Source organism: Xiphophorus couchianus, chromosome 19 (genome assembly GCF_001444195.1).
Source record: "Xiphophorus couchianus chromosome 19, X_couchianus-1.0, whole genome shotgun sequence".
In the NCBI taxonomy this organism is placed as follows: Eukaryota; Metazoa; Chordata; class Actinopteri; order Cyprinodontiformes; family Poeciliidae; genus Xiphophorus; species Xiphophorus couchianus.
Genome location: NC_040246.1, coordinates 10022616 through 10310973, shown reverse-complemented (window position 1 = coordinate 10310973; position 288358 = coordinate 10022616). Strand labels below are relative to the sequence as shown.

The window sequence follows — 288358 nt, the reverse complement described above, 5'->3', positions numbered from 1 at the left end:
TAGTTTAAGGTCAGTGAGACTGCATGGATAGCATCTGCAAGCATCAGTTTTCAAGAGCTGTCAAAGTTTGTGAATTTGATTTTGATCTGGACTTCAACTAAGTCCAGCTAACATGAAAGCCACATTTGTGTTCACTTTGTGTTCAGTTCTGGTTGTATGGTTAGGGTTGCTGGGATTCCCCCAAATTTGAGTATTTAGCACTCTCTAACTGCCCTTTTACTGAAATGTGATATCCAAATAAATTTGACTTGATTTGCTACAAAGCCTTACACAAAAAACTAAGTGCTTGGTATCCCAACTAATTGCCAAGTGGTTAAACTACACTCCTGTGGGAGTTATAAATAATTTGAACAGCTTGGAAGATAAAAATTTCCACAAAGGTAGGTCAAGAGAAATACTGGATGTGTCCACACAACCCTCTCTGCACTTTGAGGTCCTCAGGTTGGACATTGTCAGTTCACCCCTCTGCACAATAGGACTTGAGGGAATTGAGCTCTTCAAACAGAAACTTGCAATTTGTGTAATGTGCTACCTCTGTGTTTTTGTGTCCTGAATCCTGTTCATTCATCTAAAAAGCAGACAAAGCGTTTTTCAGTTAAGCATGCTTTTAAAAGAGCTTTTGGTTTTGTTTTTTATGTTTGTGCATTTTTTAAAATCTTTGTTGAAAGCCACATTGTGGTTCTGTCTGTAGAAAGTGCTTATTTGAGCACAGCCAAGCACTATGATAGTGCCATCACCATGATTGACAGATGGTACTTTGGTTTGAAAGCCTCATTTTGACTCTAAACACACACACTTTGTCAATGTGAATTTTGTTGCAGAATATTTGTTTGAGGTCAACAACTTCTCAGTTCATGGTGTTCCAGCAGTTTGCGCTCATAGGAGACTTGAACCTTTGTGTCTGTTGGATTGTTCCTAAATACCTGGTGACTTATTAGAATAACATGTTCTCATGAACAATGATTTAGGAAAATCTGGAGTTGCTAAGAAATGTCTTCTCTGTCTACAATTCTGCTCCTTAGATCTTCTTGTTTCATGTGACAAACAAGTGAACTTAGAAAATGATCTTCAGCCAGGGGTTAGTAGGCATTAACCTAAGTTGGAAGACTTTGGATCCCTCAACAAAACATGCTAAAAGATTGAAATACTGAATGTCCACCCTATTCTATTGTTCAAACAAATCATTGAAGGATTTCTTTTTCTTATTATTTTTTCTTGCTTGAAGCAGATTGCTTTAAAGAAATCATATTATTGCAGTAATGGTAGTTGTATGTAAACTGTCACATCTGGGTAGCTCTTCTATGAATCAAGAAAATAATAAATGCAAATAATAAATAAAGCAGCAATATATACAGGTTAAAATCCCTGCGGCTCTGCAGGATTCAGACAGCACTCATCTGCCTTGATCAGTTAGTCTGAGAAAGTGAGTGACAAAAACATCAGACAGATCAGAAACATGTAACTGGAGATTTCTACAGGTATGAAGAGAATGAAAGCTTTAACCAAAGGTGGCCTTAACTCTTCAATGCTGAAATACACAGAAAGTGTAGCAGGTAAAGGTTGGAGTTAGTCTAAGCATTCTGAAACAGGGCTAGAGCAGGTTAAAGAGGACAACTGAGCGAGCTCTCACTATAAGCCTTGTGAAAGAGGAAAGTGTTTAGCCTGGTTTTAAAAGTAAAGAGCGTACCCACCTCCTGAACCCAAACTGACTGCTGATTCTACAAGATAAGACGAGTGTTAGCTGAAGAATCTTGTTGTGCGAGGAATCAGCACAACCGCTGAAATGCTCTTCAGACATTTCAGCGGAAATGTCTGAAGAGCTACAAAGGAAACATGGCATATTGTATTTAAACATGTGACAGACTTATAATGGGAAACTTTTTTAATGTGCCAATCACTACTTTTCTGGGAGTTTAATGACTTGCTGTGAGTTTGCATTGTGTTGAAAAGACATAAGCTGTATACATACTCATTTGCAGTTTACGGTCTTAAAATCCAAACATTGCTCGCATATATTGTTAAGATTGTTTGCCAGAATCAACTAAAATTTCCCTGCCGCGTTTTGCATAATTGCACAAATTGCAGTTTAATCAGGCGAACAGGGAATCTTTTTGTTTTTGCTTGTGTTTATCCACAAGAGCAGAGCTGAAAATTCGACCTGCCTAACCCCCTTTCATTCAACAAAGATGGCAAAAAAAGGAAAAGAAAAGCTTGCCATTACCTTTCCGTCTCCTTCTCCTGTGTTTTCTCGATTCGTTTAATTGCTTATGTATGAACCCCAAACAAAAGGAATATTTCAAGGCGGTGTCAGTTTTTCTGTGGCATTAGTTAGCACTATTATAAAACACGGTGAGAGGGAGCAGTTGCGGCATTGAATAATTGATTGCCACTAAAAGACGCAGGCATTGTTATGCATTATTCAAATTGGCACTTATTACTGTCTCAGCTTTCGCTGATGTATCAAATTCAACAGAGAGTAGGCTACTTGTGTTTCTTTTTTGTTGTTCAGTAGTTTTGGAGAGGGGGCTGAAACTCCTGTTGTTGACAACAGTCCAGTTTTTGCTCCTGATCTGGAATTGGGGGCACAAAATGAATCTTATTTCAAGCTGTTGGATGAGAAGCAAGACATCTTCAAGGAACAAGAGAAGTTTACTTGCCTTTTACTAAAGCACTTTTGACAAGCTGTTGAAGTTGAACAAATATTTGAAAAGAAACATAAGCTTTATTCTTTAATTATTTTGTAGCAGTTTCTGTTTTTCTGTCTTCTGGTTATGTGTAGTTACTGTTAATCTTTGTAAATAGAGAAAATCTGTTAAATAAACCTTAGGTATAACTTTGTAATAACAGATGGTCTCAAAGCAAAAGCATGTTGGTATTTTCAGCAATGAATTGTGAAAATTCGGCAAATCCTTAACATTCACGGGTTTTTACACATTTTTCATTTCAAAACGTTCGACTTTCCTGGACTCAAATGTTTTAAAGATGTCATCTGTTTTTCGGATGGATAGATGGATAATGAAAAATATATTCTGTAATAAAATACTTAGCAAGAAAAAAATATAAGGGACAAGTTGCAGAAGCACAAAAGCATTCAAAAGCATACATATCAACAAAGGAGTGCATATCTCGTGACTCCCACAGTAGTTTCCATTCGTCTTTCTCCGATTTTTTCTTTTTCAACATTAAATCTACAAATGTTACACTGATAAATCTAACTTTTAAAACATCTCGACATAAAATGCATATTGTCTGTAAATATGATTGTTAATGCCCACTTATTATTATTGATGAAGAAACAAAAGCAAGGACTTAAGCCGACACACATTGGCTTCTGCATGTGAAATGCTGGAACATCCTGACTGTTCTGATATGAAAATCTCTCAGGCACACCTTGAAATTTTGCCGTCTTCTCAACTTCCTTTAAAGCTCAAAATTCATCAAGGAAAAGGTCTCATTTCTGCACAGCTGAGCTCTTTCCTCAAATCTAAATAAACCGGATGATGGAGAGGAAAAAAATTAGGCCGTTGGAGAGATAAATTTCAGAAATGATGGAATGATGGGAGCACAGTGCAGAGCTACAGAGCAGAGCAAAGTAAATGATTGCTGCCCTGGTTATAAAACACTTTCATTATGTGAGAAAGCTTGAGATCAAGAATGATTAGGCAGAAAGAGACTTGTAATGAGACTCTTTGACTCTATGAACTTTTTACTTATTTCACATCCATCAAACCCAAGTCATTTTTCTTTAAAAATGGAAGTCAAGCTGAAGTTGTGATAGAAACAGGTAAAACGAGTTTCTAACAGAAAGAATGTCAAATATGGGTACAAGGCTCATAATATAAGAAAAAAAACAAAGAACTGAAACTCAGTAAAATCAGATTCCGGTTGCTCAAGTTTCCTCTGTTCTCTTTACTTCCTGAATTGCTTTGTCTTTTCTGGCTTTGTCCATTTTGTTAATTTGGTGTTTAATGAAGTTTAGTTTAGTTATTGCCTTTCTGATCCCGTTGTTCTCCTTGGCCCTATTAGTTTATAAATTATGGACTACTTATTATTAGTCATATTAAACACAGGGAACCAATATTTAGTCTTGTTAACTTTATACTTTTAGTATTGGAGCAAGAACTAGAGAAACTCCTGTTAGTTTATTTAGCCATGGGGATAAACATGGGGAATCAATATTTAGTTTTGTACCTTTACTGTTTTGTCTTTCTTTGGGTTTGTTGTTTTGTTTGCATTTCCTTCTAATTCATGTAAAGTACTTTGAACTGCCTTGTTGCTGAAAATGTGCCATATATATGAAATTACCTTACCTTATGTAACCAATTTGTGCAACTTATGAACAAATAGGTTGAGAAATTTAGATTTCAAATGTTGTAGTTACAATTAGTCTTCTTGCTAAGTTCAAAATGGAGGATAATAAGCACAAACAACCATACTGTCAAGAAAAATTAACAGACTGTTTAATACAAAATTAAATAAAATGTTACTGTAAACATTTTTTCAACAGAAAGTGTAAATCAGATAGTGTGTTTTCTTTTAGTCCATATTTCTTATTGTTCAGTTCCTTTCTTTAGTTCAGTATTTGAAATTTAAGTCAGTCAGTCAAGTCTTTGTAAAATTCAATGGCCATGTGTTTCTTTGGATAAAAATCTTATCTTAATCCAGTGCAAAGCAGGCTGCGGATCCAGCAGTCTCAGGTGTTGGATTGAAACCTGGAGCACATCCAATCCAGGCCTGTGGTGGTATGCAGCTGGACAATGTTCCAAGTTGAATATGGTTCTAAAATTAAAAAAAACCTGCATATATATATATATATATATATATATATAACTTAATTAACTATTAAAGTAGAAAATTATGCAGGAGCAATAAATCCCATTAATCACATAAAATAATATTTACCTAATGGCAAGCTTGCAAAAAAACATATCACCATATGGAAACCATTATAAGTTTGCACATAACAAAAATGCAATACAGTGAAAATCATTCTAATATTCCAATGTTACACATTTCTCCGACTGGTTTCATGTTTTTTTTCTTGTCTGAACATACAAGCAGCAATGCCTGTGACGCCAATCAGCATTGGCTTCATTTCAGGTAGCAAAAATACATCTCAACACTCACCGGAGAAAATCACAGCAGAAATGGATTTAACTGCAAGGATCAGGTCACTTATCTTCTCTTCTGTCAACCGTTACCGGAATTCATCTGAATTTATCATGTAACGTGCTTTCTTTTCTCTCAGCGTGCAACAGCTCAGCACAACTTGCTGCAGCCAGCTACGGTTTCTTCTTCTACTCCTATTTTTCTCCGGTGTCTAAACCAGAGTGTAAACTCACAAGCCACCTACTGGCGGTTTCTGGTAGCAAAAGAAAACCCAAAATTAAAATAGAAACCGATTTGCTGGTGCATTAAATTACAAGACAAAATCCAACAGAAACAAAATATAAAATACTACTAACAATAATTTTACACATATATATGGGGGTTACACTTACCTTACCTTGCACTTCATAATTTCTGTATTTGGCTCTAACGATTTAGGCTTTCTTACAGTTCTCCACATTCAATAATTCAAGGACTTTGTATCAAGTACTTTTTTTATCAAAAGTGCCTCTGAATCGAGTTCATTATTTCCACCATCACCCCTCAGTACTGGCATTACCCAAGGCTTTCAGCTCAACTTTTTATACGGTCTTCATCCACAACTGCATCGCTTCATATTAACTCTCTCATAACACCCTTAATAAATTAGTAGGTGACATAACTGTTGCAGGACTGAAGAGATGATGAAAAAACCTGCATAAAGAGAGGAACTGTAAACACCAATTTAAGTTCCTTGGGGTTTTTATCTCATTTGAACTAGAACCCAGACATGTCCAAGCAAAATTCAGCTTCTTCTTGTGGATCCATACTGATTTACTCCTGAGTGTTTTTCTGACTGACTGCCACGGAGAAAGAAAAAAATATATATCTGCAATAGCATGTGAGGACAGCTGAAAATATTGCCGACTGATCTTCTATGGATCTGAATGACACCCACCTGAGCCTCCTGCACACACTGGCCACAAATACCCTATAGGATATTTATTCCACAAATTATGGGGTCAATTTGTGGAATAATTTGAATGATGTCATAGCGAAGAAACTCCCTCTGCACCACACTTCAGGCTCAAACCCACAGCATGTTAATAAGCAGAATATGGAGAAGCTTTGTCCCTCCAGCTGTGGAAAAACTACAGGTGCACAAACATAGAACAGCTTGGATTCTATGCAAAATAACTTGTGCTTAATTTAATTCTTAGTTGACTTAGTTCTCAATTATATTAACACTATGTGTAAATGTAATAAAAGCAATTATTTAGTTTTATTCATAAATGCACTACTACTGGTTAATCCTTAAAAGCTCCCTGTATATCTCCCAGTATTGTACAAATTACAGCCTCTGCTTAAGCTTAGACCCCTGAAAAAATGCATAAATGTATTGGTTGGAATAGCAAAAAGTAGAAATAATTTTAAAAAAATCTATCTATGCTTATGCTTCTTTGAAGCAACTGTGCATTTCAGCTTATGGGGTCAATTTGTGGAATAATTTGAATGATGTCAGAAACAAACTATATGGAAAGACAACATTAGATATAGATTTGCTTTGTTTTGCAGTTAGATTTTAAAAAGAGGTGTGTATCTGTAGTTTTTCCTATGGTATGATAGTATAGGAAGGACATGAAAAGATACAAATAATACATTTTTTCTCCCTGTCCCTTGAATTTTATACATTCTTGCCTGACAACTTACATCTGGTCAGTTAATATTGATATGGGATGCTTAAATAATTACTGGACTGAAGAACATGTAACAAGCTAAAGATTCTGTTTTAAATAGAAGGTGGGTAAAGTCAAGTCTACAACCTTCAGACAGAAAAATAAAAAGGACATCTGATAAATTGTCAGTAAAGCTGGGATGAGGCACATTCTGATTAATCTAATTCTCAGAGGAAGGTTGCCAAGTACTTAAAAATTTCATGATCTGAATGCAGATTTTTGCCGGTCACAAGGACTGAAGATTTCACCAGAGAAAAAGAAATGCATCTGCGTCCCATTAGCTGCAGTGTGCAGCATTATATTATAGTCAAAGAATTACAATGTCAAATAAAGATGGTGTTCAATACATTGTATATGTGCTCACAATTGCTTACTTTTCACTTAATTTCTTCATTAACACACATCTAACCTAATTTTCATACAGCCATTTTACAAGCATGGTAAACCCCACTATATATATATATATATATATATATATATACTTTACTGCAACTTGTGTCCTCGTTAAGTGTATTGAGTGCAAGTTTTGTCACATATTTCAGTCACTTGCAGCAGATACTGCAGCTCAGTAATTCAAAGCTGCTTTTCATAGAGTGCTGCGTAGGGTAAATCCTCAGCTCGCATTGTGATGCAGGTAGGTGGGGAGTCGTAATCCTGGAATCAATCCACTAGGGGGGACAGCGCAAAAGGGAGAATAAGGGAAATGATGCAAAGAGAAGTACAAAAATGCAAAAGGATTAACATTTATTAGACTCTTCACACCGGCTGCACTTCAAACAGATTTTTGCCAAAAGCTGAACTTGCCCCCGGCTGTAATGGAGGGATCTGTTTTCAATATTCAGCCCAATAGCTTTGGATTAGCTGCAAAGAACAATACCTCTACTCCTCCTAAATTACAGTCTCATTATCCACAGCTTCTGCGACCTCGGCTGATGAACCAGATTAATCAGCTGCACTCAGGTCGGTGCTGCCAGGTGCTTTGGCTTGTACCGTAATAATGCTGACCTTCCTTTACTGACAGACACTCAGCACTCTGTGGCAGCCTCATGGAGTTTACAGTCACCGCTCCACTTTGAATTAACTTAAACTGCTTTAATCAGTTCCAGCTTCAGATCTTAAAAGTCCATCTCCTGACCTTGAAAATGGTAATCACTTCCCACACAATCTGCTATGAAGTGAAAACTTTCTCACATTTCTTTATATTTTATCTGCAAAGAAGAGTTGAAGTGATGGAAACTGTGCTGAACTATTTTAAGAGACTATAGAGGCGCTGATTATTATTTAATGTCTTACATACTACATAAAATAAGGGTCCATCTTATATGAATGAAAAGATTAAACTAATTAAAGTCTTCATTGACAGACTTGACATTATTATGGGGTTCCCTGGTGTAGGAATGAGCAGTCACTGTCCAAACTGAAATAGCTGGCAGTGGGCATGATCAAAGGCTGGTAGCAATGCACAAGCAGAAACGAAGATAGGTGAATTTCTGCTTGCAAACCAAAACATATACTTGTAGAGCAAACTATACAGTATTTTGACATGTGTCAACTCTTGCATGAGAGAGACCTATACAATTTTTACAATGTTTGTATCCTACGCTTTCCTGGGTGAGATACTATAGCAGTGCTAAGCAAAGATTAAAAAAAAATTCTGTCTAAAAAGCAGAGCATTTCAAATGGTGTAAGAAAATATACCCCAGCTCCATCTTTTAGGACAAATAAGTGTAACTATGACAACACATTTGTGAAAACAGGAGAGAGAAACAAAAGCAGTTCCTATGTTAGGCTAGTGTGTTTTTAAAATATAAGTTTAACCAGAACCACATTAGATGCAAAAGAGCTCCTAATTAGGAAGGCATATTCATCCCTATGGTGAACTATTTGGTGTCAAAGAGGCACAGAGTCAGTTCATGGCTAGTTGCGTAAGAAATGTGTCCAGGGCCTTTACAGAAAGAAAAGAAAAACACAGCTGTTATTCTTAGCAATGTAAAAGACTGACCTTGACTGAAAACTTGCATGAGCCAAAACATCAAAAAGTATTTCATATAATCTTCGGATATCATGGCTTCATGATAAATGACCTAGAGTTTTAAAAATCATCTCTTTTCATTATGGTGCTGCAAATCTCTGAAGAGAATTTTCATATCACTGCAATCGCCTGCATTTCTGCCATCACTTCACCCACACTCATACCCACTCCTGCCATTTGCTTTTATTGTGCAAAAGGCAGATTGCATTAAATCAGGGGTGTCCAACTCTAGTCTCTGAGAAATACTATAATAAATCTTTGAACGCATTTCTTCTCTAACACACCTGAATCAAATGTCTGCATTTCCTCCTCAGCATGTGGTTCAGCTCTGCAGGCACCTGGTAATTAGCCATTCATTTGATTCTGGTGTTGGAGAAAGGATGCCCAAGGACTGGATTTGGATACCTCTGATGTCATAAGCAATCCTGCCCTTCAACTTTAATGTGTACCATTTTTTGTTTCAGGTTACAGTTGTCATTGAATCCCACCAAACAGAGCAGATGTCTCTAATGAATGCTTGAGAGCCTCTTAAGTATTTAAATCTGACTGTTTTAAAAGATCAAACACCCATGACAGTGAAAATCTAATCTCCTAATCTTAATCTCTCTGTTAGGGGTCCAGCCAATCTGTGCAAAGTAAAATGAATGGCACTCATGGTCTGGCTGCTTTGCGAACACCTTTTGGTTGCAGAAATAACTTGTGGCATTTTTTCATTTACTACAAATGCACAACCTCATGTCAGAATAAAAAAGAAGCACTTAAGACACAATTGCATATTATTTTTTTCTCTTAATAAATTAACAGCAAAGGGTATGTGTGTTCACTTTAATCGATCCACCAACCTCAGCAATGTTAACAGCCATTCTGTGTCTTCTGCATTTCTAAACATCAAAAAATTTGTTAATTACATTTTACACTATTTTATTTAAATGGGGATCATTCTTAGTGACAACATTAGGTAACTCTTCAATGGTAGACACATCTGATGTGTGTTTTTCTAAAACCCACAGCAGAGCAGGTTATTCTTTTCTCTTTCACAACTGATTGTGCCAAAGTTACTGCCAGCTTTCTGTACACAGTAATTTTCTTATGCATTGTGCATCTAACTGGTCTTTGAGAATGCCAACCAATTTGCTGTGGCTATAATTTACATAAATATGGGCGGGCTTCCCCAGAAATGCATGCGGCATACATAATTTAAATCTGGGTAAACTGTGTCAATGTGGAGAAACACCTTTTTATATTTTAGGAGCATTTTAGCTGCTGCTGTTTTGGAATTAGAAGAATGTGCAAACTCAGGCTTTCCCACATATAACAAAAAAAAAAGCTTGAATCTGCCTCTCAAAACCTCCTTTACGCAGGATTTCTGTGTTAGTATGGAGACTGTCTATGGCCAACTACAGCAGTGAAAACATCTTGGAGACAGGAGACAGGTTGTTATACACTAAAGCTTGTCATGTGGAAGGCAAGGTGTCAGTTTTTACGCTCTTACACAGCTCTAATCACACACTGGATTACGAGTCATGAAATCAACAACCAGGGACACCCGGAGGCCTCCACCTGCATTGCTGTCAGCTTCCTACCCGATAGACCCGGCCCTCATGGGGTTGAATGCACCCGAGTCCCCCAGTGGAGAACCTTCTGTGCCAATCATCCAGCGAGACAGACAACCTGAAACACTGTCAGTCTTTGATGTGGAGGAAGGGCTGGTGACCTTCACGCCTGCCGGGGAACAGCTTACAGCCAGAAAAATCATCAAAGCAGTAAAGCCCGATCGTCAGTGTGAACAAATACGTGAGAGAGCAGCGAGTGTCTGCCCCCCCGCCCCACCCCGACTCCACTAAAAATCTAATTGTCAGAAAATCCATTTCTGGTCTGTCAGTCAAGCAGAGGCTCATCCTGGAGTGGAGTGAGATGTCAACATTTGCTTTGCATTGTGCGTGAGTGAAATGCATTTTTAATGATGGAATTCAAACAATCAATCCAAAAGCTGCCAACAAAAATAAACATGGAATCTCAGCTCTTAGATTTCTTTCTTCTGTTGTAAGTGAAAATAGATTTGAGTCCCTGCTGCTGTTTTCAAATTGAACATGCTGGTTTTCTTTAGAAAGATGGGGAAGGGAAGAAAAGCACACTTTCTGCAAGCTGATTGTTTTAGAGCCACATAAATCACCTTTTGTCTCCTTTCTTTGCAGTTAAAGCATCTGAGTTAATTTCTAACAAAGGACAGAGGCTATGAAATGATTAATTGCAACTTTTAGATCAATTAGTAATGTCTTATCAGGATGTGTAAAAAAAACAGACCCTCTTCATCAGGTTTAAGGCTTGATTCATAAAATTTAACCAGCAGCAGAAGAGAAGATGTGTTTTGTGCTGATAACAGAGATCCACCTTGTGAAATTAGCTAGAATGAAGAATGCACTGTAGGGGCAGCTTAAACTGAAAGGCAGAGGTCCCTGCACTATCACTCGTGTGTATTGAGGCACCTCTGAAAAACTCTACAAAGTATTCTTGCAGAGTACAATTCCTGCTGCCAAAACCAGTCTGTAGTAACACCAACACTCACGAGCACAATTATAGGGAGTGGGAGGAATGTGTCAGTGATACATAAAACAGCCAGACCAGAGCTCAATGCAGCCTGAGCGAAAAAGGCGCTTCTGAATGTCGGTTTGTTCACTGTGTCCACACTAATCCACATCCTAATCATGCTATAATAACTGCCATGGACAGCTACAGAGAGGATTTGCATGATTGCTAAAGAAATATTCAGGGTGTTGTGAGGACATGTCAAGCCATTCTGTATTGACAACTCCAAAGGCTAAAGGTTTTATTGCAAAACATTGTTATTTCTCCACAATAAATGGAGGATTTCAATAATTTTAAGCCATCAAATTTACCAGCTAATGACCGGTGAGTATAATAAAAAGAGGACGCATAATTTACATTTACATTTCTAGCTCAACACTAATGTACTAATGTCCTGTTCTTTGGCCAGGAAAGGTTTTTCTCTTTTATGCTTGTGCATAAAAGGCCTTTAATTTGGCATCTTCTGATGTGTTTTTTTGTTTTGTTTTTACAGAAAAGACATCCTTAACCCAAAATGTTTCTTATGAAAGTGGTTGGTTGCAGAAATAACAAGAGTTTTGCCACCAATACCATACTAGTTAGTTGTGTTACACAGATGGCATAATCTCAACAACTATACTGCTCAAAAAAATAAAGGGAACACTTAAACAACACAATATAACTCCAAGTAAATCAAACTTCTGTGAAATCAAACTGTCCACTTAGGAAGCAACACTGATTGACAATCAATGTCACCTGCTGTTGTGCAAATGGAACTTTGTACAGAACAAAGTATTCAATGAGAATATTTCTTTCATTCAGATCTAGGATGTGTTATTTGAGTCTTCCCTTTATTTTTTTGAGCAGTGTATATTAGTGAGTGAAAAAAGTCAGACATTCGTTTTCAACCAGTGCTGATTTCTTAGATGTTTGTAACCTGGAAGTCACAGTTTTTGACATGACCATAAGGAAAAGTTAGAACATGCCTTCCTGGGTAAATTGAGAGCCTTACCGTCTGGCTCAAATGCTTGTTGATCACATTGACTGCAGCAATGTGGAAATTCCTGGACACATAGCTCCACTGAGTTTATCATTTGCTCCATTTTGCCATCAATCAAGCAAAGTACCAAGATAGATGAGCTCTTGAGATAGACTCCTAACTGATTCTCTGCAAATGCTGCATTACCCCAGTTAAAATACAGTATTAACTTATCACTCTTTTTAGATATGGCATGTCATTCTGTTTATTGAAGATATCAAGGTGATGGATACAGTAATCCACAGTTTTACTTATTGTTGACACTTCAAAACTTAATTCAGTAGCCTTAGTGAGATAGACTAAAACTAAGGAAAGTAGGTTATATACTACAAAACCTTCCACCAGTTAGTGAGGTAAAAAGCACTCTTAGCCGACATCTTAAAGAACCAACAAAGAAATTCCAACTCCCTTCTTTTCAAGCCTCCACCAAGGTTACACTGACGTATTTACTCTGTCATCCATGCAACCTTTTTAGTTCAGATGTTCATCCTTCACTGTCACCTCAGGTTTTTGATAATGTGTCAGCTTTTGATGCCCTGAGATGAGAACAGACTGTTCCTTCCTTTCGTCCAGCACACAAAGCAATATGTGTCCAAAAAATGATAAAGAGATGGAATAATAACAGAAAATATCATACAAAGCACTTTGGTAAAAAAAAAAAAAAAAGTAAAAGCCATTAATCCATGTTTTGTGTCCTTTAATTGATTAAAAAATTGATAATTCATGCACACTCCAGTCACCCCCCAAAAATCCAAGACTAGTGATCCAGCTTTCATCTAAGAATCTCTTTATAAGGAAATGAATTCTTTGGGACTCAATCTGTCAATACTGTTTTCTTAATAACAAGAAATCACTTTGGTGGACTGCTTCTGAACAGTATCTAAAAAAGCAGAAATCCTTCTTCAAATCCAATTATCAATGACTTCTTATTTGATAGAAAAAAAATTTGTTCTGTTTTTTCTAACTGGCCAAACTCTTCTACCTGCTGGCATAAATTGGTAACAGCAATGTAGTTGATCCTTCAGTGGAAATTTCTGAATACACCAACTGTAAAACAAATTGGAATCACTTATTCTAACATCTTATTTTAAAATGAAGGCCTGCTTCAGTACATTGCAAAGTGTTTTTGGGAATGCAAGAGTCGTACAGTTTACCTTTGAACTATTTCAAAGAATTTCAACTGAATGCCCCGGAGTCCGTACGTATGGATGATTTGACAGTCTGTCTGGACCTCTGCAACTATTTTATTCATAAAGTCTCTTATTTGTCAGGGTCTGTCATTCTTTGTCAGGGGGTTACTGTGTGTGCATGCATTTGTGTGTAAGCTTGGTTGCACACCTTTGTCAGAATGAAGATCACGAAGAAAAGCTTGAGGATAAAGCGCACGGTGAGAGGAAGCCGTTAAGGAGTGAGGATACCAGGTTGTGAGAAATGCCATAAAAGGAAAAGATTTGGCTAAATGAAAACTTTCTGGCTTTTAACTTTTGTCCTTGTCTCATGTTATTAATTCTTCTATCGTTTGATCTTGTACTACTTTTGTCTGAATGCCTTTTTGGGCCATTTGAAATCTACAAATAAGAAAGTATTGAAAATCGTCACAAAAATGCTAAAATCTGGCCATACTGCTGCATGTCAACAATAATTTATTTTAATATTTCAATTCTACCTATTTTGACCAGCGTGTTCTTGAAGCTCACCCTAACAAACTATGTATGTAACTCAGAGGAACATGAAGCCAGGAATTACAGCTGCAATGAGGAAGAATTACAGTTAGAGGAAATTGAGAAGATTGAAAGTTTTAACTACAGATTCTTCACACATAGTGTAATGCTACAGCAGCAACATTCAGCAGATATAAAATGTGCTCTTAGGTGTGCTTAAAATAAACTGAGGTCATGTTTTTATATTCCCAGGAATGTGACAGCTGCTGTCCCTCCCTTCGGTAAATTAAGCAAATTAGTTTATGTTTCATCTAGTTTAAGAGTTGCTGCTGAGTTCATTGTCCACCCTTTCCGGGAAAAAGAGCAAATGTAATTTTGCTGCAGTCTGAACTGAGGATTTCAGGAGCTTTCACTGTTTTTGTTTCCAGCAGCAAGAAACAAATAACCCAAAACAGATCAATAGATAAATCCAGGATGTGTTAATTATTTTTAAGAGTGGTTGTTTATTGCGCTTGAAGTCTCCACACTGAGACTCTGAGATGGCATCTGTGGCACAAAGGGTGTTGGCCTGTGTTAAAAATGGAAATTCTCAGAGCAGATGCTGCTTTTGGAAGAGATGGACTTTGTTTTTTTCCGCCCACACTCCCATCTAAAAAAAAAAAGCTGCTGCGACATTTTGAGCTCATAAAAAAGAAAGAAAAACATTATGCTCCCATTCTTATTCTTCCAAACCGAGATGCACCAAACTGAAACAGGAACACCATCAGTCATGTCTGAGTGCTGTGGTTTTCCTGGGCTTTGAAGCAAATATTGTTTAATAATTTTACACATCATAGGTGCAGATTAGTTACTGTGCATTAATTTTCATGGCGGGTTATGAATGATAATTGCTCTGCATATCAGGCGCAGAAAGGCATGCAAATGAGCCGAGTTCATTAGAGGCATTAGAAACACGTTAGCCAATTATGGCATTGTGATTGTCCACGCCAATGACATGGACACAGATTTTGGATGCGCTACCCCAATGTCTATTTTCAAACAGAATTAAGTTCCAAATTGCCTCTTTTAAAGGGATAATAACCCTATAATAAGGATTAAGGACAAAAGAGTAGCTACAATAAACAAAATCAAGTAGTACACTTTGCATAGTTAAAATGAGGACACTCTACCGGACCAGAGTTTTTAGAAAACAAACTGAAGGAAAAGCTTCGAATCACCACTTTTATTTAAGCAGCTTGTGTTTTTGTATTCTTTTTAAATAGTATTGATCAGTATTTTTTCACATGAATTCATCTTATGATCTAGTAACCTTGGAAAACAAAATTATAGATATGATTGGCTGCCTGAATAGGAAAAAAGGGATGGTGTAATTGTCTTCTTTATTATTGTTTATTGAGCAAAAAACAAACAAACAAAAAAACTCTTACCAAGCATTTTTGGTCTAGTCACCGGTGCAAATACCTTAGTACACTTGAAATAAAACAAAACCAACTTACAAGTAACTTTTCAGCAAGGTGTAGGAGCTTTGTTTTAAGTAAATAATTCCTTAATATTGAAGAAGTAGTAGTTCCATTCGTAGATTATTTGATTTATAACTTATCTTAACATTTACCTGACAGAAAAGTTCACTGAGGAAAAAAATAACTACATATATAAGATTAAATAGTTATGTACCAAAACATTTGTGATAAGCATATATAAGGCCAACTAAATATACTCTTTAATTAATTTAAAACTTTTTAAGGGGTTTGGGCTGTTTATCAAAACAAGTGTCTATCCCATGCTTAAAATATTTAGGATGCCAGAGGCAGAAAAGAGATACCAACACAGTGCTGCATGCAAAGACTAGCTGGCTCACAAGTGTCTGATGTGGATCAGTCTGACAACTTTTCCGTCAAAACAAGTTTTGTAAGACACTCATAGAAGTAAACCTGCTGATCAAAAGAATTTTCAGCTTTAAAAGTTATCTTTTTTTTGACCCACAGATCAAAATTGTCATCTTGAGAAAGAAATATTGTTCTAGTGGCTACAGTAAGACCAAAAGGAAAGACGAAAAATCAGATTGCACCGATAGCTTGCTGTTGTGGTTAATGCAGCTGGATCAACGGATCTTGATTATAATTGGTTGGATGCGAAGGCGAAGGCCAAAAACACAAAAGTCATTCTTTTGTCGGTGTGTCTGCTCTCGTTGGAGGATCAGGCACAGTGAAGTTGTCACAGCTGAAATGGCTTTTTTCTAACCCTGAAAAACAAGTGTGGGTGGAGAAGGAGGTGGACGGAGACTGACATGGCTGAGGCCAGAGATAAATCCAGCAGCAACGTTGTGTTTCGTGTAGTTTCTTCTTTTTTTCAAGCGCATGGCTGTAGAGCTTTGTGAAAAAAAATATTGCAGGTTATTGAGTTGTCCATCAAATTCCATGTTCAGAGGAAGCTGAGGACGAGGGGGACTGAACCGTTTTTTGCTGCAATATGGATGTTTAAAGTTAATTTAAATTCTACTGGAAATGGAAATAAAAAAATGTCCCAACTGGTGACAGAAATTCTTCTTTGGCCAGGGCTCCATCAACAAGCACTCTCACAAAATGACATGGGTTCCTTAATAAATTCAGATTAAAAGCACATAAAAATGTTTAAAAGTACCTCATTAAACTGTTAAAAAGGGCAGTAGTTCTCATTTCTAGTAGTATAAATGGTATGAATGTCAATGTTTTTTTTTCTGGGGCAGTGGGACCTCCCTGTGGACTCCCTGGTCACAATTAAGAAAAGAGTGTTTGTGAACAGTTTTATATTCGACTCTGAGAAAGTTATACCAGGATCAAACATTGAAGGAAAAGATGGATTCTATTAGTGATTTATGAACCAGAGAGTTAAAATCTCCTTCATATCACTAAAATATCTGCTTTTTACCAGATGGAAATGTTGCTGTGCCTTTTAATGGATGCAGTACACATGTACCTTAAAATCCAAGCATGTGTCCACTTCAGTTACCAGGTATTTAAAAGACACCACTTGTTCCACCTGCTAGACCTGGATATGAAATTGACTGGTAGAGTGATGACCTGTCATCTTCTGCTCTGTGTCTATATCCAGCAGCACAACTGCTTGGTTTTTAATGCATTGAGTTTGAGGAAGTTATCAGTAAAACTGTTTGCGTTTTGATAATTTTAAAAAGAGAGTATTGAGGAAGAATATCATTTAATGCTAGCTTTGGACAAAAAGTTTTGGCTCTTTCCTCTTTTCTCTCCCGAGTCCTTGGCGAGTGGCGGCGTCCTGCTAAAACGAAACTAACACAGCGTGTTGACGTCACAGATCACAGAGTTTAATTCATGAACAAAGCTGCAGAGATACAGAGATATGCATTAACTCATAAAAATAAAATAAAGACACACCAGGGGAAGACAAACGAACACAGAACACATAGACAGACAACGGCGCCCACGTGGAGAGGGAAAAAAGATGGAAAAACTCTCTCTCTTCTTTTTCCTTTACACTCCGTTTTAAACAAAAGGGGTGTTTCCGTATTTTAATCTATGCAACGAAGGCGTTCCGTTGTTCAACCAATCAGAGACCTGTTTTCGGCCCCAAAGAAACCCCGGACACTCCCCTATACAGCTCAGAGGTCTGGTTCTTATCTCAGTATTGGCCACTTCGTGCTCATCTCTGTCTGGCACGAGGAGAGGCGCCAAGAAGTCTCTTGCCCCCTATCGGAATGTAAATTTATTACTCTGTCTTCAGCGGGGGAGGAAAAAGCCCTGCTTGTTTAAATGTCTGCTATTGTCAGCTCCTCCATGCTCAACAGAAAACTGTTCCAATAAAAGTGTTAGCTATACCTTTACACATGTTGTAAGTATTTTAGCACTTAAATAATCATTTTCCTTTACAAGAGATTGTTCAAGTGTTGCAGAAGATGGCGTAAACTGAAAACATTAATAAAACACCAAACTTCCAAGATTTATAAACCACTTAAGAGGATCTTCTGATGTATGTTCTTTAAAACGTTGAGAATCAACAAAACCAATGCAGAGTAAGTCTTGACGTCTAAGAGCAGCTTCAGTAAGATACTTATAAAAGCCCAGGGAAAGTTGACTTTTATAACACTGTGCATCTGAATTCAGATGTACAGTGATGGTCTAATCAGATTAATGTAATGTAGTAGGAAAGAAGCAGATGGAAAAACCGAAGGAAAGGAACCAGAACGTGAAAGGATCTAACTCACAAAAATATTACAAACACAAAACATGTATTCAAAGCATTTATCCCTAACCTTTATCTGGCTTTCACTAAACTCTAAATACATCACCATGAAATATGTTTCTTCTTCAAACATTTACAGATAAGAAAAAAGTGGTAAGTTTTGCTTCAATTAAATGTTTTTATTTCTTAGATTTTTGGAAAGAACCTGGAACAGCATATGAAACAGGTTAGAGCACTGTACTGTTGAGCAGGTATAACTTATCAAAGCTTTCCTGATTTGCTACCTCAAACACGTAACACGTAAGCCCATCAGCGCTGGTTATGAACATAGAAAGTAAATCCTTATTGCAGTAAATTATTTTTAATGATTCTGTTCAGCAGGAGGCAATACTGTAGAAGTTTCTGATTCATTTGCTGATGAATCTCATACAGATTGAGTTATGGTTGATTTGTGTTTTGAAATAAATTTCAACTTTATATAAGTAAAGTGGTCTAAGGATGAAAATAATTATACACAATACACACAAGTTTGGAGAGAATATCGCTTGGATATTCTTGATAAATGACTAGGAGATCTTTCATGAAGTAGCTATTTTAATTAACACAATTATCATTAGATTTTAATTTTCAGCTTTGAACAAGAACAGTCTTTGAAGTGATCAGTCTCAATTTTAGCTAATTAAAAATACATTCTGCAGAGATTTTCTGTCAAAACCAGGGTGAAATGGTGCAACTTGGCAAAGAAAAGCAAAAAAGGACACATTCATGCTCCCTTGTCCTTTTTGTTTTCCACTTTTTTCATACAGCATTTATTTATTGATAGAGAGGTGGTGCCATCTTTGGCTTTGCCAAAATGATACTTTGAATACCAAAGATCATATCAATATTCTCATTACAATTTAAAAAACACAAACACTACAACAGGAAATGGGATACAGATTTATACATAACCAAATCAGGATGAACACTCAGTAACTTGATGGCAAAAATATCTAGACAAACAGAAAAACACAAACCAAAGCTAACTTCAAGCTTAAGCCTAAACAATGACTGAAAGTTGACAAACAGATTCATTCAGATCTGTTTTTGTTTGACTGGAAACAAAAACCTGATCTCAATTGGGGAGTTTGAACAAAACCAACTGAGGACATCATGACGCTACGAGGAAATTCAGCAAAGATCAGATTGTAACCAAAAAAAATACTTCAGCCCTAAGCCTGTGACAATCCAATGCAGGTCAGGGTCAGCTGTTCATTCTGAGTCGTGAAAATGTTTCATTCACTGAATTTATCTGAAGATCTTTGAAGGAAGGTACGTTTGTGAACTAAAAGCAGAAATCCTTCAAGTTGATGTTCAGGCTTAAAGGTTATCATGAAAGCGCAGGTGCATGTTCCAAAGGTTGGGTCTAATCGCTGCCTAACAGAGTTTTCTCCAAAATGAAGAAATCATTTCTGTGCTTATGGTATAAAATAGTTTTTTTTTTCTGCTGGAGAAATAGGCATAAAACAAGATTCCTGAGTACTAGAAAATCTGCTCTTTTCAGCAGGTGAATTACAGTCAGACTGTATAATCAGCAGAATTACATCCTGATAGAGGGGGGAATGCAAAGTGAACTGGGAGAAAATGATTCAATGAACCAAGGTGGTTCAGAAGAAATTCATAGGCAGTTTTTTTTTTAATTATTATTTTCCTCTCACATGTTTTCAACAGAAGAGCACAGAACTGAGATTTTAAAATGATAAATGCATGTTAGCTGAACTGAAGATGAAATTATTTTTTGAGAAACTTGTGCAACTGAATACCAATTTTAAACATTTAATATTTCTGCATACTACTATAGCTCTACCCACAATTGATCATATTTGCTGATAAAAAAACAGATCTTATTCATTCATATTAGGCTTGATGTTGTAATTGCTCACAAAGGTGGATCAAGAAAGTATCAGCAAAGGTCATAAATACTTGCATAAATGTAAATTCTTGGTCTAAATACAATTTGGATAAAGGTTGCATCATACACTGCAGAAAACCTGGATCACCGTGAATACTTTTCAGTGTGACTACATTGTTGTCATGCAAATATACACATGAATAATGAAGCCATATATCGTCAAAGGTAATACTTCAACGTGGGTCTGAAATGTATTGTTTTCTGTCTGGAAACGCTGCAGTAAAAAACGGAGGCGTTGAGTTTGAGACGTAGAGAGAGCTGAATCCCACCTGAAAAGCGCGACTCGACTTCGCTCCAAATGAATTCCTCCCTCACGTCACCCTGCGACACCCTCATTTGACCAGAGTTATTGCTCTCATCAGGGATTACAGTGCCCTCCCCTGTTTGTGTGCCCAACATTTGACCGCAGGTTAACAAATAATAATAAATAATAACACAGTGATGATTTTGCTTGAAGTGTTTAGGATGACAGCTACTCTGTCACAGAGGAACTCAGAAGCCAAGGGCAGCAGAGACCAGGGAAAAAGAAAGCCATTATTCTCCCTTATCTTCAGGTTCATCAAGGGCTCTTGAGGCAATTGGATTATTCCACAGCACTTATTCACAATTGATTGGTGTGCTGCTGAGTGGGAACAGCCTTGCAGATGAGTGTATATAAGTGAGTAGTGTTTTTGAGAATCACCGTGAATGAACCAGAGCAATCTCCCTTCAAGTTTCCCCCAGAGGAGCTTTGCAATGTGTTGGAGGCATCAGAAGAGCAGTGTGTGGGCCTGACAAAAGCCAGCGTGCCAATTTTCTGACAATGTTTCACCTTTTTCTGTGACTCATTCCATGAAACCTGCCACAGCTGACTGCGGAGAGATTCTGAAACGTTTGACACCTTTAAGGAAAACAAAGGTTTTTCACAGAAACGTGAGAAGCGCAGCGCTCCGTCTAAACCCCAATCAAATTCAGATAAATAAAAAACTGTTCCAATGAAAGACATGAGAGATGAAGGAGAATCAGATTAAAGGGTAATTATAGATAATTTAAAATAAATCCAGATGTTGTTATTATCACAATTATATTATTTATTGATTAGTTAAGAACTAGCTCTGTGGTGCCAGCAGTTATTTTATTGAAAGATACGCTATTAATGTTTATATAAAAACACCCTTACCACCATGTTTGACTGTAGGTATTATGCTACATTTTTAAATGCAGTTAATTAATGTAACAGGATGTACACTTTTTAGAAAATACTGACACTGGCAAAACAGCTATTTCACTGGTGGAATAGTTTGACCAGCATTAGAGACTGCTATGTTTCTGTTTTTGACCATTGCCATGCCATCCTCTGACAACTCAATGAGTCAGATACCCTGAGGCTGTAGCATCTGTCTGAATGAAACCTGATGACTGTCCACTCATGGAAGGACATTCCCACTGACCAGGGAGTAACACAGACTTCTCGGGCAGCTTCCCCCATAACTTTGGCTATGAAAAATAAAAAAAATAAAGCACTTTGTTTGGTGATGTTTAAAAAAAAAAGAAATTTATGAAAAGCAAAAACATACTCGTACATACTACTTCCTATTGAAGTACCTTGCCGAGTATTAACTCTTATTGAACTTTTCAGTCATTTTACTTGTGCCTCTCCAAATAATACTCTTAACATTTTTGGTTGTAATCTTACCAAGCAGGAAAAAGTTTACGGTATATAAATACTTTTGCAAAGAACTGTAAGTTGTTTTTTTTTACACCACGCTAGAAATACTTTAACAAGTTTTGCTGATTTTTCTTTTTCAGAGCCTCCAATGAAATCACGCTCAGCATCAGATCAAACGGGAAGGTTAGTACTGTAATAGATCATTATTTGCAATTTAGCTGATCTGCTGTCTAATACTGCTCACAATCTGGTCTTGTAAAGGAAAAAATGCTTTAAAGTGCTCATAGATGTTTGATTTTCCCACTGATTTTGGTGATGGAGGAAGACAATCAGGAAGCCAATCAGGGAGTCGTAGTATATTCAGGTTGCTTCATAGAAATCAGTTCAACTGTGAACATTTTAACAGATTTTGCTTGTACAGCTGAAGTTTAATCTAAGCTTATAGCAAAGTGATTATGTGCTGATGTGTGTAACAAAGTGGTTCAGTTTGTGTTTACCACTTATTTAATCTTTCTATAGTTGGTCATGAGACTTTAATTTAAACATTGCTGTTGTAACTTTGCTTCACTCACTTTTCTGGGTTTGTTTGTGGTAAGATTACATGTAGACTATATGTATGCAAGTTTACAAAAAACTATATAAGTTTTAGTTAAAGCTAACACTTGTAACATGAATGTTTCCTCTTTTTCAAGGTACATTTCTAGTAAATTATCATTTTTTTTCTCTTTTCATTCACCATTGTTTGTTCCCTTTAGATGCTACAGTCTGAGCAGATATATGGGAAAGGCTGGCCCAGCATTTCCTGCTTAAATGGGAGTATAATGTCACTGATTCAGGTTCTGCCAAATGGAGGGTTTTCTTTTTTGTATTGTATTGTTTGTTTTTCTTTAAGTTAACCTTCTGAGTTGCCCTGCATTAAACATTTTATTTTGCAGATCAGTTAGTTATGTAGACGAGTCTCTAAATTAGATTATTAATCCTAGTAGTGTTTCTGTGTTTAGCTTTTGTTGTTTGGTTTGGCCTGTTCTATTATGGTATGGTCTAATGACGTGCAGGTGTGTTGCCAAGTTGGTATAAGACCAGTCAGATTTCAGATGCTTGAGATGGGTGTCAGAGACTAAAAATACCAAATAATAAATCTGGAACTGGTGGCTGATGCTGTTTTCTGTTCACCTGTTTTGAACCCTTTGACTACACTACCTCATAATGTGACAATCAGATTGTTAATGACTGAATAGGGACTATAAAATGTTCTGATATTTACTTTCAAACAGAGACTTCGTGCTGGAATTAGTGCAGTTTGAAATTCTTTTTATTTTCTTCCTTTTTTTTGGTTTGACATTGTTTTTTGTGGTAAATATACCAATAAGGATCATATTTTGGACAATGGCAGTAAAACTTATCTTAAATTGCATCTCATTCATCTTACGGGGAAGTGGCATTGAAATAGCTCCTGTTAGTTTATGAACTCCTAGAATTCAGTCTCCCTCATAATGTGCTCAGTTGATTTTGGTTGTTCTGATAAAGTCTATGATCCCTCAGCAGGTCTAGTTGTTCAGTCTGAGATCCTCAGTCATAAAACGGTGTTGGCCAACTTTCAGTTGTGTCCCTGATTCAATACACCTGAGCCAAATGGCTGAATTGTCTCATCAGTATGCAGTGATGTTCTCTAGAGTCCTGTTAGCAAACTCATTATTTGACTCAGGTGTGTTGGAGCAGAGGCGCATCTAAATGTTTCAGGACACTGGCCCTCATTTGCACGTCAATGTGTAGGAGCTTGAAATGGTTTTAGAAGGCCAAGAGACTGTTGCTTCATTGCACAAGTTTAATTAATGGAGGAAGCGGCATTCCCTCTTATGCATTAAGCCCTTTCGACATCAGATTATCCATCCATCCATTTCCTGTACACCCTTGTTCCTAGTGGGGTTAGGTGGGGTGAGCTCTGATTACACACACTAAAGAATTGATTAAGTGTATCAGAGTAAAAGAGGCTGAAAAAATTAATGTCATACTTTTCAGTTTTTCTAGATTTGTTGAGCGAATGAAAGCCATGTATCGTTTTGGTTCAACTTAATCACTATATACCACCTTCTGTTGATCTATCCCATACACAATCCCAGTAAATTACACTAAAGTGTAACAGGAAAAAACATGAAAAAGTGACAGTGATGTAACAATTTTTATTTTTGCCTTATTCTTACATCACAGATGTCACTTTAGAGAAATCAGGAGTGCATTTCACAGCTGCCTGACATGATGACTAAACTCTTTAGTAGAGAGCTAAACTCCCACATGGAGGGACATCTACTGTATTACTGGTTTCTAATTTTAAACAATGTGATCACCCTCCCACCACAGCACTCAGGTTCTTTTCAGGATCTAATTCAGTGGGAAAAGCATACAGTGTCCCTAAAATCTATCTCCCACCTTCTGCAAAAAACTATCAAAGCACCTTCTAAAACATAAACAGAAAAAAGTATTATACTTCCAGCTGCATTCATCTCAATTCTGTCTTGATTCTACATGTTGTTAAGAGGTCATGGGATGTTGATGGGTCAGCGATAGAAGTTTTAGTCCTCTCTATTGTGCTGCAGTGTAAGACGATTATGTCCATCAATCCCTGTCCAAACTTACTTATTCTGTCATTTCAGCTAAGGATTATCCTGATCTGCTTAAGGGAAATAGGATTTTAGAAACTGCACACTTTAAGTTGCTGCAACATGCGAAATGTCAAATTCCCCTGCAGCAATGTAATGAATTTTGTAGTCATGAACATTAACAGGCACTGAATTTTCTTTAGGCTTGATGATGATAGCTCACTTTGTTTTATGGACTGTATCCAATGCTGCACTCTATTTAATTTACACATTTTAAGGTTAAAAAACACTTCTTAAGGTAAAAAAAAAATGCTTCACATGCTGTGTTATCCTTCTCCTTTCCTTTCTGCTCCAAAGAAATGAAAGAAATGCTTGAGTAATAATAAGAGGAGCCCAGGGGTTATATCTGTAATAATTTCCCTCTAACTCTGGAACTGCTACACCCTAAACATCTGCTTTGTACATCTCCCCATGGCCAAAGCTACGTCTTCAACTAATGTCAACATCTTGAGGAAGTGCAGCCAGCGATGAGAAAAGCAGGTGTAGTGGATTTGGGGGGGCATGCTAACCAGGATTTCCCACCACAGCTGAATTTATTCACTTTATAACGGGGTGACAAGAAAATGCCCAGAGTAAATTTTGGCAAGAATATATATGTATTATAAGGAGGCAGTTTGTCTCATCAAACCATCAATTTCCAAAACTACACAAAAAATCTCGTAAAAGCACACACAGGGTCGGTGCGACCCCGCCAGACTGCGCACACAGTAAAAAACTTGTGGGGTCCAACGGACTCTCAAGTGGAGGTTCAAGCTCTTTTTCCAGATCTTAATTCCATAATTTCTCTATGGTGAATTCAGGCATTCTATAGAGCAGGCATTTTTCAAAAGCAAAATTCTGGGGTCACAGGCGACAATCTGGAAAATGCAGACTGAGGCCCAAAATTTAATATTTAGAATCATGGATAATTGTGTAATTTGCACACTTGACCAAACATATCTCCAGAGGCTAAAGTGTCCTATAATTCAATCTGGAGAGACTCAGACAGAGAAAGGAAGACGATTAGTTTATTAACTTGGCGCTCAGGCCCCGGCTGAGGACATCGATTATCACTAAATTTGCGATAGGCTCGGATGAGCATTCCAGATGCTGATAGGAACGTCATCCCCCGGGACCCGGCACTGGTTGTGGAGGTTAGTGAAGACAGCGATGGGGGAAGTAGAGTAAGAAAGGAAAGTGAAGGGCGGCAGAGGATGCTGCGGGGCGAGGGATAAAGGACACTGGTAGGTGGGGACCAGCTGAGGATGCAGCAGGGCATGGGATGGTAAAATGCACAGAACGCGGGGCATTGGGATGCTGGCAAATGAGGGCCAGCTTGGGAAGCAGTGGGGCAAGAGGGAAGGGGACGTTGGTGGGTGAAGGCCAGCAGGGGACTCAGCGGGGCATGGAGTAGTGGAATGCACGGAACGCAGGGCATGGGGATGCTGGTAGATGAGGGCAAACAAGGCTGCGGGGCGAGGGAGAATGTGATACCGCTGGGGGAGCAGTGGTATGGGATGACGGGATGCTCTGGCGTGGGATATAGGGATGGCAGTAGATGAGGGCCAGCAGGGAAGCTGCAGGGTGAGAGGTGAAGGGATGCTGGTGGATGAAGGCCAGCTGGGGACGCAGAGGGGTATGGGAAGGAAGGATGAGCAGAGCAGGGATGATGGGATACTGATGGATAAGGTCCGGCAGGGATGCAGTGGGGCAAGGGATTAGGGTATGCACTGGTCATGGGTTATCGGGACACAGATGGATAAAGGACAACAGAGAGCTGTGGGGCGTGGGATAGAAGGGCACGGATAGATGAGGCCGGCTGGGGCCATAGCGGGGCTTGGGATGTGGGATGCTGATGGCTGGAGGCCTGCTGGGGACGCTTCAGGGTGTAGGGTAGTGGGACACTGGGAGGAGGGACCACCTCGGAATGAAATGATAAAGCTAGAGGCTGATACGTGAGAAGAGAGATAGAAACTAGCTAGGCTTTACTGAGGTTAAAAGGACAGGATTAAAGAGGAAAAACCAAAAGGAAAGATACAGACTGTTTCTTTCGGAAACGAGATGTTGGAGCCAGAATTAGACTCACGGTGTGATGGATAAAAGATGCGGGCGATAGATGAGGTTGTTCTTGGGAGAAACCTGAATAAAGACATAGAGCAGAAGAAAGTAGCATCATGATATAGGGAAGGAGCATGTGCTTAGATGAGGTAAACCAACCACCACCAGTGAATTGCGCAGTACTTACCTTGGCACTGAGAGAACGCTGGGCTCTGAGTACGGATGAGAGGTCTGGACGAATGTAAGACGAATATGCTGAAGATGACCAGCGCCCAAGCTGCTGGAGGGTCGAGGAGAAAATTCCCTGGATGGCTGCGGATGTAGCCGCTCCTATTCTAAATGAGTGGCCAGAGAAATAGCTGGGAGGGAGATTGTTCGTGGCGAGGGGCAGTCTGAGGTGTTTAATGAACCAAGTAGCGGTCATAGGAGAGCCTTCGGGGGTGAGGAAGAGGTATTCGGAGGAGAAGCTTAACTTGCGTCTAAGGAGAGCGAATTTAAACATAGCTATAAAGGGGCAGAAAGGGCCGCTATTACGTGCTAAGACGATGGTAAATGCGCCTTTGGATTTGGAGTGCTTAGCTTGTAGAAATCTGGGTGAAACTTGAGGTCCGAGACGGCCAAGTCTCTGGGGGGGATGAAGCGATTAGTAGGAGTAATAAATTCCCCCAAACTAAGGAGTCCATAAAAAGCTAGGAGGAATGAGCTCGAAAGGAGGGAGTTGAGATAGGGAGAGTAAGGGCTTGAGCGAATAGTAATGAGCAAGTTTTTCAAAATGGGGAGAGTGATGGGTTTGCGGTTGTCGGGGAGTGTTGGATGCTGATTAGCGAAGCCTTTCAGCAGGAACTTAGATGTCAAGAGATTCTAACTTCTTAGCCGGACCGACAGTTTTCTTTTCGGAGAGAGGGACGCCGATGCGATTAAACAGATCTATGAGTTTCAGAAGGGAATGGGATGTTTGAAGGGATGGGTCGATGAGGAGGAAATTGTCAAGGAGGTGAAGCACTCCTTGACTAGAATCCAAGAAGTTAAGGATTCTTCTTAACTTCTTGACGATGTTAAGAAGAATCCAGCAAAGGGCTTCTGATAACATATTAAAGAGGCAGGGACTGCTTCTGTATCTGAATGTTAGACGCACGAAGTAATAAAATTTGGCGTCCCACTTAGCCCCTTGAAGGTGCCACTGGGAGGGATGCACGGGCAGAATCTTGAAGGCGTCGGTAATGTCGGCTTTGGCCAGCCATGCGCTCTGCCCGGCAGATTTAATAAGGGAGATGGCGTGATCCACCGTGGCGTAATTAAGGGAGAAGGGAGGCTTGGGGATGAGACTATTGATGCTGGGGTGGGGACTGGACTCAGGTGTGGATAGGTCTAAAATGAGGCATTTTTTTACCAGAATATTTCCGCGTGGCAACGCCGAGGGGGTTAATGCAAAAGAGGGGAATCAAAGGGGCCAATGACGTACCCTTTGGAAACTTCTTTCGATAACAGATGAGAAACTATGGTCGGTTCGCGGAGAGATGACTGAAGATTAGGAATGATGAGGGAAGAAGCTAGAAAATGAGAAAATTGACAGTTTGACGATTAGGGTGGCATTGCAAAAGAGTGGCTAGTTCGGGGATGAGGATGGGAGTATAGAGATAATGGGAAATGAATTCCTGGAACCTCAACGGCTTCTGTTGGGAAGTGGGCAGCGGGGACAGACTGATTTTGGATGTGCATCCCTGCAGAGACTACATAGATGGAGAAAAGCACAATTCGGAAATGAGCAAACGCCTTTGTTGAAATTATTGCAGACGGGCATGTTATTAAATACCTGCACTTTCCTCCCAGAACGGTCGGGCAGGCCGAGATTAAGGAGAGGCTGCGGGGGCGCAGAGACGGTGAGACTAGGTTTGAAAGGGAGAGAGGGACAGAAGGCGCTTTGGTGGCCGGTGGACCTGCACTGGAAGCATGAAATGGATTGCGTGAGCATAATGAGAATTTTCATGTCCAGGACAGACCAATTAAGACATTGGCCAGAGCGGGAGAGGACTGCGGAGGCTTTCGTTGCGAAAGCTTTATGATATTGATAGAACAGCGACCAGCCGTATCTCTTATCGAGATCTGCAATTAGAGCTAGATAAGCATCCAATTCAACTCTGCGGTCAGGGTAAAGAGAACAGATAACCTCTCTATAAACACTGAAAGCTGCTAGGAATTGGCCGATGGAAAGGTCCTTTGAGAGACGGGGATCCGAGGTTTTGAGAATGGCAGTAAAGTTTTCAGACGAAGCGACGCGTTGGTCAACTTCAGGGGAGGGTAAGAGAATGGAAGCCAGATTAACGTACTGTCCTTAAAGTATCTTAGTACGGAGCTTGGGAGAGATGTTTGAGCATTGAGGCATGTAAGGCGTACCTGGTGATAGAAAAGAGGGGAATGGGGCGTGTGGGAAACAAATGAACTAGATGTTAGCGAGGAGGGGAAAGAAGGAAGGACTTACTGAAAGGGGGCACCGGATGAGTGGTGGCAAGAGTGAAATCCGTAGGAGGTAACTGAGGGGCGGACTGAGAGGTGACCAGTACGGAAGTGGAGGGAGCTATGGGTGGGTGGCTGGCGTCCGGAGCGTTGAGGTGTAGAAGAGCTGAGAGCAAAGACATGGAGTGCTGTAGAGAATCCATGGAGGTGACCAGCGCTCATGCAAGGAGGTGCGTGTGGTTGGAAGGAGGAGAGGATAGAGAGCGATGACCTGAAGACATACCTGGTGCTTCTGGGTTTGGATCCGAAGCATGAGTGGATGGACCTGGAGCAGGAAGTGTAGGAGGCTCCGGTGACCGTCGAGTTGGCTGAGAGGAGGGGGGGCGGCCCTTGGCAGGAGGGGTGGATGACTTGTGGGTTCTCTTCCTGCTGACCAGAGGAGGTGGAGGAAGAGTCACCAAGCGGCAGGAGGGCGGCGAGCGAAGCTACTTGAGGAGATAGGAGGCCTGAGGTGAAACAAATGTGTTTAGCTCGGAGGATGGAGGTAGGGGATAAAGGGTTTGGATGCAAGGCCAGGTGGACGCTGCGGCAAGTCAGGGAAAAGGTAGAGGGGCCAGGGGCCCCAGGAGAGGCGACTGGAGAATCCGGTGGAAGATTTGACTCGAAGTCGGGCATAGAGATTGCGTGCTGCTTGAGCTCTGCTGGAAAGCGGAAGACGCCATGGATGGAGGTCCTTATCTGCTGGGCTTGGATGGTGATTTGACGTGACGTGTCTTGGACCAGCGTTGATTGGTCGATGGTGATGAGTGGGATGCACCGGTTGGATAATGCAGGTGGGCTAGAAACAGTCTCCCAGTTTGAATTTGCGCCTAGGCTCCATGTTGCATAGATGCTTGCATTAAAGATCAGTAAAAATTTGCATGTTTTAAAGAACAAATCTGCCTGTTTTGTGAGTCACTCAGCTCTCCCTCAGACTGACAGCCATCTGACAGAGACCTGTCTGCAGCATTACTGTTCATTAAAAACTACTTGCAGACCAAAGTGCTTGATTTATGAAGAAGGAAAACAGTTTTGATGGTAAGTGTTGTTTGCACAAGATTAATGGGCTCCAAAAAGAACATTTTCTGATCTGAATTATCAACCAGTCTCTCAAAGAGAAGAAACAAGGTAGAGTTAGCGGTTTCTTTAAACTCCTCCCTGAACAGAGTTCCTGAGAATGAGACATGTGTACCTTCACTTTTTGTAAGCCTATGTCCCAAGTCCCTAATTTAGAAGTAAATAATAAAGCTATGCATAATTTATGTGACATGCTGTTCAAAGTTTTTTAGAACCAAGTTAACTTGAACTACTAAAACTGAGAATTAAGAGAGGGTTTTCAATATAATACATTCAGTTATTTATATGTATAAGACGACATAATAATTTGGTAAGTAATATTTAACCTTTTAAGTTAAATATAAATGTGCTGTTAGAGTGGTATTAGTGTTGTTGTAAGTGTAGTTTTAGCACCCCCAACAGGAGATTTTGTAAATAGCAAGTGACGTCACAGGAAGTAAAAAATCGGTGGATGTTTACATGGTGCTTGACGGCTGATCATTATCCACGTCCATCTGCCTCCATCCTTCGTCTTTCGTGTTATCGTCTGTATGTATACTGTTTGTTATCTACTTATGTTTAGCTTATTCACTATATTTTACTGTAACAAAATGGTGCATGTTGTAATCGTATTTTTTGTTGTATTTATTTCAGTTTCACACTTTCTGCATTAGTAAACCTGTGGACAAAGAGAATTGTCTTCAGTGTGTTAATGGAAGAAAGGTGTTGAACCTTGCTGCCGGTCCTCTACTTCGTGGTGAAGTGGGAAAGACAGTATAATAAAAAATATTAATTTTATTATTTTTAAGGTTTAGGCACCTTGTTAAAGGTAGACAGAGCACTTTTCCACACTAAATTATTTCTTGGTATTTGTTTGTGCCACATCAATTACTTTGATGTTAGTGAGGTGCACTTTAATTTCAGCTTAATTACTTTGTTTATTCTTGTCACTTTTATTTATTGAAGCATAAAAGTAATTAAGCTTGTTAAGTTACATTTAAGATTTCTTAGAAAGTTAAAGTGCCTTTTGCATTTCACAGTCACAAATGAGAGTTTCTTAATGTGACAAATATAAAGTGCAATTTGTGTTTTATTTGGAGTGAATATAGCATTCGGACTGGCTCATCTGTAGTTGTTCTGGACCTTTATTCTTATCCAGAAATCAGATTTGGATGTTTGAATATGAAGTCTGAGCCTTGCTTGTCAGTCGGTTTGATTTTTAATTTGTATGAGACTTATTTCTGGTTCTCTGACCTTTAATAATCTACTTAAATATTCACAAAACATACCAAAGCTCTACAGCCAACTCTGGGTTTGATTGGGTTTTACTGGCAAATATTTGGCTTGACATAAAACTTAAAGACCAGTGGATATATGCGGACAGTCTACAGTTCCATGGTAAAAGATTAAGAAAGCTTGGAGCCCTGGCAGCAGACACTGGCTCCATTTAATGAAGGACAAAATATCTTATTTTGATTTCTCATTAATCAACAGATGTTCTTTTAAATCATTTTATCATCTGTTTTTAAATGTAAATAGAACAAAATGAACAAAATGGCCACATCCAGCTTTAACAGTGTAACAGTTTTGCTGAATAACAATATAAATGGCACCAATATTAATATGATTGACATACAACAGTAAAATGCTCTGGAAAATGTTTAAAGTAAACTTGTTTGTACTGCCATTACTTTTAAGTGCTACAAACCGGCTTTGTCTGAGAATACTCAGTAAAGTGGGTAATTGCGTGGTATTTTACCACCACAAGCTGTTAAAACACTGCTAAGCATCCAGAAGTTCATAAAATTAGATTGAAACTTCAAAATCTGCTAAGTGAAAATAGACCAATAGTCGTTTCCTAAGTGTAAATCTCTGATGATGGCCAATTCTGTTTATGTTCTCTCTCAGACTCTCAGTTTTCATGTTAAATATTAAAGCTCATGAAAGAACATTTAGAAAAGCGCTGGACCAGTATGACTGAGAGCGCATAAATATCAAACAGCAGCATGCCCTTGATTTGCAAAGTTGAATAAAAAGGAAACGTAACACTTCTGAAATAATGCTCTTTGAACAGGTGAAAGCAAAGCTTGTTTGAAAAAACCAAACAGCAGACAAGCAAACAAAGGTTTCATGCCAACTGTGAAATGCAGTGGTGAGGAGCTGTTGTTTTTTTTTTTTTTTTTTGCCACAGCCAGGACCTGAGTGTTTGCAGTCATTGAGACAACTATTGCATAAGAAAAAAAAACTAGAAAATTCCTGAAGAAATTTAACCGGGGCCTGCCAAAGTGTGCCCGTCGGTTTGGACCCAGCGTTATGATGCTAGAAATTAGCATCAATGCTAAAGAAAGCTGCAATCATATGAGGACAATGACAAGAATGTTGACTAACATGTACTTGCACCGTTCAGTATGATAAAGTAAGTGTATCAGCTAAAATTAGCAAAAATGCTAATGTTAGCATTATTGCTGTCACTAGCATGTGGGACATCACTAGGATGTTTTCTATAATGGACTTACTCCATTCAGTATACTAAACATGGCTAAAAAGTAAAATAAATAGCTAATAGCTTATTAAAGCTAAAATGCTAAAGCTAATGAACTGCCTTGCTGTGCAAGGCAGTTCCCTAACCTCAGAGAAACAGATAATGCAGAATAATATTATTGCACCGCCTGCGGCGGTGCACTAACCTCAGGGGCATGTTGAGGCTTTTATTTTGAAATTTTTGTTAAGCTTAATTTCAAAGGTCCACACTAATCCCATGTGTAATAGTCATTGGGTTAAATCAGTTATATAATGCTCAAAACACAAGTAGTTGATGTAAAAATATTCAAGGCTTTTATTTTGAAATTTTCTTTATGCTTCATTTCAAAAGGCCAAACTAATCCCATGTGTATCAGTGCTTTGGATAAAAAAGTCACATAAAGCCAAAAAGAGCAATAACATGATGTAAAAATATTCAAGGCTTTTATTTTGAAATTTTCAGTATGCTTCATTTTAATGTTCCAAACTAATCCCATGTGTAACGGTGACTGAGTTAAATCAGTTAAATACAGCCCATAGCAGCAAGTAGTTGTAAAGGCCAGTTCAGTCCTCCTGGTCTTCCACTATAGTTAGAACTACAGTGATGCGTATTTGTAGTCCTAACCAGCAGCCAATAGCCTCCTGAGTTCCGTTGCTATGGTAAATAATTCTCTCTGCCAACTGTCAGCTGTGAGTGAGACATGCAGGTGGAAACAATTCTCTGTTTGAGCCAGCCAGTTTGAACTAAAAAAAGCATTGGAAACAACTCCTTCCCGTTCGGGAACCGTAATACATATTCGAAAAGCTTTTGAAGCGTATGAGAGGGCTATTTGTCGTCTCCGATAGTCCCGCAATTCATATCTCTATGTCACTCACAGTATTAACAGTGATAAGAGAAAGAAATGGTGTGCCCAGATCTGAAATTTTTGAGAAATATATGAAAATACATGGGAGAGAGCCTGAGAGAGCGACAGAAAATCCTGTAGCATGACTTTGCTCTGAAGCACCGTGACAGAAAACCGTAAGCCCTAGAGAAATTTCGAAAACATTTTACCGGAGCAGACAGGCGTATCAATGTCAGGACCGAGTTTGATACCAATCGTGCGATATTTGTGGGCGTGACGGCGATTTCAAAATTATTTTGGGCTCAAAAATTCTCTTAATTTCTCACTCTAAAAAAGCGGCAGTTGGTGTCAGTTATGCTCTGCGTTTCGGCAGTTGGAAATTTGGCTCGTTTTTCGCTTTTTACGTCGCCATCGTAAGTCCAATTCCTTATAAAAATAATAGCTCCCTTCTCGGCATCGAGCCGCACGTTTTGATACCACTTTTGTGGGGGTACACGCAGCGGTACGAGCCGCATTAACGGTGATGGAAGAAAAATAAAGCTATAAAGAAATAAAGAGACATTCTATTGGGTGTAGAATAATAGGTGCCTGCCATGCAATGCATGGAGGCAGTACTGACTTGCTTCGCAAGTCAGTACTGCTCTCCTTATGCATTGCTATGGGCAGGCCCCAATAAATGAGTCAATCAGTCTAACAGTGGAAGCTTGGCTCAAACTGGGCCATCAGTTTGACTATGATAACAAATATAGGATCTAATCCACAACAACGAAGTACCAAAAAAAAAAACATCAAAGGCTTTAGGATAAAGGCTGTTATGGGAGCTATGCATGGACAGAGTTCTGCAAACATTAAATCCTCAAGCAATGTGGAAAAGAGAGGTGGGCACACATGTCATTACAATGATCTCATAAATAGTCATATAGAAGATGAATAGTCAGTTATTTCTGCTAAAATTTGGTTCACAAGTTGCTAAATTATTTGTTGTATTTTTTTAAACAGACACCTTCTTCCTTTGAGCATATCTGTGTTTAATAAATATGGAAGTGCTTAACTAGCACAGCTAGGAAATAAATTCAGGAGCGGTGTATTGTCATGATGACATACTTTCTTGTTTTAATGGGTTTTGTATCGCTATAAAAAAAAAAAAAATACTGCCCCAGAATTTATTTCTGATCCTGAAAGCGCCTGGATATATTGGTTTCTTGCCAACTCCATAAGTTTACGCAGAATCTGTGAAAGTATGTGTAAACAGAACAGAGATTAGAAAAACTACTGATTATCAGATTCCCACTGCATTACAAATTCAGGAAAACTGTACTAAAACTGCTGCTGTTTTCAGAAATGATAACTTTTTGTTATGATTTTGGAAGCCTTTAATAAAGACTTTGCTCCACAAACACTGAACCAAAATGTTTCTTTCTTGTGTAAACACTGGAAAGAAAGAAACCAATTTAAAAGAAGCATACATGTGTTTTCTCCTAAAATTCTGCTTTTTATATTGTGGCAATACCATCATTTTTATCTATTGTAAGATGTTTGTGTTGCCAGGGAGACCTCTGAAGAAGGACAAATTCACAAATATTACATTCAAAAGAGATCTTTGAAGCTCTGTAACTGTATGGTAGTGGCTTAAATATTATTTCTACTATTTTTTCAGCTTACTGTGTTCTAGCTTTGACATTTATACACTCCTTTAACAGAACTGATTTTATGTTCACTTATCTAAAACACAATAAATTGCACATCTATCACTATGAGTTCTTTTGAGGGATTTTTGCTGTGAAATGCTGTGCAAGTCAATTCTCACACAGTCACTCAAAGTATTGATGTCCCTTAAGATTGTCTAAATTATGTGATAGACCAACAAAAAAGCAAATAGTAGAAAAATAAAACAGTTTTCTTCTTTTCAAAATCTGACAAATATAACTTGCAGGGTATTGACTCAGTCCCCTGTGTCGACGTTTTATAGATGCTACAGTCACACTTGCATATCTTTTGGGGTTTGTCTCTCCCAGCTCTACACATCTTGCCCCATTTCCTTTACAAGATACCTTAAGTTGCTAGTGGCGACCAGGACTTCTCACAGCTTTCTCCAGCTTCCATAAAGGTTCTGATGCCAGATTCAGTTTCTTTAGTGAACCTCGAAGGCATTAAAATAACCAATGTGTTGTAATGGGGATAACGTATAATTAGGGTACTTTTGAAGCTAGTTAGTTGCACTGAATTTTATTAGAGGTATCAGGGTAGAAATGTTGAATATAAATGGACACCAGGATTGAAATCTATATTGTTTTCTTTTTACAATTAAGATCTACTGATGATTAATTGCATTAAATGCACTGAAGTTTGTGCTTTGAAGGTGACAAACTATGAAACACTTCAAACAGTATGATTACTTTTGAAAGGCAGAAGAGGAAGCAGTTAAATAGAAAGTTTCTACAAGTGATCCAAACAGTTTTGACTCTGCATGCTTGAGGAAATAAACCCTTGTATATTTAATATAAAAATGTAATTCTGACAGTAAATGCTATTCCCTTTGACTCCAGGAAATCATAAATTTATAATTTGAAGTCAGATGCCCACGACTGAAAGAAAATAACAACTCTGCATGGTTAAACAACTTTTTCTTTGCCTTACATCTCCTCCATATTTTAAGTTTCTGGTCAGTCTTTACATAATTTTTTTTTTCCAAACATAAGCTTTACTTACTGCAGACATGTCAGTCTAACAGTCAATTAAAATCACAGTTTGAAGTGATTAAACTGCTCAATTTTATCATTATGCAAAGGCGACTGCAGTTTGTCAGCCGCTGAACACGGCAGTGTCTGGATGGCTTGTGGTTTTGTGAGAAAGGATAATTTGATGCCAGCTGGAGTGATGTTTATGGTGAAGAGCTCTGTGAGGAGGTCAGGTCAGACATTCAGCAGGGACAGTGATGATCGCTTTGTGAGTTGCCCCCCACATCGACATCAGTGATTACGGTAAGGCCCTGGAGACACACAAACTCCCAGAGGAGCTGTGGATGATGCTGTCGCTGACAACTATCTGTTACAGGAGGTATAATAAAAAATATCCAAAAAAGACATAACAAAAGTTATTGGTTACCAAAAATGCTTGTAGTTTTTTATTTTTTCCACTCCCTTGAGTGGAGCCATTCCACTCAAGGGAATCATTGATCCATTCATCCATTCATTCATACGCATACACATCCATTCATCAGCCATTCAGCCATTCATCCCCCTTGATCTTTGCCATCCCTATAGCTTTTCTCCTTCAGTAGATTCTGTTGTGAATGCTCAGGCTACCTGAATGTTAAGTTGTTTCTCTGCCATTAGCACATTTAGCAACAAGTTTATGACGTTCAATGACCCTCCTTCTGGTTCTGATTTTTTCGTCAGACGTTAATAATAGCTAAGGGAGGTGGTGGAGGAGATCGATCTTTTCACAGATTATCTGTCTCATAACATACCGTCACAACATCATGGCACTTTTGACAAATATGCAAAAAATATATTCTTTACAAAAGTTATGTACTGCAGCTTTAAGACCCTAGTAAAGTCTAGTTAACTTCACTCTGACAATAGTAACAATATGAAGTTATGGACTGGAACTCATTAGTGTCACAGTTTGATTTGCTCATCCCAAATCTTTGTTGTGTCGTCTGGAAACATTTACTGCCCCTGGTTTGTTTATGTTTTTCATTTTTACTGAGTCTCACCATATTTGTACCTCAGGAAAGAGGAAGCAGTTAAATAGAAAGTTTCCATTCAGAGGTGGCAGAATCAAATGCTATACATACCTTCATTCTGTAGAAATTATTTAGAGTGTGAATGAATGTGGCACCAGGGAATTTGTTAAAAACAATAATTTCTTCAGGTGGAATCCCACCCTCTGACTACTAAATACACACTCTGCTTACTAAGTATGTACTCACTTGGGTTTTTCAGAAATTTCCAATGTGAGTTTGTGATACTGCAACAATGTATGAACTTTTTATATATCATCAGGGATGGTAGCAGATGCGGAGGACACTGCATAACATAAAGCTCCTGTAATTTAGTGTAAAAAAGAAATTTAGATCCAAGTTTAGTCTTACTTTAACATATAACTTATTGAGAGTATGTTATGTCAATAGATAAGTATTCTATTCTTTCATTCTGATAAGCCTCCAGGAGATATATCAAAGTTCCTTTAATGTTCATCAGCTGCTCCACTGCAATGTCTGTGAGCTGTTTGCTGCCCAGGAGGAGGTAAATATTGTAAATTTCTAATACTGACAAAAGTGTTGATCCAAAAACCCAAACTTTACCGGTACATAATATTCTGTTTAAAAATAATTTTGACTTCTTTATGATTATTAGTCACCATCATATGTCGAAAATGTAAGATTGTAAAAAAAAAAAAAAAAACAGAAACTTTTTATTGCCTTTCCAAACACTACTTCCTGCACTGCATGTTTCAGTTTGAGAGCAGCTTTCTTTTAATCTCTTCTGCAAAAATAATTCCCCTAAAATAAGCTCTCCACTCATGTTTGAAGCCCCAAAGACACACATTTCATCTCTCACACATGACAAAGTGTGGTTGTTCTGTTTTTGTAAACACTGCAGAGCCTGTCTAAATCATGTGTTGTAGTAATAGGTTGTTGTCGCTGAGGCACAGCGATGTCTGAGCGGACAGGTTCCTTCTCTGCATTGTCATCCTCGAAGGCATCATGTGAAGCATTGTGTGGAAAATTGCCTGCACTGCGGCTGAGCAGAGAGTCTATTGTCATCCCACATGCTTCTACAGAAGATGGAAAATGAGTTCCAGTCTTGTTGAGCAAAATATAAAAAGACTAACACAGCTGTGTGTATGAATCTTGGATGCAGCCACAGACTGTCTGTTCAACTTCTTCACAGACAAACTGAGGCTTTAAGTTCTGAAGTTTTTTCTGCTTCTAAAAGCTTTTCACCTTTATTTTGCTTCAGCATACTAGGTTTATTTAGAATACCAGAAATGCTATACCCACTATTGCTATTCTGTCAATTTTCATTTCTCCTAATGACTTAGAATTAGCTTGACTGAGGTTTCTAAAACTCATCCGTCACTTTTGGTTTCACTCTAAACAGAAGCAATTATGTAAATCTGCAGAATAATACCCATAAAGGCTCTGTTGTGTTCTTGCTTGACTGGTTAGAGAAACCAAGTTTTCTTCATGCATACAAGAGGATTAATCACTTATTTCACTTTCAATGTAGCCAAAGGAGGTCAGCACTGAAAAATGCAAATGTTGACCAAGTTTATTTGTATATGTAGCAGGATGAAGCCTGCCCCAGGATTGAGGACACCTGGCACCTAATTACCTCAGTGGGTGTTCTGAGTATAAAGGCAGTCTCTCACCTGCTTTCTTCATTTGGTCGCATTTCAGTGAGACGGTCGCTTGGTTACCTTGCAGTGGTCAAAACTCAAAACTCTGAAATCAAAGATGCCTGAAGTCTCCTGTTTGATACTAGGGTGTGGTTGTAATTTGCCCTCCCCAGTTCAGCTTGGCAATGTAAAATGGAACGTACTGGCAAGTGGATCCTCCTGCTGTTGGGCCGGAAGGGGCTCTCTGGTCAGGGTGGAGTCAGCCAGCTCTGACATAAAGCTGCTGCAGCTCGCTGGAGACCCTGCTGCTTTGTATCCTATTGTTCTGTGTGGCCTCCGGCTTTGCTGCGTGTAACGGCTGTTTTTCTTTTTTTAGATTACTTAATTAAAACATTGATATTAATGACTGGATACATCAGAGGTTAGGGGTAACCTCATTTTAGCACCCCATGTCTAAATTGTGGTGTCTCTTTCTTTTTGTATTTGCTTTGTTTAACCCCACCCCTTTGTCTCCAGGCTGAGAGCTGAAGGCGGTGGGGGGCATCCAGAGGAACTGGACCTGTGTGCTGTCCGAGTGACCGGTGTTGGGATTTCTTCACGATCGAGTGTCTGTTCACAAGTGCTTGGAGTGATTTATTAATTTGTTTTAGTGTAACATGGGGGAAGAACCCAGATTGTGACAAAGGATGTGGCCTTAAAGCCAACTGGTAGACTTCTCAAATACCATCAAGTAGCCTAGGGTTCCCAATTAAAAGTACCCAGGTAGGTCTGGCTTAAAATGATGAAAAATAAATGGTAGCTATACAAAATATATTTTCTTTATACATTCTTTGACATTAAAAATAGACTTTATTATTCTAGTTTAAAACCCAGTAGAGCACAACAACCTAGGACACTAGAAGCAATTTGAGACTTAAAAACTGCAAACCAAATTAGTAACCACACAAATTAAGAACACAAAATAATGTTAGACAAAAAACAAGTCTCACCTTGTGTCAGCTGTACCCAATCAGCTAATTCATAAAACAAACAACAAAATATGAACTAACAGTTTGGTTCTGTGGAGCCTGTGCTACAACTCCAGCTCAACCTATTAATTTAACCCAAAGCACCAAAAAATGCACCCAGGTGAGAGCACAATACGCAACATCAGCAATACCAAAAATAAAGCTAAGGTGTCTGCTGACAATAAAACCACTCAAGGCAAGATGAAAAACTGTTACCTTAATCAGCCACACAACAGCGTACCCTCAGATGCTATAGCAAAGAACCACTTAAATGCATCCTAAAAAGCAATTAGAAAGCATCTCGGAAGATCGTAGCAAGAATATAAAAAGCGACCTAACATTGCACAGAACCAACCACAGATAACAAAAATCCATTTATCCTACCATCAGCACAAATGTGCAGGATCCAAATCTTGGCGCAGCACGGCGCCAGCACTCATCCAACTGCACACCACAATGGATCCGACTCTCTAAACTTGGCGGGCACACCTGGTGCCTATATACGCACTAATGAGCCCGATAATGCTGCAAACGTAAGTGAAGGTGGGGAAACGGGGCATGGTGCATTCAAGGGCCAGAAACGGGTGGGAATTTACAGCCACTTTATATAAACACCGTTATAGGCCACCCGGTTACATGAGGAACCAGTTGCCACATTTGGACTGCCCTCCCCCTGCTGGTAGGCCCCAGAACTGTGCACTTCCCTTCCTATTGTGGTTCTTTGAATTTTACTGGTTTTTAAAACATGGAACAATAAAATGAACTATTTTGTGGTGGAATGAAATTTTGTTCTCATTGGTTACAAACCTTGAGTGCCTGACTGACCTATTTCCTTGGGCGCAATTCCCAAGGTGGCGTTGTTGACAACAGCTGGTTACCCTGCTTTGAAGGGCAGAGTAAAAGCTTCATACACTAGTGTTGCCACATATATCACCAATCATACAGTGTAGCTATTTAGCCCTTAAAAAATAACGTATAAAATGTACTATCTTAGCTCAAGTAGCTAAGAAAGTACCACACTTTTCTGCTGTTAAGGAAATATGATTATTTTTAATGCTTAATACAGTTAATCTTAAAAGATATATGGAACACTCTTATTTTGAACAGGTTTGTGTTAAGCATTTAAAACTAAACCAGATGGGTAAGCATTCAGAGACACAGAAACCAAATGCAGATTAAGGGAGATCACTCAATGGGACCCCCACTGTGAGGCCAGGCCACAGGCGAAGCCATAAAATTAGCATTTTCCTTGGGAGACAGAGACGTTAGATTTCTCAGGTATCTGTGAGGTCTTATCCCAGGTCGTTCTGTACTCAGAATGACCGTGGGAGCCACAGGGGGTCAGGGCCAGCTATCTGCTCTTTTGTCTCGTCAGAAGACAGATGTTCCTTTGATCTTGGCCATAGATTGAGGGGAGTTCCAAGTTTCTCTGGGAGCTTCCAGTTGGTCAACAAGAGGAACGCCTAGAATGCATAAATTAAATAGAAAAACACCCACTCAGTATAAAATTTAGCCACACCACTGAATTTGCAGAAAGTTGCCACTTTTTTGCTTTTTTTGCATTGGCTCTCTCTCGAAAGACGTCTTTGCTGTTTGTTTGTCTTTGTTTCGTGTTCGTTTCCCCTTGTGTGTCTTTATTTTTATGAGAAAAATGCATATCTCTGTTCCTCTGCAGCTTTGTTGTTGATTGCTTTGTATGAGATTAAACTCTGTGATCTGTGACGTCAACACGCTTTGTTGTTGTTTCGTTTTAGCAGCGCGCCGCCACTCGCCAAGGACTCGGGAGAGAAAAGAGGAAAGAGCCAAAACTTTTTGTCCAAAACTAGCGTTAAATTACCTCTTTTTTACACTGCAAAATTCTCCAATTGCACAATTCTTGTTAAGTAGTATAAGATAAGAAGTATTTCAAAAGATCAGAATAAATCTTTTGTTTTTTGAACAACAATATTTGTTGTTAATTGGCACAATTTCTGGTAACCAAGTGCCACGAAGTAAACATCTGATTTTTACTTTTCCAAAATTACCAACTGTAAATTTGTTGTGTCTAAGCAGATAAGCAGTATTTCAAAAGAGCATATGTATTATAAACAATATTACTTATTAATTTGGTGTTAAGAGACAATTGTTTTTTCTGGTAACGAACTGCCACAGATTTTTACTCTTGATCAAATTTTTTACGTTGGTGTTGAATGTTTTATATTTACTACCAATGACAAAAAACAAACACATTTTCATTTTTCTTCAAAATTCACCAACTGCACAGTTCTTTTTAAAGTAGTGTAAGATAAATACTATTTCATAAGAGTAGAATAAATCTTATGTCTTTTGAACAATAACAATATTTGTTATTAATCTGTTGCTAAGAGATGAGCGTGTTTTCTGGTAACGAAGTGCCACGAAGTAAACGTCTGAGTTTTCATCCATCCATCCATTTTACACCCTTATCCCAGCGTGGTCAACAGGCGAGAGCCTGGTAACATCTGATTTGTACTTTTGCAAAATTACCAACTGTAAATTTCTTCTGTCTAAGAAGTATTTCAAAAGACCTTATGTTTTATAAACAATAGTATTGTCATTAATTTAGTGTTATGAGATGAGCGTTTTTATTTTTTTATTTTTGCTAGTAACGTACTGCCACTAAGTATAAATTAGATTTTTACTTTTGTATTGAATGTCTGTTTTATAATATATTTCTAACAAAAAAAACTTTTCCCTTTCCTGCAAAATTCACCAACTGCACAATTCTTGTAAAGTAGTATATAGTGCAAGATAAGTAGCATTTCAAAAGGGGCGGAAGAAATCTTTAGTTTGAACAATAACAATATTTGTTGTTAATCTGTTGCTAAGAGATGAGTGCGTTTTCTGGTAACAAAGTTTAACAAAGTAAACATCTGATTTTTACTTTTGCAAAATTTAGCCACTGCCTCCTACATTATTCACAATTGAGCCATGTCTTATGTCTAAGCAAATAAGCAATATTTCAAAAGGATTTATGTTTTAGAAACAAAAATGTTAGTTATTAATTTCGTTTTAAGAGACGAGCTTTTTTTTTTCTGGTAACGAACTACAACTTTTTCTGGCAAATTAACCAAATGCACAATTCTTAAGTAGTATTTCAAAAGAGCAGGAGAAATCTTATGTTTTTGGAACAATGACAATATTTGTTGTTAATCTGTTGCTAAGAGACAAGCGCATTGTCTGGTAATGAAGTGCCACGAAGTAAACATCTGATTTTTAAAAATCAGAAGGCAGTGCATTAATATTAGCACAAACATTAGCAGTGCACTACTGAGTAAACTCTGGAAAATTTCTCTAAAGAGGAAATGTGGGTTCTCTGTTTAATAAGTGTGATACATTTGTTTTTCCTGCACAATGTTCTGAGACAGTTTTATGAAAATGAGTTTTTGTCATGTCACTAGAATGTCATGTTTACTATCTTGTATTTGATGAGTCTTTGACAATCAAGTTGACTTGCTGTTCTAGCAGCTAAAGGAGAATTTTAGCAGCTAAAATGAGAAGTGAGTCATGACTTATTTTGTGTTACACAGTGGAGCATGCAGTATGTCTCTGCAAGAACAGGAAACACAATCGGTGCCACGAAGAGCTGCTTTGCTCTGAAATGAGTTTCTTCTTTCTTTAAATGCCACGTTGACGGCAGTCAGGACGATATTATATTACACACAAGAAAAAAATGGCTGCAAATGGAGACAAATGTGCACCTTTAACTATCTATGTTGGCTTATTGATTTGAATGCACCCCAGGGTCTTGCACTTTTTTTTTCTATTCATTTAGAGCCAGTGGAAAACAGCTGAGGCTCCTCCTACATTATTCACTGGCCAGATAGTTTCCTGGTTTCCAGATGGCATCATTTTAATCTCACAAGTTTTTATTATGTGATCTCAAAGTCGGGAAAAAAGATAAGAATTGAGACAATGTGTTTTTAAGTTACCTCTTAAGACACAATGATTCTCCAAGAATGGAATATCCTCTCCCAGCAGGAAATTCTGATAGCCTGTCTGACACAGCTGACCTCATCACCACCATAATGTAATGTATGTTGGATCAACTCCCAGAGTCTGGAGGTGAATGGTATGCATTTTGTGGACTACGTCTGCATTGCTCTGTGCCAGACGGCCATGTTATACCTGCTTCTTAATTCAGTCCGAAACTCTCCCTTTGCTGATTCTGTGGGAAAAAATGCTGAATGATAAAAGTATGCTCATGAGAGAGGGTAATTCACTTCCTTCTGCATTTACATTATTATGATCCAATCCCAGTGGAGTTGAGAATGAGGCAATTGGAGAAAAAAATAAGAGTTGAGCTCAGTAGTTCATATCCACTCTTCATGGGCATGAATGTCAGATAAATCAGGTGGGCAGAAGTTTGAAGTTGCTGTGGATTTTCAAAAGACCAAAGTTATACATCCAGGCAGATCTCAATAACTTTTACTCTCTCTGAAACGTTGTGTAATATTCACATTGTGAATCTTATTTAGCATTCCTGCCCCACAACAGCACAAACAAACAAACATTATGGTCACTGTAACATCAGCCAAGGATAATTTTGATGTGGTTATCTATTTTTCTGACTTGATAAGGAAACAATTGTGGCTGCTTTGAAAATATTTGAACAAGGCATTTTTGCTTTACACATTGATTCAGATTGTATTATTCCGCCATCATCCACTTTAATTAAGAAGGGTGAATATTGATGGAGTTTATGGATCCAATTATGTTGTAATGCTATTTTTTTTACTAGTTTAATATGTAGCCTGGTTTGTGTTTAGCTTTTTCTTCAGTATTTGTGCTTTTGTTCTTCCTTAATTTTGTAGTTTGCAGACAAGAGATATATCATAGAGAGGTGGCATTAAACCAATAGGTTGAAATTCCTTTGTGTTTTAAATTGCTGTTTTCATACAGTTTTTATCATCCTTCAGCATTCTAATTCCTTTTAATAATTCACTATTGGCAGAATTGACCAAACCAATGAGTAATGACTGCAAGGTCTTCAAGTACCCACCCTTGCCAACAAATAGAATTAATCCCAACCTTTGCCCTCGAGACCTTCTCTCACATAAATGCAACGTACACTGAAGAGCCCTTCTCCTGCACTGCCGCTCGCAGACTGGCAGAGCTGCGCAAGGTTGGGTCAGCCAAGGTTGGCCTCCCCTCATCCCTGTGGGACATCCTGTGCTCCTGAAAATGTAAATGTAGGTCCCATGTAGCAAATATGATCCAGTGCAATTTGTTGAACCACGGCAGGTTCGGAATAAACAGGCAGGCAAGCAACCATAGGAAGTGTCTTGTTTGTATTTCCTTAATTAAGGTGTGAGAGGAAAGCAATCAGGATGGCGGAAGGTTAGATGGGGCTCTGTTAATATGATCAAGGTTGAATCTTTTCAGAGGAAATAGAAATGGAAGTAACTACCTCAAAAATGTATTTTCTGTGTGGTTGTGTGTCATGTTTAGTTTTCAAACCTCAAGCGCATTTTCCTGCAGTTCTGTGCAAAAGTCCTCAGTTACCCTTTGTTTCTTCTTTTGTTTCCAAGTAGTCTGGATTTTTTGAAGTACTCTTTTAAAAAGGTTTTGATCAACAATTCTCAAGGCTTTATGAAGGATTTTTAAATTTCTTGAGAGAATCCAATGAAGAAGTAAAATGTAAAGAAATATGTTGGTTTTGTTTTGCTCTGCAAAGTACATAATCAGCAATCAAATGCTTTTTAAAATTTTGACAAACTTCAATGTTTTTTTTTTTATAAGATTTCTTTTTCCAAAGAATGTCATTATTATCAGACTCAACTACTAAGGCATTCATACTTACATTCATAAGAAACTTCTTAATAATAGTCAAGATTACTTTAAACCAAAACCTGCAACTGAATTTAATTTTAGACTGATTTTGCTTCACTTAAAACAATAAAATATGTTTTATTATGTTACTGATAAGTTGGTTTATAAATACCGATGAATGAAAATCAACTAGTTCAACTAGCCACCTCGTCTCAAAATTTTAAATTAAATTATGACCTCGTCTTTTGTGTTTTTTTTCTGAAAGCTTATCACATGTCAAAGTTCTTCTTATCTGATCTTTGACTATGATTAATCAGAACTTCCAAGATTTATTATTGACAGTGTTCAACCTTAAAACCCAACCCTGCGTTCAGTGGAATAACATGTTTCAGAAAAGTAGTAATGTAGAAATAATTCAGCATTGATATAAAAGCCCAATTATTCAAACAAAACCTCAATATATTGTACGAAGAATAAAAACACCGAAAGCAATATCACTTCCATCAAAATATTGGTGTATAAGGAAGCCTATTCAAACTTCCAGGTGGTAGGCAGAAGCAGGGCTCCACACCAAAGCAGGAGCTTCCAACAGAGATGCGTTTATGGATTTAAATTCCCTAGATGTGGTTGTTTGACATGCCGGTGGTCTGCGTTTCCCTGACTGACATGGTTCAGTGTGATATTCCTCACACAGCTCATCCCACACATCAGTGCTTATCCCTCTCTGCTGATGCCAGTCTCCCCATACAAATCAGAAGATGGATGTTGTGCCAGTGAGAGGCGGACACAGCTGGAAAAAAAGGAAGAGAAATGTTGTTCCTGGGAGCACGTTTTGTTGATTTGAGACAAAAATATTCTGAGAACTGGTGGGAAGCCTGAATGGCCCCTGTGTTAAATTACGTCACCGTGTCCTTGAATACATGCGGACAAATTGAAAACCAGTAATGTCTGAATGTAGATTTAAAATTCAGATATCGGGCAGAGATGCGCAAGTATTTTTTTAACTTGAAAACTAAGTCAATATAATTTAAAGAAAGTTTTTTTGCCCTTTTTATGCCTCATCTCTGCACCTCTATATTTTTTGCTCTTCGTGAAGATTATGCAGTAAAAAGGACTTTGCTTTATTGGGGATGATAAAGTTTAGGATTAATACTGGCTGACATTGCAAGAGCTTATCCTCCCAGGAACCATATTTCTCAGTTTTGTGCGGTCACAAAAAGCCAAAGCTGAGAGACACTGTCAGCAGATGTCTATATTTAAAACACTGAGTAAGCTTTCATCTTCATTTTTACCCTTGAATAAAATCACTAAGACTATGTACAACAATATTATAATGATATATTAACAGACTTGAACTATCTACAAATACATTTAGTCCATTTCAGGAAAACATAACTTTATTAAAATAGAACAATAATAACTACAAACATGACTAAGACTAGAAAAATGTGAAGTCCAAATTCTTAAATTATTTAAATCTAATTTCAAGTGTATGAAGACAACAAATTCTACAAAAAATGTGTTGAATTTTTTTTGACTTTGGACCATTATAACATTTCATCCTTTTATTTTTCACTCATTCTGTATATTTTATTTCTGTTTGGTTCACTGTCCGACTCGACTCATTTGGTCCAAGTATTAGTTGTCAGACAATTACATACTGTATATGCCAGAAGAGAAATGTTATATAATTCAATATGCAAATTTTATTTGCATTTTATTTTGTGGAATCCAATCAATGTGAAATTCACTTTTTTTTTTTTTTTTTTTTTAGGAAAAACTTATGTAGATTAATCTATTAAAGATGAATATACACTTTGATCTTATGGACAGTTTGGGTCAAAGTTAGCAAGTCTGAATGATTTAGATTTAAATAATCACTAAAGCACAAAAACGCAAAATTACTTTTGGAAAGTACAACAATATCAACAAATAAAAGCACATTGCCTTGTCCTGTATATGTATGTCTTATTCCTTAATGGTCCACAGTGCAGGGCAGTTTTTATTTCTGTCTCCTCACAGAGTTTGTTTCAACAGGACAACCTGGGTTGCCTATAAATAACAAGTTAAAAATAAGCAGAGAGCAGAGTCTTTGTTTGTTCAAGATGGCCCATGTGTTCAGGAGACAGCACTAGTCATATTGGGAGCATTTTGAAATGCCACGTTGTTTTGATATGTATCCAGAAAATGAAAAAGAAAATCCCTGCAAGACAGCCATGATAGGTCCAGCTACAATTACAGTATTTTCCTTTTTCAAGCACATTACTGGCATTTTAGAGCGGATCCTGCCTGATTCTGGCAGGTTGAGGAAGGGAAACTGAAACAAATCAGGATGCTCTGAAAGCTTCATTTATCATCTGCTAACAGAGATTCATCTTAATACTGCCGTTTAGCTGCACCACGTTCTGCTTGAATTCATGAAGTGATGTGCTCATCCACATCAGTCGTGTCATGCAGCATCATCTCTGCTGCTATTTTCAGAAAGAAATCCAAATGTCTGCACACCATCGAATGGTTATGGCTTGTGCGCAGAGTCACATTTATATCAGAAGACCTTAGTTGTCATGGTAATGATGTGTGTGACACGTCATTTCCAGACTGACGAAGCCAGACTTGAGAACCATAGAAACTCAAGGTGAGGCTGATATCCGTGGTTACACAAGTCCATGGGTTTTTAACAAAGATTATTTGAAAGATGTCAAACATAACACCAAGAGATGTCCTTCAGATATACAGAAACATCCAAAAAGGAAAGAAAATATTAATACCAGACTTTGCAAATATGTAAGGTCTGCAAAAGAAAGAAAAATGAGGTGAAATCTTTATTAAAAATTGGGGTCTAAGGCTTAATGTAGCAGCAAAAGTTCAGTTGTTAGCTATTTATCACTAGTTAAGACATACTGTACATACATAAATGACAACACGGTAGATATTTTTAAGTGGCATTTTGCTTCACTAGAAAAAAGATTTCAGTCCCGGATTTTTTTTAAGACAAGGCTAATTCAGATTTTTTTTGAGCAACTAGATAGTCATGTTCTACACACAGAACATGTCAGAGTTCTTGAAATAAACAATAATGTTTGAATCCACTGAGTCCATGATCAAATGATCAAATACTCAACTAAATAGAGAACAAGTTAAACTCTGCTGCCAAGTTGATCACTCCAAATATTCAACATGTTGGGGTGAGTAACTCTTCATCAGTGCAAACAGAGCTCCTCTATAGTGTTGCACAAAATAACTTATGGTAGTTACTTAGTTATTGAACTGTTTGCATAGTATTCAGCCAAATTTTGTAGCAGTAATACCTTTAGTAACATCTACGTGGTATATATCTTCCGTATGTAATGTACATCCCAATTATGAAACAAAATTGTGTTAGATGGAAAAATAAATAAAATAACCCTGTTGAATAAGTGTGCACACCCTTTAACTAATACTTTCCTGACTCATCATTTGGTTGCATTTTCCTATGAAAGGAGTTTATCAGCCTTGCACTTTTTGACTGTATTATTTTACTTTTCTTTTTCAGTTGACTCCACAGTTTTTCTCTCACATTAGTTCTGGACGTCAAGTAGGCCATTTCAAAACTTTAGCTCTCCTCTCTGGGAGTTATTCGTATATGGACACAAACAACAATGTTTTTTTCTTCAACTAACGACAGTTCCCTTCGAGAAATAAACCCAGAGGATGACCACTACTACTACACTATTTTATTTGGGCTGTTATATTCTTTTGGTGAGAAATACCACGTGAAACTCACAACTTAGAATGGTGGCTATAAAGAAAACTTTGGCACCTCTGGAGCATAACACACAAGAACTTGAGATTTTAGCAGGGTCTGAATGTTTTCTTTGAAATAAAATCCTTCTTTCTTGTAGCTAAACTCCACTTGCTCATACATAAGGAAACTAAAAGAGGTTGTTGTCAACTGTCGAACACATCTAGTTGGAAAGGCAATTCAACTCCATCAGTGTTCCTGCCTGCCTCCTGGCTGCCTTCCTTACCAGTTTCCTGACTGATACATTGTGCAATTAAATCCTAGGGATCCTGTTCAACCGCTTTGCAAACTATGGCTTCACATAAAAGATCCACATAAGAAAACGTTAATAAAACCTTATCGTGACACATTAGCCTTATTTCTTGATCATTAAATTTTTCAAACAACTCACATGTTTTAAATAAACATAATTAGCCAATAAAGTAGAAGTTTAGCATAAAGACTCTGATCTCCCATGACCATGCTATTAAACATGCTATCTAGTGATGAACACATTTTTATTCCCAGTTTGTTCCATGTTTTCTGCATGTGTGGAGGTGAGGTCTCTAACCTTACAGTCCAAAAGGGTTGATGGGGTGGGAAAAGGGCTGAAAAGTAGCAACCAGAGGCAGACAGCAGCAAGCAGGCAGGAACAGCTAGTTATTCTGCACCGTGTGAAGCAGTAGCACAGTCAAAGTTGACTGACTGTTCAAGCTTAGTCTTCACCTCCTTGTTGGCTGGTATGTTCTCAAAATGCAAAATGCTGACACTGCATCAAAAGGTGCTTCAGCAAAGTATGAGGTGAGAGTTATTCACATTTATGCAACCGGATTAATGCAGCTTTTTTGAATTTTCCTGGAATAGCTTTGCTAGGTTGTTCCACTTGAAATAGGCAAGAAGTTTTGAAATTATTTATCAAGGTCTCATATGTTTTGAATTGCGAAAGCCTTATATTTTTTCAGAGGTTTGAACACTTTCTAAAGTGTACATGATGCTTTTCCAAGGCCCATGTGACTGATTTTTTTTTTTTACCTTTCTGAAAACTTAGTTTTAACCTTACTTAGTTAGAAATCACATCATCTATGCTTAAAAAACCAAAGCTGTAATACAGTCTAAGCTAGCCAGATGTAGGAATATATATATTGGCATCCTTTTTAATATAGCTTTGGGTAAATGTTAGCCTGGTCAACAACAAAAAAACAAACAAACAAAAAAAAAAAAAAACAGTGCCTATGCAGATGTGAGACAGTAAAATCAAGGCTATGTTCATTTTTTAAATGAAATATCTTTATGTCATAATTACTGAACTGAGTTTGTTTCTTTTTGGTGGTCTTTTATAGAAAACAGAGTGCAATCTTCCAATATCATTTTGTTGCTGAGGCCTACATAAAGGTCTGCACAGTGGCACAGTTGATAATATTGGGGATCTGGTGCATGTTCTTCTCATGTATGCATGTGCTCTTTCTGGGAATGGCTTCCTCACACTGTAGAAAATCATGACTGTTACATCTATTAGTTTCTTGAAATTGTCCTTCAGGTCAGCGTGTGTGTCAGCATGATTGTTTTCCTGCGTCCCCTGGCGACCGGTGTAATGTGTAGCCTACCTCCCACCCAATGACTGCTGGGGATAGGTGCCAATTTCTCAGTGAGGCTACAAATATAAACCGGTATACACAATAGATGGATGGATGAAGCCTAAAATAGCTATGCAACCATTTGAGTTTAGACAAATATTTTGTAGATTTGGCCAATTCTTTTTGCAAACCCTTTGTTAGTAGAAACCACTGAAAAACAAAACAAAAAAAAATCTTTCAAGACCATGCAATTCTGATTGTTGCTGCTGTTGTCTGACAAGAAAATTTAGGAATGATTACTACAATGGTGTATTGATGCACTATTATGTTCTTTAATGTCACATTTTAATGTTATACACATTTTCTTATGTTGAATTAACTGAATATGTTCAGATCTTAACTTGAGGCAACAGACTTGTGAATTATAACCATGACAAAACAAGATTTATTCCTACGATAATCAATGAATAACTTATGTCAAGATAATGTCACCAACATTATCTAGTTGTGGCGAATGCCCAGAGCTTCTATCAATGCACCATAATGCTTTAAAAAAATAAGTTTTGGAAATGAGCTCTGAATCAAATAAATAGATGGACAGTGATATACTACCTGTTTGTCAAACAGAGGCTTTACTTTCATTCATTTTATTGAGATCTTTGGATTAACGTTTATCTCTCAAATCTCCCTTTTGCCTTTGTCATAAATAAATAACTCTCTCCTAACTGCAGATTAAAGGGAATTTATTTACAAGGTGATTAGTTGTTGCTTTAGTGAACAAGGAACCTTCATCAGCTGTGCTGACAAAACTCTTCAATACAAAGGATAAAAACACAGACATCTCTCCATGTAAGCAGAAATGGCAGGCTGTTTGGTTACAATCTAAGATTGAGTTTCCTCTGTACAACCACTGAACCCAAAATAATTGGTTTAGTTAAGTTATAGGTAGATTAACAAGCATCGTTTTAGACACATTGCCATATTTTTTAGCACATGAACTGCAGCAAACAAATGATTTGTTTGGTGTTTAGTCATTTCCTCTTGCGAGATACTGTATCTGCCTAAGTTCTTCTGTAACTAAAAACATCTACATTGCAGATGAAATAAACGTCTCTTCGACTTTTATTTTTGCGCATTTATCACAAATTAAACCTCCCCTGTGAATTAGGATTTTAAACAAGTAAAGCAACAACATTAACATCCACCCAGCAGCAACAAGCTCCACTGGTGGGAGCAGAAATGTTTTCATCTGCATGTAATTGCTGTTAATGTCTGCTTTGTGGTGCTGCTACGATTCGTCAGGCTTGTGTGCTTCTGTGGCTCCGCAACATTTCCCCTTGACACTGTTTTGGAAGTGAACACTGTCAGTGTCGCCTGGAGGGGAGGTCTGATGTTCCAACGGCTCCAAATGCTCAGTAAGCTGTCCAGACCCAGCAATAATTTGTGTTGGACAGTTTGGTCTGCAAAGCAAAAAAGGTTTGAGTATATAAAGATGTTTTTCTTGGGGAGGACATTTCACTGCAATTCATTGCATTCAATATTTGCATAATTAATAAAAATCTCCTTAAATTTAGCTTAACCAAGGGAAAAGCTAAATTTCCTTTAAAATGAAAATATATATATTTTTAAAAAACCCTACAAAATGTCACCAGATATGACAGAAAACAACTATATTTTGTCTGTTTAATGCCTTTAAGAACTATGGATTTCAAATTTTACAAAAGCGGAAAATTTGAAATCCAAAGTGGTTTGCAGCACTGATCTGTCGTGTTCTGTGTTTTCTGTGTGTTAATTTCAAGTTTTCTGTGTCCTTGAGTCTCTTCGTTGTCCTGTCCTCCCCTTGATTGTTCCCAGGTGTGTCTCGTTCTGTGATTACCCTCCAGTGTATTTAACTCCACCTGTGTTCCTGGGTCCTCGTCGGGTCCTCGTCTCGTTTGGCGCCTTGTCTAATGTGTTCCGAGTCCTTCGTGTTAACCATTTGTTTTAACGGTTGCTACCGGCGTCGAGCCCTGGTTTCTGCTTGGCCGTGCTGCCCGTTGTATTGGTCCATGTTGGACTGAGTTGTTCTAGACATTATTCATTAAAATCATTCATTTATCGCATTCCTGGGTCTACAGCGTCTGCCTCACCACCTCTCACCACCCGCACTTCCTGACATGATCATCTAGATCTGTCTTTAAGAGCCACCTTCTTTCAACTTTAATTTGGATTCCTACCTTGACATACCTTAATAAAATAGCTGAAATGCTTCCTCAGCAAGCTATCCAGTTTTGCAGAGGCTTGCTAATGATTCATTAGGTATGTTGAAACAGTCTTGAATAGTAGCTGCAGGACAGTGGCTTTAGAGCATTAGAGGTGAAGCCCTCTGCTCTTTAAAACAGAGCTGCAGCCTGCAATTTTTTTCTGACATCCTTGAATTTAAGACGGTTCTCAAATTTAACTACCGCTTTTAGGAAGTACAAATAATCTCATGGCTGGGTGATGTATGAGGCTTCTTTTAAGGCACAGCAGAGGCCATCATGTGTCATGCCGTGCTCTAGAGAGAGCATAAAATATGAATGAAATCACATGATAATTTTACCTAATTATTATGTGAAAATGTATACTGGGTATCAATATTACGTTATTTTTAAGTGTCAAAGTAAGTATTATTGTAAAAGTAGAGCAGTAGAATTACTCTTTCCTTGAAACATAATTGCTATTATTAACAATTAGCCAGCATTCACATGGAAGGTGGTGGAGGCCAACTATGGCGTGTAGCTAGACGGCTAAACTGCCTGAAAATGAATCTATTCTGAGATCTATTGTTTTATTTTCTGATTTCGTTCACATTTAATAACCTCTATAGCTCTGGATAAGTTGAAAAGGTTTAAACTCAAATCAGACTGTGTTTCTAAACCCTACTAATGTCAAAGAAAATTACAAATCATTTGTATTCTGTCTGAACCACTAGCCAAACAGATTCAGTCTGATATGAAGATCCCAGAAACCCTCAGAACTTTTTTTTAACTGAGCACGTCTGGTTTTTACTCTTCTTTTTGCAAATTTGACATTTTCTGGTCAATTTGGAGGAGGACTAAATGCTGACTGACAGTCTGTGATTTTCAGAGATTAAAAATGGAGACAGAAATAAAAAGGGAAGTCATGCATCACTTTGAAACGCCAAAGGCATTTCTTTCCCGGTGTCAGTGAAACCTACTGCACCAGTCGGAGCTCTGCAGCAAGTTAAGCCGTTCACGGAGAAGCAGATAATGGAGTCGACCCACCGGGAGCCCCAAAGAAAAGCCGGGAAATGTGTCACTTAATGTGTCTAAAAATGTTCAGGATTTTTGGTGACCAAAAGAACATATGTATGCATGTTAACAAGGCTGATGCTTTGTGGCAGAGGTTTTGCAGGCTTTAATAAAATATTTATTGAGATTTGTTGGGGTCACCTTGAGATTGCTGCTTTTTGTCTCCCTGCTTCCTTGCGAGACCATATTAACATCCTCTTTTTCATCAGACAGGTTCATGAACTGCTGCAATTCTCCCCCGGAATCCTTAAATAACTAAGACAATGCAGGGATTTAACATTAAAGACACAGAGAAAGAGCGAGAGAAAAGTAGTTTGGGTCTCTGCAGTTTGAGAGCTTACTTTATGTTAAATATTAGGGTTATTGAGGGTCAAATGCTGCACACCAAAGATGTTTTTATTTTTTCTTTTCAACACACTGCAGTTAGATCCTAACATAATCTATAGACGTGGAAAGGCTTTCCCAGCTAAATAAGATAAAGAAGTGGCTAAATAAGATAAAGAACCAATGTTTCTTATAGAGTTTTTCTTCACAGCTCACGCTACCCAGTGGTTTTGACCATTAGTTGTTGGATATGGGAATCCGTCCATTCATTGCCTTCCACTTACATACTTTGTGGACGAAAGAGATCCATGAGTTAAACCTAGAAATCCTTCCATCCACCAGCAGCTTATTCTAGGGAATCCCAAGGCAAAACTGCTAGGTACCATAGATCTAGAAGTACTGGAAGCACATACCAATGCATAGGCTGGTTTAGGTTATCCTGAACTATCTCTACAATGCAGCGATTTAACATTAAAGAAACAGAGAAAGAGCAAGAAGTTAAGGATGCTGGAGGCCAAACTGATCAATTTTCTTGACTCCAGTGTGCATTAACGCAGCTATTGTAACTAAACCCTAAATCAACTTTTTTAAACTGTCTAAATAGGTGATTTATTCAGTCGAACAGTGTTTAGGCAGATGGATTCTTCTATTTGTTTAAAATGGTATGGCTTTACATCTCGTGCTAAAGCTTTTCATCACTCAGGCCCGTGTTCATTCAGACAAACTCATCTCCCTCAGACACACAGCAACATGATAATAATTATGATCAACATCATAACAAAAACTGGCAAAAGGACATATTAAGCCAGAGGCAAAAAAAATATATTTTTTTATATGCTGTTCAACGGTTTTATTTTACAGCAACAAAAAAAGAAACCTTGTTGTGAATTTGCCTCAAACCTCCAAACACCCAATTAAAATTTTGTCGAATCAAATTAAACACATAACAAGATTCACGTTAAGAGCACTTTACCACTACCTTGTGGTCAGAATAATAACCAGTTTTGCCTAATTTAGCTAGTTTAGTTATTAAATGCCTGAATTTATAGTCAAACATATATGCTATACTTCAATGAACTACCTACAGTATATTAAATATTGCCAGCATATAGTAACAAAAAACATGTTTACATAGTTGCCATTCAAACCTGGCAGTGGGTGGTTAAAATAATTACTAAATATGATGCAAAATGTTTACATTCTATTTTGACAACTCATCTAAAAAGCAATAGATTAAACTGCTACAATTTATACCACATCTTGTTTTAAATTACACACAAAATAAAAATACTGAATCACTTGAATATTGAGGAAAGATATCATGGACCTACTCAGAAATGTACTTTGCTGTGACGATTGCTTGTTAAGACAGTATAAAGCAATAATACTATATGTGCCTGTTAGTATGAATGAGAGCTGCTTCATTACAAATTAGTTGCAGCAGAAGTCAATGTTGAGCTAATCCTGCTTTATAAGGAAGCCAGCATTAATTCATTACCAGGGCCAGACCCACTCCAACAAATGGTGAAATGGTGTGAGTGCTTATTAAAATTGTGAACTGATTTGATGGAAGACTCGGTTCATAACCTTTTCCTTTCTCTCCCTTTATTCAGAAATTGATAATGAAGAGGGGATAAAAAATACTTTCCAAATGATTAAAAAAACTTTAAGAATTCTGTTAAGAAAAATGGAAGTTAGTAAGTGCTTCACGTACAGTGTCTATAAAATGTATTCACCCCCTTGGATTGTTTTACAAATGATTTATCAACAAAATGTGCCTCTTCTAAACAAAAGATAATGACAAAAGCCCTTTAATGTCAAAGTAAAAACTAATTTCTACAAAATAATGAAAAATGTACATTTGTAGGGGGAAAAAAGCATCGATAGAAATTCACCCACTTTGTAGTGACTAACCTAATTCAACAGATGTCCAGCCAATTGGTGCTTGTAGTCACAATGTGAGAAATAGTGATAAGCTGTGAGTGCGCCTCAAGTGATTGCAGTATAAAGATAGCTGTCTTAGGCAGGTCCCTTCATTGGTTAATCAGTATTCCTTGCTACTATTACACCATGAAGACAAAAGAACATTCTAAGAAAATCAGAGAAAAGGTTTTTGAAAAGTGGAATTCAGAGGATGGACGCAAAAAATCTCTAAAGTACTGAACATCCACTGCAGTTCAGATAAATCCATCATCAAGAAATGGAAGGGGTATGGCGTAAATCTGCCCAGATCAGTCTGTGCTCACAAACTGAGTGACTGTGCAAGGAGAATAGTGAGAGTGTTCACCAGGTTACCTATAACTACACTGGAGAAGTTACAAGCTTCAGCAAAAGAGATAGAGACTCTGCTTACAATAGCTGTTTTTCACCAGTCAAAGCTTTACGGGAGAATGGCAATGAGAAAACCACTGTTGAAGTAAACTCATAGGTGCTTGACTCGAGTTTGCCAAAAGGCATGAGGAAGGCTCCATGGCCGAGTGTAAGAAAGCTGTTTTGTTTTTTTTTTCTGCTGAGGTAATTTGCTTCTATCTGCTGAGAACTATGGCTTCTGAGAACATTTATTTTCCACCAAGACAACAAAGTGAAGCATTCATCTGAAGCTACAGAAAAACGGCTTGAAAAACAGAGATGTTCTAGGTTGACTGAGTCAAAGCCCCAACATCGATCCGATAGAGAAAATGTAGCAGTTGTTCAAAGCCAATTCCCACAGGATCTGATCTTGAACAGTTTTGCAAGAATGAATGGATTAAAACCGCAGCATCCAGATATGCAAACTTAACTAACTATATATTGTTGGTTCAACTGATTGTAGTGACAACAAACTGAAGCATACGCAAGAAAAAGGTAAAACATTCAAAAGGAGTGAAAACTTTACTGTATTTGTTAAGCTTGTTTCTTAAAGTACAACTTTATTTGTTGGGAGAGACAAATAAAATCAGCTCTTTTAATCTTGCAATTCATTTTTGTTTTGGCTGAATGGGGAATACTGTGTATAACAAAAGTACATACTCATATATATGCCTCTCTCCAAACAAAACAAAGTTTAAAGGCAGAGCAATGATGACTTCAGTTTCCTCAGATTAGGAGAGAGCGCAGCTGTAAGCATTCTTCGCTCTGCCTTTGTAGAATGAACAAAGTCTTTACTACAGATAGAGACGCCTTTACCGCTCTGTCCCGGCTGCAGTCGCTCTGCTGCCTGACACCAAGTCTTTGGTGTGCCTATGTAGATTCATCTTCCCTTCCTCCCATCAGTGAGCACTGACATTTTTAACTTTGCTCATCTCGTCTTGATTTATTTCCTTCTCTTTACACTTATTGTTGCTGTCTGGTTTATAAATAAATAAACCAGACAGTTGTTTCATGAACAGGACACTTCCTCATCTTGTGGCTTTCAAACATTCTTGACTGCTTAGTGGGCGTCGAATGAGGATTGAAGCCCTGGTTGGCAGCATCCAGATGAGAAACATGGTTTACTCTGAGAAGATCAATAAAAACATGATACTTTATGCAGAAATAGACATAATTGAGAGACAACAACCCAAAACCGTACTCTGGACGTACACTAAACTAAAGGCAAACATCAAAATCCTTTCAGCATATATGCTGGAGACCCTGAAGTGTTATATTTTTTCAACATTTTATAAAATAAATCAGAAAATTGTATTCTGTGTAAATCTAAAAACTATTTTCGAGCCAGTAGTAAGTTCAGTTTTCTCATCCAGTCACTGTGCAATTACTTTTTATTTTTTATAGAATTAATTAATAGTAATCTGATTATTTTGATAAGCTAACTGTGGAAAACTTCTCATAACAACTAAAAAATATTCAATTAAGTAGGAAACAGGTCAGGTCATTACATAAAATAAGATCTTAAAAGACCAAGAAAGGCCTTCAGAGGATGTAACGCCATGCCAGTTCAGGTAGAAATTTAACAATATACCTAACAAATTAGATTTTGCAGTAAGACACATTTCAAACTGAACTAGCTCTGACACTTCACGGCATATTGCTATTAATATGAATGAATCTTATTTTTCAGGTCCAACAGGAAGTGCGAGAACTTCTCATTTAAAAATAAATAAAGTGCAGTCTGTTTCTGCTCCACAGTGGCACATTAAGACACTTCTACAACCCCACCAAACCAATATATGAGCTGCACATGTTGCTTTTTCATACAGTAATAGTGTTAATTAAACAATTGTACTGAAGTTGAGCAGATTAAAAAAAATAATTGCAAAGCTCGAAGACCGATGAAAAGACCACCCAAGGATCCTCCGACTCTGTAAACAATGTTATTCTTAGTGAAATCGCTCAGCAGAATTTCATCACCGCATGAGAGAGAAAGATTCATCCATAATTCATAATGAGTTTCTCTCTGATGCAGCATAATCAGTTTCTTCAGACATATTCCAATGGAGCAATCAAACACTCAGACAGTTGGCAACACACGGCACACTCTCCGAAGGACACAAATCACTTAACCTGCGTCTCTGTTCTATGTGTGCACGACAGCATGTGAATGGTGGTGGAAATATGAGCAGCAATCGTGTGATTGTGCTGACAGGCTGCGTGAAACGCTCCTCTCAGATTTATTCAAGAGGAATGAGACGATGGCGACAAGAATGAGACGGAGGCTGAGTCCAGAAACAGCTGAACAAACAAGTGAATCATTAATAGACTAAGTTATAGTCAGTCTTCAAAAGAGATGTTCTTCTAAGCTTGACTGATGATCAGCTATAATTAATTTAATATCTCCATTGCAGTACACAAGTTATAATTAGAGATACACCACTTCCTAGATAACAATATTTCCTTGATTGGTGCTGGCTTGTGCTCAGAAAGGTCAAGTTACTGAACCATTAGATATTTTCTTTTCTTGTTGTTTGAATGCGTCAATTCTGACATAGTGGCATTTTTGGTCTCTAAATGGATCAATTAACAACAAATAGTTTGATGCATTTTTTTTAAAAGAAGTTATGAAAAAGCGGGTAAATGTCAAGGACATATGCTTGATTCACAAAAGGCATGATCCTATCATTTCCAAGCTTTTTGGTTGGATTAAAAGGTACTTTGATTTCATTGTTTAGTGTACAATTGTAACTGATGTGTTACAAAACGGCACTAGGATTGATAGACAAGACGTTTTGGTGAAACGTTGTTGTTTTACTGAAGTAAATAGGTATGTTCAGCTGTAAAGTATTTATTTTCTTTGTCTAGTCATAATACAGACATGCACTGAGTCACATTTTCTTCACCCTAAAATTAGTGAATCTCACTGCATCAAGATTGTGGGTTAAATGTATTGAGGGATATTGGTTTTTCTGTTTATGTGTCTAAAATTATTGAAATGTTGGCTGTGTATCAGGTCACACTGTATCAGTCACTGACCAGTAAAGCACAAGCCTATATTTTTTGCAAAGCACTGCAATTAAATGTTATTTTCTTTGCTATCCATTTCATTAACATTTTTTTTCTGAATAGGATAAAACTCATGTACAAACATGAAGCCCAGAAAATCATGTCTTATCCTGAGGACAGTGTAAAACCAACATAGATGATGTGTTTTGTCAAGAAAGTTGAAATCAATGAGAATAGCTTGTTAAGTAGCCAGTTACCTGGTCAGCATTTAGATTTAGCCTCTACACTGTTTTTAAAATGACTTCAGTTTCAGTCTATTAAACTGTCATGTGATATGAGCATATATTTGAATGTTTTTTTTTTATGGTCCATGGATGTAATAATATGGAAAGCAGTTCCCCCTGTGCCACAGCTAAACAGTTAATTATAGATTTTACATGAGCAGAATTGATTTCCGGTCTGTAATTATCTCAGTCCCCTACAGGCTTTTCATAAAAGACTAAGTGATCTTCAAAATGGTGTTCAGAGAAGATGGGATCATTTATCATGCAGAAAAGATCCCCTTCTTTTCACATGGAGTCTTTTAATGCTATTTTTAACTTTTACAACTACTTTAGTTACCGTCTCCTCTGCCATTATTCACCTCCTCTGCTAGTTTACCTTCACTTGATATGCATCCTGATCAATTCTCCCTTTTGTTCTTATGGGAAAATATTTGGCAGTGGATTTTTTTCCCCCCAAAACTAATATTTTGTTCACAATGGACAGCTCAGAGTTTTTATGTTCCGAGTACTCACAGACTCTGTGATTTTGCAAACTCTGTGAAATAAGACATTGAGAACTTAAAACGCCCTCCGGCCCTGAGAAGAAAAGCCTCCCCACAGTTATTAAAGGTTACTCTGATCATGCCATTTTCAAAGTCCCCACTGCTGGCACCTTAGTTCACACCCACTGTTTTATGAAGATGTCAACAGTCCTCTAAGCGGTCATTTACTCCAGGGTGCCTACGTGCCGCCTCCTCCTCATCGCTGGAAGACAGAAGACACAGTCATTAGAAGATAAAGAGTTTACCTTTTCCAGAGTGACAGGCGAGCCTCCGAGGGTACAAAGCTATCCATCATTGTCCACATCTAAAGTATTGTATCTTAAAACAGGTGAGGTCATGGAAAATAAAAGCTGCCTGCATGTTGTGGAGTTTATCTGCAAAAGTTAGTACATTCAGATTTTATTTTAAAGTTACACATGTAGAGAGGTTGTACACACCACTGAAATCAACACAAGAAACAGAGTTATTTGTCTGAGACCTTATCTCTCCAAATGATAACATTACTGTCATACACACCTTTAAACATAGAAATACTAATTTTGCTGATGATGCTGTTTGTAGAAGAGAGAGCACTTTTCCAAGTGCCGGCTCTTGTAGCACTATTCTTAAAGAGCCAGCTCTTTCTGTTCCCAAGTGACTCTTAATTATTATTGTATTGTAACGGTTTACTTTGTAGATACAAAAAGGAAAAATCTAGCCTGGTAAAAGAAGCCCCTTGTACTAAACTTTGCTCTGGGCTACTGAGAAACGATTGCTTTCTGGTGTTGTGAACTCTGTTGAGATTGTTATCCAATTGCTAATGTTTGCCCTTGACGTCTATAGTGCGTCAATGCAGTGCTATAAAGCTGACTAGAAATAACCATTCTCCACTGTGAAGAGGGAAGTGTCGAGCTGAATGAGGCTGCTACTTATGTTAACTCCATATTTGACTGAACATTTTTCACTTCTTGCTAAAACTGCATTCAGACTACAATTCTAATACAGTGCAGAGAATAGACGTCGTCGTTCACAATGTCTCCTTCTGTTCACTGATTGGGCCAGAGGAATCCAACTGAATGGGAGAGACCCCAGGCTGAACTGTGATAGATTTTATTCAAGCAGAATAGCATGCAAGGCAGTGGCCAGACTACAAAAAAAAAATCACAAAAACAAGAAAATTATCCTTGAACAGCTGGAAATTCTGGCCTTTTTTTTTACTGGACCACATGAACCAAGCAAACCCCTCTATGGTATAAAGCAGTGGAGTAAAAAAAAAAGCTGTTTGTCATGAAACGGTGCGGTGTTGAGGTGAGGCAGACGCTTGAGGCCCAGGTAGAAATGAAAATGATGATTTTAATGACGGGAACACAGTCCAAACAACGAGCAGCAGGCAGATGGACACGACGACTAGACATTGACAACGACAAGGACCCGACGAGGAACAAGGAACACAGGTGGAGTTAAATACATAGGCGGGTAATCACAGAAACGAGACACACCTGGGAACAATCAAGGGGAGGACAACGAAGAGACTCAAGGACACAGAAAACTCTAAATAAACACAGAAAAACACAGATCCTGACAGTACCCCCCCCCTCAAGGGCGGCTACCAGACGCCCACAAAAAAAAACACAACAAGGGTGGGCGGAGGGGCGCTGGACGGGGGGGCCAGAGTCCAGAACAACAAAAAACAACCCACCATCGTGGGCGGAAACACAAGAAGGGCCAAGAGTCCATAAAACAAAAAACTACCCACAGGGTGGGCGGAGGCAAAGGAGGCGGGAACCACAGAGGTGGTCTGGCGGTCGTCCGCGGCGCTGGAGGCGGGAACCACGGAGGCGGGACCCCCGGAGGCGGTCCAGCGGCCGTCCGCGGCGCTGGAGGTGGCAATGGGGAGTCCCGGGGCCGCCCACAGACGGCGATGACGAGCCCCCCGAGGTAGGGTCTCGGGTCGGAACGCTGGAGGTCTCGGTCTCGGGTCGGAACGCCGGGGGTCTCGGTCTCGGGAGGAACGCCGGGGGTCTCGGTCTCGGGAGGAACGCCGGGGGTCTCGGTCTCGGGAGGAGCGCCGGCTGGAACGGCCTCGGGAGGAGCGCCGGCTGGAACGGCCTCGGGAGGAGCGCCGGCTGGAACGCCGGCTGACTTGGCCGGGGGTGCGCCGACCGGAACGCCGGCTGGAGTTGCTGGTCCCGGAACTGGAGCGGGATCTGGGCTGGCGGAGAAACTGTGCGGCTTGGGAGGCAGAGGTTCGCCAGCCATGACGGCTAGGGCCGCTTTACGCTCCCACTCTGCCTCCCTCTGCAACTCCACAAACCCCGGGTGCGGAAAGCGAGGAACCCAGTAGTCCAGCAGCAGTCCCAAGCGGATGGCGAAACCGAGGCGTCGGATGGCAGCGTACGGCTTGGCCATTGCCTCCTCGTACTCCCTGATCGTTTCAGTCAGCTCCTTTAACTCCTCTGGGTCCATGATGAAAAGTAAAAAATAGCGTGCCTCACCGTTCGGTCTGGTCGGGTCCTTCTGTCATGAAACGGTGCGGTGTTGAGGTGAGGCAGACGCTTGAGGCCCAGGTAGAAATGAAAATGATGATTTTAATGACGGGAACACAGTCCAAACAACGAGCAGCAGGCAGATGGACACGACGACTAGACATTGACAACGACAAGGACCCGACGAGGAACAAGGAACACAGGTGGAGTTAAATACATAGGCGGGTAATCACAGAAACGAGACACACCTGGGAACAATCAAGGGGAGGACAGGACAACGAAGAGACTCAAGGACACAGAAAACTCTAAATAAACACAGAAAAACACAGATCCTGACACTGTTGGGTTATATCTTACTGAACAAATGGCAAAAAACAGCAGTAATGTCACCAAATACCATTTCAAGAAATCACCTGTCATTTAATTGTGTACAGCATGAAATAGGCAGGAGACACGGTTAAATGTGTCAATATTCAGTTTTACTCATCAAAGGAAATTCAGATGTTTACAAAAAAAATCTAATTCATGAGGTAGCCCAAAGTAATACATCGCAAGAGAAACACAAGAAAACATATTGGTATTAATAACAGTGTGATCTGACCAAGAGCTGACTGTGTGGCATTTAACTTACAGGGTTAATAATTGAAGTGGGAGAACGTGTTTGACTTAAAGCTATGTGCAGCTGTAACTGAAGTAATACTGAGAAAACTGAAGAAATGAATGACACACCGGGGCTGCACAGTGGCGCAGTTGGTAGCACTGTTGCCTTGCAGCAATAAGGTCCTGGGTTCGATTCCCGGCCGGGGTCTTTCTGCATGGAGTTTGCATGTTCTCCCTGTGCATGCGTGGGTTCTCTCCGGCTTCCTCCCACAGTCCAAAAACATGACTGTTAGGTTAATTGGTCTATCTAAATTCTCCCTAGGTGTGTGTGTGTGTGTGTGTGTGTGTGTGTGTGTGTGAATGGTTGTTTGTCCTGTATGTCTTTGTGTTGCCCTGCGACAGACTGGCGACCTGTCCAGGGCGTACCCCGCCTCCCGCCTGGAACGTAGCTGGAGATGGGCACCAGCAACCCTCCCGACCCCATTAGGGACAAGGGTGAACAGACAATGGATGGATGGATGGATGGATGAATGACACACCACACAGAAAAAAGGAGGCAGAGTATAAATACCAAAAATAATGCAAAACATATAGACAGACTTCTAAAGATCATGACACCATTATGGAGGGTTCAAATAATTACTGCTAATCTGTCACCAGTTTATGCTTACAGAAACTGATGTTACAGCAGCAAAAAATATCAAAGTCAATGCCAATGCCTGCTGACAGTCAATATTCTCCAATCTCCACCACGATATGAAAAAGTAATTCTCCCTGAATCAATGTAAGACACTCAGATTTGATGTCTCAGTTTTCAATTCTGAAATACTGCCAGCACTCTTTCTTAGCTAAACTGACAGCAGAAGCTCATTCCTAGGCTAGGATTCAAGATACACACTCTGTGCCATTCAAAAATAATTATGCACATGCTGTACACAAGGTAGATTTCATCTGCTGGTAATTTACTGTTTGTTTGTCTTTCCAGCTGCTTTTACAATCACAACACTGGGCTGGAATGTTTCATCAGTTCTTCTCAATACGCTGGGATTTTCTTGCACAAAAGGGTTCCTTCAGCTTGTCAGAGCAGATTTTTTAGAAAAAATATGAACATAGAAGCTGTTTAATTTCCTTGCATTTTATGTCTTTAACAGTTGAATAATTTTCTGTCAGGTTCTTCTCATGAAACACCAGCCAAATGTTTTACATTTGTGCATGCCTAATTTTAAAATGTTCTTTTATTAGGATATCACAGCTTTAGAGCTCAAAAATGATTAATTGACTCAATCTTGTCCTGGTAGCAGGCTGTAACTGCTCAGCCAAGAGCATTTTCTTTTTAAATTCAGTCTCTGCATCTGTAAATTAATGAACGGCCATGTGTTCAGTGACATGCATGTGAACTACGCTGTATCAAAGCCTCATTAGCAACAGATACAGATAAATCTGGAGCCATAAGGTCAGAAATTCCCAGCTGATGATAATTTGTCTCTTATAATGAACTCAGCGTTGAGTTTATGAGGTAAACTGACTTCAAAGCCTTTTTTTTTCTGATGATAAAATAAAGATGGTAGATGAAATGTTTTAAGTCCACAAATGTTTTGTTCTAAAATATGCTTTTTAATATAGAGCTCTCAATATTAACTGATGCCATATGTGTTTTCCTTCTTTATGTTTATTTCCAGCATTTAATCGGCACTGTGTTTGTTTTTTGTCTTAAATTAGTTAAAGCAGACAGAGCACATGACGTCAGCACTGTGTATAAAGATTCAAATGGCTACACTCATAAGCATAGGCATATTAGGCGACTTTAATTAGTGATCAAGAAAGAGTCTCACAAAAGAATTACATTTATTAGTACACTGTTCCCTCTTGAACAGCTGAGGCAAAGAAACAAACAAACATAAAGGCTATAAAGCAAGGTTGAGTAACAATAATTCTACTAACAAAGAAGCTGCATGACTTACAAATTGACTATTTCAAAACACTGATTTAGCACAATCACCAAGAGTTTATTAGTTTGTAAAAAACTAAGTAATAGGTTTACAACCGAGTTCACAAGTCTTTCTGTGTTGCAGAAACTGCCTCTTAGGCTAAAGGGCCAGTATTATGTGTTTTCGAGCCAGAGTATAATCTTGTAGCACAATCAAGTAACTATGTTACCTTCAGTTGTTAGATAATTTTGCTTATATTAAAAATTACTTTACAAATGTTTAATTGGACCAGTTGTTACTGAGGCCCTCACTATTTGGGTCAATTCATATTTCCATGCTGTAAATTCAGACTCAGCAATCAGGAAAATCATAATCCTGATCCATTTGGAATCACGAATAGAGTTGATAATCAGTAGAGATTATGGATACATAAAGTGGACTTTACTGCCATGTATCCTTTCTCCAGTGTTGGCACTGAATCATAGTAGTTGTATGTTAGAATAAGTATTGCATAAATTTAAATATAATTGTTTCATTTTTTTAAGCCAATTGTCCCCCTATGTAATTAGGAGCTGGCTCTATTATTGCACGTGTTGATTGGCTGTTATTTACACTCTTATCAACCTTCTCTGAGACCAGTTGGATGCAGCACAAGTAAGTTTTGGCTCAGTGACCATTGGCCTGTCAATGACATGCTCAATAAAATCACAATGGAGATGCCTATTATAGCTGAGGAGCAGATGGGCCGGGAGCAAAAACAGAAGCTTCAAATGGCAGATGTTCCAGCTCTTCAGTGTAACTGGTGAACCCTCACAGATGTGTTTTGATTTTATTTCACAGATGAGGAAATGGGGACACAGTCCTGGAGAGAAGCTGATTGGTGGTGCCAGAGTGAGCAGTCTCTTGTCTCTCATCCTGAGAGGCGTCTTGATGGTGATCATTAAAGAATTGCACATTCCCCTGAGCCTTGAGCCACCAGCCGATTTGCACAGCTCTGCCAAAGCCCCAAAACAGGTTGAAAGGTGTCCCAGAAATAACTTCATCGCTGGCTTAAACAAATATGAGTCAGTGTGAGTGTACTTAAAGTGACATTGGAAAACTGGTAATTATCCTCCTTCAGTTCCAGGCAACTCTTATCATGTAATTCCACATGAGCTACACATACAAACATCTACTGCACAGAGAAAAAGGAACTGACACCTCTCGGATATCTTGTTTTCACTTTTTATTTTGTCACATTTGAATTTTTCAAATGATCAAACAGACAAAATGCTATTTTCAAATTACTTAAAAAGGAAATAGCTTCATGAAATGCAAAAAAAAAAAAAATTGGGAACTTTGTGCTTAAACTGATTTGTCAGCTTGGTTTTCTTTGTAGTTAAATTATTGTGGAGAGTTGGTTATAAAAATGATCAAATTTGCATAACCATCTAAATAATTTATCCATTTTGAGCTTATTCACTTGTGTATTCTCATAAGGACTCGCTCCTGCATAAACAGGAGATCCTTTTAAATAACCAATCTCATTTAAACACAGAAAGGCTCATGAAACTGGTTTAAATGCTCAGCAAAAATTCTACATTTACGTAGAAAAGCTATAAATAGAATGTAGAAAAGCTGAATTTTAAAAACACATAAATTTTTTATTGCCATATCTCATGACAATGAAAACTTTGAAATTTTAAAATAGGTCCTCTATTTGGAAAAAGTATATTAAGTACTGGAACAGATTTATGAGAAGAAAAAGGGAGGGTTGACCTAAATCTGAGGGAAAAAAAAGTGTCACAAGCTGTTAAAAGTTTTTGGACTCCTTTAAGTGTCATAAGAATTATGAATGAGATGGCACTGTTAATATCTAGGAGGGAGCTTCAACACAATGAAGCTATGCATATAATGTCATTTTATAACACAATCATGTAACTATGTTACCTTTAGTTATTATGAAGATGCCATATATATCAAAGACAACTTAAAATAAATTTGACTTTGCATTACAGCCGAATCTGACATCTTGAAATTGGCCTATGTCTCTTTAGGAACCTCCTACCATTTCTACCCTTCAGCATATCATCACATCATGCTATCCATTGATGCCAATTACAACCATTTTTAGCAGCCTTGTAGCTTGTATGATGAGCTTAGCGGAGCCACAGTTCTACCAAGTGTTTCTTAATTGCTGCTGGGAGATTCAAGGATTCCTCAAACATGCATGAAAGAATCAAATTGCAGTCTGTTTTTGATGATGGAGTAACATAAGATGACATAAAGCATCAAAAGCTTAATTTGGAGCAATTTAACCTCCCTTTAAAAGCTTCAGCTAGTAATTACCAAAGCTTTGGAAAACTAGATGGAACCTTAGCTGAAAGAAAACAAGAAGAAGCCCTGTTTGTGTTGCAGTACTGTGAAGGAGAATAGTGAAGAACAGACAGAGTGTCACTTCTGTCACTTCTAGTGTTGTAATGGACGAGCAAAAGTTTCTCTTACACCAAGTCAAACATAACCAATTGAGACATGATCAGTAAATAAACTCTAAAACCATAACATTTTAATGGGAACCACTCCAAGAAGATGCCATACTCATTATTATTGTATTGCATAATTCTGTAGTTTTGATCTCGTAAGACTAGAATAATAAATTTTAGATCCCTGGATCCGCAATAATAATGTCCCTTTTTTCATGAATTTTATTGCAATTGAAGTGAATTATGGTGTTTTTCATTTACATTTTCCACATACTAAAAAGAATCAAATTAAGCAAAATAATAATACAAACAATAGTATGCTGCTTACTGTTTTTCTCTTCTTTTATTTGAAACTGTTTTATAACCCCTACATTTGCAGTTCTGGGACACGGCAAACATTTTGTAGACGATACTCTGCTGAGGTGAAACCAAAAGTTAGCTTTAGAAACGACATCAATCACACACACAAATGTCATCTGCCCTTTCATAGTAAAAGGGCACATCAAACAAAATTACACCATTCCTGTACTGAAACATGCTGTAGGCAGCATTGTGCTGCAGGCCTGGTTTGTATTCCAATCAAGGCATGTCCAGGTGTTAAATGACCAAGTCCAGACTTTATTCACCCTGAGGATTTGTGACAAAACATTTCCAGCTAATCTGTCTTATTTTAAGCTACATTTGCAAAGAAGAATGGATACATTTCACCCAGGTTTGTGACACTCTTAGAAACACTCTGCAAAAAAGCTATAGCCAAAGTGGTTTGGCAAAAATATTGACTTCAAAAATGGAATATAAATGGATATCCTACTGTTAATTTATTTAGCCATTATTTAACCAGGTGTGAAACAATTTTCATTTACAGCACCAATCTAGGCAAGAGGCAGCTGTTAAAGCATTGATGTCTTTATGTAAAATGTTTTGCATCCCATTTATTTTTCTTTCATTATAAAAATATAAACAATGCTTTGTTGATCTATCACAAAATCTCCCTAGATAAGGGGGCACTGTGACAAGGTTAATGTTTATTTTTGCTAGGCACAATAAGTGTGATATATATTAAGTAGATTAAATCCATGACCTTCTTCAATGTTTCTCTCGTAGTCAACTAAAAAAAAGTTTTTTATAGTGAAAACTTGGCAAAGCCACTTGCTTTAGCGGCGCACACGAAACTAACAATTGTCCTGTCTTTCAGAACTTGGGCTGCATGCACAAGGACAGAAGGGGTCTTCTGGGACCTGTCACTTTCAAAGAGGGTCATCAGAGGAAGGGGTGACTTCTCATCTCCAACGATGATCTGTCTTGTAATGGGTTTGGTGGCAGCTGACAGCGGCGGCAGAAGGTCATTTCTGATGTGAAGCGGATTTGGCTCGATTTGTTCGGGGCTTCCAATGAAACAAAAAAGTGTCTGACTTGTAATGCTCCTAATTGTCCTTCACACCTTTCAGTGGAAAACAACGTCAGGTGTTTCATACAAGACTGTGGTCAGGCTGTGCTGCACACACACCCAAACCAGGGAATCCTCGTCTTTCTCTCCTCACTTTGTTTCCCACAAATTTAGGGTCACTAATCAAAACAAATCAGGATGGCATCCTTCATGCTGACAGCACATAGCACTCCAGAGAGTTGAGTCATTTGGTTTGGATGGCTGGCTCTCCCTGGCTTCGGCTTGTTGCTTGTAGCGAGGGGCTCACAAATCTCATTGTATTAACACGTGCTTGGCTGAGAGATGGGATTTAGGCCTTACAGCCGAATCCACTATTCACTCTCCGGAAAGGGATCATACACAGCTTATAGAGGAGGACGAATGACAGACTGTGAGGGATAAATCAGTCATTTTATCCAGCAAACTGTGCATTAAGAAAGAATTGCTGGGTTCTGCATTAGCTTTACATATATACTATTAAGTCTGCGAAACAAAGACTGCTTATTTATGTTATTGGGGAAGTCTTTATTGCAGTTATCTACAATGATGATGTTTGAGTAGTTATTTACTGCTTTGGTGTTTGACAAATTACTGTCAAACTAAATAAACTAAATTGTTTTCATGTTAATTGTATTATATTAAATAGTAAAATGTTTTAAGTGACTTACTTTTGTAGGCTATTGTTCTGTTAAAGTACTGCTTGACCGTGGGAAAAATACTTTTAATACATAAATTAATATATACAGTTAATATTCTTATTTTGGACATTCAAGCTGTTTAAAATGTGCACAGAGAAATACACCAACCATTTAGGTAGATACAAGAGATCAGGTTGAATAATTTCTTATGTCGATTGCAGAAAGAAAACTGTGTATGCTTTCTACTTACACTGGCAGTGCCTGACTTTTTGTGTGTCGAGTCCTGAGGCAGGTCATAACCTCAGCACTCAGTTTATCAAAGTAACTCTGGAGCTGGCCCTGTTCTAGGGGCAGCGTAAGTACAGTATGGCCAACCAGAAAACATAAATAAAAGCTCAACCTTTATCAGCTGCCTGTTTAGCATCTGCTTCCTAACATTTCGGCAGAAAAGCAAAGATTTCCTGGCAACACGTTTTATCTAAACAGAAATTGCAGGTCACGTTGTAACAAACTTCTAATTTAAAATGTTTATGTTTTGATTTTTTAAAGTTTCTTATGATTTTTGCAGTAATTGTTGCATTGTTTCTGTAACTTTTTTTTTTTAAATCAATATTTTGCCCTACACACAAGGTGCAGGCTGGTTGTGCTGGAGGTTGTGCTCTGTTGAAAATAAATTATTTTTTCCACTGTCCCCCTGTATTTGGGTCTGCTAAATCTTAATTCTTAAGAAGACATTATTGCTGTAACAAAACCTTTCTTTTTTTTACTCATATGTAAATCAATGTTATTAAACCCTTCATCTCCAGCTGCTTTAAGGGGATTTTGTTTTTTGCTGGCTAGTAAACATTTCAAGGTTGTGCTTGCCACTTTCATTTACAAGGTCCTTTCATTAATCCTCCAAAGGCAAGAGGGCATTGTATGCAACTTGGGAACACAAAGGGCAGATATTAACACCATAAAAAAGTTCAGGGTGATAAATCAACAGAATTTCTCCATCAAAACCAATCTCAGGACATTTAGTGTCTTACCAAAGGACACCACATGGAACATATGGTTAGAACCAGGATAGCAATGGTCTCAAAGGATAAGTAACCACTACTGAAGGACAACACCTTGAGAAAACTGACACACAAAAAGAAACAGATGAACTGATGTAGGACAGGTGTTGCTACAATGGAGGGAAAAGCTTAAGGTTGTCAAAGTCAGGCTAGCATAACTGACTTACTTCTCACTTGCCCACCATCTTTTTATTAAGACGTTATACTGACCTGTATGTGAAACGTGATACCCTTGGTCCTTGCTATCTTGCTTTCTTGAAATGCTTTGCGTGATTGTTTGCAGCAATAGGCATGGGAAAAATGTAAGCTCTATTATTTAACCAGTTGATCTGCAGATCACAGCGAAAATATGGGGGAGGAGAAACATTGTTTCTCCTTGCTTCAAGCATATAAAACTCCAGTTACTCTGAGACGTTCTTTGGGAAGTCATTAAAATGACTTAAAATCATTTTAAAATCAGCTTTGAAATCATAGCTTTATAAAAGCAAAAAATAATTTGCTACAAATTTTAAGCTAATGTCTTTGTTTTGTTTTTTATATGCTGCTTCATACAAACCTGGTACCCAGTTTTAAAAAAGATAAAACTGACCAGAAAACTACCTAAGTAAGCCATACTGCATAAATTCACATGTCTAGTTCATAATACTTAAAATACACGCCATTTCAAATAGCTATTTTTAATTAGTCTCAGAGTCTGTCGATACTATAGGTAATTAAGATGCAGACTGTAATTCAACTCTAAAGGTTAGCACGGAGTGTAATTTCACTAATTGAGAACAAACTAGAGAATCAGATGGTTTCACCCTCTATATTTTTCTACGTCACACACCATACACTCAGATTCAGTCTTCTTGTTAATCTCATGCACATCTCTGCATGTTTTATTCGTTAGATGTTTAGAGGAATCATATTTAATTAGGAGACACTGTACAATAGACTTCTTGCTGGATGTAATTTCTGTAAATAAACAATGAATGTAAATGGACAGAAATGTCATAAGGGTGCACAGAATGCAAAGAAATGATCTGATATTTAAAAGTAGTTACACTAGCCACTGACATTAAGCTGATGTGCATCGGTTTTCTGTACCAGTGTGAAAGGTGAAGGGTAGCTAAAATAAAAAAAAATAATAATAAAAAAAATCCTGAACACATCAAAGAGCAGGGACCTTTAAAGCTAATTAATTTGTCCTTTCTGGAAGGATTAATGCTGAGGTGGTTTCCTGCTCGGATTATTTCTGTTATGAAACGTTGTGTTTACTAGATCCCACTGAGCACTAGACAATGCAATTAGCTGGCAAACATAAACAAATATGTGGATAATTAAAAATCAAAAATAGCTCAAGTTTTTATCATTTACACTTGGGTGCCCAGTTCATCCATATGCACAGTTCCTCTGTTAGTCTCCTGCATACTGGAGGTAATCAGAGCAGGTGTTTGCAGAAAGGCCTCATTTATGCAATTCACAGGTTAGCAGGTATAAGTGGTGAACAAAGCATCTATGTCATCTTTTCTGTTAAACTTAATTATCACAAAACATGATTAAATATTTTACTGAATATCCATTATGGCAAACCAGGAGAACAAACACTAAGTGACACTCAGTGTAATTTCTTTTTATAACTGTGGAGTCATTAAATAATAGATGACAAATATGACTGAATGTATCTGAAGGGATGTTGGTGCATACTGAAGCACCTTCACTGGTGCACTGTATTTCTTTTGTGAGCTCCTGAAAGCTTTTTAATTAAACAGATTGTCTTCATTATTTGTTGTTGTGACTCATTCTGATCAACAGCTTAACACTCAAACTGCCAGACATTTGTGGAGATTGCCTCCTTTTGTATTTCAAAAGTTTTGTAAAGGATCTATTGCTTGCACAACTTTTCCTTTTCAGTTGTGTTCTGCCTTGTACTGCATTGTTGTTCATTCCCATGGCCGAAACGGACAAATTTAACAAAAAAGTGTGAATGGAAAACAAGATACAAGCACAAGGCAGCTGAAATTCAAAGAGAAATTTGTTAAAGAGGAAGAAGGAATGCAGAACTTAGATTTCAGTAGCTAACCCAGAGGAATTCTACAACCTCCAGCTGCAATTTGAGTTCATATAGAGAAGATTTTAAATGCAGTTAAACTGAAGTCTATATGAAGTCAAATTGCCTAACAAACCAGCATCCAACAGTTCAGTCTGGTTATAATTCACCATAGTGGCTAAATTCTCACTCAAAACAAATTCTGGAGGATAAAGGAAAGGAGGAAATGTTTTTTTTCTGAGTTAAAGAACAGACCCTGAACCCACTGAAATGCTGCCAGGTGACTTTAAGAACACAACACATAAAAGAAATCTAACAAACATCTGGAGCAAACCTTTCTCAAGCCAGTATTAAAAGTGGCTGTAATCTGAAGGTCTTTAAATAAAGAATGGAATGTTTTATAGTATATTGTGATTACTTCAATTGTATTGTTTTATGTTGGTCGTGATTGTATTATCTGTATTGTGCGTGTGTGTGTGTGTGTGAAATTTTAACATATACATGTTTATATTTGTCCTTTGGACATCTTTTCTCCTAACTTGATGGACTCTACCTCCTATCTACATTAGGATTTTATTTTCAAGGCTGATGTTAAACTGTTAATAACAGTAATATTTTAATAATAAATTGTTAATAACCTTAATTTTCTTTCTATACAAGATGGGTCATTAATTATCATTGACCTCACAGCAAAGCTACATTAGCACAAATAATTTAGCTCAATGCATTTTAGAAGTGTTTATGTAAATACCCAATAATGCTGAATAAGATGGTTTACCACTGTTTTTCATTCCTTGTGTGTGAACTGAGATTAAAAAGTTATCTATTTTGAGCATATCCAAGACATAATATTATAGCTCTCGTCGGGATAACACAACTTTTTTCTAAAATTGAGTTGGGTTTCTAATGGGGAGTCAGAGTGGCCCCAAGCAGCATGTGGGATATAGTGACAATGGGCTTAAAACTATAAACTTTATTACACTATAAAACATGTAGATTCATAAATTTTAAGAATATAAAAAGCAGTTATTAAAAACCCCAGGTTGTCAGGAGGTTCATCTATTCTGCTTTAGCGTCACTGCCAACTTGGGATTGTGGGCTGTAACTGCTCAACGAGACTAAAGGTCCAAAGAGTCTCTTAAAAATACAAAGAACACCAGCATCCTTTCCTCAGCCTTTCTTCCTCCTTTCTAAAGGTTTCTCTATTAATTGCTGCAGGCGTCTAGATCCATCTCTAAAAGGGGGACAAGCGTGTAAGCTTTGTCAGTTCATCACTAAGTCAACATGAGACAAACAATCACATATACAGAGGGCAACATGGAATGTCCAACTTATTTGCTTTTGGAAAGAGAACCCAGAGAAAACACACATGCACAGAAAGAAAATCCAAACGCCACACAGGATTGGAACCCTCAACAGTCTTGCAAGACAATATAAGTTGGCATAAGGGATATTAGTTGAGTAAAGACTATATACAAAATCTGGAAATATGTGGAAGTGATGCAGGGTTTTGTTGTGGACCTGCACAAAAAAGAATATATTTTTATTTGAAGACTTTAAACTCTTGAAGTGTCGTAGCCATCCATCCATCTGCAGTGCTGACAAAGAGTGTTTGTCCCTTTACAGACTTTCAGTTTATGGAATTGGTCACAATTCAATGCCTCAGTGTGAGACATTAAAGTGTGACACAGTCTGACACAGTTAGTGTGAGACACTTAAAGTTATAGCAAAATTAAACAAACTTTGTTGTAACACAAAGATTACAGGAGTAAACAGAAAATACAAATTTGAAATAAAGATTTCATTTATTGATAAAAGTAAAAATTTAAAAATAGCAGAACTAACATGGTAAAAAAAAAAGTTGGAAGAAATTATTGCTCCGTTTTAAAAGTCCCTTTTTTGATTGACTGTTGGACACTGCTACAGCTACTTGTAACTATTGCAGCTGTGTCCTCTAGATATGACAGCTCTATTTAAATTAAATCATGTAGAAATCAGCTGATGGTCTGCATGTGCAGTTGGTCAGTTAAAAATATGCATATTTTTATTTAATCATTATAAAAATGTCCTCACATAGTGTGTCCTAGCTTTAACTTGGTCACCCTACAATGAATTACTTCAGTAAGTAAAAAAAACAGCAGTGTTCAGTTAAAGGTTAGTCTAACAGATTACCAAAGCTTTCAATGCCTCCACCCAGCACTGAAAGATTCGGCTGAGAGAATCATTGAGCCAAATCACGAAGGTTAGGCAGGAGCCAAAATAACAACAGAGGATGTCCTATTTGGTTTATGCTGCAGATTTTCAGAATGTAAAACTCTTGGGAGAGATGATTTTCCACTGCGCTTGAGACCTGCTGCCAGGGCTGGCAAGAGACAATGCACTGCTGAGATGTGATATGTTTAATAATGGAGGCAAATCAAAAAAAGACTATTTTTATTCTCTCAGCTGTGAAAACACTACAGGGGAGCTCTTAAGAGGGATGTCTCTGTAATATTAACTGGTTCATTACAAAGTCAATACACTAATAAAAGACATTGTTTTGACATTGTTAGGAAGCATACTTAGTCATTTTAAAAGAAAAAAGATTTCCTGATAACACCCGGGCCCTCATGTGACTCTTGTGTTTCAAGAACAAAGCTTCTTTTATCTTGAAATGATGATGTGTAACACCATTCATTCACCTCTTCTGCTTTAATTCACTTAATGAAATAGTTTTTCTTCAGTTTCATGAAGGTTTTCCTCTCCATCCTTAAATACTTTCCACAATGAAGGCAGCTTCCAAATCTACCTGTGCACATAATGAAATAGCTACTACCCATATGCGTTCCTGATGAAATGTTGTTTTGTGATTTCTTAAATTACTGATTCATAATCAAATTAAAGTTAAGCTTAAGTTATATTCCTGAGGTTACCCACATTTAACTGTATATTAATGAACTTCAGCCAAGTACTTTTGACCATACTGTATGTAATATGTGCAGTAAGGGTTGCACGGGAACAACTTGTTTGAATAAAATTCCCTTTCTACCAAGTCGTTCCCTCTAAGGGTTCACCGAATTGATAGACACATTTTGTGAGGTTATGCAGAAGCCAAATTCCATGGATAATACATTTTAACTGTTACAAGTTATTTTAATTAGCATTTTAAGAAAAGTAATTCCAATTTTAAACTTTGAAAATAAAATACTTTATAGGAGAGGTAGCGCCTTCTAATTCCCAAACGTCTGTGTTTAGATCTGGAGAGGACTAAACGCATTTCAATTTTGATATTTTTATAATGTAGAAGCATCTCATATACAGCGCAAATGGAAAAGAAATAAGACTTGACAGCATGACATCCAGTCTGGTAGAGAAATTATGAATCACAATAATGAAATGAATTAAAAGAAAAAAAATGCCAGTTCGCTTGATATGCCATTTGAAGTCTGATCAGAAAAGGTGACAGAGTGAGGAAGTCAGACACAGGATTTGTGTTTATGCAACAGCGTCTGTGCATGTATAGGAGGGAAGTCTGCATGTGCTTATCATGTCTTTACACAGACAGATGTGATGCAATGTCTGCGAAACCCTTTTCCACGCAATTTAAAATCAGTCAGAGGAGGTTTTGTGCACCACGTGACCCCTCACAATGCCCCCAAACATATTCCAGCAGACTTACATCTATGACTTCAAAGGTTGCTACATGCATATATATTTTCTGCCAAAAGACCTTCTCAAAATTGATTTCTTTAATTCCAAATTTGACCTTTAAATGACTAGGATGTTTTAGGTTTAGTTTTGCCTTGTAGAAATTTTAGGATTTAGCATCAGGCATACTTAATCACTCATTACAACCTGAAACAAAAGAGTGCTGCTCTAATGACAGCAAGAATAACTCTGCTATGTCACTGTGTCTGTGTAACAGATGTGGAAAGGATCACACAGGAACAGTACTCTGCATTGGTTTTTATTCCTATAAAACAGTGGGACACACTCAGCACCAGGTATGATACACGCATCACCGTCACAGTCCTGCGGCCCAACAAACACATTTTGGAGGAAAACTTTATACAAACTTAATAACGTAACAAATTAACTTTAACCAACACCAAAGTTTTTTTTAAAAAACACTTGCACAGTTAACATTATATTTTTGCAGAACAAAAGCTGTGAAAACTATTTTTAACAATATAAACATTATTAAAAGTAAGAGGTAGCTTTAGCGCGTCTTCAGCGAGGTGTACTTGGCTCAGTTAGGCAGCTTCTGCCTGGCTGCTGCAGCTACGTCACTGAACATTGCTTTGTGCAACACTAATAACGTCCCCCCAAAACCAATATGTACATTAGGAACCAAAAATAAAAGCAGTTAAAACAGAAATAGCTATGTTAGCAGACATGTTAATTCGACAAAGTAGAAATAAAAATGTTTTGAGAAGGTTCATAAAATAATAAATAAATAAAATTAACTACATCTGCACTTCATGATTACAACTATTTGTTTTATTGAACAGATTGGGCTACTAATCCAACAACTTTAGGATTCTGTTGTGTAGTCACTTAACATAAAAATATGAAAACAATTAAATATAGAATTAATAATAGTAATTAACCTTACAAAGTGCATACTTTCACAATCAAATGCTTCTTGATTGTGCAGTAAATTTTAAGTGATATGTATATAGGTGCTGAATTAATTTCTATTGAATTGCTTTGCTTTGATTTAGACATTAACTTTTAATATTTTCTACTCATTCTTAGAAAGGAGCATATAGTGAATAATCTAACACTACACATTAATAACTACAGTGCTCAAAGCAAGACACTTTATTTGGGAACCTGATGAACAACTCTTTCTATTAGTACTGGCCAGTTAAAAATAATTGTAACAAATAGAGAGCAGGGCTCCCATATCTCTGCAGCTTGGAGACCAAAAGCGAGAGACAGAAAACTAACATTAGCCTTGCACATTTGCTCAAAGATCCTTACAAGAGTGAGATGACTGCAAACTTTTGGAGCTACCTGTTCACAGTCAGATATTCCTTTGGACATATGCATATCAGATTTTGACCTTTAATTGTAAACAAATAACAGGAACACAAAAGAAAATTTCAAAATGTGTGAGGAGTAGAACATGGATGTAACAGAATGTGACCACAATGGAACAATTCAAAATTACAAACCATGCATTTTTGCTTCCTCTTCGGTGAACTCCAGTTGTGAAACACAAAGTAGGTAAACTTTAAATTACCTAACCAATATCATATAATTTTAAGTAGAAGAGAAAGTCAGCAGCAATTAAAAAAACTAAAGGAATGGTCATCATGGTCTTGTTTAATTTTAAAATACCTTAATAAGTCATAGGCTCAGAGGTTTTGCTGATTTATGAGTTAAAAGCTTTAAGGTTCAGTGACCACTACTCTACTCTACTGGTCTCCTAATAGAGAAAGAGCCTGTGAGGAGGACAAGCATGACAAAACGTGTTATTTTAAACTCACACAGGGAACCAGAAGGGCTTTCAGAACCCCAATCGACCCCAATCGAAAGGCAGCTTTTAAAATTTTTAGAGACCCTTGTCGAGTGTATTGAACTCTCCTTTTGTCTGCAAAGCTTTCAGTCACCACCCCCATACCACTGCACACACCCCCCACACACAGGGCGTAGAGAAATGTCAGTTGTCATGAAGAATGTCTTTCAGCCTGAGACAGTGTTTTTGCTTTAGCACAGGTACTTACAAATATCAGCCTATGGCTGCTGGTGACCCATCTGCAGGAATTTGCTAAGAATTGGTAAAAAAAAAAAAAAAAAACCCTGAAAAGGAATATAGATATGCACTTCAGCATGAATATCTATTTTTCTCGGCTACGGTACATTGTTTCTCCTGATTGTAGAAGGCACCGCATAAAACTTATAGAGAAGATGCATAACTAGCTAGCTATAAAGTCTCTGTCTAGCTATCAGCAACAATGAAGGATTAATCAAGGGTATTTTAACATACGTGGGTCAGGAGTCCATTATTGCCTTCATATAGCAGTATGTATCACTTTCACTAGCTTGGTTCAAACTAAGAGTGATGTTTTTTTCTTTACAGAATTTTTGTACAATTCTAAGTATTTCCATGTTTTTCCATTGGTTTTCGACTTCTTTTTTGAAAAAAAAAGTATGTATAAAAATTAGCCATAAATGCATTTCAAAGAACATAATAGACCCCTTATGATGATTTCCACGAATTGAAACAGTGTTCTTCTGCCAGAATGATGTTTGGGGTCCCACTCTGGAACCAGACCAGGTTGGTGAGTGCCTGATGGCAGGGCTTTCACCCATTTAGCTTGGCAAGGTACATCCCGAAAAGGAGACATGGGCCCCCTTCCCATAGACTCACTACTTATAAGTCCCTCCTGTGGTAGGGTCCAAAAGAGTTGGGTTTAATGTAGGATGGTTGTGACCTTCCTTCCTACAGAAGCTGGCCTTTGGGTTGTGAAATGTGTGTGAGGTTGAGAGTTTCTGGCTAGAAATAATTGGACTCACCTTGGATGTCACCCCCGATCTGAACCAATCAGTTTTGTTATTAAACTTTTATGGACTGGCCATGTTCAAGCATAAAGATGTCCATATGTGCTCTTGGCAACAGGACACCCAAGACCGCAGTTTGATTATCAACTTTATTGTTGTCTCATCTGCTCTGTGGCAGCATGACTTGGACACTTGAGTGAAGAGACAGGCAGAGCTGTCCACTGACCGCTCCAGTGGACAGCTCGGATTGTAAAAAGCTAACTCAACTTTTTTATCAGGTCAGTGGGACATGACAAAAGAGAGGGAGTTTATGGGATGATGGTTTCACAAATTAGCATGAAAGACAGAATAAATGTCCTATGTGAAAAAACAGTTTGAGTCCACTGTAGTGATGGGTTGGTCACGAACGACAGGAGCCATCTCCTTATTGAGAGCCATCCATCCATTTTTTTACACCTTTGAAAGGTTTGTTACAATTGCACTGGGTTTAGTTTACCATTACACTAATGCAAAGAAAACTTATTAGTAACAGCTTTAATGTATTCTTAACATTATTATTAAGAAACAGTATGAAAAACAGAACTGCAATGCCAGCAGGAACATAAGATTTCATTCCAGTTTATGGAAATTGTTACAGCCCGTAACATGCATCTGTCTCCTGTCAAAAATCACTTTGAAGCTCAAGTGTCATACGCAGTTTTCCCACCCAACCCAAGCACTTCCCAGACACCTTTGAATGGCACCTGCTAACAGATCCTGCTGTTATCTGCACTGAGATAACACTGTGAGTGAAGTGACAAAGCCCTGGGACCCGCCTGTCAACTTCAGACACATCAAAGGTCCGGGTGCTTGTCTCCAGCTCCTCAGCCATGACAAAGTGCTGTCCTGTGGCAAAGCAAGGAGCTGAGGTTCAACAAGGACTTGGAGATCACAGGTGTATTTTCATTTACATAGAAATAAATAACATGCCCAGAATTAATCCCCTCAAGGATTCTATTTGTTTGGAGGATGTCACCTCAGAGTTTTGATTCGGAGCAAGAGGATTTGTTGTGTTTTGATGGGACTATGTTGGGCTGTACACTTAAAGCCGTAGAGCGTTTGTGCAGGATAGAAAACTATGTCATTTTACTTACCAAAGGCTGGGAGATACAAAAGTATCTCAGCTTCTTGTCAGCTTCACCTCTGCTACAAACCCACCCCTGCTGCGATGGATAGAAAGCTGCAAATTGAGGGCTGTTCTTTAATGCTCGAAAGCCCCGGGAGATGGGAATGCCAAGCTTTTATCGGGGCTTTCACAGTATTGATGGCTATACGAGAAATTCACACAAAAGCAGTGGATGGATGGGAATGTCTGTGTTTATTAATGAGGCAAAGAGAAGGGTAATATGACAGTAATTAGGAGGCTTTTATTCACAGAATTTGGCCCTATAGTGCAATCAGTGGTGATTTTAATATAAAAACTTCAAAAGTGTGCTCGAAGAACATTCGCAGAAAAATATTTAAGGTTATGAAATAAGATTCACCATGCCAATCATGCATACTTTTGTATTACAAAAGCTTTCCAGCTGTATTAGGGAGCGTTATGTTCTTTCCAGCTCACAAGACTACAACACATAATATTGGATTCATGAGAACAAAAGAAAGTTTTGGTAATATCTTTGGATTAAAATCCTCTTTGACTTTACAAATGGAGAATAAATCATATAAATCACTAGCCTGGTAAAAATCAAACTCTTGCACCACTTTGCTTCGTACAGAGGGTCTGAGCTCTTGACTATTGAGAAACGATTGCTTCTTGGTGGCGTTGGCAGTGTTGAGGTTTTAAATTTTACCCAGTTGCTTACATTTGCCTGTGACGTACGTAATGCGCCAATTTTACTCTAAGAAGAAAATTGAGGTCATAATTCACAACTTCTCTTTCTGTTCACTGATTGGCCTGTTCAAAAAATAACAGGAGACAATCTGAGTCAAGGGGAAAAAACTCAGACTGTGCTGGAAGCGGAATTGCACACGGAGGCAATGGCCAGGCTAATAAATCACTATCTTTGGTTTAAAATAACCGTGATCAGGACTGTCCAGATGTGACAAGTACATCTATTGTCTTCTTTTTATTTTTCCACGGTTCTATTGTGGTCCTTTTGCCAGAAAGGACTAAAATGGTCCCAGTTTTTTTTGCTTTTATCAAATAAATCTGCATTCAATGAAGAATCCATGTCTGACCACTTTTAAATCTAACCTAATGGGTTCACATCAGCATTCACATCAAATTGTAATAAAAGATATCCAACTTCCGCAGAGTTGCAAATCTTTTCCTTAAAATTCTTATTTTTTGTTTCTTTAGTTGATTCATCAAATCCATGAAATTTTCAGAGTTACATACCTTTAAGACTCAGAACAGTCAGTGGGCAGAATAGAAATAGAGGATGGAAAGCCTATGAGGTTAGAAACACTCCAGGAGCTTTCTTCTCTGTCGTTAGCTTATTACATCAACTGTTTTTTACCGTGACTGATGAAATCAAGGAGAATAACAGCAGCAGAAAAAGTAATTGCTCATTCTATTTTGTCTTTTCGGTCTTCACTTTTGTATTTGCACCCTGAGCGGTGAGCATTGGGTTACATATGCAATATGCAATGTACAATTAGCATATTTTAGAGCTTTGAAAAATAAAATATTAATTTTGATTTGTGTAAAAATCTGCATATTTGTGTTTTGATCAAATAGTTTTTTTAAGTTAAAAGGAATGCTCAAATATAAATAAATACAAAAATGTCTTTCTTTTGAGTGGCACTGTTTTTCATTCATGTGGTGTTTGAATGTTTATTGTTTTTATGCATCTTGTGCATTTCATCTTACCATTGTGTTTGATGTGTTTATTTTATCTACTCTGTTACTTTCTTGTCCAGTAAAGCATTTTGAAATATAATCTGGATGAAATGTGTTATGTGAATAAAGTTGATTGTCTCTAGTCTGATTGCCCCTATTAGAGTTTATCAGCCTAAATCTCCCAGTCCATTGATTTGAATCTAAGGCTGAAAAGGTTGATACTACGTCCAGCTCAAAGGCTTTTCTGATTTTGTTTAGGAGACTGTTGTCAATTGTGGCTTTTTGTTCTTGCATACATTGTGTATAGTACCTAAATATATTTTTTATGACTAGTTCCATAGGCAATTTCTGACACAATCAAATGATGAATATAAGGGTCTATAAAGATTCAAAATATGGCACATAATAAATTTATCTGGGAACATTGGGAAGGTGTGGGGGAGGGTGCTATGTGAGGTGGAAGATCAGCTGTGGACGGCAGCTCCAAGGAGAGGCTTTGTGGAAATAGACGGTGCTTTGTCTGACTAAGTCCAGAATGGCTGCCATGGGAGATTCAAAGACTTTTTTAAACCTGTATGAAAGAATCAAACCAACACACTAATTGTGTTTTTAATTGAGGGAATAACATTATACCATGACATAATGTTCCATAAAGATGGTGTATAATATCCCAGATTTCAACTGTATGATATTACCATCCTCTCAAAGATGGTATAAAATATATAATCTTTGCAGAGTATCCCATCTTTATCTGCAGAGGTCAAAAAAGTAATTTAATATGTATAATAAAAATGAATTTAATATGATTTGGCTTTTTCTATGCTTCTAAATCAATGAAGACATATATATTTGACTTATTTGAAGCAATCAATTTCTGCTGTTGGCTGAGAATAAAGCTTCATGCAAGGAAGAACCGAGATGTGATGCACTAATCAGTTATTATGAATGAGAAGTTATCTTCAGGCACATATGAGATTCATTTCTGTAGGTGCATCATTATCATATCAGAAAAGAAATGCTAAACTACTAACCAGTTACAAGATAAAAATTAAAAAACATATTACTGCTATTGTACTGGATGTTTTTAAATTAGCAGTTCCCCAGCAGTGCTAGAAAAAAAGGTAGATAGTGGAGTGAAAAGAAAAGGCTAAAAATGTTTAATTTTCAATTTATTAACAAATTAATTAAAATACATATTACAAAGAGGAATAAATTAGAGAAATGATCAGAATTCAACAACTAACAGTAAACTCTGAGATAAAATTAAACCAATATGAAGGTTACAGAGTTTAAAAAAGATCTCATGCTTGCATTAGATAAAATTTAAAAAAAAAAATGTTTTAAATGAATTATTCCAGATGCTGTCCTTGTTTAGAGGCTGAAATAATTTCTCAATATGTAATCGCCTGAGTGGGACCAGGGACATAAAATATTGCAGCAGTTTGAGTTCCTCTCTTCAAAACTTCTTCTGAAGATTTCATATTTCCTCGGATCAACAAGTTCCTCCCTGTCGTAACACCTCTGTGCTTCTCTCCAGGGGATTTTTGGGATGTATGTGAGAGAGTGAAAGCATGCAACGCTCTAAAGGTTTAACATGTCAGTCTCCTGGTGACTAGGAATCTTCTTATTCAGAACAGGTACAGCTGTAAGGTTCAAAGAAAAGAGCCAAAGTCTCAAAATAGTAAAGATTCTACTTTTGTTGGATTTTGTGACTCTGAATGAAAATTAAAGCAAGCTGTAGTGCTCTGTTCCCTTTGGCCATTCTCTACCCAAGCTTGGGACATTTCTTCTAGTGCAAATATAGTCTTTTACATGTTCACTACCATGTTGTTATTCAGCTGCAGTAACAAAGCGGCTGAGCTTTGTAATGGAAATTAGCTTAAAAATTCACGCTGTTTATCATCTTCAAGGTTGGTGTTTGCAGCCCTTTGTCCTTGTGGTTTTCTTTTTAAATATAGTTTAAATACTTGGAAAATATTAGCATATCTACTTTCACTCTTGTTTTTTTTGTGGGGCATGAAATTCTTCAAAGCAGAGTCAGTGAACATCGAAAAAATTAAGAGAGCATTTGCCAATAACTACCTCGGCTGTAAATTCAAAATACCAATTCACTCATAAGTTTATATGAGAAGAAAAATGGTGATGATCAACACTTCTTTAGAATATCTTAAGATCTTTTGAGGTTATTCTTTGTGTTTTAATAAAACTCTTCTTGTGGAAACCCATAAAAGGTGTGTGGGGACATGCGTGCGCACGTGTGTGTGTGTGTGTGTGTGTGTGGGAGGGAGGGAGGGCTGTGGAGTCCAGACTCTAATTCTTCTTCTTTTGTTACAAGTTCTCATTGGATGTTTTTTGTAAGGCAAACCTTTACTCTAGTTTGTGTACAATGAACCAGAAAGGTAGATTTCTTCTGCCAGATTATTTCTACAGGGAACATTATTTTCCTACCTATGTTTCTTACAGATAAAACAGTGTTTCTTTTTCTTTCTTTTTATTCCTCATTACTTTGTCTTGCTCGTCTGCACTTAATGTAAATTGGAGCATGATGTGCCACCACGCTGACTGTCCTAGTGAGACACAGGTAATAACTACAAAAGAACAGTATAATATAAACAAAGCATTTGTCAGGGATTTTGTTGAAAGAATTCTTTGTTCTTTGAATCACCGAATGAACCAGAATAAGTGCAAATGAATGTAAGGAAGAAAATATGGTTTTAAGTCACTCCAATTAATATTTGAGACAATATCACTTCCAACAGGTGTTTGTTTTGATGCACAGTTTGTATTGTAATGATACAGAAATACTTGTGTACTTTTTAAACAATATGTTCACTGATAATTTGTCTGCATGTTACAGTGAATATTAAGTGACTGAACCTATTAAAATGAACAGACCAAAGCTGTTGAACTCACTGTGTTATTAAAAGATAAGAGCTGTTTGGTTAGGGTTGTAACAAGTTGTTAGCACATGTATTATGTGATACTGACCACTCCAATTAATTTAGCCCGATTAAACACAACGTTCCTCAGTATTTTACAGTCTCTGGATAATTAATTATGTAGTTCTCTGTTGTGTTGTGGATTTTAAAAAGCTCATTATTCATTTAAATGTTGATGCTTTAGTTACAAAGCGTGTCAGTCCATTACAGACTAAAGATGTACTTCACACAGACATTCTGACACAGACATTTTCATCTGTTCACTGAGGAAATAACATATGTATACATATAGGCTACATACACAATACATCTGATTTCTACAAATCTGGATAGGACACAGTGAAGAAAAACGAAAATGTGCACTGAGAAAACCTAGAATTATAGAAAAAAAGCTTCAATTTTCAATGAAGAATTTAGCTGTTTTTTTCCCCCTGAGTTTTAAAAACAACTATTAAGTCCATTGAAAGATAGATGCCACCAACTAGAGTCAAGTGTAGCCACTTATTTATGGGTGGTATGATAGGAAACAGTCCTATTAAAGTTAGTGTTTTATGTTACTGGTGCCTGTCTCTAGCAATCATTGGGGAACCTTTCCAGGCTACACCCTGGAAAGGTCAGGGCCACAAACTACTATGAAATTTAGAAAGACCAATTAACTTAACAATCATGCTTTTAGGCCCCAATCATGCTTTTAAAACCCAAGATTTTCTTGCTACAAAGCCACAGTGCTTCCCACTGCACCACCATTTTGTAGCTAAAGATTAAAAGACCTCACCTTGCTGTAACCCGGGTGTAAATTTTAACTTTATTCCTTCATTATCCGGTTTTTCCACTGCCTGGCCCCTTTATCGCGAATCTCGCGATAGTTTTAATGTCAGCAACTCTCGCGAGACTTCTACACAGCCAATCGCTGTTGAGTATTAGGGTCACATGTCCCATCACAGCCTATCTGCTAGGTATCTTAGCTGGAGCGGGGAAGTATGAAGGATTAGGACACGTTGGCAGGAGCAGAGCTGCAGGTTAGTTAAGCGTGGTGTCATTCTTCTTAAATCTGTACGATGCTCACATAATGTGCTGATCTACAGGAGCCAACTACTGTGAGCCAAAAAGGAGGTGAAAAACCCTGTTTGTGTGAGATAAAGCTGCGGAATTGGTGAGTGTTTCTATGCGTGACTTAGCGTTAGCTCATTGTCACTGTTTGTTTGTGTAGCTGCTAAATTAGGATGTAAACTCATTTGATGAACAATAAGGTGCCTTAAATATTTATTGAGCACTTGTTTAGATTAGGTTTTTTACATTTCATGACAACTAATTTATATGGTCCATACTTATTGGATTATTCATGGATGTAATTTATATTGAATTTTATATTTATTGAAAATGTGTATTGACTGAAAATTATTTAGAAATATTTATAGTGCAAAGAGTACCATTGATGAATTTGTGTGCACACTAGAATGTTTTGATTATATATACATCTATATTGAGAAAATGGTCCTGTTTTATTATTCAGGCCAGGTTTGATGGCGAGCTAAAAGTCCAGGCCTAGAGCCCAAGGAAAGATTGCACTTTTGGTGCTTGAAGACTTCTGCTTTCCTGCCAGGCTGGTAGGAGGCTCCTTGCAGCCAACGAACAATTTTGTCCCCACTCTGATCTGACTTTTGTCAGCCCAGGACCTGCACTAAGCACTTTAATTACCTTGCTTGGGTCCTCTAATCCAGTGTTTCCCAACCCTGGTCCTCAAGGTACACTGTCCTACATGTTTTAGAGGTGTCCCTGCTTTAATGTGCCTGATTCAACTGATTGCAGTTCAACAAACGCCTGTTAATCAGTCATCAATTGAAATCAGCTGGATTGAAGCAAGGAAATACCTAAAACATGCAGGGCAGTGTGCCTCGAGGACTAGGGTTGGGAAACACTGCCAATCAACCCCAGCTTGGGGTGGATGAACTAAAAGCTGTGGATTCATTTATGATGGAACTGTGGGATTGATACATTTTGTTTTTTTCTCTTTTGTGCAATTTTAAATGGCCATTTGGATGTTTCCACTGCTGATGTAAATATGTATATAATTTTTCACACTATAAATACAAGGCACGTGCAACTGCAAACTTCTAGTCTGTCTGCTCCTTCATGAGTCGCATCTACCTTCTGAGAAAACTAGCCCATTGACCTTATTGGTCACAATCCATTTACATTGATTGAAAATCCATCCATCCATCCATCCATCTTCTTCCGCTTATCCGAGGTCGGGTCGCGGGGGTAGCAGCTTCAGAAGGGAGGCCCAGACTTCCCTCTCCCCAGCCACTTCTTCCAGCTCCTCCGGGGGAATCCCGAGGCGTTCCCAGGCCAGCCGAGAGACATAGTCCCTCCAGCGTGTCCTGGGTCTTCCCCGGGGCCTCCTCCCGGTGGGACGTGCCCGGAACACCTCACCAGGGAGGCGTCCAGGAGGCATCCTGACCAGATGCCCAAGCCACCTCAACTGGCTCCTCTCGATGTGAAGGAGCAGCGGCTCTACTCTGAGTCCCTCCCGGATGACTGAGCTTCTCACCCTATCTCTAAGGGAGAGCCCAGCCACCCTACGGAGAAAACCCATTTCGGCCGCTTGTATCCGCGATCTCGTTCTTTCGGTCATGACCCAAAGCTCATGACCATAGATGAGGGTGGGAACGTAGATCGACCGGTAAATCGAGAGCTTCGCTTTTTGGCTCAGCTCTCTCTTCACCACGACGGACCGGTACAGCGCCCGCTTGACAGCAGACGCTGCGCCAATCCGCCTGTCGATCTCCCGCTCCCTTCTTCCCCCATTCGTGAACAAGATCCCGAGATACTTAAACTCCTCCACTTGGGGCAGGACACCCCCCCTGACCCGGAGAAGGCACTCTACCCTTTTCCGGCTCAAGACCATGGCCTCGGATTTGGAGGCACTGATCCCCATCCCGGCCGCTTCACACTCGGCTGCGAACCGATCCAGCGAGAGCTGCAGATCACGATCTGATGAAGCCAAAAGGACCACATCGTCTGCGAAAAGCAGAGATGAGATCCTGAGGCCACCAAATCGGATCCCCTCAACACCTTGGCTGCGCCTAGAAATTCTGTCCATGAAAGTGATGAACAGAATCGGTGACAAAGGGCAGCCCTGGCGGAGTCCAACTCTCACCGGAAACGAGCCCGACTTACTGCCGGCAATGCGGACCAGACTCTGACACCGGTCATACAGGGACCTGACAGCCCGTATCAAAGGGCCCGGTACCCCATACTCCCGGAGAACCCCCCACAGGGCTCCCCGAGGGACACGGTCGAACGCCTTCTCCAAGTCCACAAAACACATGTAGACTGGTTGGGCGAACTCCCATGCACCCTCCAGGACCCTGCTGAGGGTGTAGAGCTGGTCCAGTGTTCCACGACCAGGACGAAAACCACACTGCTCTTCCTGAATCCGAGGTTCGACTATCCGACGGACCCTCCTCTCCAGGACCCCTGAATAGACCTTGCCAGGGAGGCTTAAGAGTGTGACCCCTCTATAATTGGAGCACACCCTCCGGTCCCCCTTTTTGAACAGGGGGACCACCACCCCAGTCTGCCAATCCAGGGGAACTGCCCCCGATGTCCATGCGATATTGCAGAGTCGCGTCAACCAACACAACCCTACAACATCCAGAGCCTTAAGGAACTCCGGGCGGATCTCATCCACCCCCGGGGCCTTGCCACCGAGGAGCTTTTTAACCACCTCGGCGACCTCGCCCCCAGAGATTGGAGAGCCCAACCCAGAGTCCCCAGGCTCCGCTTCCTCAGTGGAAGGCATGTTGGTGGGATTGAGGAGGTCTTCGAAGTACTCTGCCCACCGGCCCACAACGTCCCGAGTAGAGGTCAGCAGCATTTTTTTGATTGAAAATATAATATATTATCTTTACAAATATGCTACATAAAAGTGTCCTTGTTTTAGAGATAATACCTTTACAAAGTTCAATGGTTGACTGGAATCAGTTGCAACAAAATGTAATGCAAGAAACTTCAAATATGAAAAAATGCATTCACTGTCGATGGCGTTTCTGGGGTGAATATGATTGTGAATTTTTGGCAACACCACTACAGCAAGTTATTCACCTGTGTACAGAGGGAACCCTTCCAGGTTGACAAAGCTAGCACTGTAAAAACTATCAAAACACATGAGGTCTATCAAGCAATTAAAGAACTGTCTGTAAATAAATCTATAGGAATGGATCTTATTTCAGCTGAACATCTCAAATTTGCCAGTTCATGGGTAGTCCCTCTTCTTGCCTTGTGTTTCACTGGTTTTATTATACATGTCCTTGATAAATGTTCTTCTACTTCCTGTGATTAAAAACAAAGCTGGTAAAATTGACAGCTCTGATAACTATAGCCCTAGCTAGTATACTGTCTAAAGTCTTTGAACTAATTATTTTGCCAAAATTTGCAAAGATAGTTATGTCCACTGACAATCAATTTGGGTTCAAGTCCAAACATGGCACTGATATATGGCCTAAAAGAATTACTGAAAAATTATAACAGCAGAAATTCTACAGTTTTTCTGTGCTTTTTAGACGCTACTAAGGCTTTTGATTGTGTAAATCATAAAAAACTATTTTTAAAATTGTGCCAAGCTGGTGTTCCTAAGTATATAGTACAGTGTTGTATAAAGTACTGAAATCTCAGAGTCAAGTAAAAGTATAAGTACCTCTCCAAAATATGACTTTGGTAAAAGTCCAAGTCACTGACTGAAATGTTACTTGAGTAAAAGTCTTAAAGTATCTGAAACTTCTTGTACTTAAGTATGGAAATTACTGTAAAAATGGATGTACTCAAGTAATGTAATGAAAAGTACAAGTAAAAAGTAAAACAAAGCAAATGCAGTTTGAATGACATTTTTTATATTTTGGTAAACTTGTCAAATACACTTAAAATAATGTACACAACCATGTGCAGGCAAAATTAAACCTGCTAATAGATATACCTGCAGGCATCATTTAGTTAAGAAAATTAGGTGCTTTACCTATAGCACAAGGTTAACTTAACCTGCTTTACAACTGAACCAGCTTCTTAGTAAACCCTCCAGGACAGAAAATACAAAGTTTTTGTAAGCCTTAAGTTTTCCCTTCAAGTAAGGTCAGTGCTGAAAATGAGAAAAATAAATAGTACAGAAAATGCGGCCAACATGAAGAAAAAGAGCTGTTATGATTACTCTACTTCACAAATCAGTGAATCCGTCAATGCTACAGTCAGTAGGTGGTGCACACAACTGGTCATTATGCAAAAGAAAAAAAGAATTGGGAGGGAAATGCAGCTTATTGGCATCTGTAAACCTGGTTTTGAACTTGCATGCCTTTCCTATATTTGTTAAATTTAGTCTAAATTGCTATCGCTATGGCTTCTGTCCCCCTTGAACAGAGGAGTCTAGGTAGCCTGCTACAGTCAACATTAGGCCTAAGCTAAATACACCACGTGTGGAACTGAAACAATGCCAAACAAAGTTCATTTATGGTCAAGATTTCACAATACAGTAGTGTCTAGTGACCAAGCTATAGTTACTGAAACAGGAGGATTATAACCATTTCATAAGTTACCTCGATGTGTTTCTTCAAGTTGGACGGGGAGTTTTTGTAAGATAGAATTTCCATGTGACTGCTACTGATTGCGAGACTTGCTTTGTGTTTAATGGGAGAAGCGAAACAGGTGTATCCTAATTAAAAGTAAAGAAATCAAGAAATGGCAAAAAATGTGGAATGAAGATAAGAAAGGAAGAAGATTATATGAAGTACAAAAGTCAGTTCAAATTCGAAGCATTAATGAAAGAAACAGAAGAGAAGAAATAATAATTAGTAGATTAAGAGTAGGTCATACCTACTTAAATGACATGCTTTATACAATAGGGAGGAAAAATAATGATAAATGTGAGAGATGTGGAGAGAAAGAAAATGTAGAACACGTATTGATGAACTGTAAGTCAAATGAACTCGAAAGGGAAGAATTAAAGAGAATAGTTAGAAATATAGGGCATGAATGGAATCTTAAAGGTATATTAGGAAATGAAGGAAACATAACAGATATTCACAAATTAAGGAAAGCATTGTTTATTTATCTTAAGAATACAAAATTAAAAAGTAGAATTTAATAGATATGAAGTAATGCTTCTACACACTCATGTACAGTAGGTGGCGGTATGCACCTTAAAGTTGCTTGTGATCCGCCATAATAGAAAAGAAGAAGAAGAAGGTGTATCCTATTGGAGGTGATGAACAAGCCCAGGCAAGCAGGCTACGGACTTTGTTCGGTAGCCTACTTGCTACTTGCTAATCAGTAGGTGGGGTCAAAACACTTGCGTTTCTCTCTCTCGCTTTTTTGTAACGAGTAACTAAACCACACATTGAAAATGTATCGGAGTAAAAGTACGCAATTAAGTTCGGAAATATAGTGAAGTAAAAGTGAAAGTCATCAAAAATTTTCATACTCCAGGAAAGTATGAAGTACTCCAAAATATACTTAAGTAAAGTAGTGAAGTATTTTTACTTCGTTACTATACAACACTGATATAGTAAGATGTCTGTCCTACTGGTATCAATCAAACTATGCAGGTGAAATGGGGCAACTGTGTGTCTGCAATGGAGTCGGACAAGGAAGCATTTTATCTCCTATGTTTAATTTTTATATGAATGAAATCTCTAAGCAGCTAAACCTGTGTAGAACTGGCTGCATGGTTGGTGACACTATTATTAATCATTTAATGTATGCTGATGACATAGTGGTTTTTAGTCCAAGTTCAGCTGGTCTTCAGGAGCTGCTTAATGTCTGTTCAGCATATGGTGAATTACTTGATGTAAAATTCAGTCCATCAAAAAGTATCATCTTGATCTGTCTCACTAAGGAGGACAAAAATAGAGTATTTCAAATTGTCTGGAATTTTATTGAATGTCTCAAGTGAAGTAAAATATCTTGGCCATGTGTTGACAGACCGTCTGTCTGATGATGACATTTATCGTCTGGTTCGAACGTTATACGCTCAGGCAAATATCCTTGTCCGCAAGTTTGGATTCTGTTCTGATGAAGTGAAACAGAACTTGTTTAGGTCATATTGTACATCATTGTATACTGCACATTTGTGGTGCAATTTTAAAAAAGTCAATCTTCAAAGATTGAAGGTGGCTTATAATGATGCACTGAGACTTTTGTTAAATAAACCCAGATGGACCAGTGCCAGTGAACTGTTTGTATTTGCTCGCGTCAGCACTTTGATGTCTGTTTTAAGAAAGCTTATATACAATATAGTGATAAAAAATGTATTTATCGTTTAAACGAGTCTAATAATGGAATTATACTACTGTTGACTAATGTTAAATATAGTGCAGTAAAATACTCATCTGCATTCTGGAGACATTGGTATGATTTCCTTCTGAATGGCTTTTTTTATTGTACTTTTATTGTCTTTTTTTTTTTTTCTTTATGTAATCTGGACACTGAGTCTAATAAAATCTATCATCAAAGTTATCAGATAATTGAAGAATTCTTATTCAGTACATGAGTACAGTGGTCATAAAGCCAGACTAACTGTTTCTGTTACATAGATTTCTTATTATTTTGGTACTTTGGTTTCTGCTGCTCAGTCTGCAGAAACTGAGCAGGAGCCAGAGATGATGAGCCATCTCTGTTGAAAGACTGGATTGATTCCTTTCTCAGCCATAGGTATATTGATTCCATATGAAGCTTCTGGAATAGATTACCAGTCTGCTGCTGATCATAATCTAAACATGGCCTCATTGATTTCAGCTCTTCCGCAGCCTGTTGTGCTCAGTAAGTAGGAGACTGTTCTTGCCATCTGACAAGTCGCTGGCTTTTTAGGTGGTCTTGGGGAGAGATTCAAGTCTTCTTCCAAGTCTGTCACCTGAAGAAATTGCTTATCATACAGAAAGCATGGAGTATAGACTGCGGCAGCTTAGTAGAGAATTTACAACGATAACATGGGTCTTAGAATAACTCCCTAAGAAATGAACTGAACATAAAGCTGACTGTGACTGCTTGAAGGTGCACTAATAACATTACAGTATTAAGTGATTTTAAATTGTAACCCCCAGAGGATGATTATAATGCAAATGAACATTCAGTACAAGTACCCAATTAAATATTCCTAACTTGTTCTCATGTTTTAACACCAGTTGGAAAGTATTCTGTCTTTCTTCCATTAAGAGGCTTATGCTACAAATGCTGGATATGGCGCTGGAAAGGGACGTTATTGTCAGGACAAAGTCTTCATCCTGTAAAGTGAAATGAAAAGACTTTACTCTTTAGTTGAAATGTTTTGTCTTCATCCCTTGTCTTTGTAAGGTTGGGAGAAAAAAAATCTAAAATTCAAATAAGCTCTTATTTATCTAATAGCCATTTATCTTTAAATGATATGTGGTATGTTGATGTGTATTATAACAAATATAAAATACGTGCTTATTATTTATAGGACAATGTATGTATTCACCTGTTTATATACTTTGCATTAACTGGAGAATATGACAAATATTTTTTTAACAAAAGCCATGTTTACCACATTATTCAAACTGCAAGTCACCCCCCAAAATCCCAGTTAGTTTTCTCCACATGCAAAGATTTCTGTGGCACTAGTGGCCTTTATTAACAATAACCCCACAGGAAAAGGGCAGTTAGAGAAGGGAGAAAGACATGCAGCAAAGACCCTAAAATACAAATGGCCTCCGTATTGGGTCACCCACATCACCACTATGCTATGTGCCTCTCACTGAAATGCTAGTTTTGCTTTAGAAGTGTTTTATGATTAATTATCTTCTTTGGAAAAACCTAGTTGTTTTCTTTTTATTTCGAAGGATCTGAATTTACAGGGTTCTTGTCTTGAAAGTATGATCATTTACGTATGTAAATGGCAGTTTAGGCTTAATGGTGGGATTTATGTTCTCTTTATGGATATAATTAACACTATATTCTAGCAAAAACATGTCCATATGTGCTCTTGGCACCAGGATACCTTGGACTGCAGTTTGATGAATGACTTTGTGTCGTCTCATCTGATCTGTGGCCTCATGTGAAGAGGGGACGAAGCTGTCGACTGACCACTTGGTGGTGAGTTAGCTCAGATGGTGAGGAGGATGCCAGTCAAACCTGGCAGGCCCAAATGCATCGTGAGGGTTTGCTAGGAACGTCTGCCAGTCTCCATCAAACTAAGCTTCAACTACCACCTCTGGTATAATTTCAAATACTTTCCAGCGGTGGCAGGGAATCCAAGTGGGCCATGTTCTGTGCTTCCGTTGTTGAGACTAGCTTTGTCCGTGTTGTGGAACACCAGAACAACCGCACTCTCAGCAGAGTCCTGGAGGTTGCATGGATAGTTCTCCCAACCAGTCTGCATGTATTTTGTGAACTTGGAGAAGGTATTTGATGGTGTACTTTGGAGAGTCCTGTGGAGGATACTCCAGGAGTATGGGATACCAGGTCTTTTATTACGGGTTGTTGTGTCCCTGTGAACTCGAGACCATGGTCTTGAGCTAGGAAAGGGTAGAGAACATTCTCCAAGTAAGGAAAGAAGTCCTGCCATGGGTTAAAGAATTGAAGCATCTTGGGGTTGATAGGCAGATTGGTTCTGCACTTGCAGTTATGTGGGCGTCATTTACCGGTCATTCTACGTTCCTACCCTCATCTATAGTCATGAGCTTTGAGTAGTGGCTGAAAGAACAAGATCACAGACACAAGCTGCTGAAATTAGCTTCCTCTGCAGGGTGTCTGTGTTCTCCCTTAGAGACAGAGTGAGAAAGTCGATCATCCAGGAGGGACTCACAGTAGAGCTGCTGCTTCAACACATCAAAAGAAACCAGTTGAACTGGTTAGGACACCTCCACTATACTCTCTGGTGAAATGTTCTGCGTAAGTCTCACTGGAAGTCCTGTGAAACGTAGAGGGACTATGTTTCTCAGCTGTTACGGGAATTGGAGTTCCCCTAGAGGAGTTGGCTCAAATAGCTGGGGAGAGGGAAGTCTAGGCCTCTCAGCTCAGGCTGCTGCCCCCACAATCAGACCCAGAAAAGTTAATGGAAAGATGAATGGATTTAATGAGTAAATTTATTTAAATGGAAAAAAATAAAACCATGAGAAACGTTTAGTGCAAACACATTAGGATTCCTTGTAGAGGGAGAAAAATATATATTTTGAATTGTCTTTCCTAATTACTTTACTTCCTAAATCTCAACATAAGTTTCCCAATTTAATTACAAAGATACTAAAAATCTTTAGTATCAGTAGCTGCTCAAGTGGCTAAGATTAGTACCAACCAGTTCCTTTCCTGACTCTGATCCGGTCTTCTTGCACTTCTGTTTGGAGCTCTGGCGAGTAGTGTAACTACAGCAACTGCTGATGAATGGGCCAAATTACTCCATGTGTCAGAATATGTTCTCTTTTTGCCTGGACTGTAATTGTAACAAATGAAGTCCAGATAGAGTGAGATTTTTTTTGCCATTCTTTCCCATATGAGGAATAATTAATTCCAAGTGAAGGGCCTGATTCCAAGACAAACGACTAGACTCAACTTTCTTGTGCACAAAGCGCTAATCTTTGCCAAAGATTTAATGTGATGCAAACAGCTGCTGACTGAGGGAAATTCATCTTTTCAGGATGACGTTAACCATAATTTCATTTTACTGTGTACTTCATGCAATCGTTTCTAATATAACGTAATCTTATGTGATGGTAAACAAACCTGGCTGTGCAAAATATCCACATCACGGTCATCGAAGTTTGCACATCCTCAGTAGACTCTGTGTAAATCAGGTTATTTGCAAATAATATTGAGGATTTCTCATTTTTTGGGGGGAATATCATTGTAATCAAAGTTAATCTCCTCACTAGAATTTGAATGCTTATTTTAATTAAGGAAACAAAGCAAAACTATTAAACTACTTTAATCATCAATATGACAGAAACACAGCAAAAAGGGAACAAAAATTGTAGAAGAGAAATTCTTGACCAAATTTTCAGAAGCTAAATGAAAACTTTAATTATTGTTTTCCCAGATATTGACTTTACTGAACAGTTTGCAGATTTAATTACTTTTCAGATAACTTGCATTTATATTATTCTGATTTCAAATAGTCAACCTTCCAGGCATTGAGATAAATTCTGTTAGCTTTTTTGACAGATGATGAGGAATATTACATTTCTGACAGATGATCTCTTGTTTTTCAAAATATGACTACAATTTGCACAATGTCAGAGAGAGAAGACTCCACTGTCCCTGTTTTTATCCAGATGTAAGTGGCTTACTTTGACATTCGTCACTTTAACCTGCTTACTTCTGCATCCTCCTCCTGTATCTCCATAGAGATGTTGATTAAGACTTTTCACAAAAATGAAGCTTTTTTTAAAGCTTTTTTTTTGTTTTATGATTCTTAAAAAATGTTGCATTATAACAAAGTTTCCATGCAGTGGTTTAAAGCAATACAACAATTATGTTTCATTTCTTTGCAGAATGTGATACTAAACAATTTCATGGTAAATATTTTAACCAAGGAACGTACAGTACATACCAAAAAGACAAGAGTTAAATGTTTCTTTTTCGCCCTTTAATAATTTCTCTGGACTCTTCTTTATTCAGGATGGAATTTGCTACATAAAACTGCAAAATAATAATAAAAATATCTTATTTTTGCAGTAGGAATTGCTGTAGATTTGTTGGATCATGCGAATCTGTAAAGTCGGCAAAGTTTGCCACGAAAATCTCCCCACACCATTTTACTACCAGCAGTTCAAACTGTTGATGCATGGCAGTGTTAATCAATGCTTTTAAGTTGCTACCGAAAAATTCTGACCTCGAGAATCATTAGACCTTGGAACATCTTTCCATTCTATTATAATGTGATTTTGGGTAGTCTGAGTAAATTAGTCTCAGTTTTCTGTTTTCATCTGCAAGGAGTGACACTGAGGGTCGTGATGTGCATCCAGTGTGGTGAAGGTTGGTCTGATTCAACTTCAGACAGTAAGAAAAAAGATATGTATGTACCGTGTGTGTGTATATGTGTCTTGCAGTGTAAACGTCTTGTTTCCACTGTGTGTAATAACTTCTTGCTTGTATCTCAGTTGATCAGCCCAATTAAGCTCCTAAGAAAATGCCGCACTTTGAATTAGAATAAAGAACAAAGCCCACAAAAGTCAAAATTTTATTTTGCTTCTTCATCAGAAGAAGAGAATAAAAAGCAGTTTTCCAGATATACTAGTGAAAATGGAACCCTTAAACCTGATACCTGAAGCTTTGACACTCATCGCTGCACCTGGCAGACAAGCTCTTAACCTTGAGTCATTACACCACTGCACCGTGTCAGATGAACTTCAGCGAGCGGGCCAGGGAGGTGATTTTTGTGCATGCATACAGGCCGAGGAGCAAAATGACTGAGGCACTAGAGATAGAGAGCACCAGCGTCTCAGTAAGAAAAAGGGGGCCAATTTTCTGTGAGAGCGCTTGGCTCTGTTGCCAAGTGTCAAGGCACTGAGATGAGACAACTCCAAGACTGCTCAGGATATCTGATGAGCCGCGATGAAAAAACAAGAAAACAGAACCTCAGAGGGTTCCAGGTCAATCAGACACTAAGTGGCTGTCAAGACAATGCTCTATGATATAACAGTGGCACCATTGTACCTCTTGTGGTCTGTGCTTGATCTCTTGAGATGGATGCATGTTTGTATTCATGTTTGTGTTCATTTACAAATTAGGATTCTGTCAACTGAAGCACTTTAATTTAAAAAGTTACATCAAAAATAAAGGGATAAGAATTTAATATGCAAATTGTCTGATGGTTCCTATTGAAAGTAAAAAAATAAGCTACACAACTTCAGTAATTTTAAATGGCAAATAACTAATCAGCAAGGTAATAAGTTGGGAATTCGAGATTAATTTAACATGGAAGAAAAAGTCTCTTGTTAAAATACACCTGCAGCTATACAAATATTTTTTTTCGGTAGGTAGGTCAGTCAATTCATATTCTTCTAGCTGCTTGATCTACTAAATGTTCCATTTTTACATTAATCCAAATGATTACTTAACTTTCATTCATTCTGTTTACTATTTAGATGCACTCATTTCTAGTTCATATAAAACAATTTTTTTCCATACAACTATATACAGTACTTCAGGTGGATAAAACCAAACTATCCACAATTTCCATTTAGGTATTCTCTGCATGTTGTGCTATATTAGTTTTACTCTTAACTTGTCTGGGTATAATATGCAAGAATCATTGGCAATCATAAATAGTACAAGGAGACATAAGGCTACCCATGATTTGGAGTCTACAGGCTCCTCTTGGTTTACATTCTAGGATATATAGCTTTAATATAAAAATAGATATAAAAGAACATTTCATACTCGATGCTGTTGACAAAACTACTGTAGTTTAATAGCTAAAATAAAGGGTTTCCTATCAAAACAGGACAGAGACTGCAATTTATCCAAAACCCAACTGAGAAGGCCATGAAACTAAAGCTCAAATTACTGCACTGGTTTTAAATTATTTCCTCAGTCTATGATGCACTAACACATCTTGGCCTTTCATACACTCTTTTTTTTCTTGCCAGACATGAATCACATAGACCAAGGGTGTCCAAACTTTTTGCAAAGAGGGCCAGATTTGATCAAGTGAAGATGCCCGGGGGCCAATAGTTTGTTCAGACATTTTTTAACTACAAAAGTTTCATGCACATACACACTGTTATAAAACAATTTTCATTCTCACAATTATCTTTATTTTTCAAATGACAAAAAAACAAATATAAGCCACTCAGGCAAATGAGAACAACTCTAAAAACCCAAATTCTGCCTTTCTTTCATATCTGGAGAGTCAGATAACATTGAACAAACTGTATGAAATACCTTAAATTTACATGGGTTTAAAAATATCTTTGCCTCAAGAACATTTTAAACAGCAGTTATAAGTAATGCAAAGTTATCTATTATTATTAAATCTTAAAACAAGTGAATTCTGCTCGTCATTTACAATATCTTTCAGAAAGTAATAGTTTGTCACATCTACAGGTTCATAACCAAATCTTATTCAAGAGTTTAATAAAAATAAGTGCCATAAATCCAGGTGCATAAATGTTCTTTTGGCTCTTCACTGCTGATAGTGACAGACGTTGCCGTTCAAAACATTCAGTTTCATGTCCTCAACTCTCAGTGCCACACTGTTACGTGCCAGGCAAACATTTTTCTCAAATTCTTGCTTCTTCTCAGGGCAAAATGTTCTCCACCATTTTCATAACACAGTCTTTGATAAATGTATCTTCAGTAAAAGGTTTGCCATGTTTAGCTATTAACATGGCCACTTCGTAGCTTGCTTTGGTGGTATTTTCTTTTGACTCACAGGCGTGAAGAATCGCTGTTGTGATGCCAGTGCAGCTTGGCGTTGCTTCACTTTTTCAGCACGGTCACTTCCTGTTAGCTTGTTGTATGTGTTAGCATGTTTAGTCTGGTAGTGTCTCTTTACGTTGAAATCCTTAAACAAGGCAACAATCTCACAAATTAGACAAGCACAATTGCCTTGATTTTCAGTGAAGAAGTGTTATAATTCCCATCTCTCTTGAAAGCGGCGGCCCTCACTGTCAACTTTCCTCGTTTTCTTTGCAGTGGCCATGGCAGAAATGAGTGGAGAGCGGTTCGCTGCACAGAGGCAGAGACTGATAGTATTAAAGTGGTGCTGCCACCATTTGGTGAAAGGAGGAATTACAGTTTCAAGTTTTATGATTTATTTATTCTGTTTCACAGTGCAGGCGGGCCATAAATAATACATTATAAAACCGAAGCTGATGAAATCTGACCGCGGGCCGTGATTGGCCCCCGGGCCGGACTTTGGACATGCCTGACATAGACCCATCAGACCAAAAGAGAATTTTTCACTTAGTTTTACCAGGACCAGAACTGAACAAGAGGTCTCCATTTTCTTCTGTGAAGCACTTGCATACATTGCCTTGTGTTTGAATGGTGCCTTACAAATAAACTTAGCTTAGCTAGAAAAGCTAAATACTCAATAATAGAAGGTCATTTAAAGTGTGTACATACTGTAGATATGCATTGGCAATGAATTAAATGTTCTCACCAGATTTTTGCTATTTTTGGTGGGGTAATTTATTGTATGAAATGGAGTGATCTATTGTTTGTACTTTTTGCCAACAAACTGATTAAAAAATATTAAAGAAACAAATTAACCACTCAAAAGAAAAGAATTAGCAAGTTTGCTCATTGGTTTAAAATGTTTTAACCAATTTAAAGAGGTTATCTATGTACCCTAATGGCACAAACTCTCTCCTCTTTGGCAAAAGACTCAAAATATGATACAATTTATTTCACAAAGTGAGCAATAATCATGGTTCTTCAGCATTTTTAATTGCTTTGACCTGGCATCCCATGTTCCTCCCACTCCCTGCTCAGAGGGAGTAATGACCTCCTGTCTTATCCACCACAGTCTTCGCAACTCTCCGCCACTATACCATTACCCTTCAACACTCCAGTTTCACTCTGACTGACATTCAATTAAGTGTTAAAGGGCAATCTACAGGGGACACTCGCAAGGAAGTGAAGTAAGAGAGCTGAACCTACAATTGCCCCAGGACATTTCACCCTGAAATCAGTTTCTTCAAAATAACTCATGAATACAAAACAATGGAAAATAGTTAAATATTTTAAAATAGCCAGTATTTTTAACCATGAATTAACTCCTTGCTAAAGGAAATAAACCAAAGTTAGGAAAAGTGTTTATGCTGAGAATAAGAATTAAATTTATTCTGAGTGCAGTTGTAGGAAATTTACAGATGCTCTTCAATTTATTCAATGACCATCTTATATTTAAAGCCCTCAAAATAAGGTACAATTATATGTTATAAAATAGTATACTTGATCTATTGTATGTAGCAAAATTCCAATTCAATTGTAATATTTCACAGAATGATATTAAAATGATTACAGCAACTGAATATATTGAGCATCTCTATTGTTGGACTTAACTCGTGGCTGTTTAGTTACGCAATAAATGTTCAATTTATTCCTGTTAATATTCTAAAGTCAAGTCTGTTTTTGTTCCTTTTTTTAGCTTCTGTACAAACTACTGCATGTCTTGAGGGGGAAAAAAAGCAGTCTTCTGCCCTGTTGGCTTTTGAAAAAGCAGTGTCAAGCGACAAGTGTCTGAATGTGCTCCAAATGTTTTCTGTAATGTCAAAATAAATTGTGCAAACATGAGGCCAAAGTTTAGGTAAAATGATAATAGCAGGTGCGATGTTACATTAATGGAAAACAGCCTCTTGTGTGTTCTTCAGGCTCACAAATACTTCAGCAATACTGCATGAGCATACTCAAAAGTCTTCTACGTGTCTATCACAATGTATTAGTTTATTCTTTGTGAAGGATATTATTGCCTCGAGGTTCAAAAATAAAGGATAGGAATAGGAAACTTCTGGGGATATTTTCAGATGCTCTTTTATTTACACAGATGGAAAAAAAGAATCTTGAAGTCTCCCAGTATCAGCCTCCATGATTTGTGCTTGTATTGTGTTATATTCTCATGCACAAAGCGCTTGACACTCTTCGTAAAGATTCCTCTTCATTTGACAACGTGACAAGCACTCTGTATGAGAATATTATGAATATTAATTTCCCCCTTGAAATTTTTCGAATAAGATATAATGACTCCTTCTCTCTCCTTCCAGGTTTTTGGTTTACACCAGCTCACCCAGCAATTTGCAGTTTAAGCTGTGTGGGAGTACCCTTGACAATACTTGCTGTGGATGTGTGAATGTTTTTTTAGTTTGAGATACATCAAACACGTTCCAGCAGATGTTCATCACGGCTTCTGCTCTGACTTTCACACTCTGATTGTGACACACTTTATGTGCAATAATTAACTTTTTTCTTCCCGCCCCACAGCGACGACAAACAGCACAGACAGCTGAATGACAGTTTAGATTAAAACAGATTCGGCGCACATATTCTTCCTCCTGCAATAACTTCACCAACAGATTTCCACTGGTGTGTTTACTCACAGCAAGTTCCTTGACACAATAATACCACTGCCACTTGTGGATGTTGTGTCTCACATCATTGTCCTTTGTTTATGTTGCTTCTTTGAGGCTCCCCACCTTTCTCTATTTCTGGTGTTCAACAATAGTCCCCTGTATATCGCCTCCAAGTTTAGCTCTTGCCTGGCTCATTTGAAAGTCAAATACTCGCTTTTGCTTTTTCCCCACCACCACACTTCAAGAGAACCACGGTGGCTGCAAACGCTTAATCAAGTCGTAGCGGCAGTGCGGCAATCAGAGATAACAGACGGGAATGTGGGTCATCCTGTGCTGTGCACGAGCTAAACGAAAGCCACCAGAAGCACAGAGATGATTTGCTGACCCTCGTTGCCGGTCCAGGCTGTGCTTCTGTCTGATCTCCTGACTGGTGCTGTCATGTTAAATCATAGAAAGCATAGGAGGAAAAAAAGGAGGAATGTAGAAGTTCTTGAGATGCATGTTATGAAACTACAACAACAAATTGCAGATACACCATAGAGCTAAAAGAAGAAGGAAAACAGGTGCTCTATTACAAACACTTGTTTGACAAGTATAGAAGACTGAAACAAGCATCAGAAATCTGTTACACCCCTTGCTTGGATACAATTATTGAATAGATGTTGAACATGCTCATGCAGCTGTTATTTTATCCCCTGTTTCAAATGGGCCAACAGCTGTTGTAGCTAGGTCTCAAGATCACAGACCAGCATGAAGTCAGTGCTGACACCAGAGCTGGTCCTACACATCAGGGAGCAATCTTGGGATCTGAATAGCGATTTGAAGATCTTAGCAAAACAAAGGGTCTTAATGTATGGATGTTTGTTGTCTTTTTAAATGGCCTATACCAGAATGCTGTCTCATCAGGGGTAACTTTTAATTTACATTCAATATTAAACGTGCAGACTCTTGCAGCAGGAGTCATTTTTGGTCAATTCGTCCATCAGTATAAAGCTTGCAAATGCATACTAACACCTAAAAGCCCCAGCAATGAGGAAAATGCTTTGAAACGACAATGGATGACAGCTACGGTGGAATTTCTCTTCAAACTGTTTTTAATGACCTCTAGAGTTTACTGCGTAACTTGCATTCTCTTTCTGAGAATGAAGCTTTCCTTCACTGTCGCCATATTTGATTTATCTGAAACATTTCTCAGAATCAGAAAGCTAACTCATATCTGCGCTCCAATGGGCTTAGAGCCTAAAACCCATCGACAACTTTAGCTTACTTATTTACTTGGGGAGAATAAATGAGTTCTAAGACGTGCATATGCAGCATCCAGCTTACATAGTGTTGTGTCATCAGGCAGTTGTCAGATAGCTAGTGGGCTTCATCACATAATGCAACCACGCTAAAACTCCGGACAAATATCAAACTTTGTCTAGAGCCTGTGATGCTGTCTTAATAGTTTTTTCCACAGAAATTGAAAAACACGTTATGGAATTGATATTTAAAAACAAACAAAACATGCAATACATGCTATGTATTGCAAATTTTTTGCTCAGGTCCCTCTTGAAAATGAGATCTAGATCTCAATGGGGTTTACCTGATTAAATAAAGGAATATATGTTAAATAAAGGAATATGTAAGAATAAAGACAAAGAAAATAATTAAGTTGTTGCAAAGTCCCAGTCCAAGTCTGGACCTCAACCTGATTGAAATGTTGTGGTGGTACCTTAAGAGAGCTGAGCAAAAATGTCTGCAAATATTTTAGCTAACATGTTACAAAGAAGAGTGAGCAAAAATGTATTTACAACAGGAGAAACTGATAAAGCCAGACAGAAAACAACTCCTGAGTGGTATTGCTGTGAAATATGACTTCATCTTTATATAATACATAGGGATAGTGTGGAATCTGTAGTGTGGTTTGGCACTCTGAATAATATGTTAGTATTTTTAGAATTTGATGAAGACCAGATCATTCTGAATATTACTTGATCTAAAAACCTTCAAATTGAAATTGGGTTACTTTAATTTACAGCTTCATTAACATGCAGCGGCAAATCCTATACTGCATATGCATATACCATGCATATAACATATACATCATGATAATATTTCATGCATTTTCTTTCCCTATGCATTTAGGATGCCAATTTATTTTCACAGCTTCTCTCCAGATTTCTTTATGCCTTCCTCATTCCTCATGCAAAGAGAGATGCTTTACTTCAGAGTGAGTGGGTGAACATCAACTATGTGAGGCACAAGTAAGCCATGCACCGAGTCCCGCAATGAGTGCAACATATACCGACTCCAACTATATGGTTGGTACAAACATGCCAGGATTGGTTCAATAAGCTGTGCATTTAGCGGCAGCTAAATTTACTTGCTGTATTTTTCCCTGTTTTTGCTTTTTGGTAAATGTCTGTTTATTTAACATTAACCTATGAGATTTATCTTAATGAATAATTCCATAGAAAAATATTTAAGGGTATTTTTAAAATAAAAATGATCAGCAAAAAGCTATTAAATAATTAGAACAAGCCAGTAGCAGACTGTTGTACAAGTCAGAAACTCAGAACCTTCATCCCAAATGACCAACAAACCTCTCTTTGTTTAAAATAGATCATTTGTTGCTTAAATGCAGTTCAGTTGGTTAGAAACAGGAGCTTTTACCCCTGCTTATATTTTAGTTCTATTATACAGTTGATAGTAGAGGAAGGGGCTCAGTGAGGCTGTTTTGTTTTGCCCCTTTCTGCATCATCAACCATTTTTATATCATCTTTCTCAATCGTCTGACCTAATTAAAACATAACACCCCCACATGTTTTGGGGTTTTTTTTGTTTGTTTTTTATATGTTTTTTAGAAAGAGATCATTTGTACAGGCATAAAAATCCCAGTCAGAAAATTGCATATAACTTGGCAAATTTCAATGCAAATTTGTGGCACTAGTATCTCTGAGGTGATTCACTTGATTTATAATCAACGTTTTTGTGAGGGACCAGACTCAAACGAGGACAAAAAAATGTTCAAAGTAGCAAAAATTCAATTGAATTATTCCAAAATAGCAAACAAAACATAAAGATTTAATGCAAAAATAAGTCAAAGAATAAATAACAATTTTGGGCCCAATTTAACTGAGGTCAACTGAATTCTAATTGAACACAAACAAAACTGACCTCCCAACAAAGAACAAAAGGCTGCTTAAATAGGGGTGGAGTAACCTAAATCTACCACATGAGGGAGGCACGACATAACAAAAGAACAAATAAATACAAAATTAACTAAAGCATTCTATGAAATAAATAAAGCAAAACTAACTCTTACTTAGCAGAAACAATAAGTGAATATTTAAGTGACAAAATTAACTAAATAAAAACAACTTGAAACAAGTCTTCCCCCTTCAGTCTTTCAAAAACAAATGGTATGCTCCAGGTTTCCTCCTCCAGCTGGTTTGTCTCAGCAGCACCTCAAACAAAAGACAAGTGTAAATAAACCATTCAGACAGACATTAAATAAAGTGTGCACCCATTAGAAAATATATGTCTAAATGAAATAACTAACTTAAACGTATAAACTGTAATGTAATATAAAGAAAAAATACTAACACGATGTGGTGGTGGGAGGAGCATCCACCACAGTTTTACAACAGTCCCACAAAATTTGCAATTTCTGTACTTTGATTAGCATCTAAACTTGACACAGACCAAGAACCTGCCAAATTAAACAATTTTTAATTTCAAAGCAGTGTTTATATCACAGTTTGTAATTTTTCCTTTTCTGTTTTGACTAGATAAAATCTAATTTCAGATCTTTGCAGACTGCAGATGAACCCTCTGAATAGCTTTGGTTCACAACTAATTATAACAGACAGACTGTTTTGCTCAGTCATATATCAATAATCTGCAAAGAACATTTTTACTTTTTCATTTACAAGAATGAAAATAAAGTACACAAACATTCAGGTTTGGTTTGACCAGAGGAGAAAAAAAGTTTATAATACATATGAAAAATTTGCTGGAAGTGTTCTGTAAAAAAACCCCCCAAAAAACGAAGAGCAATAGACGCAACTAGAAAGAGGTACCATGTCGTGCGGCTGAATATGTTCCTCTGATTTGTCTTTCCGAGGGGCTGTTAAAGGAGGCACGGTTCTCTGTTCCAGCATTCATTCCCTCCATGCTTCTTTCTGTGCTTGTTAAACACCATGGGACATCCATTAGAGTGTACAGGCTTGCAGAGATCCATTGGATCTGAATTCAAGGTCTAAGAGCTAAAAAGAAAAAAAAATATCTACCCCATGTCCCTTACTTTGTCTTTAACATCATTCCTTAAAAAGAGGTGGAAGCTCAACTGGAAGTGTTAAAGCTAAAAAAGAGAGATATTTCCTATTGTCTTGTTCTTTTATTGTGTCTTACACATTATTACTTAAGCACAGAAGGAATGGAATTGATGAGATCTGATCTTAAAAATCTTTTTTTGTGTAACAGTAGTATCAGTGTCTGTATTCAGAGCTTAATGAAGCAGCATCTCTGAGTTTATCTCTGCTGTCACACACTATGGTCATTGTAATCATGTGCGTGTCTCTGCACTCTTAATTAATCCCTTCATACTCTGCATGCACATTTGCATATTCACATCATTTCAATATCAAAAGAGCCTCTGATAAACCTTGAATTTAAAGGACAGCTGGCAGTGAGGGAGTCAGCAAAAACCCTGAAAGTGAAGTCAAGGTTGGAAATATAAAAAGTTGTAAGAATAAAACAAAAAATTTAAGCCCATGTCTAAAACAGATTGCCTTTACAACGTATTCTGTTCTAAAGGTACAAGTATGTACAGCCTTGATAGTTGGACACCACAAAGGAAAATAGGATGTTTAGGATTTGTTGTTTATTAAAATTTTCAAAAATAAAACTTAGTTGATGGACCAGTCAGTTCAACAGACTTGCTGAGCTCATTTTCTAAGAATAAGTTGATGAGGCATCACCTTTCACATGTCGTATGTTTCTTAGGACAGCAAAGCAGTTAAGGACATTGGGAGAACAATCAAAATGCTGCCAAATGGAAACAAAGGTAAAGTTTTGGTTTGACTTCAGCAACTTTGGTCAAAAGAGATAACCAGAATATGACGAAGGTACTGAGGTGGTGCTTTTGGTTATAATAACCATATTTTTAAAACTATCCTTTTCCCAGTATTGTATGATTGTAAAATGCATATTCAATCACAAAAAAAAGTTCCACCTGATCCAACTCTTATTTGTTAAATGTCCTTTGATGAGAACAGACATTGTGGTGTATATCACCAACATAACACCTTTAACAAACATCAGTCATGCTGAAGTGCATCAAGACGTGACAGATTATTGGATTTCAGACTCGAATAGTTTTATCACAAGCATTTAACCTTCAGTATAGGGCCATCAGACTCTACTGGGGCAGGAAGTTACTTTGGAATACATGGGAAGTTGTTTTTGATGCACATCTAATGCTGCCAATACGTGCTGACTTTGTCCCAGTCATATGGTATTAATAGCCACCAACAAACCTCTGGTATACTTCTGGCTGTATATTTGACCAAAACTACTTTTGCTTTCTTTTCTACTTTTCAAAGATGTTGCAAGATTTCACCAGGTAGTCTGATAGGTATTTTCTCAGCGTATATAAAAGGAACCACAGACAATGTTACTTAGTTTTCAAACAAATTCTTGCAAGAATTGAGAAGGCACAGAGGATCAGCTCCTACAAGCCGATCGCCTTGCGTTCTGCCATTCTGCTGCAGAACTTGTCTTTTTATTAGCAGGGAAAGGGAGTGAATGGAAAGTGGGAGAGTGATCTTAACAAAAAGGGTGGCTACCCTGATAACAAGGAAGGGAAAACAGAAACTAAATTCTACACACAGACAATTAGACGCTACTAAGGAGTATCTCAGGAAGTTCTCCTAAAGAAGCACCTGCGAAAACATGCTTGAGGTCAAGGAAAGGTCAGTTAGTCTTGCACGCAGTTTAACAAGTTCCTCCTCTCTGGGGTGAGAACATCAAACCTTAAAATAAAATAAAAAACAACTAGTAATATAAAACTACGAATGTAAGAAAGATAAAACATAATAATTACATAATAACATAGTCAATATTTTACACTAACTGCATTGCAATCAACACAGGTCTTTGAGCAGCTGAAGCTTGTTGTCCTGGTTGTAATGCATGTCTTATCACTAACATGGATATTATATACATTTTAGCCGTCTTTATCTATTCCAAACACAACTTACATGTGCTCGGTATCGCTATACTGTTAGAAAATTTTAGGCTGTCAAAGTTTCAACTATTTAGTTATTGATTTAATACAGCTGAAGAATTAAAACTAGACCTGCACAATCAAATAAACATGTCCATAAAAACCATACAGCATTGCCGCATTGCAGTTCTTGTGTTTTTTTTCTCAGTGGGACTAATGTAGACCTCACCCAGAGAAAAAGAGAGCTCACCTCTGCATGTTTTGACCAAGTCATAAATGTTTTTAAATCATTATGAAAGGTTATTTAGTGACTTTCGCATTAGCTTGGGTTTAAAACTGAAGTGGTTGACATTTTTAAGATGGCCTAATGAGCACAGACAGAAACTCTACCAACAGGAAAGCAAATTATGCCGTACACATCATTACGTGTAATTCAGGAAATATTTCAGAGAAAAAAGGGGGTATTATTTTTGCCTCTTGTCTGGAAAAGGTTGAGATTTGCATATAAATTGACCATTTTATTTTTCCCATTGCTACCCTTCCAGCCTTTATTTAATTTGTGGACATGTTAATGAGTTCTGCTGGTTTGGCACAGTGTGGGACTATTCATACAGTATGTTTGAATACATATTTTCTGGTTAGACAGTGGCCTCATTTCTTGATTGGACTGTTATGTTCCACCTGGTTTTAGGTAGGTCGTTCATATCGCATGTTGTTTTTTATTCTGTAAATGTTCTTCTAAATCTTTGGTTTGAGTTCTCTGCTTAGAACATTTGGGTAATCCCTTTACTTTTGCAGCAGGCTGTGTGAGATCTTAATGTGCTTTGTGGACATGGTTCTTGTTTCCCTGCAGGTATCATGTAGAAAGGCACAGCAGGACTATTGTATATTTCGAAGCTACACTGCTGGTTGGTGCTCCTTTTTTTTTCCTTTTCTTTTGGCTGGATGTTGCTGTCTGCAGGGCGTCAACTACATCTTGTCACAGATTTAGCTTTAGATGCTTTTTATGGATGCACTGTCAAGTTGAAGTGCAACTGAGGGGAAAGATTGAGGTGCTGAGCATCAGTTCAAGTCAGGTTTTTGAGAGGTGTGAAGCAGATCCCGATGTAAGAGAGAGAAACTTGCTATTCAGATTGGCTTATTAAGGTGGGGTGAAGAAAGGCATGGCATGGCATGGGGGTCTCTGGATAACTGAGGATATGATGGAATGGTGTGATGTGGTTGTATTATGACAAATGTGGAAAGGTTCAAGAGGTGTGAATCCTTTTAAAAGTCTGTACATCCAAATACTGTAATTATTTGCAAAATTAAATAGCAATTTCTTAGATTTTCAAACCTTTCTATAGAACCTGCTCTTTTTCTTGGTGAAGTATTCAGGCATTTGGTCAATATAGAGCTCTATATGAAAAATAAAAGTGTTCTTTTATCTGAACATGCATTTTTCAGGTAAACCTTTCCACTTTGCGAAGAGGGCTGAAGAACAGGTCAGGGTAGAATGACAAAAGTAAATACATTTTATTCTGAAGAAAAGCAAAATGTGAAAACTTTGAGCTTTCTAGCTCTAGACAATTAGCTTGTTGAAGAGCAGATATGCTAGGTAACATGAATTAAAACAACTAAACATAAAATCGGCAGAGAAAATCAATTACACAAAACATAAAGTACAACACATAAAAATAATGGTGAGGGGCTGGGTCTGGGATCCTGATTTAGTCAGACTCCCAAATGAGTCTATGTTTTTGGTGACTTCTCTGTCAAAATCGCCACCCTCGGATGAAAAGAAACTTGTTAGGATATCCTGCATCAAGACTATCATGAACCTGGAAAGAGTCCCTTGGCCATAAATAGATAACTTCTGACCGGAAAATAGCTACCCATATAGTCAAGTCAAGTTTAAGCCGAAGTTTTTTGTCAAATGAAAATTTTATATATACTATTTATAAAATAGTGTGTGTATATATATATATATATATATATATAGATATATATATATATATACACAGCAAGGTGAAATCTAAAATGTAACTTAATATAAATCTATCAACTACTAATGATTACAATATGGTACTCCTACACAACATATCAAAACTGGTTTTGGAAAAGAACAAGTGTTAAGCCAAAGCATCAAGGGTAAATTGAACTATTCCTGAATCCAGGTCTGTGTCAGGAAATCAACCAATTTAAATTATCCTGAATTTTTGATAACAATGGTACTCAGACAGAAATAAGCAAAAGGTTTGTTGATGTCAACAAAAACTTGTGGTCAAGTTTGTCAAGCTCATTGTCAAGCTCACTTGACAATGAGCTTGTACCAAAATATCGGGGCAATATTTGGTACAACTCTAGCCTTAGACATCCAGTCTCAGTGTGGACGTCTAAGTTTGGTCCCATGTGGATGAGGAAAAATCCACAGCAAACTGTAGACCTGTTGCATAATTATGTCATTCTGGAAATGAGAAACAAGTTCAAAACCATTTAAACTTCTGACCAGGACTCCAAAGAAGTACTTAACTTCTTTTGATGCAACTATTATTATTTACATAAGCTAAACAAAAGAAAACCCAGCTTCATAGTAGAACGTTTGTTATAATTCATCTGAATATGCACATTTTAAAACCAGCTGAGATTATTAGCATGACAGTTTGCTGTTTAGAAAGGTACATGAAGAGCAAATTCCTGACAAAACTCAGACCACAGTGGATTAATCGAACATCCCAAATATTACCAAAAAACGGGTATTTTGCTGTCTCCTCCAGCAGTACCTGGTGTGAGATTGAAAAAGGGAGATTTAGAAACTAGAAGAGAAAGACAAACTCTTGCCTGCTGAATTAAAAATAATTAGGTATTAGACAGGTGCCATAGGCCATGAAAGAAATACAGAGGAGTTAATATTTGCTGCCAGGCATCTAATGAAATGCTGGATAACTGAGTGATGGAGTTAAGTTCTGTTCATCCCTGAACCCCTTGGTTGTGTGAAACTACAAACATAGGACAAATGATTCTCTGCACCTGCACTCTGGATTTATTTCTTCAAACAGAGAAGAAAAGAAGTGTTTTGTGCATTCACAATGCATTTCCTCGGCCTCCCTCGCCCTGCTAGGAGCAGCAGCAGCACTCCCTCTGAAAGTGCTGGTAGCCTGTAAAAACAATTATGCCATGTACGATGTTTGTGTAATGAGTAATCCTCAACAATCCATAATTTGCTCACATTGTAAACACTCGCAACCTTGAGACAAAGTAAAGGCCCCTGACACACAAAACGGGGACGAATTGAGCTGAAAGTCATCCATGAAAAATTTCTGCTTTTGTTGGTGGTTAGATTGCTGTCAGGATCCTCCTTCACTTTTGCTGAAAAGTAACAACCTCCTCTCTGATAAGCTGTAATTACATTGTATTCATTCATGCCGCTGACATTAATCATAAAGCACTCAGAGTCAAGTGGTGTCTGCTGGCCAAACGCAAAGGCAGTCGAGAATGTTGAGCAGAAAATGAAAAATAACATATGTGGATATGATGGCTTATGATATTTTTCAGTTCCAAAAAGAAGGCAGTTCATTTATCAGTGTTGTTCTTCTAAAGTCAAAGCTATAGAGTATTTTTTACACGTTTGGCAGCCTCTACCGCCAGATATCCCCTTATTCAATGACATTAGTTGAACTAATGGGGGTAAGACTTACCATGACGACATAGGCGAGATACAAGTTTTTGACCTTGGTTTGACATCATCTAGGAATGATATCACCCACCCAGCTTCATCACACTTAGTTATCACAATTTAATGACTTTGACAATGATTTGATTTAGTAATTTACAAGAAAAATTGATTGGCTCCATTGAGGTAGAGTTACGCCATCAGCCAAATACAAAGAGAGCAACAGAGATAAGCCATTTAAGTAACAAAAGAAACAGCCTTCAAACAGAAAGTGTCGATCAAAGATTGCAGTGATAGTATTTCAAAAACTCCAAGTTTAAATTTGAGCAGATAACAATAATGACTGCCAGGGGCTTCATGTTGATTCTTGAAGTCAAAGCATTGATTGAGCAGCGTGTTGCAAGCGCCGCAGTGAACAAACCGTGAGCAGAAAAAGTCCCAGTTAACCTAACTGGACTTCATTCACAATAGAAATTTCTCCTCTTATTAGGAAATTAATTTTGGTAGGATTCTTTTTTTTTTTTAAATTTGAAATTAATTTGTCTCATAAATAGATGACATATTTGGAGTCCACGACTGAGAAATAGATGACCTAAAGCAGTTAAATCAGACTAGTTTTGCAGTTTCAGGTTTCAGAACAGTAAAGGTCCAACTGGTGAAAATTTTTCCACACTATAATTTCATAGAAGATAAAAGAGTAAAATAAATAAAAATCGTTCTAAGCTTTTGTTTAAATTTTAAATGATCCAGGATGAGAAAATAGGTCTTTCTAAACCTGATAAAGACATCCAAGTGAAAAGTGACAGGAACAGCTGCAGCTTAAAGCAGCCTCTTTGAAGTCTTCGGCTTTGCGGTTTTGATAAAAGCTAAAAACAGACACCTTATGCCCAAGCTTCACATATCAAAGAAGTCCTCAGGATTTAACATTGCTGAGAAATCAGGTGGGTGTGTCGTCTTCATGTTTGCATTTACTGATTGGGGAGACAGGCAAGAAAAAGTGCTGCTTTTTAGCAGAAAATCTGTTTTTCTCACATTTTTCTTTAATGTTGCAGTTTTTAAAGAGAAATAAGGAGCAGCAAAATGCAAGATTCCCTCACTGATCATAGCTGAACTACAATCCTGCCTCCACCCAGCAGCTGATGAAAAGACTTGTGCTACATTCGTTTGAGATTAACATGAATGACTTGGATTATTTAATTTCTCACCCATTGTCTTCCATATGTGGGGAAAATCTCAAGGTTGGAGTTAGATAAACAAAAGAACATCCAATCCAGCAAAAGGATAAGTGGCAAAACCACAGTTTTTCTGTGACAGAGAAAGAACTAGATAACTGCATGTGGAGTGAAAAAATAAATCACTTCTTCTGTTCATGTTTGCTGTTTGGAGGACTAAAATCTGTAAAAAAATAAAAAATAAAAAAAATTACCAGTAACAGAAATGTACAAACTATAAATACAGAATACTTAGAACTCACAAGAAAAGCATAAAAATATACAAAGGAGGATGAAGACAGAGAGTTGGGTGCATATATAACCAGGTGAATATAACAACAAGGTTTAGTAAGTTTTATAACTGCACTAAAACAACCGTTTTACATGATCAATGTGTACACTTAAAATTAATTAAAGGATATTAGCAAACACCAATATCAGAAAAAACTACATATTTTATTTTGACAGAACTTTTTAAATCAACTAATTCCATTTATTTACACATAAAAGAAACACACCACACATTAATATCATCATTATACAATTTTTTGCATGGATATTATTACTACTACTTATAAATACATGGTGCATTGCCTGTTTTTCTGATTTGTTCAAATACACCATGGCAACCACACTTCTTGGAGCCTTGGTTTTTAATTGGAACATTATATAATTAAGTCCAAATTTCTTTGGAGGTTACGATATAACTGGGCATCTTTTGTAATCATGGTTACCATGCCAATTAGTGAAAATTAAAAACAGGTTATCTTTGCTGCTGGAAGCATGATCCGAGCTAACATTTTCACCAGTGAATTGGCTGACAGCTGAATAGCATCTGAGAAAATGTCTTGTTCATTATATTTAAATGGTGAAGGATTCTGTTGTATTCTACCCAGACTCTGAAATGATTCTTTGTTCTGTCAGTCTTTTGAAGCCGCGAGGAAGAACAGGAACCTGCTTGCAGGAACAAAGCCAATCTGTGTGTGTTTTGTGTAAGTGTGCGAGGACCACACAGCAGTAGCCATCTTGCATTATGCTATTGATTGCTCATTCTCAGTGCTCCAGTGATTATAAGATGCAGCAGTCTAGCCAAGGGCTCGATTCCTTATTAATTCACTTTTCTCCCCGAACCGCGCTGTGCCTTTGTTAGAAATGTTTTGACAAGATAAAGATCTCAAAGGCAAGACAAAAGCTGTCGAACACCGATTTCAGGATTGACTGGCATTATTATAGTCATAATTACAGGAACAAAGAGTAAAACTGAGTAATTCTACCACTCCTCTAGAAGAGTATACATTTTTATTACATGTGCAAAAATGAACTTCTTTTTGCTATTGTTTTACAGCACAAAACAAAACATGCCAGCTGTTGTTCTTGCTGCCAAGAACAAAAGGTTTGAAAATAAGTAAAGCAAGTCACGCATGCACAACCTTTTCCCAGATTAGTTTTATCTTTGTATTTGTTTTGCTTGCTTCTTCCCACTGAATTTACAGTGTTACCTAAACAATGTAAATCCAGGCTTTTCATGAAGGTAAAGATGTGCAGATGATTATTCACAGCAATACATCATCTGCAGTGCACATATAGACACAGACAGAGAAAATACAGACTTTAACAGTGCTTCATTCTAAGTGTGTAGAAATTCATGACTGCAGGTGCATTTCAGTAGAATTACAATCTGACTGGAAACAAAGATTACAGAAAGCCCCAATTTTGGTTTTTCACTAAATGAGAATATTACATGACACCAGCAAACAAATACATTGTCCAGTTTATGCACTCAATATTTGGTCAGGCTCCTAGTGACAGATTTTTTTAAAATCATTTTTTTTTAATGTTAACTTTTAAGAATTATTTATGTCTTTGAACAAAAACATTTCAGACAACATTTTTGGTTGCATGGGGTTTCAAATTTTTATCTAGATCTGGGGCAAACATAATTTTAATATAGATCTCAGTTTTATCCTAATTTGGGAAAAGAAATTCTGCCATTGGTTTACTTGTGGTGAATAAAAGTTAAGAGAAATTGATAGAAAAATTAAAATCACTACCATGTCTTTATCTTCTCAATAGATTAAAATACTGAAAATTGTACCGGTTTGTGAAATTATGCATAACTTTAGAAATCAGAGCTATTTTTTCCTCAATTTAATCTTTCAGTCCGAATTAATACCATCACAGCAGCCAATAATAGCCAGGCAGACTCTAACATTTTTTCTCTTGTTTTAAGACACAAACTAAGGAATTTCTTTTTCAATGTGTGGATAATCATGGGAAATATCACGGGAAAATATATATTAATATGGAGATTAAATGATGTCAAAGATGGTGTGTTTAATCAGCAGGGTGTCGGTTACTTCCAGATATTATGGAGAGAGAAAAAGGTGGAGAAAGGAATAAAAAATGGTAACAATGAAGTGAAAGCGAGAAAGTGTGATATTGCTATATATATATATAATATATATATACTGTTACTGTAAATTTAGTATTCTTTATTTATTCAGATTCTTTATTCTTTAACACTACCTTAAAGAATTTCCTTGGTCTGTGGTTCATTGTTCATTTATGTCTTTTGGTATTATAGACTGAAAGAAGGATTTTTTATTTTTTTTTTATAACCAAATGATTTAACTGAGTTCATTGAACCAGTCTACATGTAAAAGTCAACTTAACAAAAAAATTATTTAAATGAGCACTCTACTTAAAAAAGTGTCTCCTTGAAAGGAAAATAAAAGAGTAAATGAATATTAACACTTTAGGAGTGTACAGTAAACTAGAAACATATCTCCAAGAAAGGATTTTTGGTTTCTGAACTCCTTTTGAAACCATCAAGTCATGTGCAGGTCAGGGGGAGTTGCATCCCAAATAACCCCTAGGTGTGAATTTGTTGGCCTGTCACAGGTGTTTTACATCTGCAGCAGTTTTCTCTCCTTTCCCCTCAAATGGAGTAGGATTGACTCAGTGACCCTGAAAGGAAAGAGGCAGCAAGATAAATTCAATTGGATGGCAAAGAAACTCTGTCAGTACTTCTGTCTTCAATTGTCTGTTTTGAAACACAAAACTTTCCGGTGAAGGAGAGATTTTTTTCTTCTAATTAATAATGCTAGTGATGTAGCATCAAAAATAATTGTGAATCAAAACGTTACAACTCCCAGTAAGTTTGTGTGACTAATGGGAAAATGTACAAAGGTTTTTACACAAGCTGTTTATCTTAAGGATGCGTGTAAATCAAAATCGGCTGAAAAACAAAGCACTGGCACAGATTGCTTGAATTTAAGAAAAATTAAAAACAACTACTCCTAATTTTGTCTATCTTCTGTCAAAGCACAAATGCCGTCTGTTGTTAGTGACACACAGATCATACGAAATAAATACAGTTATAAGACAGCTTCAGTTATAAGAAAGTATTACAGTGAAGATGTACAAAGAGGGTGCATCCTAACTACAGAATGTATTTAAACAGTGTTTATTAACATCTGCAAGTGAAAAATTCTTTTTTGTATCTATTGAAATATCTCACCACTTCTTTTTGCCCTCAGTCCAGCAAACTAAAATTTATTTAGAACCGAGAAATCTATAGACTTCAAAAAAAATGTCTGGGTTTTTTTTCAGATTTAAAAGCATTTCTCAATTCTTTATGATTTTTGGTCAAAGTTATTCGGAGGCAGTGTGGAGCATCATTTTCGGTGGATCTTTCAAGTTTCAGGTCCCTGTAATAGGAAGCTATAATTGAAATATACAGTACCTTCTGTGTCTAATTAGCACATATTTAGTGTTAGCAGCAGTAGCTTAGTGAATTTGTATCACCGCTATTTTTTGAACAATAGTTTCTATGTAGCTTCAATATTTACAGCAAAATTTAAACCCAACAAGTTTGATTTTAACTTAACTACTCAGTTAACTGTTTTACTTAACTAAGTGCAACAATGTTTTTGCTACATAAGACCATTTTGTCAGAGCACTATGTGCTTTAAACATGTATATTGTTTTTAACAATATTGTTTTAAACATCTATAAAATAGAGTTTTGCATTTCATATTGTATTCTGTCAGCGGACACAAACAAAATAAAAATGATGTTTTAACAAAGAGGGACGGAGACAAATGCAAGTGACCTTTCACAGATTTTTATTTGTTCATTTTAAAAACCGCGTATCATTTTCCTTCCCCTAACAATCATAAAATACTGAGTGTTAGTCGTTCATATACAAAACCAGTAAAATTAATTAACATTTTGGGTTGTAACACAGAAAAATATGGAAAATATCTTAGGGTGTGACTTCTTTTGAAATGCTACGTACAAAAATCTCTTGGCCTGTTGTCTGTCTACCTACTGTCTCCTAGCCCAGTGTTTGGGCCTATTATCATTGTTTATAACACAGGTCCCAGATGGCATCATCAGAATAAACATCAGTAAACAGCTGCATGAATCATTTTTGTCGCACACACATGTGGCGGCTTTGTTCTGCTCCTCCTACAGGGGCACCAAATCATAGAATATATCCCGTTTGAAGGTAGTGAGTAACAATGTGGTGTTTCATTCAGCTGAGAGGGGCTCGTTGGATAACAGCCAGAGGACATGATGTGCTCCATTACTGCTGGTTGTTCATCAAACAGCTCACAGTTCTGTTTCTGTGAGGACGATAAGACACAATAACTCCACCTGGCACCGTGCGACTGCAGCAGCTCTGTAATTTGAAATTACGACACACTGTCACATATTTTCTTATCTGAGGAGCACATTTGTGTTAATAGAATATTTTTCTCACAGAACGCGGCTTTCAGGACTGAGCTTTGGCATTTCACTCTGCAGGCATGCAGCTGAGTCTTTTTTTTTCCTTCTACGATTGTATACAATATATTCAGTGCTCTTGAATAAGTGCCTTTGCGGTTTTCTTCTGCTTTTGCTTTTTTGTATCTCTTAAATGTTTTAGATCAAAAAGACATATTTTGATATCCAGGATGACTTGCACAAATTCATTCATGTAATATTATTTATTTTTAAGGAAACAAAGACATGCAAACCAAACTGGATCTGTTTGAAAAAGTTAATATTCCTTGGTTAAAGCAATGATTGACAACGGTAAACTATGTTTTTGGGTTAATTCCACACTAGAATGAAAATGGCTTCAATAGGAGAGCTCCACAGCCTAAGCAACAGTTGACTAAAAAGAACACAAAAGTATAGTTTGCTTTCCAAAAAAAAAAACATCTTTTTCCTGTGACTTGTGTGAAAATATTCTGTGGACTGAATAAAAAGTGGAACTATTTGTAAGTAGGGCATTTCATCCAGCATAAGTCTCACCCAGCATTTTACAGCATCAGGCCTAAAGCCAAACATTGTGATTTTATTTTGATGGTCTCAGCTGCTTTGCTTCCTTGGATGCTGATGGATAGTTCCATCAGTTGGAACCATCCGACTGATGTAACCATGATTTCTGCTCTCTACAAGACAATCCTGAAGATGAACATCCTGCTGTTAGATCACGGCCTTAAGCTCAATAGCACTGTGTAATCCAAACCACTGAAGGAGGTCCACATCTGAATGACTTCAAAAAAGATTTGGAAGTCCCTAGTTAATGTCTGGCATTGAATCTGGCTGAGAAATTATAGCCTGACCCTAAACAGGTGTATATGCTCAACACCCCTCGTAATCCCTAAATTAAAACAATAAATTAAAACAATTAGGTGGTCTGAATTCCTCTACAGTGATGTAACAAATTCATTGTCGGTTATCACAAATGCTTGATGGGCAGTTTTTCTGCCAAAGTGGCACAACAAATTATGGGTAATTATGTTTTTTCACATAGGGCCAGGTTGGTGTGGCTAGCTTTTTCTTCGCTAAATAAAATCATCATTTGAAGCTGCTTGATGTATTTATCCAGGTTTTCAACAGCTTTGTCTGGCATTAACATTTATGTGATGATCTGAAAAATAAAGGCAAAAACACAAGATGTAATGGGACAACCTGAACAGTTGGCAAATGCAGGAAAGAGTTTAATTACAGTGAGGCTTTCTGAGAAGCAGAAGAGCTGTTGCTGATAAACTCATTTTAGAAACTTTCAAAGCCAGAGCAGGTATTAGATTATTAAAAGTCTATCATGTTTTCTTGTGATGTGATGCAGTGCAGAATTGAGCCCTCATAATTTGACTTTTTCCATTTCAGGTTTGGGTGTCCTGGAAATATAAAATTACTCTGTTTTCCATATTTGGGCACAATGGGTCTCCGTGAGTCTGTGCAGCAAACTTCCTGATGCTGCAAATTCACCTTTTCAATTCCCTCTTATTTCCCTGTTGTTTCTGTTTCCCTGTAAATTGTCTTCTTGTAGTCTGCATTGTTGCACTTCTGTCAGAGAAAATGAAACGGGGACAAAAATGTAGTCCCCGTGACGCCGGTGATGGCTCAAAGTACAGATTTTATTTTAATTTTATTATGTTTCCTTCTATCGCAGCACTCTGTCGTAAAAGAAATGCACGGCAATCAAAGTGACGGCTGATGCTTCATGTTGTCATATCAGAGACACACACTCTGTTTTCGTTATGTGAGGGATTTCAAAACAGTTAAAGGCTACTCTTTTTTATTTTATTTTTTTTAAATTAAGCTATACCAATCAAAAGTCAAGTCAGTTGTTTTAAATTATTATTTCCACATTTACTACCAGCCGCAGTGTGTCTAAACTCAATAAGCAGATTTCCTGTGCAGATCCGGTGGCCAGCGATAAATAAACGGGCTGTCTTAAAAGGCAGATGTTTCTTTTTTCCCCCTGTTGTGCAGAATTGACTGACTGATTCAGGAACTGACTGTCATCTGCTTGGTTAATTAATCATTTTTCTCTCAATAATACTGACAGCATCGCACCTGTAACTGCTCATAGAGATGAGAGAGCATGTGCAGCAAATTTAACACTGCCCTGTGAGATTGAGACCGCTGAGATTACTCATTTCCAGACAAAACTGAATGGACATGTTCCTTGACCTGAAATGAGGAACTGTGCTGAACCTGTTGACACCAAAAACATCGGTAATTATTTCATTGAGGCACTGATGCTGCTGCACTCATCAGCAGATATAACAGGTTGTAATGGATTTATGTCAACGAGTTGGATTATTGGTTTTGTGGTTTTTCTTTTGTCAGTGTTTTTTCATTGGTGGTTCTTTTCTGTATTGTATAGGGGAAATTTGAACAAGTAAATGACCAAGCTTTTCATAAAATAGTTTTCCCAATGCAGCTCTGAATATAAACCATTACATTTGAATATCGAAAATGAACAAAATACTTCATCAATATGGCCAAGAAGGTGGAAATAAAATATTTTGAACCATTGTATTTATTGAATCCTTACTGATTTCTTTATTTTATTTTTTAAACTAAATTGAAATTGTTTTATGTGAATAAATAGGATACATATTTAAATTGTTAAAAAAACGGAAAAAAAAAACCCAAATAACATTAGTACAAGAATGTTTGATCCTGGGATGTATGTTTAATTTGTGTTTTTGGTTTTTGTGTGTATTTTTTAGGTTTTAGTTAATTCTTTTTTTTCATTGTTTTAAAGGTCTTGCCATATTACTTAATTCTTTTGTATTCAGTGTATTTATGCAGTCCTCTGCTTTGTTCCTTGTACATTTCCATTGATATCTTACCCTTCCCCATATTTCTGCCCTCTTTGGGTTAAAGTGTGACTACTGTCGTCAAATGTTCCTGTTGGTTACAAATGGTTGGTTATACCATTAGTAAGGAGAGCAGCACCAAGATTAGATAGTATTTCAATTGGGCCAATCAACAAAGATGTGAATGGTGATGTTGACTTTCTGCGTTGTTTCAGAATTGTAGTCTAACTGTAGTTTTAGCAATGGAAGCAGAACAAGCCATTGTTGGATATCATTCCAAATATTGAATCAACATTAATTGGCAGGCAATTTCCAGTAACCTTCATAGCGGTGAACTGGTGTAATGTATGTGTAACTGGCAAATTTTAGCGATTGGGTAACATTTAAAACAGTCTACACCTCCAGGAAGGAATCATTTCTCGATTGGGCATAGTACAAGAGGCCTGTTTTTACCAGGTAACACTAAGACTGTTTTAAGCCAAACCCTCAGATAACTGCAGAGTTCCATCCATCCATCCATCCATCCATGCAGTCTTTTCTGTTTATTGGTGTAACTCCAGCACTTTCTTTTTGATGAGTGAAAGTATAACAGTCCATCATTACTTTGAGACCTAAAGGTTAGTGACTGCAGCTTTTGCCAGATGAAGTAAACTAAAATGATGTAACTGTCTCTAATGAGGACCACCCTGAGTGCAGACAGTTTTTTCTGCTGACCTCCCTGATAATTTCTCACTAACAGTTCAAGCAACAAAACAGACTCTAAAGTAATCTGATTTAGACTTGGGACTAAAATTTTAATTCGGTATGAGGAACGACGAACGTGGTTTAATTGAGTGACTAGGCAATTTGTTATGAACTCAAAAGAGACATTTTGAGAAACAGAGCCATTTGTGAGCACACCCTTTATTTTTTCAGGTCATGTTAAAACATGTCAACGTATTTTATTGGGATTCTGTGACAAATTGACACAAAGTAGTACAAAATTATGAAGCGGAAAGAGACTGATATGTTTTTTGTCTGTTTACAAATGAACATCTGAAAAGTGTGGTGTGTACTTGGATGCTCATTGAATCTTTGTAGAGCCCTCTGTAACAACAATGCTCTAATGTTTGTGGTCCAACTGTGGCTCAGTAGCTACAGTAGTTATCTTGAATTAGAAGGTTGCAGATTTGATTTGATGCTGTGAGAGCTCTAGTGGAGCCAGCTGCACATTGTCTAAAAACAATAAAAAAATGTACAAACTACAAAGAAGAATACTTTCTGTTGTCTTCATGGCTTTCAAGAGAGCCTTTTCTTGGTAGTTGTCATACTCTTATTATTTTTCAGATGATGGAACGATTATTGTTCTGCAAGATGTTCAAAGCTTGGGTTATTGTTTGTTTTGGGGTTTCGTTTACTAATCCTCTTCAATTTTATCTATCCCTGACTTGTCTAGAGTACAATTTGTTCTTTATGATGCTGTTTGTTCATTGATGTTCTCTGAGTGCGTTTGCTGATAAAGTAACTGGGTCCACTGGATTTTCTTTAAATGTGCCAGTGTAAACACAAAGCTTTGCAACATAATTTAGGTGTTCATCAAAATGTTCTGGCAAAGCAACAGTTCCTGGGTTCCCAGGAACGACATAAAACACTTTAGGCTGGTTGCTGGCTGCATTTAATTACCTCTTTCCCATCTGTTGATGAATTAATTCCCTGTTAAAGAGAAGCAAATAAGAACTGTCAGACTGACTCATGTCATTACATGACTATCCTCGTGTTTAAGTCTGACCACACCGCTAAAATAAATTATTTTCCTTAAAATTTTATTAAAGCAGACTGATGGATCCTAAAGCTTCAGATTTCGCTCAGATTCATCTTTATCTCAGTTAAATATTCTTTATCTCATATAAAGAATATTTAATTTTGCTGAAGTCCTCAACTAAAGAAACCCTCTTTGTTTTGTACATAATGAGACATGCAGCATAAAGGTCAGCATGTAAAATGACACACATACTTATTAGAAGCTACAGTCTTTGACAAATATCCTACAGCATCAGAAATGGATGGTAATTACATAATGCCTGCACCATCTATGTGGCCTTGTAATCATGACGCACTCTCGATTATCATCAGTCACTTTCAGAGAATTTCATAAAGCCTCACAAAAGGTTGTCTGACAGATGAAATGAGCTTCACTTCCTCTCAAATTCCTCCTGTGTGCTGCTTAATTTTTCATTCAGCTGCTTCTGTTAAAGTCAGGTGGTCACTGGGTCACAGACACTAAAGATGGCCCACCAGCAGAAGTAAACGACAAACTCAACCTATTCCTTTTGCCTTTGATGGATTGCAAAAGAGGAATGTAGGATCGGAGCTATGCATCTTCACCATCATGCTGTCAGAGCAGCTTTGAAACGATGCAGATAAAATCAGTCAGACGGTGAAAGCACAACATATTTTTTTTCTACAAATACGTAACTGAATTAGCAGAAGTCAAAAGCTTATTGTGGAAGGTGTTGCACAATTTAGAAGAAAGTCTAAACTGAATCCTTCATTATTACAACATGCACATGTTCAGTTGCTGGCAGCATATCGAAAGTGCATGAAAATGTATATAATATCACAATTATTTTGCATAAATACTAATCTCTAAACAGTCATGAGCCACATAAGATAAATTACTGTCATTGTGAAGTTTTGTTTTTCTTTTCCAACAGATATCCTCTGTTTTAATTGTTTCCGTTTACAGTGAGTTAGATCCTCAGAACAACCATGCCTTTACTTTTCACTTTTTAGCTGTTGTGTCCTCTTCAAATTTGTCTTCCTCTGATATCATGTCAATTGATGTAACAGAATTTATCGTTCTGATAAATCATATTTTATCAGAAATCCGATTATTTGTTTTGTTATTGATGCAATAAATCAACTCAGTACAGAATCTCAATAAAACACACATACATTTGCAAAAATGTCATTTTATCTGCTTATAGACTGTGACTGCATGATATTATTAATATTTAATCAGTCGATAACATCACAAATAATTTAAGACACCTGCCATTAATCAAATGACAATTTATCCAATATTTTATGATCAAAGCTGATTTTAATTTTCATAAATTTTCTGAAAACAAAGCTGAAGAGACTATACCACTATAGCTTCTTATTTTATCCAAAAAAAAATCCCTTTAGCTCATGATGTGTTCTGTGACATTGCTTTCCTGACTCTATTAAAGACAGATGTCTTTGAAAAACTGGGTCATTCATGTGATCACTGCTTGATAGCTTATTCCATCACCCCAACAACATAACCGCATCATTCACCTTCTTCTGTTCCTCTCTGCTGTTCTCGTTCGCTAATTAATGAGAAGCCTGTGCCTGATTTAGCCGCTGATAGACAGGATCTCTTTCTTATCTCAGAGTCAGTCTCAGAGCTCAGACATTCACTCTCTCATCCGACATCCCCTCTCCTAAAAGCAGAACACACAGAACAAGCTGAGTTAGTTTGTACCCCGGAGCTGTTGATCACAAATATTTTAAACTGCCTGTACTTTAATATATTTATATGTTCTGTCCAAGCAGCCAAATCTTCTCATATGTCCTTTAAGTGATCTTTCTGAAGTTTTTTTTTTCCAAAGGTTGCATTTAAACTCTGGTTGCACTTTCACACGTCCTTTGACCTGATCAATATTTTAAACTATGTGCTTTAAAAACAACAAAAGGAAAACCAAAGTTTGAGGCTGACAACCTACGTTGAGCTGATGTTTGAACATTGTTTGAGAGTTTGTGTCTGGTCATTCAAACTAAAGTGTGAATGACCAGCTTCCAAAGGATCTCCTTCATCACCAATGCACTAAATTTCCAGTGAGGAAAAACCTCATTGCAGAGGGAACCCGCTCTGTAGTCACTGTTGACAGGTTTTATGTAAATGGCCAGCTGTTCCAGGATCAGGAGATTATTCATTCACCATCTCACAAACACACACATACCCCTCTCTCTTTCTGCATCATAAACACATGAACAAGTAAGAAAGATGGTCAACAAGGCCGGGATCAGCTCCTGTCGTCCAGTGATGTGGAAAGAAACCACATCCATGAGAAGAACCATGAGCAGAGAGAAGACAAGATACATACCACTGCGCCATTATGGCATTCATTCAATGCACAACCATCTCATGCTGAACAAAAGATCCTGATATAATCTCAGCAGACTACCAAAGGTCCTCCCAAAAATCCCTGCATAACCAAGGGAGACAGACAACCCTTGGCTTCAAAGTGTCACTGACGGTCAAAAGCACCCATGCACAACTTACAGCAACCCACATACTACAAACATGCAGGATACGGCCAGTCCATGAGATCCCCAAACATCTCAGAGCAACATGCAGACCCTGTCTATTCAAATCACACCTAAAAAAAAAAAAAAATGTTGCAAAAAACCCATTCCAGCCCACCTAAAAGTTTTCTGTAGCATACCTGTCATATGGGTCCAAAGATGAGGTGTGAAGGTGTCCCCACAACAATGCAGAACCAAACAAGTCTCTGAACCTTCTCCGCCTCAAACCCTTGATGTTTCTTTGCTGCCCCCACAGCAAAAAACATGACATATACGCAGCACAACTGAGGCCAATACCAGAACTGGTGACAAGTAACAATGGCAGGAAGTCCTAAAGCCTATTTCCCCTTAAAAACATTAACAATGTATGCTAATTTAAGGATTTAGCAATGCAAATAAGAGAAAACAGACACATAATCAAAATGTGTAGGGAAAGCCCACAAATCTAGAAGGCCCAGAAATTCCAGGTCTCGAACCGGAGAGTGCCAAATCCATGCGGAACAGGTCAAAGTGAGCCAAACAAAGAAAATACTGCAAAGCACAGCAGGAGCAGGGTCACAGACCACCGGAGTGCAGACAAAGACAGAACAGATGCACCATAAGGGTGGGTGTTCATGCTTGTTTTTCTGAGTGTATACTTTCAATTAACCCAAGTCATCAAAGGTGGATGAATATTTACTCTGGCAACCAATCAGGGTCCAAAGCAATTACTAAGCAATTACTAGTAATTTTTTTTAATGCAGAATAATTGAAAACCAAAAGTGACATGAAGAACATGTTCTGTATTTTCAGTTTCTGTCTGTAAATTCATATCACATTTTGCTCTCATGATGCCTTACTTTTACTTCCACATGTTTGTTTCCATGGTATCGTCATGTTTGCCTTTTAGCTTGAGAAAATGTCTCAGTTTCATGTTCTTTTTTGTGTGTCTTTTCACATTTTCTGTTTATTTTCAGCTGCTATCAGTCTGTGTAATTGAAACTTGACAGTTTGGTTGTGAACTTAATCAAACAGTCCTTGACTCCTGTTCATTCTTTCTTCTTTGCAAGTATATACACAGATTTTTTTTTTTTTTTAGGGCTAAGAGCCGCCATAAAAAGAAATACTTGTTAAGAATAATTACAATGACTTATGAGTAGCCTGACAGCTGGCCTCGAGAATCTCAAGGAGTTTGAAAAAATTTTACATATTACAGTAGAGCCAAATACTATGTGGTTCATTAGCTTTTCATTGGTGAGATGAGCAGCCAGTTTCAAATAATGCCTGCACTCTATTGACTTAAATATCACAAATCTTCCTTTATGCTCAATTACTATTGAATATGTCAACCTTTTTTCTCAGTAAATATATTTTTGACATTGCTACTAACATGAAATTCACACCAGAAGTTGGTGACAACCCAATTAACTCATACAAATGATAATAAAAACAACAAAAAAAAATCTAATCCAATTAAGGTATTGGTAGAAACAGGAAAGAAGCATTCAACATCCTGAGGAAGATAGTAACATGCATTGTGATTTTACATATTCTTCCACACAAACTGTCTACAAATGCTGGAGATACTGGTGGTCATTTGGATGCATACTTATGAAGAATATCCCAGTACTTTTCTCAGTTCATCTTTCCTTTAGGTTTGCTGGAATCTGGTAGTACCATGTGCAGTAAAGCAATTTCCAATTAAACTTCACTTCTGGTATGGTGTTTCACTGAGGTGACATGCAGAACCATTCAACCCTTAATGTGTGTAGTAACTTCCAAACAATTGAGCTTTATACTTCAAACTATTTTCTTCTAGTTATGTCACTGGTTTGTTCAAATCTTCTACAGTTAACTTTGAGCAAGCTTCAGTTTTGGAGTCTTGCACAGTGAGGGTGTACAGAGGCAACTGAGGTTGAGTCCTTTGCTTATTATTTTTATTGGAATAGGTGTATCAGCTATTTCCAGGTCTTTATGAAGCTTTGTGTGAGTCCTCCTTGGCTCTTTGACATTTCTATTAATTATTCTTTTGACTCATCTGTTAGAAATCTTACAAGAGGCACCTGGCCTATGTTGTTGTGAATGATCTGTTTTTACAATTTCAGGTTTTCTCCAGCTTTACCTAGTAATTTGTAAAAATTGGTGTTAGTAAATATGTCGGTCCCTCTGCTCGGAATGATCCACAAAACCACAGTGGACCTGGTTTGTTAAGGTGAATTTATTCAAATTTTGAATACATTAGAGGTTGGCACAAAGATGCCACTGTTCATCCAAGCTGCCAATAACCTGTCGCTGCTTTCTTTGTATTTTATATTTCTGAATTTTGCTTTGTTCTAGATTTTATAACGTTTGTAATTTGTGTAAATCTGCCACAGACTAAAACCCTTAGTCAGAAGCCACTGGTGAACAAATGGAGCTGGTCTGTCAGTTTCCTTTAAAGTCAGTGTGGAAGCATTTTGCTTTGCTTAGTCTCTTTGAAAAGAGGATGTAAACTGTGCCAGGATGATTTGACAGGACAGTCTATTGCACAGTGAATAGCTCATATAGGTGCCACAAAAACAACACAAGAGCATGTCACATCTGTAATTAGGTAGTTTCTACTAATAATCAATCAGCAGTAATGCCAGTATTTTTTTCTTCTTTTCTCTTTTTAAAGAAAATATAAATGTCTGTTGTAGGAGACCAGTTTATGATTGTGGTTATTAAAACAACTCTCTCTTGAAAGGAAAAATTACCAAGTCAACGAACAAAGCAACCAATTTACTGAACTAACTAATTACCCAACTAATCACCAAACTCAATTAACCCAAGTCATCATTCATTCTCCACTGTGCTTTACAGTTAGCATAAAACATTTTGCTATATTAACAAACACCAGCTAGCTCCGGTGCAACAAAATGCTATTATAGAGGTGGTCGCACTGAAGATGATAATTAATAAATTAGTGGATTTCATCGCCAGCATATGGCTCTTTTCTAAATGTTGCAGGAGGAATTAATGTGGACTTGTTAAATAAATAATGAACTTGCTTGTTATATCGTTATCATTCATCTAAGCTTGTTTGAAATTAAAATCATTTATATCCTGAGATTTCAAATAAAGATTACTTTAATCTATTGTAACACTGAAGGTTTTATGGGTCAGTGTTCAAAGCTGTAGAGATGATCTCACCAAAGACAGTTTGCATTCGACGACTATCATTTTAAAGCTGACAGCTGCAGGAGAACTGGACCTAATGAACCAGTTCTGGTTTGTGTCTATCCAGGTTTTGATGATATACAAATGTACACCCTGAGGTTTTGGTCCTCTAGGACAGATCAATTGGGTTAAATTAAAGTCTAATGAACAGCTGTAGCATGAAATGTGTACATAATGTGACCCTAAGCTAATAGTATTAAATGCATTATCAAATTTGTTCAGTTTTTGTTCCAGATTAAGGTGTGTGTGCGTGTCCATTTGACTTCCCATGGTTTGTTTCTGATATTGCAAAGCCTCAAAAAAAAGTATTCACACCTACAAAGGTATTCCAGATTTTATTACATTATAACCTCAAACAATAATGCAATTTCTTAGGATTTATGTAGAAGAGAAACACAAAGTAGACCACAACTGGACAGAAAAGGACAAAAAGCAAACAAACAGAAAAGAAATGAAAGAGCAAAATTGTAGCATGCATTTGTGTTGAGTTATCTTTACTGTATTTAAATTATTATTACAAATAAGAATTTGTGCAAGACTTAACAGACTTTATCTCCATCCAATCCAACAGAGCATGAGCTATTTTACAGTCCTTTTGAAGTGCGAAGCTCAGACATACCCCCAAAATATGTGGAGCTGTATTTACAGTAGCCAATAGTTCTGTAATCTATGAAATCAGGGGCCAGAAATAAATCTAAAATATAAGTTAGATTTTTATTTGTGAAAAAAAAAAAAAAAAATCTTTTATCTCTCACTTTGCAGACATGTTTTACATTATGTTGCCCTAAAATGATATTAATTTGGTTGAAATGTGTGGTTGTTGTGTGACAAAGAGGGAAATGGTTCACGGGACATGAATGCCTTTGGCCATTGTACTATATAGTTATTCCGAGAGAACAGCTCATGAACTGCGCCTTTCCTAGATGGCACATCTACCACAGGACTGACAGCGCAAACCCATTTGCCCGTACTGACACATATATACAAGTCCGTCCAACAGCTCTGATAGGCTAAACAGGCGCTAAACACAAGGTAATCCCAGGTAGGTCCTTAATCCGCTGCAGACCGTTCGGTTCCCTGTGGACGTTGCCAAAGTAGCTCATTAAGCACAATCAACGCCCCACTTTTTTTTTTCCCCCTATGTTAGTGTATGCGCACAGGAGCTGAGTTTCTGGCTGACCTGCTCCTTTTACACCCCTGCTGGTTCTCCTCTCGGTGGGCTCCGGGATGCTTCGTGCTGTTTGTGCCATCTAGGGTGTTTTGTTGTTCTATTGCAGCCTTTCCGGCACAGAGACTCTACATCTACTCCATCTACGCGCTCTCCGGACGAGCAAGTCGCCTCTGAAATATTAAGAGATAAACTCTCAACTTTGTTTTGGATTTTTTTCGTCTCTTTTTGAAAGAATTCCTGCTTTCTGTTCGGATAACTACTTTGGATATTGCAACCATTCCAAGGACGAGGATTCGATTAGCGAAGAGCAGACAGGGGGGAGACCTGTTTGTGCGAATGTAGCGACTTTTCCGGCGAGGAAATACACAGACAACTGCAGCGAGCTGGTTATTTTTTACTACAAAAAGAATGCTGTGAAGCTCCATGTCGCAGCTTGGCTTCCGGCTAAAAAAGCGCAGATTTAACGCAGCATCTGCTGGTGCGGGGAGGGAAAAAAACTCGTCTAGAGCGAGAGAAGGAGCGATATGCGGTCGGCGGGCGCCTGGTTTTGCGGTTCTTCTGGAATTAGTGGAGGAATGGAAAGGGAGCGGCTGTAAGGCTCAAACCTTGGGAAGGGGGGAAAAAAGGAGTTATGTGTTTGGCACATAATGGATCATTATCCGCCGGTGCAGGTAAGAAATAACATCAAAAGCCCCCAGAGATTAGATCTGTTTTGTTTCATGTTTGTTCTTCGTCTGCTGCATGCACGGTGATCATGAAGAGTCAGTTTACATTTGTGCAGGAGCCTACACAAAGGCAAGGTGAGGTGTTTATTGGATGAAGGGTGGCTCAGTCTTCGGACAATTACTGCTTCTCACAGAAAGTAACCTGACCAGCGAAGAGCTGCTGGACCTCTCAGTTGGACATTTAATTGAATTAAAAATGTACATCCGAAGACACATTTGTGGTTGTGTGTGCACGCAGGAGAGTAGCGTCGATTAAGTCTGTTTATGAGATTTTTTTTTCTCTCCCAAAATGTCCCCTTGTAATTCACAAAGCTTCGTAATAAACTCTCCCCAAGTTGTACGAATGGAGGCGTGTGTGTGTGCGTGTGTGTGTGAGAGAGGGGATTTTATTGCAAAATTCCCTTGACATCCTAAGAAAAATATTGGCTCGTGCATGTACAAGCAAACGCAGCTATTTATAAGCTTGTGTGTGTGTTTGAGGTTAGCGGGCTCTATGGCCGCCATGAGGCACTAACTCCACCACCTTCTGTAATCACCACCCTCTTGTGGATTACATAGCAGTCGCGGAGTCGCAGTGAGAAATCGGTGTCCGGAGGTGGAGACCAGCCGGTCGGACTGTGCATGCAGTTCAGCACCGTGGACAGCGCACACAAGTCCAACTGCCGCAGGAGGCAGCGTTTCCACTCCCACAGTGGGGGGCTTTTTTTTAATCGGCACTTGCTTGGCTGTTTACCCCCTTTCTAAACTGCCATCATATTTTAAGCATAAGCTTTTATTCAAGCAAAGTCACTGTACTCATGAAAACACTACAGTGACTCAGTGGCAGGTGCGTTCCTCTCTCTCTCTTTCTCTCTCTATAACTACTTGTATATATACAATATATACTTATATATTCAGCCTCGTGTTAATTTGCAGAAGCAAAAGAGAGCAAAGAGAATAGAGGAGAAACAGCTCACCAGTTGTTTTAGTTCAGTGTCAGTCCAAGACATTAATCTCCTCTGGCTTTATTAATATCCACCTCTATAGCATGTACTTTTCAAGCTCACTCGCCCTGTCTTTGCCATTTAATATGTTGCTGGAAAAATTAAACACTTTGCCACTGAATATTTGAATTGAACTTCCACTTTCTAGTTCTTTCTCAGCAACAATGTTGGACCCCTATTGAGTATTTTGAAGCTTTCAATTTTATTTAATCAGCTTTTTTTCCTGCCTTTTTAGGTGACAATATTTGCTATATTCCCCCAAGGTTTTCATTATTATTATTTGCTCAACATGAAAGGAATTCCCTCAGGAAACAAGAAGTTCCTGTGAAGCTACTTTTACTTTAGTCTCGTTTTTGTTTTGCTAAGACCAAGTTCTCAAACTAGATTACTCACGTTAGGTGACATGACAGTTTTCCAGACAGGAAGGCTTCAGCTATCCATCATCTCCATTGAATTTGTTTATATTCAGCATTCAGCTTGCTGATAATTCAGTGGCACACAAAATATAGATTTTAAAGCTTGAAGCAACATTAAGTTGACTGCAAATTGTTAGATTAGCACAAAAACAAACCATAGAGTTATTTTGCGAAATATAGGCCAAAGAGGCGGTTTCATTAAAATTCAGATATGTCAGTAAATTCGCCAAAATATATGAATCTGCTAAGGTCTGTTCTGGCCCTTGAGAAACATCTAACTTTGCAGGTACTCAATGCCATACAATCCCCTGCATGATATAGGTTTACATGATGGTGTAAACCTCTAAGGTCAGTCACTGGAACTGTTCATGAAAGATTTTCTTAATTATGTGCGTTGAGGTTCAGTCAAGTCCAAGTTATGGTATATTGGGAAATATTTTGTTGGCAAATGTTATGCTAGTTGCTAAATACTTTGCTATATTTGCCATGCAGATATGTACAATTGCTACACATGCAAACCTATGAGTAAAGGTGATGTCAGAAATGGTTTAAAAGATAATTAAAAGATAATTTAAAAGATAAATGTGTACTTAGGAGCTAAATATTTTTGCTATGTACCTCAAGCTGCTAAATGGTACATAATTGGATGTTTATCTCAGGACCTGTATGGGAATGAGTTGTTTAGTTACATATCTAAAAATTATTAGGAAAATTCAATATTGGAAAAGAAAACATGTTTTGGCTTTGCTGACCCTTGTGAATTAAAATATCTGTTTTTTGTTTTTGTTTTTTTTTTAGAAACTTGATCCTAATTTCAGTGGTTATGATTTAAAATTTATTCTGACATCTCAAACTATTATCATATTTTATTTTTAAAAAGTAGAATTTCAGAATAGATAACTTCTATATTTATCACATGAAAATATGAAGTTATTGTAGTTGATCTAAAAACCTACACAATGGTGGTGTCCAAAAATTCTTTCTTTAAACCTTATACGATACTTTTTCCAACTTTCCGATGAGTGTTGGAAAGTTGTTTTGTTCATGTTTTGGATTCAGTTCTGCCATGTCCATCACATTAAAAACAACAGAGACAAGCAGAACTCCTCTGGATTAAGTAAACTCTGACGAAATGTCCCAATGTCCCACAATATCATGTGAAATGACAAAAATTAACAGTTAAAATATATTGACAACAAATATCAGATGCTCCATATATTAACTACTCATAAGACAAAATCATCTTAATTATGTCTCAAGGAAATTACATATAGCATTGATAGTGTGAGCAGATAAAGTGAATAGGGCCTTTGGCTTTATCTAATCCCTACTTTAATACAACACAACCAGGGACCTCAATCACATTGCATTTATATGATTCTATGTTGACATCAACACTTTCAGCCAGTAAATATAACTAAACACGTTTAAGTGAATTTAATTTGGTTTTATTACATCTTCACGATTGGCAACAAAAACAACCAATTTGTGTTAAATTCAAATGTTTCTGTTTCAGTTAACTAAATACAGCTTATTGTGCCCCTTAAAGTAGATAATCATGTTGTTTTTGCCAGGGAGCCACATGAGCGAGACATTAATTAATTCTTACTCTGCATTCATTGTTATTCACGCTGCTCACCACAAACAGTCACAACATTAGTGTCAGCTCTGCTCATCTGATATGGCGGTATCAGTGGCGTTTGTCTCTCAGTGCTAGATGCCAGGATGACGCTGGAGGGTTAATGCCTTCTGTTGAGGCCGCTCGCTGAAATTGATAGGGCCGCTTTGACAGATGAGGTAACCTGCGATTGCAGGCGAACGCAATTTACGGGTGCGGCAGATGGATGCAGAGGACACTGAGAGAAGTAGGGCAGTTTTACCTCGGGGAGCAGCTTGGCATGTACAGAAAGCTCCCGATGAATGTTGGAAAGTTGTTGTTTTGCAATGGAAATTACACAGCGACAAGTGGCAGGGAGATGTAGCGGAGGCTGTTCCACTGAACTTTGAAAGAGATCAATTTGGGTTCAGTTCTTGGCCTGAAGGAGAAAAATTAAGTTCAAAAATGAAACAAGGAATAAATAGGGATTTAGCGTCGAAGCACAGAGAGATGCAAATCTTTACTCACCTTCCGTGGCAGAATTGTTTGAAAAGGATTGAAAACACACAAATAAATCCAAAATGAAAGGTTGTGAGGCTCTAACATGCAGCCAGTCAAATACATTTGATCCAGAGAGTAATGATGGATTTACAGTAAAGCTAATCTGGGAATAGAGCGCAGCTGCAGAGCATTTTTATCATAGTTTCTCACCTCAAATTGCCATGAATTACAGGGACACATTTTCCTGTTGAATTATTGCTGCAGTTGTCGCCGAGTTGGTCTTTTGTTTGTGTTTGTGCCTGCAACTGTGGCCCTGCTGCTGCATATGTGCAGCATCAGCTGCCAGGGTGGAAACCTCACATGCATTCTTCTTTTTCCTACCCCTCTTTTAAACTGCTATGATACAAATTTGAGGACTTGAATATTCACAGTGCCTTGCAAAGGTATCAGTGAAATGGGATTGTTTTCACATTTTTTTCACATTGCAACCGCTAATTTTTATACATTTCATTATGTTCTTTTTCTTTATGAAAAACCAAGCCAAAATGAACATTGTTATTGGCTAAACATTTATAAACATTTTTGAATTAACATTTTGGTCTTGGTGTTCAGAATACATTCTTCAATGGCTAATTTTCTTTTTTACTTTTAATAATTCAGCTATGGCTTCTGGCTTTTTTGACTAAAATTAGAAGTTGTGGTAAAAATGTAGTAGATTTTGATATTTTTTGTCAAAGTAATTCAGTTGCGAGCACATGAGCAGTTTGTCCCAACAGTTCATGCATTTCAGTTCTTCAAGGAAATCCTGAGTGTTTTACTGCAGTAAGAAATACTTACTCGCATATTCAGAAAGACAAAGGAACGTCAAGTGTGGAGGTTTAGAAAAGGAGGATTTGAATAGTAGTTTTCAGCATAAAAAAGGCTGCTCCTTTTTTCTTGTATTTATTTTTTGTTTCACCAGCTGCCTCCAAAGACTCAAGTGTGGGATCTGTAGCTTCCTACTAGCTGAAATTGAAAGCAGCAACCCTGAAGTCTTTTCAGAGTCATCTATAGCTCTGCTTTCATGTGGTTTCAGTCACATCCCAATGGTGTTAGAATGGTGAGACTGAGCGAAAAGGTAAAGCAAATGTAATTTTCACAGCAATAACTAGCAATTATAACTTGCTATTCATTTGCTTTACATCATTTGAGCACGATGCTACAGTAATGTAGTTAACAGAAGTGACCATCATCCCGTGACTAATCAAAATCAATTAGATTTCATTTACAAACTCCTTTATACTGTATAGTGAACTGTATGAAAAAGTAAAACAAAAGAATGATCAAGCAATCAAGCAGCAACAATCAAATCAGAAAATTCAAGACTTCATAAGCAGAAGAATATTTTGACTACTAAAACATAATAACTGGAATAGAAATGCATAAGATTGCATTGTGTTTATAAAATCTCACATGCTGTGATGACATTTTAAGCTTTTCTGAGACTTCTTGTAGCATCTTGCAGTCTGCTTTAAGGGTGAGCTTGCAGTTGTTTTAAATGACTCAAGCTGCTAGTACCTATTTAATGATTGCCTCAAAATAGCTCTTTTGATGTCACTGTGAGGTTCACTTTCACGTCAACACTCAGGAGCACAGAAAACTAAATGTCTGAGGCTTAAACAAGGCAAACCTTCTTTATAATGCTGAGTAATAATGTTCTACTTATGTTCACCTGATGTAGGTGGAAAAAACATGGTATGTACTGAGATAAACTTGTGCTTCCTGTCTCAGCAAACAGATGATAAGGTGCAGATACATTTCAGGTATTAGATTAATATCTTGTTTGCATCCACCTGCGTGCATTTCATTCAGGTGGCCTCGCTGCTGATCTGGCTGTGCTTTGATCTACTTCCTGCTCTAACCGTTGCAGCAGGAAGCTTTTCGCTCCAGAGTGAATCAAAGCGAGCTCCGGGTTTTGGAGGGCCGAGCCGGCGTGGCGCTTTGGAGACGACCTCCGGGAGCTTCCTCCCTTTTGTGAAGCAGAAGTTGGAACGCCACTTTGCCACAGCTCACTGACCAGCAGCGTGACTGTGGGGACACAGACGGCAGTGGATGTGAAACACGAGAGCGTTTAGTCGTTTTCTGCTGGAACCAGCATGTCTGGGGCTCAAGCTCTTGCTACCATCACAGCTAAGCACTTTAAATACATTAGGAGGGAAAACAACACCACATGGTCAGGTTACAGAGGACCAAATTCACCTTTTGGGTTTCATATGTTTTATTCTGTTTAATTTCCAACTTCAGCAGAGCCCGCCCTACTGTGACCTCTTGCTCTCCTCCCACATGACTGCTTTGCTGTTGTTGCTGCTGCACTTTTGAGCACAGTGGTGCCCATCAGGTAATGGCAGGATCATTTATCTTAGTCAGCAGTTGCAGCCCACTCCAGCTGGATTTCAACCAACTTTTAGATTTTAAAAGCCTGCAAGCTGCTTAGAATGAAGGTCCAAGCACAAATATAGACTGTAGAAAACCTGACATTATGTTCCCTTTGTTTGCATTTAAAGCATACCGTATTTTGTGCCACTTTAAAGTTTGTAAGGACTGTCGTCCTCTGAGCGTTTATTTCAACCATTTCCTCGTTGACTGAGGCTTGGCTTCCTGTCAGCAAACTCAAGGTGTAATGTACCGCTGCCTGTTACAATAATTTACAACTCACAGGCTTCATGGATCACAGCCTTGGAGGAGAAAGGTGGCAGAAACGTCTGCCAACGTAGAAGCCAGTGAGGGGTGATTAGCTAAAACTGTTTTTGACAGAAACCGTTCTGCTAAAGCTGCTGCTTTTCTCCACACATCTGTCTCTTTTTTCATTTCTTGGAATTTATAATCGAGTCAAACTGCGGCATTTTAAGACACCAAATGCAACATTTCTGTTTACTTGTTATTTAAAGTGTATTAAGAAAATCATTATATATATATATAAGAAAACTGAAAAACATTGTGTAAATAGGGTCAACTTAACTTAGCTCTCTGTGTGAATGCTCCTGTCTTTTGGAGGCCTGGGAGTTTTTTATTTTATTTTTATTATTTTTTTAAACATTGGTGTAAATAGAAAGAATCCACCTCTACTGCAAATGTACCAAGACACGGCCATCCACCTTAGCGGACAAGCTGAACACAGACAGCTTTAAAGGCAGAGGCAACCGAGCAACCTATGGTAATTCTGGAGGAGAGGAATAAATCAGGTGGGAGGATCAGTCGACAGGGTAACTACTTTAATGTGCACTTGAAAAATCTTACCTTCATGAAAGAGTGGGACAGGGAAAATGGTAAGAGTTGATCAGAAGGTGGATGGAGCTAAATGACGGACAATCTGGGAAGAAGACCTGCAAAACACTGCCAGAAACTGGTGATGGAGGTTTACCTTCCAACTTTATGGTAACCAAACATACAGCCACAGCTATTATGGAATGGTTTAGATTAAAGCATTTGCGAAATTTATACCTAATTGAGAATCTGTGCAAGTCTTGAAAAGTGATAACTCAGGTGCTGTACATCAAATCTAACATTGAGTTTGTGTTAGTTTGTAAAGAAGAATGGAGAAAAAGATTCCGACTGTAGTCATGCACATCTGGTAGAGACATACTTTTCTGCTGTAATTTTAGTGAAAGCTAAAGCTAAAGTACGAAGGTACTGACCCAGGGGAACCGAGTAAAATATAGCTCAATTATTATTCATATAATATTTAGTCATTTCAAGTCTAGCCTTCAGGAATAAATATTCTTTAAAATTCCTTCTAATTTCTTGCAGATACTCTGAGACTTTGAAGTCTTCAACAACGAGGGATTTTTCAGGGCCACAGTTCTTAAGCCCAAAGATTTTAGAGATTGATTTATTCCATCTCAACAAATTCCCTCTGGAATTTCAAAGAAGAATAATCCAACCCTGCTTTAAATTTCTTCACAACCTTACCCCATGTCCTGTCTGCTTTCACAGAAACAGGTAACGTCTGCTTGTTAAATACACGACATCTGAAGCTAATCAGTTGGTCTGGATGTTAATAAGGCTAAAAAGGACTGGATGCACATAACATATTTACTTTTTATTTTCTAAAAATGTTGACAAACGTGTACTTTTTATTTAACTTTATTATTATTTTTGGTATATTACATGTTTTGTTTTATTGGTATATCACAGAAAATCTAAATAAAACAGATTGAGCTTTGTGGTTGTAAAATATGTACTCAGTTCAGGGGGAATTAATACATTTGAAAGAGACTTTATGGTGTTTGAATGCAACAATAGATTGTTACCAGCTTTTAGGGATAACATTAGTCTTGTCATTGAGCACAACAAGGAGCCAAAGCCAAGTGATTTCCCAACTTGCAACTGGCTGACAGAAAGCCAGGAGGGACACACCTTTCCCAGAAAGCAAAAATTACCACTTTGTAGGCAAACAAAATACTCCAAAAGGCATGAATTTAATAAAGTGTGCTCCTAAGGTTTCTCCTGGAAATATATTTTGAAATAAAATACACAACATTACTGTTTACAGCCTTCTCAGTCATCATTCTTATGAGCACAATGGGGGCAGGCTATGCCTTTCATAAGTATAATTCTCCAAAGCAAGAGTGAGAAGCCACAGACATCTTGAACAGCATCATTGTAGAAGGTGATAATGGAAAACAATCATACTCAAGACTCAGCACTCTTTTGGTGTCATGATCTTTGCCCAGAGTTGAACAAGTCGCCTTGTCATTTGCCTTCAACAGCTATTTAATTTAAAGCTAATCATTGTCCAGACCAGTAGCTGGCCTCTACTAGTATCAAGGTTTCCTTGTTCTTAATATTGTATACTTGCTGCACACATTACACACTGGTGGAGTAGATCCTGTTTGATTTGTTTGCTTCTTGTGGGGTCTTCACCGGAGGACACTTCGATGTCATTTAGATTAATCCACTGCTGTCTGCTTCCACCTCTGGCTTGCATTAAACACGGCTGGCAATTAAACTGTGTTAGAGTTAATATGAAGGGAACACCTGATGGTTCCCCCACAATGCAGTCATTTACATTTTCACTTACGCCCCTTAAATGTCCTCCGTCTATATGGCTCTTCTCATCTCCATTCATCTCTATGTCCCTCATTCACTTTCAGCATGAAGAGAGAAAAAAAAACAGGCTTAGTGAAGTTGTCAGAGAACATGACAAAAGTATCATCTTCCTCTCTCGTGTGCGGCGGGGCCTCCAAGGTAGCTGAGAAAACAGATCCTAAACGGAGAGCTGCTCACGCCGCAGAGGAGCGATAACATTCAGGCTCTGCAGGGATGTCACCACTGTGAAAATGCTATAATTTAGAAAAGAGCCAGAAAAGCTTTTCTTCTTGAGCAAAATAAGGAAGTATTCAGGGGGGGGTACAAACAAACAAGGCCGCTGTGACCGGGCAACCAGGAGGAAAATCACTGGTCTGCATTCAGGTTCTGTGGTCAAACATAGAGCAGTCGCACTTATTCATGACAACCTCACCTGTAGTGGGTTTAAAAGGTCGATTGCTCATGCATCAAGTAGATTGTTCTTATGCTTCTGCAGAGACGCTTCTGCAAAAAAAGAAAAAAGAAACCAAAAGACAAGAAATTTGATATTCTGCTCATAAAGCTGCTGGAGAAGCTGTTCTCCTGCTGAGTTCGATTTTCTTCACCGTGTCCTTGAGCATTGAAAGTACAGACCTGTGAAGTTCCTTTTTCCTGGAACTCTCTGGAGGTAAAAGCCCATTTTAGTGCAACAACAGCATCATCAACAACTAAAAACTCCCAAAGTCACAGTTTTCAAAGATTCATTATAACTCAAGATCCCAATTTCAAAGTTGTCTGTTCGCTTTTATAAATTGCTGTCATTAGGCAGAAAATGTCCCCATTTTGCCTTAAAGTTGGAATTCCCTCACAGCAGCCGCTTTGATGAATTGATAGCTGGTCTTTTAATCTCACTGTTCTCCTCTCATGTCCTCCCAGATGATTGCTCCGTTGATGGGTTTGCTAAGTGTTGTCCTTGTCTGACTGCAAAGGTTCACATTCCCCCACTACCGTATCCACATACATTCCTTTAGTGAAGCTTTTTAATTGCTTGTTTGTTCATTTCATTCAGTTTGGGTAACATTTAAATTACTTTATTCTGTGTTGTTGTACAAAATGTACATTTTCTTGTGAGGAATATTTGTAACAAACGGGCTACTTTCATTAGTCATCTTGTTTGCTTCTAGCTCTTCATATCTTCACCTGTTTCCATTCAACCCTCAGCAGAAAAATTCCCAGATTTGTTGATATTCAGTGAATCTTCTGATCTACAGATTTCTATTGTCATGCTAAAATTCTTGCACAAGCTTTATTAGAAAATAACCATTTTACACCTAAATTTGACAAATGGCAGGTTGAATTTATTTATTGAGTGCATCTGAAAACCTTTGAACGCCTTGCATGGTTTAACAATAACAGATATGACAAATGTGCTAAATATGCAGACTTGAAAACATGCAGCTGGTCTTACTAAGCTTTAAACTCAAACTGACAGGAGTTCAGGCTGCCCATCGTAGAGCAATAAAATTCCACTCCAAAGAAGTTAAAATGAAGAATTTCTAGCTGTCACTTCCTCTCTTGCCACAGACCCGTCCAGAACTTGTAAAAAGCTCAGTTTGCTTTTAAACAGGGTTACGTTTGATCAATCAGAGCTCACACTGACTGCAGCTGAAACCTGTCTGCCAGTATTTACTCTCCCTGGTTCAGCCTCCCAGATTGCAGATCTGCTTTGTCACTTTAATCAGCATGCAGTGAACAGTGTCAGTCAGGCTCTCCAAACACACACCCACAGCTGCAGAAGGAGTTCTTAATGTGTGAGCCTCAGACAACGAGCAGTCGCAGGATGTAATTGAACGCAGGAAAGCGCCTGACGCAGTTGAGGCTTGTAACTCGTGAGAAAAGAAAAAAAAAGTCAATGTTCTTTGTTGGGTGGGCTTTGTGTTTTGCACAGCAAGAGCCCATCAGTAGTGGAGCCAGGCTGACTGACATTTAAAGAGTCTGCTTAATAGGGATCTGTTTAATCAGGGAGGGTGAAGTTTACTTTGACGGAAGCAGTCATCCTGCCTTAAGAACACAGGCCTGTGAAAATAATGATTTTGTCGTGTTTTAATAGGATTAAAAACATTAGGAGACATAATTTCAAAGTTTTCATTTCTATATTTTAAATGTCATTTGGGTCGCTTTTCAACTGAGACTTTCCGAGTGGATTTTAATTGTGTCTGTCATCACAAAATATTCCACTTTACATCTATGAGATATTATTGTTTATAAAAAAGTGTTTTAAATTACATCTGTGTATATAAGCTTGTATTTATGGAGCCAGATATTTATATTTCTTATTTGAAAATGCAAATTTTGTTTCATAGTTGAGGATTACTGCTTTAGGACTCTTCCAAATAGAACAACTACCAGAACAATTATTTTTAGAGATTATTCTTCCAATGTAGGTGTTTACAAACATAATATTTGGTCAAATTGCTTTATAAACTACACAATTTGTGTAAAGAATTTTGACTCTCCTTCCAAAAGCTTCTCACAATAGTTCTCTATATTTTTGGTACGTTCTTCTTGACAAAACTGGTGTCAAGTTTGCTGGCCGTGTTGCTTGCACGCACCATTTCAGTTCACAAATACGCCTTCTGTAAAACTGAGATTAGCGTTTTATAATTGCTGCTTTAAAACATTAACTTTCCTTAAGGCAATCTGCTACTACCTGATAATTAGAGTCACTGTCCATTTGGAAGACCAGCTTGAGCTCAAAACTTAACGTGTTGACATGTTGTTCCAAGTTCTTTCTTCATAATGTGCTATTTTTGTAAAGTGCAGCAGAACCTCCACACAGCCTGATGCTGCCATAGTTGTACATTTTCTAACATTTCCTTCCAAATGTAACAATGAACATTATGGCCAAACACTGAAATTTTTGTTTCATCAGACCACAATGCATATTTTAAAAGAAAATCAAGGTTTTTCTATCTGAGAGAATTTACAAACTGTAGTCTGGCTTCTTATTATACACTTGGATTATGTTGTTGTTGTTCTTTTCTGAGAGGCTTCTGAGAGACGGGACTCTTGACAAGTTTACTAACACAACTACGTAGTTTATTTTGACCAGCATATTTTCAAAGTCTTCTGCTTCTGTCTGGCTGTAGTGCAAAATTTACTCCAAAGTATGTTTTTCTCTGACACAGAATTTTTGTCCTTCTTGAACATATGATGGCTGGGCATTGCAATGGTGTTAATAAACACATGTTATTGTTATGAATGTGGCACCTTTGTACATCTGGAAGTCAAACTTAAAGAATCAGGCTTGTGTGGCTCTGCAGTTCTCTTACTGATGTATTTTTGGATTTTATTCTGAAAGCAGGGTGTTTGATGTGTTTTCTTAAAATAAACCCACTGCTGTAGTGCCAAAGAACTCAAATATGGTGAATTAATGTATCAGAATCTTACAAAGACATATTAATCTCAGTTCAGGTGATTTTCTGAAGAAATACAATAAGTGCATTTTCTTATCCATGTGTATTTTTTGTACATTGTGCAGTTTTAGTTTTCAGAGTCCAACTTTAGTTTGTATACTTTTGTACTGCAAGTCTCAAATGGTGCAAAAAACAATATATCTGACTCAAACAATGCCCAACACTTATGATACGGCATATTCCCACACACACAAGCCTATTTGTCACAAATTACACTATATAATAAAAAAGGAAAACAAAGCCTACCTATTTGAAGTGAACTCCCCTCCTGATGGTTCCCAGGGTCAGGCACTGTGTCTGAGACATGCAGAGGAGGAGCAGGTGAAGCTTTCTGTATTTATCTGTAACAGCTGCAACAGTCTCTGCAATCCAGAAGTTAAACATTGTAAAGTGCCTGTGATACTGTGGGCTGTGTTTCTCTGCAAAAGATCCTGGGAATCTTCTTTGAGCACAGAGAATCATGGACTCTTTGAATTGTAAAAAGAATTCAAATACAAATTGATCTGTTTTTGAAGGAGAGTTGAAAATGGGTCTTAAGAGGATCGTTCACTGGGATAATAATCCAAAACAAATGTCCAAATCAACAGAGAAATCTTTCAAACATAAAATCAGTATTTTCTTTGGCCCTTTCAGTCCCAAGGTCCTGTAAAACTTGCAGGATGAGCTAAAGAGACAAGCGCATAGCTGGAGAGTTGTCAAAGATTCTTGACAATATTACTTGTGCAATATTACAGTGAACCCTCATTTTTCGCGGGGTTGCATTCCGAAAAGAACCCGTGATAGGCGAAATCAGTGAAGAAGTTTTTTACAATTATTATACAGCATAATTAAATATTCTACATTGAATCCAAAGAACAAAATCTGTTTTCAGGCCCAAGCATTTTCTAAACAAATAGAACACTTTCTTACTACAGTAAAATAATCATTTTAATCATTAATACGAAGTACAGTAGGACAAATTGTGACTAGCGTATTTCATTGTGCCTCTGACTGTGACGCTGTGGCCTCACTCTGCTTTGTAGTGTCTTTTTCTTCTGAAGCCTGTGGTGCAGGTGTGATTTTTCAAGAGAAGAACGTAATTATCGGTAGTTGTTGTTGCTCTCTTTTCTTCTGGGCAAAAAATATTTGCCAAAATTTGCCAAGCTGTATTACATATATTTAAATACCGTAATGTTATTGGCACACAGGTAGAGAAGAAGCGCAGAGACTGTTTAGCCAATCAGGACGCAGAACACAATGCACTGTGGAAAAAAAAACTACACAAAAAATCCGCGAAGCAGCAAAGACTGTGAAAGGTGAACCGTGTTATAACGAGGGTTCACTGTATATGAGGGATTAAGTGGGCTTGAACACAGTATTGAATGCAGAGATTCCTATGGGTGTGGGGATTCTGCTTGGTTTTGTCATTATAAAGGTGGCCTTTTGCCTTTTCAGATCCGGTTATGTTTCTCAGAAAAATATTGAGATTACATGTGTCCGTTGGTTTGAAATGTCAGTATTTATGTACACACTCCCACATACTCTGAACTGTTGTAGATCATAAGTAGTTTTTTTTTTTCTTTTCTTTTATGAAAAAGTGAGAAAGTGATCTAACCTTTTACTAGCAGCACTTAAAATACATAATTTGCTGTTTCCTAGCCAAAGACCAATTTCAGTCCATGCACTTCTTTCCATTTCCATTAACACCACTAATTCCCATTAATGCAGGTAATCAAGCTTGTTCTGCGCCTAAGGAAACTCATTTGACTCCTAATCATAGACTTACTCCTCATTTGATACAGCAGGAGATCTTTTATTTCTCTCACTGTGAGAAAATCTTCATTCTTTTGAAGAACATTATCTCCATTATTACATGAACACATTAGTGCTTTGAATTTTCCTCTCTGTGACAATGTTTACACACTTCACACAAGTTTGAAAGGAATGTGGTCACAAATGTAACATCTCTCAGCTGATGGTTTCTCATTCATGTGAAGCTAAATGTCTGGGAGTTAAATGAGATGTCACCAGTGTGGGGTCCTGATTCATTATGCAGTGAATAACAAGTTCCTTCCCTACCAAAAAATGTGAAAGAATGTGGCAGACTGAACCCCAGCACATATTTTTGCCATTTTTAAATTACTTCAGATGCTTTTTTTTTTTCCGGCCCTGAATAAACAAAATGCAACCCAATTTTTAAAAAGGTCATTTGAACCATTCATAAATGCCAGAGGCATGGAGCATGTTAAACAGAAGCAGAGCAGCCCGCCGGGGAGAGAGAGGGCCATTCAGATCGCTCCACACTGGCCAAAATGCCACAGTTATCAATTCAGCTCCGCACACAAAGACTCTGTGTGTGTATTTGGTGGCCGAACCCGGTGCTTGCTGCTGTTCGTTAGCCTTTCACTGATTTTCATCAAACACCTTTTAGAGGTCTGGAGGGTGTTGGGGAGGAGATTCCTCCATGGGTGTTTTGCTGCAGATAATAAATGCTGAAGAGTCAAGCATGAGTTATAAAACCTTCTATTTGGTCGTATTTTTAATCTTAAAAAAATATTTTCTAAACTAGCACTTTTCTGTCTTGACAGCATGCTTTGAAACTTTGAAATACTAAATACTTGTGGTAAAACTCAAATTGATTGTTTTGATTTGTGTGTTTTCTGGACAAATTGGATATTGGCATTTGCAGGTTTGACTCTAATAGACAGTTTTCTTTCCCTTTCTTTGAAACGGATGTAAACATATTTCAATGTTTAGTCTTTCGCTCAAAGTATCTTCTCATTACTCTGCCAATATTATAAAAAACACAGTTCACATTATGCAGTCTGAGCATTTTCCGTAGCATAGTAACACTACAGAATGCAGTAAGAACATAAATCTTATTAAGTCTGAATAAGATTTATAAATACTTACTGGTCAGATCCACAAATGTGCCAAAGATTTGCATTTTCTTTCAGTCTGTGTTTTAAGGATTTATTTTGACCAGTTTGTATTTGAATTTGAGAGATACTTATGACTAGGTTTGATTTTAGATTTTCTTGCTGTCTAATGACAGACATGTGGGAAATGTTCAGTAGACCCGATGGTTGGAGTAAATGGATATCGTTAGATTTACTGTGATGTCACTGCAGATCCGGAGTTATGTGATTGATGGACTGAGTGACGTATTGTTATAGTCAGATTCTGAAAATCAGTTGGAGACACCTCTGTTATTGCTTGCAGGGGATGAAGCAACTTACTGGAGTGGAAGTATTAGGTGACAGTTTTGGGTGAAGTAATTTGTCTTTCATTGAAGCTGAATTATGCAGAGTATGTGAAGCTCAGCTCAGGTCCAGCATTATTCACTGATTAGTTCCTGTTACACTCACTGCTGTTCAAGAAAGTTAGTGTCAGTTCAATATGTTTCTCATAGTTGTTTTATGTAATGCATATCAAGTGAATCATTGAAAACATAATAAAATGGAGTGTGATGAATTCCCTACATTTAGAAACAGAAAAATAGATAAATTATGGATTTTTTTTTGACTGCTTATCATAGTCCCTCTGCTTTTTTTGGATGTTTTTTTTTTGCTTCAAAATAATTCACTGCTGCATTGGTTGCTGCTTTGCCTCCAAAGTGTCAGTAAAACAATCCAACGTTTATTACACATTTCTTTTTTCAAACTGTCATTTCTCAGGTGGCTCATATGTTTAGATGGTAGATGAAGACACTTTTTTTCTTTTGACTGTCAATTTGTTTGAGTCTTTTCTTGCTTTTAGATTACCAGATTTATTACAATAGCATGGTCCTATGAAATACAATTTTAGAGCGTCATCATATGCACATTGCTTCTGAAATAAGGTCTCTTGCACAACAAACTATTAATGTACTTTGATATTAAAAATCACAGAACCTGAACAGTATTTACAGCCATTTGAAAGGGTTTTCTGTACATTGGGAGACATTGGGCTCCCCATTAACAACAACATTAGAATCCCCCTGTCACCTTTGACCCTGTCCAAATCTTCCATATCTTTGTTCATTATTGTGCTGGTAACCGATCCATGATGTTTGACCTGCATGCATCTGAGTAGAGTAATGTGCTGTGTTGCTTTTGGTGCTGTTGCTGTTGCTATGTGTATCACATCTTGGAAGTGATACACATAGCAGCCTACAACCTAAAGGACCACAGGAACAGCTGTGGATTTCAGTCTCCGTGTCAACAAAGACTGAATCTTGATCAGGCTACTTGCATAAAGAGATCAGTATTAGTTAGGCTGTTACTGGAATATAACTCTTAGCCTGGGACAAGTGGTCACTATCAACTACTCATAGGCTCACATTGGCCGGTGAGAAGTTCTGAGCTTCTGCTGTTTTCGGCAAAGCCTTTTCAGTCTTTACCGACTGAAAAGATAAAGACTTTTAATCTTCTCCATTAACATGAATGAGCTCTTACTTCAGCATGCAATAGATTTAATCAGTGAGATCTCATTCTGCTTTGGGATTATGCAAACGCATCTCTATTCTTGTATGTTTTTCTTTTAAAAACTAAAAACATTAAGATATTTCTCTGGGTCTGACTATATTTTTGATTAAAACTGTTCATCTCTCTGAGAACAGACGTCCACACAATACACAACCTCAATTTCAAGAGAAAGGATTAGCAAGAATACTCTAGACTAGATACTTAGAAGTTTATTCATATTTTTTGTGTTTTATTTTGTTGGAATTTTAAGTTGCACAAACCAATCATTAATGGCCCAAAGCATGCAAATATTTTAGCTCTCACCTATTTTTTCCACTTCTGGCAGGTTTCCCTGTATCCCAGAATTTGCTTGCCAGCATCTTATTATTGCTAATTACAGCACAATTACACCATTTCATGTAGTCATGTGGAAAACAAGCAGCACATCTAAGCTACAGTTTAAAGGGGAAAGCCAAGTAAATATTCATTTGGAACTACAGGCTAGTAACAGACTGATACTGGAATAAACATGGATGTTTGTTTTCTGGTCTCTTTATTTTAGCTGCTTAAGCAGGATAGAGATTTTATATTTAAGGGCTGACGAGACAGTTTTTTCTTCTGCAAGGTCTTCTCTGACAGCACGGCAGCAACAACTAATCAGGTTAAGAGTAGGTCAGGCTAGAAAAAAAATCAACATGCTCTCACTTAAATGTACCAAAGAAGGTTGAAGGGAATAAATCTGTGAAATTACATAAACTGTACACAAAACGTAAGGAATTGATTTTGAATAGCGACGACAATGCAGCCAGGTTTTTTGTGCGAGATGGTTTGGCTCAGTTGAGTGCTTTTAAATAGCTCTTTACCTGGAACCACTTCTAATTTAGCAATGTTACTTCTACCATCATCATGAATACATTTAATACCTAAATTAGAGATGTGCTCACTCGGTACTTATCGACTTCTGTTTGATTAATGAGAAGCAAATTATCTTCTCACACTTTATTCTTAGTATAAAACTTTTTAAACACACAAAACACGTGTACTGCATTGTGTAATAGTTTTCATTGTAAATACAAATTATTTCATGTTGTTCTAAATAATAGCCAAACGTTAAACATACTGTTACGAATATTTAACAAGAAACGGCGAACTTTCAGAAAGTTGTTGAAGCCATTGTTGGGCCATAAAGAAATCTCTCACCTACAACAGCAAGGTTAAACTTTAGGAATAAAACTGAGTCTTTCATCCCAATTGCTCATCTTTGACTGTCCCGCAGCGGAGAGTCGAGTATTTCAAGAAGCAGAGTTGTGTCATCTGTCTGTTTCTCAGCATGCCCAGCACTCTATCGTCTGCCAACTACTGCAGTCAGGATGTAGGCTGCTATAAATAATTGAACGTACTGTGGATTGGAAAAGCGTGTAGCAAAAACAATGACGGAGCCTCACTGTTAACATCACATCTTTACAGGCTCATAACCTGTCCTTTCTTTGCAAACTGTTTTTTGTTTTTTTTATCTCATGAGTGCTGACCAAAGTTTTATTTGGAGCTTGTTCTTACTGTGACTGGCTTTATCTAAACTTCTTGAGTTTTTTCACAAGAGGCTAGACGTCACAAAAAAAGGATCAGTTAAACTCAAACCATTGATTTAAACTGTAAATACAATTTGGACACATCAAGCTGATAGATAATGAGGCATGTTAGTGTCATGTTGATGAAATTACATTGAAAATCCACCAAAAACAGGGGGATTACAATATATTTTGTGGCTGTAAATAACACATGTAACACATTTTGAAAAACTGGTCTAAGTTGTCTAAATATAGAGATCATTTATAAAAAAAATATAATGTCCACATTGACCCAAGTACATCTATTTTTATTCCGTTGAAGAAATAAATTGTTAATACTTTAAAATGGCTATATATGTAAATGAAAGTCAGATTAAAAAACCTTAAAGGTCAACTTTTTGCATGAGATAAAACGTAGTTTGCACATTAATCTTGAGGGTTTGTAATGCACATTATTGCAATTACTTTAGGAGTTGATAAAAGCTGCACCAGATAACATTCTGGTTGTATGTTTTGTTTTTTCCTTCTTTCCCAAATTCAACCAGGAAATATTGATATTTTTTTCCCTATGGTTTTAGACAAGATTAGTAAATATGAGCCTCTATATTACGAATAGGTTTCCAGAACAATAAAGGTGAAATGGCTAGACATGAAACATCTTAACTTGCAGAAAACAAATTGAATATCTTAACTACCTACATGAGCTCACCTTATGTTTCATCCTCAGTGCTATCATCTGGACATGATGAGGGACCAGCTGCTGGTCAAACTGACGGTCATGTCTCATGACATTCTATTTTATGAATCCTGATACTTTACGATTTTACAAAGGCACTGAAGGGTTAAATATATATAATTGTGAAACTATTTTCTAGACTATGCCTTGCCAAGCCTGAGTTTTGTAAGTCTCAAGAGATTACAGGCAGTCCACTAATGTTAAATACATAATCACTCCCTGCAAAGGTGTAAACATATCAAAATAAACCGATTTTACAGTGATGGCTATAACATCTCTGTGTCAAACAATTGGTGGTAATATATTTGACGCAGATGGAATTGTAATAGTAATTAATACTGTATGCGTTAGCGCTCATGTGCAGCTTTTATTCAATGATAACTCCTGCTGATATTTCTGCTACTGCTGCTGCTTGTGTGTGCTGCTGCTCATCTCTCTTTTCAAACCAAGAACTAGCTGCTTTCCCTCACTTCATTTTCTCTTCCTCCCTTTTCTTTTCTTGCTTGGCTGCCTGATTTCTCTTTTTCTTAGAGGGGCATGACTTTTTCCTGTGTTCTTCCCCTTTAACTAAAAAAAAATTAATCCAGTTGACACAAATTGAAATGCATGTAACTGACTTTGTATCTGTCTGTAATATTGGATTTAATAGATTTTTTAAGTCAATTGAGGTAATATTTGTTGAAGTGGTGCTCCATAAGTAAACTGCATTGAACTGAAGTCTGATGAAGTGTGAACTAAACTACCTATTGAAAGGGAGATATGAAAACATTGTAATTGTTTCTGAATCAAAATTCACTGCAATCTGCCCTCCCTCCTAGTCTTTCCTCCTACAACTAAATAATACAACAAAATAGGAGTTCTCCGCAATGTGTGGCATATTTTAGATCACATCTTCTCTATGCTCTCAGTTTCAGCTCTTTAATCCATTTTGCCTCTTAATGAAGGATTTTTTTCTTATTTTTTATGTTCTATTTTTGTCCCCTCAATACTTTTTTTCTTATCAATATGTCGATGATGAATGCACACGAAAAATAAGACAGGTTGAACAAAAGAGTCCAAGTTGATGATTTGCTTGATATATGGGAAGAAAAAATAATTTGAATGAATAAGGTAGATAAATCTAATATTTTCTGACTTATAACGGTATCTCCACGGTATGATATCTTGGGGCTGTTGCTAAATCTGAGATCTCATGTGTATGAAATTTTAATAAAAGGAGTGAAGCAGTGGTTTAAGATTTAAAGCTGCTTCCGTATAGTCCTGTGGAAGTATTTAGTTTTAAGCACTTCACTCAGTGAATGTTTTCCTGGTTTTTCTGTTTTTAACAAGTTCTTTATTCTTAATTGACTTCCTAACTCTCTGTAAATCAATAGCCTCTTTATGTTATTTTGTTATCCATGTAAATTGAAATAGGGGTAAACATACTATAAACAGCTAAACAAGCATTTAGATGTGAAGTAAAAACAAAATCCCATTACTTGTTAGAATAACAGTCTGTTATCCAGGCTCTCTGATATCCCAGAAATTGGTATCATTGCCTGATATCATTTCTTTAAATTCTATCAAATTTAAAGAAATGCAGGTCTTTTGAAGTAGGCTGTAATAGTTCTGGCATTCCTGAACGAATTGAGCTTCAACCCTGATGTCCTTTCTTCCTCACACACTTTTGGCAGGGCAAAATGCCAAAACAGAGACTTCACATCTGCAGCTAGATCATCGGTCTGAGCTCATCCTAAAGTACAAACAAATCAAGGCATTTGCCTTATTCAATCATCTGCATCCTTTAAAAGAGCATAATAAATATTCAAGAATTGTATGAAGATTGCCCCTTCAAACAAATGTGTAATAGCCCAACAACATCTCATAAAAGCAAACAAAATAAGGGTGTGACAGTGGTGATGATGACAGGAGTTTGTCCTATAACAACCGTTTCATTTTGGTGTGTTTCCTGGAAGACTCTTCACCTGTTTTGCCTGCTGGTGGTGGTGAGAAGGTGCAGTGACGCCGGTGCATGGCAGCCTCACTTCTGTTAGTTTGCCCCAGGGCAGCTGTGGCTACAGTGTAGCTTGCCACCATCAGAATGTGAATTTGTTGACAGTGGGTGAATGATTGAATGTAGTGTGAAATACTTTGGGATCCACAAGTACAGGCCATTTACCATAATCTAACACCAAAGTCAGTGTGGTATATATTTATTAAAGGTTTGTGTTAATGCTTGTCAGAAAAAGGTATTGTCTTAATTTTTTCCATCATTCTTTTTTGGTTTGACAGTTTGCCATTCAGAGATTATGGGACAAAAGAGCCTAAGTCCAAATCTGTTGGCATCTCTGTGGGTCTTTAGCACAGAGGTTAAGAGGGATGAATGGGGAAGGGTAAGGATTGAATCTCAGCCTAGACGGAGTTCCTTAAGGGTTCACATTCAAAGTCAGCAAAAAATCTAAGCAAAGTTTGGTTTGGATTCCTGTTTGCCTGCAGACAGACTGCATGATAGAATGGCTTAAGGTTGCAATGGTGAGATAAAAATAGTTGATCAGCTCAGGTTGTGCTTGAAAAGGCTTCATGTGCGCATGCAGCATCAAAGGGCACTTAGGCGCACAGGCTTTTTGCAGCTTTTTATTTTTTTTTACTGTACCTTCGAAGTGAATGGGAGACCTCCAGGGCAGGGACTCTGCATTCAACTCTGATAGAGCAGACACTTTTGTTCCTTTGTGTGCTGTATCATAGTCAGCAGATGTCTAATTGAGGTTAAAGGAATTATGGGTGAATAAACTGGGTCTTGAGGGAAAACACAGATGCCTGGACTGGGATTTGTATGCTGGATGCAGCTTGTTGTGGGATCTTTGCAAAAGCTCAGCAGTGGATGTTTAATTCAGGAGTGATCGCATGTGCTCTTGGAGTGCAAGTGAAGAGTGAAAGAAAGCTTTCAGCTGCCTCTTCATTTTACTTTGGGGGTCAAGTCAAGAAAGTCCCACAGTTGGCTGACTGAAACCATTTCTGTTTGAATGTCTCCAAACAGAAATGGTGCTACAAACTGACAATCATACAAAAGAAATAGTTTCTCAGCACTTCTCAGCCGACTTTGGCCTTAATATTACAGGTCTACAAGAAGCTTTTCAATGTGTCCTAAAATTTTCACAATTCCTTTTTAGTTTCCATATTGTCATTCATGCCATACATTAAGTGCAGTGCAAGTTTAATAGAATTACTGAAAGAAAATGAAGTTACTTGTTCAACTAGGTTCCACTATTGCCTACTAACACACAGGTTTCATGTGAGAAAACTTTGGCAAATTTTGAATCACATCAAAAAAAAAAAAAATAGACAAAAAAAATGGAATAAGACAAAATCAATATTGACCTAAAATATTGTCAATCAGCTGCCTTGAATTCTTAAATGAAAAATCTGTCGGCCACATATTATATGGAATCTGCACTTTTCAGATTTTTATTAGAAAAAAGTTGAAAACAAGTTATTTTTTTGTGTAACGATAATATACCACTTTGTTTTGGTCTATGAAATAAAGTAATTAACCAACAACTAATTAATTAACTTATAAGCTAATAAGTAACAAAAAATAATGAAGCAACTCGGTGGCTGTTGTTGATTAAACAATTACAGTCCCTTTAAAGTTTGTTAAAATGAGTTGAATCATCGCCTAGAACATCAGAAATGAAGTTTTAGTGGTCGTAGCTGGGCTGAGTATCTAACATGATCCATATGAATTTTTGCTGCCGGGCATGGCGAAGCTGTTTGACAGTGGAACACTTTCAAATGTTACATTTGTCACATCAGTCTGAGTGTCAGAGCCTGAGGCTCTGCACACATTGTTCACTCAGAAGATGTTCACAAGTCAAGCTACTTTTCTGAAGAAGATTTTAGAAACTCCCTGAGGGGCTAACTTTCTGTACATCTGGTGTCAGCTTGGAAGAAGATGGAAGGCGAAAGTTTAGCTGTCTGTGAAGACATCCACAGACATGTATGGGTAAGATAGACCCAGTTTACAATTTGTTCCTTTAGCTTTAGCTGGCCTATGAAAAATATCAAACGTAACACAGTTTGACAGACAGAAAATAGGATTTTAGCTCTGACAATGTGATTCCTATAGAGCTATTAGTTGGAAAGCTGGCATACATGGTAGATGGTCAACTGAAGGATGATGCATCTCTGTGCTTCTGTGTCTTTGATGTATTGCCTTCAAATCAGTGAAAAAGCAAAAATCATATGAAGACGTCATAGGGCTAGGAGAAGTACTGGCCACCATAAAAAAAACCTGGTTGTGCTTGGAGCTGCAATATTTAGGTATGGTTTAAAGTTTGCTATAATATGCTGTTTCAAAGTATTTTCTTCCCCTTCCCATTTTATCTTTCTGTTTTTCTTCCCCTGTGAGCTAAAGAGCATTGCCATCCCTCATTGAAGAAAGACGGCTCTCTTTGAAATGGTCAGCAGTAGCTATATAGCTTGTTGTTGTTAACTCAGAATCCATTTGGAAAGTGAAAACCTGTGAACAGCGGGTAAAGATTAAGAAACAAACAACAAAAAACCTCAACACGTACGTGATAAAAGTCAAACTATGGAAAATAATTATTCTTCTAAATATAATTTGCCTCAATTTTAGAGTTTGTAGGATTGTTTCTTGAAGAATCTATTTTTACCTCTCGTCTAAAAGGCTTCTTCAATTCTGAACATGCCTGGAAGTAAAAAGTGGAGGCAGAACTATTACACTAATGCCTTTGCTCAGTTTAGACTGTTAGTATATTTTCTTATTTTTATAGATTCCTCTGTAAATCCTGGCAGCTGGAAAGAATGTTGCGCTTCAATGGAGGTCATGTTTTTTATTTTTAAGTACAGGGAAAAAAATATGATGAGATTTCATTTCTCCTTCATTTAATCAGTCTACTGGTAAAGTTGTTTCTATATTCATGACAATATGAATATAGATATTGCCACGTGTTTGCTATAAAGGGTTGGTTTTATAGCAAACACGTGGCAGGATTTGCACAACCTAATGGTGAGGCTTCTAATTTTATTCAAATTGCTGCTGTAATGATGCTCTGACCAGCTCTATCAATGCAAATACTGAGTTGCATTTTAAGATAAGCTCCTTACTCTATATGTAGCTCTAGCTTAGAGATTTCCGTCTAATCAAGTCTGTTCTGACCGTGTGAGTCAGAACCAAACAGTGTTGCTGTCTGTAGAAGCCAAATGCTGTGAATGAAAATAAAATAGGAAAAAAATAAAGGACATTTCTCGACAACTTCAAATTCAGTCAAATAAATACTGTTGTCAGGTATTGGTGAGTTGGAGCAGACTGAAAAACGGAACCTAACTTAGCTGCATCGTGACATAAGTTGCTATGAATTCTGCAGATCATGCGGATGAGCTGAAATTCAACATTTCAAAATATTGATGAATGAAGAAAGATGAAGAGAGTCCCAATATTCACACACACACATACATTTTCGACCTATCATTCAGAATAGCATGTCTGTATGCTTTGTGTGTATGTGTGTGTGATATTTTATTAATTTATATGTGCAATCTTAGTCTTTTATGTGTGCATGTGAGAAAAAAATATTGTATGCGCATGTGATATTTTAGAAGTGTATATGCACAATTTTAGTATTTTGTGTATGTGTGTGAGAGAAAAATTGTATGCGTCTGTGACATTTTAATACATATATATATATATATATATATATATATATATATATATATATATATATATATATATATATATATATATGTGCAATTTCAATATTTTGTGAGTGTGTATGAGTCTTTAGTGGTGTGTGAGAGACAAAACATATTTTTTGTCCTAAACGGCCCCTCATAGAAATCATCAGTACATAGATTGCTCCACCCGATGAGACTGCCTCTTAGCTTTAAACCTACACAGTTACCCAAGAATAGCCTGGATTATATGTTTGGAAACAGAAATTTACATACAATATATACAGTATATAAACATGTAGCTTTTTTTTAACCCTAGCGACTGGATGTTAAATCAGGCTAAACCTTTTCTAATTTAGGTCAGTTAAGGATTAACCAAATTATTTCTATTTGCTAAATGCCAGAATTGAGAGGAAGGTTTTTTGTTTGTGCACTCTCTCAAAATTCAGAAGTTTTTGTAATATTTTGCAGATATCGTTTTAATTTTCTTATAATAGCTTGGTAAAATTTTAACTCATTCTTCCTGAAAGAAGACTCAGTTCATTAGGCAGTCTTGCTCATAGACATGTTTTCAGCTCAGCTCAAAAGGTTGAAAAGGTTTCTTTACAGGCAGGAAATGAAAATAGAAAAGAACAATATAACACAACACTTGTATGAAATAAGGGATGCTCCGCCATATTCCTGTAACGCGCCAATCCATGGAGTACTCTGGGACTCCATGGATTATTATTATTAAAATTATTAATTAAATTATTATTATTAAAATTATTATAATTATTATTAAAATTACCAGGGACATTTGTCCCTGGTAATTTTCAACTGAATCATTTGCATCATCTTAGGTTAAATAGACACACTACTACAAATGTGTGTTTGTACATGTTTGCTCCATCAAAGCCGTTGGTGCATTCCAAGTTTAGTGCTGTAGTAACTTCTACAGTACTTTTTCTCTTTTACGTTTATGACCAATAAAAAAATAAGTAAAAAACTTTCAAAGTAAGAAAGCATGGCTACACACCTGGGAGCCAAACTCTAATTTTGGGTGGCTGGGTTTGGGTTATTTGAAGAAAAGAAAATTTGAGTGGTATCTTACACTGAGTCTTCCAGGTTGACAATGAATAGAAATGTCACAGACACACAGGAAACTCACATTGTTTTGTTCCTCTGTAGTGTGACAACACAGATTACTGGTAGTCAGACAGAACCAATCTGAGATGGCTCTGTACCATTTTGTTTCTTTGAACTTCAATGTTCAAAGAAACACATGAGTAAACTATTTTCCACCTATGGACTCAAACTATAATATTTCAGTATTATGTTTTTTCTTTGTAGTTAGGACTTTTTCATGAATTACATACTGTAAGTCAGCTATAATAACAAGATGCAGAAATCTGTCATCCAATTAATTTTTTTCCCCCTAAAAACCATGTATAAATAATGTGCACATATTTGTGTTCAGTCTTCGTGTTTTGACTGACACTAATGACGTTTTGGAACCCTGAGCTATGAGCAGAATATAGAAAGTTGCCTTAAATCAATGGTTTTCATAAAACAGCCCTCTGGAGGATGCTAAATGACAAACAAAACAGCCTCCAAAGAGGGTTCAATTTCCAAAATTGCAGTAATGCAATGATGGCTGGCACCTTCGGAGACAGAGAAAGTCAAAACTAAAATCATCCCTGCCACCTTACCTCAAAGTTTCCTGATTCACACCTTTGCACCTGAAAAACCATGAAATACCACATTTGATAAAGTACTACACACACTTTGAAAAAGCAAACCTGAATCTTTAAAATGAAAAGAAATTGTTTGTGGTAGTTGTGCATCACTCCACTCAACGCTGCTTACTGCTGCATTTTGTTGGAAGCAGCTCTGTTGCTGCAGGCGCAACCATTTTATACCATGATTGCTTATAATGCACTGGAAACTAATGCGTTCTAAGACTTAGAAGGATGCGTAAGATTAAAGGCCAGCTTCCCCCTAACTTTAATCCTAGAATCAGAAAAAATGTCATGACTACAACTGTGAGCTTGCAGACCTGGAAAATGTCCAGGAGCAGAATGAGAAAATCATATCTGCATCAACAGAGTATTAGCTGCTGGATTTGTAAGAAAAATATCCAACAGAAGCACGGTTTTCTCTGCCATGCGTTATCATATGATGCACAGTTTCTTTATTTCCCTGTGTGGTGTTGCTAGTCCTACACTTTTCACACTATATATGTGCTCGTGTGGGTGTAAGAAGGTTGGAAACCTTGAAATAAAGAGTTAAATTGAACATCTAGAATGCTTTCCAAAAGGAAAAAGTCAGTCGTTGATCAACAGCATAAGTGATGCAGATCTAAATAAATGTCAATATTCCCATGATATCTGATAAGGCTAAATATTTTTCAATTGTGGGAAATGTAGCAACAGATGCTGTTCATGTAGGAGGCATGTTCACGGTTTACCAAATAATCTTACATTCCACTCCAGTTAGTGAAAAGAGAAAGCTGCAGAGTGGCTTTTGAAAACAACTGCATGGTTGTGTTTAACAAAATTGGTGTATAATTCAATAAAGTGGTCCTAATATTTCGAAGTGTGTTGGCGTTTTAGGAAACAGTTGATGTTCATGAATTTTGGCTGCTTTGCTAGATGTTTTTTTTTTTTTTTTTGAAGGAGTATCACATGTATTTCCTGCCTGTGTTTCTGGAAATCTTAATAAAAACTCTGTCAGGTCATTGATTTGCCGGATGAGTTTGAACTGCCTCTCATTTTCTCCTGAGGATTCAAAGTTTTGGGTCAATTAGAGAAATAGATGGCAGTTTCCCCAGTGCTGAAAACTGGATGAGACAATGAAACTGACCAAAGTCAAAATTGATAATGCATCTGACATGTTGTAATTATGACCATGTTATTAGAAAGAAGACTCTTTTGTTCCACTTATTCAGGATGTATATGGTCCATGGTAGAGTGTCGTGAAGTGTGTTTTAAAAAAAGAGAAAACTTGAAGAACAAACCAAAGTGTTCAGCATGAAATCCAATTAGAGCAGACAAAGTATCTAAAAATCATGTCTTTAAAAAATAGGAGATTTGAGCAAATGCTAGACAAATGACCCAAGAGATGCTTCATCAGTCAGGTACCCTTCTTCTGTAAGGCAAATCTGTTTCATATTAAACTAAAGAAATGGGAGGTGGTGCTATTATACTTAATTGCTACTTTTGACACTGCAGACTGTAGTGTCCAGTTATCACCCCAGGGACATTGATTCCGCAGTTCAATTTAATGAAAGAAGGTACATTCTTTCAACCCTTTTATATGCAAATGTCTGCATGGCTCTGTCCTAGGCCCGGTCCTTTTTGTCCCATCTGATCTTTCGGATCTATTTTTTATCAAATAAAGTGTTTGCCTCCCTCCTGACTTCCTTTGATTGTATGTTTGTTAAATGTAGTTCATCACACCTGAGTTCAGTGTCTCTAGCCACACCCAGGTCTTGTTATTGCCACACCTGTTCTCAATGAAGACAGATCAATCAAATAAGATCTGTCTGATAAAGTGAGATACACCAAAAGACCCTCAAAAGCTCATTTCCACTATTTAGCTCGAACAGGGCCTACATCTTGATTTGATGCTTGTTTAAATATATTTCTAGAATAGTTATATTACTTTGCTATATTGTTTGTTCGAATTTATCTGTTTCAGTGTAATGCTAGTACTTTAATTACTCTTGACATTATTTTTATTGTGAGTTTGCTGAATTACTTTGTTTTCTATTGTACAGGTATATTGTGCAACTTTGTTTTTGCAAAACTGATCTTGAAATGATCCGTTATGAAATGAGTTCTTTGCTTTAATATGAGTCGACTAATAACAGCGGTTCATCCAATGCGTTTCAGAGTCTTTTTTTAATGAGCGATCAAGCCTACAGGACCATGTCAAAGGATTACAGGAACCTGTTCGTTTTAGAGAAAATATAAAAACAGAACAGAAAATACCCTCTAAGTGAGTGAATATATGGAAGGTAACAACAAGAGTAAAATATCAGAAAACAATTCTTATAAGGATTAAATAAATAAAAAATCCACTGGAACTCCCACGCCATACAAGATATTTCTTAGCTACACTTAGATTCATCCAACAGCGTTACCTCATTCTTAAAGACAATATTATTCATATTTTATTATTCATCCAGTATTGCTGAGATTATTCAGGTCACACCATTACTATCTGCGAAGAAATATTAATGCTAGCAGAGCCAATATTGTCCTGTGCTCTTTTAATGCCAAATCCTTGAGTGTGATGGTCTCTTCTTTTGCTTGAAAAATATGTGGATGGCAAATCACTTGTTTAGTAAATAGAGACAGAAACAATGCCACAGTGAGTATGAGAACTCTGCTTATGAACTGAATGGATTGTTTTTATTGTGAGCAGAGTAAAAAAAAAACACAACATTATCTTCACTAACTATTATATCTGCTTTTTGTTCTGTTTAGACAGCTAATTTGTATTTAAATCTTTATTTAGTTTAAGTTATTCTGTGACTTAACATGCTTTGTGTTTGTTACTGAAAGAGGGAAGAATCAGTAAGAAACAAGTTGGGAGACCAAGGATTTTTAAACTCATCTTATATGCATAATGCATAGCAATTCAAAGGAAGCTCATTAATTCCAGATGAGAGAATCCTCTTTGGCTGCATTGGCCTGTTGTACTGAATCAGTGTGACAGTGTCATATGCTTACAGTTACGCCAGAATACACAATAATATGTATGCAAGAAAAACAAATCATCTGTAAATGTATTTATTTTTTTTCTTGCATGCAATTCAGTTCCAGTGGTTCAGCGGTGACTCACATCAAACTTGCATGCGGGTGGTTAGCAGCACAGATCCATTATAGATTAAAGATGTTGTAAGTACAGAGTAAAGCACTATGTCTTCTTGCCCTCCAATATACCAATATGCCTCAGGCTGTGTGTTAGCATTTTAATGTTTCTGAAACTAGAACTGGGAAAAAACACTGTGTGGGAAAACACTGTAGCTACTTTTAAAGCATATTTTAACTGGTGCTGAATGTAAAGCAATCAGAAAAATGTCAAGCATCTTACAAATGTTCAACATAAAATGATACTGGCGTGTTTGAAATGAGATTTTGTAAAAACTGAAATATGCAATCTGGATGAGGTTTGTGTTTAAATAATTGGTGAGAAGAGGTAAAAAGTCATCTTTTTTCTTCTTTCTTCTTAATGTTTTTGTTTTATTGAGCATCTTTTTTACTTAAACTTAAAATATAATTTCTAGAATAACTATTCAACAATTAGCAAAACCAGCTAATCAGCTATCACTGTTTGCTGCATTGAACTTGCATAAATACATTAACTTTTTTTTTCTCCTGAAAACAACATCTTTCAAAATATGCATTTAAAATTATATATTGGGTACCAGTCGAAGGTTCAAGAATGCACTTCAATCAATCAATCAATCAATCAATCAATCAATCAAATTTTATTTGTATAGCACATTTCAGCAGCAAGACATTTCAAAGTGCTTTACATCATTACAAACACAGAAACACAATGCAACATAGAATCAACAATCAAAACACAGCATTAAGTCAAGTTCCATCAAGAAATTTGTAATTGATTACATTTTAAATACAATCCTAAACAGGTGGGTTTTTAGTCGAGATTTAAAAGAAGTCAGTGTTTCAGCTGTTTTACAGTTTTCTGGAAGTTTGTTCCAAATTTGTGGTGCATAGATGCTGAAAGCTGTTTCTCCTCGTTTGGTTCTGGTTTTGGGGATGCAGAGCAGACCAGAACCGGAAGACCTGAGAGGTCTGGAAGGTTGATACAACAACAGCAGATCTTTAATGTATTGTGGTGCTAAGCCGTTCATTGATTTATAAACTAACAGTATTTTAAAGTCTATTCTTTGAGCTACAGGGAGCCAGTGTAGGGACTTTAAAACTGGTGTTATGTGCTCTATCTTCCTGGTTTTAGTGAGAACGTGAGCAGCTTTGTAACTGTCTTTATGTGGCTCTGGAGGTTCAGAGCCACATAAAGACTCTGAAAGACGGAATGAACGTTCTTTGCACTTCAAAGAACGAGGTGCAGAATTAACATTTTTACTAATCATCCAAAATATTTTGTCCATAAAGCCAGTGACAATCTAATCAGAAAACTAGATTTCTTTTTTATTTCAGTGAAATGGATGCTTGTTTCTGCCATATCCAAGTGTTGTTGGGTTTTTTTCTAAGAGAATAACCCAAGTTCTGTCTTATATATATATATATATATATATATATATATATATATATATATATATATAGCATATATGACTAGCAGCTCTACACCTTACACTTTTAATTCTCTACTTCTATTTATTGGTGGACATCCGATGTTTTGGAAATGGACTAACAGCCCTCCCCACATTGTTAGGCAATTGTATTTCTAAAGTCATTGCTTATATCTTACTTGCATGACATTGCGAATAAATTTACTCCTGCCTGCTCCAGAGCAATTTTGTATTGCAAACTATGTTGAGTTAGCAGTAAGTCACATTACAACCTGGTAATGAAAAGTGTGTGTTTGCTTTTTTTTTTGACTCAAGCTGGATTAATAACACATAATATGTGTTTGTATCCAGCTCTGTGAAGGCTCCCCCAAGTGGCAAGATAATTATTTGTCAAATTAATTAGAAAGTATGTGGTTTTCTCAGTTTCACTTTTGGTTTCAAGCAATCACATGCTGAGGTGAGGGAATTGTAAACAGCAAAGAGAGCACATTTTTAGTGACATCATAAAATAATCACTGCTGCGATTTCTAAGTAGCAGCTGTAAAAGATTCTGTAGCAGACATGTCTCACAGCATGGCATGTGAGAGCCATGGCGCTACTGCTCCAAAATATTGTAACCTGTTGAAATAAACTTTGGTAGCCTGACTTAGCTCGAAGTGAAACTCTGCATACTGCAGTTTTAAATGTGTGAGAAGAAGCGGTAATTCCCAAAGGCAGCTTGTCTTCCTATAACATTGAAACATAAGGCAGATGTGTGACTGAGGTGTAACAACCACATTGCAGTTATGTGCTTGAACACATCAAAGTCCTACAAGCCACCGGAAGGACAGTTGAACAAAAACACATCAACATCATCTGCAACCGCAACTGAAGCGACATTCAAAATCCACAAAAAGAAATATCAGATTGCAAAGCACTGACCTCGGCTCTGCTGCTTGAAATCCCACTGCTGCCATAAGAGGCTTTACTACAGACTAGAAGCGGGTGAATAGGGATAATTTAATGAAACATTAGACAAGAGCACTCCACAGTCCTTTTAACAAATTGGTTCTTTTCAATGCCAAGCTCACTCCAGTTTGGTTGCCTGAAGGAAGAGCTGAGTTAAAACAGACAGAAAGTAAAATGAAGCACAGTTATTGACCTGTAGCGCTTAGGCTTTGGTAGAAACAGTGACCATAGGCTGCAGAAATTCGTAATATGAGGCTGCTGCTGAAAAAGCCACTGGTGGATTTATAAAACCCTTCCACAGGATGGATTAACTGAAACAACAAGCTGTTTACTTGGGACCAGCAAAAGCGGAGGCACACTTTTTTCACAGCTACCTACAGATGGCCTCCTGGTAATCGGACCTTTTCAGTGCCATTGCGGTGTCAAAGATAGCTGCCCTTTTAAAGATATTGGAAGGTCTCAGGGAAACATATTTGAAGCATCACTAATTAGATTCACCCCTCATTGCCTTTCTACTCTTCTTAAGCTCAAGCTTTAAAGGAGGCCGGAATGAAGCTTTGAATTAGCTAAATGAGATTTCCAGGCACATGACTTGGATTTCACGTGGAGAGAGAGTCATCAACAGGCACATTGTGCCAATATGACATTATGATGATTGTTGTTTGCGCCCCCATTCAAAGGCACAGTGAAAAATATGTCTATGCATGTGTTTGTGCTAAACATTTCCAGTATTGAGGGTTTAGAAAAAGGTTTAGATTAATAAAATGATTTCACTGGACACTGATTGGGGTACATCAAAATGTTCTTGGGTTCTTTTCAACTTCCAAGATTGTAAATAATATCTTGCATCTGAGTTTTCAGAGAATATTTAGCAGTTGTAATCCAGATTTCTTCTCTAACTGGCATAGAGCAAATGAACTCACGGGCTATTTACCATTTAACAAATTATTTTCCAAACTCTGATCCTGCATGTTTTAGATGTGTCTTTGCTTCTACATAATTAAGAATAATAAATGACATTAACAGTTTGTTAAGTTCTGTAGAAACCTTCCATCCATCCATCCATCCATCTTCTTCCGCTTATCCGAGGTCGGGTCGCGGGGGTAGCAGCTTCAGAAGGGAGGCCCAGACTTCACTCTCCCCGGCCACTTCTTCCAGCTCTTCCAGGGGAATCCCAAGGCGTTCCCAGGCCAGCCAAGAGACATAGTCCCTCCAGCGTGTCCTGGTCTTCCCCGGGGCCTCCTCCCGGAGGGACGTGCCCAGAACACCTCACCAGGGAGGCATCCAGGAGGCATCCTGACCAGATGCCCGAGCCACCTCAACTGGCTCCTCTCGATGTGAAGGAGTCCCTCCCAGATGACTGAGCTTCTCACCCTATCTCTAAGGGAGAGCCCAGCCACCCTACGGAGAAAACCCATTTCGGCCGCTTGTATCCGCGATCTCGTTCTTTCGGTCATGACCCAAAGCTCATGACCATAGATGAGGGTGGGAACGTAGATCGACCGGTAAATCGAGAGCTTCGCTTTTTGGCTCAGCTCTCTCTTCACCACGACGGACCGGTACAGCGCCCGCTTGACAGCAGACGCTGAGCCAATCCGCCTGTCGACCTCCTGCTCCCTTCTTCCCCCATTCGTGAACAAGATCCCGAGATACTTGAACTCTTCCTCTTGGGGCAGGACACCCCCCCTGACCCGGAGAAGGCACTCTACCCTTTTCCGGCTCAAGACCATGGCCTCGGATTTGGAGGCACTGATCCCCATCCCGGCCGCTTCACACTCGGCTGCGAACCGCTCCAGCGAGAGCTGCAGATCACGATCTGATGAAGCCAAAAGGACCACATCGTCTGCAAAAAGCAGAGATGAGATCCCAAGGCCACCAAATCGGATCCCCTCAACACCTTGGCTGCGCCTAGAAATTCTGTCCATGAAAGTGATGAACAGAATCGGTGACAAAGGGCAGCCATGGCGGAGTCCAACTCTCACCGGAAACGAGCCCGACTTACTGCCAGCAATGCGGACCAGACTCTGACACCGGTCATACAGGGACCTGACAGCCCGTATCAAAGGGCCCGGTACCCCATACTCCCAGAGAACCCCCCACAGGGCTCCCCGAGGGACACGGTCGAACGCCTTCTCCAAGTCCACAAAACACATGTAGACTGGTTGGGCGAACTCCCATGCACCCTCCAGGACCCTGCCGAGGGTGTAGAGCTGATCCAGCGTTCCACGACCAGGACGAAAACCACACTGCTCTTCCTGAATCCGAGGTTTGACTATCCGACGGACCCTCCTCTCCAGGACCCCCGAATAGACCTTGCCAGGGAGGCTTAAGAGTGTGACCCCTCTGTAATTGGAGCACACCCTCCGGTCCCCCTTTTTGAACAGGGGGACCACCACCCCAGTCTGCCAATCCAGGGGAACTGCCCCCAATGTCCATGCAATATTGCAGAGTCGCATCAACCAACACAACCCTATAACATCCAGAGCCTTAAGGAACTCCGGGCGGATCTCATCCACCCCCGGGGCCTTGCCACCGAGGAGCTTTTTAACCACCTCGGCAACCTCGTCCCCAGAGATTGGAGAGCCCAACCCAGAGTCCCCAGGCTCCGCTTCCTCAATGGAAGGCATGTTGGTGGGATTGAGGAGGTCTTCGAAGTACTCTGCCCACCGGCCCACAACGTCCCGAGTTGAGGTCAGCAGCACACCATCCCCACTATAAACAGTGCTGGTGCTGCACCGCTTCCCCCCCTGAGACGCCGGATGGTGGACCAGAATCACCTCGAAGCCAACTGGTGGTGAGTTGGCTCCGGTGGTGGGGGAGAAAGCCGGTCAGACCTGGTAGGCCCAAACGTGTTGTGAGGGTCTGCTGGGAACGTCTGGCGGAATCCCCTGTGAGACGGAGCTTTAACTCCCATCTCCGGCAAAACTTCGAACACGTCCCGGGGGAGGTGGGGGACATGGAGTCTGAGTGGACCATGTTCCGTGCCTCCATTGTCGAGGCGGCCGATCGGAGCTGTGGCCGCAAGGTTGTCGGTGCCTGTCGCGGCGGCAACCCTCGAACCCGTTGGTGGACACCTTCGGTGAGGGATGCCGTCAGGCTGAAGAAGGAGTCCTATCGGGCCTTTTTGGCCTGTGGGACTCCGGAAGCAGCTGATGGGTACCGGCAGGCGAAGCGGCATGCGGCTCGGGTGGTTGCTGAGGAAAAAACTTGGGCGTGGGAGGAGTTTGGAGAGACCATGGAGAAAGACTTCCGTACGGCTTCTGTAGAAACCTGTTAAGGGATTATTAGTCTAAGACAGTAAGTAAGTAAATAAGTAAGTCAATAAGTAAGTAAACGTTATGTATATAGCACTTTTCACCAGTCAAAAACCGCAAAAGTACAATAGATCAAGACATTAAAGAAAAGATCATAATATCATGCAGCAGGAAACTAGTTTAAAGGCAGTCTGAATAAATAAGTCTTCAGCTGCTCCTCAAAAGAATCTAAACATCACAAAGATGGAGGCAGTACTTTGCACAATCTGGGGGCCACTGCTCTAAGAGATTTAACCTCTCTACCCCTTTTGTCTTAAAATTTGTATGCAGAACCAATAACAGCCTTTGACTATAAGATCTTAGATTGAAGTATGGGTTTTCGAAGGTTGAAGATATAGGCTGGGACTTGACTACACAGGGCTCTAAAAGAAAAGACAAAAGAAATTCTAAAATGTAGTGGCACCCAATGTGAAGAGATTGAAACTAAAGAAATGTGCTGTCTCTTCTGTGTTGGCAAAGCCTTGCAGCAGCATTCTGAACTGACTGAAGACAGTCAAGAGCTTCCTTATTCCAACACATAAAAGGTTGTTAGAGCGTTTAAGATAAGATTAAATAAAAGCATGAATAATCATCTCTACTTCAGCTTTTGACACCAGAAATCTTATCTTAGAAATATATCTTAGCTGAATAAAAAAGCTAACAGGAGTAAATATAGATATTATTGAAAGGCTATTTCAGAAGTTCATTTAAAATAGTGAAAGTTATCATACTGACTCATGACACACAGTGATATAATTCAGGTGGTTATTTCAGCTAATTTCGATGACAGCTTTAAGGTGAAAAGAAAAGAAAATCTCAATTTTTTAGAAAATCACAATACTTTGGACCTATTTTTCATAGACAAGCTTTGTTGTTCTAATGCTTTTTTATGTCAGCTGAATATGTTGGGCCATTTGGAGGTCAAATGCATACATATTAAACGGTAAATATTATCACTGGAAGTTCTTAACCCGGTCATAACATATAAACAATAATGTAACTACTAGTTTCATCAGTTTTTGTTGCTCAAAAAAGATAATTTGGAAAAGTTTTTCTTCTGCCTGAATTTGTTGCTGAGTGAATTTAGTGTTTTTATAAGATGTAACACAAAACTAACTGATATAAACTTCATGTGTAAGGAACCAACATATTTCCCTTTTTCAGTAGATATTTTAAAAAATAAATTTACTTTGATGATATTTTGTGTTTTGATTTAACAATACTCTGTTTTTTAGCTCTAAGATGGCCTACAATAGCAACACCATTGTTTCTCATGCTGCTGTCAGTATGCCTGGATTTGGATCCCTCAATGTTTTATAATTCCAAGAAGGCTGCAAATAATGACTAAAACTGCAAAAGAAACTTTTGACACAGTTTTTCCTAAACGTTTCAGTCAAAACTTTAATCCAACATTTCCTGCTGTTGGGTGAGTTAAGGTTTTTCCTCCCTGTGGATTAAAGGATTTTAGGGTTGCAACACTTTTTCATCCGAATAAAGTCACAGCTAATCCAGCTAAACTTGGATCATTCACAATGTAAACGACAGGTTGACCTCATGTTTCTGGATCCTACTGATCTGTTTCATGCGATGCGTTAGTAATGTGTTAGTGAGCTCCTCGCAGTGAGCAGGGGATTATTTTTTTTCCTACATTTGTTTGGTGTATTTGCAGAACTTACTGGGGATGATGCGTGAGGGGATTTACCAGGTTTGCAACGCTTGCTTTTTTTGGAAGCAACGTTGTTGTTTTTTTTGTCGTGGTTGTGTGCTTTTTTAGGGTAAAGTGTAGATGCACCTGTCCTGCCAAATACACAGCCAGCAGTCAGGGAGACAAATTAAAGCAATTTCTGCAGATAGTCTGCTAACAATTCTCAAGACTCAGCGAGAAACAAAGTTAAGAAGCCAATGAACTACAGCAAAGTATAGGGTTAAAGAACTAAATTCAGCTTTGTGTGGACTCAGTTAAAAGTGCAACCAACGCAGTTTTAATACAGATTCATTGAGCATCCACTGTGTTAAGTTGGCACTCACTTTCAAAACAGCACTCATGCTGTTAAGGGCATGATTAAGAAAGAAGATAATATGAGTTAATATAAAAAAATATTTTCTAATATTTCTTTAACAGCTACAACATGATTCAGGTTTGAACAGAATCTATTTCCAAATTTATGCATTCATTCCGTGGAAAGCTAGGATGGGCAACTCTAACAAGTGTTGATGTCCTGTAGTCTTATGAAGGGCTCATGCCCCAACACCAAATTTCAGATAGTTGAATTATCAACCCAGCTTTCAGTGACGTTTTACAGAAACCTGGTAATCACACACTCAATTAAGATCAGCTGTGACCGAGAATGATCTGAGACTCCAGTTCTTAAGGACTTACTGCAGTTTAAATACATAAAACTGCAAATTAAGGTAATAAAAAGTAGCATTAAAGTGATGTATGCATTAGTGCATCGATAATCATCATCAATAGTAGATGGTCTCGCATAATTCAACCTACATACAGTAAATTATAAGCTGCTTATTTATACAAGTACACAAGTTCACTTTATTAGGTACAATCTTTCCACAACAGAAACAGCATATCAGGCAATCTGACAAATGGTAACAACCTAATGCATTCTGACATCTGTGATTTAGTTCATTCTAGATATGAAAATGGGTGAGAAAAAGCTTTTCAGTGACTTTGCTTCTTGGTGCAAGATGGATTGTTCGGAATATTTCAGAAACCAGTGATCTACTGGGATGTTCATTCACAACTCTCCTGGGCTGACAGAAAGTGAAAAAAAGGAAATTTCCAACTGATGATGGTTGTGTGGAGAGAAATGTGTTGGTGAGGTTGGAGTATAATGGGCAGGGTGGTTCCACTAATTGTGCATATAATGTTGGCCAATAAAGCTATTATAATCTTAATTACTACCAAAGTATGTAAAATATTGTCTCTGAATGCACTGCATGATAAAACCTTGACGTTTGCCTATACCAGATGTAACCCTTGTCAGCTAAGAATAAGTAGGTGAGAATGCAACACAAACACGATCTCATCAAAACAGACAATGTTTTGATGAGACAGACAATGTTTTGATGAGATTGTGTTATTAACATTTCAGGTTGCTGTTGACAGTGTGATGATGTGGGGGATATTTTCTTGACTTAGTCAGGTTCACTCTAGTACCAATTGACTATTGCTACCCATCTTCTCATGGCTACTTCCAGCAGGATAGTTCTCCACGTTGCAAAGCTGAAAATCATCTCAAATAGGTTTCCTGAACATAAAAATGAGGTAATGTTCTCCAATGGCCTGAGGAGTCACCAGAGCTAAATCAATTAGGGCCTCTTTGGGATGTGGTGGAACAGGAGAGTCATCATTGATGTGGAGCCAACAAGTCTGCTGCAACTGTTCAATATTGTCGTTGTCAATATTGATCAAAGCCTCTAAGGAACATTTCTGATACCTTGTGGTATAAATGCCTCATAAAATTAGTGCTGTGTAGCAAGGCGTAAGTAATCAAAAAAGGACAGAGAATATATTTTTAAGTGTAACTGATTGTTAGCTAAATTAATTGACATGGAACATGTTTTTGTTTAGACCCAGCAGCTTGACTTAGGCATTTTTTGGGTTGCTTTGACAATTTTGCACAGTGTTCATCAAGTTTGATACTCCGCTGTTTTAATGGAAATGGGTTTTGACAAGATACCGAACCATTAAATGTTAGAAATGTCCCACACAGTTTGCTCATTGCTTAAACAATGTTAAGACTAGTACTAATATAAATTATTTCTGCTATAACTAAAGTTGCATAATATAATAAATCTCAGCTGGTGAGATGTCACCGCCAGATAATTCTTCTTGAACACAATCATTGGTAGGCCTTTTTATTTTAGGATCCATGTTCAATTTTGCATACCAGCAATATTTGGCCACATAGATGGGTTTTCACTGCCTCCAGGTTCACTCTTGGCATAGATTCTAGTGATCAAAATGTAAAAGTTCACAGAATTGTAGGGATCTCAGAAAAATAAGAGTGAGAAAAATGTGGGTTAATCACGTTACGTTTTTCTAATAAATCGTGCAGCCCCAGTTATTATAACAAGATGAGTGCACCATCCCAAGCTCGCTCTGAAATGTAAAATTCTGAGTAGTTTCATGTCTGAAATCTGAAATATCTTCCAAATGTGTCACTTAACTGTCAGTGTGTTATAAGTGGAGGAAGAACAAATGCCTCTTCTATAATGTTAGCAGAAGATAACAAAGACATTGATTGTAGCCCATGTGTCATTCTATTGTTGTTGTTCATGTTGTTTTAACAGCACTTATTTAATCATAGGGCTGCATTATCACACCCTTGTATATTTATGTCTTGTTTACACTTACTGATTGCGTGGTATACAAAATGCTAATTGTGGGAAGTAGTCTTGCGTACCGTTTAATCACTGCTCTGGCTGATAATTAGGAGCAAAAAGAAAAAAAGAAAAAAGAATAGAGCCAACTCAGACAAAATGCTGCCAATGACAGAGACTACATATTTTGGCTTTGTTTGTGTGTCTGCCCGTCTGTGCCGGGGAACCGATTCTTCGACCTCTGCATTTGATTTAACCAGAGGACCTGTTTTCTCTTCATTACTCTCTTGCTGTTTTTCCAGTGTGACACTGGGAGGTTAAGAGTTGTCTGTGGATGCTTATTTTGTGTCACTTTGTTGCTGGAGTTGATCAGATAAGAAGACGGTAAACAAGTTGCGTTCAACCGCTATAACACGCTCATACTTTAGACTTATGTTTACCAGTGGAAGATCAATGTTTTGCAGTGTCAGAGGTTTGACCCACACTTTCCTACTGCCATATAAATAAATTCTTATTCTAAATTGCCTATAGAAGCATTCGTTCTCTGCTCTGATATGTGGAAATGCGTGCAGTTCTGAGATATGCTCTGTACTCGCCGTCACCATGTTTCTGTATGAGTCCACAGGCTTTTTGTCAGGTAATGCTGATGAGCAGAACATGGAAATCACATTAAACCCTACATGAATCATCATCCATGTGCTCAAGAGGCTTGGTAGGGGAGCATTAAAACCTCCTCATGGCAGCATAACTTTGATCAAGAGCGTCCGGCAACGCAGTAAAACCATAAGCTGCTGTATGTGCCATGCTCAGATGGGTCAGGGACAAGTTGTCTGAGTTTTACCAAGCATTTCAAAAGCACCAGCTATTCATAAATGTTTCATCCTGTGTTAAGTCAGTGTTTACAATCTGTGCAGAGGAGCATTTTGACGTCAGTAGATTGTGAGAAGTGAGGCTGAGATGAGCTTTTTTACACCTGAGGGTTTTGCGTCAGTATATCACAGTCACAGGCTCATTTGACTGGCTTGGATTTTTATTTTCATGAGAGTGAATGAACACAATGTCTTTTGAGACTCTAATATGAAATCTTTATTGCTTCATCTTTAATATTTTATGACTTTATAGTCTTCACCTAAAGTAGACGGCTGCTACAGCTCCCTATCTGGCACAGAAATGTTTCCCCTGAGTGTCCCTTCTGCTGTAAATGAACTAAATTGTTGTAAATGTAAATTAATTTTATGTCCTCACATTTGTCAGGCTGAAAAGGGGGCTGACAGGTGCCATAAGAAGCTTAACAGCAAGGTAAATCTGCTCAGTAACAAAGCTTAGCTAGCCTGGGTGCTATTGTAAATGTTTAATCCACTCGCCTATGTGCTTACATATTTGGTATACAGAGAGTGTTAGACATGCTCGAACCAGAGAGTGCCAAACTGATAATGTGTTATGGAGAGGCTGTCGTCCCAAAATATTTGAAATCAAATTTCATTAAAAAAAATTAAAACAATTCAATATTTACACAGAATTTTTTGTGAATGAATACTCAAAGTACACTTTAAAGGAGTTGCTGCTGGCATTTATTTTTCCTTTTCTGCCACACTTAAATATTTTAAATCACCAAATGTCAACATCAGACTGAGTACTCTTAGTAAAAACAAAAAGCAATTTTCAAATGATGTTTCCAGTCATTAAGGGGATAAAGCTGGTCAAACAATTCTGGCCTTATATGTAAAAAAAAACACAAAAAAAACATAATTAACTTCCCTTGTTAAATACCAAAATTACATATTTTTTGGAAAGTTGAGTTCATTTTCACTTGTCACACCCAGGTCTCATTACTGCCTGACTTGCAGAAAGAAATAACCTGAACTGGGTGCTAAAAGACCTCCAAAGGAAACACATTATGCTCTAAATCTACAGTGTTAGTCTGGAAAGTGGTTACACAGGCCTTTCAAAAGCTTTGGTTCTCCTGCAAGTCACAGTGAGAACAATAATTCACAATTAGATAAAAGAAAAAGCACTTCCAATTCTTTTAAAGTGTGACTCATGTATAAAAAATTTCCCAAGAGTGCATCAACAACTCATCTAGAACAGCATCTTAAGCTCTGCAGGCCTCACTTTCCACAGTCAAGGTGTGTCCCCAAATCAGCAGGAAGGCAAAAAGGTATCCGTCAAAACCACTGCTGAACCAGAGCTACCCCAATATTTATATTATTAGGCTCCGGGGTTGCATTTTATCAAAATAGCTGAACTTCAAAATGGGCTGATAAGCTGAAATATTTCTGTATTACACATTAACAGAAAACAGAACAAACCTGTATAGGGGCAAATACGCTTGGTAGCTCAGCAGCAATTTTTTGTTCTAATTATTATTTTCTTTTTATTAATTCAAGAGTAATGGCTCTATATGTCAATTTGTGTGGGCTATAAATGAAATTATGGACAATTTGATTTTCAAGTCTATTAATTTCGGGAATCAATAGTGAATTCACAAAATTTTGATTATGTACAGCCAGGGTACCTGTCTATGAAACTTTTTTTCATGCCTGACTGAGAATTGTCAGAGAAAAGCTATCAGGTGCTGGCGACGGTGCTAAAGAGGTCAACAACTGGCCAAAGTGGACCAGAGAAAGAGGACTCTACACTTTTCAGCAACCCTTGTAAAGATTTGTAAAAACCTGTAAGATGTATCACTGAACTTTATAAAGTGACATTTCTAGTTTAGTACATGAGCACAATTCAATATCACTATTTCCAGCTGGAATTACAAATGTCATTTGCTATTGTTTGCCAACACTTTCTTGGTAATATGATCAGTTGCTGATGATAAATCCTCTTAAAACAGTTTCTAACTCCAGTTTGCAGTGGTGTTGATGAATGCAGGGCTCTGACAATTATGGTCAGCACTGTGTACAGCATTCACAAAATCCTCTTATTAATATGGCATATTTCTGCAGGAGACTAATGCAGTTTTTGCATGATGCTGCACTAAAATTTAAATATGGCAGCTTTTAATGACAGATAATCCTGTGATGGTTCTCCGTCTGTGAAAATCTGGTCAAATCTGGTCTTTTATGCATATTTTTATACATTTAATTTTTATATGTTTAATCCAACTTTAAAGAGTTTGTTTTTCTATATAGTAACATAACTAATAACCTTTTGGACTAGGCTGTAGGTAGTATTTCACTGAGAGTTGGTGTCAACCTGCCAGAGTCTGAGGACAACTTTCTTTTGCTAATGGAGCTGCAGAACAATCTACTGAAGCAAACACAGAAAGGTGACTCAAATAAGGCAACAGAGAGACAGGCACTCGAGTAGAAAATATAAGACAGAGCAGGGGGTGGACTCAAGCTGATGTGTTTGTTTTCAATTGCAGGTTTCCAGTAGAAATGTAGGCAAACACATTTTAAGACTCCAATGCAAAAGAATATACAGGCAGTCACCTTGCATATAATTCTGAGCAGATACTGCACACTGTCACATGTTGTCTTTTTATTTTGTTGCATTTTTTTTAGAACCTGAGATTTGAAAAGGCTGCAGGTTGGTATATGAAGTAATAAAGGAAACTGGTGACTCATGCAGAATAATGACGTCTTTACCCATTTCACAAACAATATCAAGGTCTCTATCCAGCTTTTGAAATTATTCCTGTAAACATTCAGTAATGACATCAAGTAGTTTTTGCAGGTGGAAGACTGAAGCAGCTGTCAAAGACAGAAGTAAGGCTGTTTTTTTTTTTTTTTTTAAATTATTCATTGCAAAGTGGATAGTTTGAAATGATCCACTTTGCAGAGCTTTTTGGCATGATTCATTACAGGACAAATAAATGCTGACTTGTGTTAATTGGTGAAGCATTGGAACATAAACCACCGCTCGTTAACCTTTCATCATGTGTGTGTGTGCAGTGAAAGCTCAAGGCAGCAGGAAAGCGAAGCGCGTCAAGGGCTTTCCTTTTTAATTAGCAACAATTTGATAGTGTTGGATTAAAATCATTTGGAGGGTATCATGTTAAGTGTAAATTTATGGGTCAAGAGTAGGCGAAAGGCTCAATTTAATGCTGAGTTATATATATAAAAAAACACTTGATTTGACAGAGAATTTGGAATTGAAACTACAGCCAAAGGAGGCTCTTTCAGGTTAAATAATTAGGTTTCTGTTTGAAAAATTAGGCTGAAAGGAATCCTAAAAATGAAACATAACTCTTATTTTATCTGTAATATTTCACCAAATAGGTGAGGATTTGTAGATTATCGTGTTAGAAACTAAATGTTACACAGAATTAAAGAACAAGATTTGAGATGAATGACTTGCACGTATTTACAAATGACTGACAGAAATTAAAGATTTCTTATCAGCAAATTAAAAGCAAATACTCCGAAACAAGACTCGCAAAACTCCGCTTTAAAAAGAAAAAAAATATGCCACACCCTTGGAATCTATAGAATTTGCAGATGTACTCTATTGGGGGAAAGACGAATATGCTCATCTGACATAATATTATGACCACTGACAAGTTAAGTGAAAAACACTGTTTTCCCGACTTTGCAAATTGTTAGGTGGGACATTGTAGGCATAAAATCTATATTTTATTGGTTTTCTGATATTGACTTTGACTACAAGTCAACATCCAAATAAACGTTGGGCTGTACTGGACAAACAAGTCCAATCCATAGAGGTCCCACCTTGGAACCTATTGGACTTTAAGGATCTGCTACTAACATCTTCAGCAGTGTCGTGGATTCCATGTCTCAAAGGGTCCAATCTGTTTTGTCAGGCATATTAGGCTTAATGTTACATCTGATCAGTGTATATTAAAGCTGATACTTTTAGAAAACGCTTTACATATCAGCATATTTTCAATACCAGCTTTCATTGTGTAATGTTTTTTTTTTCCTCAATTGGAAGAAATGAGATTTCAATGAAGAGGCGATCAAAAAATATCACCCGTAAGACCTAACTTTAGCAAAGTAAAGCCAAGGAGATGGGTAGAAATCAATAAAGGCATGTGTCATAAATTATTAATATCCTTGAGAATATGTATGGATGGCAGTGTCATGCTGTAATTGGCACGGCACTTAGCTCAAACTGAGTCCGGCTCCGTGTTGAGTGATGTAAGCTGTCGGCACCTGCCTAGAAAAATGCTAAAGCTATTTATAAGAGCAGAGTGATAAATGTGTGACTTCAGTTTAAGTTGACCCAAGTCTGGTTGATGGGGCACCGCTGAGGGAAACAATAGGTTCACTGGTGGAAGAGGTTTTAATGCATATAAACCCAGTTAACCTTTAACTGGTGGTACAAGAACAAAACAGTAAAATGAGAAATTTATGTAAGCTCCTATACAAGCCCCAAATTCAAGGCATTCAATTATGAAGTCAAATTTATTTTAAATCACGTTTGATACAGCATTTTTATAACTGAAGGTGACATAGTTACTTGTCGGTGCCATAAAATGACTTGATGTGCCTGAAAAATACATAATACTGGCCTTTTAATTCAATTACAAGAGAATGTTGGTTTTGTTAGTCTATCATGTCACAAGAAATAACTTTTTTCTCTTTGTTGATGCTGAAATATGAATTTGGATTATGTGAAGGTCATTTGAGTCCAAATCTTAAAATTTTAACAAATGCAAAACAAAGATTGAGGTGTTTTCGACTTGGATAGACACCCGGTATCAAAGGTTTATGATTTACATTTCCTGGAAGTTCAGGCTTTTGCGATTTGAGAAAGCTTGCAGAAACACATTCAAAACAAGAAGCATTTATAGCGAAAAAAAAAAAAAATCTGCAAATACTGCCCGAGGTAAACATATATCCACTATTTGAACTGCACAGATTTGCAAGGCTAAAAGAAGACTTCCTATTCTTTCTTTCTAAATAAAAAGATAAGGTGTCATAAAAATGTCAAAGTAGTGCCATTTCTCATCCCCTGTGTCCTCCGTTGTCTTCCTGCAGGTAAAAGATTGAACGGATGAGGTGGAGGACGTCTTCCCCGGCACAAACGCACACAAATATTGTAGCATTCATCTGCAGGGGGAGGAGGACCTGCGACTCACTGTTGCCCAAAGGAGAAATTCAAGGTCAGTGAACAAAGTTTGTCTTTGTTTAAACAGACTGGGAAGGCTTCCCTCTTCCTGCTGGTTGTTTGTGTAAAGAATTAGGATGATAATATCTTAGTAGCAGCCCCCATCACGTACAAGGAGGATACTTTTCTTGTATTTACCTCTCAACCTTTATCTCTGCTCTTTTTCTCTATTTATTTTTTGCTCATTTCTTCCTTCTTTTCTTTATATTTTCTAATCTATGTTTTATTCCATATTGTCCGTCTTGCTACCACTCTTTTTTTCTAACCTTAACTCCGGTTAAAGACAATAATAAAGCCTAAAATCTGCATCATGTGAAACTTTGTGAACATTAGTTATACAAATAAGACCAGATCAGAAGAACTTAGGTAAAGTCTGAGCTTTACTTAAGGCTATTTTAGAAACTCCGAATACAGATTTAATTTGTTCAAAACGGCTATTTGGATCTCGAAAATGTGCATGTGAAAACGTTTCCCTATTAAAAATATGCTAAATTAAAATACTTTGTGCCAATATGCCAAAGAAGTCCAGTTAAAGGCTGGCTCATTAAAAAGGCTTATAACCATAAAAACAAACATTTTAATGATTCAGATTTGCAGTCTTAGCATCATAAAACCAAATTAATTACTGTGTTTCAGTAGATCCATTCAGATATAATGCATATTTTAGGCCACAGAGTCAACATGCAGAACCTAGAACATTTTAAATAAAATGTATGTCTCTTGATAACTTGTATAATACCAGGTCTGTCGACTTGTCTAAATTAATTTTGAGCTAATTCATGTTCCCCACAAAAAAACTCTTCAATACAATCCTTTTTTTTCAGTATTTACATACATCCTGGACTGTGATATTAGTACATAATTTTATTGGTTCTATTGTTATCTACTTTTTCATATTTTTACAGTTTTTACTTAGTAAATATGACTAATTTGAGTTTCATCATCATTTTATTCTTTCTTACTTCTAGTTTGCTGATTAAAGTCTTTAACTTTAAGGTTGATTTATTTCTCTTGATAAAAAAAAGCCCAATTTATAGACTAGTCAAATCTAGACTATATTATAGGGCAGTGGTGAGATTTTTTAACCAGTAAACCTTCAGAACATTTTCTTGTTTCATAGAAATATCGTTAAATTCTTGTATTATTGTGCTAAACTCCATATCATGTGGCATTCCTTTGGTGATCTACAGTAGATGTATCGCTACAGCACTAGTAAGCTAGGGTGTGTTTGGTCGTACAGATGCCTGTAAAAGCTAACTTGTGTGTAAGTTATGCAGTGCAAGACAAGTGCTGTGATGTCAATTTCAGCTGGTGTCGATGAAGTTGAAAATAGCCAGCAGTGAGCTTGAAAAGCTTTCTTTTTACTTCTCTGATTGAAGCCTTCTGCTTCTGTTTTTCGCTGTTTTTATTTTCCCAGTCCTGTGTGGCCTCTTTGTCCTCCTTCTTCATTTGAGTGTGTTTTCCATTCTTTTTCAACCTCCCTGCATTTTCTCCTTCCTTCACTTCTCTTTTCCATTCTCACTTTCTTCTCCTGTCCTTCCTACTGTTCTCCATTTCTCTCCTTAGCATTGTCTTTATCCAAAAAATAAAAAATCACTTATCAACTGTCCAAAACAAACACTTTATTGTCAAAGGATTTGTTTCCCTGTGAAGTCCACACTCTAAGAAGAATTTGGATTTTAATTGCTTCCCTATAGATCTGTGTCTCGTTGAAAAACTGGGCTAATTGCATTAGTAGATTAAATGCTGCCAGCTTGTGTTACTGCAGCGAGCATGCTGGAGTGCTGCATGTGTTTTAGTCAATGGAAAAATAATAAAGGTGATAGCCAGGATGTCTGTCTGGTTTATGTGACATGCTTTTCAAAAAGCTTTTAAGGTGTCAGTCATGACAGGATGTCTTCCTTCACTCGTCAACACTGCAGATTCATCACATTGGACAAAGTCTCTTTGACGTGGTTAATGAAAACACTTCCTACCAGGGGCAAAAATCCACTTATTTATTTTTTTTGGGGGGGGGACAATAAACAGAAAAAATTCAGATTAATTCTTTCTCATGAAAAACAAAATCTCCCCTTTCTTTTCTGATCTCTTGTGACTTGCCTTGTACGATTGAACCCTGAGCTTGATAAATAATGTTTTTAAAAAGTAATAGTAGTAGTTATAGCAACATTCTCTATTAGTCTATATTCTTCCTGAAAACAGATTTTATTTTTATGTTCAATCAGCAATGTCAATGTCAGCAATGTATTATAAACCTTTATGATCACATCTAACATAATTTATTTGCACCTTGGTCTGATTTCCACTATAGTCCATCAAAGTATAGCTTTACAAGTAGTTGAAGCTGAAATTAAGTTTCAAAACTGTAAAGAAAATACCTTCAAGAACAATCCAACATCAAACTACTCTAGACAATATAAAATGTCTCCCTTCCATCAATTTATCTACTGCGTGTTATCTGTCTCTGAAAAAATACAATATCTGTCAACCAAACTGAAACATTTCCACCTCATAGTAGATAACCATGTCTTTATAGTACACGCCAAAATAATATAATTCTTTTTTATAACACTGAGAGTGATATAGAGCATTTCTTTAAGCATTTAATTCCTTTTTAGTTGACATTATCAAAATGCCTCTATAAAACTGTGGATTTGCCCAAAGAAGCAGAGCAATGTTCTAGTTCTTAAACAATCAAAGCTGAACATTTCTTTACATCAAAATCAGATATCTGTCAAACTGAATATCTAAGTCATGTGATATCAGCCTACAAGAAAATAATCAAAACTCTAACCTCAAACTCAAATTTAAAATATTCATATACATTTCTAGACACAAATCATTGAAATGTCAATAAAATATGAATTAGGCTTTTATCTGACGCTGACATTCTGACAGACGGTTTTGAAAAATCTGTCCTCTTTATTTTCCACCCCTCTTTTCTCTCATCTATTTTTTCTCGGTCCTCAGGTGAGCTCTCTTTTTCTGCTCCGTCTTCCTCTCGTTTCCCTCCTCATTCTCCTTTGTCCACTTCTCTCCTCCTCGTTTTCCTCTCCCTGTCTTTTTGTGTCCTCCTCTGTCCTCTTCTTCTATATCACACATTTGAGCTTGTTAAGCATCACAAGCTAGGCTATTAGCTTAAGCAGAAAGTTGATAGAAAACAAAGAAGTTGATTTTGAACAACGCAGGAGGAATGTCATTTCCATGTTACAACCTTGTGCATGTTGAGCATGTGCTGTGATGAATGACTTACACATTGGAGTGGTTTCCTCAGTGAGTGAGGTTGTTGCTGCTCACTGAGAAAGAGCTGCAGACTAGTAGCTGCCATGTAAGGAGAGTAGTGAGAGAGGCCACCAGGTTACCTATGACTGCACTGAAAAAGTTACAAGTTCAGCAGCTGAGATGGAAAAAACTATGGATACAAGAACACTTATTGCAAAGGTTTTTCACCAGTTTCACCAGTCAAGGGTGAGAGTCAATGACACACCATTCCCACTGTGAAGCATGGTGGTGACAGCACCATTGAATGGGGGTGCTTCTAGGCAATGGAAGGCTTGTAAAGATGGAAGGCAAAATGGATCCAGGAAACTACAGGAAAATCCAGAAGGACAATTTGTTTCCATCTGCAAGAGAACTACAGTTTCAGAGAACATTTGTTTTCCAGAATGGCACAGTCAAAGCCCAGACCCTAAGCCAATAGAACTTTTGTGGGTGGACTCAAAAGGGCTGTTCACATCTGATCCCCATGCAACCTAACAGAGTTGGAACATTTTGCAAGGCAGAATCGATTGTCAATTTGTTTTTGACAAAAAAGTAAACTTTTGTTGATCAAGGTTGATTTTTAGAAGCAACAAAAAGGGTAAAACATCCAAGGGGAATACTTTTCATAGTCTCTCTTCTCTTTTTTTGTCTCTCTTCTTACTTCTCATAAATGTTTTGTAATTGTTTTATTTTTTTCCTTTTCATTCATTCATTCTTCCTCCCTCCTTGTTTTTTTGTTCCTTATTTCATCCCTCCCATTGCCCCTTAGTTCCACCTCACTGCTCTCCCTGTAATGTTGCTTACTTTATAGGAAACTCTCATGGACATAATGGTATCTGAAGATGAGGTGAGGGCCCCTGCTGTTCGTTTTAGGCCCTGTACATTGTAGAGTATTCCACCAAACAGTATTGATAGTGGAAGGTAATACCAACAGCTTTAAAGGATGGATATTCCATTGTACAGGGTCAGCAAAAGACAGGTTGGATACAAATTGTGCTTCCGGGACTTCTATCTATTTACTTTATTTATGAGACTCACAAATAATTTTATTGGTGAGTCTTTCATGTTTTTTGGTTTTGTTTAGTTTATGTTTAGTTTTGCTTTGTGAATTGCACTTAGATTACAGTAATCCTGGTCATCTCAGCATTTCTGAGTAAACTAATGGAAAATTTAAGATACACATTCCCCAGCGGTGGTCATCCATTGGGCTAGTCCACTGCTTGTCGTCAGAACTTCTTTTCTTTTTAGACATTTTGGTCCATATAGACGTCATTGTGCAGTTACAACAGATTAGTCTGCTGCAAACCCAGGATGTGAATTTCCTGTTTCACCTTTCTCCAAAGGTCCTCTTTTAGATTGAGATCTAGTGACTATGGATACCCTTAGAGCAGTGGTGTCAAGCTTTAGTCCTCAAGGACCACTGTCCTGCAGTTTTTAGATGTGTCACAGGTACAAAACACTGGAATAAAATGGCTTAATTACCTCCTTCTTGTGGAGATCAGTTCTCCAGAGCCTTGCTAATGATCTAATCATTCTATTCAGGTGTGGTGCAGCAGTGGCACATCTAAAAGTTGCAGAGCAGTGGCCCTCCAGGACTGGAGTTTGACACTTGTGCTTTAGAGTATAGTAACCATGATCAAATTCAGATTCAAATTAGGGTTTGTGGTGTGGTCCATATTTCTATCAGAGGTAACAGTCAGATTTTGGCGTCACTGTGGTCATAAATGGATGCAAGTGATCAGCAACAAGTTGCCCAAAGTTTTCTATGAAAATATCACCTGTACCAGTATACCACCAGCTCCACCACCAATTTGAAACCAAGATGGATTCATGGAGTTATGCAGTTTAAGGCAAATTATAATAATACCATCAAAATGCTGCCACCGAAATCAAGACTAATAGTTTTTTTTTATGTTGTAATATGTCATTGTCCAGTCTTTGTTAAATACATTGAGCTGTTGTCCTCTTGTCTGATTTGCTATTTCTGTTTAAAAATATTTTAACGGGTTAGTATAAATAGGCATATGTAGTCTACTCACATGCAGCTGTCTGGTTTTCTGAACATTCCTTCAATAAACTGACATTAGCACACCCTCTGGATTAATAGCTTTAACCTTAAACCAGGAAATGGGCAGAAGGTTGAGCTAATTAGAAATAATGAGCCCCCATATTTGTAACTGCTATAAATATACATTTTTATGGTATGTTACTGTGTTCTGTTTTATGTAATCTGAGTTGTGTGTATTTGTATCAGAAGCTTACTTATGTACATTACATGATTAATAATCTCCCTGCATGCTTAGGTGGGATTTAATCTAAGCAACTTTATGTTTCATATCTGTACTTAAAAGACGGGCAATGAGCTTTATTAGGTTGTTCAAAAATAAATGGCAATTTTTCACAAACCATCTGTCAAGATTCCCGGTGTAAATATGCAAAATGGTGTCGACATACCAATCTGAATACTCACCTGAAAGACATGCAGTAAAAGACTGATTTGAAAAAAGCAGTGCAATTTGAGATCTGAAATGTAACGTATTTTAAAATGTTTCATATTCAGCGGCAGCAAGATTTGCATTTTGGTCATTTTGTCCCCAAGGCAATTTCTATTCAGTTTTTCTTTGTCAAGAAACTGATATTCAGTCCAAGCTGCAAAATATTCGCTTTAAAAAATTAATTGATGAAGCTAATAAAGATCTTCAAGCAGACCACCACCCAAAGTTATATAGACAGATGTTACGTTATGATTTAAATTTTAATAAAAGCCAATAAAATACTTTGGTAATCTCAATATGCTATTCCCCAGCAGTGTCAGTGAGTATAAAGTAACTCATTTAATGGTTTGAGTTGCATTAAAATGAGCTCAGGCTCTTTCATTGCTTCACTTTGTCTTTATCCATTTCATTAAATGTCTTGTATCCATTTTACTTGCCATTTAATCATTTATTTTGGGTCTGGGAAAATATATTTTTCACCAGAACTGATGACATTATTGTGACAATCAATCTACAGTAGATTGTCATTTTTGTCATAGGCGACCATTTAATTGAAATTTGACTTAACAAATTTCAATTAGAGTAAATCAGGCTTTTTTTTTATTTTGTTTGTATGAAAGGTTTAAACAGATTTCTATACGCCTTAAGGTCCATATAAATCCATAAGTGGTTGTGCAGTACAGATATCTTTGTGGGAGAAAATGTGATGTATTTCATGCTCTTTACAACAAAACTTGCTTTGTGTTTATTTATTTATTTATTTTTTCATCTAAAATGTGCTGTGCTCCAGAAAATACACAGATAGTCACCTGATTTGACCTGGATTTATGAAAGAATTTGCTGTTGAAGTATGTTTTGGGAGGAAGCCTTTTACATTGAAGCAGTCAGCATAGCATGTTAATGTATCACCAAATAAATCGATTTCATGTCCTAAATCAAATAAAGTGCTGCTTAGTATAAAATGTAGCTCAGTTTTCTAGGCAGCATTTTTAAACTCCTATGACTGAGCTTTGATCAGAAAATTTCTAGACTGTGGCATCCTTGACTATCACAGCCTCCTATGGCAGCTGTTTATGAACTTGTCCTAAAACTGTCAATGTGTTTGATGAACAGAGCCACGAGCCTCAGGGATGTAGCATTTTAAACGAGAGCCACGTAAACACCTTAGTCAAGGATCTCCTGTGCATTATATTAGCTCCTTAACCCACCTACCCGGGGGAGGAAACAAATCTGACCATCCTTATTCACCTGCCGCACGTCGCTCATATTTTTCACTTGCGTGAAGCAGGCATTTCGTACTTTTGCGTCACTGCATCTCAGACAACGACGTGTGGTTAGACAGTTCCTGGGGCTCTACCATATGCTCCCACCCAGAGATGCTTTCATTTGTGCTACAGGAAGTTTGTGTGAGATTGTTCACAGGAAGGAGAGGAAGATAGGAGCAGCAGTGAAAGCTTTCATTTGTCTCTGTGCATAAACACACACAAACACACAAGGCAGGATACCGACAAAGCAGCTTCAAATATTCACCATCTCTTTGGACTTTAAGCTAGTGATGCTGCTGTACTGTCAAAAAGTAAAGTAAATGTACAAACTTCTGCCTTAGGCATTCTTTTGTCAAAGTCTTCAGTCTGGAGAAAGAAGCTATAGCTCATGATCATGCAAACATGAGTCAGTTTTTCTTCATCCCCTGTTCACAAGTCTGTTCACAAGATTCTGACTTTTTGTAAGTCAGAATCAGTTTGAAGTCTGTCTGATCAATGATTTTGAAAATGTCTAAAAATAGAGTTGTCATAGATTATGAATTAAAATCATTATCCCTAAGCCCAATGACATTTAATGTGGTCTTTGTCAACACATTAAAAAATATTAAATGCTAATTTTTATTTTCAAGATAATCCAGGACAAGGGGAGATCTGGTAGACTTCATCACCCAGCAAAAATGAGGCTCATTACCTACAAAGGAAACCATGCTAAACACAATGGTGTTTAGAAAAACATTACCCTCCAACATTCCACAAAGATTTATATATCCATAACCTTTCTACATGCTAACAAAACCTTCAAAAATGTCATATCTGGTTGGGTAAACCTTGGTGCAGAATGTAATATCTGTACTCAATATCTATGTAATATTGCTTCACAACCAGGACTAAAAACCCAATTGTGTCTCCTGAATGTGAGGGTCAGCTTTTGGCTGGAATCTCATCTCACATTTAGCACTTAGAAGTTTCTCCAAGTTTGGATGAAAGTTTAGATGCATCAAACACTACTGTTGCATGAAGGTACTTTAAAAATGTTTTTGGGTTTTATGAAATTATAAGAAATGAGAAGCAAATACATAATTTTTTCCAACCATACTTTCTCCACAATAAGCAATAAGACTAAACAGAAAATTAGAAGTAGTTGATAGTAGCCATATGCTACTTGTTTGGGCACTGTTTTTAATTCACTTGGGTTGTACAATTACTTTTTTAAGTTATGCAGTTGAGGCTCTTGTTGAAAAAGGTTAATTGACTTGCTGGTGCTCAGTAATGAAAAGCTACTTAGTAGTTAAGAAAATCCAATTAAGACCGCAAAATTTAGGATGCTCATTATAATGCAACGCCAGATCAGAGAGAAAAAAATAATTATATTTAAGCCACTGATGTACATAAGTGTTTAACAACTGAGGCTCCTGAATAAATTGATTAATCAACGTTATGTTTATTGCTTGCCAATATGTAAACAAAATGAGTTGATTGGTTTAAATCATGTTGTTAAAAAGGCTGAGAAACCCCACAAGATACAGAAGAAAGAGAAAAAACTCAGATCTTCTTGGTGTCTGAGAGTCCAAAGCATTCTTAATTAGCTTAATTATAGCCAAACAAGACACTTAAATTGAGACTAAATTAGATAATTGCTTAGTATGTGTTTCTTCATTAATAACAAAGGCTATTAACAAGTAACTATTAAGTGCCTTTTTAATTAACAGAGTCAGCTGTAAATGTTTTACTCCCGAGGTCTTTTAGTTGTTAGATTTCGAGTGATTTGGTACAACTTTGTTGCTCCTTTAAGTCAAGTTTATTTGTGCAGGTTTTTACACAACAGAAAACACAGAGTGACTTGGAGAGAGCGTAGAGAGCATTACAGCAGTGGATGAAGTTTGATAGGGGTCACATTGTGAGTTTGGATGAGGCTGGGTGGTAATTCTGTGCAGTTGCCCAGCAGTATGTGAGGTGTACAGATGACAATGAAGGTTCCAGCCACTGCAATGCAGTGATATTATGGGCCAAGTATTACAGAATCTCATGATACCTGCAATTGCCATTTGGACTGAGGAGTTCAAATCGGTTCAACTTCCCATAAGTAGACTGATATTAAAGGCTTTTTTTAGTTTGCTGTTCAGAGGCGTTTTAAAAGTCTCTGCATTTGTCTGAACAGTGAGATATTACATTGTGTACCAATAAGATTGTATCTTTTCACCTTAAAGGTCAAATAAGGTAAACAAAAAGCCCTTAAAAATGTGTATCTTGCATATCTTACATTTATACAATGTTTTAATCAAAATTATTCACAAATGCAATGAAAAATAAATAAAGCTACAACTTTCCACCTACTAAACAGAGCTGTGAAGCACAGCAGAAAATTAAGATTCTTGGTATCCACCCAAGTCTCCCTTTGTCATGGATCGTTTGGAGAATTGACTGGCAGCTGATCCGAAGGCATCTGTGCACCTACCTATAGCCACACAATATTCCATTTCAAATCTCCAAAATTATGTACAACTTTGAGAACAAAAGCTGTAAGGTGCTTAGTAGCAGAGCACTGAGGGATGTGTTATTTGGGGAACAATGACGTCACATCTAAATATCCAACTTTTTCCCAACCAACATTTGAAACTGAAAACACCAGCAATTTCCAAACAATGATTCTGTATAAAAATATCCTTTTTGTTAGCAATTACCAATGTTAACACAATCACTGTGATGTCTGCATGTGTATTCCCAGAATGTAGATTCTGACTTTGACTCAGAGATTTTCTGAATCTAACATGTTACCAGAGGCAAGTTAAAAACTCAAAAATATAAAACAGGGCAATGTTGCTGTAGCACACTGAGCTGTCCTGGTATCTGTGGTAGTCGACACTGGGTGAACTCCTCTGTAATCATGACATAACGTCTCAGGTTAAAATGGTCCTTCTGCGGCTCTTTTTCATACCTGGGAACGTTGAGTATGAAATTTTCAAATGAGCAGGAATATGAAAATGCAAAGGAGTACAATGATGAGTCCATGGCATCTACAGTATCTATATTGGTCTGTCTATTCATAGCAACCTGAATGTCTCTGTAGAATACAGTGGGGTTTTTTTTTTTGCTCTTCTCACTTTTCTTAACATCTCCTGGATACTGAAACAGTGAATTTTAAGTTTTCGAGATGAGAGAGGTGACTGTCTGTTTCTCATTTTCCACCTGAATGCAATGTCTGTACTTTGGCACTTACACCCATCTGTACACCCAAGTAAACATCCAAGTGATTGCCGTGTTTTATTTCACCATGGCCTGGAATCTGTTACCATAGTATTAGACTAAAGCAGCATTTCTAATTATTTTTTTTAATTAAACTATATTCTTAAACTTCACAAAGAACAAATGATCACTTAAGAACGATTGGCAAACTCTTCTGCATTAACTATTGATCATCACTGTAATATCCTCATTAAAAACATCCATTTAACTGTCAGCATACTAACAATAGTAATAAAACAAATTTCTGCATCCTGATTAAAAGAGAATTGATTTGACAAAAGATTTATTGGAGCAATATAATTACACATCAAACCTGTGAATGATTTTCATCAACTTCTGTGAGACAAATATACAGACAGGTAGTGTTTGAAACTTTTGAGATGTCCACTACTCCTCTATTGACTACTTCTTCAGTAAAGTTTAGATTTTCATAGCTGCTGTGCTTGGAGTGTCATTTTCAGCTCTAAAATTATTCCAAAAGGAGGAAAATATTCAGTGTAAACCAATTAAATATATCCATGTGTGTTGTTGTTTCACATTAATACAGATTTTCTTGCAGTATTTCAAGCAAAGCTGGTTGGACATTTGTCTTCTGAAAGTATTTCAGCCCCTAGCTCAACATTACTCTTCATCAAGCCAGAGAAAGACACACCAGAGTCAACCTTTCATGTGTGAGAGGTAGAAGTTTTATAATCAAAACAATGGAAGAAGATAGGAGAAAATTAGGTCTTGATTAAAAAGTATTGATAAGGGATAGAAGCCAGCTTGGATGTTTCCTTTAATTCACTCTCAGATTTTATGGCGTTCACCTTTAGTTTACTTCACTTTCTATATTCCTGGAAGACTAAGACCTTGTTTAAAACTGCTATTCTTCTCATTGAGTATTGTTCTTACACAATACTTAAGGTATTGTGTAAAAACAATACTTTGAATAACATTTGTTACATAAATCAGTGTGGATACAGTAGCGACAAACCTAAAACATTGTGAAGCCAACAGAGCCACTTTGGTTGGGTTTTGAGTAACAGTACTGGATGTGAAGCTGACAGCTGATCCGACAGCCACTCTCAAAGAATTATGACTCAGTTTCACCTTCAGTAACATTTGAGCTGTGCAAAAGTCTTATACTATTTTTAATCTACTCATATTTTTCTTTAAAGAAGTCAGACTTTCATATAATCTTTGAAGTGGTCTAGCATCAATTGTCCAGATTCTCTAAAGGCTTTTCAGTAATTTTACTTTGAATTTGGTTGCTTTTAATTTTCAGTGTTCACCAACTTAGCAAAAAAAAAATCTTTAAATGTGATTTGCGCTTTCTTACCAGAACCCTGTCAGATTGCATCGTTCGACAGAAAACAGGACCCTAGTACTGACATTGCAATTCTAAATATGCTAGAATTAGCATATTTAGATGAAAACGCTAATTGTAGCGTGAAGGAAAATAAAAAGTGGTATAAAACTATTTTACAGTCCCGCATTATCATTCAGAAATGAAAATGAAAGTTTCTATGCCAGCAAAAGGAAAATAGAAAAATAAGGTGAGAATCACTCAATCAAATCTTCTTCGAGTCTGATACAAACTGGACATTAAAACTTTATGTAACCAAACACTATAACTAGATATGCAATTATTCAGGTTTCATAAAATAAAGACAAGTCAACAGCAAACTGAAAGTCAGTCACTTTAGTGAATCCTTCATTTAATTCAAGTATAATTACTGTGAAATTGTCTTACATTAAGCTTTTGTAGATAGAGAGCTTTCAGCATGGAAATGGAACATTTTCGCTCTTAACATCAGAAAATTACATCCTTAAGTTTGATAAACAACAAATTACCATTAGATTTAAATTATAGGTAACACTGGCAGCAGTATGAATATAGACAGTAAATTGCATAATGCATAAACTATTTTACAGAGTATTTACAGTATTTACAGTTGGTAGACTGATTGCCAGAAAGGTCTGTATAATATGTGTGTTGTGATAGATTGTACGTGGATTGCTATTCTGTAATTTGTATAATATGTTACATTTCACACTGTGTGAAGCAAGAAAAGAAATTCAGAGCAGCACTCTAAAGACCCCGGAGGAAAACATTCTGCTTTGGGGGCCCTTTTCAGCAGCAATGTGTAAAAATATTAACTGTAGACAAACACAAAGATGTGTTGGAAGAATACAAGCTTCCCAGAGATTACAGCCACTTGGCACAGGGTCATCTTTCAGGACAAAGATGACCTGAAGCGTGCAGACAGTACAGGGCTATGTGTGACTGCGTATGCGTGTGTGTGTGTGTATGCCATGAACTTTGGCCCACATTTTAACCCAGAAGATGGCTAAAAAAAGACTTCTCAAAGAGGCTTCCCATCTAATCTGAGGTGATATGAGAGGATCTGCGAGGAGGAATGGGATGAGCTCCTTAGAGACCGACCTGATAGTGAAGCAAATGACTGGAACAGATTTAGCAATGATTTAAAGATTATTGACTTTGCTTTTGGTGTTTGGGTGCCTCCAAGACTGCTTTATTGCAGCTGTTATTTTGTAACAGCTGCAAATGTAGAAATCTACAACAGCAACACCGTTAGGTCAAAATTCAAAGTGCATTATGTGATTGCATCTGCTAGGCCAACTTTACATCTTTAGTAAGTGTCACATAAATGAAGAAAGTGTATATTTTTAGCTGTTCAGGCTCATAACTCTTTTGCTGGCAAAGAGTTGGTCCTGAGAAAGTAGCAGTTTTATAACTAGTACCAAGTAAATTGTGTTTTCACAACTCAGCACCAAGAGTAGAAAAACATCTGATTCATACCAAATAATGCTATTCAACCAAGACACCCAAAGTTCATTAAAACAGCAATTTGGAGAGAATTACATTAAATATGGAAGAATATCCATTTAATTATATTTTCCAAGTGACTTCTGACAAAATCCATCATGTTTTATTGATCAAAGAAGCGAGCGATGGAGGGATCTGCTTTCTCCCCATCTAATTAACTGACACATACATACATTGTACTGCCAGAAAACAAAAAAGTCGCACGTCATGCAAATGTGGAGCAAACTTCACACTCCCTTCATCATCATCATCATCATCATCATCAGAGGATGCTTGCTGTGTGCTGTTTCCAAAGCTAAATTTAGAGGCGACCCTGATTCTTTATTCAAGTCTCTCTGGGGCGGTATTTTCGTGCTTCAGCATCTTTTTTTGTTTTTTGTTATTGTTTATTTTTGCTGTCAGCAGCTGGATGGAACAGTGTTCAGGAGGCGGAAAGCTGCAGTGTTACCAACAAACATCACTGCTCTCATCAAAGGAAAGCAAAGCTATTCAGTCATATTCCTCTGACTGACAGCTTAGTGAATTTTTAATGGAATATTTTACGTAGGATCTCATGAAGTTAATTAGATGTAATACAGAAAGAGCAGGAGCTCTTTGTGCAACATGAAGGTCGGTGTTAGCAATGCCTGCTGGGGGATTTATTCTCATTTTGACCAACAAGGAAAAGGACTGAAAGCAGCAGAGCATTTGTTATAAGATTAATTAGTTGCTGTTTAAAACTTAATGTGTCCGTTGTCTAATTAAGTCAGTATTGATCTGTAACATCTATATAAAATCAATGAAAGTAACCCATCTTAAAGGCTCCAAAAATGTTCCTAGGGAGAGAGGTTAGCTGATTATAGCAGGATTAAATAAATTAATTCTTGTTCAGGCTAATGGTTTTTAAACCTTTTAAACCTCCCTTGGAAAATGTTTAGTTTTCCAGACTGTTGATTATCTTATTTCAAAGCAAGATACCAAAGGGATTCTTTGGAGGATTAGAATTAGGCTGATTTTCCCAAATTAAATGTAGATTTATTTTAAAAAATAAAAATCTTCTAGTAATGTTCCAGTTGAGTAAATGTGATGGAAGCCATTCAATTTTATCTAAAGTCATCCATTCATTGGTGGCATTTCTAGTTTATCCAGTGAGTTCTGGTTCTCCCCAGTTATCTTCAACCAGAATCAAATAGACGCCTGAACTAATTAAACCTATTCTATTCAATGCAGCACCTAAGTTGCCGACAGATAATGGAGCTTATCGCCTTCATTTCTAAACCAGAACTGGGCCAAAACACATTGGAATCTCATTTCATCTTGTATTCTGTATGATGCTATTTCTCCATTTTTGATGACCATAGGTGGGGTGTTAAAGTTGTTTTGTAAAAAGCCATGCTTCCTATTGCTATTAGGAACACATGCATGTTTCTCTTCATTCAGTTAAAAAGAAAAAAGAAAAAACCCTTCTAGTTATATGCAAGTGAGGACAAGCTCAAATTCAGCATTTAAAACATCTTAGCAATAGCATGGTCATGACCTACCAGTTATCTGCCAGCAGGAAAGGAAAAAGGTGGTGGTGCCATGAGTAGAGGTTTAGAGGAGGAAGCGTTACCTTGCATTCACATTGTGTGAGCTGACCTTTAAAAATGCCAGCCTTTGTCGTCTGTGACTGACCTGGTGCCGAGGAGAGCAGCTTCACCTCTGTAACACCACCTACATTTAATACTGCTGCTCTGCTGCTCGCTATTTAATGAGAACTACACACACACACACGTACATGCAGATATTATTTCATGCTAACAGAGTAAGTTCAAACAATTTTAACACACCTGTCGGTTGGGGGATAAAATGAGAATAGGCTTGTTTTAAAATCTGTTTTGGTTGTAATCCATCTTAAAATTACATCTTGCATATCAAATCTGCCTTTGTTGTAATTTGACATTGAATATTTAAAGGTGCCACCCAATCACCTTTAAATATTCCTTTAAAATCATTTGTACAAGAGTAAATAATTTAAGGAGTTTAACATATACACACAAACACTACCCTTCTCAAACTCTTCATTCAAGGACATAACTTAGATGGTGCCAAAAGGAGCTTCTTTGCATAACAATGAGTCTATAAATACACAATCTATATGCTACATCTGTTGTGATGTCAAACACAGCTCTTTTGTTCCCTGTAAATGTCCCCAACTCACACTCACAAGGTAAACATCTTTTTTCTGGTTTTAGCTGTTTTTACACTAGAGTATTGTTTTCGGAACAGTTCATAAATGTGAACATATGTTGAAGAAATTACTTAGAAATAACAGACATGTAATGTATGGGAGCATGTTTCCCGTCTAAGTTGATTTGGAAAAAAGCAGACCTTAAAAATACACTCCTCTTATTACCATTTTGCTGGAGTAACAGTAATAGGAAACAATCTTAATTCTTATAATAGAGGAAATCTATTATAAAATTATAAATCTATTATATGAAATTATCTTATAAGATTTGCAAAGCTAAGATTTTTTTCTCTAAAAGTTATATTGCTTTTAGAAAAAAACAGACTTTCTTCTGGAAGTCCTTCCCTAACAGAGCCATGTTGATATTGATGTTTATCACTGAAATGTTCAATCTTAACGGTGTAACAGCATAATAAAAAGGCATTGTTGCAATGACATTCTAAAGGCGAACTATTGGAAAGAGCAGGAGTTTCTTAAAGAGACAGAGACCAATTGCAAGGCATCATATTGCAAAGTCAAAATTCTCAGAAGTTGTATTTAATATACGCTCCATTTTTATAACAACTGAAGGTAACATAGTTACTTGATTGTCCAATAAAATGGCACTGTGCGCCTGCAATATACATACTACTGGCCTTTTAAGGTCCTGTGTAGCTCAAGATTTTGTCCTGGGGCCTCTTTGATTTATTAACATCTACTGTTATTGTAGGTCCAGAGTCTGAATATCCCTCTCTACAATATGCTACACCATTTTTGTTAAGGTTCCACTCTGCTAACGTTTTTAGACGATCCATTTTGGAAAAACAGGATGGCAGTTTTTGCTGAGGAACTGCAAACATTTAGTTTTGTAAATTTAAAAAGCTTGGTCTGTGTTTGGCTTTATGTGTCAGCACAAATTTAGATTATAATATTTTGCTCATCCATGTGCCACCCTTTGGATAACATTCTTTTTGTATGCTAAAGGTTAATGTTCTATTCCTTATTTAGTTCATGTAACATTTGGTAATGGAACGTTGATAACCATCCTACACACAAGCTGCTTTGCAGAGAAGTCCTCAATTCTTTAAACAACTCTACTTATGTAATGGGACTTGTGCATCATGATGATCGTCAAACAGCAGCTGGTTTCAGCTGAGATAACGTTAATTCAGTTCAACATGATTTTTTTTGTTGCTTAACACATATGAATTATGGAGCAAAAGGCTCATTTATTTGACTCACATGCCATGAGCAGCAGAACTAAACATAGCAGCCTACGATGTTGTAAGAACACAGCAGGTTCAGTGCAGAGGAGGTCTGAAAAGCTGTGAGAGCAAGTTAACGGCTGCTCTGAAGTCATACAGCGATAAATCATGTGCACATAAAATAAGTGCTGTGTATTTAAAATGGATGGAGCAAGTGGACTTTAAAAAAATATATAGTTGTTTAGGTTGGGTGAGAAAGTGATAAAATGGGCGCATTGCTTGATTAAATCACAGAAGAGAAAAACCTGCAAACCTGTTAAGTTTAAGTCTCACTCGGAACCATGTGTAACCATGAGGGAAACCAAATCTGAACGAATCAGCATTTTTTTCCCCCTTCAAGCTATTGCTCAACTATCTATAGATGAACTTTTAAGAATGACTTTGGAGGACATCACGACTGACATAACACCTTCTTGTATGACATTGAGTAGTCGGTAAAGTGATTTTTATGGATAGCTCCACCTTTCATTAGCATTCATGAAGCAGAGTCCTTTGGAGAGATCAAAACAACAGCAGGATGTACAAAGTGTTTAATCTGACCCCAAATCTTTCAGGCGCCTCGTTTGCAGCTCAGATGACAAGTATGCAAATCCCTGCAGATAGAAGATGTCGCAGGATATCCAGCTACCTGTCATTTTACTGTGATGGGTATTTGCAGACAAATATTGGATGTGACTTGCAGGCCATTCCCGCAGGTCTTTGATAAGCCAAAGCTGGACAGGTATAGAGTAACACGTGTAGCCTTTGTCAAGAAACTTTAAGGAGTTGACAAAGTCGCAAATCTCAAGGATTCTGTAATGCCTTCTCTACTACAGGATTGTTCAAATTTATCTTCGATGATAAAAGGCCATCGAAGTCAGTGGTACACAGCTTGTTTCATACAAGTGAAAGACAAGCTGTAGCTTAGTTTAAGTGGAGTCCACTGTTGGTCTCGAGTGGCTCTGTAAAGATGTCTTGCTGTGGTTGTTTTAAAGAGATACTTAAATATTTCATGAAGTCTTTGACAACCCAGCCTTCAGCTGATCTAAAACGCTGCATCAAGAGTTCTGATGAAAACAAAAAGGAGACATCATATTTCTCCTATATTAGCTTCCCTTCGTTGGCTCCCTGTTAAATCCAGAATAGAAACTAGAACTCTCCTGCTCACAAATGAATCCCTTAGTAACCAAGCTCCATCACACATCATAGATCTGATTGTTCCACATGTTTCTAGTGGAACTCTTTGCTCTGCCAGGTTTGCTGGTGGTTCCTAGAATTTCTGAAAGCAGAATGGGAGGCAGATCTTTTGTTATTTTTGCTTCTCTCCTGTGGAGTCAGCTCCCGGTTTTAGTCTTTAATAGATGTTCTGGCTAATGTTCAACCTTCTATGTGTATCAGAATATTAGCACAGCACATCAGCATGAACAAACCATAGTTAGGGCAATAAAGGGGGATGGCAGCATTATTCTGCAGGGATGCATCTCTCTCACAGTGGCAGGGAAGCTAGTAAGTTGACTGAGAGATGAGCAAAGCTAAATACGGCATGATTGTGGAGGATTTTTACAACTTCATGCCTGCTGTTGAAAAAAAAAGGCAACATAATCTAATTCATATTTTGAACCCAATTTGTAAGACTGTAAAAGTGTTGACTATACCTACTTTAACATCCCTACTATGCTCATGAACAGAAGTAGTGAAGTAGTCCATTGACCTTGTTCCTCTTAATCTTGTTCGATAAGAAAGTATTTCACAAACATCACATTAGAAACAAAAACATCACTCCACACAACACTGGAGTATTTACACACCAAAAGAAATGAAGCACACTTGGACCCCACAAAATCTTTTCATTTAGTGCTACTTATCGGTCATGAACTGTTAAAACATTCATGTCCCCCTGAGGAGTTCCTCCATCCAATATTCCCCAAGATATTTCACCAAAAGCTAGCTATACTCTTAGTTTATTTCACAGAATGTTTATAACAAAATATATAAAAAAATTACATTTCTGTATTGATTTCTCAATGTATGTCATACATGTCATAGACTGAATGTTTGGATTATCAGCCTTTTAACGTATGTGAGCTTACTTTTTATGTATTCACAACCACCTTTATTTAAACCCTACATAGTCCTGTAGGCTCTCTTTGGACTGCTGAGTTGTTCACAACATGCTGACATGACAAATAAATGCAGGGAGAATGATTTACAGCCTGCATGATGCATTCCTACTCCAGTGCCCGCCTGGATTGATGACACAAACATATATTTATCGGTTCCGACTGTAGCTGAATAAGTAGAAGATTCAAAGCTCCCAGCCTGATGAGGTCCTTCTGTGTGCGTTTGCGTGCATTTAAGAGGACATGTTCTCAGTCTTATTTATAGCCCACTTTGCGTACAACATGAACCCAAACTGCTGAACAAAGCATGACTGTGACATAAACTAAAAACAAGATAAAGTAAGAATTCAATTAGAATGACTACAATAATATGAAAAGAATACTTTAAAACAAGCATCCGTCCATTGTCCTTGAATAGTGAATTGGTTTTAGTAATTTTTAACCCTTTTTCAGATTTATTTGTTACACATTTCATCTGTTTCATGTGCTAAGATGCGAGAGGTACAATCTAGTGAATTCCCTCCTAAATGAACAAACAATCTTGTAAGTGCTGCAGTATGAATTTAAAATTCACCATTGGACAAAAACAGCTTGTTGAGATTTTTTAATTATATTCTTTTTAGCAACAGACTGTGATGACAGTGAACAAACTGTGCTACTAAACTCAAACGATTTCAGCAGAGTTAACTATTTAACAATGACTAGAACAATGGCTGGGCATCACAAGTTTCCCTCTATTTTGGTCCAACTTTGTGCCAGTTTTGGCATCACCTTCAATAATTGCATCTTTACCTCTTCAGACCTACTCTACAAAGCTCCGTTCTTGCCGAGTCTTCATACCTGCCATGGCTCAGTTTTGTTTTACACTGACAGATGAATGTTGTGCTAATTTAATTGTGAAAATTGACCCAAAAGATAGTGATTGAAAAGAAAAACACCCTCCAAGTGCAAGTAATACTCAAAGATGACTCCTACTGTATTGCAACACTTTTTATAGATACTTTTAGTCTCTTTATTTTGATTCAGTATTCTGTGATTTCGTTTTGTTTTGCTCTCTGCCCTGCTTGTTTTATTTGTTTCACCTTCTTATCTGCTATTTTGTGTTCATGTGTTCTCTGGCTTCTGCCTGTTTTATTGTTTCGCACTTGTTGTTTTCAAAGTGCTTAAAAAGTGGTCTGGTGTTGAAAAGAAAGAAAAACCCCTCCCTGGTTCCAATTTGTCAACTGACAACTGCTGGTGACCTATGCGGCATATGAACCAACTACAGTATCTCAATTATACACAATGAAACCCTAACTGCCTCAATTCTGGTTGGATTTTCACAACTTCATGCCTGTTTACTCCTGAAAAGAAAAGAAAGCCCCCAAGATATGGTGGGCGCTTGGGCTGCTGTAGGTGGGTTTGTGGAAAAATGAAGAGCACTACCTCCAGGCTGCAGAATCTCATTTCCCATATTGTGTTGCTTGAATGAAAGCAGAGGTGTTCCTGGCAACAAATAACCACTACAACCGAGGGAGTCAGGAAATCTCTGGAGCTTTGTAAAACCCCTTACTGCAGAGGGGGCTTATCAATTGGATTTGTGGGAGGATATTCTGTAGCTGTCACTGTGAGAGTCAGAAATCACATGATACAAAGAAGTCTTTTTACATCTAATAATATGATACTTTAGCTCTTGAGTGGCAGTGTTTATTTATTCCCACAGGTAGGAGGTATTTCCTCGATGTAGGAGCCTTTGTGCTGTTAGCCAGAATACTGAAGTATTCTTCAGTTAGTATTCTGGTTAACAATAGCCAGAAAACAATACTCAAGAATAATGTTAGCCAGAATACCCAAGTATTCTGGCTGAACTAAATAATGAACTAAATAAGTATCATATACTTGTTAGCCAGAATACCCAAGTATTCTGGCTAACAAGTATATGATTAATGATGCTTTTGTCTGAGATTACAACAGGATTTTGGGAGCCATGGATTTTAATACTGTAAAGTAAAATGTGCATTTTTTCTACTTACTCAACCTCGATATCTATCCATACTTCTCAGTCACAGCAATACATCTATATCATCCAGAACTCTGACAGCTGAGGAGTGCAAGTTCCCACTCCCTTATATAAACTTGACATTAAGGACACAATTAAGGAAATTTTGGAAAAACCTCCAGAAGTGCACTGGCATTCATGACAGTCAGTTCTACCAATGAGTCAAGTCAAGTTGATTTGTATAGTGCATTTTACAGGGTTTTACATGGCAAAAAAAACATAACGTAGTAACTAATTATGAAACAAGCAACATTTTGTCAAATGCCATTGTTAAAATAATGAGGAATAATCATTATCAAATATACATAAGATATTTTAACTGGTATTCTGGTTAATAGTGAGTTTTTGACTTGATTTAAATTAAATCAGCGTTTCAGTAATTTTGCACTTGTATCATGTCTAGATGTCTGGCAGATGCAGGGTCTTAAGAATAATCTGGCTTTTAAAAATGTGTGTATTATTCAACAAAGATGGCACTAATTGCAAAGGGACAATGGGAACGCTTTTGTTTACTCACCTTGGACAGCTCAACCTGAAGCCAGAACATTCAGTCTTCTCCCAAATAAATATTGCTAAAACCCTGTCCTGTCCATCTCAGTCTCAGCACGCTTTCATCTTCTCTCATTAGGATGAAAAGCGGGAGAGGGTTTCTGGGAGGACATGTGCTCTGACATGGTCACAGCATTTTAATGAGGGGATGTGTTAATGCTCAGGGTTTTTTTTTATTCCTGCGCAAATCATGATTTCCTCCTTTTTATAAAGTGATCAGATGTTGTCAGGATGGACTCCTTTGATATGGATGTGAATCATCCACTGTTTGACCTTTCTGTATTTTCCTTAAACAGACCTTTAAGTCTGGAGGCTTAAATCAAAGATTTGGAGAGATGTAAAAACCAATGTGAGCTGAAGAGGTGCTATTCTGTTTCATCTTGGACTCTAAAGTGCACTTTTAATATTTGATGTCCTAATTCTAATAATACCAGATGCCATATCTGATGACAAAAAAACAACATCTGTCTCTGTTTTAATACTTTGTAAGATAAATTACTGGAGCTTCAAACCCACTGTTGTGCTTCTCTCTGTGTTTTTGTAGGTGGCTTGAAAAACCAAAACGAGACAAATAGAGCCAAGAAGATGCAAAGTGAACTTGGACCCTATATTTCTCAAATGAATCAATATGCGTTTGGATACCTGACCTGATCAAACAGCAAAAGCCTGTATTTGTGAGTATGATTGTGTTCATTACTATGATTGAGATGTTTTGCACAGATGTTAGGTTTTAGATTATCATGCAGCCTTCATTTTGCACTGGGTGGGTGTGTGGGGATGCTGCAGTGTGTTGATCTTGTGAGGGTTATGTTGGATCTACCTATAGCAGCCCCCGGATCTTGGAGGGTGGTTCAGACTGTGGTTACCTAAACCAGATATAGCTAGCCAGGCCCGTAATTGAATAAAATCAACCACACAACAGGAGGAATATCAAACTTTTTATTTTTTTTGTACCAGAGATAAGTTGCCAACACTGCCAGGAAAGAAGATCCATTACACTTTTTGACAAAGCTGCCAGGACAGAACACAAAAACATATCTATTTAATCTTACTCCAGTCGTATGGCGTTTGAGATATTTTGCAAAGAAATATGGTAACATGACAGCCTGTGAAATTAGATCAATGTGTATCAGTTTGGTAAGGTGATATATATGAACCAAACGTTTGGTCTTAACAAGCTGTAGGATGTTTCAACTAATAATGTTAAAAGTCTAAGCATGTGTAAAACTCCTAAATATCTCACTAAAATCTATAATTGTTTATCTGTATTATGAAATGTAGCTCTTTAACTCGTATGACTTTACTTGATTAATAAAATATTTTTTCATTTGAAAATTACATTTGCTTTCTACGTAAATGGTAAACATGTTATACATCCAGGAGGTATTCCTGAGATATTATCATAGCAGATCCATCACACTGAACATTTTTCACTTCTAAAGCATAAAATCTGTTAAAACCCGCATTCCTGCATGCTGTCCATTCATCACAGTCTCTCACTTAGCTGTCAGATTTTTTTCCTCCACTTGGAATCATTTTCTCTGACAGAAAACATTTTTCAGACTGTTTTATTTCCTTTTTTTAAGATCATCATCCATGACAGCTAAAACTGGAGGCTGTTTGATAGATTGTCTCTCCGCTACATTTCTGTGTTAAAGACGTCTAGATGCAGTTTTTGTGGATAGACATGCATCATAGTGAGAAACTCCCACTTTGCTAAGCAAACACTTTGATACAACATTAGGGACCCAAAATGGGGACTGATTCACACCATATATCTAATGCTTTGGATCTGCTTTCTAAAACCAACAGTATTTGTTAAGTCCAAGAGCTTTCAAGCAATAACTGTATTTTGTAAGTGCAGTTATTATTACTAAACAAATATTGTGTTGCAGAAAAAAAGACAAGACTAGACTTATGGCATAGAGCTGTTAGTATATGGAAGTATGTACCTTGCAAAATTACCAATCTATTCCTCAGTAACCCATCTGATGGGAGAGACTACTTCCATCTTTTTAATGTTCATACAATCAAAAGGTATTTTTTTTTACAACTGTGGTGTGAGACAAACAATTCAAACATGTCCAATCCAATCATGTATGTTGAGTTCTAAGTTTAAAGTTGAAGAAACAGCTTTCTGACAAATTGCATACAGTAGAAAACCACAAATAAAACTCATATGTCATATTTAACCATTAAGAAAATAGCTTTTATTTGTTCTGCAAGAAACATATGAATGGACGATATTTATTAGCAGAACAATCATTCAGCAAATTCCAGAAAGCATAAATTAGAAAATATTACTTAATATTAATCGATGTGCCCAACTCTCTCTCTTTCATTATATTTTTTTCTCTTTCTTATTGAACGTTGGTGTCATTTAGCACTATTCCTGCAGAAGTCATTCTTCCTAATTATCCCAGGGGCAAAGCTCCCATGGCATTGAGTTAATCCATGATTGTTTCACCTTTGCTTTCTAAAGGGTGGAAACAGATAAGGACTTTTAGATAAGTGGTGGCAAGGAGACTCTTAGCACACTATGAAATAAACTGCAGCTAAGATGTAACCTGCTAGGCAAATTGGGTTTCATGTTCTCAAAAACGTTGAATTCTTTGGTATCCTTGTGGGGTCAATACAAGAATGACATGCTGTGTTTTGTACTAAAAACGGGAACAGATTTTTGGTCAGTGTGATGCATTAATATTGCTTATTTTGGAAACAAAAAAACAACTGCATTGATAAATACAATTAAATACCATTAACACCTCATTAAAGTAGGGTGACTATGCTGGACCCTCTAATTCAGTCTTTGTGAGTTACATTCAAAGCAGTGGTGTATAGGAAAGGATTGGGACGAGGAGCATGGCTGAACTAAACAAAGTATTTCCAAGCATTTATTATTTTTACTTTCACTAATTTCTAGGTTGGTTTTGTGGGCACTATTAGCAGTGATCTGTATAAAAGCTTTTCAGCTGAAGAACCTCATAGGTACAAGGTTTTATAAAGTATGAGCAAATTCGGTTCATTTTATGACTAGCTTGAGCTGAGCACAAGTAACAATTAGCAAAAAATCTGGATTTTCTGTAATCAGCTGCAAACACAGACTCTAAGGATACGCTTTTGTGGTTTTGTAAAGATGACTGCTTGTGGAGTGACATTACACAGAATTTTTTTTTCAACCTTTTGTGCTTCCATTTGGGTGTCTACTGCTTCTAGTGACACCCCAAGTACACACAAAAAAAAAAAACATCCGGTCATTTTCTGGCAAACAACTGGATGGGATGGGGGTGAAGGGGCCAGAAACCACCACAGTTTCAACATAACGTGCAATTGTATTTAAGAATTAGAAATCTTCATTAGAAAACAGTGAAAACTACTTATAATATCACTATTAAGTTTTTATTTTTAACCCATAAAGGAGACTTTATACCATACAACTATATCATGCCACAATAATTTCACATAATCTTACCAGTACACAGTACTTGTGTATCTTACTCACACATTATTTTTTGTTTTTAAGGTGAAGAGGCTGACAGTAGATCTGAGCTCACTGACTGCTTGCAGCAAATAGATAGATAGATAGCATTTATTGTCATTGAACAGGATTCAACGAAATTTCTATTGCAACTCCCGTGCAAAAAGTCAAATATATACAATAAATAAAATAAACAAACACACAATAATAATAATAACAATATATACAACTAAAATTAACTAAAGGCACTCAACCACACCAAAGAAGTAGCAGCAGGTCCAATTATGGCACAGTGCAGATGATTTCTTACAACAAAAATTTCCTTTGTTCTAGTGGATCTCTGTCAGGCGATGTCAACTTGTTTTCTTTTGTTAGGAAATTAACTCTCTGGAGTTTGAGTCTCTTAATTCATCATCCTTTGTTATCCTGTTTCTTTTGGGATAAGGTGGCATACAGATTTGCTTTGGGCCACAGTACTTTAAATTGTTACTTCTGTGATAATTATTAGGCTTTTACAATCTAGTATTATTTAGTAGGCAACTTATTATTTAGTAGTTGCCTACTAAATGTTAATTAAGTAGGCAACTTAAGAGCAATAGGTACAGTCTGATCTCAGGACTTCAAACAATTAGGTTGAGGCTCGGACCTGCTTTCATTGTCTTTTATCACTGTAGACATTTTCCAGTTTAGAAATAACACACACCCATCTTACTTCAATGGCATGTTCTCTTATGTGTACCATTTTTAAGAGTTGCTAACAAAAATGGCCACCTGTGTCATGTTATGTTTATACCCTATGGAAATTAAGCACTGAATGCTAAAAAGCTGCTAGATGGAAAAATAAAATTAAAAATAAAGCAACTATTGCAAAATATATTTGCAAATATCTTTCAGAAATGTTATGAACTCAAGCTGCCGATGAGTTCAACACTAGTGAACGTGTAGAAAGTGTTTATTTTTGCACCTTCACCTTCTTTTTGTTCCTTTTAGCCAATGAGAATAAATGTACTCCTTTTAAATATTCTGTTTTTCAGTGCTGGACAATGGCGCTGCAGTGAATATTTTGTAGCTTTTTCCAAACCTTTATAAGTCTTTAATGCTTGTCATAAAAAAATCTTTAAAGCATATTTTTAGCCTAAAGTTGCTCACTGAGTGTTGATCACATCCAGCAAAGTAGTCAAAAATGTTTTTGGTAGGGGCCCTTGGCAAATTGGGCTGTCTCACGTTTCTTCTCAAATTAATTGGAGAGACTTTACTAGTTAAATCCAAGCTGTCAAAAATGTCTTTTTTCACTCTGCAATAGCAGAATTTTCTTTAATAGCCTGTCAGGGGTGCAATGGTCAGCCACTATCTTCTGAAAATATATGTAGCCCTGTGTCACAATAGGAACAGTAAAGTGGTAAAATAGGTTCTTCACAAATTAAGTAATTCAGTGTAAATATGCCCCGTAGGGTAGAAAATATATCTGCAGAAAAAAAAAAAGTCATTTCTGGACTTTAAATTGCCTTCTCGCTCCATCTTCTCTCAGCAGGTTATCAAGGAGATGATAACATGTTAGTGTAACCCTGCGATCCCTCGATTACTCTTGTCGATTAAACAATCTGGCCTGAAATTTGACCTGCGCTTCCACTTCCATCTTATTTCAGTTTCCCAGTGGCCAAGTTGGGGCCGCCCGACACCGGCCCCATCACAGCTCCCTAATCCTCCTCATTAGGCGGAGCCCCAAGGCTCTCCTTACAGTTCACCTATTCCCACATGCCATGCACCCTACCCTGCTTTCATTTTTGGCAGTATGTGGAAATGTCATGAATTTTCCATGTGCACTGTGTGTCAGGACGCTGATCTTCTTGTCAGCTGTAGAACTAGAGAAAAATTAGGAGAAATCAGGTCGCAGTCATTTAATTCTCTAGGTTTTTACCTCTTTTCAGGGAATATTATCTGTCTTTTTTTCTTGTTATTCTTTTTTTTTGTTTGTTTTAATGCTGTAAAACCAAACTCTCTCTGAAGTTTAAGTGCGGAAAAACAAATTAAAGCCGTAAAAATCCTCTCTTCCTCTCATGTAAAGGTTGTGGCAGAGCGGCAAATGCTGAGAGGATCTAAATTAACCCCCCTTTGAAGTTGAGCTCTCTGGATTTCTCTATTAAAAAACCTGTTATTGTGAGTCATAGAAACAACTGAGACGAATCTGGAGCTGCATTTTCTCGGCGGTCGACCCGAATCCGAATACGCTGGCTATACCGCTGCATGACACTCTCTGACAAACGAAGCTAAAACTCTGGTGACAGCAGCAGTACAAGGCGAAAAAAAATAAATAAATCTAAAAGTTTAGCCGCTTTAGCTCCTTATCCAAAAATATGTTCAGTGTGATACCATGTTCTATTTATAAATAGCTTGCAGAGGGAATTTGTTTTTTCTTTTTAATCCGAGGCAGGGAGGGGAATGGGCGTGAAATGCTGTACCACAGAGGAGTTTAATATGTCTGACAAGGTATTAAAACTGAAGAACCACAGGCAGAGAAGGTGATAACAGCTGAGAATTATTCAATAGTTTCCTTTATGGGCTGCATGTGTCATGGAGGGTACGTTGTATAAAAGATGTACCAATATTTGTAAGAAAATCAGACATTATTGTGGAAAACCTAATTACCTCCCTCTTTGAAAATGCTAACTCTCTAATAAAGGAATAACCTGTAAATTTAAGATTGCTTTCAAAAATAAACATGTCTTTTCACTTTTTACTTAGATGACAATATAATATTTTAATGATCCTTTGTGCAGCTTTTAGAGAAATATGCTCTCCTGTATGTATTTCAAAGTCTACATGAACATTTTTGATGAGCCGGTTTCTGTCAAAGATGTGCTGCTGGCTGGTTCTCCCATAACTAGCACACTACCAAACAGTATAAACCATCTTTAAAATACAAAATGAACATGGATAGTGTGATAGTTTGTGAACTTTTCTGGTAGCTTGTGAACTTTTGTAACAAATAGTGGAGACAGGAAGCGGAAATTAAGCTACAACGTCCATTTTGTGGCTACAACGTCCATTTTGTCTCTCAGCTGGCATCACTTTTTCCTACATATCATATCTACACAGCCTATGGTTTGTTTTGCACTCCATGGTTCATCTTATAGGACATGTCTATGCCTGTCAGTGTCACTTTTCCCTTCAGAGAATAATCAAATCCATATAAGGAACCAAGACAATGTCAAGAAACTGATCCTGGCTGTCACTGGAGATGTGTTTCTGTAACCCAGCAACTGTGGTCCCTTGAGAGGAATGTCCTGAAAATAAGGCCCTCAGCTTTTCCATCAGAACAAGAGCTGCCATTGGAAGCACATTTCAGGCCCTTTTATAAGAGGAAAACACTTTTAGGAAAGCAAAGAAAGCTCAACCATGAGAATAAATCATCATATACTTCACTGAAAAAAAAAAAATTACCTTCATTTTTTAAAGTCAGACTTTAAATAAGGTCTTGTCTGTTAGAATTTTTCAGGATCAAACTTAACACGCTGGGCATCTTAGATAAAAGATATTGAAATTCACACACAATACTGAGCTCATTGTCCCTCAGTAAGACATTAAAATGCAAAATAACCTCCAGTTGTTTAGAAAAACATCATACTTGGTTTTCTTGGTATTCAGCAAAGGACAAGACTTAGAAAGCAATTCCTGTACCAGATTCAGACTTGATGTGAGAATCAAAGCTGCTGCCTCAGCATGCTTCTTTTTGCATGTTTAACACAAAAATATAAATAAAAATAACCTGTGTTTTTCCTTAGTGGAGAGATTCAGGGGAGCAAGTCAAGCATGAATAGTCACACTAAAGTAAAAATATAAACACATACAAATTGAATAAGTTTATTTACAGTAAGGGTACATTTACAATATAAAAACATAATATGCAGTTATTAAAATAGCATACTCAGATTAATAGAAATGTACAACTGAAAGATATTATTCACTCATTTACCTGATTAAAGATTGATGTAAACTGCAAACTTGTCTAACAATAAACTTTACTGCCTTTTAAGAAAGAGTATAGCCATGACAAATTGCGAACTGGATTCATTCTTTACTATCTAAATTTTATAAAATAGAGTCAAAATACTCAATTGGTTTCTCTAAATTCTCCCTAGGTGTGAGTGTGTGTGTGCATGGTTGTTTGTCCTGTATGTCTCTGTGTTGCCCTGCGACAGACTGGCGACCTGTCCAGGGTGTACCCCGCCTCTCGCCCGGAACGTAGCTGGAGATAGGCACCAGCAACCCTCCCGACCCCATTAGGGACAAGGGTGAACAGAAAATGGATGGATGGATGGATACTTGATATCTACGTCAGTGAAGTCAGGCTGAAATGAAAGAATGTGGTTGCTTTATTCTAAAGTGGATAAAATGAAACAGACATCCTTCAAATGATAAAATAATCCAATATGAGCATTGAAAAACCTTCAAAATATTATGTATCTGTTTAATATAATAGGCTATTTAGCCTTTTGAAAATTATTTATACTCTTTGTCTTATTTCTATTTATAATTTTATACTTTGCCTATCAGTGACTAACTGACTTACTTAATAAAAGAAGGAACTTGTTATTGTACATAAGAAAATATCACTTCACCCGACAGTCTCCTAATAAAACCAATCTGTTCCTTCCTTTGATGACACTCCACTTCTGCACCAAGGTTTTTGAAATTTGTAATTTTGCCAAATAGAATGGACAAATTATATTAGTAGCATAGGATGTTTTTATTATTCAAACTCATTTGTCTTTAGACACTGTGTACACACATACCCAATATTTCATGGGTAGTTTTGTCTTGAGTTATAATCTATCGCAGAAAATAATTCAATGTCATGCTCCAGTGTTTACATGCAATGTTCCACACCCATGTTTTCCACTGACTTAAATGGCTTTCAGGGTAACAATTAAATATCTGACAGCCTTTAAATGTTAAGAAATTCACAACAGAAGAATAGAGAGCAAAGTGAGAAAGACCAGCTTTTACTCCTACATATTGGCCTGCATGACAAAGCTACACAAGTTATTTGTTTGTTTTAATCCTCAAAGATCTATCTCTCAGCACAGCGGGGATATAGATTCATCCAACAAAAACACAAATACTCAAATTATTTAAAGTTCGACTTTGTGCTGCAGTTTTGGCTGAAAATAGAATTCAGTTCAGAAATAATGGTTTGGGTTTTTGTGAACCAAAGATCTTTGAAGAAAAACCTAAACTGTACAGTTTGCTATCAGTAAGCCTAAGAAATCTAAACTAATTAAATTGGGAGATCTGAAGAACAATTTACTCAACTATGTTCACATTTTATAAGCAATCATGCTTCTGTCCTGCGACAGATTGCAATAATACACAAGACTGACAAGAGCAGAAAAACAATCAATCCTTAAAAACAAATGTCAAAAGAGATTCAACTGTTGAGATAGTGAACATTACTAAATTGTTGTATTTTCCAAATTTGAGTGAAGTATGAAGTGAAATGATTAAAAAGGATTTGTTCCAGTGAGGTAAGTACAGAACCCTAAAAATTAAAGCTGACTGTTTTTTCCTGAACTCATGAACCTCCCAAATGTCATTATATTCCTTGAACATTTGTCCGCATTTTGTCAGGTTGCAACCACAAACTCACATGTAAATTATTGGATTTCATAATACGTGTTTTAATGCACAGAAGGATGTCATCTTTCACTTTACAAATAAAAATCCAAAAGCTGTGGCATGCATCCCTTGATTTCGCAAAATAAGATCAAGCGCAACCAACTTCATGTCACAACAGAGTCCACCTGTGTCTTAATCTCAGTATAAATGCACCTCTTCTGCAAATGCCTTAAAGGTTTGCTAGAGAGCACTGGAAAAGAATAAACTCTTTAATTTACCTCAGAGAAGTATGGCATAGACGTACTAAAACATGGCTGATCAAAACTGAGCAAGAAAAGAACAGGTGCAGTGGCACCCGTGGGGGAGATGTAGAGATCTGCAGCTTAAGTGGGAGAATCTTTCATCAACACAAATATTAGGATGTCCCATTTCTTACAAACTAGAGCACACATGTAAACATGAGCTGCTCTGGTCAGGAGACCATGATTAAACTGTTTGTCCTACATGCAAAATGCTATGTGTGGCAGAGAACAAACACTAAACAAAATCCTGAAAACACACTGATAGGTATTTTTCCTTTCAAACCTAAATAAAAGAAAGAACCACAGACAACGTATATGAATTTTATATCAAGCTTTTGCAAAAGGAGAAGGCTCTGCCAACTTCTCCTCCGAGCTGTTCACAGAGCGTTCTGATCTGCTTCCACATGAGCTTCTGTTTTTATTGTCTAAGAAGGACAGGCAAGGGGGCAGTCAGGAAAAACAACAGAGGTCGTAAAGCTTCTAACCCAAACATCTAACAACCCAGTTCCAGATGTGATATCTGATCAAAGGTCTGAGCCCGGTTCAAATCTCGGTCAGTACTGTCAATAAAACAAAATACGACTGCTCACAGGTAGTTACTAAATTAGGAGGTGTTCTTGCAAAAGGATTTAAGGTCTGAGAAACTCAGTGTAAACTCAGTGTTAACTATTTCTCATAAAGTTGAACAGACAGTAGTGACCACCATACACACATAAGGAAGAGAACACTTTAAACAGAAAATCACAATGATCTATAGGCTGAATGTGTACTAAAGTAATAATAAAATAATACCAAAAAATCTCTAACACACACACCGTTCATTTCATAGTTGTGCACAAATTTATGTTGATATAAAATCCCATTAAAACACCTTGATGTTTGTGGTTGTAATGTAGTAGGATAATTTTGCAAAGCAAAGACCAGGTTTATCAGTTGTTTTCTTTTACTGATTTTTTTAAATGTAATATGTATATACGATATTATACTATATTATATGTATGTATATACTATATTATAGTATATAATATAGTATATATTATATATTATTATATACTATATACAGTATAAATCTTCCTTAGAAGGAGATTTATACTGCTTGAGAACAGTTTGAGTTCTGAAGCAACTTTAGTCTTTTAGGTTATCCAAATGTCATTTTTCTTTCCTGCCATTTTCATGGACCGTTCCTCCTACCATAAGATCTTCATTTTTCACAGTAAGTGAAAGTGGATCTTATACAAAACATAAACAGTAGTGCTTTTATTCTTATTGACTTTGACTTCTGCTCTCTGTGGAGATCCTAATTTATTCCTGACCTTTGGTGATTCCCTGCTACTCACTGCATTTGTACATTGGTTTGTTGGTAGCCTGCCCTTTAGATGAGAAACAGACCTATGTGTTCTTATGCTTGCATGAGCCATGCGTGGGTGTAATGCAACAGGTGCTGCTGAGATGAGTAAACATGATCGCAGGAAGTCGCCTTTCAAGGCCTGTCCGTCACAGACGGCCCTCTGTGCTTGTTCAAGGGCAGGTTTTTACAACTGTGGGACATTGACAAGGGGAGGAAAAATCACAGATTTTTATCCTTTCCCCTGATTCCTGCTTGGTAAATATTATCACAGTGCTTCAAGCCTCGAGGTATTCCACTATGTGCTCCTGCATACCTAATCACTGCATAGAAAGTCTCATTCTGGACAACTTTTAAGTTTTTTTGACACAGAAGCAAAGTTGTGTTTATTTAGCAAACTGCTGCTCTCAAAGCAGGGAAATGTCATAATATAACCTTGAAACTCCACAAACTCCCCAAACTACTATTTGCAAGGATTGTAATGCTTTATGAATAGGATTTATAGTCTTTAAAACACTCAGAAAAAGTAAACTATAGGACTAAACATTAATTCTATCTATAAGATGTGTATTGAATTTATTACTTGGCTCATTATTCTCTATTACATTATGCTGACACATTGTTAACAAAATGTAAATCCCTTCATCATAAATCATCTGTTTGGAAGGACACAGTGTGCTACCTGACCAAATTTGCTTCTAGTTTTTCTCTGGGTTGAAATCAGGCATGAAGGTCTAAGAAATTAGAATTCGAATACTGATAAAGACCCCAAAAGACTCTGAATCTTAGAAGTTAAAACTCAATGAAATCTTCAGTTTATTATCAGCATTGAAAAGATTGTGGAAGTTATCCTACCGAACACTTTGGGTTGGAAACATTATGTGTGAACAATACAGTCTACGCTTCAAGAGCCTTTCCATACTGCATTTTTTCCCATGCAGTAGCTCATGGGAAAAAAATGCCTGGCCAATCATTGAGAGCACACACAGTACAGTACATGGATTTAGTTTTGAATTGGCAGCATTTTCTTTAATTTTAGTTTTTAAAATTCAGTTCCCTTAACAGATTTTTAGGTTTTCATTAGCTGGAAGCCATAATGAACTAAAACAAGAAAAACAATCTAAATATGTCATTTTGTGTTTCTCATCTTCATAATACTTGGGCTTCACTTTTGAAATTAAATCTGCTGACCTTCTAATGTATTAAAATGCATAAAATTGTCAAAGGTTAAGTTTTATTCATGCAGTTTTTAAGATGGCCAGACACTAAATGTGCATCGCCTCAATATATAGAAAAGATCAAAAGATTGAGCTTCTATGTGTTTTTTTTCTCTCTCTCTGGCTGGATCAGATAATATCTACAACAAACGTGCAACCAGTTACGTGTTTTAAAGATTATTGCAGTCATGCGTGGCGCAATTGTGAACAAGTGCAGTTTATATTCAAGAACTCAACAGACGGGTCAGGAAAAAAGTGGAGAAGAAGTTTATAGCAGTGTTAGGTTGTAAACAATATCCTAAGCTTTGGACACCAATGGTTCAATCCATCATCTGAAATGAAAAGAGTATGGCACATTACAGTTTCCAAAATAAGACTATTCACCTAAACTGACAGCTTTGACCAAAAGAACAATAATCAGAGAAGCATGATAACTCTGAAAAACCTGAGGTGAAATACAGAGGAGGAAAATCTGCTGACAGGACAACTATTGTTCATCCTCTCCATAGATTTGTTCCTTAAGAAACTGAGGCAAGAGGAAAGTTGCTTTATTTCAGCAACTTTCCTCTGCATTCAGCAGCTGTGGTAGAAAAACTAAAACTGGAAATCACACTGAACACATCATCTGCCCAGTGAAACATGGGGGTGGCAACATAATGTGGTGAAGTTCGTCAGGACAGACAGGAAGGACATGAAGAGGAAGATTGTGTAAAAGAACACCAGTTGGAGGCTGCAAAAGACTTAAACTTGGGGCATAGGTTGAAATCAGATTACAGCTTGCTATAAAAAGTGTCAACTAAAAGTTTAGAGAACATAAATGTTCTTAAGCTAGTGATTGGACACTTCAAACTGTGGAAAACTTAAAGTATACTTTTGCAAAACATTGGTATTCATACTCAGATGTGGAACTCAAATTATGAGAGACCCTTACCTGATCACTTCTCTAGATATAACTCTGTACTAACAGACCTGTACACTAACTTAAGTGAATAGTGATGAAATCATCAAAAAGCCTGTGGATGCCTATCTTTTTTTCATCTGGCTGTTAGAAGAGGTAGAGAAATATTTTATAATCGGGGCATACTTTTTTCTCAAAGTTATTAAACTTTCATAGTTCAAGAACAAACTACTCTACTTTTGGAAATATACTGTAAGTTAGAACTTAGTTGGTATAGTTTTCCCTTATAGTCAGTTCTTGTGTTGCATATACAGAGTACCAACATTGTATGCTTGCATTCTTTGCCTTATAATATTTCATTTCAGTTTGATATTTTCCACATCTATTAGCCTGAATTATTTTATCTGTATAGCCTCCATTTGATGTTCAGCACCTAAAAAGTTTGTTTTTTTACACGGATTTTTGGCACTAACCTTCTATGCAGGCCAGCCTTACCAAATACATTGACAAGCAGCTGAACTATGGTAATCTAATTAGATTGTTTTGCCGGACAGTCATGTCTAGTGATCTTCTCTCATCTCCATCACTATTTTATAAATTCAGTTTCTCTAGATCTGTATCAAGGTATATTTGAGGAAGCACATTTTGAAGGTCGCAGAAGCAGGAAAAACAAAGTCCCTCAACTCTTGACGATTTTCTGAGAAACTGTTGTACAGACGTCAGGTGCTGGCACAAAGGCCGCCACTGCCTCGGGAAAGCTTTTCACCTTGAAAATTCTCAGCCATCGTTTTCAATTTTACACTACATTTCATTTCACATTTAGACATTTATATTGTATATTACCCTTAGCTCACAGTGTCTGAGTGCTACCTGTGTAACATTACCCCCAGGGTAGAGAGCTGCTCTGTGCTCATGACAACCAGCCAAAATTCCCATGGGACATGTTTTAAACTTAGCTTGGCTCCATTCTAACCCACATGTTCACCAACCTCGCAGGGGAGAAAGGACTCCAGATGGCCCGCACGTCTGTGCCATCCAAGCTGAAGTTAACACTCGTACTCGTCCAAGCCAAGGCGTCAGGAGTGACATAGTTTGTTCTGCCATTCAGGCAAGAGAAAAGCCAGTTTTTTTTCTGAGAGGGAGCCGCAGTGGAGGAACAATAACAGCTATGGGACAAATGGTAAACAAGTTATGTCGAGTTTGTTTCATTTTATGGTGCTTTTGAGACCAGAAGGCTCAGTGCCTTTCAGAGGTACTTATCCTTTTATACATTAAACAACAACATTCAGTGTATTTTACTGGTATTTTATGTGAAGGACCAGTACAAGTGTGAAATTGTAAAGTCGAAGGAAGTGGACAGATATTGTTCAAATTGTTGTATGTACATTTGTAATCAGTGAACCTGAGTCGTACTATGTAACTACCTCTTGACAGTTGTTAGTCAAGAGGTAGTCACGATTTTTCATTAGTCTTCTTCAGATTTGAACATCTAGAGACAAAAGTCTAGAGACAAGCTCAGACTGAAGTGGACGGAGAGTCCAAAAATCTTATTGGGATTTTGGACTGGAATTACGCTGTACCACTCTTAAAAAAAACAACTTTTGCTTGCAGTGATTTAGTTAATCTCCAATGTGAAATTTTATAATTTCTTCTCATTCTCTATCTGGCATCATTCAAAATTTGGTAAAACACAGTAAAAAAGAAATCAAACTCTTTCTTGTAATTTTTAGCCTCACAAACATGCTTGCGTTCTGAAAGATTAACTGTTCACAAAAGAGCGCTAAATTTAATGGTGCATTTAAAATTCTTTAACCTTACAACTTAAATACATAAATGTTCTAATCCAATGCATTTTTAAAAGGATGAGCTATGAATTTATCAAACCCCAAAGCCTGCAAATATATTTTTAGTAGTTTTAGGATTGTAAAATCCATCAAAATTAGTTAATCCAAGCAACTATTTGTTCATTGCAAAACTGCATTGGAGTTTTGAGCAACTTCTGATGCAGTTTTGTGATGTTGCTCAAAACTGCATCAGAGGAAGAATTCTGACAAAAGAAACTCAATTAGAACCCTACCCAGAAAAAAATTTCAAATTCTTGTTTCAGCATTAGTATTAGATACTTTTCTGAATAGCATCTGAATACAATTCCAGAGGTATCCCTCAGCTGCCTTGTAATTTCTCCTTGTGTATGTTATCTCAAGCTCTTTTCTATGTAATAACAAGTTCCCCAGCTTTGATGCTCTTTAAATGGCACTGGCTGGTTGAGTGGTCACAGATATGGAGTGAAAACCACACGGACTGCGTAATGACAACGTCTGAGGATTCGATAAAGCCTTTTCTCCCGGGCACTACAGCCACCTTTGTGGAAAATGTGATTACGCTTCTCCACAGGAGGCGCAGTTGGAAGATATTTTTGCGGCTGGGAAGAAACCTGGTTTTGTCCTTGAAACTCATGTTTTGGTCTGCCTCAAACACTGACACTGTCGTGTGTAACAACCGACTGTGTCTCCAAAAATAAAGTTCATAAATATTTCATTCCTGCTAAATCTAGCTGAGTACTAAACATACTTTCTTTTTGGTTTGGTTGGTTTTTTGCTTCAAATTACGCCAAAGTCTTGAATAACAAAGAAAGCCACTAGATTTGTCACTAGTTGCTATTTGAAGAAAAAAAAAGTCGAGACGGGTCTGTAGTGGGTATGTTGACAACCATGCTCTGCTACAAACAATATTGCTTACCTTTTGTAACCCTACCATGTATATTTTAAGGACTTGGTCGTGATATAAGTGATGTATCTGGAATCTTCCAGTTTGCTTTCTGGGTGCTTTTCAGAACTTTAATGATATTTTACTTGCTATTTTCCTAGATTTTACCGGTTCCTTTCTTTGAACTCACACAGGACTTTACGTCAATTACTTAGTACTTTTATCAAGTCGCTTTCCCAAAACTTACTGGATACTGAGGTGCCGGACTGTATATGATGTAAGTTGTAATGGATCCTAAAGTTTTCCTGAAACTTACATGTTATGTTCTGAAAAGTTAGTGGGTTCCCTCAGGCTACTATATACTTTATTACTGTATTTTGTTCATAATATATTAGAATGTTATCGGACGTTAATTTCTGTCATTCAACTTAATTAGTGAAACCTATTTTAAACAGTGAATACTCACAAAACAAACAGAGCTTTTCATTAAATTTAAACTAAATTCATCAAGCTTAATGGAAGTAATGCTTGGCATACATCATTGTCTGAAAACAACCTGAGTAATACATGACTTTCATGTTTTCAAATGGACTTAATGATTCTGTAATTTATTAAGTTACATGTAGTTTATTGTTCTGGGACACAACCATTTCTAAAACATAAATCTACAAGTTGACACAAATATAAGAAATATTTTTCATTTCATTATAGAAACAGCTTGCCTCCTTTGCAACTCTACAGTAGCTCAACCATCTTCCACACAGGCTGTCACACAAAGCCTGTGTGAAAGTTTATCTGTGCTAAGGATAAACGAAGGATATATTGTTGTGCATCCTGAGCCAATGACCATCATTCTCTTCTGGTTCCTCTGAACCTTTCAGGTTTACAAGCTGCAAATTGTAGCCTGGACAACAGGTTCATATCTGTAAATTAAACTCTGCAAAATCCAAATGATGGTGCCCGACAGGAGTGAACAGATTTTAAATGCATTGCGAATGTGATTAATAGTCTTGTTGTGTTGTAATAAAACTGTGCTCTCCTGGCGTCTTTGAAAGTCTCAATTCCCACACTCATTTTGCAAGCCTGAATGTGCATCGCAGCAGGTTAATGTGCAAAGCAGCAGCTTTAAATGGAATCTCAATGAAGGCAGGGAATGATAATGTGTTGTTTGCAATCTGTGACTGTTAATCTGTAGAGGATAATGATAACTCCATAAAAAAGGGGGATTTAAAATAATCAGCATTAAACACATCACCTTCCTCAATCATTGCAGTTTGTATATTTAAATTAGAATAACATTTACACATATTTTTAGGGAAAGGTGTGTCTCATCATGTAATAAAAATGAAAATCTATATTAATTTGTTAAATACATCAGTGTTGCTGATCCTTTGCCTGAACATATTGCTGATCTGCATCTTTGAGTCTGTTGTACACAAAGACTAAAGTGGCGGATTTACATTTAGATAACTTTTTAACTACTGAGACCTGCAGTTACAGTATTTATATATTCTTACCCATTTTTGCAAGATGCTAATGTTTCATCATAGATGTTTATGTCAAAATGACTAACTTTAACTTTCAAACTTAGTTTTGTTCTACACAAGAGTAAATTGAGAGAAAGCTCAGGTTTGTTTTCCAGTCATAAAAGTGTTTCTTTAAGGTGGGCTTTGCAGGACATTTAATAAGAAGAAAATATTCATATTTAAACATTAAATATAAATGCTTCAACATAAAATTTGCTCTCATTATATTGTTGATATATTACATTTTAAGTTTATAAATTCATTAAAATTTTCCAGAATTAAAGATTTGCTTTCATGTATTAAAATGCATGTACTCTTATATGGTATTATGTGAACTGAATATCTGTTTGCTTTTTTATTTTTCTACCCATTAGTCAATTCTGATTCACTATTATTTTATTCATCTATTTATTTGATCTTTTTTACTTTACAAACTAGCTCTTTTTTCTGTTATTCCATTTTCTATTTATTTATTTATTTTTTTTTTTACCGTAGTTATTTTTCTGACTTAGCTATGAAATTATCTGCTTACCTTTAACTTATTTTTTAAGTATTTATATATGCTTAGATTGTTTGTTCTTACATCTTTTAAATAGTTAGGTTTTTCCCATTGTGTTTTTTGGTGGGTTTTTTATACCTCAATTATGGATTGATTATATATTAATTGATTGATATAACTTGGTCATTTTGGCCTTTTAGTTTGATTTGATAAGAAGTGGAAGGTAAAGTTCAGTCAGGGCTGCCTGAAACTAAAGCCAGAAACTAAAGTAAACTTCATTCAGCTGTCAAAGAACTGTATGGTGACGTTCTAGCAAGGTTTTCACCCATCAGGCTGACATCCAGTGCTGGACCGCAAGGGCAAAATTGAGGGTGAACACAAAAGCAATGAACTGGAAAGCAACACCAGGGGCAGAAAAAATGCGAGAGTCTAGATGTCTATGAACGCCATTGGTTCAAGTATCAGCATTGATAGAATTGGCTGGATCATGTGGTTCAGTGAAACCAGACCTCATGAGCCCCAAGAGGAAATAATCATCGTTACAGCCAGAGAACAAAACCAAAGGACAGCATATTTCCTCTGTTAGCTTCTGCAGATAAACATATCATAAGTGCATGATCTTTGTGAGCCGTGTCATTGATGGTTCCTTACACATGAAGCAGAACTCAGATGTCCTCGCTGACATGCATGCGTCTGCACCCACATTCTCACTCCCACACAATCTCCCAATGCAAACACGTAATGCAGCGCCCCTGCTGCGTGTTTAGAAAGGAAAACAACTTGTAGGGATGACTGGCCACGAAAAATCAGAGCACAAAGAGACAAATAATGCTTGTCAAGTCATTGCAGAGATTATAATGTCACTTGGGAGCCAAAGCCCAGCATAAACACCCCGCTGTGCAAAATTTCAATAATTTTTCCTTACAGCAATATTATCCCCCTCTTTCTCTCCTTTCACCCTGCTTTTGTTTGAGAAGCACATAATTCACTCCAAATCATAGCTCTGCTGTCTGAATTTTTAAAGGGTTTTGTAGCTTAGCGGTGAGATTTGCCCTCGACGGAGATGTGTAATCACCCCTGTTTTGTTTAGGATGTAGAGGAGATAGTTTTCTAACTGTGTCAGAAATAAAGAATTATGAACAGTCACAAAGGTCAAATGTGTAAAACATCAAGTGATTTGTTAATGCATAAAGGCTGATTTAGTATTCACCTGCTAAGGAACAGCACTTGACCTTTTCATTTTTAACACCTTTCCCACAGACATGTTCATGCAAAGCGATGTGTGGGACGTAGACTTTGAGCGCCATTTTCTTTTATCTCCTCTCTGTAGGCTGAGTGTTCCTCCAGCTTTCTGAGAGTGAATGTGTGGCCTGGAGAATTTTCTGAGGGACCATATGGCACAATACACCACAATATAGGTAAGATTGGCTTTTGTCACAGCGTGAAGCCTGACATCGCTATTGTATCAAAAGCTCAGAATCTTAAGGTCATAATGTGGAACTTTCTGATCTGGTTTCTGGATTTATTCTTGCTTTTTCTCAAGAGGAAGAAGTTAACAAAATAAAAAAAGTCACACTATTTACTAAGCAAAGATTAAGCCAAAATGGAAAAAAAAACTATGTGGGAAATTCATACAACCACCTCTAGCTGGTTGTATGAATTGTAGCTAACTCCTACATTGCTCTCTTAAAGTTAACCTAACCATTTCAGTCAGGTACAGTTTCCAACTTCTGTTGTAGATTTTCTTCTTCAATTTGGATCAGTGTCTAGTTGGATTGAACTTCCGCTGCCAGACATATGGCTTCACACTGAACTATAGGATACTTTGGTTTACAGAGAACCTCACGTTCAACTCAAACCTATCAACAGAACAGTTCTTTTGTAAACACACAAAGGTGAGTCTTTGTCTGAGCTCCCTTTCAAAAACAGATGTCATCTAAATCCAAGAGTTTCCAAAAGGATTTGTTTAAGTAGCTATTAACTACTATATGCCAGCAGCTGCAAAACAAGATCAAATCATCACTCCTCCACCACCATGCCTGACAGTTTGTGTGAAGTGTGTGCTGAAGTACTGTGTTTGGTTTTATCCAAGCATGCTTCTTACTGCCACAAATCTCTAATTTGTTCTCGTCCTAATGACATTGTTCCAGAGTGGCTAACCTTAACCCAAGTCAAAAACAAGCCTTTTTAGACTTAGAGAAAATGCAAGAACTTAATCTGAGATTTACATGACCTTACTTGGAATTTGCTGCAAATTTCTACATCTGGGAAACTTTTTCAGTTGGGAATAATCTATGTGTATAGTGATTGACTTTAAATTGCCTGAACATGACCTCATGACACTTGACTGATGGGCAACAACAATTGCTTTGCTAAAGTAATTGCTAATGTCTTTCCCTCTGGTTCCAAACAGCAAACTCAGAAAATATCCTGCTTTTAGAGGAGCTTCCCCTTACAACCTATAGGAGCAGCAATTGGATTTAGTTTTTTTTTTCTTTCACGTTTTTTTCTGTTGCGTCTTGTAAACTGATTTAGAATAATGATGTGTTTTCAATCTTGATTACGTCTGGACACAATGTTTTTTTAAAGAGACGATACAAAAAGTCTCAAAAAAATGTGTAAAAGTTGTATATAATTTAATCCTTCTCATTTCTGCATTACATTGATGTCGTGAACTCAAGGAGCTAACCAGGCTATCAACACCTCCTACACATGTGAATGCTTGCATATTATGAGCACAATTATTTTTAAATGAAGCATTCCTCATTTCTTTTTTTCTCATGAACCATTTGCAGAGTATTTTCCCCCAACTGATCACAGTAATGATGCATGTAAATGTTTTATCTCTGCTCTAGCTGAGACTTTCTTTGTGGGCTGTAGCTAGAGGGGTTTTTGTTACTAACTTCGCATGGAGACATCAGCCATTTTTTTTACCCCAACACAAGTCATTTTTTCATCATTATTTCTGTTCGGTTTCAGAAGAAAACATTTGGATAATATCTTCATGGACTCTGCTGTGAGCTTAAAAAAATGAAGATGTACTTTTCTCCCTCAAATGAATAATATGCTAAGCACAAACTGAATGTGTGCAAAGTTAATATATGGGTATTTATAGTGCAAGGCTGGTAATGTCAATGGAAATAACATTCATATGTATTACAGTATTCCAGTGAATGTTTTACTCTGCTGGTGAAATCTTCAGAGTCTGAGATATTGCAAACAATCTCTTATTGGGTGATGCAATGTTGAAATCCCGACTTCTCCTGTTGTGTTAATTGAAACGCTGTCATCTCAGGTATGTTCCAACTTCGAAGGTAAATAGAACGGAGCATTAATTTCAGCAAGACACACCTGAAATATACTCACACATCAGCCAAGAATAGCTTTTTTAGTTACAAATATCTTGTCCGGTGTTTGCAAATTGTTCAGATATAGATCCCAAATTTACATGTCAAATCCATCTCCCTGTTTTTTTTTTTTTTTTGTTGAACTATAACACACAGGTACACTCAAACCTCTTGTTAGGTACATTTGACTATTTTCCTCAGCAGAAATCCAAAAGGAAATAATAAAGTTTCCTATCTATCTATATTCTAAGCTTGTAGGCAATTAGATTTTTTTACTTTCGAACTACAGTGATGCCTTGTTTTTTTAAATAGACAAAGCATCCCTGACACATTTTCAAGCTTAAGGTTACTGCAAAAGTAAACATCAGACACATATATTGAAATACAAATTGAGCTCCAGGTAAAAAAATAAAAGCAATCTGTAGTTTAAAACTTGCATTTAAATCAAGGTTGATTATGTAAGTAAGAATGGATGGAGCCATTTACGTATTGATTTTAACATTGTTTAGGAATAGGAGCCAACAATATAGTTAGATCGTAACATAACAAAGAAAGCCAATCAAAAGAGAAACTAACAAAACTAATAGTGCACCATGAATGGTCATTGCAAACTGCTACTTCCATAGATAAGCCTGTTTGGATGTGCAGTCAGAGCCAGGAATGGTGGGAATCTGATGTGATGCACTTGAGTGACACAGACTTCTTTCACAAGTTCAAAATTATAATTTTCAGCCATTGTTTACATTTGGATTTACCATGTTTGGCTTATGGCGGTGTAGAAATATGATGAACATCTCATATAAATTTCATAAAAGTCAGATCAATGGGGTGCTGTGGTGGCGCAGGGGCAAAGCATGACCCACGTTGAGGCCTTAGTCCTTGTAGCGATGGTCGTAGGTTCGATTCCCGGCCTGGCGACGTTTACCGCATGTCTTCCCCCTCTCTGATTACCCTGTTTCCTGTCAAACTACTTTCAAATAAAGGCCACTAGAGCCAGCAAAACCTTTAAAAAAAATTTTTTTAAAAGTCGGATCAAATGCTACCTGACAGTTCTAACTACAAATGCTTTGAAAACAATCAAATATGTATCGAATTTAGCAACACATGAAAGTGGCACAAATCGTATTTTTTGTGTGGTGAACAGATCGGAAATGGGCCTTTCAGACGGCCGTGAAAAAGTTGCATTTAGGTCAAATATGGACTAAAAAAAGTGGATTTGGGTCGCATTTGCCTACTGTGTAAATGTGGATTATGTCAAAGTCTATGTTCACTGGGAACAGATGCTGTTCTTTCAGCAGCAGTTGCATGATGTGTTTGAGTCTTGGTTTCTGGGCTGTTCCTGAACATCTTAAACAGTTTTCATTTCAATTTGAATGAATTCTACCAATTCTGCCAAGAAATTTGGCAAAATATACAATCACAAGAAGGATTCAGCGAAGAAACTTGCAGCTTTCTAAGTGACATTTGACTGAACATCAGTAGGGATGTATGGATATATGAGAACCTGTGTGTACAATGTTGTCTCTGTGTGGAGTAGAAAAAGAAAAAATTCCATTGCTGATATTGGCAAAACATTTCATCCCTGAAAAATAACAGTTTAAATAAAAAAAATCCTAAAACTATCATAAACATTACCCCTTTTTGATTGTATATAAACATTTCGATGCAGCATCAAATGTCTTCTAATCAAGAAACATTTTTTTAAAATGTCTCTGCCAACAGTCAGATGAGGTTACAATTTTGCAGTTAAAGCTAAATGGGAGCCAAGATGTATTGGATTGGACAGTTTCCTGGGAAATCTTGAGCTAACCAGCAGCTGCAGCAGATTGTGAAGAATGCGGGTAAAGTGTCTTGTTGCTTCAGAACGATGCTTCATCTGTTAATGATGATGTCTCTGTTGTAAAGCAAGTGTCAGTTCTGAGTTGCGGTGAAAGCTGTCCTACTTTCTTCATGCACACTTTGCATCATGATGGATTTAATGTGATCAAGAGTAAGCACACTCTTTTGATGCTTTGTGCCTGTTCTCTCCAGAGGAGAGAGGGGAGAACTCATTAGATTTATAGAGGATGTGCAAAATAAACTTTTTTCTTGTCTGCATTCATGTTTTTCATGAGCTTAGTAAATCCTGTATCAAAACAAATCAATGCTTAAATGTAGGCTGCAGGGGGGTTATAATGATTCAAGTGAGAGTGAACAGCAATGGAAGAGAGTCTTGTTGTTTTGGGGTTTTACTGACACAAAAATATGACGAATTCAAGAGTAGAAGAAGTACATTTAGTGTTATGTTAGTATATAGATGTAACTGTCTGGCAAAAAAATATGTATATAAATCATGTGGATATTTCATACAGATGCTCTGCTATGAAGTGTGGTAGCCTATAAAGTTTAATTTTCCTATTGAATTTCCATTAAAGGCTCTTTTATGTGTGAAGTTTTTATTAATCTCCCCCTGACTAACAGAGGATTCAGATGCTTAGGGAAAAGCAAACCAAAAAAGATTTTTAGATAGCACACTGATTGAAAGCCTGTTAAATCATTTTTGACTCATTGCAAGGAAATCCGACAAGCTTCCACTCAATAAAGGAATAACTCCTCTCTTTGCAACGTCTTGGGAAATCCATCATGTATTGTTTCAATTAGTTCCCCCTTTCAATGTGTGATTCCACCAGTTTGACGTCTTAATAAAAGTACTTTGCACATTTTGTGTAGATGGTTTCACATTGCTGGAGCAATTCTTCAGCCAGATAATTTGCAACTTCAAATTTTCACCTAGCTTTGTTCTCACATGCTCCTTTTTTTGTTTGTTTGTTTTTTTTTTTTTTTTGCACGACTGTGAAAGTTGGAGTAATTTGTCTGAGTAGCCTTCAGGGAAGCTGAATCTTTTCTGGTTTGTACATTAGGATGTCTTTCAGTTTCATTTATTTGCAGTCTGGCCCTTTGGGGTGTATCCTTCACCAGTACACCAGATAGTTTGTTTATCCAGGTTTATTAATGTGCACCAGTTGGTTTGTTATCAAAGTTGTAGGAACCACCTCATGTTCAACTTCCCTCTTTTCCCTGTCTTCCTTGATTTCCTCAAGGAATAAAGGAAGATTTTTTTTTATTTTTCTTTAAGTAATTTCTTTCTTTCTCCCTTGTGACAAAGAAGCTCTTAAAAATAAGTCAGAGTTTAAAATGGCAGAAGAATTTACCATTAGGATGATAAAGCTCGTCTTTCACATGTTTAACGTTTATTTAAAATAAAGAGCTAAAACTGAACTTACGGTGTGTATCAATTGGAACTGAATAGGACAGATTTTCTAGACACCTAGAATGACAGAATGAAAAGTTATTCTCACATTCATCTCTGTGTAGCCGTGTGTGTATATCCTTAGCGTCTTACAATTGTGATCTCAAGGAAGATTTGAACAGTTTTTAATATATGATGTATTATTGTAGGTTTTTCTTGCATGCAAATGTTTTAAAATCACTCGTGTCTACTGTCTGTATAGATGGGGTGATTCAGAATAAAACTAAAAGATTTGAAGCCATTTGGTTTAGAGTTTGAAAACTGCTGTGACACACTTGGTGCGAATGCACCCTCTGTGTTTGTGTCTTGCAGTCGAGCTTTCACATGCATGGGCCGGAAGAAGAGAGGCAGGTGTGAATTCAGAAGGGAAGGGCCTTGGTGGTGGAGATGAGGGGGGTGAAAGAGCTGATCAGGAAATGGTGTAGGGAAATCTAATTTATTTTTCATACGCTGCTGAGACGGAATGTCATATATCACACTAAGCTGCAATTTTGTGCCAGCGCCAGGCTCACAAAAGATGAAAGAATAGTGATCAAACATACAGAGAAGGGAGCCGTCTATTGGAGTTGCTATGGGAGCTACTTTCACAGAGAAAAATATAAAATGTGTTGAATTAGTCATCCAGTATACTGTCACCATTGGTTTTCAGTGAGCTACAACTCACTTCAAACGTCTAATAGTGTTAGACATTTAAAGTGCTGTTGAGTGATTCACCATATCATTGAGAATGAATGAGTATTGCTCAGAATCCATTTGCTGATATATTTACAGAAAAACTAAATGGTAATTAACTGAGCAATTGATTTAATGATTGTGATTTATATTAAATACAGAAAATAAATATATATATATTTTTTTTTTTTCAAAACTAATACCTACATTTTAAAAAAGTCTCATCTTTTGTGGAAAACCAATCTGGTATTTTACTGTGGACATACACTTCAAAAAGGCAAGCTAATGTGACTAATTTATTAGCTAGTTTCATAGTTCACACATGTTGTTTTACAAAAGTGAACAAATTTTAAAGAAATTTTTATATTTTAATCTTTAAGATCGTCTTGAGATTAAAACACTTTTTAAAAGAAGATTGTATGGGTATTATTCTCGTGAGAATTAGCCATATCTGCTAGCTAATTTGTTATTTAGCTTCTTTACATGAGTCTCATTGTGACAGTTTTTACATATTTGTATTTATAATAAATACATGAATAAATTTCAAGGAAAATCAGATTAAATTTTTCCAATTGTTTAAAACACGGTTTGATTTTTGAAAATATCTGGTGGACAACGTATTGGTTAGCTTATTTGTAGCTAAGCTAGTTCACAATAATCTATGTTGACCTCAATGAGGAAGCAAAAAATACTGCAAAGTATTGAAATCATTTATAGTGAGCCATCTTCGTTTTTCTTGTACATTATGATCGACATGTTAGGTGAGGTGATTAAAGGAATGTCATGGTTTTGTGTGCTTTACTTAATATTTGTTTAGTTTTTCCTACTTTTCCCTTTAAATACTAATCATCAAATACTCAATTGTGAGTTGCTCAAATCTAAGTATTGTTTTTAAAGGTTCAAATAAAGGTGGTTTAAAAAATAAACAGATGCCAACTGTATCAATTCGTAGTCAATTTTAATTACTGTTGCATTTCCATATGTTACATAAATTTCCATTTTTTTTATCCAATATCCATTCATTAGTATACTCAATACAAATGGAAAGGTTATGGATTACAGATAACAGCTTTAATTCATAGTAGCTTTAGTGAGAAAGACATTAAAATATCTTAGCTTGTTTAGCCCATATGTCTGAGAATACTGTTGGTCCTCCACCTTTATTTTCCAAGGATTTAGTACATTTTTAAAAACTTACAGCATATTCCTTGATGTCTTGAAATACTTAGTAAGTAGACAAGTTACAGGAATCCCCTTTTGTATGTATTATTTCAGATTTTCATTGGTTTCCAAACAAACAAAATATTTTTTTTTAAAAATCACAAAACCTAATGGACAGCTCAAGACAGAATAAGTCACCTTTTAAATCACAATTTTTTTAATGATTCCCTTTTATGTCTTGTCCCCCCCCCCCCCCCCCCCACCCCCCCTCCTCCCCCCCTTTCTTTTGATGTGTTCTTGCTCATTTAGGTCCTCTGGCATAAAACACACACACAAAAAATAGATACCACAACACTTACCTTGTTAACAACAAAACTACCAAGGTATTTTACACGCATGTCAAACCAAATAAACTGCTGGTCAGAAACTCAATTTGGAGTATTAAGATACATACATACTCATTCTCTTAATTATGGTTTGATTTATTTCTTCATTCAATGAGCTTGTCATCCACTCAATACATGAGGCTTTTAAGCCTTTTCATGGTTTTGCTTTGAGATTTCCCACTGTCGTCTTACATGCTATAGAAATCAACTTATTAGGGTATCCATATCAGACTCACAGGCTCGTTCTGCTTCAGTGGCGCCATGGAAAATGCTCTGATCTTTTCAGTGTTCCTTCTAACGATTTTCATTGGAGATGCTGAGCTCCATTTTAAGGAATTCAGTCCAATCAGAGCAAAATGTGTTCTTTTAAAAAGAGTATTTGTACATTCAAATTTTACTGTTCATTGCCCTTTTCAGTTTGTGTTTGTTTCCACAAAGGTGTCTTAGTAGTTTTAAAAGTCACTGCAAGTCAAATATCTTTAATGAAGCACATTATGGCACTTCGTAGCCACTTTTTAAAAATGAAAATCACTTTGTTCTTACTTTTACATATACTAACTAATTTTCAAGGAGATTTGCTATAAAACAATTATTTCCAGTTAGCTTACATTAGTCCATTTCTTAAGAATATGACAGTATGAATTAAACAAAGAAATTTCATTTAAAATCATTTTTTTAGGTCACCCAAAAGCCTTGATTCTTAACTTTCACAGAATAAGCAGTTCTTATTGGTTTTCTTTTCACTTCTCGTCAAAGACAAAGGCTCACTTCTGTTAGCCTTCTTCTTTGTCATCACTGGTTCCTGTGTTAACCTTGAGAGATTATTTAATTTTATTGAAATATGAAATCTTCTATTCGTCTGCCAATATCCTGTTAGAGCTCCAGTCCTTTGCCACCACAAACCATGACATGCACAGAGCATGTCATGTCCTGGAGGCGGTGATAGAGATTCTTGTTTTGATTTCATTTTACACATCTTGCATTTCTCACACCTTTGTGACATTTTGTAGTTTAAAGTAATCCACTGTTGTAATCAAACAAGCCTCTCTTTAAATCATTGTGGATTATAGAGTACATGGTGCAGGTATTTTGCAATCACTCCTACAAAATGTTTTCTCATTACACATTACTTGATCAAAAGGTAACAATATACATTATGTTTTCCTTCCTGTTCTGAAGTAAATGTTTTTTTCATATTTTTTGGGATAGAGAAATCACAAACCCAGTTTTACTTGGAGGCATTGAATCCTTTTTAGTAGAATAACACAGATGAATACATAATCATGTCTATTTCTCTGATTTAATTGCTTATTAGCTTTTAAATTGCTTTGTGCTTTCATTATGTGATTTCACCGGATAATAATTAATCAATTTTAGTCCGGAGATGAAACTCCCCCTCCAGCAAAGCCCTTCAGATATGAAACACCCGAAAAAACTAGGCCACTCCTGACGTTCTGCTGCACACACCCGATGCGCAATTTTTGAGGAAGAGCAAGAGGGGAATTGGTCTGCACTGAATCCACACAACTTTTCATACAATTTGGTGTGACAAACCTGTGGAGCTGAACTAATACTATTTAAAAGGCTGCAGAGGCAGTCTTTTGCAGCCATGTGCTTTTGTCTGATGTGTTTTTCTCGCTGTGGAAAGGAGGGAAAGTCTGAATGCAGAACTTGGTCTTACTCAGAGAGAGAACGGCTTTTGTGATGCCGTCTATGGAAATCTCACCTGCAGGAACACATCCATAATCCTGTTGTCTATTTGCTAAACTTTTTCTTCCTCTTCTGCACATTCTTCACCTGTCTTCCTGACGTCCTCTTTGCTCAGCGGTTTTGACTTCATTTCAGTATCATGCAAGGCAGATAGAAACCCTTAGGTTGAATTTGTTAACATTGCCCTATGTTGCATCAGTAGCCTGTCCCAGAAAGATCCTTTTTTTCATCCTCTGAAACATTTTTCCAGCAAAAATAAGCACTTTAATAAGTACACACCTGAAATGACAGAGAAGAGCATATCATCATCCAAAAAAATTAGGTACACCCCACAAGTCTACAGCCTGTAGAGCCACCTTTATCTGCAATACCTTGCAACTGTCATTTGTTCTATGGCTAAATCAGCCTCTCATATTCTTTTTTACGACATTGCTACAGTAGAGGTAGGAACGTAGAGGTGGCTCTCTTGAGGCACATTGCCCTGCATGTTTTATGTGTTTCCCTGCTTCAGCCTAAGTGATTTCCATTGACAGGTGTTTGCGGAATCAGGCTTAGTAAAGCAGGGAAACATCACAAAAATGAAGTGCAGTGTGCCTTGTGGAACAGGGTTTGGAAACCCTGTCTTAGGTACACAAAAGCATTTTCTATTGTATTAAAATCTACATTTTGATTGGGCCCTTGCATCACCTTGATTTGTTTCAGGGTATTCTGCAAAAGATTTGCTGTTTATGACCCAGTTTCATTTCTTTGGTATAAAAGTCATATGAGTTATCCACCAACAATTCCTACCCAATTGTTGGTGGATAGCAACAATTGCTTCTCCAATGTGCTTGCCTTTGTTTTAACACAAACTGTTTTGCTACAGAGCAACTGTCTGCTAGCAGTTATGCTTTGGGGAGCAGCAGATGGTTTCTACTTTCCACTTGTAGCAACATCCTCTTGAAGTTTGACTTAAGATCATTTCAACTAGTGAACACTTGATTCTAGTGTATTATTACTTTTTAACCTTGATGTCACTGAACATGCTGCAGAATTAGTCATTAATGGAAATGCAAGACCAAAGTCATATTCACATTATGTTCTAAGCTGATGAGATGATGCAGAGAACGAGAGAGAAAGATTGGTGTGCTCTTGTTAAGATTAAGATTAAGATTCACCTGTTTTTTTGCTTTCACTGAATTATCTATACTATTATATTGGCAGGAAAGAGCAGAAATCCATAAAAACAAAAAATAAAAAAAAATAACATTGCTACGGAATAAGTTATCAATGATCAAAAAATTTATATCTAGGATGATAAAGACTGATGATAAATCCTGACTGATAAAAATGTAGAACAAGGCTAATAAGAGCGTTGACAGTTACAGTTAGTTTTAAGGCGTGCTTACAATATTGGATGTCTGATTTCAGTGCATGCAAGATGTTTATCTGAGAATCCTGCCTTGTCAAAAAAAAGCAGGTAGCCGCCAACATGGATCCATAAATTGATTTTTGGAGGTTGTCTACTCACTCCTCCTCCCTGACACTCACTCTTTGGCTGCTATATTTAATCAATATGCTTTGCTTTAGCCATTCAGATGTGACTATGGTCCCCCTAAAGCAATGAGGCTAAAGCTGAACATTTTTATGTGTAAACATTAACATCACAGACGAGTTGTGACTCAAATATTTTCTGGACCATCTCCATTTTGCCTTCAAAGTCCTCAGATGTAAACAACATGAAAAGAAATAAATGAAATTCAACATTTTATTAATGCATCTTGAAATAACTAAAAACTAGGCATTTTTTGTGTGTAAATCTAAGGAATGACAAAGATTGTACTCAGGTTCAAAGACTAAGGTTCAAAGATACATCTCCCAACAGAGAATGCTGCAAATTTGTTGGCACCAAATAAATTACTGATAACATTTGTGACAGTAAAAGCCTTCTTAAAACTTAACTTTAAGAGAGTTAGATTAAATTAAAATAGGTTTAGCCACAACACCACCAAAGAATAATACTGAGTGGTGATTTAGATCTTTAGCTTAGGGGCTGGTAAGTGAGTTCCAGTTTCAAGGGATCAAATTTCTCAGACTCTTTGAGAAAATTTGCTCTAAGCTTTTCAGAAAGTTTTCTCGGATTGACGGTTGCATCTCAGATAAGGAGAAGGAATGTGGATTTTGTTCATGCTGTGGAACAGTGGACTAGATCCTTCACCTTGCTAGACGGTTCCGAAGGTTTGGGGTTTGGTTGTCATGTTTACGTGTTTTGTGGATCTGACGAAGGCCTACCATAGTGTCTCCTGAGGAATTATTTGCCTTTTTAACCATTTTTCCTGCTTTTGGTTCCATGGGAACATTTATGCATATCAATATTTATCAGTAAATGTTTTTATCAAGTTCAGTGCAGTTACTGCAACTAGTCGCATTTTAATCAAAAGCTATACAGTATATCCGCAAAATAAGCAACATTTTCAATTCAAAAATGTCTTGCCGCTAAATTATTGAATAAATAAACATATGAGTTCAAAAACAAGGGTATTTATTGTTTTTAATCAGTCAGGTTATTCAACCATCAAATTGGTCCAGAGTACTATTATGCACATTCTGTTTTCAAATAGCTCAAGAACTCCTAGTCATTCATGAAAAAAATTTATATTTCTTTAATGATGTAGACTGTGGACACTAACATTAGGGCCTTAACATACTTCATGTGAAGTGCCAGAAAATTTAGTCATTCTGTTCATAGAGGCAATCACTATTAAGACACAAATAACTTTGAGGAACATTTCTGTGAAGCGACCAGGAATTATGTAAATTTTTGCGATTCTTCACTAAATAAATATCCTACAATATGACTGATGAAAGATTAATAACTCCTGGACTGCAATTATAACATTTGTTGATGGAGGAGGCTGTCTGCAGAAAAGTGTGGGACTGTCTGTGACCATTTCCTAAAATTAAAACAGAATGCATAGAGGGAACTTGTGCGGGTAGTGGCGTATATTTAAGCTGGAGGGATGTCGCCCAGGTGGTCAGCACCATTGTGCAAAAGGTGTGTGCAACGAACATGTCAAAACCACATGACTGCACATCCCCTGTTTGGCTTTGGATGAGGTATGTCGGGGCCTTCAGTGTTCGAGAGATTTGTGCTTGAGCAACATGTTATGAGATTGTAAATTTAGACTTGAATAGCTGTGGTGGTAGACTAACATTTAAGCACAAATGACCCCTAGTAGGCCACAAAAAGTAGTAGTGACCCTAATAGCTCCATCAATGATCTTGACAGTCCGGTTACTGTGATTGTTTAACAGTCTGAAGCTTCTAACCTATTATAACAATTGGAAAAGCCTTTTGGGCAAATGAAGTGGAATGTCTAAAAGAAACAAAACAAGTCCTATTGCCTTTAATGCAAGCACTTAAAATATGTAAAATTCCATTATCGTATATGTAATTGTCATTTTATGCCTTTTTTGAATTGTCAAGAGACTGGGAGATGCTTCTACATTATTTACAGACACGGAGTGGAAAATAAGTATAGTGCACACAGACTTTCTTTGCTTTCCTACTTTGGAATTGTCCTAGCTCTGAATAGCTGGTTGCTTAACTTAGGTGTTTGAAATTCTTGCTGATTCTCCAAACTGGGCTGAGTTCAACTATTGTACTAACTAGCTGTTGTTAACTAATGTACGGAGGTCTGCTTCCCATAATAAAAATTATGCTAATTAAAGCTCAAGATTGTATTGAGCTTGCATTATTATTTTTATAATATGCAAGTGTCTGTCAAAATAAACATGCATGTCCGATATGGTATGGGTCACAGTTGCTGTTAAGAAGTGAAGCTTCTGAGCATGTTGTGTATTATTGAAGATGCTTTATGGTATATTCTTTCAGTTTTGTCCGGCCTATTTGGGCCACTGTGGATCAGGCATGCTCAGTCCAAACTGCTGGTACTTAATTGGTTGGGGATCTGGGGAGTTTGGAGACCAGGTCAGAACCTTGGACCTTCCGGTACATCCCTGGAGCTTTTACTGAGCAGCTTTTTCTTGTTGGTGGGGGTGTATTGACCCTGGAAGAAGCAGTTTGAACACAACATTGTAAGAAAATGTTTCTCTCTCTGCCTTCCAGTGGCTCCAGTTTTGTGCTTAACCTGCAGAAGTTGGCATTTTTCCAATTCAGGTGAAAGATTAATTGTTTTACAATATAATGTTGATGAAGCTTTTGCCTGCAGTGATCGATTTTGGAGATATTAGGGAGCTTAGATGGATCAGAGGCAATCAGAACACCACAGCTGAGCTTTAGTGTGCTACTTCAGTGGCGTCTGCATGCACAGAAGAGGTCCACTGAGCACTATAAATTACTAGTGTTGTAAGCGCCTCTGCTGATTGGAGATCTTTCCCTTGTTGTTGGGACAGTTTTAGGACAAAGAGAGGCAGCAGCATTTGCTCTGCGAAAAGGCTGTTTGTTGTGCCGAACATGCTGGAAAGAGCATCTCACATCAAAGGGAACATTTAGTATCTCCAAATCACTGCCTGCTTTAATCATACAATTCATTGTGTTCTTCCATTATCATTTATTATTTCTGAATCTAATTAAGCAGCGAGCCTTATCAGCCTTTGAAAGTACATCACATATTGAGTGGGAAACAAAAGTTAATCCTGTTATTGTAGCTGGAATATTGGCTGACTCAATCACATGCGGATTATTTGTATTTGATATGAGGCTTCTCTGCCGGTTCGCCTGCAGAATATATTACAAACATTGTGCATTCTGTCCACAAGCAATGTCGTACATAAGACCTATTTGTTTGACAAAAAGCTGGCTCATTGGTTCTGGATATCTTAACCTTGTGTTTTGAGCATATCACTCTCTAAAGACTCCTGCCTGTCAGCCATTTTCCAAACAGACTAGCACTCCTCTCTATATGACAGACCTTATTTAAAATCTACTTGTGTCTCATTCAGGAAGCCTAAGCTCTTTAACACCTGCAGTATAAATTATATAACAGTTCCCCATATGGACAGACTTCTGCATAAACAGACACATTTTGCTTGCACGAGCATTAGGACGACGCAAATGGAGACTAATCAGCCGATATCATTTCTGTCACCCTCAGTCTATGGCGCGAGTGGGGTTAAATTTATGCTTGCTTAAACTTGTTGGTGTTTGTTTTCTCCTTGCTGCAGTGGCAGATGGGTTGGGTTTTACTGCATTAGAGGTTTTAATGCTGGGTAAAGTTTGAATTGCAGATGGCTGCATTAATTCTGCTTGCAAACATTCACCTGCTGATTGTCTTGTCATCTCAGCTTTGCTTGCATCGTCTTAGGGCTTCGGCCAAATGAACTCAGTTCCCAGCCAGGTTAAATTAGATGCAATGGTAAACATATTCTGCTCATGTTTTGGTGGAATTATTGTGAAAAAGATCAGTTTTCTGCCTTCTGAAGATAATGTAAAAAGTATAATTTCTGGAGGCATTTAACCTAAGAACACTTATTTCTTAAAGAGTGGATATTGTGTTTTTTTTTCCAGGCACATAGTGCCATTTTATGGGCCAGCCAAGTAACTATGTTACCTTCAGATGTTTTGAAAATTCTGTATATATATAAAAAATAATAATAATTAAAATAAATTGGACTTTGTATCACTGTCATATATGATACCTTAAAATTGGCTTCGGTCTCTTTAAGAGCCTCCTACTCCCTCTTCAGCACATCACCACGACAACGCTTTTCCATGAAGGGTTAGAAACATTAAAATAATTCCATTATCAAAATTTCACATTATTGCAGGACTGTGTAGCACGCATACAATTGGCAAACTTCATGACACTTATCCATGAAGCAGCATGTAGAATAGTCAACTGCCTTTGCGCTATTACACTCTGGATGTTTGCTCATGTTAAGTTCCTGGTGTAGCCCAACTTGCAGATCTCCTCCTGGATTCACTTGAGCATTTGATCCAGTTGTTCTAAGAGGTAATTTGTGTCTTATTTTATAAACCCAGTAAAAGTCTGGAAAGGCTCCAATATAAAAAAAATACTAAGCTGTCGGATGTCTTCTTTGCCCAAAACCTCTTCAACACGTTTCCAACTATTAATTACCTTTAACAGTTACCATTTAGATCCAAGATAAACTACAAAAATTCTTCATCTCGCCTCTAGAAGCCTTCATTGCCTTCTGCCTCAGCATGTCTGACCTCTTTCACCCCATCATCCTATCCCAGAACCTCAGTTCCTCTGTTGTGCCACTACAAACCTAAATGATGTTTTCATACAGTGCTCAGGGACCTTTCTGACACCCTCTCCCATGTTCCCATCTCTCTATCTTTCTGTTTGACTAAAATGTGCTCCTTGCACACCCTGCTAACTCCCTGTTTGTTTGGAGGACGACTGGCACTGGTAATCAGCTTTTGCTGGCAGCCGGAAAAGAAGTTAAGGCAGTGAGCAGCTGCCAGTAGTCATGCGAGTACGGCAGCGTGTCCATCTGTGTGTGTACATCTAAACACCGCCACATATCGTCGTCCTTAAGCAGAGCGCACAAGAAATGTGAAGTAAAATTGAATTTCGAGGCTGTCAACCGACGCACTTCAGCAGCCTGTCAAAATCTAATCACAGATGGCTTCATCAGATAGTGTCTCTCACAGTGGTGGAAGGGTTTCTGCCTTCCACGTGTAAAATTTAGAAAGCTTCCTCCCACAGTAAAGACAGCCTGAAGGTTTTTTGCATACAGTATCTGCATGAGTGCTGCATGCCGAAGCTGTAACAAGGAAGATGGATGGAACTTGTTACTCACAAGTGATTTACATCTTTTTTTTTTTTTTTTAACTGTTGGCAAAGAGTTGCAGAGGGAACCTACAGATATGACTTGTTTCTTCCCTTTTCACGGTCACACATCAAACTGTCAGAAGACATCCAAAGTTGTCTTCCTTTGGTCTTTAGCCTCTCATGCACAGCAGGGGGGAAGAAGAGATCGGTCTCTGACACCAGTTTTTCCCTATGCTACTACACTCATCCCTCCTCCCCCGCATGGTGATCTACTTCTGCTGAATGTTCCTAGGCTATTCATCTCTTTCTTCCTCTTCCTCCCCACCCCTTCCTCTCTACTGTATCTGCCTCCCCACTGCAACGGCTTCATGTTGTGGTGCACCTTCGGGCTGTGTGTGGGATGGTGTTGTGGGCTGGCATCTGGCAGCCTCTGATAAGAGAGCAAGGGAGCCGGTGCTATTCCTTCTGAGATGTGTTTTAAATTATTTTTTAAGAGTATTGGCCAAGGTTTTTCTCTGTGTCTGAAGGGCATTGTCTACTAAATACTTCAAGTGACCAAATAGGCGCTCCAATGAGAATTGTCTGTATTTCTGAGATTGTCTTCTACACTGCGACAAAACTTAAGACATCCAAAAGCTGATTCTACCTAAAGAAAATGGCACATAAGTCCACAGAGTAAGAGAAAATTCTCACTCAACTTATTGTCAGGAGTCGTTTTATTTTATTTTATTTTATTTATTTATTTATTTATTTTTTGTTAATACTGAGACTTGGAAGCCCCACAAACAAACAAGTCACATGTTTTTAATCCTGAAAATGTTCCATTTTATCTGCCAACTTCCAGCACCACAAGCCTTGCAGATGTCAGATAAATAGATGAGTGAAAGATCTGTTAATAATTAGATTTGGCTGCAAAGAAACTTTTTTTCCTTTGAATCCTGGCAGAGTACTAGATTATTCCATAATGTGCATACTTCCATTTGTTGGATGTCTAAAATGGTTTCTTTTTTGGTTGGTCACCCCACTGCTCAGTGCATGGACATGCAAAGCTAGATTCAATGTGAACAGTGACACTGGTGTTCCAGGTTTCTGGGGTGGTTTGCGACATTCATACCAACTTTATTTCATTTGAGGGTTAAAATCTAGCTCAGGTGGACAAATCTTGGAGATAACTTGGTACTGCAACAGGATATTGATCACAAACACACTTTAAATCTGGCTTTAGAGTAGATAGAGTGGTGGATACTAAACCCCAAACTCATGTGTTTCAGATTTTGACCAGAACATTATTGCAGGACTGTGTAACACGCATACAATTGGCAAACTTCCACAATAATTTTGTAGTGCAGCTCATGCATAATCAAGACATAATTACGTTTCCACTTCTTATTTTAAATACACCAAAACATAAAACCATAAATACTAATGCAAAAGTTGATACTGTAGTAGCTGACGTCCATATTGGACCCTGCAACATAACCAGTTGTGCATTGATAGTCAAAATTTGTTTCACAAAGAGACATGACAGGGTTTCCCCCAGTGTATTATAGGCCTGGCGGCCCGCCATGCTTTACTAGCCCCACCGCCAGGCTAAGCCTTTCTTGTTTATGTTTTTAGGAAAATAATGATAACTTTTTTTAAAATCCTTATATTTTACCCTAACCCCTTACCTCAACCCCCCAACCACAGGGCTTAGCAAGTTTTCTGGGAGTAACCCTGCATGAGCATATCAGTTTAGATTTTTACAAACAAAACACAGCATATTTTTAGTCTTTCATGACTTAACTAATGGTGAGTCTCTGCTGTGTTCTGCTGTCAGCTACATTTTCTCTTGTTCAAAGCACAAGAGGTAGTCAAATAGATTTACTAAAACATTCTGTGTCCCCTTTGAGGTACAGTAATGTATACTGTTCACTTTGGATGAACCTACTGAATAACACCGGTCCCTTGTTATTCCAATTATGTCACATTGAGGTGTTCATTAGGTGTGTACAAAATGCCCCTAAATATGTTTTAAACAACTTGTTTTTAATATTTAACTACAATTGTGAGGTTCATCTTATTTTTTATTGTGATATCAGAAACTGAAATTTGTATTACATATTCATTACACAAACAGCTTGAGCTACAAAGACTTCAAATAGACAGTTCAAAATTTCATGAGCAAAAAATAAAAAAGAAAGAAAATTGCATGTGCAGTAAGTGGGTATGTTGCGCGCCTTCTGCAATGATCGTGCATTCTCTGCTTTTTAAATGAGGATTTTGCGTATGCTACTGTCCGTCAGGGGTGTTGGAAACTGGAGTGAGTTGTTTGTTTTCCCTGGTCTCGCATGTAAAGTACTATTAGTATTTAATGGATGTTTACCTGTGAGTAAATGCTTCTTAAACTCCTGAGAGAAACAGGTTCTTAAGCTGCTTAGAGACTTATCTGCCAACTTTGGTTCTGGTCAAACAGTCCGTTTTTCTGTGGAAGGTCAATATAAGAGTTAAATTATCCAGAAGAATCACAGAGAGAGCTGTTGGAACTCTAAATGTCAAGAAAAAGGTGTTTCATTGATTCCTTTATCTACTTGAACATAAAATATACTGAAGTGCCATTTGTAAGAGGAAAAATAACAGAGTCCCAACAACATCTAATGGGACTCACCCTAGATAAGTTTTAACCTTTCTTCAGAGGTCTTTGTTAGACGTGTTGGAAACACAAGACATTTGTATTAAGAAAATATGTTACAAAGATTTGTTTTTTCTAAATCTTTAGTGAGTAAAAAATGGATATGAAGATGGCTGGACCTGTAGATGGAATTTCCATGTTATGATAGAGGTAAGTCACAGCCAGATATTTTACAAGGCAGAATTGCATCTCATATTGGAGTAAAAGACTTCTGGCGGAAACTCGTGGTAGTCTACTCATTTTGTCATTAAAATCTAAAGCAAGAGGGCACAAACTCATCAGAATCTTCTGACCCATACTTTGTAACCTCATATCATAGTATAAATAGAGCATATAAAATTAATCATCTAAGCATCTTATTTTTCCCCTTTCCTGAACGTTTTAACTTGCGTCAACTGAATATTTCCTCAGTGTCCTGCTGTTTGAAGACGCTCCCCCTGACATGAGAGCCCAGTTCATTAAAATTCTGGTGGTAGATTTTATTCAATAATTTCTGTTCCAATTATGGAGTCAAAATCTTTTGTCATACTAGAACTGGGGATGTAACCATAGTAACAATTTTGTATAACTGTGTGCATGTTGCAGTCAGTAAAGTCCAAAATTGTTTATACCACTGACAGATTGAAATAATTTGAATCAAGCACAAAGTTTGTTTAAATAACAAATGAAACAAGCATCTTTGAAAACAGGATTCTGACTTTAAAATAATTTAGCTGTTTTCATTAATTTTTTCTTTAAAAATGGTTTGTCAAAAATAGCCTTCTCAATAATCAATGCAAAAATAATTTGTTTCCCAGCAACCAAACCCTTCTTCTAATTGGTGACCAATTAGGAGTCTCGCTGGGTATGAATAATTGTTAGCTTACTTGTATATGCTTGTATGTATTTGTCTGATTTATCTATGCCGAACCTCACTCATAATGTTTGCAGCCTGAGTTTGACTGAAATCATTCTGAATGTTGCACATGTTAAAAGGAGACTGTATATTTCATGTAAATTCCTGAATGACTTTTGAAACTAAGAGCACAGTATACAAGTCTAAGACTCCTATTGTAAAATTTGTACATCTGTTGCACTGATGCTTTGGAGAAAAACAAACATGTCTGTTAAACTTGCATTACTTTGGCAGTCCTGCTGAGTACAAGCAGAACCTCTGACAAAATGTGCAAGAAATCTGACAAGCTGATAGATTAAGTAGACAAATCAGACTACTCTGAGGATCACAAGTATCTTGCCAAAAGTTAAACGGCAATAACATTGTGCAGCTAGTGGCGGCTGGAGGTGGAGGTCTATTATGAATCATTTTCTTCTTTTTGTTTGGAAGAAATAAGTCTTAAAACATGCATTGAGTCCAAGATACAGCTAAGTGTGACTTGAAGCATTCCTGTTTCAGATTTAGCTCTTTCTGTTTCTGAGGTGAACTGCACAGTTGATGGACATTAAGAAAAAAGGTTTTCTTCATATAGTGGTATTAATTTTATTTTAATTGTAATTCAATTTTAAAGCAGTGATGTCAACATTTGGAAATTGAATTGATGTCATTAAACTCTGTAATTTTTTCATCCCTACAGCAGACTAGTGAAGAATGGAACCATTTCTGCACAAAATCTTTAACTAAAATTAGTTTGATAAGACGTGTAAAAAAGATCATAGATTAAAAACAGAGATTTACTAAGAGTCTATAGTGATGCACTTGTATCTTGTATCACTGTGAAGTAAAGAAAAGACACCAAAGAAGCACAGAGTAAGTCGTGGGACAGTCCTGATACAACCTAGTTATCAGGCAGCTCGTGTTTATGTGAAACATCCTCTGCCTTCAAATCGTAAACAGATAGTCCAAGCAAGATAGGAAAAAAAAAATCTCTTTCCAGGAAGTCTGGCTAATTAATCTTAAACCTTAGTAGGTCAAGACCGTAAATAAATTTGACCCCAAAGTTCACTTTATTGAACAGCATTCATTCCCCTTTTTCCAACCGACTCATTTTATTCTTGACTTGGAGGTTAATGAGCTAACATTACATAGTCATTCTGCCAAGCAAAGCAGACTCACTAGACTGCTACAGTTGTCTTCATTTCAGACATCAGATGGGTAATTTAGTGGATTGGACACAAGCCACTAAATGGATCTTATAGCTCTGAGTTGGAGCTATAAGATGTTCTAGAACAACTTTTGTTCTGTGTTGGTGACAAAAATAATCATAATAAATCCTTTAACACTGGGCATATCAGTCTGTGAGCTAAAACATTAGAGCTGGCTTAATAGTTACTGCTGTTTGTGTTGGGCATCAAATGTGTTTTTAAAAACATTCATTTTCAAAATCTAAAAAAGAGTCAGGGTTTGGTAAGAGTAAGTTGGATTCTCATTATTTACATCTGAAGTATACATTCACAATGTGGGTCTGAGGCTTTAGGTTCTGTTATCTAGAATACTTCAAATATTCCAGCTGTGTTTTTTCTTTTTAGAAAATAAAAACAATGTTTTCACAGATTTTTCTAATGTTTTCTAATATTCTTTTTAATGAAAACATTTATTTTGTGTGTCAGACTTGTATAGATATAACTTTATCCTCTCATATCCTTATGACTCAGTGAGTGCAAGAGGCTCCAGGTCTGTGGCTGCAAAACAAACCCAAATCATCACCCCACCACAACCGTTCTTTACATAATGGATTTGTGGTCAAACATCTCTATGTCAGGTGAAGGGTATTGTTAAAGATTTCTTGCGGCTTATTTAAATGCATCTAGCAAATCAAAGTTCTGCTCCTATAACTGTCTAAAGAGTCAGGGTTTCTCCTGGCAGTGCTTCCAAACAGGCCATTTTTTTCTGCCTTTTTCTAGTTGTCTGTCCTGGACTTGAGCCTACAGCATGTTAATTGGCAGAGGGGTGCATTTACTAGGATTTCCATTCCTGTGAAGATTGTCTTAAATACTTCCTGCTTTATAACTGTACAATTATAAAATTTAAATTGGCTGAAAATTAAGCTTGATCTGCATCAACAGTAGCTGATATCTTTCCATCATGGAAAGATATCAGCTACATTTCTATAAAAAGTAATCACACTTTCTAGCTTTTGGCGACATTTATATTTCCACTTAAAATTCATATTTGTGAACTTTTTAAAACACACATAGTATATACACCTTGTTCCAAATTATTGTGCAAGTGATATTTTCTCAGATTTTCTTAAATGGTCAATGCAAATGATGGTCAGTATAATTTTCAAGTCACGAACTATAAATCAAAATTTCCTGAACAAAGCTCCCGGTGAGAACAGTAACTCAAAATGCACTGCTCCAAATTATTATGTACAGCATATTTTCTAAACATTTTATGGATTATAAAGAACTGCAAACGGTCATTCTTTGAATGTGCAGCATTAAGTGGTCACATGTACTAAAATCAAACGGTATTTCAATCAAAAACATCTTAACAGACAGAGTTACATGTTAACATAGGACCTTCTTTGATATCACCTTCACAATTCTTGCATCCATTGAACTTGTGAGTTTGTGGATAGTTTCTGCTTGAATTTCTTTGCAGGATGTCAGAATACCTTCCCAGAGTTGCTGCTTTGATATGAACTGCATTCCACCCTAGATCTTCTGCTTGAGGAAACTCCAAAGATTCTCAATAGAGTTGAGGTCAGAGGAGGATGGTGACCACCATCTCCCCTTTCATGCCCATAGCAGCCAATAACACAGTGGTATTCCTTGCAGCTTGAAATGGTGCATTGTCATGCATGAGGATGATTTTGCTACGGAAGGTACAGCTCTTCTTTTTGAACCATGAAAGAAAGTGATCAGTCAGAAAGTCTATATACTTTGCTGAGGTCATTTTCACACCTTAAGGGACTCTGAAGGGGTCGACCAATTATTCTCTCCCCATAATTTCAGGCTAAATAATGACTCCACCACCTCCTTGCTGACGTCACAGCCATGTTGGGATGTGGTGGCCATCCACCATCAATCCACTACTGCATCCATCTGGACCATCCAGGGTTGCACAGCAGTCATCAGTGAACAAGTCTGTTTGAAAATTAATCTTCATGTACGGCTGGGCCCATTGCCACCGTTTCTGCTTGTGAGCTCTGGTTAGGGGTGGCTGAATAGTAGGTTCATGCACCGCAAGCCTCTGGAGGATCCTCCACCTTGAGGTTCCAGAGGCACCAGCAGCTTCAAATAACTGTTTGCTGCTTTGTAAGGGCATTTTAACAGTAGCTCTTAATCCGATGAATGTATCTAGCAGAAACCTTCCTCATTGTACCTTTATCTGTACAAACCCATCTTTGTTCTGAATCAGCCACAAATCTCTTCACAGTATGATAACGCTTCAGTTTTCGTTAAATATCTAATGTGTTCATACCTTGTCATACGGCACTACACTATCTGATGATTTTCGTCAGCAGAGAGATTCTTTCTCTTTCCCATATCGCTTGAAACCAGTGGCCTTCTTAATAATGTGGAACATCCTTCTTAAGTAGATTTCCTTTAATTAAGCACACCAGACAAATTAATCAACCCAGCTCTCTGAAATTAATTATAGTGATCCAAAGAGCCCTGACACACAATACCATCTATAAATTTAATAACACAACAAAATTGTTTATCTTTATGACACTTAAATCCAATTTGCATAATAATTTGGAACACAGTGTATATCCAGATGTTGAATTTAAAAGCTGCTTCATATTCTTCATTCTTTGTAAACAAGAGCTCAAGCTAAGTTGAGTTGTTTAGAAACACAAATGTGCAAAGACGATCATCCCTGACCCTGCATACCTCACCTTTTGCTGCATCTCATGCTTGACAGATTCAGAGGTTCTGGCCAGAAAGTTCAGCAGGTCGGACTGATGATGTGATGTGCATGGCAGGGGGCCAGCTAAATATTAAATGAACCAGATATATAGAGGGGAGGGAATGGAGACTCTTTGGCTGGATGAAGAGAGTAAAAACATGAGGCGTGGGCAGTGTGGCTTGTCAGTTACCCATTTATGTCTGAGATAGTGCACAGCCTGCGTTTTGCCTCAGGAGGTGTGAGGAGTGTTGGGTGATGGATGCAGCAGAGTATCCACAACTGGAACGATGTACGCGGCCCGGCTTCAAACGGAGCTGTGTGGGAGACGTCCGACCATACAGGGAGAACTCACTCAGTCTGGCTTGGTTCTTATATTTTTATTCTCAAACCACATCTCAAAAGGAGCAGAGATTGAGTTGAGGAGTCAGTCTGCGCCATATGATAAAATGAATTGGAGTGTATGAAAAGTTAGGAAATTATGAAATCCTACATTTTTAACTGTAAAAAAACTTTTAGTTTATTTATGAAAATGAATGCCAAGTCACAACGAAAAGAGAAAGTAGGCTGGAACAGCAAAAGTCAGTAGAATAGATGGATTTTGTAAAGAACTTTCCCTTTAACTGTTTTTAGACTTGTAGCTAATGCTAGTTATATTCATAACCAACAATTAGGAAATATGTACAAAATAATGAGCAAAAAAGCAAGCATAAGGAAAGCAAGAATGCAGCCTAAAGGTGCATTAAAAACCAAAGTTTGGATTTTAATGCACTAGTCCAGAGGGCCCGAAAGCACGTGGTACTCACTTCCTGTTTTTAAAAGAGAAGTTGTTTACAGATCCTTTTGCTGTGAAAAATAACTTAAATTAAAACAAATGTCTAATTCTAGGAGCATTTACACCTTTTAGCTCCTTCTGCAGACCTGATAAGCTAACGTGTAAAAAGAAATGTATAAAAACCAAAATAACATTTAGAACTGAGCAGCAGCTTATGCATTTGTGGAGCAATATTCAATGAGTCACCAAGTGACAAGCTCCAGGTGGCTTGAATGGCCCACGTTGTTATGGTGGTGGTTAAGAAAATAAAACCGGTAATTCTCCATCTGTAGGAATCATTTGAAATTCCCCCTGGCTCATGTTTTCTGCAGTTTTGTTGACAATATAACACAACATGCTCTGCTCAAATGATTAAACTTTACCTCAATATACAGACATTAAGATTATAATATTAAACGAGGCTAACTCAGGCTAAACGCCCACTAGAACCTCCAAATTGGCTGTTTTTATATTAGTGTTATTTTTTAAATTTATATATTCAATTCCAAAATGTTATAATGAAATTTATGCACAAAACAATAAAACATCTCAGAATCAGGAAAAATTAAAAGGACATGGGTGTAATCTAATTAGCTAAAGGTTAATTAGGTCACTTTTTAATTTTATTTCCTGGGCTGGTTTTATTTTTATTGCTGTCAGAAACCATGTGGCTTATGTTAAATCCCCATCTGTGACTCTGCCATTCATTTACTGACTATACAACAGGAGCTTTTATCTAATAACAAGAAGGATTTGTGATTTTCCTCTGATTACTCAGTGTTTGCTTTTGAATGTCAGCTGCACAAAGCTGACATCCAAAGAGGAAAGAAAAAGGTGCATGGCCTTTAAGACTTTGACCGGATCCCTGTATGATTTATGAAGGAATAAAATAAAATAAAGATGGCCTTCCGGCAAAGTTCATTTCTTTGAAAATACTTGTTATTTTTGAGCAAACCTGTTGGGTTGAGAGGAATAACCTTTGACGCAAATACAGTGCAACATTGGAAGGAAAGCTGCTAGAAGACTTAATATTTACCTTCCAGCAGGAGAGTGAACATAAACATACAGACAGAGTTTCAATGAAAGGTTCTGGAGTAAACCATATTCATTTGTTATAATGGCCTTGTCAAAGTCCAGACCAAAGATAAATAGTCTGAAGACTATTCAAAGATGCCTCGAACTGAGCTGAGCTGTTTGGAAAAAATGTGAGAAAATGTAATTCTCTAGTAGGAGACTTGCACCTATAATAAATGTTCACAAATGTAAAGCTACATTTCACACCTTTGTTACAAAAACTGAAAACCATCCATTTTTCACTGTGTAATTCTACATTTCTTTGTGTTGGTCTATCACAAAGAAAAATTAAAAATTTGCCTATTTACTAATTTCAAAATGTAAAAAAGTTGTAGTAAGGTTCAAGGTTCTGTATGTTCTTGACAGATGCCACTCAGGCAAATTTAATCACATAGAAGCCATTCATCTGCTGGGTTTCACTCGAGATGTCTGCTTTTAACATCCACGTAATTCATTCATGATTCATTCACAGCAATAACAAAACCCAAAGCTGTTAATGAAAAATTATGTAAACTGTTAAAGGTGCAAGTTTCCCAAAATGTAAACAAATCAATGCTTTAAGAAAGAAAGACTTATGTTGTAGCCCACAGCTGTGTCACTGCGGCTGCATTTTTAAAGCCCCTGACATAGACTGAGTACAGGATTAAATTCTGAGTGTGACCTCAAAAAACAGAAATGTTGGATTCTCCCATTAAAACCTTTCCTCAAGCCCCACAAAACAGTTTCCTTCATTTTTGCCTTGTTTAAAAGTGCAAACCTTATCACGACTCGAAAAACTGCAGACGCCATAAGACTCTTTCAGAGAAAACATGTTTAGCAGCTAAAAACTCTCTGGCTTCTGTGAAGTTTGAGAAAAATAAACTCAGCACTGTGGGAGTCTTTTTTTTTTGACAAGGTTAAGTATGGTGAGAATTTTGGCTCCTTCAGCCGGATTACATCACGCACAGAATGTGGGAGCACATAAACTCAAACACTAAAGGATCAAAACATGCAAACAGAAACTGTGCCAAATAACCTGAAGTCTAAACAAGCCGTCCTTCAACCACCGACATTAATGCTCATTGTCCTCAGCTTTCCTGAAATCTCAGCGCTGAAATCCAGAACCTCTTCTATCCCAGTTGAAAATAAGGTTGTGCTTAACGCAATACTCAAATTACATACGACTTCTTCAGTCTTCCTCCTTTGGCAAACTTCAATGTTTTGAGAACAAATTTTAATATCAGAAAGAAATAACTTGTGGAGGGACAGCAGTGATATTAAAATGTGGGTTCTTATCTGATATTAATATTGCTATTATGATCAAAAGTGTTCTCATATATACTACCTTACCCCTTCGACGCCATAAAAAATGAACACTTGGCTGGCATTACTTGTCGTCAGTTAAACACCCCCCAGTTCTGTGCTGCATCATCACCATCACATGCCTATCCAAAACACATTCACAAACAGCAAACAAGATGGAAATAAATATGACTTGTTAATATTGGCCCTCCCTATTATACTTATCAAACTGATACCAATGTGTTGAAAATTGATTAACTAGCCAATGCCAATTATGTATTCTTAACCTTGGAGAAATCCAAAAAGTATTTTTCAGATTTTAGTAAGGACAAAAAGGCTATTAAAACTAACTCCCTTTTAAGTTATAGATTAACTAATTACATTTTTAGTCTAACTTCACCAGCCTCACCCAGACATCATTGTCAGAGCTGGACAATCAAAAATCCACTTAAAAAAAAAAACAAAAAAAATGTGTCTGACAACATGAAGTAGGCTAAAATCAACACATTATGTCTCAATCTAAAGACATTCAAGAACAGAACATTTGTCAGTCAAAAAAGAAAGAATACAAAGACATTTCAAACGATGTTTTCACACCTGAGGTGCATTGGACCTTTGAAACCAACTGTGGTTGTTTTTCACCTCAGTGTGATGCATTTGTGTAGATGTGAATACATTGCAGTGTAGACTAAATCAACCGTACCAAGATCACTTCCTACAAACAGTGTATATTAAAACACTCCAAAGCTTCAAGAGACCATAACCTAAAAGAACATAAAGCCTGTATTATCTTGGCCTAAAAACCAGCACAAAAGAGACCATCATGTCCAACATGGTGGTTGTCTTCAGAAACTTAATGACATGGTGTAGCTCAAGCTATGAATTCTCCTCTGGATTAAAATATCCTAAAGGAGAATGTCCACTTTTCACTGTGTGACCTTACACTCATTCTCGCTTGGGTTTTGCTGTAAGCCAATGATTCAAAGCACATCAGCAAGCCCACCTCTGAAAGTTTCCCAAAAAACATCTGGCATTATTCCAGTCACAATCGAGATGCAAGTCTTGTTGGCAGTTAATACAAATGCTTGGTGGCATTTAATGCCATTGGGTTTCACGAGCAATTATTAGATTTAAGCGGCATTGACATTTGATTGATGGTTTTCTGATTTAAAAATGTGTCGGTCTATTCAAATTGACTTTAAAAAGATGTCAGAATGTAATAATTCATGTTAGGAAAAAAGAAACAGAAAGACCATAAGTCCATCATTTATATTCTGTCTTGGGGCAACTTTATATGTGCACAGAGAAAGCTGCTGTCACCATTTTGAGTGTCAGCACCCACAAATGATGCAAAACGGCATCAGTGGTTTGTGCACAGCACTTGCAGGTTTAGCTGTCATCCTAACTTGTTTTATCAAATTGCAGAGCAGAGAAAGGGAGAGAGAGATGTAATGCAACTGAGTCCACTTTTGTCTGTCCTCTTAGAAGTGTGCTTGGAGACTAGGTGGCATTTGTTTTTTTGGGTTATCTTGCCTTTACTCGAATGTATTATTGTTGAGTTACTGGAGTTAAAATGCAGAGAAATTGCTAAAAAATATGTTTCTACAATGAGCATGTAGTGAAAATGCCTCCCTTTTTAAATTACATTCTAGTGGGAGGAAGAACAGGGATGTTAAAACCACAAACTTCCATATGGTAATCTGAATGTATGTGACAAACCAACATAATGTCAAAGACAATTGTGAAATGCTCTCAAAATGCTAGGATATGACACAAATACAGGCAAGGTGTGACTGACCTGAAATTCAAGGGATGCTTCTGGGATCCAGGGATAGGCAGAAAATAAACACATGAACCAGAAAACTAAATCCTAAGCAGAACCCGGCCAGATTCAAGAAGTTACTCTTTAAGAATAACTTAAAGAGTGAAACAAATAAAGTAATGTTTTCAGAGAGAACTAAAGACTATCAAGCAGTCTTTTAGAACCTGACAATTACTGCTATTTTTTCCCTGCAGCAACATACCCACAGTGTAACCTACATATGTTATTTTTAGCCTTTTTCAATGTGATGCCACTAATTAAAATCAAGTGAAAACAACTTATAATTAATTCTAATGATTAATTCAGCTGTTAGGTGATCTAAGTGATTATTAGCGAACAAACAACTCCATGAAGTCCAAGGAACACAGCAAACAGGCCAGAGATGTGAAAAGACTAAAAGCAGGGTTCGATCATAAAACCATAACCCAACCTTTCAACACCTCACAGAGCACCGATCTCTCCATTGTCTAAAATCTAGAGTGTATGGCAGAACAGGGAAGGCGTTCACCTGAACTTGACTGCACAAGAACAGCATTAATCAGAGAAGCAGCCACGGTAACTCTGGATGAGCTGCAGTAGGGTTCTAGCATCTCTGTATGGAAATGTATCCAGAAGAAAGGCAAAATATATTCTATTTACAGTTTTCTGCCAGCCATGTAGATCAGTGGTTCCCAATACTGGTTCTCAGAGACCACTGTCCTGTATGTTTTAGATGTAGATGACTCAAAAGACATGTAGAAGATTGTTGGGTCAGATTAGACCAAAAGAAACCATGTGAAGTAGATGACTACCTCTTCACATCACTCTAAACAAACCCTCATCATGCTGAAAAAGAAGTAGTAGCATCATTCTCAAAAACAGGTCAACATTCAAGATTTTTAAAATGCTAACATATATACTTTAATAGGGTGTGTTTACGACATAAAATCCAAATGGAATATCTTGAAGTTTGCGAATCAAATATGGCAAAATGTGAAAAAGTACAAAGAATGTAAAAAAGTTGTGCAAGGCACTGTAAAAAGAAAAATCAAGTGTTATGAAAAGGATAAAAAGTCAAAAATAACAAACCAAAGTGTCAAAAAAAGAAACAATTCAACAGTGAAAGGAAAGCAGAGAAATGTTTCTTGAGCATAAATTGGGGTCTAAAGAGTTCAACAGACTGCAGAGTGACGTGTCCGCATTAAATCCTTGAATTTCAACAATGGAGGGATTTGTTGCTGCAGAAAGGGAAGAAGAAGCCATCAGGATTACTGTCCTCTCTCTCAGGGCCAGCACTACCTACAGAACAGTTGGATTTTTGTGTAACAGATGGCTAAACAGCTGCAGAGGCCATGTTCATATGAAGGTTACGCTTACATAAGAGACCTCTACTTACAACACACACCTTAAAAAAAAATAAAAAAAAGGCTGATCCTGTCGCCTTGCCAAAAAGCAGAAATTCTGATTTATGCTAACTTCTGTCACTCAAAGCAGCAGGTTTCAGTTTGAGGCAGTTTACTTTCAACATCTTAAATCATCAGATTAAAGTCACAAAGAGGCTGCATGAGAAATAACCCCTTCTACATGCTGTATGGTGACCTAGCAATTAGCTCTATTTAGCTGATTTATATAAATATTGAAAGCTCCTTTCTTGACGCTAAGGCCACCTTACATAGGTTATATTTACTATTATTATGTTACTTAAGGTTGTCAATTTTAATTGTCACTATTAAAATTGACAACTATCCTCATTAACAGAGTGGAGCACTATTTTTGCTTATTAACAGGGTTCAAATTAATAATAAAAAAAACATCAGCGATTTTTAGTGTCCATAAATTAGGGTGACCAACCATCTTTTTCCCTGGACATGTCTACTTGTCACTTTCTGTCCAGGGCATCCAGGGGCTTTCTTTGATTGATGAAAATGTCTAGGGTTTCATCGTTTTTCAGGGGACCGATGGGTATACTTATATCGCCCGGTGCGATGCATGGAATGCGACAGCCTTTCTTTCATGTGACATTCTTCTCTGTCTTGAGCTGCTGCCAAGTGGGTGGTTTTTATCCGCTCATAGACAGAACAGACAACACAAGCTGTGCGGCAGCACTTCTGCTGATGTTTACAAAATGCAAGAGTAGCTTCAAGGAGAAAATAAATTTCCTTCATACCATCCTGGTCACAACAAATGGGTAGCATAGTACACAAACCTGGCAGAGGAGAATGAAGACAATAACTAAAGACTGGAATGTACACATGTTTTAAAGTGTCTTTGTGAGACTGCTGCTTTTTTATTTCTATTACATTGAATGTAAGCTAAGATTTTTGTATTTTTTTTCTAGTTTGACTTAAATAAAATGTTTTCATCTTTTTACAGAATAATTTTCTAAGCTACAGAAGAGTAATTATAGGGGATGCACAAATATGACAATGTTTGCCAATTGTCATATTGGCAAAAATTGGCATACTGGCGGTATGCCAGTTTTTAACCACTATTTAGTATTTGTTATATATGATTCCTTTTGACAGTGTGTAAAAGTGACCACACTGTTTACATTGCTTCTCTTACTGTTAAAACATCCCATAATCCTGTGCTGTATCACTATCACAGGCACATAACAGAACAAATACGTGGCAAAGTCCCTCACTTTCCCCTTGCAAACACACACACAAATGGCAACAAAATGGAAATAATAAATACTGGTTGCTCATGTCAGCCCAGTTTTACTTATCTGACGGCATCCAATATGCTAGAACATGACCAGCACCAGCTGATGTTGATATCGATATATTGTGCACCCCTACAATTTAGTTCAAATTTTTTGTACTTGTTGACATGTCTTTCACGGGTGTGTTCACTTTTTCGGATTTAAAAATATAGCTATCCTACATTAATGCTGTTGTGAAACCTATTATAACGAAAACAAATTCCAGCAACAGGTAGTAAGTAGCATGTTGAAATGATTGGCTTGACGGAGTTAACATTGTGCATGTGCAAAGACACTTTTAAAAAGTAACATTTGTCAATAAACTTAGGAAAAGAGGCATTTCAGAGGCATTATATATATATATATATATATATATATATATATATATATATATATATATATATATAATTTTTTTTTTTTTAAATAGGTATTTCTTAGGAAACGGCTTTGGGTACAATGATTCATTTCATTTACACACAATGGAAATAAAGAATATAAGAACACATCCCTAAATCAGGTTTAGGACACCTATTTGTGCAGACTTGTATCTTAAAAATCATTCTAATGAAAATAATGAGGTTGATGGCATTAAGATTACAGAGGAAGCTAAAAGAACAACCCAACACCAAACATAAAAGTTATTTTTACTAAGTTAAAGTAACTTGTAACCCAGGGATGGACACCATGTTTCATATATTTCTCATTCAGCCTGTGTGTTAGGTCAGTGGAGATTAACTCTGGAGATTGAGTTTGACAGTCTGCTTCTTTTTCCTTTGACTTCTCACTTGCTTTGACAGTCACGTACAAGAAAAAGCCTGTCAGCTCCATTTATAAATAATGTTGTTCTCCTGAAATACCAACCTTTTGTCTTCCTGTAATCCCAAATGTTGTTCCCCTATCATTGGTTGGGAGTTGCAGCTGATTTTTTATTTTTTATTTTTCAAAATGGTTGCCAGCTTTTCTCTAGGCAGATTTTCAGAAGAGACTTTTAGGGCATGTGTGTTTTATTTTTCCAGAAAATTTTCATTTCGCTGTATAATTAGTACTCTGGGTTGACAAATGTCTCTTGATGAACTCCTTGAATTCAGTGAGTCTATCATGGCATCTTAAGTCTGTTGTCTAAGAACTGACAAAACACTTGGATGTCAGCTTATGGCTTAATTTCCATTTTGAAAGATGGATCCTCAGTTCATCCATAATAAGCAAGACAGTTTCTTTCTTACTCATTTAAAATTTTTGGTTTTCTTTCCTTCGGTGTCTTATTCGCTTTAAATCTTGGATCTGTCCCTACTTTAAAACGAAGCCTAAATAATTGGATTTTCCATTTGAAGCTTAACATAGTTTGGTCTCAGAGCCAACTGGTCTGGGCCTCAATTGAGGGGTCAATCGAAACCTTCGAGCAATTTCTCAATCAAGCCAAACGTTTGGTTGTTGTTAGGTTACTTCATAAAGAATTATCTTCACTAACCAATTTAGATGTGTCTAATCCTGGAGGGCTTTCCTGCAACTGTTAAACGCATGTCTTCTCCAACACGGACTGAAGGGCTTCAGTGCCACTGCCAAACCACAACCAACGATAGACTACGATTTTAAAACAGTACAGAAAATCGACATCATTCTCAACTATTTCTGTTCCCTGATTGGGAACAGAACAGCTGGGTGAAATTTTGCCAGAGAAATCAAGCTCAATGGGAAAAATCGTAGACGGAGCACTGAAGGAATATGAAAATCGAGGAGAGGTAGCTGGAAGGAGTTTTACCTTTACCTTTTTTTTTTCTTTCAAACACAGCCAGAGATATTTCAAGAGCAGTAGCAAAACAAAAGGCTGTTGTTGTCAAAGCAGATATGAAACACTCCCTATAACAAGTATGAAATGAACACATGGTCAGTATGTCAACTACAAAGTAAGAGATGACAAAAGGCATATATAATTAAAACTTGATACAAACAGATAATGTACTTTTTTGGCATTTTTATGTACAACACTGCGATAACTTGTTCACCAATAGATGTTGCTCAATTTGATGTGTGTAACTGATTAAATGACATAAAAACTATCAGAGGATAAACAGTTTCTTACTGTAGCTGCTTTATGTACAAGGTCTCCAGCTGAGTTGCATTTTTGTTTCCAAGTTTAAATCAGCAGGCGAGCCAGCTAAACAGCATTCTCCTATTTTTGCCTTCTTCAAGAAATATAGACTTCATTGTGGTAGATTTTTTTTTTAAAATCCAATCTTATGTAGTTTCACCACAAAGTAAACCACTATTGATATTATATTATTAATATTTATTAATGTTTATTTAGCAACTGACAGTCGCACCTGAAATACAGAAACATGTAGTACATAAATCTGGATTTTAGGTTAATAAAGTTTAACCTAACCTAATCTAACCTAATATGTACTCACAGGCACAATCTGATCAGATGATAATCAGAAATGTGTCTGCTTTGTTGCTCCTGGCAGGAAATTAGATCCATAAATTCATGTTCACTTTCTGGAAATGCACAAATATATATTGATCTCCATCAGCTACTGTTTCTTCAATTGACTGCAAGTCAAATATATGTGACAAGGACATGGAAGAAAAGTCAGAATAGAAATGCTTAAGTTTTCTTTAACAAAGTAATATTTTAGTTTTTGACATTTTAGTATTAGTTTATGAATCACAGGATTTGCACACATTTTTACTGTTCAGTCATTTGTAAATTCTTTTATTTTATTATTGATATTGAAATGTATTTATACATAGGATTATAAATATATATGTATGCATGGATGGATGGGGAGACAAATAAATGAATTGTTTGTCAGATGGATTGATGAATGGATATGTAAAGGACTGATGATGACCAGATCATAGGATGGTGGATGCAATGACAAATGGATACATGAAGGACAGAAGGATGTGTGAACGTATGAACGGACAGACTGCTTATTAACTAATGGGTGGACAGTATTTTTACTATGGCAATAAATAGACATAAAGCCTGACAATGAAGATCTCACTTTTATGTTCTAATTTAATTTTAAAAAAAATAACATTTACCTTTCCATACAGTGCACAAGCCCTGTAAATAAGGAGTTCAGCATTAACAAAGACGAAATGTAACATTTCTACAAATGTTTAAAAACCGTTTAAATGAATCCAACCATTTAATTAATATAGCATGGAACTGTATAGCCTCTTGGTATTTCAGCAGCAGTTGTGTTTCGTTATAATTCAGAGCAGGCAGCAGGTAAATAGTTAAAGATTTAAAATACTGCCGATGGCTCTCACCTCCTTACAGCTGAACCTTTTGCATCTCTGAAAGGTCAGTTTTACTTTGCGTTTACCAACTTTTCATTGCTTGGCAACCACAAACAGAGCACGTTCTACAGGGTATATTTATGTTCTGATTTCATTATCATTAATATTATTACTGAGATTCAGCTGGCTATACTTTTAGATCTGCAGATCTACTGCTTCTCAAAATGGTTTCTTGCTTCACTTGTTCCCGTTCAGAGAAAAAAGGGAGATGTGAACTGGAATAAAGAAGCTATTTCAGGGGCTTTTTAGTCTGTGCTTCTAGATGCCATCCATTAAAACAGGTCCATGAGAGAAACTGTCCGTCATTGCTGACAGTTCTCGCTGTGAAGCCTTGTGGGGATTAGCTTCAGAGTGCTGAGAAGATCAGAACCATATGCATCAAGTCTGCAAAAATATGGATGAAATGAAACCATTCTACAGAGAATTTCATACAGTTTCAGCAGAGCTCTTTGAATTTTTATATGATGATTCAGTAACGTGTGGCAGCTTCGAGAGAAAAGGTCAGGTTATGATCGAGTGTAGCCTCACAGTAAATAAGCTAAGTGTTTTTAAAGAAGCCAACTGGATTTCTTCAGCTCTCACCAACAGATGGAAATATTTTGACTTTCATTCTTTTAAGAGGCACATGTGGTTTATTACCCACTTTTACTTAGTGTTTGTAGAAACTTGTCGGACATTACCGGTGTGAATTAAAAATTGGCCGTCAAATAAAACTAAAAATTGTCAAATGTGTTGACTGACATGCTTCACCTCTAACATTGCAAATATATTGCCATTTTTAAAAAAAAGAGAATTGCAGGACTGTGCATTGTGGTAAATATGTTGCATTTGTGATGAAAACAAAATGTATGTCCAATAAATTATTGCAATGATGTTGCACGTCGGACAATATTGGGACCAAAGTCAGCAATAGTCGTGTCAGTGTTGGAGCAAACTTGCCACATAGGTTTCTTCAGTGGGTACCTGTATTAATATCAGCTGCATGCCGCTTTGATTGCAGCATGCAGCTGCATCCAAGCTGGGTGGATTGTGGCACAGGGGGTAGAATCGAGATTTTAAACTCTCGATGGAGTTTTTAAAGGAGGCTAAGAGGGGGGCAGTGATGATATTGGGGTGGCACACAAAAATAAATACCCAGGCAGTGCTGTAATAAATGTGACTGATTCAAAACATAAAGGTCAAAGATTGAGATAAATATGTAATGGACAAATAAATCTGACTAATTGAAGCTATTTATCTTTTTTAAATACTCACCATTAAATAGATTAAGTAGGTACAATTCTTCAGCACGTAAGTACATTGTCCTACATGTTTAAAAAATGTCTGACCTCTCATGGCAGTTTGGCAGACTTGGATAAAAGAATTTTTTGAAAAGTGCTGTTGCCTACGTTTTTAGCTACATTCAAAAACATGCATAGCTTTAAAATGACCTTGGGAGGATTGTTAGGTACCTAGGGCAATAGCTTTGGATTAATTTCTTTAAATTAACTTAATTTCTTTTTCAAGCCTACTTTATGAATATGTATGGAAAAGTAGCCTTCTACTGGAATTTGCAAATTGTAAGTATGCCATTGAAAAGCATTGCGTATTTTACACTTTACTCCTTATTCAGGGTTCTGAAATATAAAAGTAAAACAAAAAATATTAAAGCTAAAAATGTTTTTTTTTTCAATAAAAAGGTGGAAAAATAGTTTTAATTGCACTTATGACCTGTCCTGTATAGTGAAGAGAAGCAAATAACAAAAACAATATAATTTGTGGAAAATCTGCACTACAGACTTTACACAAGAATGTTAAAAATAAAAATAAAAAAACTATTTGTATTGCATGTTCTAATGGGATCATATCACAAATGATTTGCTGTTGAAATTGCAGTAAAATTATATTTACCATGTTTACTAAGTAGTACTGAATACAATGGATGCCACACTTTTCAAATGTTCATAACTTTACAATTATGTAACTTTGTGTCAGATACAATCCCAATAACTTACATTGAAGTCTGTGATTGCGATGTGACAAAATGTGAAACGATTCAAGGGGTATGAATACTTTAACCTAAAAATCAGCGGGGATACAGACGCCAATTTACAAAAGTTTTCTAGAACTTTTGTCTCACAACAGTGCTTTTATGCCAATACCCCTACATTTACATCTGTGAATAAAAAGGGAATGTATTCTATAAATGGCAGAGAAAAGAAATCACTCAATTTATCACCAACACAGATCCATAATCAAAACCTGACTAACAGCAACATCAGAACCTTAGTTTTAAGCATTAATCCGAGTTACACAGGCAATGTCTAGATTTTTTGCACACATTTTTGCAGCTTAGTTCTATGGCCTGAACTTCTTGAACACTTCCCTGATGGTAATCTCAAAAACAGTTCACACATGAGTGTGTCTTGTAAATTAAACCAAGAAAGAAAAAAAAACACATCCGTGTGAAGCAACTAGTATCGGCTTCACTGATACATATTAGCACAAAGAAAAAAAAAATTAAATAGCTGATTGTGCCCGTGATTCCAGAGAAAAAACACCCAAAGAGGAGTATTTCATTTGTAGAAATTACTTGGGTAAAAACAAAGATAGATTTTTAAATTTTGAGCATATTAGAAATTGATGAAACAAATCTTGGGGAATTAAAAGTTCACCAGATGAAGCCAAGGGTGACCATTCATTTGGAGGACTCAGCCAGGTGTGAGGGCTGATAATATGTTCATGGAAGCGTGCTGATTCCATTGAACACCTGCGGCTTCTCCAATCTTTTTCTAGCCTGAATTATTTTTATTATTGCAAATGCTATGGAGAAATGGTGAGGACTGAAAATGAGTCAAATAAAAGGATAAAGGAAGAAACAAAGATAGGTAAAGTAAGTATGTAATAAGCAAAGAAACGCTTGATGACATCAGTGTGTAAAATTAAGAAACTCGACCTTTTGTTATAATCTGAATGATCCAAGTGAAAAATGCCAAAACTTTAACAGTTTCCTATTTTCTTCTTTTCCAGGTTCCTTTAAATGAGGTAACATGGACAAAGTGGTCATCTGCCTCCTGATTCTGGGAACCGCTATGACAATGGTCCATGCATGTCCCAAATACTGCGTCTGTCAGAACCTCTCGGAGTCTCTGGGGACCTTGTGCCCCTCAAAAGGTCTGCTTTTTGTTCCACCAGACATAGACCGGAGAACTGTAGAGCTCCGGTTGGGAGGCAATTTCATTCTCAAGGTCACCACTCAGGACTTTGCCAACATGACAGGTCTGGTGGATCTCACTTTGTCTCGCAACACCATCAGCAGCATCCAGCCTTTTTCCTTTATTGATCTAGAGACATTGAGGTCACTGCATCTTGACACCAACCGGTTGACTGAACTGGGAGCGGATGACCTACGAGGGTTGATCAATCTGCAGCACCTGATCCTCAACAACAATCAATTAAATCAAATCTCAGATTCAGCTTTTGATGATTTAATGCTGACTTTGGAGGATTTGGATTTGTCTTACAACAACCTGCGTAGTGTGCCTTGGGAGGCCATCCGTAAGATGGTCAACCTGCATCAGATGAGTCTGGACCATAACCTCATCGCCTTCATTGCTGAGGGGACTTTTACAGACCTTGAAAAACTGGCTCGCCTGGATCTGACATCCAATCGCCTCCAGAAGCTTCCTCCAGACCCAATTTTTGCACGGTCCCAGAGCAGCATGGTGATGAGTACACCATATGCACCTCCACTCTCTCTGAGCTTTGGTGGAAACCCACTGCACTGTAACTGTGAGGTACTGTGGCTACGAAGGCTGGATCGTGAGGATGATATGGAAACATGTGCCTCTCCAGCCAGTGTAAAGGGGCGCTACTTTTGGTCTGTTCGTGAAGAGGAATTTGTCTGCGAGCCCCCATTGATCACTCAACATACGCACAAATTGCTGGTACTGGAGGGCCAAACAGCTAGTTTACGTTGCAAAGCAGTCGGAGATCCAATGCCAACTGTGCATTGGGTTGCTCCAGATGACCGCTTGATTGGCAACTCCTCAAGAGCCACTGTATATGAAAATGGCACCCTTGACATAGCAGTCACCACATCCAAGGACTATGGCATTTTCACTTGTATTGCTGCTAACGCCGCAGGGGAGTCTACTGCCTCCATCGAGCTATCAATCATTCAACTGCCCCACATCACTAACAACACTAATCGTACTACACTGCCAAAATCAGGACTTTCAGACATCACAAGCTCTACTAAGATAGGCAAAGGGGAGCCCAAGCCTCTTCCAGAAAAGGTGGTTTCTGTATCTGAAGTGACTGCCATCTCTGCTTTGGTCAAGTGGACCGTAAGCAAATCAACTCCAAAGGTCAAAATGTTCCAGCTTCAGTACAACTGTTCGGATGATGAAGTTCTCATTTACAGGTAAGAGAAGCTGCAGTCAGTTATTTCCAAATTAAAATTGAAATCTCACTGACCAAAGTGCCCAATTAGGACTGAAATATAATCTCTTTACCTCAAAATGCCATAATAAGTTCAAGTTTTAGATTACTAATTGTCTGAGCTCTTGAGACAACTATTTCTTCTGAAGCGTTACACTGAGATCAACATTCATCTTTCTTAATCCTTCTTTAGGTTTTTTTTTCACCATAAAGCAGACAATTTTGTGGGGATGCAGCTTTCGTATTCTGAGAAATCCAAAGAGAAATCCTTACCCTGAACCATTAATTAGAAACCCAAGAAGAAAAAGGATTATAGAGCTCATTCTAATGTATCCCTCTTAAGCTGCTGAACTCCATACAAGTGTGGGCCTAGGCGACAGTAGCAAAAGATCTTTGGGGGCTTTGTGAAATCAATTTTCTCTTATAGATGAGATGCTGAATGAAAAAAGAAATCTGATGGATAATTGTCTGGAAATATAGAAAATAGCCTCAGTGTTCAGCTAAAAAATGGTGTGGTACATACAGAGAAGAAAAATAGCTTTTTCCAGATTCAGTATCCCCTAAAGTAACATTTATAGATCTTTTCAGAGAATGCCCACATATTAAGGCCCAAGCCATTGTGAAAATTAGATACCTTTCTAAGCTTCAGCAGTTTTATGTGACACCTTCCAAGCTCCCATAATTGACAGCAAATTTCTGCAAAACCTTATCAGATCATTTATTTTCTGCTATTACCTACATAGGACTGGTGTTTAGCTGGGAATCTGAGATTATAACCAAACGCAGCAATGAAGGATGTTACTTTGCACAAGCGGAGTTGATGCATCTCACATATGTGCAAATTCAATAATAAGCTTTTCATCTGATTTCCTTCCCTTTCATGAACATTCTGTGCCAGCTTTCCTCTTTTTCTGCCTGGTGACAATAGTGGATGAGTCATCTACATTTGCATTCATGAGGAACTCGACAAAGCTAAAGCAGTTCCCTGCATTTTCTTTTTCTTTTAAATTACATTAAATTGCATCCCTGTTTCTTTTTATCGATTACTAGCAATAACTACAAAACAAATTGTTTTGCAGTACATTTATAAGGTCCATAATTAATTTGTTGACCAAAAAATCTATTATAGTTATTATGTTTTTAGGGTTATAGCATTCCCAGAAAGGACTGTTTTCATTAGATCAAAATGAATGCAGCAATGTGCAGCTACAATAGCTCAAAAGGGTCAAATAGTTCACGTTTGATGTTGAAGCCCATGTTTACGATCACCTGGTGGCTAGGTGTACCTTAAAATAATTTTTAATTAAGATTTTTTCAGTTTTTAAATTGCAAATATACTATATGTGATGTTTGTTGACATGCTTTTATAATTACGTACATAATTAAGTGTGCTCTTTATTATTTTTGTTTTTATTATTAAATCTTTATTCATTTCATTCAATACAAAAAAAAAAAAAAAAAAAATTAATACAATACAATACAAAGAAAAAAATAAAATAATTTAAAAATGAAATGAAAGGTAGCAGAAAGAAGAAAATAATCTTATAATATCTGCCCCTTTTTCTCAACTATGGATCAAAACAACAAAAAACAAACAAAAAAAAATAAAAAAAAAATTTTTGATTTGTCTTATGTGACAAAAAAAAGAAAACAAAGAAAGAACAAAGAAACAAGGTCAATCATCAATCTCAACTGAACAATACTATACTTTGACTTTATACTATTTCATACTTCTTCAAAAAAACAATCTTTAACATTCTTTTAAACATGTGTAATGATTTAACATTTTTAACATCGTTTTGCAGGTCGTTCCACAGTTTGACTCCTTGTATCGAAGTACATCGTTCTTTCAAACAAGTTCTGAATTTAGGTTTCTTAAAAATCTGTGTCCCCTTAAGGTTATAACCACTCTCTCTCTTTTCAAAATTTTTTTGGATGTTTAAGGGTAATGTTTTTAGGTGTGCCTTATACATAACCAACAAAATATTATAATCAACTAAATCATTGAATTTCAAAAACCTCAAATTACAAAATAATGTATTTGTTGGATATTTACCATGTTTTCGAGCAATAACTCTTATTGCCCTTTTTTGCAAAACAAAAACAGATTTTGTACTAGTATAACATGCCTTTCCCCATACCTCAACACAATAAACCAAGTGTGGAACAATTAGTGCATTATACAACATAAATAGTGCATGATCATTCAGAAAATCCCGTACTTTATAAAGCACTGCAATTGATTTTGCTAATTTTGTTCTTAAATAATTCAAATGGGATTTCCATGATAATTTCTCGTCAATTATCACACCCAAAAATTTCACCTCACTAACTCTACAAATCTCTACACCATCAACTTTAAATGGAGTGTTTACAGTTCTTTGTCTCCTTGTAAATAACATATAATTTGTTTTGTTTTGTCCAAATTTAAAGATAATTTATTAAGTTTGAACCATTTATGTATTTGCATAAATTCTATTTTCATTTCTTTTAACATCCCTTTTATATCATTGCCCTGACAAAAAAAAGTGGTATCATCCGCAAATAGAATACATTTGAAAAACCCTGATACATTTACCAAATCATTTACATAGAAGATGAACAACTTTGGTCCAAGTACTGAGCCCTGTGGAACTCCACATGTAATTTCACAAAATTCGGATCTAGTATCATGTACTTGTACAAACTGTTTTCTATTCTCCAGGTAGCTCGAAATCCACTGTAATGCCGGCCCTCTAATCCCATATTTAATAAGTTTTTTGAGTAAAATGCTATGGTCAATCGTGTCGAATGCTTTCTTTAGATCGACATAAATGCTGGCACTATATTGTTTTTGATCAATAGCATTTGTTATATGTTCTGTCAGTTCCATAAGGGCCATTGATGTCGAATTTTTGGCTCTAAATCCGTATTGACTACTACTTAATATATTATTTTTATCTATAAATGTATCTAATCTATTTACAAATAGTTTCTCCAAAATCTTTGAGAACTGTGGCAACAAAGATATCGGTCTGTAATTACTAAACATACATTTCTCACCATTTTTGTAAATGGGAATTACCTTTGCTATTTTCATGGCATCTGGAAATTTTCCTGATGAGAATGACAAATTACAGATATAGGTGAATGGTTTAATTACATAAGACATAATTTCCTTTACAAATTTCATATCCATATTTACCCAATCCTTTGATTTTTTATTCGCCATTTTGTTTACGATACTCAGTATTTCTTTCTCATCCGTTTCTCCAAGAAAGATGCTGTTTGGACAACTCCCAATTTTTTGGATAACGTCGCTATCATCTTTTGGTATCTGAGCAGCAAGTCTTGGACCAACATTTACGTAATAATGATTGAATTCGTTTGCTATTTCATTCCGATCATAAATTTCAGTATTTTCTTTTAAAAAGTGTGTTGCAATACCAGATTTTATTGTATGCTTTGTAGAAACACTATGTATAACTGTCCATATTGCTTTTGTGTCACCGTTACTTTTTGTTAATAGGTCGGTATAATATTCTTTTTTATGTTTTCTTATAATCCATGTCAATTTATTTTTATATTTCTTATATCTATCCTCTGCTTCTTTCGTTTTTAACATCAAAAACGAAACATCTTGCTTCATCTATGGTATTCAAGATGGAAATTATTAACTGCATGGTGCTATTCAAATACACTTGTTTATTTTCAGTGTAAAAATAATACACTGTGATAGAATTGTGATTGTTTGCAGCTGGGAAGAGTCAAACCAGAAAGATATAAGCAATTACCTTATAGTGATAACAACTGACGCTCGTCGGTCTAGGAAGAGTTAGAAGGTAATTCATTGCAAGCCAATTTGAATTGCATTATTGTACAATGAGAATTATTTACTTGCCACTGCATACCATACTTTATAGTAAATGTTTAACATGTTGAAAAGTTGCACGATGTAATACCGTTTCTCAGCTGAGAAGAAATAAGGGCAAACTTTGTCTCTAGAGTTCTTTAACAAAAGGCACTTCCTCCATTAAGTCTGCTAACAGTTGAAGAAAACAGGCATATTTTATATTCAGCATCATCCGCTGTTTAAATTGGGAACTCTAGTACCATTAAGTAAATGCATAAAATCCAAAGTCATGTTGCAGATAAATTTTCTCAGGACAACAGATAAGGCAAGATATAGAAGCAGCTTCCAGCTTGCAGTCTTTCATCTGACTGAACCTTTAAATGGCTTTGGACAAATTAAAATCAACTAAAAGATGTTTGTTTGCTTTCAATATGTTTGGAGAAAACCCACCACAACACATCAGCAAAAAATGATTAAGGCAATAATCAGGTAGAACAGGAGAGGTATAATAGTTTGGATTTGTTCTGCATCCACAAGACCTGGGCACCTGGAAGTCATCAAGTCAGCCATAAACTACTTTATATTAAACGTTTCTTCTGAGAAGCTTGGATTAAACATTGTCTTCAACAGGACAATGATTTTCAACATACATATCATTATATTTACAGCACAATTGCTGAAAAAACTAATCAATGTGTTGCAATGGCATAATCAAATTCCAGGCTCCCTTGATTGAAAGCCATAATGGAACCTTAAGATAGCTGTGCGGAACCCAATGTTAGCCAGTTACAAGGTTTAAAGCAATGCTTCAACAAATATTTTGAAATTCATCAAACAATGAAAGAGACTGATGAGGATAAATAAAAAAAATATTACTGACAGTGTTTACTGTTTAATTCTTACTGTTCACCATGTTGTATCTACAATTACATATTTATGCCAGAGGATGAGCAGGAACAAAAATAAATCTTCCTATGAAAAACAGTTTCTAAAATCATATGAGATAAAGTAATATACGTTTATTGCTTGCAAATGTTCATCTTTGTCTGAGCTTTCCACTTAAGAATTCAGATAAATAAAAATCAATCATGGCCACGAGGGGCAGCAGAGCAAACCTATGAGTTCACTTGCAGGTTGCATAACAAGGCAGTTATGTTGAACAACAAACACTCCCATTGGTGCCTTCAGAGTTCAAACAAGTTGATGGGTGTACCATCCAAAGCACTTCATGCCATCAAGCAGATGAAAGAAAGAGACATTTCTAGCATCAACAACAATAGTTATTTACATTTCCCACTTAAATGAATCCAGCAAAATTGTTTGTTTGCTCAGAATAAATCAATTTGGTAACTTAGAATTATTGATGCCCATTTAATAAAATATCCTAAAACATTTGGTATAATCTAGTTGACTGTAAGGCATAGTAAATGAAACACACACATGCAACCCAAACAATATGCAAAAAGTGAATATTTAGATTGTACCCTATTTACATCCTTCAAATCAAATGTTATACAGTGGAAGAAAAGTAGTAATCGCTTTAAATTACTTTCTGCATATAAAATGCTACATAACATGCTTATTCATTGGTATTTCTTTTATATGCTCTGTCTAATTCAAAAGTGCTATAAGCATGTTTATTCTTATCAGTTGTGATCCCCTGCAGAAAGACTTTTGTCATGCTTTGTCTTCCCATTTGTGCTTCCAGGATGATTCCCAGGACTCACCGGGCCTTTGTAGTCACCAATCTGGTGCCAGGAATGCAGTATGACCTGTGTGTATTGGCCATCTGGGATGACACCGCAACCACTCTCACTGCCACCAACATTGTTGGATGCATCCAGTTCGTCACCACAGAAGATTACCCACAGTGCCAGTCTCTGCACAGTGGATTTATGGGTGGCACCATGATTCTGGTCATTGGTGGCATTATTGTTGCAACTCTGCTGGTCTTCATCATCATCCTTATGGTGCGCTATAAGGTAACCAGTGGGATTCAAACCAGTAAATTACCCACTGTAAGTAACACATACTCCCAGACAAATGGGGGAGTGAACAGGTTCAATGGAGCCCCACCACAGGTCAAGTCCACAGTAGTAGTTATGCGTGAAGAAATGGTGGAGTTTAAGTGTGGATCCCTCCAGAGTAGCCTTTCTTCGTCATCATCGTCCTCTAACTCGTTGGACAGCCAAACAGGAAGAGGAGCAGGCTATAATGCGCAGAGCAGCGAATGCAGCAACCTGCCAAGTACCAAGTTTAGGAGGCATGTGCACGGCACTAAAGCTCGGCAAAACCTGGACCAACTTTTAGGGGCCTTTACGTCACTAGAGCTACGGGGTGCAGCAAAGGACCACCAAGGAGCTTCTGTCTCCTCATCCTCTGCTGTTGCCAATCCCATGACAACAGTGGCTGTGGCACCACCATCTGACAAAGAACCCCTGCTTGGGAGGGCTGAGTCCACAACAATGCTGGGGCGACTACTTGGGTTTCAACATGAGGATAAACCCAAGAGGAGTCACTCATTCGACATGGGGCATGTCGGGGCAGTGCAGTGTCGCAGCAGTCAGCCACGTAGGATCAGTAACATCTGGACTAAACGCAGCCTGTCTGTTAACGGTATGCTTCTGCAGTACGATGACAGTGAGGATGAGAAACCCACTTTTGAGAGCTCTGAGTGGGTTATGGAGAGCACAGTCTAAGTCTACGACCAAACAATAGATCTATATTAAAAACTAAGGAAACATGAACACAGTGGGATGTTCTGTATGAACTTCAACCATGTGAATACTGTTATAATGATTATGTGAAAAAACTAAAGCTGACTGTCCAAGATTGAAACTCTTGACTATATTTGAAAAATGCTCCATTCTGAATCAACTGGAGAAATTACCTATATGGAAAAACTATCTACAGAAAGATAAGATACTCATACTGGATTTACGTCTTTAAAGGAACTGAACTCTATGAGGACTTACTTCAACTGTGATAACCAAGATCACACGTTTCAGACTCAAAATGGAAATGTTCCAGCTGTAGAAAGAGGGGGACCACAGGAGCTAGTATAGTAGAAAATTAAAACAAAGTCATTTTTATTTTCATGTTGTTTTTTATCATTTTTACTATTTATTATTTCAGGTGATTCACCAGAAGAAAGACTCACCTCAAAACATTAAAAACAGGTTTACACAGGATGTACCAATTCTCATGTTGCCATTTTATACCCTTATTTTCCCTCAGCAATCGCAGATTTATCATCATCATAATCATTTTCTCAGGTTATGCATGAGGTGACCGTATGAGAAAAAAAACAAAAGCTAACTTAAAACACAGGTTGTGCTTGTACTCAAGTTTGTAAAAGTTCTTTTCTTTTTTTGACCAAGCAGTATCTTAAAGGCACCACACAGCAGTCAGTGATCTCATCTTGAGAAATCAGAGGAACTCAAATTGGGGAATTGAGCCAACAGCTAATCAGAGCAGGAACCACTCAAAACCATAGGTATGGAGTCTACAACAACTCAGTCAAATCATTCCCATTTGTTTAAGCTTCAAGTACCTTGTCACTTTTGTATGAAATTGTCATTTGGACACCGTTTGGTTTCTTAACCAAATAGTGTCTATATAAGTGTGTATGCCCTATCGATGGTGGGTAGAATAGCCAAGCTGTGAATCACTGCTTCTCTGTATTGATAGGTCCCAGTGGAAGTAGCTTTGGTAGCTTTTTGGATATTTCCCAAGACGAAAAAGCCCCTTGCCAGGACTTGCTGTAAAGGCTAAATCTTACAGCCGTCTTGAAGATTCCTAACAACCTTGGGGCTCTTCTTTACAAGTCAGGGTACAATTGAGGAAAGGATTTATTTTGTGGATGAGATCAGCATCTGCTGTGATGTGGACACTGCATCAGTGAATAGTGATGAAGAGAGATCTGAGCTGAAGGACAAAGCTTTCAATTTACATGCCAATATATGTTCCATCACTCGGTTAAGGTCGTTAGGTGTGGGTAATAAGCCATTTATAAGTGCAATTTGATGGAATTAGCTTCCTTAGGAGGGCTGGATTCTCATAAGGAAAGGGTGTGAAGGTCTGCTATATAGAAGGTGCTCATATTAGAGTCGCAGTTTCTCAATATTGACAAGAGCCAACAAAGGTAATTTGGGTATTGCCATCTGGGCCAAATTGGAAGAGCCCCTTCCACAGATTTGCTGGAGAGATTACATTTTACAACTCTCTCTTGAACCCCTCAGAGAAATCACCAAGTGAGCTGAAGGAAGTAGCTGAGGATAGGCTGAGGTCTGGAGATCTCAGTTTAATGAGATACTGCTTCAAGTAATGTAGTTTAACTATCCTGGTTGTTGAGGTGTAGGAGTAAAACAGAGGAAGAGATCTGATTGTTGGACTGGAGGGACATCTACAATACAAACACTGAACCAGCGTTGGTGACAAAAGAAATGAGGCAAGACTTCTCAACTTACCCATCAGTGGACATGAAATCCCTTGGCTAGACTCATGAGTGTGGGGAATGAGCAAATGAAATAAAGTGTGAATTAAAGCAGCTAAAATGACCGCTCTCAGCAGTGGGACTGGACTCCTATATAGAAAATGGGGGAAAGATCCACGTTTGGAAGGCAGTCAGAGATGGTGCTTCTTTGCATTGGCAGGGAGTCAACTGAAGTGGTTTCGGCATCTAGAAAGGATACCTGTTAATATTCTGATCAAAAGAGGCTGGATAGATAATCTCCCATTCTACTGGGAATGAATTAGTTTCCCCCAGTTGAGGTGAGGCAAGGGCCTTCTGGCAATATCTGTTTTCTTTTGTATCCTTGCTGTTGAGTGGCGAGAAAATTTGTGATGAGTAAGAAGATTTTATGTAAAAGTAGGTGACTCAACAAACAGAGTGCTTAAATTGCAATGGAAGTTTTAAATTTACGTTCAAGCTTCAGAGTGTGAAATTAGATCCAGAAGGAGCTGTTAGCTTTATTTCACAATAATTTATCCCCCCCAATTCTCAATATTCAGATCACTCCAGCTTCAGGAAAGATACTGACAGCAAATACTTATTCTACTTGCCCCGCTCCCTACTTGGTCTCCAAGGAGACAATTATAACGTTTGTCCAGCTCAGGTTGAAATCCTGCTTTGCAAGTAATTTGATTATCTGGTGTTGGTTTGCAGGAGTCCCTGCAGACCAACGGCTCATTGATGTGAACGTTGTTTCTCTAAGCGTGTGGTTTCAGCTACTATCAGCACAAATTGCTGTAGCCAAATGCAAATAGTGTTTGGAATTCACCAAACCCTTTTAATCATTTGCCCAAAGCAGCCAACAGCATGATATATCACCGGATTCTGAAACTCTTCAGGCAACAAAAACAAAAAAGCATGATAATTACTCATTTAGCCAGGTTAAATGGAGGAATTTGTCATTTATTGGCTGCATAAAGGTCACTGTGCTGCTCATGAGAGGATTTTATTTGGAAAAATGAGAAGAGTGATGACTTTTAGGGAGCCAATAAGTTGCAAAGCCTGGGAATTTATTTCACCACATTGCATGATACAAAACCTATTTTAATTAATGTGTTACTTGACTTGATTCATCTGAGGAACAATTCATTTGTTGTTCTCCTTCATACAGGGCTGTACATTGCAGTAAGATACTTAAAATTTTTTACTTTTCAGATCACTGCCTAAAGTTAGCTGCATCATCCGCGTGTTTTAATGCCTTTATCAGTATTCTGTGGGACTCTGCTGCATTTCAAAAATGTTGGGTGATCATCATTTCCTTTTCCTCTTACAGTAGATGTACTGTTCTGTATATTGGTATATTTTTTTGTACAATACCTGGGCGAGAATGTAAGGGGGTAGGGTGGGGATTGTGCAGTAGTAATTTTATTTTCATGTGAAGCAAACAGTGAGAAGGTGCTTTACTGTGGTGTACCAACAAAAGGTGGTTGTTAGTTGGCTTACTGAATGGGATTTTACATGATGTTTCAGGAGTGGAGGACTGGAAATTCTTACGTGTTTGAATCAACAACTAAAGTGCATATTTGCTCTTTATGTGTTACCTTTACACGGTCAGTTTTGTGTTTGCTTCCCCACCACATTTATAACGTTAAATAATTGTTTTATTTTCTTTTTCGGCCTAGCTAAGCCTGACTTCCAATTTGTCATAATTATATTTCTGTAATTTTTTTCTGACAGCTCACATAAACAAAACTTGTGCATATCATTATTTTTAAATGTCTGCATGCCATATTTTTCTAGGCCCACATTTGTTGATTTTGAGTCAATTTTCTGAGATTTTGTTTTGTCATAAGTAATTGTATTATAGATAGTAATAAAAAACATTGTACGCAAGTTATAAATCACTAGAAGACAAGTGAATGAGTATTCATATACTGTATATCAGTACTTAAAAATTTCTTCTTTAGAATAACAAAACAATCTTAAGGAGTAGTTTTAAAAATGTTCCCACAAGTTAAAATTTTAATAATGCACTAACATTTTGAGTTAATTTAAAATAGAACATTCATATTCACTTACTATATTTTTATCTCACATATAGAAAATGAATGTAGGTTATGATGGAATAAACCAATTAGCAAACTGACTATGGCATTTGCAACTTAGGCATTTATTTACACCTTTTCTTTTTGATATTTCAGTTAGCCTAAATTGCCCATAAAGCTGCTCCAATTTACATATTTTTGTGCTTCAACAAGAAACATAAGGTTAAAATTTTTATATAACTGCATTTGTTTGTGGAATTTTTGAAAACCACCTGCAGATTTGAGCGCCTCTAACAAAATGCCAATTGTATTAAATACTTCGGCAGACAAAAATGTTTCTCGTGTAAATTAAAAGACAACTGTGCAGTTATTTCTGCTATATTTACCTATACAGAAATCAGAAAAAAAAGTTGGATGTGTTTAGCAAACAAGAAAAACTCAAGTGAAACTGTCTGTTTGTTTTTAACCATTAATGGAACTTAAGGTTTTAGATTTGCCTTGATGGTAGAAGATAAAACTATTTCAATCTTTGCTCAGAAAATAGATCATTTCAAAAACTGACATCTCAAGACAGAACCAGACTAAATCCAAACCGTGTGATAGTAAGATGAGAATGGGGTTCTGGTACTTAGTGTCCAGTGGGAAGCAACCATTGAGCCTCTGCGTGTAACATCATGTATCATCCCTCTCCACTCTGCTAACCAACACTACAACTTAAATGTGTACTTGACTCGACATAGACATGATTCTCACCTGAACTTCTAAGCAGAAAAATCCATTAAAAAACTATTTGTGTGAAAACATTTTGCTACAAAATGATATAAAATATTGATAAATTCCTATGAACCAAACTGACTTCACTTTGTTTTCTTTTCTTGGAAAGTCAACTGTTGTATATGTTAGCAGCTGCAATGCTTGAGTCAGATCAATGTTAATTGTTTCTTTTTGCGTCTCCCCACAAAGCACTGAAACGCTGAGTGTCCTTCCTGTCATCCTGCAGATGAGCAGAGGGGGTTTTCCTCCAGAGGTCCAGCTGCTGTAATCAGGCCAGTCGCTGCTGACTCACCTCAACACTGTCCTTATTACAAATCACCTGTACATGCAGCTCCTGGGCAGAGCCCATAATAAGGCCTTAATTCATATAATCTGTTAGCGAAGGTGCTTACGGCAGCACAGAGTAAATATAATCGCTACAAGGGGAAGGCGTTGCATGACGAAGGTGCAGGATGAACACGACCGCTGGATGTCAAACACAGCACGAGCGCTTATTAATAGACCTTCAGTTGTCAAATATTGGGTTTGAAAATACCAATTAAAGTTTTACAATGACAAGTCAGGCATTGATAATATCCCTTCATGAAAGTTAAAGTGAGAATGTAAAACTTAAACAATCTGACAATTCCTTCCAGCGATCAATTCACATTTTGCCTCCCTGTGTCTCTTTCAAACTGTTTATTAAATCTGTCACAAGTTATCATCTACAATTAACTCATTTTTGAAAATTAAAGCTGAACAACAGTTCACGCTGCAGGTCGCCTGGATGCAGCTGTTAATTCAACAGGAAACAGGTTCTTGTTCTTTTAACACACTGGATTAAATTGAGACCTTGTTTCTGTTGTAGATCTCAGCTTGCATGCAGGGAAAAGTAATTTACATTTAATGCATTCCCCCTCTGCACCAGACAGCTCTTTTGGATTAGACATAACACTAAACATGCAATTTGAAGCATATTCTGTCATTTTTACTCCTCCTTTTTATATCTATTTGAATTCTACAGTCTGAAAGTAATGAGTGAATCTTTTCCACTTTAAACTGCATACGTTTGAAATAATGTTTATGTCAAGAGAATATCGAACCTAGCTTACATGCTTGATACAGGACAGCACAGCATTTGATCTTGTTCCAGAATTTCATTAAATTTCTTGCATTTCAATATGTTTCCATTTATTGAGTTTCTCAGTGTTAAAGATTATTTTCTGAAGAACGTTTGTGGTTTTATTATTGCAGGTTGTGTCACACCATATGCTTCCTGGAGATTTTCCATTTTGAAGTCTGGATCTCTTAAATTGGTTCTTCAATAAAGAAAAAAAACAAGGGATTAGATAAAGCATAAAGATATTTTTAGAAACAGATTATAGTGAACAAACTACTTTAAACCCTTTACATACTGATCACTGGTCCATATCAATGTATCTTCAATTTCAACTTATACTCCTGATACTTAATATGAATGTATTTAGATGCATAAAAATTCAGTGAAAGAAAAACTCAAGATCCCAGGAGAAATCTGCTGCAACAGGAAACGGATGATTTTCTCCTTGATTGGCCATTGACTGATGAACACACCGTACCCAAGCGCTGATTGCTTTAACTGCAACATTATACGGCTGTGTTACTGAGTGAAACACCATCCAAAGTTAGCCACTTTCAGTATCTGTGAGGTGTTTAAAAAGAAGCCAGATGAAACTATTTATTTTATGACATGTCTGTGGATTGAGTTATTTTGGGATGAGAATACTCCAATATCATCCCAAATCCCAGGGCTTGCGATGTGAACCTGATTAAGTGTCATCAGCAGAGAAGAAAAAAAATACTATTTTATATTCTGTCACTGAAATCAACTTTTCATCGGCACATGTTTAATCATTACATAATATGAACAGTGTAGTTGTGTTTTTGGGGTTTTTTAACGGTGGTGCCTACTGGGAGCACTCACACTAATTATTTTCTTCTCTTTCATCTCTGACCTTCAGTTACTTTTTCTCTTTCAAAAATCTATTACTACTGTTTTATTTTTCAGGGCAGTCACCCTTTTAAGTTATCTAAAGTATTTTTTTTTTCCCCACATTTTACTTTTTTTCCCCCTTTTCTTTATTGCTGCTTTTGCACACCAGCAGCCTGCAGAGAATCTATCCATGATCTTTTATGCCTGAACACGGCCCACCGTGGTTTAGCTAGAGTTTGTACAAAAGCTCAGCAGATTGCATTGGAGGTCATGGCAAAATGTTTGAAGAGGGAAGGGGGTGTTGGAGCGGGGGTCTCATATTCCCATTAATAGTGGGTGTCCATTACAGAAAATGCTCTCTGAAAGCAGCTCTTATCTATCATCTGCAGCCTCGTCGCCACTTTCACAGGGATTCTTTATTTCCAGAACGCTGCATTAATAACCACAATATTAATAACATAGAAGGGATGCTAAGAGCAGGGGTTGTTTTTCTAGCAAGAAAGTTGTCGAGCCACAGTTAAGTTTGAAATGTGAGCCTAGCAGCCATTATTTTGTCTTGCTTCAGAAATGGTGTCTTCTCGCTTTTCGAGTAACAAGCAATTAATGATACCTGCTGGATGGTGTAATAATATTTGAGGTTGCAGTAGAAAAAATGCTTCCCCAGACGATAGAAAATCCAATCACATCCTCGTGTTATTACATTCACAGTTATTTCCTATGGAAACAAATATGCAAATTTAAATTCTGATATATTTGCCAAATTAGGGAACCAATCATATTTAATTAATTTAGCCATTTGGTTTTGCATTCTTCCGTTTTATAATTTGTGTTTATTGACTTATTCAAGGTGGAACCTATCTTGATTGTTGCTGCAGTTTAGCACCTTCTCAAAGTCCAGACTCTGATCTGAAGCAGGAACCAATCCACACTCATCTTAAGATAACCTCAGTAGAGGCCGAGCGCCACGCAGATTGTTAAACTCTAGTCTAATGCTTTTCTTTAAGATTTTTTGGCTCTAGTGGTCTTTACTGAAAACTAAATAAGGTGGATAGAGAAGGAGAAGATATGCTGCAAGGGACCCGAGATGGGAATCAAACCCAGTACAACCACACGGAGCACTACAACCTCTGACATGGTATGTGTACTCTACCAAGTATATGTAACTTTTATAGAAAAAGAAATATTTTTTTAACATATTTGTTAAAACTGTCACTAAGTTGTGACCGTATATGATTAGCACCACTAACAACACTGTTGTCAGATGTAAAAGAGTAGATTGCCAAGTCCAGATCTAAAAATAATCTCTTGCCTGGAATGAAAGCGCTATCTGAAATTGATGGGCTGATTGGAACCTAATTGAGCCAGCCAGATTTCTTGGCTAACACGGGTTGATGGAACAAGGAGTTCAGCTCTATTAAATTCATACCATGAATTTAAAAAAAAGAGAATTCTAATGCTTTGGACATCTGGTCTGTCTGCCTTCTTAGGACAGAATTTGGGACAATTCCCACTTGGAGGAAGCCAAGATACAGACCCTGAATTTGGCAACACAGATGATTTGCAGGGTTTGTGAATACTTTATTTTTTGCCAGAAGTTGTTTGTGGAATATTTTCCCAGATTTGCAACTTGCAAACCCATCCATTAATTGAAGTTTGTGCCCATCCAAGAAGAATCCTTACAAGAATTGTAAGGCTGACATGTGTGCCACAAGACACTTTATGCCAAACCATTTCTGACACATCTGCAAATACAATAAGGCTGTTTGAAACTTTGCATGATGAAAGTGCATTCACAGAAAACCCTAAATGTCACCATGTAATTGTAATGGGCATACAATTCAGTTTATTATGTCTGTCAGTGATAAAGTTAAGTCTTAGTTGGAAATGTTATTCAAATATGAAATTACCAGACTCAGCTCTGACAGATTAGCGGAAAGAAAAAGAAAAATAAGTTTAACACCGTCACACAGCTAATTCAAAAATGATTGTGGTAAAAACATTTTTAGGGTGAGTTACTCTGAAAAGCTTTTAAATTAGTAGAAAACATTTGCACAATTATGCATTTGCACATAAGCAAATTCAAATGAAGCAGGATGTAATTTAAGAAAATGTATCTATCTAGATTAAATGATTAGTTGTGTAACCTAAAACAATAAACATCTTTTACATGTAAACTCATCTTCTGCAAAGTATCAGTCAAGTCATTTTAAAACTGCCAAGCACAAGTGCCTTATAATTTCTATTAGTATGTAAGTCAAGCATTACTCACTTGACTTGACAGCTCATTAGACTGAAATGCCAGTGGCAAAGCGTTTTCTGTAATTCCATTCAGCTTTATTACACTTAAATTTCTGTGCTGGTGCCCTTTTTTTTGTGTGTGTGTGTAACTAAGATTATATTATCATCTTCAAACTTTTATTTCATGTTAAATTATTTAAAGGTTTGACTTTGTAGAGATATACGCTCTACAGCCGAGCTAACACTAACTTCTTGTTTGGTGTCAAAATTTCCAGTCATAACATTCTTCATGCTTGTGCAACATCTCTCCACCTGAATTGACTGCCTCCAATCTCTCAGCTCAAGTACTCCTGCAGTATTTGTAGTTTGACCTCTGATGAGAAGGAGGACTCAGCTGTCAATAGCTCTGAACAGAGGGCATGTCAATACCTGCTGGTATAGATCAAGCAACACTGAAGGGCTGAAGATTGAAAGTTAGTGTTTTAGTCACATTTTCAACCACAAATTTACATTTCACAGACTTAAGATCTGTTTACAAAATTCTGAAATTAATTCTGTAAATGTGGTTGCCAAGTGTTTAACATCTTTAAAATCATTTATACATTTATACATGCCTTCTTCCACATATAGATAAATTGAAATGAATTCATCTTTCAGCACAATCAATAAGAGTTGAAGAAAATTCTCATATCGGATTTTTTAATTTTTTGTAAGAAATTATGTGTTGCTACAAGAGCCTGGGAAAGTGTAAAAGAGAGGATATCTTAACGTTAACTTTGGACAAATCGTTTGGCTCTTTCCTCTTTAATTTCCCCGGATCCTCAGCGAGTGGCGGCGTGCTGCTAAAGTGAAAGCAACAACAAAGCGCGTTGACGTCACAGATCACAGAGTTTAATCCATACAAAGCTACAGAGATACAAAGATATGCATTTTTCATAACAATAAAGACAGACAAGGGGAACAACAGAACGAACACAAAGACAGACAAAAAATGACAAAGGCGCGCCCTTGGAGAAAGTTTGCTGGAAAAAATGGAAACTCTCTCTATATTTTAGCGCCACACGAAACTTTATACTCAAGAGGCGTTTCTGTTGTTCAACCAATCAGAGACCTGTTTCGGCCTCCAGAGAAACTTGGAACTCCCTTCATTCACGGCAAAGTGTCTGGTTTTTGTCTAAGGAAAAAGGGGGAGAACACTTAATCCTGGGCGTACTGGGTACGAATGTCCCCAGCACCGAAGTCGTGAGATAAATCTCGCCGACTCCCCTGGAGTTTCTTCCCTCCACATTCCAGCGCCGTTTCCATGGGAATGCTAATTTTATGGCTTTTGTGTGATCTTTGCCAGACAGTGGAAGGGCCTGCTTGTCTCCTTTTGGCCCATCTCGAAGGGTCACACAAAGCCTGTTTTCAAATAAAAGTCTTGAATATAACATTTACCTATGCCGGATGATTAACTATATTAAGCACTAGAAATAATCATTTTTTCTTAACAAAAGTCAGAATGGATTTCTGTATTTTCCAGGGTTGATAAATATGAGGAAAAAATCCAGACTTCATTCTCTTTTCCATTCAAAATGCTGTATTTTTCTTTGTTTCATTATGTCCTTCTTTTCTAGTTTTATTTATTTTTTTAATATGAGCTGCAGCCAAGATTTCCAGATCAACTCTAGAGGAGTCACAGCTCTGGTAGGAGAATCTGTCAACAAGACAAATATTAGTCATGCACTCTACAAATTTCCCCTAAAGAGGCTCTGTTTAAAGTTTGCCACAAGCAAGCAAGTGGGTGAAAGGTGATCTGCTCAAAAGAGGCCAAAAACATTACTTTTTGGCCTCCATGTACAGTGATACTTAGAGTTTCTCCTGTCCAAAATATAATTTACCACATTGCACATTACTGAATCTTTGTGTTTTGTTGGAATAAACAACAGTGCATGACTCAAACAGGGATTACACTAATGAAGATCTGTAGCACAGTGACACTGCAAGCTCACAAACTGACCTGCGAAAACTTGAAGCGGTCACATAAAAAATATATATATATATATCATCTAAGGTTTTATTTAAATGAATGAACTAATTTTATGTATTGATTCACGGCGCAGTGGCGTCTCAAACAGCGAGCACGGAATAATAAAGCTCAGTGTGACATCTGAGGCACAGCAGGATGTATCTCAGCAGCTTACCTCACCTCACCCCTTCTGTATAACATTGTGTAAATGTCACTCAGTAAATACAGTGAAGAAATGTCGTAAGCACAAGCCATTCCTCACACAACGCCATCCATGCGCTGGCATATCATCCAGCTGTTTCAGCAGACAAATGGAACCAAACCACTGCATCCAACTGTAGCAGGTAAATATTGTGAACCTGTTTGCTGATCTCATGCATAAATATTGCTACTGTTACTGAAGTGAGAGACTTTCTTTCAACAAGGAATAGCATAAATAATTTAAGATATGCTGTCAGGTTATGAGTGCTCCTGGAAATTTTTGCTCACAAACAGAATTACCTGAATTTTCCCAGACCTACCTGAAAGGTAAGCCAAAGTCTTTGGGCTATATGCATTTTATCTTCTTTTACCCATGTGGAAATTGGATGGAGAATTGAGATACTTTAGACTTATTCTGGTGTTCACACACACTTCACAAAAGTGAAATAAAGAGATTTAAGAATGATACTAATGAATGATACTAACTTTTTATGCCCTAAGTTTTTTTTGGAACTGACCTCAGATTCTCAGAGGACATTAAGATTAGGTCCAAAAATTAAATGTTGTGATATTTAAGCCAAATATCTTTTTTTTTTACTTTTGTTGAAGGAAGGACATTTTGATCCTGCTCTTTAATCAGAGAAGTGTTTTTTGGGGGGGTTGGGGGGGTTCATCATGCTAAGGGAATGCGGTCCTTCATCAGCAAGGCTTTAAGAGACTTGAGGCTTTTAGATCTGGTTGACCTTTCAGCAGAGTCATGACCCTACACAAACATTTAGAGCCACAACAGAATGATTTACATTTAAGTAAGTCAAAGTCCAGACCGAATATGTACCAAAATTTGAAATTGCTATCTAAAGATTCTATTCATCCAATGTAACCAAACTCTAGCTTTGTTGCAAGTGGATTTGTAGATGTAATTGCAATAGATATGGATTGAACAAAATACACAGAGAAACACTTTCTTGGACTTGATTGGGAACGACGGTTTCTTGTTGTGAAACCATTGTGCTGCCAAATTATACAACAAATCTGCATCCTAGCAAATATATGAAGGTCTATAAACCGACTTTGTTCCAAGTGACACTCTAGGAAGCCTTATTCACTAAAAGATGGCATCCAATAAAATGTGAATGATCAATACAGAGAATTGGCACAATCTTCTGGTGCAAATGAAAGCATTCGGGGGCTTCCTGCTATGATGATAGTTTTGAGCAAACCATCTGCTGGAAGGTTGTGGATGTTTGTTATTGTGGTGGCAGCATATGAGGGGCCTGCCATTTCGAAAACAAAAATCCCAGCCTTCTGTGACCTTGAGCTGCATATTCTGCCATAGAAGAATGTCTTTTTGCTGGTAAAACCCAGTAAGCTTTCCACATTGAGCCTCTGCCAGTCTTGATTCAGGTCCAAGTTGTGGCAGTTTTCCTCCGTTTTATCTTTTGTATTTCTCAGCAGTTTGCTCAGAAGGTCCAGAGGGATCTTCCATACAACTGGAGGGCTTGCTTTCAGGACGCACGAAGCGGAGGCAGCCTTATTCTGAACCACTCCTGCACATGGTGCCCAAACCCTTCAGGGACTGTCAAATCTGAAAGACTTTGGTGCAAGGACACACACTGGCCGTCCAGTTACAGTTTGTACTCATTTTGTGATTAAAAAGAGATGCTGCCCTGGTTAATTCTCAGAGGAGACATTTTTAGTTCAGAAACTTTATCCCCCAGTGTTCTGGAAAACTCACAACATTTTGTTTGCTGAAGGCTCTCTTTTTGAAAGGATTATTTGTGTACACCATAGCAATGCTTTTTTTCTTCTTCACTCAATACACTCAAATGCTGACTTTGTGAAACTGGGGAGATTTCTGCTTTGTGCAGTTCAGAAAATACATGGACAGGCACACATGAATACATGCAACCACACAGGGACAAGCTGTTGTTTTTTTTGTTTTTTTTGCATCCATGTTCATTTAGGCTTACAACATTTTACACACAAATTATCATGTTAGGTTAGGATGTTTTATTATATATCTGTATGTTTTAGCTACATGTTTTTTTAGTTCAAGATGCAACCAAAGGGTGTACTCTGCTCAAAAACTGGGCTGCTTATGCCATCTTATCCATCCCCAAGACCAACCTTAGTATGGGAATACCATCAAACCTAACATTACCATGTTCCACTTGCACCTTTTGAAACCAGTGGAATTTATTAATAGGCACAGTAGCCAAAACCCTCAGCAACTATGAATAATAAGCTAATAATATTTAATTTATTTCCATATTGCACTTTAAAAAAGAGGATGTGTATGCTAAATGAAAAAAAGGGTGTGTCCCAGCTCTTGCCCAGTAAATGCTGGAGAGACCTGCAACCTGTTGGTAAACTCCTGGCTTACACACTTCGAATTCTAACTGCTGAGAAAATTAGAATTTATTTTTTTCAACAACAAAAAAAAAAAGGTTAGGCAATAAAGCAATGCTGATGGTTGGGAATATTTTTCTCAAAGTCAAATACATTTTGCTCGTTTATGATATAACACCACAAACTGAAAAACAACATGATCTTTATGTTAATCAAAAGTGTTGGAAAGGATATTTTGTATTTACAAGATAGGACCTTGAGATCTATCACTGTGGATGTTTTTTAGTTAAATGAATAAATTATCTCAACAGTAAGTTTCACAGAAGCCTCTTAACTACTTAATTTAAACCAGAATTAATGAAACAGGGAAATGTCTACATTTTGCGAGCCAGTATTGAGAAGCCCTGATCCATGCAACATTAGCAGTAAAAAATATAATTCATGAACTGTGTCTGCTCAGAGAGTGAAAAAGCGCATATGGGAGGGAGCAAAATTATATTCTTCTTGAACTTGACTTGAACTACAGACTCAAGCTGGTCCCAGATTTCATCTCATTCAAATGTTTAATTATTAATTGACAATGCTAATGGTTCACATTAGGGTGTGCATCACACTCCTGGTTTTATTCGTCTCTTCCCTCGAAATGCTCTCAGACAACAGAGATTTAAAGGTGCATTCTGGGAAGACTACAGGCAGGCCTGAAACAACGGGGGGCTATGGGACATCAAGGGCCTTTATTGCGAAGGATTGTTCTAGAAGCCTCCTGCATACAGTACAGTTTCTGTTGGCAGATGTACTTGTGCTGTCTTTTTTTTTTTTTTCTGTCGTAGCCGCTCCAAAACAACTTCCTACTCGTTCCTTCTGCCAGTTTGCAGTGATGCATAAAATAGTGGGTGAATTTGAATATATCCCCATCAACTTTTTAGCATACTAAGAGCAGGTCATGTGGATTGGAAAATGTTTGCAAAAGCCTTACACCCAAGTAAAAGCTCAGCATTTTCTGACAGAACTAGGGCAAATAAGACTTATAGCTAGCACACTAGGAGCTAAATGGTGCTACACAGAGGATTTATTCTTCACTGACAATTTTAAAAAAATTGCAAAGACAAAGAAACTCAAACTGAATATCTCCAATCTTCATTACTTATAAAAGACAAATTCCAAAGTAAAAGAGCAGTTAAACAAAACTTTGCATTTATCTTATGAGCACAAATGTATGAATAATTATTAGAAGTAAATTAGTTTTAAACACATTAAAGGGCTTTTGGGTCACCTTATGCCCAAAACAAGAGCTGTGATTTTAGTACCAAGATAAAGTTGAGTTTGTTCAAAGTGAGAAATTCAATTCAAACCTTTGATGGCACATGAACTTCCATCCCATATGTCATGATGTGAGATTCTCAGTGTATCTTGATCCAGAGGTGTTTGGACTTTTAGTTTCATTACCTTTTCCAGTTAAGATCATTTCCTTATTGTTAGTCTTGGTTCATCCCTCAGATTCAATTCTTAGCTTAATATTATCTATTTTCTTTAGATTTTGGTATAAGAGTTTTGATTTTGGTTTATGTTTTGTTATTTCCTTACTTAGATTTCACCCTGTGTTTTCTTACTGGTGTGGTACTTTTTGGGCATTTTCTTAAATGAATGTTTCTTTCTGTTCATGTTTATACTAGTTTTAGGGTTTTGCAACTTCCTCTCGCTTTGCTGATGTTACTCCTTTCCTCAGCCTGAGAACTTCAAGTATGTTAGTGTTGTATTCATAAGTAATGACAAGATGGAGTAATGAATAGACAGACTGGGGACTTAACTATAGGACCCTGCAGGTGCAACTCCAGTTGTAATGAGGACAGAACTAAGCCAAAAAACAAGATCCATTGCATTGATTACTGTACCCACTTTCATAGTTTGGATATTCTCAGCCTTAAAGATCTGGTAAGATGCTCTGTCACCTGCTCCCTTAAAGAGTTAGTTGAGATTTTGGGTCATTTGATCATGATCCTCCTATTTTTGGATTTTATTTGGGCATATTCCAAAGGGGACCGAGGACACCCTGGAGGGACGATATGTCCAATGTGAGGTATGTCCTGGTTTTCCTTCTTGACCTCCTGACACCCCAAATTCCTGATTTCTGATGGAATATCTGGCTGTGTCCTTGACATTGGAACATTTGGATCCAAAATATATGTATAGGATGACCAGCTCATTAGCAATCTCTCATTTTACATCCCCATTGGTATGTAAATAACACAAAACGGATAGACACTCTTTCATTCTTCCGGCAAAATAAGTCAATGATATTACAACGCACTGAGAGCAATGTCTGTTCTGCAAAACAACTTTTGCTGAAATTATCAACTCACCATCTTTGTTCCTAATAGAGAATTTTGTAACAGTGTTGCAGCTCTCTGAATATTCCCTCCACCACCTCGCCGGCATAGCCTCATCACTTCAACTGGTGTAAAGTGGTTTTCTAAAATTAGTCCGTCTGTTGTGCTGCGTCTCCCCCTGGGGACTCATCTTCCTCCAGCTCGCAGAAACTACAGTATCACGGTTTGTAATTTTATTCACGTTCGGTAATTGTGCTCCTGCTGACAGAAATTTAGATGTGCACTGTTGTTTTGGTGTCATTTGTTGAACCAGCATGAGCTAATAAACTGCACGAAACAACGGTAAGGTCCTTCTAATCTTAATGCCTATCTGGAAGGAAGTATTTGCTTCCCCCAACCCCATCAACAGCATTGTTTTGTCTGTAGTTAGTTGAAGAAAGAAACTCCCCTTTGCTCAGAACTGAACCAAAACCTTTCATAAGAACTGCTCACGCTCTCATTTAAATTTCATTGGTAATATAGGCAATAAAGATATAATTAATGGCACTACACACAACAAAAGATGAATTATTAGGCTGGTCCAGTAGTTTTCTGGTCTAAAGTTTAAATATGGTCTAGAGTTCTGTTTGTGGTACTTTCCTGGAGGTGGAGGCAAGTCACTACATTTGAGTCTAACCATTGTATTTTGCCATTGTGTGAGAGTGCAGATGTCACAGAGGCCTGATATTAAAATTAGCATTAAATCAACATTGCCTTAGTTTGATAACTACGTAGTTTGAACTGTCTAGTTTGGGTTACGCAAATCAGGCTAAGCACTTTTAAATATTTTGCAACACATACCATGCTTTACACAACTGAGCCGTCTCCATAATGTTTTTGTAACAAAAACAATTAGCTCAAAGTCTAGTCGTTTTCTATCCTATTCAGTCTTATAAAATGCTGTGGGGGAATTTGCAGTTATTAGCCTCCCTTCTCTGTCTTCATTTAGATTTGTACAAACTAGATATCAAAGTAGAGCTTTAATTTGCTTGCTAAAATATGTACAAATATCTTAAGGTTAATTAGAGAAGTACTTTATTTAAGCTCAAGAAAAGCATTGTTCGTCTGTAGGAACAAAGCTTGTATTTAATATCTTCTTCTAAGTCTGTGCACATGAGCACAGACTTATTGAGGTTGGGTGTTTAAATAAATGCTTACTGGTACTCACAGTTAAAGTAGAAGCAAGGAAATGCAACAACCCAACCGCTGGAAAACCTTCCCCACGAGCGTCTGTGCTTTTCTGTTTGTGATCCCTGCGGTGCTGAGCTCCCAGATCAAGCTGCGCTGAATGTTTTTCATCCTTCGAGGCTCTTCTTCATGACGCAAGAATAAATTGAACTGAAGGGAAAAGCTCTTTCTAAGCCAGCCCTGCTAATCGTCGAGTTGGGTTAAAAATAAATAAATAAAAAATACAACTTTTTCCATATACAATAAATCCAGGGTGTATTACTTCATGACTTGACTGAAAGGTCAAGTCATGCAGAAGTAAAGATGCAAGGACAGTACAGAATAAAGGTTTTCATTGAATGCCAGAGGAAATGCACACCACTGCAAACCTACAAACAAACCTATGGGATCATTTTACCTTAAGCATTAAGCAACGAAATATAAACTCCACAAATGTCTTGACAGGAAAAAGCAGACAAATTATTTATATGCATTGACCAAAAACAATAGATTATTTAGATCTTAGAATAATTTACAAACTTGAGTTAAAAACAAGCTAATTCTTTTAATTGTATTGTTATACTGTCCCTGAAAAAATCTTGTCCTAATAGTGCAAGTTAAAAATCACTGTGAATGAGGTGGTGCAGATAAACAGAATAATTCCACCTAAAATAGCATCTTTTTACTTATCGAGAAATTGTAAAATAGACTTTGTAAGTTCCTGAAAAATGTCCAACATCGTGGTGAAGCTGCAAAAAGTTTTTACCTAAATTTACTAAACTAGATGGTTCCTAAAGACCACAGAATTATGACAATATTGTTAATCCTCAACTCGTTTTACTCCACCTCTAATTGACACTGCATACAAATGAGCATGTTCAGTTGATTTCTCATCAGATGTTTAAAAAAAAATTTAAATGTTATTTTAGTCATGTCAATGACTAATATTTAATTACTTCCACACATCCTTTATAACAAGGTGCACCACCAAGAAGGCCATTGGTGGTGCACCACCTCCAACCTCAACTTTTTATGTAAACATCACCCAATACAAATATGTTAGTGGTTGTAATGTACATAAAACAATCCCACGATATTTTTAGGTCTTAAGACAAAAGTCTACTTTGAAGCAGATCTAATTACTAGTCATTGCCTTCGATTCCTAATCCTAATCTGGATTAATACTAAATAAAGACTCCAAGAGAGTTATCCAACACTGGCAAGATATCAACTACTTAGAACCTTTTAACAGAACCTCACTTCCAAAATCCTTAGCCATCCGTTTAAGCGTTGTTTTGTAAGTAATAAAAAAATGAAGAAAGAGATGAATAGACAGATTAGAGCTCGCTAAGAGGATAAGGAGACTCTCGCTAAGAGAAAGTTGGGACTGACAGAAAAGGATCCAACTGACTGACATGAGCATCCTCCACAGGATGCTAATGCTGCAACATCTGAGTTTAGATCTTGGGCTTTAGCCTAATCACAAAACACAGATGGCAAGGAAAAAAAAAACGGTTGAGTCCATCCTCTCATAGCGCCACTTCCCTTTCTCTTTTCATTGTCTCTGTCCACATCAGCTCACCTTCTGCTCTGACTTTAATTTCACACCCTCGTGGGCTGCTTTTTTTCACAAATCTTAGGAGGAGATGAAGTGTGCTTTTTAATCAGAGGCTTCTAAGACTCATGGTGGATTGAAGCCACGTCTGGGCTTGCACATCATCTCCAATTTTATGATTTTTCTGAGAAATACGATATCACAGCTTGACCTCTCAGGCAGACTGTGAGACTTTGTGACAATGCAGAGACAAAGGGTTCGGCAGGTCATCTGGAATTAATTGGAGAGCAAGTGTAAACAAGCGCTAGTTTCTAACCTGCCTTAGAAAGTCACTGATTTCTCTGCAGTGCTCATTGTGCTCTTTTTTCATTCCTTTTCCCACCTTTCCGATTTCTATCGTGTGACTGAGAATTTAATTTCTCACTCACCGTCACATTTCTTCTCGCCATTGTCAGCTGATTAAGAGAAAATAACAGTGATAGTGGAAAAAATTAAACAAAAACAACATCTTTAAATGTGTGAAACGAGCAAAAGTGCAATATTTTCAGTGACAAAGCAGTCACTGCTTTGTCACTGAAAATATTCATGTTTCCTTTTGAAAATGGACATGCATCAAGGTGGAGCAGATTCCTGTTTTTATAATGTGAAAATTCAGTGATGGCGGAATTGAATGTTTGCTAGATCAACGGCTGGATGGACAGACGCTGAGCAAAATGATGGAGACAATATGGGTTGAAAAACTGAAAATACTCACACTTTTTGATATTGCCTTACATCTGGATGGCTTAAATCAGATTTGTGTGTTTCCACTCTATACAAGAACCCTGCTGGACCCAACTATTCCTCAGCAAAACTGTCAATGCTGTTATGAGCATAGTCAAAGAGTAGAAGCTGCACGTATAGAATAACAGGAACAGTTTACAACACTGAGCTACAGGTGTGTAAACGCAGCAGAACCTTTTCCTGAATGGGAAAAAAAAAACTCTTTAGTGTTTGAAATGTGTTAAAAGCCCACAGAGATTGAGCATTCATGTTGCTTTGTGTTCCAGGTTTGACTTTCACAGAAAGCAGCGTGCTGGAGAGCTTTTTAGGGCTGACCGCCGCTGTGCTGAACCCTCACTGCTGCGATGTCTCTGTGCTGCTCTTCATGAGATCATCTGTCTGTCAAACATTGTGACATCAGTGCAGAAAACAATTCTGTTTTCTAGTTCAGAAGCTTTTCTGTTGTTTACTGTAGAAAACCCTTGCTTCACAAACAATATCTGGTAGTCTTAGAAGTCATGATACAAGTGAAACTGGTTACTAATCATGTACTAAAAACAGAAGTGATACTACATTGTTTACTAATTGTATTAGGGCTGTAACGATTCCTCGAATGATTCGAGTATGTCGATAATTAATATTCCTTGAGGAAAATGCATCTGTCTCGAAGCTTTGTTAATTTTTTTTTTATTATTTAGCGCACCGGGTTCCGCCCGGGTCATTATTTGTGGTGGGCAGCGCTGTCACTTCTGCCTCTTAGTTGTTGCTAAGTGCTAGCAGCATGGTGTTGAATTTTTCAGCGTTTTATCAGATTTTGGGGGACCAATAAGTATTGTTGAATTGTCTGGTGCGATGCTTGGAGTATGACAGCTTTTCTGGAGTCGAAACTGCATCCGTACCGTTTCGGAGCGAACGGTAGGAAGAGAGAGAGAAAGAGAAAGAGCGAGAGAGCCTATTACTCGATTAATCGTAAAAATAATCTATAGAGTACTCAACTACTAAAATATTCTTCTACAACAGCCCTAAATTGTATGCTAAAGCCACATTGATAAAATATAGATTTTTCAGAATAACATCACACAAGTGGCTTGAATGAACAGTGCACAACTAGACATCTAAGATTAGATGGCAGAAGTGTTCCAATTGCAAGAGGTTGAACCTCACATTGTTGAGCCATTCCTACATATTTAAGATTCCAACAATCCCCAGTGAGAGCCACTATCAACAAACTGAGAAAACAGCAGCAGTGACCCTTACCAGGAGAGGCAACAACTTAGCCGGAAGGTCACAAAAGTCTTCGGAACATCTTCAGGTCTTGCTCAGATGAGGTTAGTCTATAGGTCTCAACATAAAAAAGGAAAAATACAGGGGTAAAATTACATTCATAGTAAATTTACATTTCTAAAAAAAAAATGTAGAGGGTATTAAAGCTGATTAGCATTGATGGACAACTGGATATATGTACTGTATATATTGTGTATATGTAAAGCACTTTGAAATGCCTCGCTGCTGAAATGTGCTATACAAATAAAATTTGATTGATTGATTGATGAGGACAAGGCAATCCTGGGACAAAACCCATTAGAGGCTGTGAAAGACTTGTTGCAGAGGTTATACGTTCAACAGGACAATAATCCTGAAAAAGTTGCCAGAGCTTCATTGAAATTGTATAAATATGCAAAAATATGCTGCCAGCAGAACCAGACACTGGCTGATCATTGATTCAGCAAACAGTTTTCATTAAACTTGCATCTTGTTTATTCTAACCATGCTGAATCACGAGAGGTTTGTTAAGGTCCAAGGCTAACATTAGCATTTTTACTGTTTGTGTTGACATATTTAGATGCAACTCCAGCAGTCATGTGCAGACAGGAACCTAAAGTAAAACCTGTTCCTCACCCTCAAAAACTCAATATTTTCTTTCTAATGTCAGAAAACTTTATGACTAGCATTTTAGCAGCTCTGTGCATCTTTCTTCTACATCAAGAATTATCTGAGGATATAAGAGCACAACTGGCATAACTGGTCACATGACAGGAAGCAGCTGTAGCCCGACTCCCTCTCTTTCATTAAACATTATCAGAACAGGTGAAAAGAGCTTAGAATCTAAGCAGAAAACCCAGATCAGATCAACTGAATAATTTAATACACCGGGTCAGATCAAGACATCCCTGCCTCCTATATTTAATAACTTTAAGGCACTATCTTTCAGAAATGGGAAGATGTAGTTGCGATACATACATTTTATTTTTATAAATCAAAGCTTTGCACTTTTTGCTAAGTGCTGCGGTGTTCTAGCCGCCTGCTTTTATTCTTGAAAACGGCAGCCAACCTCCCCCTCCAGCACCTACATCTCCCTGGTGTCTGCAAATTCCAGAAGCATCAAAACATCCTCGCTCTCCCACCCTTTGCAGTTTCATACTCCTTCCTCATATCCCTCATATCACCTATCCCATGGTCTCGCTCGGCCTTCTCCTCATCCTCGATGTATCACCAATCTCACCTCATACTCTGAGACAGGTAATCAATATCTGCGGCTTTGCGCTCCAAGTCTTATTGACTTTGTTTTTCAGGAAGACTCCATAAAGAGTCACTGGGGAGATTCTGTCACTGCCTGTTTCATCCCCTGGCATTAAAACCTCCTCTGTTGCCACCTAAGACAAAAAGTTAAGAACAAACTCTGTCTGCCTGCGTGATTACTGGAATACCAAACAACAGCGAGTGAAGTCGGCAAGGCCACTCTCCACCTGTGAGAGAGACAAGGTTGAACAATGTGTGAGGAGAATAAAAACAGCATGCTGGGTCCTACAAAGATCCAGTGAACACTGATGTAGCTTTAGATGTGAGGCAGCAGGATGTGTAGATGATTTCCAGAGATAAGCTACAGGATAGCTCTTGCATTAAAGGAGCAGAGAGATGTTTTTTCTCTCCTTTCGCTTTACTGTAGCAAAATGTACTGAACCATCTGCAAAATCTGAAGAGGTTGTTGAGTGATTTTCAAATACAGGACTAGCCAGCTAAATTGCTCAAGGGGTCACATTTACTGACTCAAGTATCCTGCAATAAAGTATGATGTACAGAAAACAAAACTCAACAAGAATTGAGTTGTAAGTATTAATATGATCTGTTTCACTTATCATTAAAGGGTTAAATCATAAATGCAATAAACAGAACCCAAATGTGTAATTCAAAGTAATTGCATTTCAAAAATGTTATTGCTTGCAATAAAAGTAGAAATTTTGTAATTATGTCAAAGAATATCAAAAACAAAATGATGCATGTATCCTCCCAAAAAATATTTTGATGTCTCTGACTTGCCAAATCGTTCAGATATTTTATTTCTACTGTATTTGTTTTAATTGTACTGGGGATGAAAGCTGTGGTGTTTTGCCACAGTTTAATAAACATTAATAAACGTGAACTTGAAAACCGACTGGACCAGACACCATTCTAAATAGTAGGCCTACTAATGAGGAAAAATGCACTTCTTCGACTGGAGAATGGTGGAAAACTTGGGCTGAAAAAATGTAAGAGGAATGGGCAAGCACTGATGCAGAAGCTCATTTAAGGTCGACAGATCTGAGAATAAGTTCTTATGGCATTCATGTGAGAGAAGCAGGAGTCACATGTGTACACTGACCCAAAACATCACAATTTGTCAGTGTGTAGGTCAGGTCAGAAGTGAAAAGGCATTTTCTTTCCCAAACAGGATGAAAAACAGTTTTGTTTACCTTTAAAAGTTCCAAAGTTATTCAAATGATGGAAGATGTCCCTTTAAAAGAGAGAAAGAGAGAAGAGGTATTAAAATAGTGTTTTTAACTCACCGCGGAATCGGTCGCCCAGAAATCTGATGGATGAGGCAGTGAAAGGATTTCATCCAAGGTTCCACAGTGCCAAAAGCCCATTCCTTTTTCCCTCCGTTGGTTGTTGCATCCCGTCAATCACAAAAAGCCAGATTTAAAAAAAAATAAATAAATACTTCTTATTGTTGTGGTGGCTTGTCCTTCCAGTGTATCCCAATAGGTCCACTCTGAAGCAATCACCATAAAAATAAAAAAAAGATCAAAAAAAGTTGAGCCATTTCAGAACTATCGGTGGATTCAACAGCCAGACATGAGTAGATTTCCTGAGCCGGGTCAAAAGAGTTTGAAAAACTTTTGAGGATAGAATGTCCATCCTTCTTCCAGTAGATATGTCCAACATACAGTACATGTAGACTTCACGCTTGATAGCAGCACTTGGTCTTTTACGTGATTTTCAGTGATCCCTTCATCTAACGCTATGAGGCACTCTCCCGAATGTCGAATGTCTGCTTCTTTCTGCCGAGTATCCACGTCAAGAGAACATGCGGTTCCTCTCTTTTGACTTCAACATTTCCATTTTCTGCTTTGCTGAAGCAAGACCTTGTCAGCGCACAATCACTGATAGATTCTGCTACACATAAGATGATTGTTGGGGAAAATATGAGACTATCTGTTAAAATTGCAGCAAAGCAGAGCTAGATTCTGCTACATGACAATGACTCAAATGGTTCCATTAAATTCACTGGCTGAGAATAATAAAAGCATAAAAGTCCCGAGCCAACCCGAAACCCAGATCTTGATTTCAGTGAGATGCTGTCAGATAACTTATAAATAAATTGGCTCAACATGTAAGAAACCACTAAAACATCTCATAGCTGAAAGTGAGGGCTAGAGCAAACTTTCCTCAAACTGATGTCAGAGACTGGCCTACAACAAGTGTCACACGGAAATTAATTCAGCCAAATGGTGTAAAACTAGCCAATCATATTTCTTGTTAAATAAAATAAGCCAATTAGTGCACTGTTGTTTCCAAGAAATTACAGGTAGTCAATATGCGAACATGTCATATTAAAGATCTAGTATTTAAAAAGGTACATCCCAAACTCTTCACACTACAAAAAACTAATATTAAAATGCTTTAATAGGGTCACATTATGTACACACCAAGACACCATGATGTCAGAAAATGTCTTTTGAAGTAATGTAGCTGCTTAGTCCTGGACTTGACAATTAGTCTGCTGCAGCTCCTTCCTGTAAACCTAAACTGTTGAGATTTTACAAAAACTACCTGCAGTTTACCTACATGTTGTATGGATAATATTCATATTGTTGTCTAAGACTCGTACATTCTCCCTGCCTCGGCAACACCATCAGCTGCAGCATTGCGGCTGTCAGCAATAATTGGCTGTTAGGTTGATCTCTTTTGCCGAAAAATATGGCCTGTGCAGCGATGACGCACACAGATGTGGACACGGCATGCACATACAAAACCATTTTTCAGCTGCACACAGATTCCCTCTGGCAAACGTGGGATAATCCCATTAAGAGAAGGTCCACAGCTCGTTGCTGTCACACTGAAGGGGAAAAGAACCAGGTGACAAAGCTTTGAGGGATAAGAGGGATCATGTTAAGTTCCTTCTGTGTAAGATGTAAGAGATATGCAAAGTAGAAGGCTTTGCAGGATAGCCACCTAAAACACAGAACACGCTTTGTTAGCAAGAGGGGTAGGCATGCAGGAGAGGGACTACAGAAGGTCTGGATGTAAGATAAATGCTAACGAAGGCCCATGCTGTCATTCAAACAGCTGCTGAAGCTCTTCATAGGGATTTGCACCTCAGGAGATCAGTTTGAGTACATCTATTAATCATCAATCAAACTTCATGTTGCTCCGCTGCAATCTCTTAATTTCACCCTGAGAACTCATGCATGATATTTATGCAGACAGAACAGATTTCTCTGGTGACCACCCAAGCCATAGTACCCAGAAAGTCCACATCTGCTGCACAATGTTATATCGGAGTCTGAAGAGTGCCTTGTATTTGACAAATTAAGTCTAAATTTAATAAACTGATAAAGGTACCTAAGTGTGTGCGTTCCAAGATGACCTTTTCTCTGCTCATCCTCCCCAATAAAATCAATATTCACCTTGCAGACGTCTAAACATCTGAATCCTGTTAAAATTAGCTTATTGCATTTGAAAATATATTGCTCTATATTGCCTGAAGCCTTAGAGGATTATAAGAGATGTGGGTTTTCATATAAGCCCTGATGGTATTAGGGTTTTACCTTTTTGTAAACAAAGAGGAAACAAAGCAAATCTTCCAGCTGCAAGCTTACAAGCCCTGAAGTAGGCTGCATAATGTTTTATTTGCTGCCTACTGCACAAACACTACATGATGTATGAGAAATCATTTGTTGTTTATCTTTGAGGTTCCCAGCAATAGATCACAGGCAGAAAATCCATCCAATTCCTTTTCTTATTAGTGCCTCAGAGCTCAATTATTTAATTATTCCAGCAATCAGAAATTTCAGAAATGTTTTATCTCCGTCAAACAGAAACTGATCTGTTTAATCAACAGCCCTTTTCCAGGACTAAATTAGTAATTAATTATTTAGTCTCCGGAGATAAAGACATGAAACAGTCTGATATTATCCAGCTGAGTCAACTATGTGCAAGTTTTCCTCTTCATAAGAACAAGTTTAGGTCGAACAGATTAGAACTGAAACTAAGAACTGATTTAAAAAAAAAACATTTTGGTCTTATTCAGCTCTTTACATCTGTTTGGTTCTTTACACTCGCAGAAATTGTGCTATATTACATCAGGATTCCAAATAAAATAGCAGTTTTTTTGATATTTTCCGCTTTATAAAGGAAATGCACTGTACGTCAAAACATGCATTCATATTTGCATAGAACAGAAAGTTTTCTCTTGACTGTTTACCTCAATTTTCTGCCTTTAGCTGTTCATCAACGTCAGAATATTCAAGCACTCTTTGGGTGAACTATAGGCGTGGAGCAATTATTTCTGATGGTCAAATCACTGTCTTTCAGTTTTAATAAGAATTGTTAAAGTAAAGTTTGGATTTCACAAAGTGGACTTTTGAGGAATTGTAATCAGCGTCAGTATCACACCCACACTGGACAGCAATCAGAGACATTTTAGTTTGGATAAATTGATGATAGAAGACAGATTTGTTATCCTTTTAACACATTCTCCCAGCTGAGCAGTGGACCTCTGCATCTCCTCTAGAGTTACCAATCTCTGCTGTTTCTTTAATTAACCTTACTGTTTTGAGACCCCAACACTCCCTCAAACTGCTCTGTAGCTTTCTCTTTCATCCACCTAGTGTGTTTCTTCATGACGTACTGTGGTCTCTAACAAAGTACATCATGTTACATAATGTTCTCTAACAAACCCCTTAGGCCTTCGCAGAATAGATTTGGTTGTACTGACATTAAATCATGCACAGACAGAACATTTTCACCAACTGTGTGACTTCTGAAGTTTAATAGTTTGATGGGAAATGCTTTCCATGTTGTTCAGATTTTTATTCAGAGACAAAGATTTAAAAACCCATCTGTTATTTAAATTCTGATTCAAAATCATGTACTACAACCTACGCAAAAAATCTTAACATAATTTAAATTTGGTGTGAAAATAGAAACACAGCGACTTATTTAAAGCTATCCCTTCAAATTATCAAAGCCTGCCTCTTTTTTCAGACCATGTAGCTAATGGTATTGCAGTATTAAATTAGACTTT

The 288358-nt window shown here is 37.4% G+C and overlaps 1 protein-coding gene across 1 annotated transcript; it reads left to right on the top strand.

Moving 5' to 3' along the window:
* The first annotated feature begins 129778 nt into the window (after positions 1–129778).
* Positions 129779–267353, top strand: LOC114134550 (leucine-rich repeat and fibronectin type-III domain-containing protein 2). The gene is made up of 6 exons (XM_028001230.1): positions 129779–130690; positions 175963–176087; positions 197873–198002; positions 216246–216333; positions 253678–255073; positions 260631–267353. Exons 5-6 carry the CDS (start codon positions 253698–253700, stop codon positions 261619–261621), a joined length of 2367 nt encoding a protein of 788 aa, XP_027857031.1. The 5' UTR covers positions 129779–130690; positions 175963–176087; positions 197873–198002; positions 216246–216333; positions 253678–253697; the 3' UTR covers positions 261622–267353.
* The last annotated feature ends 21005 nt before the right edge of the window (positions 267354–288358 follow it).

Excerpts from the sequence above, each read along its gene's own strand:
- LOC114134550 (XM_028001230.1), top strand. The coding sequence starts at position 253,698 with ATGGACAAAGTGGTCATCTGCCTCCTGATTCTGGGAACCGCTATGACA. Across the intron at positions 255,074-260,630 it reads GATGAAGTTCTCATTTACAG|GATGATTCCCAGGACTCACC; the intron begins GTAAGAGAAGCT and ends TTGTGCTTCCAG.